General features: G+C 41.8%; 8 protein-coding genes and 1 long non-coding RNA gene across 11 annotated transcripts; 8 read left to right on the forward strand and 1 right to left on the reverse strand.

Annotated features, from left to right (window-relative positions):
• Positions 1 to 4,654: 4,654 nt before the first annotated feature.
• Positions 4,655 to 13,713, forward strand: LOC135502099 (deleted in malignant brain tumors 1 protein-like). 2 transcript variants are annotated; one of them, XM_064794660.1, is made up of 11 exons: positions 4,655 to 4,785; positions 5,617 to 5,786; positions 6,680 to 6,842; positions 7,089 to 7,249; positions 7,783 to 7,942; positions 8,535 to 8,725; positions 9,196 to 9,258; positions 9,781 to 10,140; positions 10,950 to 11,105; positions 11,753 to 11,822; positions 12,333 to 13,713. In XM_064794660.1, exons 1-11 carry the CDS (start codon positions 4,676 to 4,678, stop codon positions 12,796 to 12,798), a joined length of 2,070 nt encoding a protein of 689 aa, XP_064650730.1. In that variant the 5' UTR covers positions 4,655 to 4,675; the 3' UTR covers positions 12,799 to 13,713. The 2 variants fall into 2 exon arrangements, with proteins under 2 accessions (XP_064650730.1, XP_064650731.1); XM_064794661.1 differs by lacking the exon at positions 9,196 to 9,258.
• A 1,493-nt stretch (positions 13,714 to 15,206) lies between these two features.
• On the forward strand, positions 15,207 to 23,137 carry LOC135502102 (deleted in malignant brain tumors 1 protein-like). 2 transcript variants are annotated; one of them, XM_064794667.1, is made up of 10 exons: positions 15,207 to 15,298; positions 16,584 to 16,753; positions 17,215 to 17,377; positions 17,624 to 17,784; positions 18,317 to 18,482; positions 18,944 to 19,134; positions 19,637 to 19,990; positions 20,828 to 20,983; positions 21,180 to 21,249; positions 21,753 to 23,137. In XM_064794667.1, the coding sequence occupies exons 2-10, from the start codon at positions 16,717 to 16,719 to the stop codon at positions 22,216 to 22,218; spliced, it is 1,764 nt and encodes a 587-aa protein (XP_064650737.1). In that variant the 5' UTR covers positions 15,207 to 15,298; positions 16,584 to 16,716; the 3' UTR covers positions 22,219 to 23,137. The 2 variants fall into 2 exon arrangements, with proteins under 2 accessions (XP_064650737.1, XP_064650736.1); XM_064794666.1 differs by lacking the exon at positions 15,207 to 15,298 and adding an exon at positions 15,631 to 15,761.
• A 1,907-nt stretch (positions 23,138 to 25,044) lies between these two features.
• Positions 25,045 to 32,517, forward strand: LOC135502104 (deleted in malignant brain tumors 1 protein-like). The gene is made up of 11 exons (XM_064794668.1): positions 25,045 to 25,177; positions 25,604 to 25,766; positions 26,054 to 26,220; positions 27,042 to 27,201; positions 27,451 to 27,617; positions 27,893 to 28,049; positions 28,576 to 28,757; positions 29,045 to 29,377; positions 30,235 to 30,348; positions 30,698 to 30,779; positions 31,233 to 32,517. Exons 1-11 carry the CDS (start codon positions 25,126 to 25,128, stop codon positions 31,645 to 31,647), a joined length of 1,992 nt encoding a protein of 663 aa, XP_064650738.1. The 5' UTR covers positions 25,045 to 25,125; the 3' UTR covers positions 31,648 to 32,517.
• A 5,937-nt stretch (positions 32,518 to 38,454) lies between these two features.
• On the forward strand, positions 38,455 to 47,387 carry LOC135502233 (mucin-2-like). The gene is made up of 4 exons (XM_064794892.1): positions 38,455 to 46,159; positions 46,462 to 46,565; positions 46,854 to 46,903; positions 47,252 to 47,387. Exons 1-4 carry the CDS (start codon positions 38,455 to 38,457, stop codon positions 47,385 to 47,387), a joined length of 7,995 nt encoding a protein of 2,664 aa, XP_064650962.1.
• A 368-nt stretch (positions 47,388 to 47,755) lies between these two features.
• Positions 47,756 to 51,586, forward strand: LOC135502234 (mucin-2-like). Its single transcript, XM_064794893.1, has 2 exons — positions 47,756 to 48,906; positions 49,045 to 51,586. The coding sequence occupies exons 1-2, from the start codon at positions 47,756 to 47,758 to the stop codon at positions 51,584 to 51,586; spliced, it is 3,693 nt and encodes a 1,230-aa protein (XP_064650963.1).
• A 242-nt stretch (positions 51,587 to 51,828) lies between these two features.
• On the forward strand, positions 51,829 to 78,181 carry LOC135502235 (mucin-17-like). The gene is made up of 19 exons (XM_064794894.1): positions 51,829 to 51,874; positions 52,640 to 52,743; positions 53,204 to 53,253; positions 53,441 to 53,568; positions 54,006 to 55,382; positions 55,518 to 58,406; positions 58,954 to 59,057; positions 59,226 to 59,275; positions 59,524 to 59,651; positions 59,845 to 70,629; positions 70,827 to 70,936; positions 71,491 to 71,549; positions 72,396 to 72,568; positions 73,288 to 73,477; positions 73,903 to 74,097; positions 74,232 to 74,355; positions 74,695 to 74,826; positions 75,237 to 75,326; positions 75,765 to 78,181. The coding sequence occupies exons 1-19, from the start codon at positions 51,829 to 51,831 to the stop codon at positions 75,882 to 75,884; spliced, it is 16,854 nt and encodes a 5,617-aa protein (XP_064650964.1). The 3' UTR covers positions 75,885 to 78,181.
• Positions 78,182 to 79,414: 1,233 nt separating this feature from the next.
• LOC135502091 (deleted in malignant brain tumors 1 protein-like) lies at positions 79,415 to 90,506 on the forward strand. Its single transcript, XM_064794645.1, has 16 exons — positions 79,415 to 80,013; positions 80,744 to 80,918; positions 81,086 to 81,261; positions 81,723 to 81,867; positions 82,640 to 82,821; positions 83,706 to 83,856; positions 84,341 to 84,525; positions 84,907 to 85,275; positions 85,488 to 85,676; positions 86,081 to 86,191; positions 86,569 to 86,619; positions 87,770 to 87,823; positions 88,630 to 88,722; positions 89,139 to 89,189; positions 89,576 to 89,629; positions 89,832 to 90,506. Exons 1-16 carry the CDS (start codon positions 79,836 to 79,838, stop codon positions 89,876 to 89,878), a joined length of 2,211 nt encoding a protein of 736 aa, XP_064650715.1. The 5' UTR covers positions 79,415 to 79,835; the 3' UTR covers positions 89,879 to 90,506.
• A 1,638-nt stretch (positions 90,507 to 92,144) lies between these two features.
• LOC135502181 (uncharacterized) lies at positions 92,145 to 155,897 on the forward strand. Its single transcript, XR_010449737.1, has 2 exons — positions 92,145 to 92,362; positions 154,716 to 155,897. It is a non-coding gene; the product is annotated as an uncharacterized LOC135502181 (long non-coding RNA).
• An 8,499-nt stretch (positions 155,898 to 164,396) lies between these two features.
• LOC135502116 (solute carrier family 22 member 15-like) lies at positions 164,397 to 170,736 on the reverse strand. The gene is made up of 8 exons (XM_064794695.1): positions 170,365 to 170,736; positions 169,697 to 170,127; positions 169,081 to 169,296; positions 168,696 to 168,830; positions 168,118 to 168,197; positions 167,238 to 167,346; positions 166,868 to 166,940; positions 164,397 to 166,298 (listed from the first exon to the last, which is right to left on the reverse strand). The coding sequence occupies exons 1-8, from the start codon at positions 170,602 to 170,604 to the stop codon at positions 166,050 to 166,052; spliced, it is 1,533 nt and encodes a 510-aa protein (XP_064650765.1). The 5' UTR covers positions 170,605 to 170,736; the 3' UTR covers positions 164,397 to 166,049.
• Between the last annotated feature and the right edge of the window lie 46,190 nt (positions 170,737 to 216,926).

Here is a 216,926-nt window from a genome sequence, read left to right on the forward strand (position 1 = left end):
ACTTACGATAGCTAGGGCGGGCTTACTTAACTCAACAAGAAACGGTGTAATCACCTTTGATACGTAATGGTAGAATGGACGCAAAAGTCTTGTAAATTCACGTTTTTTTAGAATATGTTGAATTATACACACTAAAAACATCCATTGATACGCGGATGTAGAGCTCTACATGCGTGATTGATACAACCCAAAGCCCAGGAGTTTGGTCAGCGACAAGATAAAATGCAGCTACTTCATCAGTGTTTAAGTAGAAAATTATATTCTTTGATCTGTTCTCAACACTGGCCCACGGCTTTATTTCACAATTTATTAAAAATCCAGTGTGTCATCGGTTCGTCCTTTTGTATTTCAGTGCCATCATTTTATGAAATCTGCTCAGATACGACGTTCACGATCCCTGCGAATTTTTCTTTCCTCCAATCTCCGGGGTACCCAAGTCAGTTCAATTACGAGAGTGGCACAATTTGTTCCTGCACGTCTACAAACCTCACTGCAGCCACAGTGCTATCCTTGTACATTTATCAGAAAATGTTCACGCAGAACCAATCCTTGACATTTTATGACGACGGCTCTCAGATTCAGTTGTATGGCGATAATTCTTCAGCTGGCCCATGGCCATTTAACTTCACAAATACGGATAACTTCACGATTCAATTCCAATCAAATAAGAGCGATGGTGAAGGGAAATTTAACATTCAGATAAAAGGTAAACATCATGACAAGAGTTGTCTTCTATCTCAGGACAATATATATCCTAAGCAGGGATTTTATACGATTTCTTTTTAAGCTGGTAGTTACTATATCAGCCTGGTAGCACATAATGGTTAGGATTCATGTTCATGCATTTCGAAATTGATCTCCGTTGTGAACAGGGATAGAATACCTAATTTTATTAGTCAGGATCATGTTCTATTATGCAATCACAATCTAATGTATATATTGGTCTCTCTAGCCTTAAATCCCTGCAAAATCAGTGAACTGTTTTTTATATGGTAGGAATATTTGAACGAAGGGACTGAATCAGCATACATAACCAGTGTGATGGGGAAATATGTCCTTGGATAGAGTGTCGCGGGGACAAATATTTTTTTTATTTTTTTATTTATTCTAAAATATATACATGTAATTTCCATCATTACATTCCCCTCTGAAAGAATTCTATCAAGCGCTTATTACTGAAGTACCGAGGGTCATTTGCCTCCATAAAACCGTGGCTTGAACAGTCAGTTTAGAGTAGGGAAAGACACCTTGGAAGGACATTAAAATCTGTTGCATAACTGATATAAAAAATACGAAACTACATCATTATTCAGTTGATATCATGCCCATTCCTCAACATGACCGAATTTAGAAGCCATGTGTCACTTGTTTTACCTAGAGTCTTTCAATATTAAGAAATATTGAAAGACTCTGTTTTACCCGAATCTCTTTTTTGATCACTTTGATTTGCTATCGAGGACGAACTATTCCTCTGTCTAAGGAGTGATGCTTATAACAAACGAATTAGTAATGTCGTATTTCTGACGGTCTGCTCATTGTTTCAGCTACAACCGCAGTAGAGTTTACCTGCACGAAGACAGTCGGAGTTACCACAACGACAGCGACAACCACGACAGCAACAACAACAACAACAACCACAAGCTTTACTGTTACGCCTATGTCGGCCCCAAAAATTGACGATGAACCGCCTGATAACGCTGGTAAGCCACAACAGGAGAACCTCTGAACCACAACTTTCATGAATAATCATGTCATGCCGAGTCCATAATTATGGTAGCCTATCAATGATTATGGTCGGAAAGAGCATACGAAGTATTCAAGTGCATACCATCACTTTCATGAGGTTGGCCAATGTTGATGATCAGAAACTTTCTCCAATTTGTCTATGATTTCTAGGTCTAATTGGTGCCGTGACCGCTCTTGTTGTTTTGGTTGTATTGGCTATCATTCTTGGGATCATTTTGTGGTGAGCATGATATCTTATTCGCCCACGCATCGAAGTCGAAAAAACCAATAAAACTAAATTTGAGTCTATTTCTGGTAATATAATAGCTGATTTCGAATAATGTTCTTACATGCAGTTTAAAAGACGTAGTAAAGCAGGACCTGAGACGGTGACTTGTACACGTACCTTCTTTGGGGTCGGGATCTTAAACAATCTTATCAATGCCAATAGAATTCTGAGGGTTTGCAGTCTTTAAGCGTCTCCAAGCTCCTTAAGGCTTGATTGATTTCTGGGGCAATCAAATCTCATACTGCAGAGAAGTATTATTGGTAGGAACTGCTCACTAGGGAAAACGAACTCGTATAATGAATCCCTTATCATGGCAAATTGGGGTGAAATCTTTTTTAAATGTTTAAAAAGAGCACCATATGTAGAGCACAGGTGATGTAGCTCTCTCTCTGCTAGAATGTCGCCGGAAGTTTCTAATTTTACAGTATATGTGTGTTACAACTGATTGCTTTCAGGAAACTTGGTTTCGTCCGTTTTGGCCGGAAAGCTGCGAATCCTGATGGGAATGGGCTCTACGATGAGACTCACGTACCGACCATGGGAGAAGGTAACGGGAACGGGGGTCCAGGGAACTACGTAAATGTTGGAGGGGCGTACGGAAACGTGGGTGAGCCAGTTTATGTGAACAGCGCCTTCGTGGCTGACATGCCGACAAACACCGGTCAAGATCCATCCAGTTGTCCTTCCGAATATGAAAATATGGGAGAAATTGCCGTCAATCAAGAGCGTGTTTCGGGCCATGCCACGCCACTTGCGGAACCAGTGCAAGGTAGTAGAGATGTTCGAAACCATGGAAACGGCGCCAACGACTCGACACGTGTAGATGAAACAGAATCCCAGTATGCTAAGCTTGAACCGGTGAAGCGATCAGAATATGCCGACTTTCGGGGGCTTACTGCTGAACAGTTGAAGCCAATTTGAGTTTTTATCGGCTGAGTTGGGTTAAGAAACCGCCTGCATGTGATATTTTGTACAGTGTGTTTCACCTTAGGGTGACGTGATTGGCTCAGTAGTACTTTGCATATGCAAAATGCCTCATAATCTGCTGTCTTCTAAGTAAGCATTTTGCCTAAACGTCCTTAGGGCAACTTAGTGTCGAAAATTTAAAACTCTGCGAGAGGTGAAAATCTGATTAACTATTCAAGAACTGTGTGACTTATCTTGACATCGCAGAACATACGGGTTGCAAAGCAGATGAATCCAATACGGAAACCCTTCATGTCTTGAATCACGAGCTACGAACGGGAATTGTTTCCGAGAAAATCAAATCGAGACGACGAAAACGCTTCCCAATTAGCCCGTACAGATTATTTGAACCTGAATTCGTTCAACTGCGAAGTAAGGGCAAAATAACGAGATACAGTTTTTTTGTCATTCCAGTCGCACCACTATTTTACAAAGTGTATATATTCATTTTTAATTGACAAGATATTATAAAATCCCAATTGGATACTATTTAGTAAAACTCTTTTGTTTTCATACATAGGTGAGTGATTTCACGAGCGTGTGTTGTTAGCCAAGAATAGTTATACCCGTTCCAACTACACTTACCAACAACAGTAACATAATAATCATATCACATGTACATTTTTATCATAAATGTCACTGAAGCAGTTTTGTCATTAGTACGTACCAGATTTAAGATGTTTGGCATTGTGGTTGATTTTTACAAAGGATTATTCAATGTTGGGTAACTGGAGGATTAACTCCATATAATAGCCCTTCCTGGTTGGTTACATGTAACGTGATTGGCTGCATTAAGATACTATACTATCACAGACTTGTGTGATATTATGCTAATGGTCCGCCAAAAACCATTCAAAACGTTCGATTTCGAGAGACAATAGTTTGGCGACATTACCCTGGCCTTTGTTTCGATTTCTTACAGAACGGTAAAGAATTGAGCGGTCTTAGGTCGATGAATCTAGAGTACATATGTACATATATGCACACATACCGGGAAGTATGTATCAATAACATACATACATGTACTCGATACCGGTGTATGCATTCAAAGGAAGGTAAGACGAATCCTGACCCCATTCGTCACGATTCGCTGACTGTTCTAACATTCGTTCCATAGGCCTACAATATGATAATGTTGCGTATGAGTGATAAATACAAATTATCGTCGAACTATCACCCAAACAGGTCAGTTTTCAAATCGAAACAGAACCTTGGTGCTCATTTAAATACCCGGTGTCTTGGACTTAGATGGCTCGACCTGGAAAATCGTGGTGAAAAAGAGCGGAATGTGTCGCACTCGTAATTTATTCCTTCTATTGCATTTGATATCACATGTAGCTGCAGGTAAGTGACGATAAACCAAACGGATCCCAATATATCGCATATTTGGTATGATGTTAGGTTTGATTCGCTGGCGTGTTAGGCCAAGAAATCACAGGGCCGTTCAACGTAGTGTTAGATCAAAAATACGCCGAATCGGTGCCGCGTGAGGTGTTTCTATTTCATATCTTGATTACGTCGTATAAGAGTCTTTCAAATATTTGAAAGACTCTGGTCGTATTAGAGAAATGTGTCTTGTTTTAGTTTGAGATCCCAATTACGCCAAATCAGTCAGAAAATCATTATTTATAAGATTATGTGATTTGTTTTGCTTTTTCAAATCCAAACGATGCGGTAATATTGCGCTTGAGGGAAATGAAGAAGTTAGAAGTTCGGTACAACGGCAACTGGGGGAGCATATGCTTCCACGTACCTGGATTCGATGACAAAGCAGCAAAAGTCGCATGTCGACAAATGGGATTTGGGTGAGTGCAGTTATAGTGTTCTTGACATCATCGGCGTATGAAGTTGCCAAACTATGATGATTGCCCAACGCTCGCTTTTGGTTTGAAATCGTGCTGCGCTAGAAAAAGTTGTGAACCCTCCCTCCCAAAATTGTGAACCCTCCATTTTATGCTAATTTTCTTTGTGAATCGTGATACTTCACAAATTATACGTATTTATATGCAATCACATGCAACCCATCCTGAGGAAATCACGGGCTATTGTTCGCTTCTCCGGTGCTGGCTCGGAGAAGGGAACAATAACCGCGATTTCCTCAGGATGCATGCAGTCACGATTTTGATACGCCGACTTGGGTCCTGGTGATAATCCTGGCTGTCCAGTGCCCTGCAGCTTTGTACAAAGCTGTTTGGGAATGCCACACGTACAGTGCGTCGCAAAAGTTTAATTTACAGTCTAGTGTACATGTAGCAATTGTCTGAGTGCAAGCCCATTTCGAAAACACATATTACGTATTCATGGAGACGGATATTAAAAAGTTTCTTCATACTGGTGTGAAACATCCCTTAAATTCTAGTCATACGAATTCCGAACGAAAAAATGATAGCGAAGCATTATCGGATATCTTACTTTGCAACACCACTGAATACATGTATGCTCTGATGCATAAATTCAAGCACGCATCACAACAGTCTGCATTGGTCGGATGCATTTTTTCAGTATCCTCAATTCAGATATGATCATTTCCACAGGATCTACTCGAGAGTTTATTGATATACCAAGATGTATTTCAGCAACATGACATATAGGGTGAAGTGCTGATTATATAAATCACTGATTCGTGTTTATTAAAGGAATGGAAATCTCAGTACAAGTGTGACGTCTGTGATAGTGGCCAAGCTGACAATAGTCCTCGGTGAAGTCACCTGCAACGGTGAAGAAGACGACTTCAGTAAATGCACACTTCAAGTCCCGACCGGTAATTGTATGTTTGCTGTGGAGGTGAATTGCGAAAGTGACCCAGGTAAGTACCACTTGATCACGTGACACTAATATTATTCTTTTGTCTGCACATGATACATTTACCCTTTCGTTGAAACAATTCCATTAGTCCAGTTCGTTTGTGAACATATGAAATTCAAAGGAAGTAAACTTTTTTTTAAATGATAATCTGAAATCTGAAATACAAAAACAACACGGCGACAGCAGAATTGGGGAATTGCGGGTTTTTTAAAACAGCTTTTCACTCTCGCATACATTGGGGATGAAATGCCAGTCCATGGTATATCAGTTGGCCCAGTAAAGGCTGAGTGCACCCAAATGTTTGGGTGTTATAAAAGGCGACACATTCGACCCTTGCAGGCATCCAGCCATTGATGTTTTCCATTGGTGATACAATAACGAAGTGACGAGAAAAACGGAAGGGCATGTGAAATGAAATGCTAGGGAACAAAAATTAGCTTGTTTTTGTCAATGCTACTCAGTTTAGTTGTATACTGTACGTTATCGGTACCACATAACAACTACCAGACGTTCTTAGTGAACTGTTCAAGATGAAAACACTGACAATGGAATGGCTGTCATCAAGAATTCATAAAGGACTAGTCTTTATCTATTCTTGCTGTCATTAATCTGATGTCGTAGAATAATTTCCAGATTGCTGCTTTTCTGAGGAATTATAGAGGCAACGCATTCACTCACATAACCATGTTATTTTCTAATGGAATGGTCGACGAATCCATCCCGGCGATTATGCAGACTGATGATAGTATAACCTGATGCATAACTTGATTTCTACATTCAATTGAAACCTACAAAGCAATATCAGGTTGTACAGTGTAGGAACCGTTGGCTCTTAAACTTTTCTCTGCCAGATCATTCCAATACAAGCCATTGAAACACCCATGACATTTGCAGCACTGGATGGTCTGTTCGATGTAAGCTTCTTAGGGAGTCCCAACCACGCCCACAGGGGAATATTGCACGCCACGAAAGCTGGAGCAACTGGAGCTGTGTGTTACGACAGCGGATCAGCTGCCACTACAGTTGCCGGAATCGTCTGCAAACAAATGGGATACAGGTCAGATATAAACAGAAACCTATATCTTTATCTATTCCCGATAGAATGAATAAGTTGCATGGATTCAACGAAATCTTGTTATTCAGACGTTCCCAAAAGATGCAGCTAAACATATAGTCTAAATATAGGCATTTCTATGATATGATGAACGACAAGGGACAAAGAAAGATAATTTTCATTATTGAATGTCTTCATTTCGAACCTTGTGCCTTATTTACACCCTAACAATCCCTTTCCCTGTTACAGCGGTGTGGAGAAGCAGACTGCGACCAACGCCTCATCTTACAATAGTTCCTTTACTGCAACATGTATTGGAACTGAACTAACTCTTGCCGCCTGTAACTTAACGCACGGGACTTCCTGCTCCTCAAACAACGCCATTGATGTTGAATGTAAACTGGACTCCGGTGAGTATCACAATGTATTCCTTCAACCGGTTCACTTTCCGCCCTCTTCAAGCTGATATCGCAATCACCTCCTTCTCCTCGGAATTCGATGAGTTTCACATGTAACATGCCGGAGTCTAATTTAGAAGGGTGGGAAGCACCTGATGGAGTATACCCCGTAAAGGGTCGGGTTGCCTAATGTTTTAAACGGGAAATATTATAACATTAGGGTGATGTACTCACCTACAAACATTTTAAAAGAAATCATGGTATACTTCGATCAGGTTGTTCAAAAGTACAAATCACGTTATCCCTATAAGGAACGCCCCCAGCGTTATCTTGTTTCTAAGCCTCTTTGAATATTTTGCGTTCAGTCTAATCGGTTCCATTAGGGTCAATGAAGCTTTGAACAAAACGGCCTCGAGATGATACATGTCGTGAACATCATGACAAAATTTCTAAAGCCAGTTGGCCATTTCCAGAAAGCATTTTACTAGACGTTCGAGAACATCGGAGAAAGTTAGGGAGTAAAATGGTCGGTTATTCAATTCCAGCATCCCCATTCGCCGTCCAGCTCTCCCAATCTTCGAAAGCAGTGGTCGGGGCAAGCAGTGGGACAGTTGAGTTGAAAACGTATGGTAAATGGGGCGTGATCTGTGACACTGGCTGGGATATCAGTGCTGCAAACGTCGTCTGTAGACAACTTGGATTCAAGTAAGTTATTTCTGTCATTGTATGAATTATTGTTTGCGACAAACTGGTTTTGAAAAAAACATCGCCAAAGTACCAAATCTAGTTATATAATTATAGGTTCATTTATATTTCACCTTTCATTTTTACCAATCATTGTCGACCAGTTGTCGCCACTGAGACACATTTCATTTTGATGCGATTGCAATCTGGAAGTTTAACATTGTTAAAGACGCAGTGTTGTGTGTGGACACTTGTCTATCAAAGTGTAATACAGAGTTTTCAACAGTGGTTTCCAGATCACTTACTACTCTGGGCAAGGGTATGTTTTAAACTAAGTTGCCAAGTCCACAAACAGGATATTTGGGGCGAAGAAGCACGGTTAACGTGCAGAGTCGACATAATAAATTGGCTGTATGTTCTAGATCACTGTGTCTATAAATATACAAGTAAATGTACATACTATACATGTCCATGTACAATCTCGGTCAGAAGTTATTAACCACCTGATATTTGGGGAATAACGGAGTAATTTACAAATATCAGGTGGTTAATAACTTCTGACCGAGATTGTACATTATTGTGTACATGATTAGTTCTATTCTTCCTGTTACAGGGGAGCGGTACCGATCACTGGTTTCCCAACTGACGCCAAATTCGGTCAAGGAACGGGTACAGTTGTCTGGAACAATCTGCAGTGCAATGGCGACGAACAAAGTATAGCCGAGTGCAAATATGTTGAAGTCTTTGGGACGAGTGAGTGCAACTCGGTGAATGCTTCGGGTGTGATCTGTTCCAGTGAGGATTGTAAGCAAAATATAATTAAACCATTAAATGAATTTTGTTATCTTTGTAGACTAGTAAAGGAAATCACAATATGAAGAATTTGTTTTGGAATTTATCTTGAGAGCGTTGGGTTTATATCTCGAGCGCTCGAAATTTTATCTCGGACTAGAAATGACTTACGATAGCTAGGGCGGGCTTACTTAACCCAACCAGAAACGGAGTAATCACCTTTTATACGTAATGGTAGAATGGACGCAAAAGTCCTGTAAATTCACGTTTTTTTAGAATATGTTGAATTATACACATTAAAAACATCCATTGATACACGGATGTAGAGCTCTACATCCGAGATTGATACAACCCAAAGCCCAGGAGTTTGGTCAGCGACAAGATAACATGCAGCTACTTTATCAGCGTTTAAGTCGAAAAATTATAGGAAGTGACTATTTGGCAAGCCCGGCTCACCAAACAGCGCCTTTTTTCTGCCCTAGATGGAGAGCCGAACTCATGCATATTCAACCATTCAGGAGCTCATTATCATTCGTGGCAACACGGTCAGTAACACTGTAGTTACAGTGAAACGCCTTTAGAAATGCACACTAATGCATTTAACATGCTTATCAGTTAAATCACGTTTATGACTTTTTTTGTAAATCCATACAGTCATGTACATGTACATGCTTCTTCATGGATTATTGACCAAAACCCGAGTTTAGTAACAGAAATTGAATCGAGAGCGGGAAGTCGGCCATTGTTAAATATGCGCATATAAATTCGAATAATGACGTCACTGCTCTCTGATTGGCCAACATGTTGTAACCTCTCCGGCTCGCCAAATAGGGTAGTATTTTTGCCCTGTTTGGCAAGCCCGGCTGGCCGAACAGGGTGGCTTTTTAGTGCTGTTTGGCAAGCGGCTCTCCAAACAGGACAAAAAAAGATGCCTGTTCGGCGAGCGGCTTGCCAAATAGACCCGGCCAAAATTATATTCTTGGATATTTATCAACACTGGCCAACGGCTTCATTTCACAATTTATCAAAAATCCAGTGTGTCATCGGTTTGTCCTTTTGTATTTCAGTGCCATCATTTGATGACATCTGCTCTGATACGACGTTCACGATCCCTGCGAATTTTTCTTTCCTCCAATCTCCGGGGTACCCAAATAAGTTCAGTTACGAAAGCGGCACAACATGTTCCTGCACGTCTACAAACCTCACTGCAGCCACAGCGCTATCCTTGTACATTTATCAGAAAATGTTCACGCAGAACCACGTGGAATCCTTGACATTTTATGACAACGGCTCTCAGATTCAGTTGTATGGCGACAATTCTTCAGCTGGCCCATGGCCATTTAACTTCACAAATACGGATAACTTCACGATTCAATTCCAATCGAATAAGAGCGATGGTGAAGGGAAATTAAATATTCAGATAAAAGGTAAACATCATGACAAGAGTTGTCTTCTAGTTTTTTAGCTGGCAATAACTAGATCAGCCTGGTAGCACGATAATGGTTAGGATTCATGTTCATGCATTTCGAATTTGATCTCCGTTGTGAACAGGGATAGCATACCTAATTTTAGTAGTCGGGATCATCGAAGGTTCTATTGTGCAATCACAATCTAATGTATATATTGGTCTATCTAGCCTTAAATCCCTACAAAATCAGTGAACTGTTTTTTATAGGATAGGAATATTTGAACGAGGGGACTGAATCAGCATACATAACCAGTGTGATGGGGATATCTGCACTTGGATAGAGTGTCGCGGGGACAAAATATTTTTTAATTGAAAACTATTATTATTCTAACATGTATAATGTCCATCTTTACATTCTCCTCTCAAATAAATCTGTTCAGCGCTTATCACTGAAGTATTGAGGGTCATTTGCCTCCATAAATCCATGGCTTGAACCGTCAGTTTAGAGTAGGGAAGGACACCTTTTTTTTATGGAAGGACATTAAAATCTGTTGCATAACTGATATAAACAATACGGAACTACATGATTATTCAGTTGATACCATGCCCATTCCTCAACATGACTGAATTAAGAAGCCATGTCTCACTTGTTTTACACAGAGTCTTTCTTTATGAAGATTTATTGAAAGACCCTGTTTAACCCGAATCTCTTTTTTGATCACTTTGATTTGCTATCGAGGACGAACTATTCCTCGGTCTAAGGAGTGCTTCATGCATAACAAACGAATTAGTAATGTCGTATTTCTGACGGTCTGCTCATTGTTTCAGCTACAACAGCATTAGAGTTTACCTGCACGAAGACAACCAAAGTTACCACGATAGCAACAACAACAACAACAGCAACAACAATAACAACAATAACAAGCTCTACTGGTACGTCTAAGACGGACAAATCAATTTGCGATGAACCGCCTGATAACGCTGGTAAGCAACAACAGGAGATCTTCTAAACCACAACTCTCATGAATTATCATGTCATGACCAGTCCACATGGTAGCCCATCCATAATTACTGTCAAAAAGAGCATACTATGTATTCAAGTGTATGACCATCACTTTCATGAGGTTGGCCAAAGTTGATGATCAGAAACTTTCTCCTAAGCCTATTTAGTATTAGTTTTGAAATTCAAAAAGTATAAGTACCGTTTCAACTGAGTGATATCGTTCCTGGACGTGGTCTGGCCAGGTTCTACTTCGCCGTTATGCGTTGCGAGATTGTATAGGTAACGTTTTCACCAAATTAGTAATTTCTTTTCTATTAATAGGTTAATTGGCCCCACACAACACAACCCATTACTTTGTCATTGTGGCAATCATGTGCATGAGGAGGGGATGGATTAATGGGAATTGAAAGTGCACTTGAAAGAGATGATGGATTCTGAAAGTTGGAGAAAGTGCGCTTCATTCTGGCCATTATTGTGTATCTGAGTTCGTATGCCTAGGAACGAAACGCTCCCTCTCGAAGATCCCGTCATCGATTCTCGGTGAAAATCCGATATCTACACATATTAATTTTCCTGCGGGGTATATTTTTTACTGTATATCCATGATAAATTTGTCTTTGATTTCTAGGTCTAATTGGTGCCGTGACCGCTCCGGTTGTTTTGGTTGTTTTGGCTATCATTCTTGGGATAATTTTGTGGTGAGCATAATATCTTATTCGCCCACGCATCGAAGTCGAAAAAACCGATCAAACTAAATTTGAGTCTATTTCTGGTAACATAATAGCTGATTTCGAATAATGCTCTTACATGTAGATTAAAAGACATAGCAAAGCAGAACCTGAGACGGTGACTTATACACGTACCTTCTTTGGGGTCGAAATCTTAAACAATCTTATCCATGCCAATAGAGTTCTGAGGGTTTGCAGTCTTTAAGCGTCTCCAAGCACCTTAAGGCTTGATGGATTTCTGGGGCAATCCGACCTCATACTGCAGAGAATATTATTGGTAGGAACTGCTCACTAGGGAAAGCGAACTCGTATAATGAATCCCTTTTCATGGCAATTCACATTGGGGTGAAAAAGTTGTTTTGATTTTTAAAAAGAGCACCATATGTAGAGCGCAGGTGATGTAGCTCTCTCTCTGCTCGAATGTCGCCTTAAGGTTCTAATTTTACAGTATATATGTGTGTTACAATTGATTGCTTTCAGGAAACATGGTTTCGTCCGTTTTGGCCGGAAAGCTAGGAGTCCTGATGGGAATGGGCTCTACGATGAGACTCACGTACCGACCATTGGAGAAGGTACCGGGAACGGGGGTCCAGGGAACTACCGTAATGATGGAGGGGCGTACGGAAACGTGGGTGAGCCAGTTTATGTGAACAGCACCTTCGTGGCTGACATGCCGACAAACACCGGTCAAGATCCATCCAGTTGTCCTTCCGAATATGAAAATATGGTAGAAATTGCCTTCAATCAAGAGCGTTATTCGGGCCACGCCACGCCACTTGCGGAACCAGTGCAAGGTGGTAGAGATGTTCGAAACCATGGAAACGGCGCCAACGACTCGACAGGTGCAGATGAAGCAGAACCCCAGTATGCTAAGCTTGAACCAGTGAAGCAATCAGAATATGCCGACCTTCGAGGGCTTACTGCTGAACAGTTGAAGCCAATTTGACTTTTTATCGGCTGAGTTAGGTTAAGAAACTGCCTGCGTGTGATATATTGTACAGTGTGTTTCACCTTAGGGTGACGTGATTGGCTCAGTAGTATTTTGCATATGCAAAATGCCTAATAATCTGCTGTCTACTAAGTGAGCATTTTGCCTTAACATCCTTAGGGTAACTGAGTGTCGAAAATTTAAAACTCGGCGAGAGGTGAAAATCTTATTAATTATTGAAGAACTGTGGGACTTATCTTGACATCATTTGCAGAACCTACGGGTTGCAAAGCGGTTGAATCCACTACGGAAACGCTTCCCAATTGGCCCGTACAGATTCTTTGAACCAATTGTTCATTTTCCCAACATAGGACTGATTCCACGAAAACGGGAAACCGCCACTGACTTACAAATCCGGGAGGCACGATTTTTAAATTTCAACGAATCGGCTCTCGTGGAATCATTCGCTTTTCTTTAGATGTACTTTTGCTGTCTAGAAACAAAACAAAAAGGGACTTCAGTGCGCCATCGCTTTACAGACCACGCGCGTATGGGCGGAGGTAACGGAGGCGGGAGGCTTTCAATATGTCAGTGCCCCTGTTGCAGATCTAGAGTTAATGATAGTATGGCTGTTATGGTCTGACACCATCAATTGTGTTTATTTGCCTCTGCCGTTTTGGATCTATCGATCCCCTAAATCTGTTTCGAGGGGGTCGAGGTTGTCACGATTTGCACTGATAACCCTGTGATAGAGAGTAGAACAAGAGAAATTTAGACCTAGGTGCGAGTGGGCTTTGTTTTAAGGCAATAGACCGTGTATTGGGCAAGGCTTGAATTCGTTCAACTGCGAAGTAAGGGGCAAATTAACGTGATACAGTTTTTTTGTCATTCCAGTCGCACCAATATTTCACCAAGTGTATATATTTATTTGTAATTGACAAGATGCAATAAATTCAGATTTGATACTATTTAGTAAAACTCTTTTGTCTTCATATATAGGTGAGTGATTTCACGAGCTTGTTGTTAGCAAAGAATAGTTATACCCGTTCCAACTACACTTACCAACAACAGTAACATAATAATCATATCACATGTACATCATGAATGTCACTGAAGCAGTTGATATGAAAACTATTTCCCGCCCATAATTTTGTCATTAGTACGTACCAGATTTAAGATGTTTGGCATTGTGGTTGATTTTTCACAAAGGGTTATTCGATGTCGGGTAACTGGAGGATTAACTGCGTAATCCATATTAATAGCCCTTCCTAGTTAACGGTACAATTAGATTTAGTGAATGATGGTGATGCAATCTATATGATGCAAAACTTAGCGTCCAGCGTCCAAAATCTGCGTCAAGGTTTTACCAACTACCGCATGCATTCTACCATCGTGACCTTCAATGTATTGACATTGCTCAGCTTCCAGACAACACGCGTCAATATGGGCGGAGGCTACGGAGGCAATACCGCTGGAAGTTATGGCACTCTGCAGGATGTTAAATGAGTACTTAAATGTCGGTGTGGACTCGAACTTATTGGGTCATCCGTCACCATGGGCACTCATTAGACTGCCAGCCCCCATGCCAATGACAGTGATGCATTGTCAATGCATTTTGGGCAAATGCATTATGGACAATTTGCCAATAGCAGAGTCGTCCTTTGGGGTTGATGTTTATGGAATAAGAAAATGATTTCTGAAGTATTTTCCTTGTCTGTATCTGACATGGCTTCTATGGAACCATATAGTTGTACCATAAAAATCCTACGTCTATTCAGCATATACAATTGAAGCTACATTAAGATACCATACTATCACAGACGTCTGTGATATTATGCCAATGGTCCGTCAACGCCAGTCTAAACGTTCAATTTGGACAGACAATAGGTTGGCGACCCGAGGCCTGGGCTTTGTTTCGATTTCTTACAGGATGGTAACTAATTGACCTGTCTTAGGTATGTGAATCCAGAGTACGTATGCACGTATATGGACACATACCGGTGTGACAGCGGATATAGTCCCCCTGGAGTTATAGTCCGGTAGCTTTGTATTTGACCAATTAAGCAGCATGATCTATTGTACCGCTAACCCTAACCAAAACATTTAGCAATGCGGGCTATTGTTACACGGACTATCAGCCCTAGGACTACTATCCCTTGCACACCGGCAAGTACTAAGTATCAATAACATACATACATGTACGCGATACCAGTGCATGCGGTCAAAGGAAGACAAGATGAATCCTGACCCCATTCGTCACGATTCGCTGACTGTTCTAACATTCGTCCCATAGGCCTAATATGATAATGTTGCGTATGAGTGACAAATACAAATTATCGTCGAATTATCACCCAAACAGGTCAGTTTTTAAATCTAAACAGAACCTTGGTGCTCATTTAAATACCCGGTGTCTTGGACTTAGATGGCTCGACCTGGAAAATCGTGGTGAAAAAGAGCGGAATGTGTCGCACTCGTAATTTATTCCTTCTATTGCAGTTGATATCATATGCAGCTGCAGGTAAGTGATGATAAACCAAACTGATCCCAATATATCGCATATTAGGTATGATGTTAGGTATGATTCGCTGGTGTGTTAGGCCAAGAAATCACAGGGCCGTTCAACGTAGTGTTTGATCAAAAATACGCCGAATCGGTGCCGCGTGAGGTGTTTCTATTTCATATCTTGATTACGTCGTATAAGAGTCTTTCAAATATTTGAAAGACTCTGGTCGTATTAGAGAAATATGTCTTGTTTTAGTTTGAGTGCCCAATTACGTTAAATCAGTAAAAAAGAGTCATAGTTTATAAGATTATGTGATTTGTTTTGCTTTTTTCGATCCAAACGATGCGGTAATACTGCGCTTGAGGGAAATGAAGAAGTTAGAAGTTCGGTACAACGGCAACTGGGGAAGCATATGCTTAAATGTACCTGGATTCGATGACAAAGCAGCAAAAGTTGCATGTCGACAAATGGGATTTGGGTGAGTGCAGTTATAGTGTTCTTGACATCATCGGCATATGAAGTTGCCAAACTATGATGATTGCCCAACGCTCGCTTTTGGCTTGAAATCGTGTTGCGCTAGAAAAAGTTGTGAAACCTCCCTCCCAAAATTGTGAACCCTCCATTTTACGCTAATTTACTTTGTGAATCGTGATGCTTCACAAATTATACGTATTTATATGCAATCACATGCAACCCATCCTGAGAAAATCACGGGCTATTGTTCGCTTCTCCGGTGCTGGCTCGGAGAAGGGAACAATAACCGCGATTTCCTCAGGATGCATGCAGTCACGATTTTGATACGCCGACTTGGGTCCTGGCGACAATCCTGGCTGTCCAGTGCCCTGCAGCTTTGTACAAAGCTGTTTGGGAATGCCACACGTACAGTGCGTCGCAAAAGTTTAATTTACAGTCTAGTGTACATGTAGCAATTGTCTGAGTGGAAGCCAATTGCGAAAACACATATTACGTGTTCATGGAGACGTATATTAAAAGGTTTCTTCATGCTGGTGTGAAACTTCCCATAAATTCTCGTCATACGATTTCCGAACGAAAAAATGATAGCGAAGCATTATCGGATATCTTACTTTGCAACACCACTGTATACATGTATGCTCTGATGCATAAATCCAAGCACGCATCACAACAGTCTGCATTGGTCGGATGCATTTTTCCAGATGTGATCATTTCCACAGGACCAGATCTACTCGAAAGTTTCATGATATACCAAGATGTATTTCAGCAACATGACATATAGGGTGAAGTGCTGATTATCTAAATCACTGATTCGTTTTTATTAAAGGAATGGAAAACGCAGTAATAGTGGGACGTTAGTGTCAAGTGACAAGCTAATAATAGTCCTCGATGACGTCACCTGCATCGGTGAAGAAGACGACTTCAGTAAATGCACACTTCAAGTCCCGACCGGTAATTGTATGTTAGCTGTGGAGGTGGGTTGCGAAAGTGACCCAGGTAAGTACTACTTGCCATGATCACTTGACACTAATATGATTTCTGTGTCCACACATGCAACATATTGCCTTTTATTGATCGGGTATACAATACTAGTAGTGCAGTTCGTTTGTGAAACCTAATGATTCAAAGAAAATAGATAATTGAATAATAATCTGGAAGTAAAACAATAACAACGATGTGGTGAAAGCACAATTGGACGATTGCAAGCTTTAATTCTTTACAACTACTCTCGCATACCTTTAGATGGTATGAAATGCCAATCCATGATATACATGTATATCGGGTGACCCAATAAAAGCTAAGTGCACCCATATAAAGTTAGGCATTTTCAAGAGCAACACATTCAACCCATGATATCCTAATTTCGCTGGCATCTAGACATTGATCTTTCCCAGTACTGGTGCAATAATAAAGTTTCGTGCCACTGAAACACCTATGTTTTCAACTGACATTTGCAGCACTGAATGGTTTGTTCGATGTAAGCTTGTCAGGGAGCCCTAGCCACGTCCAGAAGGGAATATTGGAAGCCACGAAAGCTGGAGCGACTGGAGCAGTGTATTACGACAGCGGATCAGCTGCCACCACAGTTGCCGGGATCGTCTGCAAACAAATGGGATACAGGTCAGATATAAACAGAAACCTATATCTTTATCTATTCCCGACAGAATGAATAAGTTGAATGGATTCAACGAAATCGTGTTATTCAGACGTTCTCAAAAGATGCAGCTAAAAATATAGTCTAAGTATAGGCAATTCTATGATATGATGAACAACAAGGGACAAAGAAAGATAATTTTCATTATTGAATGTGTTCAGTTCGAACCTTGTGCCTTATTTGCACCCTAACAATCTCTCTCCCTGTTACAGCGGTGTTGAGAAGCAGACTGCAGCCAACGCCTCATCTTACAATGTTTCCTTTACTGCAACATGTAAGGGAACTGAACTAACTCTTGCTGACTGTACCTTGACGCAATGGACTTCCTGCTCCCCAAACAACGTTATTGATGTTGATTGTAAACTGGACAACGGTGAGTATCACAATGTATTCCTTCAACAGGTTCCTACCGCCATCTTTATGCTGATATCGCAATCACCTCCTTCTCCTCGGAATTCGATGAGTTTCACATGTAACATGCCGGAGTCTAATTTTAGAAGGGTGGGAAGTGCCTGGTGGAGTATACCCCTTAAAGGATCGGGTTGCCTAATGTTTTGAACGAGAAACATTATTACATTACAGTGATGTACTCGCCTACAAACATTTTAAAAAGAAATCATGGAATACTTCGGTCAGGTTGTTCAAAAGTACAAATTACGTTATCCCTATAAGGAACACCCGCAGCGTTATCTTGTTTCTAAGCCAGTTTGAAATTTTGCGATCGGTCTAATCGGTTCCATTAGGGCCAATGGTGCTTTGAACAAAACGGCCCCGAGATGATACATGTCGTGAACATCATGACAAAATTTCCAAAGCCAGTTGGCCATTTCCAGAAAGCACTTTACTAGACGTCCGAGAACATCGGAGAAAGTTAGTGAGTAAAATGGTCGCTCATTCAATTCCAGCATCACAGACACCATTCGCCGTCCGGCTCTCCCAATCTTCGAAAGCAGTGGTCGGGGCAAGCAGTGGGACAGTTGAGGTGAAAAAGTATGGTAAATGGGGCGTGATCTGTGACACTGGCTGGGGTATCGGTGATGCAAACGTCGCCTGTAGACAACTTGGATTCAAGTAAGTTATTTCATTGTATGAATTATTGTTTGCGACAAAATGGTTTTGAAAAAAACATCGCCAAAGTACCAAATCTAGTTAATATACAGTAATCGATTCATTTATATTTCACCTTTCATTTTTATCAATCGCTGTCGACGAGTTATCGCCACTGAGAAACATTTCGTTTTGATGCCATTGCAATCTGGAAGTTTAACATTGTTAAAGACTCAGTGTTGTGTGTGGACACCTGTTTATCAAAGTGTAATACAGAGTTTTCAACAGTGGTTTCCAGATCACTTACTGCTCTGGGCAAGGGTATGGTATGTTTTAAACTAAGTTGCCAAGTCCACAAACAGGATATTTGGGGCTAAGGAGTACGGTTAACGTGCAGAGTCGATATAATAAATTGGCTGTATGTTCAAGGTGACTATTCAATAAATCATTGTTCCTGTATACATGATATGTTGTGCCTGTTACAGAGGAGCTGTGCCGACCACTGGTTTCCCAACGAAAGCCAAATTCGGTCAAGGAACTGGTACAGTTTTCTGGAACAACGTGCAGTGCAATGGCGACGAACAAAGTCTAGAAGAATGCAAACATGACGAGGTCCTTGGGACCAGTGCGTGCAACTCGGTGGATGCTTCGGGTGTGATCTGTTCCAGCGATAAATGTAAGCAAAATACAATTAAACCATTAAATGATTTTGTTATCTTTGACTCACTGGTAAAGGAAATCACAATATGAAGAATATGTTTTGGAATTATCTTGAGAGCGTTGGGTTTATCTCGAGCGCTCGAATTTTTATCTCGGACTAGAAATGACTTACGATAGCTAGGGCGGGCTTACTTAACTCAACAAGAAACGGTGTAATCACCTTTGATACGTAATGGTAGAATGGACGCAAAAGTCTTGTAAATTCACGTTTTTTTAGAATATGTTGAATTATACACACTAAAAACATCCATTGATACGCGGATGTAGAGCTCTACATGCGTGATTGATACAACCCAAAGCCCAGGAGTTTGGTCAGCGACAAGATAAAATGCAGCTACTTCATCAGTGTTTAAGTAGAAAATTATATTCTTTGATCAGTTCTCAACACTGGCCCACGGCTTCATTTCACAATTTATTAAAAATCCAGTGTTTCATCGGTTCGTCCTTTTGTATTTCAGTGCCATCATTTTATGAAATCTGCTCAGATACGACGTTCACGATCCCTGCGAATTTTTCTTTCCTCCAATCTCCGGGGTACCCAAGTCAGTTCAATTACGAGAGTGGCACAATTTGTTCCTGCACGTCTACAAACCTCACTGCAGCCACAGTGCTATCCTTGTACATTTATCAGAAAATGTTCACGCAGAACCAATCCTTGACATTTTATGACGACGGCTCTCAGATTCAGTTGTATGGCGATAATTCTTCAGCTGGCCCATGGCCATTTAACTTCACAAATACGGATAACTTCACGATTCAATTCCAATCAAATAAGAGCGATGGTGAAGGGAAATTTAACATTCAGATAAAAGGTAAACATCATGACAAGAGCTGTCTTCTATCTCAGGACAATATATATCCTAAGCAGGGATTTTATACGATTTCTTTTTAAGCTGGTAGTAACTATATCAGCCTGGTAGCACATAATGGTTAGGATTCATGTTCATGCATTTCGAAATTGATCTCCGTTGTGAACAGGGATAGAATACCTAATTTTATTAGTCAGGATCATCAAATGTTCTATTGTGCAATCACAATCTAATGTATATATTGGTCTCTCTAGCCTTAAATCCCTGCAAAATCAGTGAACTGTTTTTTATATGGTAGGAATATTTGAACGAAGGGACTGAATCACCATACATAACCAGTGTGATGGGGAAATATGTCCTTGGATAGAGTGTCGCGGGGACAAATATTTTTTTTATTTTTTTATTTATTCTAAAATATATAATTTCCATCATTACATTCCCCTCTGAAAGAATTCTATCAAGCGCTTATTACTGAAGTACCGAGGGTCATTTGCCTCCATAAAACCGTGGCTTGAACAGTCAGTTTAGAGTAGGGAAAGACACCTTGGAAGGACATTAAAATCTGTTGCATAACTGATATAAAAAATACGAAACTACATCATTATTCAGTTGATATCATGCCCATTCCTCAACATGACCGAATTTAGAAGCCATGTGTCACTTGTTTTACCTAGAGTCTTTCAATATGAAGAAATATTGAAAGACTCTGTTTTACCCGAATCTCTTTTTTGATCACTTTGATTTGCTATCGAGGACGAACTATTCCTCTGTCTAAGGAGTGATGCTTATAACAAACGAATTAGTAATGTCGTATTTCTGACGGTCTGCTCATTGTTTCAGCTACAACCGCAGTAGAGTTTACCTGCACGAAGACAGTCGGAGTTACCACAACGACAGCGACAACCACGACAGCAACAACAACAACAACAACCACAAGCTTTACTGTTACGCCTATGTCGGCCCCAAAAATTGAAGATGAACCGCCTGATAACGCTGGTAAGCCACAACAGGAGAACCTCTGAACCACAACTTTCATGAATAATCATGTCATGCCGAGTCCATAATTATGGTAGCCTATCAATGATTATGGTCGGAAAGAGCATACGAAGTATTCAAGTGCATACCATCACTTTCATGAGGTTGGCCAATGTTGATGATCAGAAACTTTCTCCAATTTGTCTATGATTTCTAGGTCTAATTGGTGCCGTGACCGCTCTTGTTGTTTTGGTTGTATTGGCTATCATTCTTGGGATCATTTTGTGGTGAGCATGATATCTTATTCGCCCACGCATCGAAGTCGAAAAAACCAATAAAACTAAATTTGAGTCTATTTCTGGTAATATAATAGCTGATTTCGAATAATGTTCTTACATGCAGTTTAAAAGACGTAGTAAAGCAGGACCTGAGACGGTGACTTGTACACGTACCTTCTTTGGGGTCGAGATCTTAAACAATCTTATCAATGCCAATAGAATTCTGAGGGTTTGCAGTCTTTAAGCGTCTCCAAGCTCCTTAAGGCTTGATTGATTTCTGGGGCAATCAGACCTCATACTGCAGAGAAGTATTATTGGTAGGAACTGCTCACTAGGGAAAACGAACTCGTATAATGAATCCCTTATCATGGCAAATTGGGGTGAAATGTTTTTTAAATGTTTAAAAAGAGCACCATATGTAGAGCACAGGTGATGTAGCTCTCTCTCTGCTAGAATGTCGCCGGAAGTTTCTAATTTTACAGTATATGTGTGTTACAATTGATTGCTTTCAGGAAACGTGGTTTCGTCTGTTTTTGCCGGAAAGCTAGGAATCCTGATGGGAATGGGCACTACGATGAGACTCACGTACCGACCATGGGAGGAGGTAACGGGAACGGGGGTCCAGAGAACTACGTAAATGTTGGAGGGGCGTACGGAAACGTGGGTGAGCCAGTTTATGTGAACAGCGCCTTCGTGGCTGACATGCCGACAAACACCGGTCAAGATCCATCCAGTTGTCCTTCCGAATATGAAAATATGGGAGAAATTGCCGTCAATCAAGAGCGTTATTCGGGCCATGCCACGCCACTTGCGGAACCAGTGCAAGGTGGTAGAGATGTTCGAAACCATGGAAACGGTGCCAACGACTCGACAGGTGTAGATGAAGCAGAACCCCAGTATGCTAAGCTTGAACCGGTGAATCGATCAGAATATGCCGACTTTCGGGGGCTTACTGCTGAACAGTTGAAGCCAATTTGATTTTTTATCGGCTGAGTTGGGTTAAGAAACTGCCCGGATGTGATATTTTGTACAGTGTGTTTCACCTTAGGGTGACGTGATTGGCTCAGTAGTATTTTGCATATGCAAACTGACTAATAATCTGCTGTCTTCTAAGTAAGCATTTTGCCTAAACGTCCTTAGGGTAACTAAGTATCGAAAATTTAAAACTCTGCGAGAGGTGAAAATCTGATTAACTATTCAAGAACTGTGGGACTTATCTTGACATCATTTGCAGAACCTACGGGTTGCAAAGTGGATGAATCCACCACGGAAACTCTTCATGTCTTGATTAATTTTGTTCTACAGCATTATTACAAATAGGACTGGTTCCACGAAAACGGGAAACCGCCACTGACTTACTAATCCGGGAGGCACGATTTTTAAATTTCAACGAATCGGCTCTCGTGGAATCATTCGCTTTTCTTTAGATTTACTTTTGCTGTCTAGAAACAAAACAAAAAGGGACTTCAGCGCCCGATCGCGTTACTGACGGCGCGCGTATGGCCGGAGGTAACGGAGGGGGGAGGCGTTCAGGATGTCAGTGCCCCTTTTGCAGATCTAGAGTTAATGATAGTATGACTGTTATGATCAGACATCAATTATGTTTAGTTGCCTCTGTCGTTTTCGATCTATCGATCCCCCAAAAGCTGTTTCGAGGGGGTCGAGGTTGTCACGATTTGCACTGATAACCTTGTGATAGAGAGTCGAACAAGAGAAATTTAGGTGCGAGTGGGCTTTGTTTTAAGGCAATAGACCGTGTATTGGGCTAGGCCTAAATTCGTTCAATGCGAAGTCAGGGGCCAAATAACGTGATACAGTTTTTTGTCATTCCAGTCGCACCAATATTTTACAAAATGTAAATATTTATTTGTAATTGACAAGATATAATAAAATCCCAATTGGATACTATTTAGTAAAACTCTTTTGTCTTCATATATAGGTGAGTGATTTCACGAGCTTGTTGTTAGCCAAGAATAGTTATACCCGTTCCAACTACACTTACCAACAACAGTAACATAATAATCATATCACAAGTACATTTTTATCATAAATGTCACTGAAGCAGTTGATATGAAAACTATTTCCCGCCCATAATTTTGTCATTAGTACGGACTAGATTTAAGATGTTTGGCAATGTGGTTGATTTTTCACAACATTCGATGTTAGGTAACTGGAGGATTAACTGCGTAATCCATATAATAGCCCTTCCTGGTTGTTTACATGTAACGTGATTGGCTGCTCAACGGCGCAATCAGAAAGTGATCTCGGTGTATAAATAGATATCTTACACAATAATAACAATATTATCATCGTGTCAAAGGTGAGCTCCTCTCGACAAAGGAAACTCGGCAAGTTGTTAAGTTTTATGAAAATAAAAGAAATGTCATTTATGGATTAAGTTGAAAGAAAAGTAGTTCCATCTACTAGCGAGTCTGTCCACTAACACAGTGAGCGAAATTTCTCGTGGTCATGGGATCATGACTACACACACACAATGCATTATGAAATGTAGTCCATTCACACCTTTTGGTTGGCTCCTGAGGATAATGATGGGTGGAGTATGAATGTGTCAACCACACAGAACCTGTTGTATTTCCGCTAAATCCATCAACATCTAATAGGTTTCCTGGTTTTACTCGGGTTTGGCCAAACCTTGCCGTGCGATTGGGGGTACCTCTTTCTCCAGAGTGGACGTCTATTTTCAAACTAAGAGTTCATGTTGAACTTCAGAATGTGTCAGTTGCAAAAAAAGTTAAAGTAAAAGTTTAGGGTTTATATTCTGATATCAACAAAGATATAGAGTATCATCCGACTTTACACTTTAACCCTGGTCTGTCCTGAAACAGTTCAGTAGACCTCAGACGAGCTACAATCTGAGCATTTCTGACCGGTACCCATTTATACACCTTGGTGCAGAGAGGCAAGTAAGAAAAAGAGACATGCCTACAGTCTCACGTTGACAGTGGGGATCGAACCCGGGACCTCTTGACCGCCAGTCGAGAGTCCAAGCCTCTACACCACAGCGGCTCCTTAGTTGCAAGATTGTGCATTGTGCATAGCAGGGGAAACAACATTTCCAAGGGGGTTTCAACCCCAGCAGACTTTTGGATCTCATGGCCAAAGTAAAACTCCCCCCCCCCCCCTTGGCTGGCCTTGTGAGAATGATGAAACCACAAACACGCGAATACGAAAAGACAAGATATGCTCAAGGCGATGTGGCAGTTCTATTTTCTAACAGAGTGGTTTGAATTAGTTTTTTTTCCAATTAGAGACAACGAGTCCGTTCAATAACTTCATTTAAACATGCATGTCTTCAGTGTATAATTGTAAAAGAAACTACGCGATTGACCGTTGCATTTTTAGATTACATGTCTATGTGGTTTTTGAAATTTGTCTTTTATGAACTCCAAATCTAGAGTAAATGCAGCATTTCAAACGGACGCACTCTGCCTTTAAAACTTTCCAATGCATTTTCTATTTATATACTTGCATGTTTACATGTTCATAACTTCCTGATCGATCGGGCTGCTTGATTGGCTATTGGCGATGGTCACGTGCCTTGCCGTCTTGACCTGTATATATCAAACCTACATAGATTTTTTTAATCTGTTCAGATAATGATATTGGTGCATAAAATGCAAATGTAAACTAGAATGCGACACGCTCCACCAACTGCTTATATAGACTTTAGCCTGTTTTGATATACAATTTATTGGTCTACAGATGAATTACTGTCAACGCTCTTAAAAAATATCGACTAATAGTTTATATTCAAGCATACCACCTCACAATACCGCGCCGGGGTATGGCTAGTGGAGCAAAACAAGGCCAATCACTTTCCGGAAACGATGTTATAATTGTTCATGGACCAGTTCTGAAATCATAATGTTGTTCATTCTCATTATAGCCGTCACTTTATCATGTTTACCAGGCATTTGTAAGTAGCCGATTTTTACTTGGTACTCGAGCAGTGTAAATTATCTAGTAGAGTGGTTCCTGTTTGACCTGTCAAAATGAAAGAAGTTTGCAATTGGATACAGTTTAGAGGTTTATCAGGGCATTGTGTGAAAAACTTTGCAGTAAAGGTTTTTAGAAAACCCTCACTTTTGTTCCTTTTGAACATGTTCTGTTGTGACCTCTGGTCTAGCTAATGATCGATGATCGATGATCGATGCTGATGGTGACGGTGACGGCGACGGCGACGACGACGATGATGATGATGATGATGATGATGATGATGATCGGATGATGATGATGTTGACGATGACGATGATGGTGATGATGATGATGATTATTATGATGATACATGTACGTGTTTCAGTTTATACACGGAACGCTCAATTTTCAATTGCTTTTATTACAGCTTCCACGCAGGCGCTTGTAGTGCGATTAAGCGGAATAACCAAAAGAGATGGTGAAATCAGTGGACTGTTAGATGTCCGGTACCGTGGAAAGTGGGGACATATATGTTATTACACCTTTCATTCATCCGATGCAAGAGTAGCATGTCGGCAGTTAGGATATCTGTAAGTAGACAGACAGTATAAGCAAGGTTCCAGAAGAAACAAGAAACATATTATTCTCTTATCATGTCCGATAAATAAGCTCCAATATCTCATCAGCTTTTAAGAGCTTCTATCTAACACACAATCTTAATAATACCTCCATGATGATAAGTACCCCTAATTTAGTGATCTGCACGAGCCGCAGAAAATCTCTAAAATTCTATATTTTTTCATCAACTCGATATCAAATACTTATGTTATAATGCATGTAATTAATTGTAGGTAGCAATCAATTTGTTTCCATTTAGGGATGGTTCCTATCAGAGGTATCCCACAGTTGGGCAGAAGGAAGGACTATTTCGATATATATCTTGCAGTTACACAATGTCAAGACTCGATGAATGCTACATAAGTGAAGGCACGCACCAGTGCCTACTTGCTTCATTAATAGCGTTGAGGTGCAGGGTTAACACAGGTACGGTACTAGACTGCTCCATCTGCCTTCTTGATTCTCATATTCTGAACGGATTGCGTCACGATGAAATCGAAACGCTGCCACGGTGTCTACAACCTCAGGGCCCAGTTAGTCAAAACAATTTTGCTACCAACGCTGGCGTTAAAAAGGGTAACTCGTGTCAAATTTCACCATATAATGTTTTAGCTGTTTTTGACAAATGACTACGTCACTTTCTCATAAATCGGTAAGGTTTTCGAATCGAAATGCACATTTTCTAGAAATTGATGGTTTAATCCCGCCCGGACGGCTCGCTTCGATGCCGTTTTCGTTGATGACGTCACAACATGAACATTTTCGCGGTCGCGGTGGTTTACATTCAGCGATTTTATAATAAATCTAATCAAAAATGGAAAATTTGAGCTTTACCTTTGTGATCAACAATTAAAAACGGACGTATTTCCGCAAAGTTGTAAATCACATCATAGTATCACGTTTAACTTGATTTGGCATCATCTCCTTCAGTTAAGCCCTTAGCCGTAACGCCAAGTCAAGTAAACGCCAGCATTAGTGACAAACTTGCTTTGAACATCTGGCGCCTGGGTGTAAATTGTGAACAAATCAATCTCAATGCTACCTTTCCCCTAAGCTCTTCCCTTAATAAAATGCCTTTACGGGCGTCAGTCGGTATGAAAGCAATTGATGTCTCAAGTCAGCGCGAGTTTCTGATTAAAACCCTATATCACATGCCCTATTACAGCAGGACGAATCTAGCACTGAACTGCTGGTCGCGCGAAAGCCCCTTTAATGAGCATCGTTATTTTTTTTAAACTCCATTTTAGCACTGGAAGGTATGTTCAATGCAACACTTCTCGGAAGCACCGGCCACACTGGAATACTTGAGGTCACATCTGAAGATGGTAAAAAGGCTGCAGTGTGCTTTGGCTCGCCGCTGAACGACACGTCGATTGGCAAGACCACCTGTGGGCAAATGGGTTATAGGTACGCCCGCCTGGCCCTTCAAATTGTAGTTATCAGATTAGATTGATAGGTTGCTAAACTCACATTAAGATCAGTAAAAGTGCATTTGGCGTTGTACTTCTTCCAGAAATGACCAGATAGATACAACCATTAGACCGTGCTTTCACGTTCAGAGAAAGAAAGTCTTCTCTGAACGTGAAAGCACAGTCAATGCGTTCATCCATTCCAATTGATGATTTTAAATACACCATTTGACTTTCAATTTTTCAGTGACATATTTACTGCATTAGTTACAAATCAAGATTCCTATAAAGGCAATAGGTTTGTGTCCGTTTTCTGTAATGGAACTCAGCCAACATTAGCCTCATGTTCTATGACTGTCATGACAAATTGCCCATCAACGAAAATCTTGGGACTCGCCTGCAAGCTCAATATGAGTGAGTATGTGAATCAACGCAAGTGAAATAACGTGATACAAAGCCTTTGTTTGAATGTATATTAGTCATACATTGATAGAATGCTTCCGAATATAACCTTACTTTTAGTTCGTTCGTTAATAAAACGGGTAAAATGTGCGTTTCTAGATCCATTTTCCGGCACAGGTTTACTGATGGTGCACATCAGCTCTGCCAAGGCCATTTTGTGTCGGGCAGATAAGATGCTTTGCCTCAAATTCGTAGCATTGAATGTTCATTTTAAAAGTTTCTTCCAGCGAGACAGCAAGGATTCGATCTCCGTCTCTCCCCTATTGACAGCTCACCAAGTAACGGGACAGTGGAAGTGTACACGTATGGTAACTGGGGAGTCATCTGCGACACTGGATGGGACATGAAAGCAGCTCAGGTTGTATGTCGACAGCTTGGATTCAGGTAGGTATTTGGCACCTCAGTTTGTAGAATTCAGTGCTGTGCCAAGTCGAGTTAACTGACTGTTATGTTGGCCATATGAAACACAGTTACCCTGCACATGGATACATTCGCAAGGGTAAATATTGAGATTTATGTGTCGAAATGGGTAACTTGTCAAAAAAGGAGTAAAAGTAAAACTTTGCGGCAGCTGGTTCCACAGTTTTGGAGCAGCTACCGCATTGGAACGACCACAAAGAGTCAGGGACTTGAACCGAGGAACCTCAAGGAACATCGCAGATCCTGATCTAAGGCTTTGGCGATCGATCCTTCTTAACTGAATCATGGATCTGAGATATACTGGAGCCTCCCCAGTCAAGCACTTGAACACCAAGAGCAGAATCTTGTGCCGGATTCTGAGCTTGACTGGTTGCCATTGCAGGTACAAACCAGGAATAGGAGGGATAGACACAGTTCTCGCCATTTGTTGAACATATCTTGGCCAACCTGTGTGTACAAGTGTTTAAATAATGATTTCCCATTTGTATAGGTATGCTGCTAATGCTACAAAGGATGCCTTGTTCGGTCAAGGTACTGCGCTAGTTTTCTGGATCAATGTCCAGTGTAGCGGGGATGAGCAGAGTCTTGCAGAGTGTAAGCATGATGTGGCATTCGAGAAAGGCGTCTGTCACTCCGTCAATGCCTCAGGAGTGGTGTGCAGCAAGGAGAGGCGTAAGTATAGGGTTTTAATTGTGTTGCTAACAGGCAAATGGATTTAACATTTTTAAGTTCAAACAAGTATTGGAAAAGCTGTCATTCTAAAAGAAATTTACCCGTAGGACAGCAGAGTAGTTACGGCATATAAATATATATCACAGAAATACCCGATACTAAACAAGTTAAGGGTGATGATGTAGGTCTAGCTCCCTGTGCTGCCAATGGACTTTGAAGTAATGTTCATCACCGCCGCAATGGGTGTGCGTGTCGCAACTGCCATCTCTTCCCCTCTTGCTTTTCAGTGCCGTCCATCAATATTTGTTCGAATAGACATTATACTCTAGCCACCGGCGTCACATTCATTCGATCTCCAAATTACCCCGGAAGTTTCAAGTATACTATTGGTGCTGCCTGCTACGTCGATCTCACATCACCTTCCAATTTTACAATCTACACCCACAACAAGATGTTTCGGAACACTGAATTTCTATCGTTTATCACAAATACCGTCACCGACACATTCTACGGCGACGACACTGCGCAAAAGGTGATGACGTACAACACGAACAGAATGACCATCAAGTTTCAAGCAAATATCTGGACAGGAGATATGAAACTGAACATTCGAGTGACAGGTAAGTGTCAGTCCCTCATCAATAATGTTCTGCTGCCATATGTATCATCAAACTCGCCCCGTGCCGAAATTAAAAATGAATTGATCAATTGTCGCCAGCTTGGATATCAGCATCCTGAGATTCAGGGTTTTGACAATCCTACGTCATAAACTGTGTCGCCAGTTCAGATTGTAAATCTTATTCAGGCCGAATAAGTGCTACTTTCTCTCATAAAACGTTTTATTTTATTAATAGATAACAAAATATGAGATAGATAAATAGATTTATAGATCAAATTTGACACTTACTAGTGGATTTTAAGATGATTGTACGGAGAACTACAAACGCAGCGTAGGGCATCGCGGGTTTTGTGGTGGTGCGATAGCCTCACAGCAATAAGAAAGATTCTTTCCTGAGCTACATCCGCGGTACTGCTTTTCAAGATGGTGGCAACGTACTTGTTCTGTAGGCGTTGTAAAGAACGAAATCAGCGCCTCTAGTGTCAAGATTGATGTATCATGTGTATAAACATACATCTTGGGGAATGATTGCAGCTCGCCACATATAGTGCCTTTCAATGTGTGCTACATATACATCATTTTGCGAGGCTGGCCTCTTTGGATGATGGTCGTAAGAATATTGTGGAATTGCTTTTTTTGTAAGACCAAACAATACTGTACCAGGCTGTCCTCATGCATTTTTTATCAGCCCCATTTCGACCTATTCGGCCAATTATTCTCTCTAAAGGGAATATGATGGCACTGCACATGGTCACAGTGGTTGCATTTACTATAATTGTTATAAATGTACATCTGAGCTGATTAATTGCTGAGTGAATACTGATACATTTGCGATGCTTCTTGTTTCGTCTTCTACAGTACCGCAGCCAGACCCCGTCACGACACCAGTGTCAGTGTCAGTTCCAGCAACAACACCGACAACGCCAGCAACGGTAGCAACGGTAACACCACGGGCACTAGGTGAATCTCGAGGCAAGTTTCAGAATGATGTAGAAGGGATTTTAGTGCCTCTGATAGAAAGAGTCAGGCAAAGCTGTTTACTTTAAGACAAGTTGATCACCAGGGAAACCAATCATGAAGCGCTTATAAACATGGAGAGTTCTGTCGGGAACTTATTTTCATTCATGAATCTGAGCAGTTTCGAGGACACCAGACGATGGCGTAGTACTAGACTTCATTTTTATCACACGAATAACATTACCATTTAGCGATATTGAAAAACGCTCGGAAACGGAACACTTAAAACCGTTACCCAGGCTGTGCATTCGGTAACTGCTTCTCTTCCGTCTGTTTACTATTGTCTTGTTCGTCTCTAAAACAGGTACCGCTAGTGGTGCAATTGGTGGAGTCGTCGGGTCGCTGATTATCATCGCTATCGTGGTTATCCTGGGGATTAGCCTGTGGTAAGCAAGAACGACTCGTTTTAGTAAAATAGTAGCTCGGAGAAAGTACTCTTTCTTCATCGAGAAATCGGGGCCGAAGCTCGAAGGATTTCGATTATCAGTAGGAGCATGTATATGTGAGGCTAATCGAGCAACATTGCGATTTTTATAAGTTTTATCAAACTAATTCATATTTTTCTCTTGATTGTACTTTCCTGAAGACTGTTTTGTAAGTTAATTAATAGGAAATAGGGAATCACTATGTGCTTGCTCAATATCAGACTGATAGTGTGCTTGCTTTCCACATAATTTGTGGTATTTAAGCAGAATGCCATTTGACATATTCCATGCGACCGGTTTCCCGTTAAATAGTGGTTGATATACGTACGTACCAATACTACCACGAAGTAATCATTCCCATTTCCATATACTGGATGCTGAAATAACTTCTCACGACCGCCCTTGACTTTACAGGAAAAAGGGATTCATTCACTTTGGCAAGTGGAACGAAGAGTACAAGATAGAGTCCGATGCAGCCCCCACTCAAGACGAAGCGACCACTGAAGAACCTACAGACATCTACGAGGACCTTCCGAACAGTCAAGCCACTGTCAATAAGGAACCAATTTACGTGAATAGCGCTTTTCTGCGGGACAGCCTAAGCGAAACTGCCGCAGATAATTCCAGTAATCCTGGTCCTGTTGTGTTCACATACGAAGACTTGAGGAGGAATGAGATCTCGGATGACAGCACGGCTCGGGCGGAAGCCGTCCAAGAGGATACTGATGTGAACAGCGACATTGTGGGAGAATCTCCGTACGCGAAGCTTGATGACGTTAACAGTTCAGTTTATCTTGATTTGCGTCAGCTAAGCGCAGAGAAATTTTAGCCCATATGATAAACGCGATCCGTCAGTCTATATATATATACGTGTGTGGTGAAATTGTAATCTATATTATTTAGAGTAATACATAGTGAAATTGGATGTCTGATTGGATGCATGAGATTATTCATCCGAGAAGTAACGATGGCAGTCTTGGACTCGGTGTTCACCTGGGCATATTTACAAGGAGCTTAAAAGGAGGACAACAGAAATAAAGGTTTTTGAACTTTTGAAAACTTGAAGGGTTTTTCGCCATCAGCAATATGCGCCCGGTGAAAGTACTTAAAATAATTTATAAAGTACAATTGTAATTGTATTCCGATGCAGTTTAATTCATAGTAAGGATACTGGCTCTTAGGAAAAATGTGTGACTACCAACATTTAAGGTACGAGGGCCCAATAGAGACACAAACAAAAACTTTGTGATAGCCAAACTTGACGAGGATAAGACGTTAGATTTGATATGCGGGAACAATGCGAAGCACGCCTTCAGTGGACGTTACATAGCCGTAACCGTTATTGATCAAAACCTTGCAATTGTATATATTATTATTTACTACTACTGCTTGGAGAAATAAGAAGACAATATTGCTCCGAGGCCGAAAATGTATAAATTCATGCGAATGATGAGTGAATAATACATTGTACATTATACATAGTACATTATACATTATACATAGTACATTATACATAGTACATTATTCTTAAGATGCCGCACCCTTTCATGAAGAAGGACGAGTTGTTCCTATACGGGCTAAGGAGGGGTTTATTTGCCCGGTGCCTACATCGACGAATCGCATGCTCATTTTGCAAATCCAAATAATCCACTAGCCGATCATGACTGGCTATATCTTCTTCTCATGATGTACATTTAGTAACACAATAATAAAATTTGATATCTATTGATGACAATTTCAACTCCGTTGCTTGATACGTTCGATCAATTGTTCACTTACTTAAGTGGCGGGAGCATGACGGTTAAAGCTATCAAAAGTGCGAGGGACCTTTACCATGATTGTCTTCTGTCACTTGGAGCTTTAATCAAGTCTTCACCAAGTCCTGCTGCTGCACCATCTCGCTTTGCGTCAAGCCAATCGGTTGTTTGAAACTGTGAATTTTAATTCAATGCCAAACGGGAAATACAGAAGGTAAGTTCAATTGTTAAATTACATAAATCACGAGGATTGGTGACAAGCCAATCCGAACAATGTTTGATTTTTGTGATCCCATGGTGATCCCATGGTCTCAAATCAAAGGCAAATGCAGTTTATTCGCACGCTTATGCATAATTGATCGTTGTTACTACTTTTGCAGTTGTTCAAGCAGGCAGCAGGGGTAACAGCGTATTATGTAATCACCTGTCACCCCCTTCAATTGCGAATACGACTATGGCTGGCGGGAGTGGACAAATATCTGAATTAAGGGTCGGGATAAATCAGATATACCACGACTATACTCATAATAGCAGACAGCCAATCAGAGAGCTGAATTTCATGAATTATGGTGACCATTAAATCTGAATTATACCACGACATAAATGAATCAACCCACGACTATAATCGTTTTAGACCCACGACTATATTCATAATAGCAGACAGCCAATCAGAGAGCCGAATTTATGGACGGAAGTGCGATTTATGGACGCCGGAAGTGCGATATATGGACGCCGGAAGTGCTATTTATGGCGTCCATATATCGCACTTCCGGCGTCCATAAATCGCACTTCTGTCCATAAATTCGGCTCTCTGATTGGCTGTCTGCTATTACGAATATAGTCGTGGGTCTAAAACGATTATAGTCGTGGGTTGATTCATTTATGTCGTGGTATAATTCAGATTTAATGGTCACCATAATTCATGAAATGCGGGGGTCTGATTGGCTGTCTACTATTATGAATATAGTCGTGGTATAAATCTGATTTATCCCGACCCTTAATTCAGATATTTGTCCACTCCCGCCAGCCATATACGACAACCAAAAATAGTTACGTATGAACGAGGGCATACTCTAGACTTACCGTAAGACCGGTTGATTTCTTTGACAGATGTCGCCCACCCATTGTCCATCCCGACTGAAAAATGTTGAATGGCATCCTGTCCAGCGAAAATGCGGATAATGGGTGATATGAATAAAGACTAGCAAATGCTTTTATCTAAATCTGCATGTACATTTACACTAGGCATTCCTGTACAAAACCGGAGTAAAAGCATTTGCTAGTCTTTATTCATATCACCCATTATCTAAGGTGGCTTGGCCTGCATATCCAGAAACGGTGTTAGATCGGTGAGTGTAGAGTATATTTTTTAACCGGTTGCGAACATATCAAATATTTGCACACAAAATAAATATCGGGCGACAACGAATTTCGTAGACCAAGGGGGCAAAATATCAGGAACGTGGGGAAGAGATCAAAACATTTGGAAGTAATGTTTGACAGGTTACTGAAATGTTATTTTCAAATACATTGATCTCGCGACTTAATCTTCGGCTACTTCCAGTTGGGTGACCAAACTGCCTGAAGGTATTGGTTGTCTCGCTGAACACCGCGGGGCTGGAGCTAAAATTTACGCCAAAGCTGAGGCGTCTTACGGAGGTTTTTGGCGAAAGGACAACTCCACCTGAGGTGGTTTGGTGAAATAACCCATTCCTGCAGATGGGTATTAATTTCGAAAACGCCTTAATATAAACCTTAAAATGTGATGCAAAATGTGCACTTAACTTCCCAAAAAGGCCTACCAACCCGCGGTGGTCAAAACGCTATATAATACATGTACATTGAAAACAGTGCCACATTGCAACAAGGCATTTCATTTTTCATAAAGTACATGTAGGACTACATTCGCGCAACCCATAAGTGAAAAAGGCTGCTTCAGCGTCACAAGGTGTACTCTCACTCGCAGTATACCTGTCACTTGAACTATAAAATAAACCATTTATCTTACGTAAACAAAATTGCCTCTCACAGAAATCTTTAAGTTCAGGTCAAGTGTTAAATCGCCTACTCATCGCCATGAGCTCTCTTCAGTCTGGGTGTGGTCAAACAGTCAATTGACTTGAATTTCACTTAAGTGTGTCAACTTTCCAGTACAGTAGGAAAAAGGAATCCGAATTCCTGGACTTTCCCGTCGCGCCCGCCTCCCTCCAACTCTCTCTGTGAAACGTGATGAAATAGAGATGTTCAGATTCTGATCTGTTTATGAGAACGAGAATGGAAGTTCAAAGGTTCGTGGCTTGCTGGTAAGCTCTTTGCGATGCGGCCGGTTCGTTCTCCGCCAGTAAGTAAAATCTGAGGTAGAAACTGCCTTCTCGCAAGGCGCCTTGAATTAGAGATAGGAGTTTGGAAGTAAAGAGTGTCTCATAGGCAAAAAGGCTCGTCGGTCCTTTCAGCAGGGGTGACACTATAGTTAAAAAATTAAAAAAATTAATACAAAAGGCTAGATATCGCCGACCAGGTCGCCGAAAGCAGCTAAAATGATGTCAATGGATGGGCCGTAGACTTACAGCGTACTTCCATGAATAAATATTTATTCATGGTACAATGTACTACGTAACTAAGCAGCTTAAAAACCTTTTGGCCTATTTTCGCTGTCCTGCCATTGTTGCCAAACAAGGGATTGGTAATGCACAGAAACCGGCTGAGGGTGCTTTGGCTGCCGCCATATGCTTTTTGAAATTGATATTGTACAAGGCTAAGTAATAATTAAACAATGTTTCTCATCAGAAAATTTTGTCGAAATCAATGCTGGGGGGATTTTATTTAAATACGTTATTGATGGTACCGTTAGAGCCGACATATGCACGTCGTTGAAGGAGCAGGGGGAAATATGAATAATGATCGCTTTACTTCAGTTTTGTACATAAACGTCAACATTTACAAGCTTTTATCATAGCACTCATGCGGCATGTTATGATGTAAAGGTTATATAGAACGATGGCAACATTCTAAATAATAAAAAACTTCAACAAAAATATTTTAGAGCGGCTTATTAAATCGAGGCGGGCGTTGACGAGAGCCAGTTTATACTAGTGTTTATTTTACCTGGCCTAATGAACAGTACCACCTCCAACTCGCCAAGCACTGGAATAGGCCCCGTATTTAGGCGATATTTCCCCGCATCGTCATCACATCAGAATTAGCAGGCTTGGATGCATTGTTCTGTGCGGAATAACGAAATTCTCGTTTTATGAATGTATTACGTATCACAACGTACATTGCACGTCGAATTGGTGCATAACGCGTTGAATCCTTTTCTAACGAATGAATCTATTTTGGAATAGTTTGTCAATAAAAGAAATTATATTTTAAAAAAAGATATAATTTGTTGCTTTTCCAAAAATACCGGAAGAGGCATCGTAAATATATTTCTATTGGATTACGATTTTAGGGGGTAATCAACTGTGAGTAAAAAAAGGTTAAAAAGTGCTATTTTCGAATATTTCGTTTGAATGCGGAGTGTATTTAATCACGGAACATCTCTGAATCGGAGAATTTTGAAACACTGATAAGGAAGGATACGGCCAGAAAAAGGTAGGATATGCTATGGTTTTTATCAGGGTTAACGTATAGTTTTATGATAATATACATGTACAACGTATTACAGTTTAACTGTAAGTGCTAGCTGTTGCTCCGAGTTGTCAACGTAAAAATTAAAGGAGGCAACTATTTTCACACGTGGGTTAGTTGCCGTCCATCAATTTATCCTTATCGACAGCCTATACAAACAATGCGGGGGGGGGGGGGGTGTGGCAAGGGCGGAATTAATTTGATATAAAATATGGAGAATTGGTGGGATAGCGTCAATGTGCGAATATGGCAATTTCTTTTTAACCGCAATATCCTCCCTAGAGGTCAATGATGAGTAATTTGCCAGTGATTTGCGCGATCTGAGACCACGCCGAAAGAATTATTGTGCGGGTCTCTCTTCTACCATTCATTTTTATACTGTTAAAGAAAAATACTCAATGTGAGTTTCTCCAAGAATAATATTTGGTTGATATAAAAAATTACATACCATCGAATATATCCATGTTACAGAGTTGTGATAAGAGCTTGATGTGATTCCATCACAAAGAGTCCATCCGACAAAAGAAATCATGCAATGAATTATTCACTCATGGCCTGGTGGAGTCTAACTCATTTAAAGTGATACTATGATGTGATTTACCACTTTGCGGAAATACGTCCGTTTTTAATTGTTGATCACAAATGTAAAGCTCAAATTTTCCATTTTTGATTAGATTTATTATAAAATCGCTGTTTTAATCGAATGTAAACCACCGCGACCGCGAAAATGTTCCTGTTGTGACGTCATCAACGAAAACGTCGTCGGCGTAGTGCAATTTCAACGGCATCGAAGCGAGCCGTCCGGGCGGGATTAAACCATCAATTTCTAGAAAATGTGCATTTCGACTCGAAACCTTACCGATTTATGAGAAAGTGACGTAGTCATTTGTCAAAAACAGCTAAAACATTATATGGTGAAATTTGTCACGAGTTACCCTTTAATTGTTTTTACCAGATCCTCATTTGAATGATAATACATGTTCATGTAATGATGACAATGATTATAATAATGATTATAATAGGGCCCCGAAATGATGTTCGAAATGATTAGACAATAATGCAACAACAACATCTTGAACTGTTCTTCTGTACAAATAAATCATTCCATTGACATATAAAAACGCTTCAGAACTAACAAACCCATAGACATCAAAATGGCATTTGCCAACCAGCAAACATCACACTCAGCAACCATTTCTTGAAGGACCGATTCAGAATAAAATTGGCCTTCTTTTTACCCAAACACTCCAAATGCACACATTAAAAAGGTGGCGATTATGTTTAAAAGTTTACACAATTACGTCAACTCGGGAAAGGACACTCGATAACTGCATTTCTCTGACACTTTCCGAGAAAAAATGCTGACTTGGCACTTTGAATACGTTTAGTAGCTTTGCTTAGTCAGTTGAGGAAATAGAAAAATCCGGAAAAATTCACATCACTGCTCTCAAAAATTGTAAAAAATATTGAAGAATGTTTCGAGTGTTTGTGCTTGGCGTTGGCCGCGTTAATAATAACGATGTGAATAAAGAGAGTGTCCCAGCTATAAAAAGCAATCCCTAGTCAGAAAAAGTGCATCACATATTGCCCTTCGTGACCGAGAAACGAAGTAACAGAATAATAGTGTATGGATTAAACTAACATTTAGCAAAGCGAAGAATTCGAAAGTTAACAACTCTGAGGCACAGGTATTTAAAAATAACGAAAGAGTAAATTAAAATAACTGATTTACTTCGTCTTAAATTAAAAAAATTATCAAAAAACATTTTTTTCGAGGATTTTTTAGTCATCGTAGCGAACTTAGGTTACCAATTTGGAGGACTCTAAACTTTCACCTACATTTAAAACACAATTTAATGACGCATTATTCTTTCGGCAAAACTTAATTTTCGTTACGTTCTGGAAGAGTTTCTTCGTAATGCAGACCGATGTATTTAAGGAGTTTATACCATTATCGATGTCGTCTTAAATTATTTGTTTGTGATGTTTTTCTCTTCAGCGTAAGGTAGTGACCACGAAAAGTGTTCGAACTGAAGTGATGAATGGAGAACCATACACACCAAAAACCAAACGATTACACGCCTCCCTTGAGCTATCGATCCGGGTTAGAAGATGACTACGTTTGCAGGACGATATGTCTGAGGGACAGGAAAGGAATACATTTCAAATATATCCAATTCGCCGTGTTATTGACTGTGATAGTTTTATGCATACCAGTTGGGACCACAAGAAGATCTTTGGAAGATGACATGACACAGCTTGGTGCGGGACAGGCGCAGGATATCTTGGTTCGGAGTGACACAGGGCGGGAAGAAAACAAACCTGCGCATCATGTTGGCTCATACATGCAAAAGGAGGGTGGCTCAGAACATTTTAGTCACAATGAACATATGGTGCATAAAAAGACACAATTTGTTTTAGAGACTAAAATCCATCCGCGAAATAATGATGATTTGGCTGGTACATCGTCACTTAATGATGAAATTGAAAGAAGCCAACTTTTATTTCGTCAATATGCTAGAAGTAAATATTTACCGAAATCGAGACATAAGAGGGATGTCAATGTTCAAAATTCTTCGGGGGAAACCACGGATTACTTTGAAAGTACGACACTGGGGCAAGCATCGACCACCGACGTCTCCTATCGGAGGGGTAACACAAATGAAACGACGCCCACAACAACAACTGAGCCAAACTCTACGATGGAGGGGACCATTGAAACTACCGAGACAGCTTCTACGACAGAGGTGAATACTCAAACAACTGAGCCAACCTTGACGAGAGAGAAGATCACTGAAACAAATCAGCCAACTTCTACCACAGAGGCGATTACTGAAACAACGGAACCAAAGTCTATGACAGAGGAGATTTCTGAAACAACCGAGTTAACTTCTACAATAGAGAAGACTTTTGAAACAGCCGAGCCAACTTCTACCACAGAAGGGATTACTGAAACAACCGAACCAACCTCTACGACAGAGGAGATTGCTGAAACAACAGAGCCTGCCTCTACGACTGAGGAGATTGCTAAAACACTCGGGCCAACCTCTACGACACAGGAGACTACTGAAACAATCGAGCCAACGACAGCAACAGAGGAGACTACTGACATAACAGAGCTAACCTCTACGGAAGAGGGTACTGCTGAGACAGTCGAGCCAACCTCTACAATGAAAGAGATGATTGAAACACTTGAGGCAACCTCTACGACAGAGGGTACTACTGAAACAGCGGAGCCAACCTCTACGACGGAAGAGATGATTGAAACACCTGAGGCTACCTCTACGACAGAGGGTACTACTGAAATAGCTGAGCCAACCTCTACGACGGAAGAGATTACGACAGAGGAGACTACTGAAACAACCGGACCAGCCTCTACAACAGAGGACACAACAGTAACAACTGAGCCTACCTCCACAACGGAGGATACCACTGAAACAGCCGAGCCAACCTCTAGGACGGAAGATGTTACGACAGGGGAGACAACCGGACCAGATTCTACAACAGAGGACACTACAGTAACAATTGAGCCGACGTCTGCGACAGAGGAGACTACTGTAACAGCCGAGTCAACCTCAAAGACAGAGGATACCACTGAAACAGACGAGCCGACCTCTGCGGCAGAGGAGACTACAATAACTGAGCCTACCTCTACAACGGAGAGTACTATTGAGAAAGCTGAGCCAACCTCTACGACGGAAGAGATTACGACAGAGGAGACTAGTGGAACAACCGAGCTAACCTCTACAACAGAGGACACTACAATAACTGAGCCTACCTCTACAACGGAGGATATCACTGAAACAACCGAGACAACCTCTACAACGGAGAGTACTATTGAGAAAGCTGAGCCAACCTCTACGACGGAAGAGATTACGACAGAGGAGACTACTGAAACAACTGGATCAGCCTCTACAACGGAAGACACTACAGTAACAACTGAGCCGACGTCTACTACAGAGGATATCACTGAAACAGCCGAAACAACCTCTACAACGGAGAGTACTGCTGAGAAAGCCGAGCCAACCTCTACGACGGAAGAGATTACGACAGAGGAGACTACTGAAACAACTGGATCAGCCTCTACAACGGAAGACACTACAGTAACAACTGAGCCGACGTCTACTACAGAGGATACCACTGAAACAGCCGACCCAACCTCTGCGGCAGAGGAGACTAGCGAAACAACCGAGCTAACCTCTACAACAGAGGACACTACAGTAACAACTGAGCCTAGCTCTACAACGGAGGATATCACTGAAACAACCCAGACAACCTCTACAACGGAGAGTACTACTGAGAAAGCTGAGCCAACCTCTACGACGGAAGAGATTACGACAGAGGAGACTACTGAAACAACCGGACCAGCCTCTGTAACGGAGGACACTACAGAAACAACTGAGCCTACCTCTACAACAGAGGAGCCTACTGTAACAACCCAGCCAACCTCTACAACGAAGGACACTACAGTAACAACTGAGCCGACGTCTACTACAGAGGATACCACTGAAACAGCCGAGCCAACCTCTGCGGCAGAGGAGACTAGTGAAACAACCGAGCTAACTTCTACAACAGAGGACACTACAGTAACAACTGAGCCTACCTCTACAACGGAGGATATCACTGAAACAGCCGAGCCATCCACTACGACGGAGAGTACTACTGACAAAGCTGAGCCAACGTCAACGACGGAAGAGATTACGATAGTGGAGACTACTGAAACAACCGGACCAACCTCTACAACGGAGGACACTACAGAAACAACTGAGTCGACCTCTACGACGGAGGATATCACTGAAACAGCTGAGCCAACCTCTACGATATTTGGTGCTACTGAGAAAGCCGAACCAACCTCTACGACGGAAGACATTACGAGAGAGGAGACTACTGAAACAACTGGATCAGCCTCTACAACGGAAGACACTACAGTAACAACTGAGCCGACGTCTACTACAGAGGATATCACTGAAACAGCCGAAACAACCTCTACAACGGAGAGTACTGCTGAGAAAGCCGAGCCAACCTCTACGACGGAAGAGATTACGACAAAGGAGACTACTGAAACAACCGGACCAGCCTCTACAACAGAGGACACTACAGTAACAACTGAGCCGACGTCTACTACAGAGGATACCACTGAAACAGCCGAGCCAACCTCTGCGGCAGAGGAGACTGGTGAAACAACCGAGCTAACCTCTAAAACAGAGGACACTACAATAACTGAGCCTACCTCTACAACGGAGGATATCACTGAAACAACCGAGACAACCTCTACAACGGAGAGTACTATTGAGAAAGCTGAGCCAACCTCTACGACGGAAGAGATTACGACAGAGGAGACTACTGAAACAACAGGACCAGCCTCTACAACGGAAGACACTACAGTAACAACTGAGCCAACCTCTACAACAGAAGAGATTACGACAGAGGAGACTACTGAAACAACCGGACCAGCCTCTACAACGGAGGACACTACAGTAACAACTGAGCCGACGTCTACTACAGAGGATATCACTGAAACACCCGAAACAACCTCTACAACGGAGAGTACTGCTGAGAAAGCCGAGCCAACCTCTACGACGGAAGAGATTACGACAGAGGAGACTACTGAAACAACCGGACCAACCTCTACAACGGAGGACACTACAATAACTGAGCCGACGTCTACTACAGAGGATACCACTGAAACAGCCGAGCCAACTTCTGCGGCAGAGGAGACTAGTGAAACGACCGAGCTAACCTCTACAACAGAGGACACTACAGTAACAACCGAGACAACCTCTACAACGGAAAGTACCACTGAGAAAGCCGAGCCAACCTCTACAACAGAAGAGATTACGACAGAGGAGACTACTGAAACAACCGGACCAGCCTCTACAACGGAGGACACTACAGTAACAACTGAGCCGACGTCTAATACAGAGGATATCACTGAAACACCCGAAACAACCTCTACAACGGAGAGTACTACTGAGAAAGCCGAGCCAAACTCTACGTCGGAAGAGATTACGACAGAGGAGACTACTGAAACAACCGGACCAGCCTCTACAACAGCGGACACTACAGCAACAACTGAGCCTACCTCTACAACAGAGGATATCACTGAAAAAGCTGAGCCAACCTCTACAACGGAAGAGATTACGACAGAGGAGACTACTGAAACAACCGGACCAGCCTCTACAACGGAGGACACTACACTAACAACTGAGCTGACGTCTACTACAGAGGATATCACTGAAACACCCGAAACAACCTCTACAACGGAGAGTACTACTGAGAAAGCCGAGCCAACCTCTACGTCGGAAGAGATTAGGACAGAGGAGACTACTAAAACAACCGGACCAGCCTCTACAACGGAGGACACTACATTAACAACTGAGCCTATCTCTACGACGGAAGATATTACGACAGAGGACACTTCTGAAACAACCGGACCAGCCTTTACAACGGAGGACACCACATTAACAGCTGAGCCTGCTTCCACAGCAGAGGAGACTAATGTAACAACCGAGCAAACCTCTACGACTGAGGATACAACTGAAACAGCCGAGACAACCTCAACGACAGAAGAGATTACTGAAAGTGCCGAGCCAACCTCTGCGGCAGAGGAGACTAGTGAGACAACCGAGCTAACCTATACGACAGAGAGTACTACTGAGAAAGCTGAGTCAACCTCTACAACGGAAGAGATCACGACTGAGGAGACTACTGAAACAACCGGGCCAGCCTCTACAACAGAGGACACTACAGTTACAACTGAGCCTACCTCTACAACGAAGGATACCACTGGAACAGCCGAGCCATCCACTACGACAGAGAATACTACTGACAAAGCTGAGCCAACGTCAACGACGGAAGAGATTACGACAGAGGAGACTACTGAAACAACCGGACCAGCCTCTACAACGGAGGACACTACAGTAACAACTGAGCCGACGTCTACTACAGAGGATACCACTGAAACAGCCGAGCCAACCTCTGCGGCAGAGGAGACTAGTGAAACAACCGGACCAACCTCTACAACAGAGGACACTACAGTAACAACTGAGCCTACCTCTACAACGGAGGATATCACTGAAACAACCCAGACAACCTCTACAACGGAGAGTACTACTGAGAAAGCTGAGCCAACCTCTACGACGGAAGAGATTACGACAGAGGAGACTACTGAAACAACCAGACCAGCCTCTGTAACGGAGGACACTACAGAAACAACTGAGCCTACCTCTACAACAGAGGAGCCTACTGTAACAACCCAGCCAACCTCTACAACGAAGGACACTACAGTAACAACTGAGCCGACGTCTACTACAGAGGATACCACTGAAACAGCCGAGCCAACCTCTGCGGCAGAGGGGACTAGTGAAACAACCGAGCTAACTTCTACAACAGAGGACACTACAGTAACAACTGAGCCTACCTCTACAACGGAGGATATCACTGAAACAGCCGAGCCATCCACTACGACAGAGAGTACTACTGACAAAGCTGAGCCAACGTCAACGACGGAAGAGATTACGATAGTGGAGACTACTGAAACAACCGGACCAACCTCTACAACGGAGGACACTACAGAAACAACTGAGTCGACCTCTACGACGGAGGATATCACTGAAACAGCTGAGCCAACCTCTACGCTATTGGGTGCTACTGAGAAAGCCGAACCAACCTCTACGACGGAAGACATTACAAGAGAGGAGACTACTGAAACAACTGGATCAGCCTCTACAACGGAAGACACTACAGTAACAACTGAGCCGACGTCTACTACAGAGGATATCACTGAAACAGCCGAAACAACCTCTACAACGGAGAGTACTGCTGAGAAAGCCGAGCCAACCTCTACGACGGAAGAGATTACGACAGAGGAGACTACTGAAACAACCGGACCAGCCTCTACAACGGAGGACACTACAGTAACAACTGAGCCGACGTCTACTACAGAGGATACCACTGAAACAGCCGAGCCAACCTCTGCGGCAGAGGAGACTGGTGAAACAACCGAGCTAACCTCTACAACAGAGGACACTACAATAACTGAGCCTAGCTCTACAACGGAGGATATCACTGAAACAACCCAGACAACCTCTACAACGGAGAGTACTACTGAGAAAGCTGAGCCAACCTCTACGACGGAAGAGATTACGACAGAGGAGACTACTGAAACAACCGGACCAGCCTCTGTAACGGAGGACACTACAGAAACAACTGAGCCTACCTCTACAACAGAGGAGCCTACTGTAACAACCCAGCCAACCTCTACAACGAAGGACACTACAGTAACAACTGAGCCGACGTCTACTACAGAGGATACCACTGAAACAGCCGAGCCAACCTCTGCGGCAGAGGAGACTAGTGAAACAACCGAGCTAACTTCTACAACAGAGGACACTACAGTAACAACTGAGCCTACCTCTACAACGGAGGATATCACTGAAACAGCCGAGCCATCCACTACGACAGAGAGTACTACTGACAAAGCTGAGCCAACGTCAACGACGGAAGAGATTACGATAGTGGAGACTACTGAAACAACCGGACCAACCTCTACAACGGAGGACACTACAGAAACAACTGAGCCTACCTCTACGACGGAGGATATCACTGAAACAGCTGAGCCAACCTCTACGATATTGGGTGCTACTGAGAAAGCCGAACCAACCTCTACGACGGTAGACATTACGAGAGAGGAGACTACTGAAACAACCGGACCAGCCTCTACAACAGAGGACGCTGCAGCAACAACTGAGCCTACCTCTACAACGGAGGATACCACTGAAACAGCCGAGCCAACCTCTACAACAGAGGATATCACTGAAACAGCCGAGCCATCCTCAACGACAGAAGCTATTATTGAAACACCTGAGCCAACCTCTGCGACCGAGGAAACTATTGTATCAACCGAGCCAAACTCTACGAAAGAGGGTACCACTGCAACAACCGAGGAATCCTCTATGACGGATGAGATTATGACAGAGGAGACTATCGAAATAACCGGACCAGCCTCTACAACAGAGGACACAACAGTAACAACTGAGCCTACCTCTACAACAGAGGATACCACTGAAACAGCCGACCCTACCTTTACAACGGAGGATATCACTGAAACAGCCGAGCCAACCTCTACGACAGAAAGTACTACTGAAAAAGCCGAGCCAACCTCTACGATATTGGGAACTACTGAGAAAGCTGAGCCAACCTCAACGACGGAAGAGATTACGACAGAGGAGACTACTGAAACAACCGGACCAGCCTCTACAACAGAGGATACCACTGAAACAACTGAGCCGACCTCTACAACGGAGGATATCACTGAAACAGCCGAGCCAACCTCAATGACAGAGAGTACTACTGAGAAAGGTGAGCCAATCTCAACGACGGAAGAGATTACGACCGCGAGTTCTACTGATACAGCCAAGCCAACCTCTACGACAGAAGCTATTATTGAAACACCTGAGCCAACCTCTGCGACAGAGGAAATTACTGAAACGAAGGACATAACCCAAACCCCTGAGCCCTCCTCTACGACAGAGGAGATTTTTGAAACCACTGAGGACCCAACCTCTACGACTGATGAGATAACTGAAACAACCGAGCCAACCACAATGACCGAGGAGACTGCTGAAACAACTGAGCCAACCTTTATGAGAGAGGAGACTACTGAAACAACTGAGTCAGCATCTACACCAGCAGCGGTTGCTGAAACGATTGTTCCTGCCGTCGAAATAAGTTCAACAAGTGAACCAGGTACTGAGGAGGTCACGGAAATATCGGAGACAACCTCTTCTACAGTGGTGGTTGTGGCAATATCCGAGACCACTTCCACCGCAGAAACAGACACAACCCCTGAAACAAAAATTGTGACTACCACGACTAGTACGACTAAGGAACTGACAGACGAGCCATCTGAGGAAGTCGATCAGAACTCAAAGGAAGTCGGTGAAGCTCAGTTAGGTAAGGGTTTATATGTTTATCAGGTACATACATATTGACTTGAAACTAAATCACTCCAATTAGCTTTTTCTTACTGACATCATAAAAATGTGATCAGACCCGACAATACGCTATCTCAGTCTTTCGTTTCGTGGGACTCGAGTGGCTTATTGGGCCATGTAACCAGATGTTTCAGTCAAGTCAAGTCAAGTCAAGCCATATTGGTTAAGCTAGGATATATCAAGGTTGAGGTAAGATAAGTTATTGCTCCTTAACATAACTCGTGCGCTCTCTCTTTTTTATTTTCCTTATCTTTCCTTCAGTTGAGGTTAGTATTAGCATACGGAGTGAAAAACCGTACAACACAGAATGGAACAACGTGGACTCGCCCGCATGGAAGAGAGAGGCAGCGCTTTTTGAAGACGCGGTAGGTGATTGGAAGACAAATTTGGGATTTAAAAACCAATATTTTGCTTCTACTTCCACAACACATTACTATCTTTGAACAGACGTCGTTACGGTACTGAACCAATTCATGTAATTTAATTCATATCAACCAGTTTGATAAAGGTGAAATGCTGGGAATCCGTGCTCATTGCTCAAGGTTGTTGAGGATCTACAAAGACACGAACTAGCCTATTCCAGACCACGATCAATGCTCATACCGTTGTTTTAAAAATACTGTTTGAAGAATGTCAATATTGCACTTTTCCAGACGTGTCCAAACTTCAAACGATCTAAGGGATGCACTGTTAAAAAAATCAGGTAGGTTGTGTTGTTTATTTTCCGGTGTTCGTTTATTAACGTGGTAATATATACAATGTTAAGCACAGTATAAAGGGTGCTTAACATAAAAGGGTGCTTAACATATGAAATCCCACGTGAAAAACAATTTTCCTTTATATTTGCGATTGGCAAGATGTTTTCAAGTATTTGAATAACATGTTTGAATCTACATTTCAAAATCCCTAAGAGTTTATTTGATGCCACGTTTATGCCATCACGGGGAGGGAGTGGGGGAGGGCGTTGAAGGAGAAGACTAAAAAAACTTTGTCTGTTTATGCTTCGACCTATTTTGAGGCAACCTCTAACTGCATTTTTCATTTCTTACAGTAAGGGCAGTACCGTTTATGACCTCGGCCTTACTTTCAACACCACTAATCTGAATGCTACCATGGAGGAGGTCAGAGGCAGTGGCGGGAACATAACGAGCTACGATGGCTATGCGGTCACCAGCAGCGGTGAGTGAGGCAGACTAATTTTGCATTGGCACATGATAAACACGCTCCTTTAACGTCCAAATGTTTAAATGTTGAGCTCTACAAAACTACATACAAGATCCAAATAGATTCTTTTCCTTACCTTCCTCATTATTTTGATTTTCTTTACACAGAGCTGCTACTTGAAAGATACTCCTGTGTTTATTATGATATATTCTTCAGATAAACTACTATGTTAAATGGGAATAGATGACGTGACCATTCAAAATCATTTGCAGCTGTAAGTTCGAGTGTTACTGTAATCTCTCTTACAACAACGGAGACAACTACAGAGACAGCGCCTACAACTGGAGAGTCAACAACGGATCTGATATCAACGAATGAAGGAACGACGGAAATGCTCCCAGCAGTAGGAACTACAGCCATTGCAGAAGAGACAGAACCAACAATTGTCGAGTCAACCACGGGACTAGCTGCGGAACCAACAAATGACGAGTCAACCATAGAATCAACTATAGAATTAACAACAGATGAGTCAACCATGGTACCAGCTACCGAACCAATAACTGACAAGTCAACTACGGAACCAACAACAGAATTGACAACTTACGAGTCAGCCACGGAACAAACTACAGGACCAACAACCGACGAGTCAACCACTGAACCAACTACAGAATTAACAACTGACGAGTCAACCACTGAACCAACTACAGGACCAACAACTGACGAGTCAACCACTGAACCAACTACAGAATTAACAACTGACGAGTCAACCACTGAACCAACTACAGGACCAACAACCGACGAGTCAACCACTGAACCAACTACAGAATTAACAACTGACGAGTCAACCACTGAACCAACTACAGGACCAACAACCGACGAGTCAACCACGGAACCAACTACAGGACCAACAACTGACGAGTCAACCACTGAACCAACTACAGAATTAACAACTGTCGAGTCAACCACTAAACCAACTACAGGACCAACAACCGACGAGTCAACCACGGTACCAACTACAGAATTAACAACTGACGAGTCAACCACTGAACCAACTACAGGACCAACAACCGACGAGTCAACCACTGAACCAACTACAGAATTAACAACTGACGAGTCAACCACTGAACCAACTACAGGACCAACAACCGACGAGTCAACCACGGAACCAACTACAGGACCAACAACTGACGAGTCAACCACTGAACCAACTACAGAATTAACAACTGTCGAGTCAACCACTGAACCAACTACAGGGCCCACAACCGACGAGTCAACCATAGAATCAACTACAGGACCAACAACTGACGAGTTAACCACGGAACCAACTACAGAACCAACAACTGACGAGTCAACCATAGAATCAACTACAGAATTAGCAACTGACGTGTCGACCACTGAACCAACTACAGGACCAACAACTGACGAGTCAACCATAGAATCAACTACAGAATTAGCAACTGACGTGTCGACCACTGAACCAACTACAGGACCAACAACCGATGAGTCGACCACTGAACCAACTACAGGACCAACAACTGACGAGTCAACCACTGAACCAACTACAGGACCAACAACTGACGAGTCGACCACTGAACCAACTACAGGACCAACAACTGACGAGTCGACCACTGAACCAACTACAGGACCAACAACTGACGAGTCAACCACTGAACCAACTAGAGAACCAACAACTGACGAGTCGACCACTGAACCAACTACAGGACCAACAACTGACGAGTCGACCAATGAACCAACTAAAGAACCAACAACCGACGAGTCAACCGCGGAACCAACTACAGAACCAACAACCGACGAGTCAACCGCAGAACCAACTACAGGACCAACAACTGACGAGTCGACCACTGAACCAACTACAGAACCAACAACCGACGAGTCAACCGCAGAACCAACTACAGGACCAACAACTGACGAGTCAACCACTGAACCAACTACAGGGCCAACAACCGAAGAGTCAACCGCAGAACCAACTACAGGACCAACAACTGACGAGTCAACCACTGAACCAACTACAGAACCAACAACTGACGAGTCAACCGCAGAACCAACTACAGGACCAACAACTGATGAGTCAACCACTGAACCAACTACACGATCAACAGCCAGTGAGTCAACCATGGAACCAACTACAGAACCAACAACTGATGAGTCAACAACTGAACCAACTACACGATCAACACCCGTTGAGTCAACCACGGAATCAACTACACGATCAACACCCGATGAGTCAACCATAGAATCAACTACAGAATTAACAACTGACGAGTCGACCACTGAACCAACTACAGGACCAACAACTGACGAGTCGACCAATGAACCAACTACAGAACCAACAACTGACGAGTCAACCACTGAACAAACTACAGGGCCAACAACTGACGAGTCAACTATAAAATCAACTACAGAACCAACAACTGATGAGTCAACCACGAAACCAACTTTAGGACCAACAACCGACGAGTCAACCACTGAACCAACTACAGGACCAACAACCGACGAGTCAACCGCGGAACCAACTACAGGACCAACAACTGACGAGTCATCCACTGAACCAACTACAGGGCCAACAACCGAAGAGTCAACCGCAGAACCAACTACAGGACCAGCAACTGACGAGTCGACCACTGAACCAACTACAGAACCAGCAACTGACGAGTCAACCACTGAACCAACTACAGAACCAACAACTGACGAGTCAACCGCAGAACCAACTACAGGACCAACAACTGATGAGTCAACCACTGAACCAACTACACGATCAACAGCCAGTGAGTCAACCACGGAACCAACTACAGAACCAACAACTGATGAGTCAACAACTGAACCAACTACACGATCAACACCCGTTGAGTCAACCACGGAATCAACTACACGATCAACACCCGATGAGTCAACCATGGAACCAACTACACGATCAACACCCGATGAGTCAACCATGGAACCAACTACAGAACCAACAACCGACGAGTCAACCATGGAACCAACTACAGGACCAGCAACTGACGAGTCGACCACGGAACCAACTACAGGACCAACAACCGACGAGTCAACCACTGAACCAACTACAGGACCAACAACTGATGAGTCAACCACGAAACCAACTTCAGGACCAACAACCGACGAGTCAACCACTGAACCAACTACAGGACCAACAACCGACGAGTCAACCGCGGAACCAACTACAGGACCAACAACTGACGAGTCATCCACTGAACCAACTACAGGGCCAACAACCGAAGAGTCAACCGCAGAACCAACTACAGGACCAACAACTGACGAGTCAACCACAGAACCAACTACAGGACCAACAACTGACGAGTCATCCACTGAACCAACTACAGAACCAACAACTGACGAGTCAACCGCAGAACCAACTTCAGGACCAACAACTGATGAGTCAACCACTGAACCAACTACAGGACCAACAACTGACGAGTCAACCACTGAACCAACTACAGAACCAACAACTGACGAGTCAACCGCAGAACCAACTACAGGACCAACAACTGATGAGTCAACCACTGAACCAACTACACGATCAACAGCCAGTGAGTCAACCACGGAACCAACTACAGAACCAACAACTGATGAGTCAACAACTGAACCAACTACACGATCAACACCCGTTGAGTCAACCACGGAATCAACTACACGATCAACACCCGATGAGTCAACCATGGAACCAACTACACGATCAACACCCGATGAGTCAACCATGGAACCAACTACAGAACCAACAACCGACGAGTCAACCATGGAACCAACTACAGAACCAACAACCGACGAGTCAACCATGGAACCAACTACAGAACCAACAACCGACGAGTCAACCATGGAACCAACTACAGGACCAACAACTGACGAGTCAACAACGGAACCAACCACAAAACCAACAACTGACAAGTCAAGGACGGAGCCAAGTTCAGGACAATCAACGGACGAGTCAAACGCGGAACCAACTACAGGACTAAGTAGAGAAGCAACAGCTGAAGATACAACCAATGAACCATCTATAGAATCAACGGCAGAAGAGTCTTTTACGGAACCAACTTTTAAAGAAACAACTGACGAACCATCTACAAAATCAGTTCCTGGTACTTCGACGATTACTGAGCTTACCACCCCTGGAAGTACTAAAAAGGCATCAGAGGAGGTAGAGTCAAGCTCTTGGGAAGTTGGCGAGGCTATGTTAGGTACGTTTTAGGTTGTTGAATAATTTGTGTGATGTCCTTTCGACCGTCATAACAATTCCGCCCGTCACGAATGATGTATTTTTTTTCTGAATAGATGTATGGGGTTTAAAGCAAATATTGCTGGTTACATAGTGTCATATACAGATACTGTATAGAAATAAATCATTGCTAGTTCTCCAGGTATTTTCGAGAGCAGAAACTCTTTGGTTATCGAATAATAAATCTCGGGGAGCTTGGGTATGTCAAGCCAACAATGCAGCTTTCTGCTACGCTAGTCTGGATGACCCCTGAAGGTACTTGTGAGTGCTAACCAAGCATCAATACATGTAGTGTTATGTTAGAACATTTTGTTTTTACACAGCAATACGAGGCATTGTAGTGAAATATTAAATTCGGTTAAAACTGCCATGTGAATGTTATGATATGATAGAACTGGTTCATGTTTAAAACGAACTGTATTTGAGTTCAGTATCATCATGTCAGTATTGTCAGTTCAAGTCCCACAGATATGCTTGACCTTTCAAAAGTTGCTATACGCAATTGAAAACTTGGATGATATCATGGGCATAACTTGAATGAAACGGAGAAAATGTCTCCTGATATTATATACACGCCATATCAGTGATTATGATTATGGCATACTTTCTTTAGACTCAGATATAATAGTCGATTATCTTTTGACCTTTCGCGGCAGTTTTAGCAGCGGCAACATCTATGTCCTGCACAAGTCCGATCCGTAATCTTAAATACCATTTCGTAGGTTAGAACTCTTACAAAACGAAGTGAATGCTAATTCCAAGAATAGGAGTCAGTTCTTAGTTCTGCAGCGAACAGACTACAATGCTTGAAATTGGATTTGTTTCATTTTAAATGAGTTCTAATTGCTTTAGGATTTCAAAGTTTTGTTAAAATGGTGTTGCATGTGGTCAAGCCGTAATTGAATCGAAGATTGCATTAGCCAACTATTATTCACTATCAATTTTAACTGTTACTGTAAACTTTTAAAACATGCCTTTGAATGAAGTGCTGAACACTTTGATCAACAGTGGCCTTATCTATTTCAGTTGAGTGCCTTGTCCGGATACACACTGCAAAACAGTACATGAAGGACTGGGAGAGTGCTTACTCTCCTGCATGGAACACAGAGGCGGCTCTTTTTGAAAGCGAAGTAGGTGCTTGTATGTTCATTTCAGTTGTGGGGTATCTCATCGGCAGCAGGTACAAGAAGTTTGGAAAACGATGCAATGCACGGGTAGTAGGCTTGCTCACGAACAACGTGTGTCCTTAAGTGTTGAACACATGACCTCCCCTGTACACGAGTAAGCGTTCTGACCACTACCCCAAGACTGATTTCTCAACAACGAATTTAAAGCAAGTATTCTGTGGCATTCATTAACACTTTGCATTCATGCTTCGATATTTATGGTGATGAGGAATTGAGATATATATATGTTTCAAATGACAACAGCTTAATTGATTTCTTTTGAACTGATATTTTTTTACCGCTGCGATGATTGATTGACATACAGGTACCATAACCTCCTTGCTGTTACGTCACTAACAACTGTTTTTAAACTGAAGTTATGGCTCTCATCATTATCGTCAAAACTGATCTGCTTTTCTTTCAGATATGTCCTAAATTTGGAAGATCTGAGAGATGTGCAGTAACCGAAATAAGGTAGGTTCTAATCTGAAATTGTTTTTATGGGAAAATGTGTTTCTACAGGGAAGTGTTCAACACAAGTGCTGTGAAGTTTTAGTGTGTTTTTTATTCTAGAATAGTGTGCAGTGGGATACCTCAAAATAGTTCAGGCACGTTTAAACTATTTGGGGTATGTGTTGTATCAACTCAATTTATTTTACAGTGAAGGCAGTACAATTTATCAGCTAAGTCTGAATTTCAACACGACTAATCTGAACGCAACACTGAGCGAGGTTAGAACAAGTGCAGAGAACATAACGAGCTACGATGGCTATGCTGTCAACAGTAGCGGTGAGTATTCCAGCATGGTATTCAATATTTAGAGACTCTTGCCTATAATTAGTCTTGCCTAATACTAAGTACACCAGGAAGAGTTAGCTGTAATAGCGGATGGTAATGGTGCTCGTTTATGGTGAAGCGTTTATTGACGAAACGGGCTGTCGATATCGTCTTGGTTGTCACACAGTTTGCATGTTAAGCAGAGCGTTTTGACGTAGCTAGGATTGTCATAAAAGCAGTTCAAAACTCATTCAATCAAGTGCTATCGGACTGATAGTGAGAAAGAATAATTGGCTACCATTTTACTTGCTACTTATCGCCTATTTCGTAGATGTAGCAGTTCCAGGACTGTCTATTTCATGCATGTATAGAGGCATTGGAATATCTGGAATTATAGTTGTTAGTATGGAATTATGCTGAAATATGACACATTGATATATATCTTTCAGCTCTGACTATGAGTTACGCTGTAATTTCTGCACTATCATCAACTACTACCGGCAGTACCCTAACAGCAGACGAGTCCACACAACAATCCAGAGAAATTACTGATGAATCTACGACAGAACCAGACAGTTCGACTCAAAAGCCCACAACGGAACGATCACCGTCATCCACAGAACAATCTGCAGAAAGTACTGATGAGGCTACCACAGGACGAAGCAGCACGCCTCAAGAGCCCGCAACAGAACCGGCATCCACATATCAATCTTCAGAAAGTACCGATGAGACTACGACAAAACCAGGCAGTACAACTCAATGGCCAACAACGTTACCGTCATCTGCAAAACAATCGACAGGAAGTACCGATGAGACTACGACAGAACCAGCCAGTTCGACTCAAGAGCCTACAACCGAAACAGAACCAGGCAGTACGACTCACGAGGCTTCAACCAAAACCGAGGCAGAAACAATCACTGAAGCGTCTTCGACTACCACCGAGGCAGATACTACAACCCAAGAGGAAGTTTCAACCAACACAGAGGCAGAAATAACAACCACTGAGGGGGTTTCAAACACTACCAAGGAAGAAATTACAGCCACAAAAGAGGCTTCACCCACCACCGAGGTAGAAATAACAACCACAGAGGAGGCCATAACAACCAACAAGGCACAAACCACAAACGCTGAAGCGGCTTCAACCACCATCGAGGCAGAGACAACAGTCACTGAAGCGGCTTCAACCAACACCGAGGCAGAAACAACGTTCACAACGGAGGCTACAACCACAAGCGGGGCAGATACAACGTTCACACCGGAGGCTGCAACCACCAGCGAGGCAGATACAACATTAACAACACTGGTTGCAACCACCGGCGAGGCAGATACAACGTTTACAATGGAGACTGCAACCACCAGCGAGGCAGATACAACGTTCACAACGGAGGCTGCAACCACCAGCGAGACAGATAAAACGTTAACAACGGAGGCTGTAACCACCAGCGAGGCAGAGACAACGTTTACAACGGAGGCTGCAACCACCAGCGAGACAGATACAACGTTCACAACGGAGGCTGCAACCATCAGCGAGACAGATACAACGTTCACAACGGAGGCTGCAACCACCAGCGAACAAGAAACTTCAACCACCAGCAGGGCAGATACAACTTTTACAACGGAGGCTGCAACCACCAACGAAGCAGATACAACGTTTACAACGGAGGCTTCAACCACCAGCAAGGCAGATACAACGTTTACAACGGAGGTTGCAACCACCAGCGAGGATGATACAACGTTCACAACGGAGGCTGCAACCATCAGCGAGACAGATACAACGTTCACAACTGAGGCTGCAACCACCAGCGAGGCAGAAACTTCAACCACCGGCAAGGCAAATACAATGCTTACAACAAAGGCTGCAAACACCAGCGAGGTAGATACAATGTTCACAACGGAGGCTGCAACCATCAGCGAGACAAAGACAACGTTTACAACGGAGGCTGCAACCACCAGCGAAGCAGATACAACGTTCACAACGGAGGCTGCAACCACCAGCAAGACAGATACAACGTTCACAACGGAGGCTGCAACCACCAGCGAGGCAGATACAACGTTCACAACGGAGGCTGCAATCACCAGTGAGGCAGATACAACGTTCACAACGATGGCTGCAACCACCAGCGAGACAGATACAACGTTAACAACGGAGGCTGCAACCATCAGCGAGACAAAGACAACGTTTACAACGGAGGCTGCAACCACCAGCGAAGCAGATACAACGTTCACAACGATGGCTGCAACCACCAGCGAGACAGATACAACGTTAACAACGGAGGCTGCAACCATCAGCGAGACAAAGACAACGTTTACAACGGAGGCTGCAACCACCAGCGAAGCAGATACAACGTTCACAACGGAGGCTGCAACCACCAGCAAGACAGACACAACGTTCACAACGGAGGCTGCAACCACCAGCGAGGCAGATACAACGTTCACAACGGAGGTTGCAATCACCAGTGAGGCAGAGACAACGTTTTCAACGGAGGCTGCAACCACCAGTGAGACAGATACAACGTTCACAACGGAGGCTGCAACCATCATCGAGACAGATACAACGTTCACAACGGAGGCTGCAATCACCAGCGAACCAGAAACTTCAACCACCAGCAGGGCAGATACAACTTTTACAACGGAGGCTGCAACCACCAGCGAAGCAGATTCAACGTTTACAACGGAGGCTGCAACCACCAGCGAGGCAGATACAACGTTAAGAACAGAGGCTTCAACCACCAGCGAGGCAGAGACAACGTTTACAACGGAGGCTGCAATCACCAGTGAGGCAGAAACTTCAACCACCAGCGGGGCAGATACAACGTTCACAACGGAGGCTGCAACCACCAGCGAGGCAGATACAACATTAACAACAGAGGTTGCAACCACCGGCGAGGCAGATACAACGTTTACAATGGAGACTGCAACCACCAGCGAGGCAGAAACAACGTTCACAACGGAAGCAGTAACCACCAGCGAGGCAGAAACTTCAACCACCGTCGAGGCAGATACAACGTTCACAACGGAGGCTAAAACCACAAGCGGGGCAGATACAACGTTCACAACGGAGGCTGCAACCACCAGCGAGGCAGATACAACGTTCACAACGGAGGCAGCAACCGCCGGCGAGGCAGATACAACGTTTACAATGGAGACTGCAACCACCAGCGAGGCAGATACAATGTTCACAACGGAGGCTGCAACCACCAGCGGGGCAGATACAACGTTCACAACGGAAGCATCAACCACCAGCGCGGCAGATACAAAATTCACAACAGAGGCTGCAACCACCGGCGAGGCAGATACAACGTTTACAATGGAGACTGCAACCACCAGCGAGGCAGATACAACGTTCACAACGGAGGCTGCAACCACCGGCGAGGCAGAGACAACGTTAACAACGGAATCATCAACCACCAGCGTGGCAGATACAACGTTTACAACGCAGTCTGCAACCATCAGCGAAGCAGATACAACGTTCACAACGGAGGCTGCAACCACCAGCGAGGCAGATACAACGTTTACAATGGAGACTGCAACCATCAGCGAAGCAGATACAACGTTCACAACGGAGGCTGCAACCACCAGCGAGGCAGAAACTTCAACCACCAGCGGGGCAGATAGAACGTTCACAACGGAAGCATCAACCACCAGCGTGGCAGATACAACGTTTACAACGGAGGCTGCAACCACCAGCGAGGCAGAAACTTCAACCACCAGCGGGGCAGATACAACGTTCACAACGGAAGCATCAACCACCAGCGTGGCAGATACAACGTTCACAACGGAAGCTGCAACCACCAGCGAGGCAGAAACAATGTTCACAACGGAAGCTGCAACCACCAGCGAGGCAGAAACTTCAACCACCGACGAGGCAGATACAACGTTTACAACGGAGGCTACAACCACCAGCGAGGCAGATACAACGTTCACAATGGAGACTGCAACCACCAGCGAGGCAGATACAACGTTTACAACGGAAGCAGTTACCACCAGCGAGGCAGAAACTTCAACCACCGGCGAGGCAGATACAACGTTTACAACGGAAGCAGTTACCACCAGCGAGGCAGAAACTTCAACCACCGGCGAGGCAGATACAACGTTTACAACGGAGGCTACAACCACCAGCGAGGCAGATACAACGTTCACAACGGAGGCTGCAACTACCAGAGAAGCAGAAGCAACCTCCACAACGGATGCTGTAACCACCAGCGAGACAAAAAGAATCTCTACGACGGAGGCTGTAACCACCAGCGAGACAGAAACAGCCTCCACAATAGAGGCAGCAACCACCAGCGAAGCAGAATTAACGACCACAACAGAGATTGCATCCACCGTCGAGGCAGAAGCGGCAATCACGACGGAGGCTGTAACCACCCCTGATGTAGATATAGAAGCTGCAACCACAACTAAGGCAGAAATAAGCACCACATCAGAGGATGCAACCACAACTGAGACAGAAATGACAACCGCAGCAACGAATGCAGAATTAGCAACCACAGCAGCGGCAGCAACCACAGCCGAGGCAGAAATAACGACATCAGTGGAGGCCGCAACCACGGAGGCAGAATTAACAACCGAAGCAAAGGTGGAAGCTACATCGGAGGCCGAAATAAGTACCACAGCAGAGGTGATAGCTATGACGGAGGCAGAAATATCTACTACAGTAGAGGCTGCAGAAGTAACAGCCATAACAGAGGCGGTAACCACAACAGATGCGGCAACCACAGCAGCGAGTGCTACAAAAGAGGCTGCATCCCCCACAGAAGAAGCGTCGACAACTACGAAATCAGAGGAGGTTGATACCAGCTCCAAAGAAGACAAGTCAAGCTCTAAAGAAATAGGAGAGGCTATAATAGGTGAGATAATTAAACAATTGATTAAAAAATTGGTCGTGAAATTCTGATAGAAACTGAAGTAAGGCATGGGTAAATGCAAAATTCCCCAAGGACATCCTGTAGAAATAGCACATGTGACGTGCTGTTTCGACAAGATGTCCTGGGGACATCTTAATGGCTTTTCTGGGTCTGTTCAGGGAAGGGGAGATTTCCCGTGAAAAATAGTCCAATGCTATATCCTATATCCTGCGTTTCCTTCAGAAATCAGTCGAAATCAAGAATGGGACGGCTGTGTTTCGCTTTTTCAATATCGCTCAATTCTAAGATACTGCTTTAAATTTTTCCAGAAGCCAAAGAAACTCAGACTGCATTATTTGACTATCACTTTTAGATAAAGTATAACTATAGGATAGTCCATATTACAACATTGATACTTTTGAAAGCGTCCGATAGTTTTTTTTATATTGTACCATGATAGCTATTGCACCTGCCCAGTTTATTGTACTCTTTTGTACTATTAAAGAAGATATGATACTTAATCACTTGCTCAAATACGTTTTTTTTTCAGTCGACGTCAATGTCGCCGTCTATACATACAAATATTTCAAGGAAGATTGGGAAAGTAAAAACACAGCAGCGTGGAAAGAAGAGGCAACACTATGCGAAAATTCGGTATGTAATTTGCCACAGTAACAGTTTTAAAAAAATCAGTGCAGAAAATCTGCACTGCTGGGCTGTCTAATCGAGTACTCAGGCTGCTTTTCGACATCCTCTTTATGAGAGAGTATTTGCACTGCCTGAATATCTACTCACTTCAGATATCATCATTTGCATTTTCAGATGTGTCCAAGCTTTAGTGGTTCTGAACGCTGTGCAGTTTATGACATTAGGTAGGTATCAGGCTCGTTTTCTTCTTAGCCTCTGATTTACTTCATATTGTTGTACATAATATAGAATTAGAAGCAGGCCAATGTATCTATCAACCTGGATGTCGCCTCTTCTTCCTCTCTTGATCCTCAGAGGAAGAAGTTTAAAGATGAAATCGGATTCTAAAACTAATTCAGTATTCAGGATTGGAAAGTGAATTGTTAGGTAATTGCATTCTAAGAGAGACAATCATCAAGTTATTTGTTTTCAGTAAAGGCAGTACTATCTTCAGCTTGACATTAACTTACACCACGACCAATCTCAATGCAACACTGACAGGTATAGAAAAAAGTGGTTCTAACATAACAAGCTACGATGGCAATGGAGTCAACAGCAGTGGTAAGTCAATTCTTAGTTTATTCATTTATCTGGTATTATCATCAATGTATTCATTATTTGCAAATTGCATGAACAAAGTAGTGAATACATATCTATTGGCATTTTCCAAGTGATCCAGTAAAATATAATTGGGATGTATAGCAAGTAGATAATTGTGAGAGGTTCATTATATGATATTAACTTTTCTCTCCAGCTTTCAGAATATTAAGTTATACTCTAAATCCATCAACACCTGCACAAACAACCTCAACAGCAGAGATGCCCTCAGAGATTAAAACATCGTCCATCATAGAACAGGTTTCAACTGTAAACGAAGAAACAATGTCGACAAGTGACACAAAAACATTTCCAGCCGAGAATTTATCGTCAACAACTGCTGTACTAACTTTGACCAGTGAAGAGCCATCATCAACAACTCTTGACCTGATTTCTACCAGTGAGGATCAATCGTCTTCACCTCTTGATCTGACTTCCAGCAGTGAGGAGCACATATCTACAACTCTTGAACTGATTTCATCAAGTGAGGAGCCATCGTCTACAACACTTCACCTGACCTCACCCAGTGAGATGCCATCGTCTACGACTCTTGAGCTTACCTCTGCCAGTGAGGAACCATTGCTGACCTCCACCAGTGAGGAGCCGTCATCTACAACTCTTGAGCTGACTTCTGCCAGTGAAGAGCAATCGTCTTCAACTCTTGAGCTGACTTCCATCAGTGAGGAAGCATCGTCTACAACTCTTGATCTGACTTCCATCAGTGAGGAGCCATCGTCTACAACTATAGATCTGACTTCCACCAGTAAAGAGCCATCGTCTACAACTCTTGAACTGACCTCTACCAGTGAGCAACCGTCACTAATAACTCTTGAGCTGACTTCTGCAAGTGAGGAGCCATCGTCTACAACTCTGGATCTCACTTCCACCAGTAGAGAGCCATGGTCTACAACTCTTGAGCCGACTTCAACCATCGAGAGGCAATCGTCTACAACTCCTGAGCTGAGTTCCACCAGTGAGGAGCCATCGTTTACAACTCTTGAGCTAACCTCTACCAGCGAGGAGCTCTCGTCTACAATGCTTGAGCCGACTTCACCCAGTGAGGAGCCATTGTCTACAATGCTTGAGCCGACTACATTTAGTGAAAGACAATCATCTACAACTTATGATCTGAGTTCCACCAGTGAGGAGCTACAGTTGACAACTGTTGAGCTGACCTCAAGCAGTGAAGAGCCATCATCTACAACTCTTGAGCTGATTTCCACCAGTGAGGAGCCATCGTCTTCAACTGGTGAGCTGAAAACAACCAGTGAGGAGCCGTCATCTACTTCTCTTCAGCTGATTTCCACCAGTGAGGAGCCATTGTATTCAACTGCTGAGCTGACAACAACCAGTGAGGAGCCATCCTCTGCAACTCTTGATAAGACATCAACCAGCGAGGAGCCACTGTCTTCATCTTTTGAGCCAACTGAAACCAGTGAGGCGCCAACGCCTACAACTCTTCATCTGACTTCCACCACTGCAGAACAATTGTCTGCAACACTTGATAAGACTTCAACTAGTGAGGAACCATCGTCTACAACTCTGGATCTGACTTTCACCAGTGAGGAACCGTTATCTACAATTCTTGAGCTGACTTCCACCAATGAGCCAATGTCTTCGACTGTTGAGGTGACAACATCCAGTGAGGAGCAGTCCTCTACAACTCTTAAGCTGACTTCCACCACTGCAGAACGGTTGTCTACAACGCTTGAGCAGACTTCACCCAGTGAGGAGCCATCGTCTACAACACTTGATAAGACTTCAACCAGTGAGGAGCTGTTGTCTACAACTACTTCACCCAGTGAGCAACCGTCGTCTTCAACTCTTGAGCCGACTGAAACTAATGAGGAGTCAACGCCTACAACTCTTGAACTGACTTCCACTACTGCAGAACAATTGTCAACAATTCTTGATAAGACTTCATCAAGTGAGGAGCCTTCGTCTTCAACTCTTGAGCCAACTGAAACAAGTGAGGAGCCATCGTCTACAACGCTTGATAAGACTGCAACCAGTGAGGAGCTGTCGTCTACAGCCCTTGAGCCTACTTCGGCCAGTGAGGAGCTATCGTCTACAATGCTTGAGCCGACTTCACCCAGTGAGGAGCCATCGTCTACAACACCTGATAAGATTTCAACCAGTGAGGAGCTGTCGTCTACCACCCTTGAGCCTACTTTGCCCAGTGAAGAGCCGTCGTCTTCAACTCTTCAGCCAACTTCAACCAGTGAGGAGTCATCGACTATCACTCAAGAGTCGATTTCACCCAGTGAGCAGCCATCGTCTACAACACCTGATAAGACTTCAACCAGTGAGGAGCTGTCGTCAACAATTCTTGAGCCTACTTCACCCATTGAGCAGCCGTTGTCTACAACTCTTGAGCCAACTGAAACCAGTGAGGAACCATCATCTACAACGCTTGAGCCGACTTCACCCAGTGAGGAGCCATCATCTACAACTTTTGATAAGACTTCAACCAGTGAGGAGCTGTTGTCTACAACTCTTCAGCCTTCTTCGCCCAGTGAGGAGCCGTCGTCTACAACTCTTGAGCCAACTTCCACCAGTGATGAGCCATCGTCTACAACACTTGAGACATCTTCAACGAGTGATGAGCCATCGTCTACAACACTTCTGCTGACTTCACCCAGTGAGGAGCCATCGTCTACAACACTTGATAAGACTTCAACCAGTGAGGAGCTGTCGTCTACAACTCTTGAGCCTACTTTGCCCAGTGAGGAGCCGTCGTCTTCAACTCCTGATGAGACTTCAACCAATGAGGAGCCAACGCCTACAACTCTTGAACTGACTTCCACTACTCCAGAACAATTGTCAACAACTCCTGATAAGTCTTCAACAAGTGAGGAACCGTCGTCTTCAACTCTTGAGCCAACTGAAACCAGTGAGGAGCCATCGTCTACAACGCTTGATAAGACTTCAACCAGTGAGAAGCTGTCGTCTACAACTCTTGAGCCTACTTTGCCCAGTGAGGAGCCGTCGTCTTCAACTCCTGATGAGACTTCAACCAATGAGGAGCCAACGCCTACAACTCTTGAACTGACTTTCACTACTCCAGAACAATTGTCAACAACTCCTGATAAGTCTTCAACAAGTGAGGAACCGTCGTCTTCAACTCTTGAGCCAACTGAAACCAGTCAGGAGCCATCGTCTACAATGCTTGAGTCGACTTCACCCAGTGAGGATCCATCGTCTACAACACCTGATAAGATTTCAACCAGTGAGGAGCTGTCGTCTACAACCCTTCAGACTACTTTGCCCAGTGAAGAGCCGTCGTCTTCAACTCTTCAGCCAACTTCAACCAGTGAGGAGTCATCGACTATCACTCAAGAGTCGATTTCACCCAGTGAGCAGCCATCGTCTACAACACCAGATAAGACTTCAACCAGTGAGGAGCTGTCGTCAACAATTCCTGAGCCTACTTCACCCATTGAGCAGCCGTTGTCTACAACTCTTGAACCAACTGAAACCAGTGAGGAGCCATCATCTACAACGCTTGAGCCGACTTCACCCAGTGAGGAGCCATCGTCTACAACTTTTGATAAGACTTCAACCAGTGAGGAGCTGTTGTCGACAACTCTTCAGCCTTCTTCGCCCAGTGAGGAGCCGTCGTCTACAACTCTTGAGCCAACTTCCACCAGTGATGAGCCATCGTCTACAACACTTCTGCTGACTTCACCCAGTGAGGAGCCATCGTCTACAACACTTGATAAGACTTCAACCAGTGAGGAGCTGTCGTCTACAACTCTTGAGCCTACTTTGCCCAGTGAGGAGCCGTCGTCTTCAACTCCTGATGAGACTTCAACCAATGAGGAGCCAACGCCTACAACTCTTCAACTGACTTCCACTACTCCAGAACAATTGTCAACAACTCCTGATAAGTCTTCAACAAGTGAGGAACCGTCGTCTTCAACTCTTGAGCCAACTGAAACCAGTGAGGAGCCATCGTCTACAACGCTTGATAAGACTTCAACCAGTCAGGAGATGTCGTCTACAGCCCTAGAGCCTACTTCGGCCAGTGAGGAGCCATCGTCTACAATGCTTGAGTCGACTTCACCCAGTGAGGATCCATCGTCTACAACACCTGATAAGATTTCAACCAGTGAGGAGCTGTCGTCTACAACCCTTCAGACTACTTTACCCAGTGAAGAGCCGTCGTCTTCAACTCTTCAGCCAACTTCAACCAATGAGGAGTCATCGACTATCACTCAAGAGTCGACTTCACCCCGTGAGCAGCCATTGTCTACAACACCTGATAAGACTTCAACCAGTGAGGAGCTGTCATCCACAATTCTTGAGCGTACTTCACCCAGTGAGCAGCCGTCGTCTTCAACTCTTGAGCCAACAGAAACCAGTGAGGAGCCAACGCCTACAATTCTTGATCTGACTTCCACAACTGCAGAACAATTGTCAACAACTTTTGATAAGACTTCAACCAGTGAGGAACTGTCGTCTTCAACTCTTGAGCCATCTTCCACCAGTGAGGAGCCATCGTCTACAATGCTTGAGCCGACTTCACCCAGTGAGGAGCCATCGTCTGCAACACCTGATAAGACTTCAACCAGTGAGGAGCCATCGTCTACAACTTTTGAGCCGACTACATTTAGTGAAAGACAATCATCTACAACTTATGATCTGAGTTCCACCAGTAAGGAGCTACAGTTTAGAACTGTTGAGCTGACCTCAAGCAGTGAAGAGCCATCATCTACAACTCTTGAGCTGATTTCCACCAGTGTGGAGCCATCGTCTTCAACTGGTGAGCAGACAACAACCAGTGAGGAGCCGTCATCTACTTCTCTTCAGCTGATTTCCACCAGTGAGGAGCCATCGTATTCAACTGCTGAGCTGACAACAACCAGTGAGGAGCCATCCTCTGCAACTCTTGATAAGACATCAACCAGCGAGGAGCCACCATCTTCATCTTTTGAGCCAACTGAGCCAACTAGTGAGGCGCCAACGCCTACAACTCTTGATCTGACTTCCACCACTGCAGAACAATTGTCTACAACACTTGATAAGACTTCAACTAGTGAGGAACCGTCGTCTACAACTCTGGGTCTGACCTCCACCAGTGAGGAACCGTTATCTACAATTCTTGAGCTGACTTCCACCAATGTGGAGCCAACGTCTTCGACTGCTGAGCTGACAACATCCAGTGAGGAGCAGTCCTCTACAACTCTTGAGCTGACTTCCACCACTGCAGAACGGTTGTCTACAACGCTTGAGCAGACTTCACCCAGTGAGGAGCCATCGTCTACAACACTTGATAAGACTTCAACCAGTGAGGAGCTGTTGTCTACAACTCTTCAGCCTTCTTCGCCCAGTGAGGAGCCGTTGTCTACAACTCTTGAGCCAACTTCCACCAGTGATGAGCCATCGTCCACAATACTTGAGACAACTTCAACCACTGATGAGCCATCGTCTACAACACTTCAGCTGACTTCACCAAGTAAGGAGCCATCGTCTACAACACTTGATCAGACTTCAACCAGTGAGGAGCTGTCGTCTACAACTCTTGAGCCTACTTTGCCGAGTGAGGAGCCGCCGTCTTCAACTCTTGAGCTAACTTCAATCAGCGAGGAGTCATCGTCTGTAACTCATGAGTCGACTTCACCCAGTGAGGAACCATCGTCTACAACAATTGATAAGACTTCAACCAGTGAGGAGATGTCGTCCACAATTCTTGAGCCTACTTCACCCAGTGAGCAACCGTCGTCTTCAACTCTTGAGCCGACTGAAACTAGTGAGGAGCCAACGCCTACAACTCTTGAACTGACTTCCACTACTGCAGAACAATTGTCAACAATTCTTGATAAGACTTCAACAAGTGAGGAGCCTTTGTCTTCAACTCTTGAGCCAACTGAAAGCAGTGAGGAGCCATCGTCTACATTGCTTGATAAGACTGCAACCAGTGAGGAGCCATCGTCTACAACGCTTGAGCCGACTTCACCCAGTGAGGAGTCATCGTCTACAACTCTTGATAAGACTTCAGCCAGTGAGGCCAGTAGGACTTCAGCCACTGATGAGCTGACAACAACCAGTGAGGAGCCATCCTCTACAGCTCTTGACCTCACTTCCACCAGTGCAGAACTGTTTTCTACAACGCTTGAGCCGACTTCACCCAGTGAGGACCCATTGTCTACAACACTTGATAAGACTTCAACCAGTGAGGAGCCATCGTCTACAACTTTTGAGCTGACTTCACCGACTGAGGAGCCGTCGTCTTCAACTCTTAAGCCGACTGAAACCAGTGAGGAGTCAACGCTTACAACTCTAGATCTGACTTCCACCACTGCAGAACAATTGCCTACAACTCTTGAGCCTACATCGCCCAGTGAGGAGCCGTCGTCTTCAACTCTGGAGCCAACTTTAACCAGTGAGGAGCCGTTGTCTACAACTTTGGATCTGACCTCCAAGAGTGAGGAACCGTCATCTACAACTCTCGAGCTGACTTCCACCAGTGAGGAACCATCGTCTACCACTCTTGTGCCGACTGAAACCAGTGAGGAGCCAACGCTTACAACTCTAGATCTAACTTCCACCACTGCAGAACAATTGCCTACATCTCTTGAGCCTACATCGCCCAGTGAGGAGCCGTCGTCTTCAACTGTGGAGCCAACTTTAACCAGTGACGAGCTGTTGTCTACAACTTTGGATCTGACCTCCAAGAGTGAGGAACCGTCATCTACAACTCTCGAGCTGACTTCCACCAGTGAAGAACCATCGTCTACAACTCAAGAGCCAACTTCAACCAGTGAGGAGCCATCGTCTACAACTCTTGATAAGACTTCAACCAGTGAGGAGCTGTCGTCTTCAACTCTTGAGCCTACTTCGTCCAGTGAGGAGCCATCGTCTACAATGCTTGAGGCAACTTCAACCAGTGATGAGCCATCGTCTAAAACGCTTGAGCCGTCTTCACCCAGTGAGGAGCCATCGTCTACAACACTTGATAAGACTTCGCCCAGTGAGGGGCCATCGTCCATAACTCTTGAGCCAACTTCAACCAGTGATGAGCCATCTTCTATAACTCTTGAGTCGACTTCGCCCAGTGAGGGGCCATTGTCTTCAACTTTTGAGCCAACTTTAACCAGTGAGGAGCCATCGTCTATAACTCTTGAAGCAACTTCAACCAGTGAGGGGCCATCTTCTATCATTCTTGATCCAACTTCAACCAGCGAGGAACCATCGTCTACAACTCTTGATAAGACTTCAACCAGTGAGGAGCTGTCGTCTACGACTCTTGAGCCTACTTCGCTCAGTGAGGATCCATCGTCGATAACCCTGGGTCTGACCTCCACCAGCGAGGAACCGTCATCTACAATTCTTGAGCTGACTTCCACCAGTGAGGAGCCGTTGTCTTCAACTGCTGAGCAGACAGCTACCAGTGAGGAGCCATCCTCTACAGCTATTGAGCTGACTTCCACCACTGAAGAACCGTTGTCTTCTACGCTTGAGCAGATCTCACCCAGTGATGAGCCGTCATCTACATCTCTTCAGCCAAATTCCAACAGTGAGGAGCTGTCGTCTACAACTCTTGAGCCTACCTCGCCCAGTGTGGAGCTGTCGTCTACAACTCTTGAGCCTACTTGGCTCAGTGAGGAGCCATCGTCGATAACCCTGGGTCTGACCTCCACCAGCGAGGAACCGTCATCTACAATTCTTGAGCTGACTTCCACCAGTGAGGAGCCGTTGTCTTCAACTGCTGAGCAGACAGCAACCAGTGAGGAGCCATCCTCTACAGCTATTGAGCTGACTTCCACCACTGAAGAACCGTTGTCTTCTACGCTTGAGCAGATCTCACCCAGTGATGAGCCGTTGTCTACATCTCTTCAGCCAAATTCCACCAGTGATGAGCCATCGTCTTCAGCGCTTGAGCCTACTTCACCCATTGAGGAGCCGTCGTCTTCAACTCTAGAGCCAACTTCAACCAGTGAGGAGCTATCGTCTATAACACTTGAGTTGACTTCACGCAGTGAGGAGCCATCGTCTACAACTCTTGATATTACTTCAACCAGTGAGGAGCTGTCGTCTACAATTCTTGAGCCTACATCGCCCAGTGAGGAGCTGTCGTCTTCAACTCTTGAGCTTACTTCAACCAGTGAGGAGCTGTCGTCTACAACTCTTGAGCCTACATCGCCCAGTGAAAAGCTGTCGTCTACAACTCTTGAGCCTACTTCGCTCAGTGAGGATCTATCGTCGATAACCCTGGGTCTGACCTCCAGCAATGAGGAACCGTCATCTACAATTTTTGAGCTGACCTCCACCAGTGAGGAGCCCTTGTCTTCAACTGCTGAGCAGACAGCAACCAGTGAGGAGCCATTCTCTACAGCTATTCAGCTGACTTCCACCACTGAAGAACCGTTGTCTTCTACGCTTGAGCAGACTTCACCCAGTGATGAACCGTCGTCTATATCTCTTCACCCAAATTCCACCAGTGATGAGCCATCGTCTTCAGCGCTTGAGCCTACTTCGCCCAGTGAGGAGCCGTCGTCTTCAACTCTTGAGCCAACATCAACCAGTGAGGAGCTATCGTCTATAACACTTGAGTTGACTTCACGCAGTGAGGAGCCATCGTCTACAACTTTTGATATTACTTCAACAAGTGAGGAGCTGTCGTCTACAACTCTTGAGTCTACATCGCCCAGTGAGGAGCCGTCGTCTTCAACCTTTGATATTACTTCAACCAGTGAGGAGCTGTCATCTACAACTCTTGAGCCTACATCGCCCAGTGAGGAGCCATCGTCTACAACTCTTGATATTACTTCAACCAGTGAGGAGCTGTCATCTACAACTCTTGAGCCTACTTCGCTCAGTGAGGATCCATCGTCGATAACCCTGGGTCTGACCTCCACCAGCGAGGAACCGTCATCTCCAATTCTTGAGCTGATTTCCACCAGTGAGGAGCCGTTGTCTTTAACTGCTGAGCAGACTGCTACCAGTGAGGAGCCATCCTCTTCAGCTATTGAGATGACTTCCACCACTGAAGAACCGTTGTCTTCTACACTTGAGCAGATCTCACCCAGTGATGAGCCGTCGTCTACATCTCTTCAGCCAAATTCCACCAGTGATGAGCCATCGTCTTCAGCGCTTGAGCCTACTTCGCCCAGTGAGGAGCCGTCGTCTACAACTCTTGAGCCCACATCGCCCAGTGAGGAGCCGTGGTCTTCAACTCTTGAGCTTACTTCAACCAGTGAGGAGCCGTCGTCTACAACTCTTGAGCCTACTTCGCCCAGTGAGGAGCCGTCGTCTTCAACTCTTGAGCCAACATCAACCAGTGAGGAGCTATCGTCTATAACACTTGAGTCGACTTCACGCAGTGAGGAGCCATTGTCTACAACTCTTGATATTACTTCAACCAGTGAGGAGCTGTCGTCTACAACTCTTGAGCCTACATCGCCCAGTGAGGAGCCGTCGTCTTCAACTCTTGAGCCAACTTCAACCAGTGAGGAGCTGTTATCTACAACTCTTGAGCCTACATCGCCCAGTGAGGAGCCGTCGTCTTCAACTCTTGAGCCGACTTCACCCAGTGAGGAGCCATCGTCTACAATACCTGATAAGACTTCGACTAGTGAGGAGCCATCGTCTGTAGCCCCAGAGCCGACTTCAACCAGTGAGGAGCCATCGTCTACAACTCTTGGTCTGACTTCGACTAGTGAGGAGCCATCGCCTACAGCTCTTGATCTGACCTCACTTGGTAAGGAGCCATCCTCTGCAACCCTTGAGCCGACTTTCACCAGTGAGACGCAATCGTCTACAACCCTTGATCTGATTTCCACCAGTGAGCTAGAGCCTTCGTCTACAACTCACGAGCAAACTTCCACTAGTGAGGAGCCTTCGTTCACAACTCTTGTGCAAAGTGAGGAGTCATCGCATATAACTCTTGATCTGACTACAACCAGTGAAGAGCCATCGTCTACAACTCTTGATCTGACCACAACCAGTAAGGAGCGATCGTCTACAACTTCTGAGCCGATGGCATCTAGTAAGGAACTGTCGTCTGCAACTCCTGAGGCGACGGCAACCAGTGATGAGCCCTTGTCTACAGCTCTTGATGTGACTGCAACCAGCGAGGAGCCATCGTCTACAACTCCCGAGCCAACTTCCACCAGTGTTAAGCCATCGTCTGCTGAACCAGAAACCACGTCAACAGAAGAGCTTTTGACTACAACCGAACCAGAAACTACGACTACAGAAGAGTTTTCAATTACCAGTAAACCAGAAACCACAGCAATAGAAGAGAGTTCAACTACAACCGAACCAGAAACGTCAACAACAGAAGAAGTTTCAAGTACCACTGAACCAGAGACCACAACAACAGCCGAGTTTTCAACTACTCCCGTACCAGAAACCACACTTACCGCAGATGGCTCAACTAGCACTGAACCAGAAACAACATCTAGAGAAGAGCTTTCAACTACTACAGAACCAGAAACCACAACTACCGTGGTGCTTTCAACTACCACTGGACCAAAATTGTCAACTACTGAAGTGATTTCAACCACTGCACCAGGAACCTCAACCACTGAAGTAGTTTCGACTACCACTGGACCAAAATTGCTAACTACTGAAGTGATTTCAACCACTGCACCAGGATCATCAACCACTGAAGTAGTTTCGACTACCACTGGACCAAAATTGTCAACTACTGAAGTGATTTCAACCACTGCACCAGGAACCTCAACCACTGAAGTAGTTTCGACTACCACTGGACCAAAAATGTCAACGAAAGGGAAAATTTTAACAACTGTATTGGGGACAACTTCCACCCCAGCACCATCACCCACATATGCCCCTACAACTCTTTTGACAACAGTACTCACAGCTACCGCAGTGAAAGTAACCACCTCAACGACGATCAAAACTACCACACCTATAGCAACTACAAAGAAGGTGCCACCTGTTGACAAGGTACCATTGGACACAATTCGATTCTGTAAGTACCTGAAAAAATTCATGAAGTCCTCTATAAAGCCTCCTTAAACCCAGCTAAGCCTGAGCGGGTTGGAATAGTTTGGTGTCACCCTTTCAAATAAATACTATCATGCTACTGAATTGCATTTTTCGCTATTGAAATGTTGAGTTCTGGCGCTATTTTGTGATGATATTCGAATGTTATCTCTCTTTAAATAGCAGATAAAGACGGGGAAGCGTTGATGACAAGTTTCAAGGGTCAATTCAGATGGATGAAACCATTCAATAAGAAAGAATGCGACAAGGACATGAATGTATTTCAAGCCCAGGTGAGCATCGTTTTAGCAAAACATCTAGTAACCCCCCCCCCCCCTCCCTCTTCATACCGCTACCGGGTATCATAAGGGAGGGGTGGGGAGAGGACAAGTGTACGATATTTGGTTGTCGATGTTACTCGGGGCCATCACTGCCACCACCAAATATCGGACGAAATCGCCATTCAAATCCAATTCAAACATGGTGTGAAACGGCACAGGACCTTAAATAACAGGCGGGATACACAACAGTACTGTTAACTCTTTATTCAGTAACTATAATTTGATATATCAAAATTCGAATTTTGGAACAACGAATTCTGCAATTAATTTGAACCGGGCTCGATTACCTCCTGATGAAGATGCTCATCAATTTGTTTACCTGAAAGAAGAAAACAAATATAACCAACCTATCACCAACTAAGCAGTTCCATTTGCACGAATGTGTCTGGGGATATATGGTTTTCGTTGACCAAAACCCAGTATTTTAGAGATAATGAGAAATTCATAGTATCCGCGTTTCATGGACAATCTTCGAGGAGTTACCAATTATCTTTGCTACATTGCAGATGCGTCCATATTTTGCACGTATCAACGGATTTGTTAAACTGAAGCTTGGAAATTGCAGGTAAGTTATCAATAACACGTTTCTTTTCCAGTCTCGGAATGTCACGTTAACTTAATGCTGAAATAATGCTACATGTACACTATCAAAATTAAAGGTTTTTGAGCTTTTACAAAAATTGTTCAAGCATCTAGATGCGTAGCAATGACGATGTCCAATGATCATCTTGACCAATACTCTGTGAAAGTTTGCTGAATTTGTGCAAGTTGCAGTTAGTGAAGGTTTGCCGGCTATTTCTAAGCAGTGCATCGGAGCCGTGAGTATGCTTTTCCAAGTGTAAAACTTGATAACTCCGTTTAGTTTTGGAACACACAAAGCACTTCGAACTGGAAAGTCGATTTCATTGCATTTACTTCGTTTCTTCTCTTTACCGATCGGATAATTTTGGCAGATTTTTTTTCTCTTAACTCATCTGAAGTAAACTTTTAATACTATTTTTTCAGAATTATTTTTCTTTGTGTTCAATTGAATCAAGGTCATTTCGAAAGAGGGAGGAGGCTCCTCTTCTGATGCGAACGAAATAATTGCCTCAAAGATATTCATACTGCAAATGTTTGGTTATCATAATTGAGTATAAGGTCAGCTTTTCTGGCTCTGTGTTAGTTTTTTCTTTACGCTCAATTAACCTATTGATGCATTCAATTTGGCGTATTTATAGTAATATACTTACCTTGTTTCAATATAATGACCGTCCTACTTGTGGAGGAAGAAGCAATTTTGGTTGGAGGTCCTGTCCATTACTGAACCTAGCTTGACTTAATTATACTATTCCTTGCTTCTTATCAAATATCATTAATTAGAAATAACCAATAAGCCACGGCTAAACTTTAATGATCTCTTCATTTGCAGACAAGGCAGTACCATTATTGACTACGAAGCAAACTTCGCGCTCAAGGATGTCCAGAACAACACCCTCACGGATGAGATCTTCAACCTAGTTATCGCCCCTCTATTGGGCAACCCTAACGCTACAGTGGAAGGTTACCGGTTTGACCCACGTTACAACCTCTTGGCGTTCAACAGTAAGAACCGTTGCGATCCCTACCCCCCCCCCCCCTCCACCCACCCACCCACCAAAAACAATCATCATCCTGAGTAACAGTGTAAAATTCCGACCTTGGAATTCAATGTCTTAAGTGGAGGGCAGGGGGGGGCTTGATTAAAATTGAACCCTGCATTAACACCAGTGACTTTAAGAAGGTAGATATTTCAAAATATAGCTATGCAACATAATTGACCTATCATCCCCCCCCCCCTCCCAAAAGTATCTTGAACAATCTAATTGGTAATCGAATGCGTCTCGTGTTTTACTCGGCGAACCATACAGGGCTGAGCGCAAAACTGTTGTAAATGACAAATTTGAAAAAAATGAGTTAGCCCCAGAAATCGATGCAAAAACATCATATCTACAATATTATTGTGTTGATTAGTGCTGCCTTCTATCATACGCCCCTAAACTACCAATGTAATACTATTGTATCTGCAGATTACAGGAAAACATGAGTGCAAAAACATTGTATCTGCATTCAAAATGGCTTCCTCAAAACAAAAGAGGCTGATGACTGCTGATGAAGTTCAAATCTTTGAAGTCATTTTCCTCAAAACCAAAGGAAGTGTAGATACAACAGTTTTGCACTCAGCCCACGTAAACGGATCCTGAACAAAACCAATTCAAGTGAAAACGTAAGAAAATGCCTTATGAGCTTATACTAAAATGATATCATTTTCGTTTTCACGCTAGGCTCTGTCAACAAGTTCGACCCCTGTAATACAACGCCTTCACCAGCCTGTCACTCTGAGATGGGCTACAAGTGCATCGTTCTCGGTTCCAATCCGATTGAAATGAAATGTGTTTCAAAGTGTCTTGACTACGGTAATTGTAAAAACGGCGGCAAGTGTAAAATAGACAAGAAGGGAAATACCAGCTGCGAGTAAGTAAATGCTATTTTGATTTACCGGTAGTAAATGCTAGGTTCAAATCGAAAAAAGTGTTCACAAATGTTTGGATTATGGTAATAGGGTGGGAAATGCTAGTCTCGAGTAGGTGCTAGTTTCCAATAAGCATGAATTGATGTTTTTATAAGTGTCTGGATTAGTTAAGGTTGTACGAAGGGAATTGGTGAGAGTGAGTTGGACTGTGATGTTTGAACTATATCAGATTGGCAGGTACACACACAAGTCTTCTTCTCGTGGGTTCAGCCTACCAGTACTATACCTTTAGTCCTGTGGCGGAAAAAAAGTGACTTGTCGCTTCGAGGTCTTGCCGTGTTTCCCACAGTCTTTTCTCGACATCAGCGTCAGCGGGCTAGAACTTCTGTCCGAAATCGTATTAACACTTAACACTTCACTCTTTCAGTTGCGCGGGTACGGGACACAGTGGTCGCTACTGTACCGAACGTCTAAATACCAATCAACCAGAATCAGTTGCAAAGACAGCCGTCATAGCCTTAGCCATCATCTTGGGAAGTCTGCTACTTATCACGATAGTCGCTGGGATCCTAAAGATATTCTACAGGGCAAAAGTCACGCGGATGACCAATATGAATACTGGGTGAGAGATATTGCCAATGCTTCTCTAATAGTTGCCGATCATATTTCATAATTTGGCAAGCATTCACTCTCTCATCATTATCGTCTAGCAACGGCAACATGAATATAATAGTTATTTCATGATTTCTTTTTTAGCTCCGATAGTTCGATGTCGTGGCCAACTTCCTACTGGCATGAGTTGGAGAGACCGCAGAATCTATTCGGCCGAATCCTGCCGCCTGCGAGTACTTTTAAGGACCCCTGGCCTTGGGGAGATGGGGTAAAGTGCCAATATATGTCTTTCACTGAGAGCCTCCATTGCCTTTGCATCCATTTTACATCAAGACACTCTTGTAGTCTCGCGGTATTGCAACAAAACATAATGAATTATTAATATTTGATACCTTTTATTTACAATTCTAAATTCAATTATTTTGCGTTTTAGAAAACCCATGTCATCATGCCCGCTGCCGTATAGTAAAGCTGCCGTTGCCAAAACAATTGCTTCTTTCTGTCTTTGTTCCTTATGTGCTTGAATTTGTAATTTGATCTATCGTGTGCTCATCGTTTAGTTTTGTTTAGTTGCTTTATTGTTTTACCCCGTCCTGTGCATTTTCAGTTGTCACCCAGCTTTGGTAATAACGATGAGCCCCTTCGTGACGAGCCTACAATAGACCCTCTGGATGATTGGATGGTCGGTGATGGAGAAGAAGGGGGATATTTCAATATTTATTATCGCACGCCAGGAAAGGTACATGAAGCTCGTCAGAGAACGGAATCTGGTCTGTCCTGAAAATATGGCGTGTGCTATTTCGTCTACTTTTCTCTGGTCAAAGAAATATTCTCTTATTTTGCAATGCCTTTGGTGTTTGTCTTTGTTTTACCTCGTTCCATGCGATGTCTAGTTAAAGCCTCTAGCTTTGTTTGGTTTGTTGCTGGAGAATCTTATACTATAGATATCAAGTTTGTACTACCAATGTATCATTACTGTGACTTGTTCATTTTGTTCTAGTACATGTAGAAAAAGATTATTATACAGTTTATGTGTGTGATTCCTGCTATAGACGCCTAAGACATTGGGTGTACTTTTTTTTCAACAGTTGGGCCATATTAATGACGATTGAATCATGAATGTTTAAGTTACGTTTTTTGTAATTGCAGTTCACGATAGACCGTCCATCAATTGAGAAGTCGCCTTACGGAGTCCACAGCCTTGCAGGCAGCGCAGCCTCTCTCGTTTCGACAAATGGGGTAAGATATGTCGATAAAATAACTTTCTCTGAAATTAGGTCTACTTCGATACCAATACTGTAATTGATATATCCTGGCGTTACTGTAGTAAATTTGCCACGTCTTTGTAAATTATATCTAAATATTGCTACATGTAATACTTTCTTTCGTTTCAAACTTGTTCTTTTTAATTGATAAATGATTTCGTGTCTTCATTCACGCTAACTCAGGCAATCCCTGGAAAGACAAATATGTAAGTCGTAAAGTACATATACTGCATTGTGTGAATTTTGAATCTCGAATGCGTTATGTTTTGCTTCTAGTTTTCTCTTAGTGATACTCTTGGTTATTGCGTGACATCTTAAAAACCCTAGTGCAGCAAGCTATCATTTAGCTTTTTGACATAAAACATTAAATTGAACGAAGGCCAATTTCTTGATTATATTTTGTTCATTTCAGGAACGGCTATCCATAGATAGCTCAAAACATGACGATGGCAGCTCCGTTGAAAATGAACTATCCGAACTTGCTGAGAATGGAAGTATATCTGGCCACCTGCCTGTGATAGCGCACCTCTGATTGGTTGGGTTCGAAAACTTGTCGCCCATGATGGTAGCGCGCAGTGCATTGGCTGATTGACTGTTTGGCTTGATGTCTGTTTGGATGGTAGTTTCGGATGTAGGTCGATATACCAGCCCGCGATAGCGCAACCCTGATTGCATGGCTGTATATCCTTGAATAGTCTTCATGTGACAGTAGTTTTGGATCAGACTGCTGTATCACGTGACAAACGTGTTTGTTGCCGTAGCTTCGAGTTGGCACATCCGCTCACTGTGAGGAGACACCTCGTGATAGCCTTCGTGATTTTGTAGCAGTCGCAGAGCCTACCTTCGGATCCAAACTCCGTTATTCGAATCAAAGGCTAATACTGCAGGGTACAGGACTTTGAAGCCTGGTCAGCTAACCGCTGGTCTCCGATTCTGATACGTGCAATTTGGAAAGTACTCTTAATAGATGTATTATGTACAAGATTTGCAGAGAATCCAGATATAAATCATTATTCGCCTATAAGATTTCATGGCCTCTTTCGAATCATATGTCAGCAAGTGAATGTATAAGTCCTCCTTTTGACTGAAAAGAGTAGCTCAGACTTTCGATGAAGGAGGATGGTAGCTGGAAGTGGGACTAGTTTCTAAAGTGGTGTAAATGTACCTCTTATGCATGCAGGAATAGTAGGCCTACGTGTTGAAAAAAATCTGAGATACATGTAATTTTTACATAAGTAGAAATGATATCGTCCGCCTTTCTATACGACCTTTCTTCCTTTAGGACCCTCTTTCGAACCTCAGGTTAATTAGCGAGTGAACTTCTAAGCTCTCATTTTTGACGGTAAACTTGGGCTCTTTCGATTTTGAAGGAGGAATGTATTGATAAAAGCGTGGCGAGTTTCTAATAGTTGTGCACCTCTCGTGCATTGGAATATCATTTGATGAATTAGTGAATGAAGAAGAGCCATCTGCATCTCTCTACCACCTCCCTTCCTTTTAGCATGTTAAGAGTCGAACTCCAGCAAATGTATTGTACAATTTCAAACTTTTGGCTGCAGTGTGAACTGTGATTCAAACATTCCATACAGAAGGAGGACTGAGAGTTATGATGTGTGTACATTTTTGAACAATATTCGATGATTATGCAACAGAAACAAACATGTGTAGGATTCTCCACCAATCATTAGTGGTCATGTCCATTATTTGTTCAGTTGGGTAATGGTCGTTGAGTTTTTCAAAACGCAAATTTTGTATCGCTAAAAAATGTAATAATAATCTGTGACATAGGAATGCAATAGGTTAGGTAAACGTTGGTGCTATATTCGTAGTGCTGCTCTTATTCGTGTTTCGTGGACAAGACTCAATCGGCTCTTTGGCCCATAAAGATGCGTTTTGTACGAAATGAGCGACATCTGTAGCCTGGGTAAGTTCCGATTGTGCATTGTACATGGCCGTAGCGGGGTGCGACTCATCCTCTTTTGAGGACGGGGAACCATCTTTTTAATTGAGCGAGGTAATCTTTTACGACGCCCCTTGGATAATTGAAAAACCTCTCTCTGGAGATCGTGCATGGCTACGCCTATGTACACTGCATGCTGCTGGGGATCTAACATCAAGTTAAAGCGACAACTTTGGGGATGAGATATGTTGGTTTTTCATACAAAACTGGCTTCCAGCAGGACCGTGACTTCTCAAAACAGGATAATTGAAAATTCATTGAACTGTAATAAACAATAATGCACTTGAACGGGGTTTAACGAAAGGCCTGCCTGAAATTCACACGCCATGTCCAAAACTGCCTCGCAACACCGTTCAAAATCAGTATTAGAACTCAGCATCTGTGTGATACCACTGGTGGCGGCGCATGGTGGCAAGCAGAGTCATTATCCTCCTGGCAAGGTAACTACCACCCCCAAGTTGTCCCTTTATGAATACTGTAGTACATTCCTTGATATCGAAAATTATTCATCGGACATTCAAATTTTTTCAGTATGTACATGTACATTTTTTAAACAGGGTCGTATCTATATCGTGACTGCTTTTCACGAACAAATCGCTTCTACATATGTACATAAAGTACCAATAGGTAATATTGTTATTGTTTAAAGCTGTGATATTCGTATCTGTCATTCAGAATTTGAGCCAGCGAATTCGAAATAGTTGTTGGTGCAGTATAAAATGCTTGTTACATAATATCAAGAATTCAGTAAAGTCTTTTGTCTATTCTTGATATTCTTGTAATTTATAAGTAGTATAGCGCTAACACAAAAGCGAGTGTCAGAATTCGGCCCTCAATTTTGATAACAAAGACAATTTTCATATTTTGTAAAAAAATGTGTTAAAAAGCTTTTGTCAAATGTATTATATTTTCCATCGAAATAAATTTCACATCAATAATTTTCTAATTAATGCACTCCCCATTTCGAGTCGAGGGGACTTTTGGACGGTTGTCGGGACAGGCGACGCTTTTCCAACTCCCATTGCCAACACCTTGATTGTGGGAAAAGAATGGCCAAATACACTGGGAAAGTTTCGATATGAAAAGAATTATATGACTAGGCAATATCACGCGAAGTAGTCATTGACCTCAAAACCAAATAGGCGCCGGGAAAGGGGACAGATTCCTTTCTCACAATCACTCCGGTATCTGGCTAAATCGAGCACTTGGCGGACGGCAAGATGTCGGCTCGAGTGTAGGATGCATAGCCTTTTGAGGAGTGTTTTTTGTCGGAATATTTTACTTGTCCCTTGGGAACATTCTGATGTTTTTAACTAACTTGTCACATATAGGTGATTAAGTGAGGCCGTTGTGTTAACAGTTGAAGCAGGTGTATTCAAGAGTGCTTCTCAAGACATAATAGTAGCAACTACATTTCATTTCCCGTGATGATTATACCTGAACTAAATGATACCCAAAGAATAACTTTGATACACGACTTGTGCGCTACGTGTACAGGCAATCTGGCTTGGACAATCTTTTCTTGCATAACACACATTGCTAGGATATGGTCAGGATTCTTATATTTCTCTAAGAGAAAAGTGACGGTCGACGAACAGTTCTTTGTGGTCATTTAGTATGAAGTCATTAGTTTCGATAGTGAATGTACCATAATCCGTCATTTGGATCCCTTTCCAGGCAGGTACTAGTTTTTTTCACAAAAAGCCAAGCCATACCCTTACAACTGTGAAGTGTAAAATAGATAAGCCTCAAAAATACAACCAGAAAAATAGAAATTCTTAACTCGCCCAGATCTGTTGAGTCTAAATCTGGATATAACGGGTAGCAATACGCCAATCTCTCGGAAGATCACAAACCGCTTGGTTACACACCACATTACAATACAACCTGTCTAGCTTGACAATTCTAGCTATTCGATCACAAAGGCAAAACTGCCCACAACAAGTATTTCAACCTAGTTTCGCATTCACAAAAGAATATCATGTCGTTTCTCATGAATAGTTCGCGTGCGCGAAAGAATTCGCTCCGCTTGGGGGACCTTGTTGTGATATATTAGAAAAACAAATATTTGGGGCATTTCGGTACCCGTTATGGGTGAGATGTCGTCGAGACTTGGTTGAGTGACGGCGGACGACAGCTTGAGAATCAGCTTGCTCAGGGACCCCGCGCAGTGAGTACCTGGATACTCCGTAATGCCGTATTTCGGGTTCAAGGATTTATTCATAACATTTCGGGGTCATAGGAGTTGGATACGATAATTGCCATTTTTTACGACCAGTAGTTTGTACATGATACGGACATCCACATTCAAGGCCTTCTAGTTTGTCGATTTAACAAGCCGGTTAGCTTTTTGCGGCCAGTTCAGGATACGTTTTCATGAATGACAGGATTTTTTTCCGTTCATTTCAATCATCAATATACATTTTTGTCCTCATCAAAAGTGACAGGATACTTCCATCAAAGGTTTTAAATGGACGTCAAATTTAAAGGATAATAGCATACTGTTTTTGAAACGTCAGACGGATGAAACATCGCTGCCTGCAGTTTTCATCATCGACAAAAAGGCTATTTTTGACTTTCTGTTTTCTGGATATTTACACTTTCTGCTTCGACTTTGAGGACTACATGAAAAGCGACATTATGCTTGGAAACATTGTCAATTTACCAGTGGTTGTATCTTTGCTATGTTTGCTAATGACAGGTAAGTTTTTGATAATTTAGCTTTTTCATCATTATATATTTGCTATTGAAACACTTCAGCAAATAACAAACGGGATATAAAACAATATCATCAAAATACTTTAATGTCTTCATTTCCAATGAACCTTTTAAAAATCAAGCTGAAGTACGTTTGAACTGCTTAACTTCAACCCCACCGTAGGCCTACCCACAACGTGTTCATACAAGATATCGTATCAGTGCATGCGTAGTGGCTTCCTGTCGAATTTTTCAAAGGGCCCGTTTATGCTATTTTGCATATTAATTTTTGTCCGATACATCACCGGGTAAAACTTTACTCCTATGCTTATTAGTATTCAAAGTACGCCGAGCACATCTAGGGCGAATACTTCTCTGTCTATTTTCCCGGTAAGTGATTATCCTTACCAATCCATCAAGAATATGCCTACCAATATGTACATAATCTCAGTGACATGCGACAACTCAGTTATTCCCTCGGGGCCCTGTGCAAAACTTTTAGGAGGAATACTAGCTTGACGATGAAACGAGCAGCCAATATTTAGCCAGAAGTCTGCCATCGTGTCCCAACAAGTCCTATCCCCAGGCAGTCTCGGCTCGTTGAAGAGAATTTGCGATCACGAAGCCTTGTGTCTCAACGTAGCTAGTTCTCAGGCCCAGCTAATATTTTTGTATAAACGTCCTATTTCAAAGCAAACTGTTGATGGCTAATTAGAAATTCATCATCATTTCAGCGACGGCCACGCAACAAACTGTCGTGCTTCGCCTTCTTGATATGTACAGGAATGATCGCGTGAACAGCAGTAGCGGTACCGTCGCCGTGCGGTACCAAAACCACTGGGGCACGATATTCAATTCGACCTGGGACATAAACGATGCTACGGTGGCCTGTAAGCAAATGGGATACAAGTAGGTACTTTGGGTAAACCTCTGTAAATGTGTGTAAATATAAGTACCAATATGTAAATTATTAAGATAGAGGAAGGTCGGGGATAGATCAGTGGATGAGGTGGGAGTATCGTGTATATTAAATACCAAATCGTTCTCTTTTTCTCATTTCGCTTTTTACTTTTAAGGGGTGCAATAAAAGTCGGACACTTTGGCGCAGGGAACAGGAATATACTTCTAGATGGCATCAACTGCACGGGGACTGAAGCTAAGTTAGAGGATTGCAGACACACTCCTTGGGGCGACGCGTCGAGTAACGGTGCTACCGAAATGGCAGCAGGGGTTGAGTGCACGCCCGAGAAAAGTAAGAGACAGATTGCGGCTTGGTCTGTTGTCCGAGCGCCAGTCTCTAGAATCTAGAACCACAATGTCATTTAGACCTGTTATGATAAATGTGATTTGATCCCAAGCAAATATGCATCTACAACTTCAAAAGGCGTTCATCGGACAATTCAAATGAAGCCAATGCCTCCTTCTTTCTTTTGATCAAAAGACAGGCCTATTACTTGAACCTGTTCTTACGCTGCACTTCAAAGAATTGCTACATATTCGGTTTTCAATAAAATTTCACGCATAGGTACTTCATTTTGATTTTCCTCAAAAAAACTGACGAACTGGTGCGTTTTGCCTCGAAGGAGTCAAACATAATCTTCTCAAAATGTAATGCAAGTTCTAAAAGTATTTTCGAATACGTCATCTAACAATCCATTTATTTATTCTGTTAAACTCATGTTGAACGAAAAATCATACGTATCTCAATTACAGAAATACAAGGTGTATTCGACGTGAGGTTGTACCGAGGCCACGAAGGGTTGGTGGAGGTCCGCCGAGGGGGCTACTGGGGAACGATATGCGCAGACAAGTGGGGCATCAAGGCCGCGAATGTTGTCTGCAGGCACCTTGGATTCAGGTAACTCAAGTTTTTATTAGTCCAGTGGTGTTTTTTACGAAGGTAATGAGTGTGGAATTGGCTGACTTTGTTTGAAATCCTGTAATATATTTCAAATCAGAATGTTGGAACAAGTTGAATATGATCTTAAACAAGATTCTTATAAAAATCGTAACGAGACTCCCGTCCTGACATGAACTTTCCATATGGACCACCAATGGTAACCCAGCTCACGGATACGCCTCAAATCATCATGTCTCTAACTGTGTTTCCGTGTGAGAGTTATAATTCCTTTTCTAAAACTCTCGTATAAGTTTGTGATGAAAATGAAATGAATATCAAGGGTGTCATTGAGTTATTGAATTGGCCTACTTATGTTTGAGTACCGCGCGCGAAATTTGTGATGAGTGCTGTTCATCGGGCTTTCCGGTGAAGGTTTACCTTTGGGGTCTTGCAATAGACATTTTAATGCATTTGGTGTCAAGAATCAAACCCTCGTGTCGATGATCGAAATGTCGCAATTAGACAATGTGGTTGAGAAAACCGAGTCTACTCAAATATTTGAATATTGAAGTATGGCAAGTTACCGTCAAGTTAAGGAGAGTAATCGGTGCCAGAAAATGTTGTGTCCCACGTAAAGATGTTATCTAATCTACAGCATCTTATCAAGCTCCGGGCACCACATTTTGACAATCAAGGGCTTGCAAGATAATGCGGCTCCTGTTCAACGGCTGTCGCCACCTATGGGCACACACACCGTTCTGGCTCTTAACCCTTTTTGTATTGTTTCCAGCGGAGCCGAGGAGGCCTACAGAATTGTTGACTCTACGTCAAGACCGGTACTCCTTGATGATGTCCAGTGCAAAGGGGACGAACTTGTAGTACACGACTGTCTACAGAGTTCGTCCTGGGTGAAAAATGTTTCCAAATGCACCAACAGAAGCATGGCGGCTGTGAAATGTAAATTAGAAAGCAGTAAGTTGTATTTTAACGCATGAAGTTTTGCAAGGGAAAGGGTCTAACTGACCTCTGCAATGAACTCCAAGGGCTGGTTGTTAAAAAAGAGTGAATTTTCATTAAGAGTATAGGTTAGATCGCCTGCGCAACAGATGGAGGCCAGTATTGGAGGGTGGGGTTAGTCACAATCTTTTCAAACCAGTTTGTCTTACATGCCTTACTCAAACAGCTCAAGAATATGTTGGTGACAGAAAACAGGATGCTAAACGAGCAAATTACACTGATTTTAAGCTTCTGATTCCAAAGAAGGGGCGGGAATTCCCACTTGCTTATAGAAATGATTTTGTTACAGTACAAATATAACTTCTTTTGACAATTAAGTGCAATGTTGATAAAGAATTCAACAAAAACTCGTTTACCGTTTTTGTAGCTATGCCAACTGAGACCTTCAAACTACTTTCGCGCCTGGCTGCACTTCTACATCCCAGTAGCCAATGTGCTCATTGGCTGTCATGAAAATTCTTTATTCTTGCATCAAAATGTCATCCGCATAGATACCGATTTGATAATGGATGTTAAGCCATGCGTGACGGCGCGCGCCCCATTCTCACAGAAGTTTTGTTGACCTCGGCATTGCTATGAGACGCGTGGGGTGGCGCGTAGCAGCGTAAAATTTGTGGCAATTGGAAATTGCAAGGTTCGGCTGTACCAGTAGCGCGTGTTCTGTGATGTATTTAAAAACCGTTATGATAAGACATAGGAACCATCTCTACTTTGACAGAGGCCTAATCGGAAAACACGCAACAGGCTCATAGGCTCACGAGCCAACACGCCAGTGGTCTTGAACATGACCATAAGATCACTATGCACTAAATGTAAGGAACTGTTGACATCTTCTTCAGAGACCCAACAGCAGTTTGCTGTACGGCTGACAGGCGGCTCAGCGAGTTACGGGACCGTCGAAGTCTACCGTTACGGGCGGTGGGGCACTGTGTGCGATGACGGTTGGGACAGGGTAGACGCCGGCGTGGTTTGTAGGCAGCTAGGATACGCGTGAGTACATAGTTAAAGATCATCCAACCATATTTCAAATCATCATTATATGATTTCATGTGCTTATATGAAATCATAAAGGTGGAAGATTTCTACTCTCCAATTAACTTTCTGGTAGTCGTTCTATCATAATGGAGCTTTGCCTCATTTTCGATATTCCAACGTGCTCCCATTCGAATGAATATCCTAATCTAATTGTGTACTAGACCGATATTTCTTTGAAATCATTGCGATAAAATTAATTCATCAGTACGAAGTACAAAATAGAGTCGAGGAGCATTGGTCATGTTGGTAGCATAATACATACAGGGCCGGACTATTTTGCGACAACCTGATACCTGTATTTTAAGGTCTGGCATACCCTCTATGACATGTTATCATATCTCATTGGCAGGAGCTACACGATACGTCCTTGCTATGACGGCACGCTGCCCTTTTATAAAAGCTTTCTTCAAAGTAACTAATACAGTTCTAATTCATCTAGCTACGCTACTTCAGCCACCTTCGAGTCGAGATTCGGCCAAGGTTCGGGTGACATCTTCCTCAGTGACGTGAGGTGCACAGGGCAGGAGATGAGCCTGGCAGATTGTCACAGGACATACAACTGGGGTGATAGCACCCCGTGTCAGAGCTATGAGGCTGCTGGAGTTATATGTGCTCAAATGAAAGGTAATGATCATTGTCACATTGAAAAAAACAATAAATAGAGTTGTAAGTGTGTTATAGAAGGGTCGTAGGTCTCACGCAAACTGAAATCATATGCATTTTCCCAATTGTGCAGTTACGTATCTTAATGTTCTAACTGGTTAGAGGGATGAGCAGGTATGCTTCTGGCTTGAAATTATCTTATACCAGAAATCCCGACAAAGGTGTCTACGCGATTTCAATCAATATTTTCTGCCTTATTGCGGTCACCAGAATGTCTCGATAAAGAGCTACATCGTTACTTACCAACAAAGTATTTCTGCTTTTTAAACGATCAATTACTTGACCACCGGATTCATATCGGGAACTTCTTGGCACTGAACTTCTATCCTGTTCCTTTTCTAGTGCAAACGGTTGACCCATGCGCAGCAATGACGAAGACTCTTGGAGAACGCGCCTTCTTCGAGAGCCCAGGCTACCCGGAAACTTTCACCTACGACGGAGGGACATCGTGTTGGTGTGATGCAAGCTCATTTAACAAAACAAGAATCTCCGTCTACGTCCATGATAGGCAATTCCAATACAACTATCAAGAAAGGCTAGAGTTTTTCTGGGGGAGAACGTATAAGGAAAAGACAACGCGAAGGCGCCGAGTGCAAGGCGATACACCGCTTTTTAATCTGGGACCTCTGAGCTTTGATGCCGAGTCTTTCCTATTGGGATTTTACGATCTTGGCATGCCTGGGGATGGAAAATTCAGGATTGAGTACAGAGGTATGATAGCATCTTTAAATTGATCAGTAATCTTCAACCGGTCTTTAGTCATTAAACTAACCAAGCCGCGTGGTGTCATTGAAAGAATGTTTTGCGCAAATTCCCTGACATTCCTGCCTAAAATTTATAGATATCATATTTTAGATGGAACATTGAACATAGCCAGTTTTTATGTTTGGTCTCGCTGATGCATCGAACCTCCAATGTTTCAGCCGACCAGCCAATTACCATCGCCTGCCACAAGAAGTCAACCAACAACGTCAGCACAACAATACCACCCACCATACCACCGCCCTTCCACAATGATGAGGACAACATATTAAAGCAATGGGCTATGAGTGGCGGCAGTGGAGTACACAAAGAGGAGACGGACATCATAGCTGTCAGTCAGGATGAACTTAGTAAGTCTCGATATTGGTTTTATAAAATGCCCTTTTAAAATTTTCTAACCGCTTAGCGAATGCCTTGGATGAAAAAAGAATCCATGAGGCATGGTCGTAATCATCGGTCAAAACCTGCAATGCACGTAAAATGCTGTTGAGGTTTCATGATCACCTCTTCCAGGTTGTGCATTCTGGCCAGCTCTCCTTTGAAGCCATGGTGTGCGGGTGCATTGCTATTAACTTCTTCTTGGAAGCTATGATGTCAAGCAAAACCTACCGCACGTTACGTAGACCACACTTACAATGCATTTGGGAAAATGTTGGAAATGATGTGCAAATCCTTGCCCGAAACGAATGGCGCAGTTGCCTCTGGATGGCCAAACGGTACAAGCGTGTTACTATCAACATGTTTTTCTTTCTAGGTAAACTGATAGTCGCCTCCTTCTTCGGCGGGGGTCTTGGAATGGGCATGATCATACTGGCATTGGTACTGGCCTGTCACCTCGCCAAGAAAAAGTGTAGGAAGGGAAAAGGTAAGCCAAGTGATAAGCATTCAAAATGTACCCTATCAAGCGTTCGCACAGGTCACAAGGTTAGGTCTCCACAGAGACACTCGGCAAACTTTAAGCTACGTCAAATTAACAACATTGACTAGACTGGCGACTCCTTGTCATCGAAACACCCAGACTCAACATCTGTCAAGGACGAGTAAAGCGGAATAGGTGGATTTCAGCACATTGCGGAGTTCCAGGCAACCACATCAACCGATCTAAGAATTTAATGCTGTTATCAAACGAAGAAAAAGAATGAATGGACTAACCCATCCACTAATTTATTTGATATCTGCAATTGTACGAATATATGCATGTAACTTGTGGTAACGTAGAAAATATGTTCTTTTCTTTTTCAGGGCATTTAAAAAGCAATGCTTATGAAGTAGGCGTGGATAAAGGTTCTGATTGTAAGTACATGTAATTCTAGGCTGTCTACATGGAGTTCTGCAAAAAAGAAGGTTTATGAGTCAGAGAATCAGCGAGAGGTCATTTATCATTCCTTTTTCTGGAACGTGACTAGAGTTGTATAATTTAACGCTGAACTGCATGCAAAAAACCAGAGCACCCCATGCGGCAATAGCAAGAAATTCAAACGATCGAAAGGACTTTCTGAATACGGCCTGAAACATGATAGACCTCCAATACTTCGATGCGCTTGATTTCACAAACCAGCAAGCCACAGGACGATGTGGACAGTCTCGGAGAATTATGGAAGAGAAAAAAATAAAAATCTTCTCCAGGGACTCGAACCCGGGAACTCGGGCTCAGAATACGAGCACTCTAACCGTCTGAGCTAGGGGGGCTTTCTTGTGAACTGCTGCCAGCAAATATATCTTATATGAATGGTGATTATGCTCTATTTTTGAGAGATGAACCAGAAATTTTCTCAAGTACATGTAATAGAAGAAAACACCAAGACAAAGGTGAACATTGCTCATAGAAAACGTAAACTCCGCATACACGCACAGCAAAGAAAAAATGACTTTCTCCCTTCAGTTGCCCACTGGAAGCCGCTCAAAGATGTTGAGCAAAGATTACACACAAATGTTTGCACGTTCCATGAAGGCGTATAAAACGACAGGCATTTCAAGCAGCCCAGTGGCCTCGCGGATAAGAGTGTTGGCAAATAAAACCAGAGGTCTCGAGTTCGAGTCCCGATGAGAGGACTTTTTGATTTTTTTCCTTCCAGAATTCTCTGCGAAGGTCCGCATCGTCCCACGGCTTGCTGGTTTGTGAAATCAAGCGCATCGAAGCATTGGAGGTCTATTATGTTTCAGGCCGTATTCAGAAGGGCCTTTCGGTCGTTTGAATTTCTTATTATTGCCGTATGGGGTACTCTGGTTTTGTGCATGTAGTTCAGCTTCGATGTCCACCAGTAGCCTTTTCTAAACCAGACATGATGGTAATTGACTATCTGATTAAGATTGGGATACAGGACATGATAAATGTGATAAAAAGAAGGTTGAAATACTGTGTCATCGGCCAGTGTGTTCAAAACCCCATCTGTACAAGCGTTTCTAGACAGATTTCCTTTAACGTATTCACTTTCTCTTGCAGCTGATGAAAGGCGGAACTCTGTTGAGGGTGCAGTTGATGATCCGCTAAATGAAGGTAAGATGTCATGAGCAGTGTTGGCCCATCTGTTGAATAGCATCCCGCGAAGTTACTATTTATAGCTCACAAGGTCATTTGCATAAATATTGATGACGTTTTAGTCACGTGACAGTCGGATATCGACACTTATTTCTACGCATTTGAGCTTATTTCAAAGTCAATTATCTTTGACCCTGCATTGTTTTTAGCATGAATGATTCCATAGAGTCAGAGAGAAAAATATTCAGAGCAATTATGTAGTATTTCCAACACTCGGACATGTGCCAGATTGAATCTAATTGCCCTATAGTTAGAAAGCCTGAATCCATTACGAAACCGCATGTTTGTCCGACATTGCCTGTAATTCAGCGATGGGGAAATAGAGGGCAGCAGCTGCAGTGACGTCATCTTCGCGGAATGCTATACGGGGTTGAGGGGAGGGGTATTTGTGGATTGGGAATAACTTCCGTCTTTATAAAGTAAGATAAAATCCGAGTGAATCAGTGGCTTTCGCTACACAGTGACTCTATGACCGTGATAACAAATTCTTTTTGTTGGATGTATTTAAAGACAATGAAACTGGGTGATGTAGCTAGGACTTTGGATATTGTTACACTGAAATTTTAAATACACATGTATAAATCGTTCTCTCCGTCTTGCCATTGGTTACAAAAACCACGGTAAAGTAAAATGGAATTATCGCTTTCTAGCCGTCTCCTCTGTTTCAACATGGTGTCGACAATAGTTTGGTTTCCTTACACCAAGCACTTTCGAGCCAGAGTTATGTAGCTATGAAATTGATTTCCTCCTCACTCCGATTGCAGATATTTCAAAAATGGCGCGAGTCGTTTTTACAAATGGTCGAAAGCGAAGTCGACGGGTGACCTTCCTGCTGAAGTCCCCTTCATGTAATGCATGTAAGTCTTAAAAAACAACTGAATTAATCACGAAAAGCAAATCACCGTAAGACATGTTATAGAAGTATATTTTTTGGTTCATGTGCAGTGTTATTTGTATATAAAATCTAGGAAGTGACTACTTGGCAAGCCCGGCTTACCAAACAGCGACTTTTTCTTGTCCTGAACGGAAAGCCGAACTCATTAATATTAAAGTAAAGTCTCCAGCTCGCCAAACAGGGTAGATTTTTACCAGTTCGGCAAGCCCGGCTGGCCGAACAGGGTGGCTTTTTACTGTGCTGTTTGGCAAGCGGCTCTCCAAACAGAACAAAAAAATATGCCTGTTCGGCGAGCGGCTTGCCAAATAGACCCGGCCTAAAATCTGTATCGAAATTTTTCTATACAATTCATGTTTTATTAATTTCTTTGCATTCTAGGTGAAAGAAAAGATCAAGCATACGTTAATGAAGCCTATGAAAACTATCTTGGTGAGACCCTCGAATTTTTCATATACTGTTGCCATCTTTAGAGAGTTCGAGACTACGGATATACAGCACTGAGTTGTGCTACTGGTGCTTCTTGATAACATTTTCTCAAGCTAAATGGCGACCTTCTCCACGATTCTTGGCCAAGACCTTTACTGGGAATTTTACAAGAATCTGGAAACTAATTTACTTGAACATATTCACGAAACTGTTAGATCTTAATCAAGAATCGTCACAGGAATCCTATCTGGACGTTCAAGTCCCGGCCCAGGCACCATTTGTCGTGGTATTGGTAAAAGCCATGCCGGAATCTGACCATGAGCTGACGTGACTTGATAGAAATGCTAAACATTCTACTTGGACAGTGTCATATTCAATTTATGTTACAGACGGCGTGCCAGACCATCCATTCCCCTCGAAGTCAATATGCGAAGAATGTGAAAGTAAGTACACGATTCAAGGATTCAAGGATCAAATTCCTATTAAGACATCAGCGGAAGAAGCTGTTGTGCATGTTTGGTGGCAAATGACACGGTCTTCGTGCTTTGGGCAGGCTGTGGTATACAATATATAAATCACATTTTGACCACAACTGAGTCGTCGGTAGGCTCGCAAAGATAACGTCAGTTGCTTTGTTCCTTGCAGATAATAACAATATACCAATGGCAGTATTCCCTGAGAGTGACCTGTAGCTTCAATGTGACCAAGTCCCCGAAACACAACAGACGAGGTTTGCGACTGACGGCAGTTTTTTGTCATGCGAGTAGGAAGAAAACGATATCCGATTCGTGTAAGCGCCATTGGTAGAAGACATCGCGAAGAGACAAGACCACCATTAAATGTCTAAGCCTTTTAGGTGTTGATTTGACAATGTTAGACAGCGTCGCATCAATTCATGTATGTGTTCCTGAAGTTGAAAATTGGATACGATATTCTGGACAGTCTGGGGAGGAACTGGTAAACTTTTGAGGTGTAGTCGAGCACGGAAATTTTGATAATCGGACAAGTTTGATAGAAGTTGATATTTCGAGTCCAAAAGTTCCACGATGCACATGTGTTACCAAAAACACGTACCGCGATTTATCACGGTCACGTTAGAGAAGCCACAGCGATATCATAACGCAATAGGTTAAGGGTAATGAGAACATTTCGTCAGGTTTTGATGTCTGTTTATTTATACTGTTACAGTGTACAGTATAAAGCATATTCCACATGTAACTGTTAAACGAAGTAGCGTTATTTTCTCAACGGACTGCTTTTTCTGTGCCATACTAATTTACTTGCATGTATAACACATACCATGTACAGAAGAATTGATAATATATGACATTATTTAAAATTACAAATGTTCTATCGTTCTATTGTTTTCTTTATCCTATTGTACGTTCCTATTGTACTTTTCTAGCCCTTTTCTCGGGATCAGTCACCAGTGTAAACTTTCAAAGAGGCCAATCAAAACAAGGATAGCTCCCTACTACAGCCTCGGTCTCATGAATGTTCGCCTTTTCAGGTTCCATATTTGCAATACATCTTGTGGCGCATGGTACTCTCACCGAGGTTGGCATCTCGCGATTTCGCATTCCGCATCTGGCGATTTATAATAAGCCGTATAAGGCTACTGCTTTTGCCCCAAATTTACTAAAGCGTGCATTGTACCTTGAATCGGGGCACAAGAGGAGAGTATCATCGATTTGTTGTTGGTCAGCCAAAAAGGGTTACAACCTTCGTACGTAAACCACGGTCAATTAGTGTCACCATCGCACCAAAGGATAAAGTTATGAGTAAATGATGAAGTTGGCCTATCGTCCTTGCGCCGAAGGGAGTCCGAGGAACATTCCCGTCGCCCAGCTAATTTGATGATATGACATATTTTCTAGTGAGAAGACATCAATTAGTGACAGGAAAGGATGCACTCCAGTTGCACCCGAGAACTGGTGTCAAATGTGGAGCGCTAATTAGGGGATCTGATTAGTGCCAAATTGGGCATTACGGGCGGTTGAGGCGGTTAGCATGCTAGCGGGGTGGCAAATCGAAATCTTCTCACTTATTTCCAGACGGGTCATATTCAATGGTAAAACTACCTGCAGCCAAGTGAAGGTAGTTTTGATTACATTACAGAGAGTGGCCCGGAACTGGCTAACAGTGGTTACACACCTGCCACCTGGTGGAGCTTATCCGTACAGAAGTTGGTCGTCGATTTTCAAACATGGAATATTTTATTAAATTAAATCTGCTTGTCCATACTAACAATCAAATTTGTGTAATTTATGACTGAAACGGACAACTCATATGAAAAACCAATTGTTTGCGTCGTTACACTTAAACTTCATATCGTCAAGGTATAAAACGTTAACTTGAATAAAATTTTGAAACTTTTAGCCTGACTTGACAAATACTTTATTCTGTATTCAGAACGTCGAGCAAAAGACTAACACTCAACACTGAGACGTTACTGCACTGTTTAGTGAAGATTTATCTGATTACGCCTACGAATCCCGGATCAACTCTTCATTGCATGATCGATCCAACATGAGTTCGGACAAGACCAGGGGACGAGACGAGAGTCCGACATCCGCAACCTCCTATTCTCGCCATTAGTAACGGTTGCTAAGTGATACTTGCCGAAAAAGCTGACTAATATTCAAATTATGCTTCAAATCATCACACAACGTCGTGAAGAAATAATGATCATAAATTCGTCAGATGTACGCGCACTGCATTTCAGTTTTCCGGTCATCGTGTGCCAAGTTCTGGGAGAGGTACCAGCGTAAAATTAGTCTCTTCCGGTTTAGAAGGCAAATAAAGCGCAGTCCTCTCATTTGGAGATTGGGACATCCGCCCCCGATGATCCAAACTAGAGCACGATTTCATCAGATTACACCTACCCATTCAAAGCGATTTTCTAATTGGTTTTCACGACACATAGAAGCAAAGACAAGAGCTGAATACGAGCAGGAACAAGGCCAGTGTTGACGATCATCTCTCACACCCACACTCAATCACAGCACGCCACCTGTCGTCGTATCTTCACACTTTGTCTAGAACCCGAGCTGCTCACCTTATCGATGCCATTTGAATATCAGTGACGGGATATATCAGTCAGAAGTGATAAAAGCGAGACAGAGCGGGTTTGTGGACTGTACTTAATAATAGCATTCAGGATGAAGTCGTTAGCGGTGAGTACAGCCTTTTTCATATCATTCTCAGTTTTACTCTAGTCATATTTACACTCTTGTTTAATGATTCATTTCAGACTTTTGTTGTCGCTATGAAGAGTACGAACTATTCATTTCAGACTGTGTGCAGTCTCTTCGAAGAGTGATAACTCTTCATTTCAGACTTTAAAAAACCTCTCTTTACACTTTTTCCTTGATGCGGTCATCTTTGAAATAATTTGAGATTTCAGATGTCGTCATGATTATCATCGGTTTGATTGCAATATTGTTTGTCTCACTGAACGACTGACTCAACACTTCCAACATTCGATGACTGTTCATCTTTCAAGAATTTCGGAATCCTATTGAATGTCTGTGTGACTTTTTGACATTTTTGTTGTTCCAAAATTTTCACAATTACGTCCGTTTTATTAACATAAACGGCACTAAAAACGACAAGTTGGACACCTGCAACGCCCCAACCCATAAACACGCTCAAACAGCACGAACTATATGTCGTTGCAAGTTGCCATTTGGTTTGGTTTAAAAGAAGTTATACTTGATATGGGAGTTGTTATAGTAAAAAGGGTTGTCCAAACATTTTGGCTAGAACTTGAAATCCTAAGGCAATTAGAACTTCAAAATGAAGTTAAAGCCAATTTCAAGGGTCGAAGTCCGTTCTCTTGAGCACAAAGAACTGACTCTCACCCTTGAAATTGGCATTCCCTTCGCTTGGAAAGAGTTCTAATTGCTAACGGATTTCAATTTCTAGTCAAACTGGTGGGGCCTATGGTCAGCCCTTAATTGGGCGACAAATTCCCAGAAGAAAATTTACAGAAAGGACATTTTGCAACAGTCCATCTCTACGTCACAAGGGATAGGTCAAGACCTAGTCCTGGCAGGATTGCCGGGGCCAGTATTTGCAGTGCTGGAGGTCATAACAAGCTGGAAACCAAGCACACCAAGGGTGTTGAGGGAAAATATAATTAGACCGCCAATCCCACCTCAGAGATTTCCTTTCACATGTTTTTATTGGAGTTGTTATTGAGAAAACGGTGTTTTTTTCATATCGTGGACAATGTATCTGAAAACCGTTCAAGAAACGAGATAAGTAAGCTTCGACTGTCGTAAACTGTATTTCGGATAGATGTAGTGTGTTTACAAAGCATTTGATCAATACTATGCACTCGCATCATATCAAAACTGAATCTTGCAAGTTACTTTAAGTTTTGAGTAAGCGGATCGACACGATGTTCTTGTTTATTCCAATGCGGAGAAGTTTACTAACCACGGATGTGATGTTTGTATTCTTGTATATATTGCTATGTAGCTAACATTACTTGAGTCTACAAGATGAAGGTTCACAGATACAATAATTATCATTACCGCCTATATACAAGTACTGGTACGTCCATTACACTTCGGAATTCTAAGTTTTGTGTTTGAGTTCGAATAGGATGTTATGCGTCCTGAATAGGCCCTATCTTCATGTTAAGTGAGATGCTTTTTAATGTATTGCAAGTTTCGCCATACCCGCATATAAAGTTGTTTGGGTGATATATTGCAAATTGTACTTAACGAACAGAAAAAGTCGGAACATACACCCTTCGAAATAAAGGCTTTTGGATTTTTTCTCTCTCAAAAACCTTTATTGCGAAGAGTTTAACGAAGACAAACTTATCTTGTCATGTAAGCTTACAAGTACAGGTGTACGAAAGTAAAGGTCTTAACCATGAATCTACCTTCGGATATAAGTAAAAAAGGACGAGCAGAGATCGACAATGTCGAAAAGGGCAGGAGATGCTCTCGATATTACAGTTCAAACTAATGAGAGAGTGTAACTCCAGTATCAGCGCAAACAGCCACTTCTACGCAATTCGTGTTAAGTTACTTAGATGATCGTGTTTTACTCCAATAAATTGATGGTAACCATCATTATTTTGTATTTCCGTACGTGGCTGAGCATACTAAATGCGCGAGGTGAAATGCGGATAATTTATGTCTATTGTTGAGAATTTTCTGCAAAAGTTATCTCGGGAATTTCTAATTTCACTTCTTATTGAATTCCGCCTACATTCTAATCAGAGTAATGCATTGCATTACATTACATTACGTCAGAGTGTTCTTCATTCAACTCGTTGCCGTAAATAATTGATAATGAGCCGAAAAGGTAACTCACGGGAAAGTTTTAAATTGATGTTTCTAATGAGACTGCGTTACGCGGGGCTTGTCGTTGCCATATGAATTTCAATTGCAGTTTCCGCCCGTCGCCAGTGTAGAAGATTCAATTGTCTTCTCCGCAAATGTGTCCTTCCTTATCGTATGGATGAAGATGTGGTTAAGTACACTCAAGTTGTTCAATGGCTAAGAGATTAAAGCCGGATAATAGACGCATTTTTCCCGGGACTCTCTATCCTACGACTAATTTTTCTACTACACCCCAGAGTGCCAGGTCTCCAAGAACTGGTCTGTGGTAATTACTGATCAATGAACAGTGGAAGTGTTATCAAATTTGATGATGTTACGTGTAATAAACACATTACTATATGTTCATCATTACTAACATACTAATATTGGAAAACACGATTTTGTCTAAATTCATCATGATTGTTTCCCGATCTGCCAAGCGTTTTTTTGCTCATGGCTACAACGCGTAACTTATATCTATCTTGAATGCGATATAACTCATCTTAATATCTGTTTCTGCAAGAAACCGATATTATCTCCGGTTTAAGCGTACAAAGCCCAAGGAAACATATATGACTAATATGCCACAATCATAACAATTCACAATTCACTTTTTACCTTCAACTTTTTTACGATGTCTGTGCGGCAACTGATCAACTAATGAAAACTCCTATTTCGTCTTAAGTGAAAACTATTAATGCCATATGATAATAGCCGATGCTACGTTAACTGTAGGATAACATGAACGCATATTTCAGCTAACAAGTGCGCTCTTTATTATCACGTAATAACACTGTCTCAATTGCAACAATTCGTGCTGATTTCTGATAACGGCGACGCTCAAAAATCCAATTTCGCTGCGATCATTTTTCACCTCAAGGCGAAAGGCGAAACGTAGATCATTCGATAAAAATGTTCTGTGAGTAGTTATCCGATGGAATTCTTTAATCCGGCGAATTTCTGATAATTTGGAAGCAGAATGTTGACTGGGAGATTACGGAATGCTGGTAAAGATGGAAGGATTTAGTATTTTTTAGGCGACAAGTCCGCGAAGTCATCGCCAGTACATATCCACTTTTAAAAATGGGCTTATTTACATGACTGTGGGCAGGTGACATAAAGTTGTCCACTTAGCCTTGCTGTTAAGGAGCACGACCGCCGTTCGTAATTACGTGTACTTAATTGCTTAAACCAGCATCTAAACGCGAGCGCGGTGCTTGCCAACCGAACAAATCCACCCATTATCTCCCTCAACTACAGCGTCGTATAGATAATTCGCTGCTGATTCTCAGTAATCGGTTTCTCAAAACCGTCATTACTCCCTCAAGATCTGTTTCAACTTGCCGCTAAATGCGTAAGTCACATCTCTTTTGGTACCATTGTTTTGCCTTGGGAGTGCTTTTTACAGGTCCTAACAGAAATGACGATTTATTTGCTTAGTTCTTTGGCGAAGGCTTTCCTTTCTTTTATGGTTTTTGCAGCTTTGGCGAGAATAATGTCAATTGGCTAGAATGATGTTGGCGATAACATGTTATGGCTTCTCAGAATTGGCGGCGCATTGTCAATTCTACAGAAAGAATAAAGTCAATTCCTGCCCAGAAAGATCGTCTAAATTAACTTTCCGTAGATTTTATGAATCACCACACCGAAGGAAAGCTTTCCAACTGATCGAGACCTTATCTCAATCTTGTGTATTCGAGGTAGGCGTTCCAACTTACCGAGCAACCTGTCTTGCAGAGTGCCCGGTTGAGGCCTTGGATTCAATCACAGGAAAATCAGCCAAAAGTGCTCCCGAATTTGCCAATCTACTGATTTTAATCAATTTATTTTAAAATGATCTGTGCAACTCTGGTTACTTGATCGACATCATATGCAGTCACTTTGAGGTTAATTAATCACTGATTTTCTCTGTGTTGGACACAAAAAAAATCAACTTTAAACCAATGCCTTTTCACTGCCGAAGGCAATGCAATTAAAACATCCCCTTCATTAATGTCCCTACTTCATTTCAGTTATTTTTATCGAGAAAATCATCTTGAAGATGTAATTAATCTCCATCGAGTCGGAAGTCCTTCTATCAGTAATTGAAATGAGAAGTGCTCTCAGTGCTGTAACAACAATTGCGGGATGCTCTGTCAACAGTTGTGCATAACGAACAAGCCTCATCATCTGATTGAAAATTATTACAGCAAGTTTCTAAATCTGTAAGGAGCTTTTCTTCTTGTGTTCATGACTTAACTGTACGTTGTTCGTCTGTGACTGGGGTTTCAACAACAATCATACTGTCTATAGCCTTTTTTCGCTATGAGGTCAGACCTATGCTCAGATAAGCAATCTGGCCATTTCGCCAAATCTTATCGAAGCGTGAGGTGATCTAATCCTGCCGTTACTTATGATTTGTCTGCGAACTGGACTTGAGCGAGCAACTAAAGGCTATAATGTCAACATGTTGACTTACAAGATTCGAAATTGGCGTTTCATGATCCAACATCCGTGTAAAAATTGGGAGACTGGCCTCCTTAGCATTGGTAGGCAACAAGTCTAGACGAACGAAAACACTGATGAAAATCCTTGAAGGAGATTGTAACCCAGAAGGTGTAGTGTGCAGGTCCACCTGTGTGTGGAAACGCCCTGACTCTCACGGATCCATTCCCCGAACTACCGAAATATCTATCCTATTTGGGGCATAACTGGAAAAGAAAAGCCCCTTGTACATGTAGTCCATCGACGAAGATGCGGTTTTCAAGAGCAATGGACATATCACACATAGATATCAGATCGAGCAGGGTCAAATACAGTAATCAGTCGGCACAACTCTTGGATAGGTGTGCCATTGCAATATGTTTGGTCATTACTCATTCTAATGGGCGGATGCATGATGTTCTCGTGATGTGGCTGTCTTCCGTTGGCAGCCCAATGTGCTCGTCTTAAAGGCTAATTGAGTCAACGAACCATTATTATATGTAAGAGCTGCGGAATCACCATTCCCTTGGACAGTGAGCGCAGGTAGAGTCATGAAGACGGAAAATAAAATGGAAATGCGCTGAGCACTCGATCAGTTTTTCAGGCTCGAGGTGGAGACTGCCTAGGGAAAGTATGAATACCTTTAAAAGTCTCATCAATTTCTTTCGGAGATGCCAAATATCGACGATGTTTCGAACATGGAATGGCTTCCACTCATGTCTCCTATGTCATGTTCTAATCGACTGGTGCATTAGGTTTTAATGTTGGCAGATGCATTTACTTTCCAGTGTGCTAATTTTGAATAAATCTAGTCTATGAACCCATTATAGCTGCAGAATAACCATCCCCTGGGACAATGAGCACAACTGGAGTAATAAAAGCAAATAATGGAAAATGCGCAGCGTAATTGGTTTGTAAGGGGAGCGTATGAATGTGTTTTTTAAGTTTGCTTACCGCTGGCAACATATCATGGAAGGAACCATTGCAAAGAATGATTGATATCAAATAAAGATCTTGGTGGTTTTTTATGGCGCAGTCAGTCCGTGTTGTTCTACATTCTAAACATATTTCTTCTTCTTCTCCTTAGCGTTCGAGATACTTTTATGGCTATATCACTAAAGAATCATATCGACCTGGCTGCCGTCTTTTGTCTTAAGCTTTGTCGCCATTATGCTCTGTTCGGCCATGTAGCCAGTCTCTCGGCGTCTCAGAGTGGGCATTTCCTGAGAAAATGCTCTGGACGGTGACGTGTTTGATCGTGTGCGTTGCACTGGCACCTCCGGATCAACCCATGTTTATCCTCTTGAGATTGGCCTTTAGGATAGTGGCCTCTATTCTGTCCATGTTTCCCTAGGAGATAACACTAATCTTGAACTATACGACATCGCCGAAACCATCCCCGAAAAAAAGCAATTCTGTATCGGGGTATCAGGAAAATCCATTGAAACACTAACGGGTATAAATCCCAAGAGAAACTATTGGATAAGAAACATTGGAACTTTTAGCCGGTTACCAAGAAACCAACCAACCACTTATAAGTACGGATGGCACGGTGAGATTAGCCGTCGTATCGGCTGTGCTCCGCGTCAGAAATGCCAAGGGAGTACGTTACATTGACAAAAACGAAAGAAAATAAATGTAAGTAATTAATTGTTTTCGCTCATTCAGAATACAAGTGAATCGCAAGTCTTTTTAATCAAATCGAGTTGATTAAATCCAGTTCGGTTGACCATGATATTCCAGCTGTAAGAAAATTAATTATGCACTTAAATCTCAACAGGCCTTCTGAATTAACTGAACTAAACCTGCTTTGTATCTAAACAGAAGTTACTTTCGGCAATAGCAGTAGCTAGGAGGCGGTAGGGAGCATCATGCATTCCGTATCTGATTCTGCCAGTTTCGAACAAAATTTATTTTACATTTTGCCGGGTTGACATTTCAAGCTTCAAATAAATTGGTGACAGGAACACTATTTGTCATTAGCCACTGGTGTTCGATGGCCACTTATCTACATTTGGACAATCGCCCAATGAGAGGAACAGCTACCATTTGCTCCGGAGAACAAAACTACGCTAGTAAATCGTGCTTGCTATCACTAAGCGACCGTTACGAGTCACGAGGCTTGGAGATTGTAAAAAGTAAAAAGGATGTATTTTTCCTTTCATTCTCATAATCAATGATTAGGCCCCATGCCTCCTTGCCAAGCTGTTATACCTAACTACCAGCCAAAATGACACCCGCATGTCTGTCAGATATATCAAACGTACTTCAACTGACAATCACGATTACAATATCCGTTTCTTGAAAGCTTGACTTCCATGTCGTTGCCCGGGTTTTGCCACGAAGTTTTGTTTATCATAGGCTGTCAAAGCTGAGCCTGTCGTGAAATTGTCAGATTTCAAAACCGCAGAATGCATTATTTACTTAGTGACATTTTCACTCGCGTTTTTCCATATGTCGGACATTTTGAAAACTATGATATCTCACTTGCTTCCATCGAGTTAAAAATGTCCACAATCACGATCATAACATCCGTTTTTCTTGCAAGCTTAGATTTCCTGTTGTTGTCCGGGTTTCGCCACGAACTTTTTTCGCATTAATTGTTTGGACTGCTCTTAAAGTAGCATTTCAAAGATTCAGTGACGCTAACTGCCATTGGCGGTGCGTCACTTCCTTAAAACGTGTCATCATACACCATAACAGAAATAGCGACGACTCATTTTCAAGTAGAGTTGTTACATGTATTTGCTTACGTTTAGTCACTTTCCCGCCCGCTGAAACATCAAGTTGGCAATATTGGGTTTTAGTGTAAGTATTCTTTATTCAGTCAAGCAAAGTGAACAAAATTGTCACAACTTGGGCATAAGCATAAGTGCCATAGTGGTAGACCCCCAGGCTCTATCAGTGGTAAAAACCAAACCAATCGTCAAAGTGGGTATGTTGAAATCCGTTGGTTGAAAACGTGCATACTCTCATACCGGCGCAGGTAAGTTTCCCCAGGGTTACTGGCGACAGCTTACCATTTCAAAAGTTGGTGAACTGCCAGGCAGTTAGCGTATCGTCCCTCATCTTCCCGCCGCAATGATTGGAAAAGTTCGTCCAACCTAAAATAGGTGTAACAACATCTTAACGCAAAGTGTGCCTGCAGTTGTAAGGCGCAGACTCCTCGGTGAAAAGCGTTATACAAAAGCCGTCACTTTTTCATGTTTAACCGTACCATTAGATAATTAACCATTACCTCCAAAGCAGCGCAAGCTCTGTCTCTAATAACCTAAATACCTTAACTCGTTATCTCAAGGAGCAGCGTACAGCTATATGCAACCCATTATTACTCAAACATACTTCTAATGTTTCATACGACTCGGCGAGATTTTTAATTACCAGTTGCTTTAGAATTTGATATAGTGTTGCTCATTGAGCTTTGAGCGTTCTTTCACTTGTTTGAACATTTCTGTAGCCAACCAAAGCGAAAAAGGCCATTTTTAGCTCTAAAACGCCATGATGACGATGAAATCTGATCTAGATTGGGCGCGATACCCTCCGCCATTGCAGTTGAGTCGTCTTTTTGTTTGAAGAAATGCCAGTGGTTGTATGGCGAAAATGAAGAAACAGCCTTGAAAAGTAAATTGGCCACGGGAACCTCGAGCTATGGGAGTGAGACATATTGATTTAATTCCTGAGACAAATGGACAAAAGTTCGATTTTCTTAGAGTGTTACATTTGTCATCGTCACACGCAAGCCACTGTCGTTATTGACGGAACTTGGACGAGTGAGGGGCTCATTAGTGTCAAGACAGGTGATTCCTGGCCCTCCACGGTGCTGGCATTGATTGGCTAGAATCATAGTATCTCTTACGCGTATTAACAGGGTTCATAGTCTGAAATATCGTCTTCGGAAAAATGTCCCTCTCTGTTTAATGGTGGCGGATTCAGGTATATTTCTAGAAATACTCAATGCCTTTATCACCTCGTCGATTTGCAATCGTGGAGCCTTGTGTGTCTAGATGTTCCTTCCTGTTTTTATAGTGGTGGATTCAGGTATATTTCGAGAAATACTCGAGGCCTTTATCACCTCGTCGATTTGCAATCGCTGAGCCTGGTGTGTCTAGATGTTCCTTCCTGTTTGGTAAATGAAATGTGAAACTAAAGCTGTCAACAAAGATATTGACTCTAGTACAACAGTTATGGCATACTTGACATTCTCTGCGAAACATTTACAATAGAGAAACCATCAACAAACAAGCGCCTACAAAATGACGTCTCATCACCTGCCCGGAGATATTTCCTATCACAATCTGTCGCTTTCATAAAGAGTCGATCAAAATCGTTTCCTTTTGTAAAACAGGCATTTCGTGGCAAACTTATTAAAACTGATATTAACATCGCTCTGCTCTGCTAAGCTGTTTGGTGAGATTTAAGAGCTTGCGGCGTGATCGATAAGTAAGCTGTTAAACTGTAAGTTGCCAAGGGATTGTATTGTGGTAATCCTTGCTTCAGTGGAAACATGTAGTTTTCTTGGTGGTAGAGAAGACATTTTTCATTTTGTTGAAAGAGTTGACTTCTCTGAAGCTTTGATAAACAAGTTTTTAATATGATTTTAATATTCTCGGATAAAGGATCAAACGGAATTAAACGCACGCTTTAGAGTCAAAGGCATGTAAACGTTTTTGATTGGTGCAGCGCATGGGGAAAGAATCGAATAAAGAGAAGTGAATTTTAAATTTAAAGTTCTGCAGAACAATTCTTGTCAAATCAGAAGTGCCGAATTCCGCATCCCGGTGTAACATCTGTGGTTGTTCCCCATGTTTCAGTGTTTCCAAACAATAGGCAGCTAGAGAGACCATGACTTTTCAATAGGGGGGATACACAGAAATACTCGTCAATCTATTTTTGAGCGTTCCCAAACAATGAGGGGAAACACTCAAAAACAGAAACACTCAAAAACATTACACCGGCGTGCCTATTCAGGCCAATGAGATGAGTTTATTATTTGGCTTGGGCTAGTGATGACAGCTTTCGGAAATGGCTGAATCATCCGTAAGGCAGGAGCTAGGGGCCGAGTAAATCGTCTTCGTGTGACTAATATGCACAGTTAGGGAACTGGGTTGTGTTCGAAACAACATTAGATCTATTCCTCATGTGAATAGTTTCGATGTACTGTGGGTTGGAAGAAGCCCTCTATCGGCAGTCACGTGTAACTTCGTCTGACATACACTCCCCATGTCTAAGGAGTCCATTTAAGTTCCCATCCTTCTCACCTCCCCGAGCTGTGGTCGGTTGACTATAGAGTGGGTGGCCCATATCATTCGTAACAGCTTCACGAATGCTACTTTGACCACAAGTCTGTCTCCTTTACGATAAGATCAAAAAGTCATTATCTTCAAAGAAGGACCCGTTTATTTTAGGTTGGTCACGTTCCGCAATCGAATCAAAGCTATCGGTCATCTCGGCTCGATCACTCGCTTGTTTCGGTTGAGCAGTCACATTTGATTCGAGACAGTCCTTGAGTTGACTTCATAACGCATTGCTTGAAGTACCCTACTGCATCGACCATCCCAGTAGAAAATCACTTGTACCGCGAGATTGTACGGATGTACCAGTGCATGCTGATGTATCATTATGTTGGTTACGAACTTTTTACGTGTAAAATTTGACTTCAATGTTTCTTTTACGCAGCTGTTTGAATGGTAAACACCTACACGTGATGGATACTGTATTACTAATGATGCGATATCTGTAATGAACCTGGACATGTTATATTTTTTAACTACAGATAGTATCTCTTTAAGCCGGCTGGAGGCAGTAAATGTTTTTGTCGCCGGGTTTTTAAAACTAAAATCAGAGATGTGAGAATCAATGAACATAACCATTCGCTCTTTAAAGTCTTGGTTAGCAAATTTCTGACCTATTGCATCTGCTATACTTAGCCTCCCCGAAGGCCATTTCTATTCCTGTGTGTTCCTGGGCGATGATGATGTTTGTCCCGCACCTAAGCACATCTATGTGTGCAATAGCCGTGTCTTTATTAGCCCCGCGAGGATTTTGGCGTGAGGTGGACAGGTCTTGGACACAGAGCATCGGAAACCTTAAGAGTTGCATGTCAAAACCAATAAACCTGTCCATTCGTTGGAAAGCTCATCTTGAGTATTTTCACCTAGTCTAACGTCTGACATCGATGTTGGGTTGGGAAGGTGAGAATTAAGTGCATTTCTGTAATTTTCTCAACCAACCATGTTATGGCCACGGCATAGTGCATAAAGGTACTATAAATAGCTTCCCGGAGGCTATTGCTCTTCCTCTGTGATATGGTGATTTGATTGCCCCAGCTGCTGATCACACCATTCTGTGTAATAGACATGTTATTGTCCCCTCAAGATCTGGCCAAACACCTGGACCTGTTAATTGCATTCCAACGCATACGGTCACTTTGAATCCATTCTCGGACAGCGCAGCATGATCACGGCTGAAGGTGGCATTGGCCCTGAAAGTAATCTAACGTGGGCGGAGATATTGTTAAGTAATCTATACCAGATCATACTGCTCCTGCAAGATCTGATCGAACTCCTAATACCGTGCTAATTGCATCAATTTGTCAATATCATTCCTTTCTCGGACAGCACAGTTTGGTCGCAGGTGCAGGTGACATGGACCAAGAACTTAATCTAACCTATCATGCATGGATGAACATATATTTTTATAACCTATATCACACCTTATTGTTCCTTTGAGGTCTGATATAACTCCTGATACATGCTAATGGCATCCATTATGCAATATGATTCCATTGTCGGACATCACAGCATGGTTACGGCTGAAGGTGGCATGGACGATGGAAGAAATCTAACTTGTTTGCGTGTACGGACATATCTTTTTATAGCGTTTACCTGATCTTCCAGCGGGCTATGAATACATGCTTATTGCATCCCTTGGTCAGTTTGATTCCATTCTCGGACAATACAGCCCGATCACAGTTGAAGGTGAAAGAAGATCGCAAGTTGTAGGCCTATTGCTCACCAGCCCGAGATGTCATACGGTGTCTCTTTTGTTTACGTTTTGGTAGCAGTTGGAGACATTACTCATTGTTTCCTATAGGCCTCTAGCTAAAGGTCTAGCTTTTTATGTTATCATTTTTATCGGACCAATCAGACCAGTCACACATTACACACAAGGCTAATTCAATTTGTCTCCGCCAGGTGGGATATTGGCGTCATGGGAGACTAATTCCATACTATCTTATTTTCGCCATCCATGACAGGAATCTGTCATGGCACGAGGGAGACTCATCACACGCATCAAACTAGCAGATTGCTCCTTCTGAATGATTCAATAGCACTTTGGCTTATTTGGTAATATTACCTAAATTAGCCTTTGATTTGTCATTATCCGAGGACAACATGAGACACGTCCTCATCCCACTTAAGAACATTAGTAACAGGTGAGTAGAATATCCCAAGCAGCTGGCACTTGATAAGGGTAACAACTAAACGAGAGCCGATATGTCCAGGGCGATTGTGTACTGTTAAGAAGAGCGGATAAACTGACTTTAATCAAGAGAACATCTTTTGACTCGGATACTGTTTATCACAGCGTCCGAAAGATAGAGTGTATCGGTAACTCTGTTATAATGACTGGAGTTGAATACCTGGGTCCCGAGTGTTTTTTATCTGCTCTTCGATTTTGTAGTCAGATGCTCACTGCGTTAATCGCATTATCGAATGCGTCTGCTGGAAAGCAGGACATCAAATGTTCACTGGGCGGAAAATGCCAGGGGCTAACATCTGATAGCGTGACCGTATAGTTTTTCAATCTGATCGCCAACCCTTTGCCTTTATAACCTTTTTCACAAATGCTATTTTTATTAAGCCTAATTTTAGCCAGATAGAGCGACATTTTTGTACTTTTTATTATGAAAAGCTATGCCAGGTGATATTTTTAAATGGTTTCTAACGGAATTTGCATAGTAGAAGTAAAACTGGATACCGTCACTGTAGTTTACAAAAATGTCCATCGGTCCCTATTGTTGGGCTGTTGTGTTGCTCCACCGACGCGCGTTTCTGCCCCTCTAGGCTTCATCAGGGTGGCTGGGGTTGACTTGCATCTGTCTTGTTCGAAGTTCACAGTTGTAACGGAATTTGCCTCAATATATGGAGTTTTAATTCGATTTACCTCAATCACTGTATAGCTTAATCAAATCCTCCTCCATAGTATGTGTATATTAAAGATGGTCCTTTGAATTCAGATCACAAGCCTAAGGATATGAATCCCCGTGTTTTGGCGATAAGTGAATGCACTTTCAGCTGAACATTTCTAAAGAATGCTGCACTTGTCTTGCTAGCGCGCTCCCTGATAGCGGAAAAAGTACCCTTGAAAAGCTTTATTGACCGAATAGAACCGAATCCTCTCGAGTGTCTCAGATCTGGCCAATGTCGTCAATGGACATCTCACATCGGAAAATCGGAAATCTATCAGTGGAGTTGTAAACGACGTTTAGTTATTATTAATTAAGACAAGAACATCCACGCCAATTCTTCATGCAGGGGAGTTTAATCTTCAGAGACATGTCAGAGAGACATCGCTACAGGCGTCGGTGTCAAGACAGACAGCGATGGTCGCGGATGAATACGCGGTCTAGCCAAAATGGCGGTGCCTATGGTCAACCCTCAACTTATACCATCGAGGCACTTACATCAGCATTTACAGTGTATGTTCATGCCTTGCCATCAAAAACCACCAAGGTGAGCTGTAGTCTTGCTTTTAATAAGAGTTCTTACAATTTCACTCAAAGAAGTTGATGTCTTTCCAACTTTTCGATTGTGATGTATTTCTTTCTTGCAATGAATAGGAAATAACTATCTCATATCACTCGTCGGTGAGGATAATGCCACCTTGATACCATAATTACTTTTTGTTGGTCGCTTTATTTTCCTAATTCCCTAAAGCCGAAGTTTAAAACACACGATTCATTCCGACGAAAGCAATACTACTGCGCAACCTTTCCGCAAATCTCCTCACATTTCTTCCGGATTTCTTGTGGAAATCACATCAATGTTTCTTCTAGTCGCTCTTTTGTGTCGAAATTTAAAATTGTGTAAGGTAATTGATGCATCTATAATCTGATAACGCAGGAAGTAACGCTTCGCACGTCAGCTATTTCAATTGCTGTATGTTTTGAGAGTGGATATGAAGTTTAAGATAATATCGTGTGTTCTGCATTCAGAAGGAATCTTCCGGTGGAGTCCAATACTACACGGTCTATTGTCTATAAACAAAGCACACTCGCACTCAGACTTCTCACTTCACCTCTGACTGATTAAAGGATTTTCAAGGCAAATCGTCGATGACATCGACCACCATGAAATAGCTTTCATCCACCATGTAACACTGAGCTTTCATCATGGTCGACAAGCAAGGGCAAATCCACGCAATGAGCGCTATTTCCGCAGTTTCATCATAATTTGATTTAATTACAGACATCTTTGATTTAATCATAGGTCACGGGCTTCTCATAGCTCACTCTTGGCAGGAGCTGGAGTGGACGATCTCGCACCTGAGACAAAATACGTTTGAAGAAAGTTGGTGGCGGCCTATGCTCTTAGAGGAGCAGTAGCCTTTAAAGAAGAAGACCAGCTTTGCCAGTAAAAGAACGGCTTATGCTTACAAAAACTACTCAATAACTCGAGCGACGAAGATGAGAAATAAAAAAACTGTCCAATATAATTTGTTCATTGACACTTCCACTGACGGTAACGGAAGCAGATGCGATTAAAAACAATTTTTATAACAGGTTAGCATTTCGCCCACAATCAGTCTCAGAGTTTAAAAACGCATTGCAGATATCGACAAAGCGATCACGAAATTCCAATTTAGGTGCCATGTTCATTACTAAATGGATAGAATTGACCCCGCGTGAGTGAGCCAACTGTCAAAGAACAAACACTTGTGATCTTTTAACGGCAAAACTCTGTCTATCAAATTAAATTTGAGTGCATTTCCTGGTTTGCTTGATAGGAACATTGTTATAATTTTGTTACGCTGTTCTGCCGCCACTCTAGCAGGTTATTCCAACGACGATATCAAATTTACGCATTTTTAAACATTGACAATATCTGAGTGGGTCTGCCAATCAAAATCCAAACTTCCAGTGATTTACAAGGACAGCCTCTTCAAATTTGGACCTGAAAGTAACATTGATAAAACTAGGTTGCGTCTCTCTCCCGTCACAGCTGGTTATTTTCATATTGGTATCGAATCTACATATTTTTGAACGATAACCAATATTCAGAGGAATCTGCATTGTAAATCGAAATTCAACCTCATGACATCGCTATTCGATAATTTGGTCGTTCTTAACACACACAACGAGATTGGCCATCGTGTAGGATTTTATTTCCTATTCACTGGCTTTGATTAGACATCATTTCGTTACAACAGATCTTATTTCAATGCAGTTTTCTTCAATTTTATGGCTGTAGCAAGGAAAACCGAACAGAGGCGTCTCGCATTCCAATCATGCATTGACCGAGGAGGTGGTTTGCGTCCGCTACGGCACTGACCTAGGCGTTTTGCCGTCCCCAGACACGCTACCAGAGCACTGTTTTTGCGCTAATCATATATTGTATGTGTCATTAGTTATCTGTGACAATTTCTCATGCCTTTGTCTCCAGAAGATCGGGTGCAAATCCACCGAAAAAGTAATTATGTACATTATGTGAAAATGTACAGTCGAGGAATTGTTCGCCCTGATTCTGAAATACAGACAAGGCTCCGAAAAAAGGACTAAATCAGTATCAATAAGTAATTGACAGATGACGACATGATTTCCTGTTTCTTGGTTTTATATCCGATTTGTTTTTCTATGCTGATCAACATTACTTGCGGTTCCAGGTGATCTCACTTCAAGTTAAAGTGAATATCGCCGGATAGACCGGTCACATACAATGCCACTTTATTGCCTGCGCATCGGTCAGCATCAAAGTGAAGATAAATGAAACTCCGAAATGGATGCACGAGTTTATGAATGTAACACCATTTCCCACATGATCAGCTGACCGAATCGAGCTCACCGAGCATAATTCAGCGCCGGAGATTTGAACAGAAAATGAGACGCGATATACGAGAAAGTACATTTTCGTGGGCGGTGAAAAGGCAGGCTTAAAAGCTGAGCGTGCAAAATTCACTTTCAGGTGTGACACGCATGCCATTCATGCGATGAAGGACGATAAATTTCGTTGCTGCTTTTTCCCTTGTACACGCAAAGTTTTAATAAGCGCACTAAAATCAATTAGCAACGATATTGAAATTTGTGATTGACTTTGACAGAAGTGTTCAACCACGTGATCATATGCACTAGTTTCGTCAATCTAAAACCGCTTCATTTTATTTATTACTAAGAAATTGACACAAAGGCTACGTCGGAACATGACGCCCATGCCCATCAGACAGTTTGGCGTCGCCAATTAATTGTCAATCCAAACTGAATGGCATCGACTGTATCCATTGAAAAAGACCTCAATTTTTTTCGGTCAACTTTCTTCATTTGAAACACAGGCTTTTGAATAAAGTGTCGGTAAGGGGTCAAATCATGGTAATGGGGTTCAGGTAGGGCCTCTAACTCTATCAGGGACTTCTCATTCCTTCACTTGAACAGAAAATCAATAAAATCAATAAAATCAAGACAGATCACTTTGGCATTTCAGCAGTTTTGTCTTCATAAACTTTCACTCTCTGCAGGAAGCATCTTCGGGAAAAGAAAGATTTGTTGACTCTCTTATCGCCAATAATGGGATTGGAAAAAAGCCTTTTGCAATGTAAATGACATTGCGTGTTTTTCTACTGTGTAAATTTACAATGCCAATGCCCAGATCTTTTTCGAGATGTCCTTTAAGATTTCTTCTTGTCAGTGGTGAAATATTGCCCCTTAGAGGATATAGTGTTCCTTCACATAGACCAAGTCCACATGCATGTCGTTCGAACAAGCACTTTCTACCTCATCGCCGTCTCATCAGAACTTTGGGCAACATTGATCAATTTCGTGATTTTCCTCTCGAGGAATTTACTTGCCATGATTGGTATACTTGATAATCACTTGTGACTATGCTTTTCCTTATATGAGAAATAGTTCATGCCCGGTTGCTAATTAAACACGATCATTCACTAATGTAAAAAGGTTCCTTGACAATATCGGAAAATTTGCCATTATTCCAGATCTAAACCTTCACCGCCAATTACTAAATCTTCCACGATGAATTTATTTCGTTGTGCAATACTCTGTGTGCCTCAATTATCAACCACGCATTCCAGGTGCTAACTAATGTATGAGTTTAATTAATGGAATGATGACTTATCCACTTAATTATGGATACCCTTTTTGTTATTAAAGATGCTTCTGCAAGAATATGGGCAATTTTTCATTTCGAAAGAATGGAGGAAACACAATAATTGGAAACTATCTAAGAAAAGCCGTGCATGCTTCACACTATCTTTCATTCGCCACATAAATCTTAATTGTATTTGGCCAGGCATTCAGATGGTTAGTTACAAAGTATGTTAAACGTTGAAATACTCTGGTGAAACTCAACTCAACTCACAAATATGGTATTTAACCATATTCTGTAACTGTTCTTGTACCATCTGTCAGTTACTTTGCCCCTTTCCTCGCCGTTAAAAGATCTCAGGCCTAGCCCAATACACGGTCTATTGTCTTCAAACAACGCCCGCTCGCACCTAGACTTAAATTCCCATTGTTCTACTGTCTTATCAAAGGGTTATCAGGGCAAATCTTCATCACATCGACCCCCAGGAAACACCGTTTTAGGCCCGGCAAGGGTAGTTGAACGTAATGGTCATAAGCCCAGTAGATCTGGCCCAAAATTTAGGTGAACTGTGTACATCTTGAATTCGATACCGAACATTACGTACGCGCGATATTGATCAAATCCCACAACATAGGCGAATTAAATTCGGAAAACGTAACGCAGTATCGCAATCCTGGTGACCTAGATTTCACAATGTACACCTAGGGCATTTCTCTTTACCGATATGCCATATTCTCCTATCAGTAGGAGCAAAGATCCCTCCGCAAAACGAATGCGTCCACTGGGACTAAATATCTTGCTTGCTGGTGAGTGTTTTCGTTGTCGCGAGTGTTGCTATAAGTGAATCAAAGCATCTTATAACAGGATTGCTGTGTCTGAGAGGCGACGCCTGATGTACTTCAGGGCACTAGACCTTGGTGGCCAGTACAGGAGGCCAGACAATCCACCTGCAGCCCCAGGTCTTAAGCCTTCTTGCCAAGTGCTTTGTCACGACACTTGACCATGTTTACCAAAGGTGATGACTCTGCCCAGTACCGGCTGAGTGCAGAGCAACGATTCCTGACCAAGGCCATGTTTGTCGTAGTGAAAACCCAATTGCAATGAGGATGAAGAGTTGACACTAAGAATGTTCGAAAATTTCGTCTCGGCAACTTTTGGCCAGTCTATAAAATGTCTGATGACGATGCTGTTACCTCCTCTGAAACTTGCTGGGTTGGTCTTCGCCTCACCCGAGAGCACTTTCGGAAAAATGCTCTGAACTTGGATCAAATCCAAGCTCTGAAGGTACGATTATTTACTTCTCATGACTGGAGACATTGATAGTCCACCAAATGCTTCTTTCACCACATAAAGTAACATGTTTACTAGTATCATTTGCGCTTATCCTTCAACGACAGAAGTGTCTGGTTGCGGCAAAACCAATTACACGAATGAATGGTTATCGTCTATAGTGTCTGAAGTACTGGCAATGGTGCTGAATGAACATATATGACCTTAGCACATTTCCTTAGAAAATGTCACTGACAGTAGCCAAGTCAGTAATGACATCATCTTCTTCAAGTAATGATATTATCGAATCTGATTTTCCTGGCTGGTGTTCAAAGAGTCATGATGTGGTAATAGCATTCCGCAACGTTACTATTAATAGCTCACAAGGTCATTTGAATAAGATATTGATGACGTTTTATTTAGTCACGTGACAGTCGGACATCGACACTTATTTCTACGCATTTGAGCTTATTTCAAAGTCAATTATCTTTGACCCTGCATTGTTTTTAGCATGAATGATACCATAGAGTCAGAGAGAGAAATATTCAGAACAATTATGTGGTATTTCCAACACTCGGACATGTGCCAGATTGAATCTAACTGCCCTAGTTAGAAAGCCTGAATCCATTACGAAACCGCATGTTTGTCCGACGAATTCAACGATGGGGAAATAGAGGGCAGCAGCTGCAGTGACGTCATCTTCGCGGAATGCTATTGGTAAGAAAAGGTACTGCTCTGACACTGACGAGTAGTGTACTTGAGAGCACGTAAAAATGTACATGCCGAGTAGGGCTGCTATCCTCAGTTTTTGGCACAAGTTGTATCTTCCATGTGTTGGCCCGAGTTAATGGTATTGACACTATAGTCAGACCAATTTGTCAATTACATGGACGAATGCGTTTCATCCTTATGTGTTTGAAGGCGAGCGGTTGGGGTGAACGAGCATAAAAGCGTGCAAATTTCCTTTCAAAATGTCACTTACAATTACAAAGTCGATAAAGAAGCCATCTTCTATACAAATGATGACATATTGGATATAGATGTAGTTTATTTGTCGATAAACCAAAGAAGTGGCTCTACTGAGCATTATCTGTTGGAAATAAGCAACATGCTTTGAGCATCGGGCAAGTCCATGGAGTGTAAGAGGAACAATTTATGTTCTTATACCGTGCCCAAAATACGTAGATTGATAAATGTGAGACAAGATAAAAGTAGAAAAACTTAATGATAAATGTTATTTAAACATCAGCTAATTTTGTACATGTAGTTGAAATTTGTCCACTTTGTACTTTGTTAAAGATTCAACTGAACTTGAGACTTAACTGAGGATTGAATTCGCGTATTTTGTGAATATGATATTTCAACCTGGCCCTTTTGAAATTCCCATATGCATACACAGACTTTGAAACCGAACCGTTCGATTCGATGGGTATTTGACATTTACCATACGACTGATGAAAAGTTTTCAAGACCAAACATAGCTTTAATCGCATAATAGAAATCGGAAATGGCTGGCGAAGCACAATAACTCAAATATCAAAGCCATCAGTCTAATAATAGAGTCAGAATCACAGTATAGATTAATCCATGCGGGAGGGAATTTTAGGCTAGACTGGTCGCATTTAACGGATTGTGGTTTCAAAGATTTGAAGTTTAAGTCAAAAGCTGGACGATATTGGGTAGATATAAAAGTGAATTTTGGAATAATACTGAGAGATTTTAGTAAATGTCTGATACATCTTTGAGGCGGCCACTGAGGCTTTTAAGTAAGTAAGTCATTTGAATCCAATACTTTCGTGTGATTTAACAGACAGTTAAGTGTTTCACAAGACACATTTTCTGATTTCTTATCGTTCTCCGCACGGGTTGTTGTCCTGGTTATACCAGTATCCGTGGTCGTAGTCGCGATCCTGCGAGTTGGAATCTTCATAGGAATCGTAGCCTCTGCCGTAGGAATAGTTCCGTGAGTCGCGATAACGGCGCCACCCGTTATGTCTTGGCTCACGTGAGCAGTCGTCCCGCCTAAACTGAGACCGGGAGTCCGCGTTCCGAGAGCCCGACGAGCACACCGATGACTGACACGGATACCTCTTTTGCTTACCCCGGGCGTGGCTGCTCCCCGCTGGTGGGGCTACCTGGAGTTTTGAGGGGGCACGAACGGGCCGAATAATAATACTAGCAGGCCAAGAGGATTCGTTCACAACCTTATCATAAGATTCACTAGGAATATCCAGTCTGAACGACTTGTAGATCTCTTTATCTCTTTATAGGATTAGTAACGATACTACAAAATCTAGTAGCGCCTACTTTTCCCTCATCAGAATTATTTGAAATAATTTCAGATGGCTAACGCCTCCTTTCAAAAACATCATCATCTGCAAAAACAGAGCACTACCAGCTAAAAGGTGCCGTCGAACCAACGGAACACGCATGTCGAAAACATCGTAATAGGTACATTCACTGTTTCTTATCAATCAGTTCTTTCTTTCCTATGCGGCGCCTCACCTGATGTAATTGCTACCATTTCTTCCCACTCTATCCAGGCGGGTGCTTGATGCCCCGCCATGCCAGTTAATCACTCCCTCACGTAGAAAATCCGGAGAAAGAAACAACTCATCTCTCGTTTGTTTTACTCACCATGTAATTACCAGATGCGTCATATTCTTGACACGCTGCCACAAGTGTCAACTTAACACAAAAAAGGCTGCGTAAAGTATAGCCACGGTAATAACTACAGAATAGTTTGCCAAAGTCACATTTCCGATTCCTGTTGCATTTGAATCGATGAATACACTATGCATGAAATACTGGGCCATTTTTCCTGCATTTGATATTTTAGTGGTGGCTTCGTTACTCCATTATGGATAATGCTGAGTTGCGTAAGAAAAATTAAACACACCTTGCAATCTTGTTGACAAAAGGAATAAAATCCCAGTGCTTTTAGGACGCTTTTTACCTTTTTGTTTCTTCACCTTTGATGTAAACAATCATTAATCACTACTGTAGCAAAAGAATTGAAGACAGGTGCGAATTAGAATGCTGTCGTGGCTTAAAACAGCCGACGACAACTTAAGGAGGATGTGTAAAGGAAAGCTTCTTTTATTCCCAGATCGGCAGTGCGTGGGAAGGGGAGACTTTAATAGGATTAAGAAAACCAATGATAACGCTTAGATCAAACGACAAAATAGTTGTGTTTGCTTGAATTGAAAGAAAAGATGTGGCTTTTGTTATCTGTGATTTGTATTCCGCAGAATGACTGATGAGAATTTCCCCAACATTTTACAACAATGGCAAACCGGTTCACCTTCTGTGGCTTCTTCCCTGGCTTTCTACGTTTCCGGGAAGAGCGAAATCCCGCTGAGATCCGTATAAGGTTCTTTTTAGAGATCGTATTCACTTTCATTGCAAGCTTTTACAAAAACCTCGGAAAGCTTCTGGTAGGATTCTATAGTCACCATTTTAGTTTATAATCTTACAAGAATCTTGTAGAAACTGTATAAGAAATTGAATAAGGTATTCAAATGTGAATCTTAAGAATCAAAGTGGGATTTTCGTCCTTTACACTTTTTCAACACACAGCAAACTTGACTTTTTCTACACAGGTGACCACAAAGAATCAAAGAAAACTTGTCCATTGCTCGGAAATATTCATCAGTTTAGTAATGCTCACAACATCCTTATGGGCACGATCCATATGAGAGATTTTCTGTCCGCGCATATCTGAATGGGAGCGGACAGAAAATCTCTAGCGACAAGAAGTGTCATTCCCGCTGGCGAGGCCCTGGTTTCTTTTACAATAGTTGAAGCTGGTTCCCCTCTGGGTCGAGAGATGCGATGGCAGGTCACGTGCCTTGCTCACGGGCACCAAGATCAGAATGTGGTCATCCTTCCGGAACAAGAGGTCGAGAATAATACTGATGCTGTAGTCATAATGAACTTGTAGAAAAAAATCGCCCTTTGAAGCAATATATCATGATCAGCAATCATATTTTCAATATCATTACGTCGAATAAACCCATGTTTATCTTTCGTTAAAAAATGCCTTTATTCTCCTCAACACGTTCATATAGGTGTAATCATTTTACAAAACTTTGCAACATCATTTAACGCCTAATTACTACGGCTGAACCTTCAGTATTACATTGTACGCCATTCATTTCACCCAAGGCTCGAATCATCGTCATTGTCATAATCCCGTTCATCTTGGATGGTTTCCTGGGCATTGCACCCGAGGTCACTGAACCAATACTACCTGACCGTTACAGCTTCGGGGTATATCGAAAACATGTCCATATTACGATGAAAACATGCCCTTATTATGATATGAGTACGGTGTATTCATTGCGACGTCTTCTTTTGCCCAGGAAAAACAAACATGACAACACAGATACCGATTTTTCTGCGGGGACAGGTCCATTCATGAGAAAGCAAATCAATAGGCTGTCAGTCTGGCGCAGTATCAAACCGTTGATCGAAATTCTCATCAGTATCTGTATCTTGTACTGCGCAAACCAAATAAGCACCGATAGGGAAGGAATATTTCCTATCTGGAATGTGCCCGTTTGAATGATGTATCAGTCTCAACTGGACACAAAGTTATTTCAGAAGCTTTCTTTGTAAACAAAATCCAAACCAAAAAACCAACAGCACAGACATTAAAGTTTGATATGTATTTTATTTGGCTAAATTTATACAGATAATTAACTACATGTACAAGAAAAAGAGAACAAGTAACGGCCAGGGACGCAGCCAAGATCAACAGTTAGATCCCATACGACTGTGCCCTGCCGCCAGACAGTTCTCAACATACTGCCAGCTCTACCACAAAACCCTATCTGCATTCATACTTGTCATACACTAACGCTACCCAATTACATCGCAAGTACACGTAGGGCAGTCCCAGCCTATTCAGCGGGGTCACACATGAATGACCTATTTTATATAGCTACTCGTATACCAATGTCTACAAAACCAAGACCCAAGACCCAAGACCCAAGACCTACAAAACCAAGACCCCCACCTACAAAACCAAGATCTACAAAACCAAGACCCAAGACCTACAAAACCAAGACCCAAGACCCAAGACCCAAGACCTACAAAACCAAGATCTACAAAACCAAGACCCAAGACCTACAAAACCAAGACCCAAGACCTACAAAACCAAGACCCAAGACCTACAAAACCAAGATCTACAAAACCAAGACCCAAGACCTACAAAACCAAGACCCAAGACCCAAGACCTACAAAACCAAGACCCCCACCTACGAAACCAAGATCTACAAAACCAAGACCCAAGACCTACGAAACAAAGACCCGTCAACAAGCATAATCCAAACTGATTTGCAGATTTGCAGATCAGGGCCAGGTAACCAGGCCCTGCTCCTTGTCCTGGTTTCCATATTTTTCATATGTGTGATTATTTCTCTCATTTCTTTGTCACAGGTACATTATCCACTGGTGCCAACCAACAGGACATGCAAGAAGGCATTGTCCTGCCCAGCCCAACTTGCAAATTATACATGGTGTCCCAGAAAGTTTGCAGGGCCCGGTTGCTGAGTCAGAGTTAACGCCAACGTTAGCGCTAACGCTGGCTTTAAAATTTCACTACTTGGAGAGTTGGTAATTAGCTACAATGGTATGAAATTCAAGACTACTGTGAACTTGACACAAATTTTCCAATTTGATGATATTCAATGGTTACATAAGTGAGATTTTAAAACCAGCGTCAGCTCTAACGTTTGCGGTAACTTTCAAGGGTCTTGGTTTTGTAGGTCTTGGGTCTTGGTTTTGTAGGTCTTGGGTCTTGGTTTTGTAGGTCTTGGGTCTTGGTTTTGTAGGTCTTGGGTCTTGGTTTTGTAGATCTTGGTTTTGTAGGTCTTGGGTCTTGGGTCTTGGGTCTTGGGTCTTGGGTCTTGGGTCTTGGGTCTTGGGTCTTGGGTCTTGGGTCTTGGGTCTTGGGTCTTGGGTCTTGGGTCTTGGGTCTTGGTTTTGTAGGTCTTGGGTCTTGGTTTTGTAGATCTTGGTTTTGTAGGTCTTGGGTCTTGGTTTTGTAGGTCTTGGGTCTTGGTTTTGTAGATCTTGGTTTTGTAGGTCTTGGGTCTTGGGTCTTGGGTCTTGGTTTTGTAGACACCCAATGCGGCGTGCTCATTTGGCAATCGTCGCACGTGACTAATTACCGTAGCCGCCTCTATGAGATTATGCAAATCGGGTTTTGCAGGTGTTGTTCCGGGCCATCAACAAAAGCAACACGTTTTGTTTGCTTGTTTGTACCCCAAGCAAACTATTAGAAAACTCATGAAAGGAACTGAGGGACTTGGACGTGAAAGATCGGACACAATACCCACATTGCCTCATGATATTTAACACAAGCTTCTGACTCGTGTTACGGGACTGGAAACTACATGTACATATTTAGCCAACGAGTCGGAAGAAAAACAAGTTGTAAATAGAAAATATTCTACCAAGCTGTGTCGTGGTAAAAAAGCGAATAATGCATATATCCACTTTTCACAGAAGGCTCTGAAACAGATAAAAGTAATCAATCACAGAAGTTCGCTTTCTATTATATACACTGTATCTTCTTGGGCGGAGCATGTCTCCTGGTGATAGGCTATACGAGCTCTGAAGTGAGGGTTTTCCTCCAACAATACGTTACACTATTCAGTTGTATAATCATGATTTCTCGGGTGTCCAAAGAAGTTACAAGGCGTGGTGGTTCTTCCGCCTCAGTTGTCAACGACGCCTTTTATAATCTCCAACTGACCACCGACCTGGCTTTTCCAATACTATTAGTCATGCAACATTGCAGGTCATCACATTGATATGTGATTTATATAGTATGTTGTCATTTATACAATATCATGTTATCGCGTTTTAGCACAATATCTCATTCTCTCGCATGACTAGATATGACCGCGAAATGTATGCCTCGCCTAGACCATTACCACGTTGACTGAAGTGGTAAATTGAATAGGAGCAAGTGGGTAGTGCCAGGAGAGACATGGTGGTGTTAGCTAAAATGAGTTCCGTGACTAAGGTCAGAATCTTCAGTGCTTGCTATAAACAACGCCAAGTGGGATAGAAAAACTGCATTCATCAACAAGTATTAGTTATTTTAAGAACAAAATGATTCTGATAACTGACATTACGTTTTACTGGCGTTTACTGATATTACGCTCCCTTAAGAACGACATATGACCTGAAGGAACTTGCCTACTAAGCCAGCTTCACGGAGACAAAGAATAGCAACCAGAGAACCGCTGAGTTTGTCATCAGATCAAAGATGACTGTCTAGCGAACGAGAAGAAGAAGATTGTCAGTTACACGGTGGAGTATTATAATTTGGCGGTGATAACCTTTCTTATCATGACCATCAATGAATCGGTGACGAAATACCACATGATACCATATTATGATTGTCACGTCCCCAAGGCAATGGTCAGCTATTCCGACTCGGTTTTCTTCTTCGGTTCATTCGTCAATGGTCATGGGTTGGGGTACATTTACTTCGATATTCTTCTCACAATCTGCCATTAGATCCATGGACACAAAAAAATATTCTAATAACCGGAGTGCCCGTTAATTTTTCATATTACGCGAATCAAGGTAATCCTGTTGAAAGCCAAACTTTTTGCGGATGCTATAATCGCGGTGGGTTAAGGTATCGGTTTGCCATAGAAAAATACGTGCTTACCGGGAGAGGAAATGACTACACAAATGAAACAGACAAAAGATGAGTTCATTTTGAGGGACTTTAAGGCCCGTAATGGGAGACTCTTGTTCCTGTAATGGGAGCGCCTTGTTTCTATTTTGTCACACAGGTAAACCAATACCTTTACCCATCGCGATAATGATACCTCGGTCACGTCTCTCCTCACTTAGGGTAATTCCGAAGTTCAAATGTAGCGATAGTTGGTGTTTGTTGAAGCCTCCTACATCCATGACATTATTGTGAGAAGAAGTGGTCAATTCACCTGTCATGTCATTTCTCGAGAAGATTTTATGCATCCACACGGCAGAATTATATATTTTGTTATTCTGTCGAGGAAAGTTGTGACTGTTCAGCGCCAGTCCGGACGTACGTTATTTATGGAAAGAATCCTCCCAGACGGATGGTAGCAAAATTCAGATATTTCGGTTTTTGCTGTTGAAACGATAGTAGTTTAAACTTCATCGAGAGCGATCAATTTATGCCTTCATATCATGTTGAATTGATCTAGTCATTTTCCCCTTGATCTATATTGGAAGATATAGCAATAAGCAGCAGTTGAAGCACCCAAATATCGGTCAACGTGGGTAAAGTGTTTATGCCTCAGTAGTTGCTTTTATTAGGCTTCTTATGGTTTGCTGACGATCACAAAGAAACAAAAAATATATCTTTGTTGTGTTGCTTCTGTAACTCAGACGCATAAAACATTAAATCGTCGTCTGGGCACACTACTTTCAAGATGACAGAGAAAATATATCTTTATTGTGTTGCTTCTGAAACTCAGACGCATAAAACATTAAATTGTCGTCTGGGCACACTACTTTCAAGATGACAGAGAAAAATGCATGCATCAGAACTATTCCGTGATCTGATTTTTTTTCCTATTCCTTTGTATCGGTGATCAGCTTACGCGTACATTTCGGTTGCTTACAAAGAACGGTGGGAACCAATATTAAAGGTTGGCCTCAGCGGACAAAGGTCCACAAAAAATGTTATTTCTGAGCATACAGTTTGATTACTGTACCGTAATATAGAGAATTAACCGGGGGCTAATTTAGACCCGTGTTCAACACGGGTTTTTTGATAGGTGGAATCTGAACAGACACGGCAATTGCAAGTTCTAAGATCCGGCGACAGATGGTGCGGTGTAGTTGCCTCGGTATTGCGCATGCGAAATTCCCCTCCAACGGGAAAGAAACACAGGAGAGCTCCCTACCTACAGCGCACCTGTCGCCTGGGCTATTAACCATTATCTAACACCACTGATAGGTGTAAGTGCGCCCCGGGTTTTTTGACACACGGCGAAGACACGGGTCTTGAAAAAAACACGGGGTTTTATGTAGGTGGAACTACGACTATAGAGAATTAAGTTGCCTTTAAGAAAGGATTAGAAAGAGATTTTTTGTCCTTAAGAGATTAAGGAACTTTGCGGTCTCACCTGTAAAAAATCGTGGACTGGAGATGGTCAGTCGCGGTTGGTAAAAAACAGGGTAATGCTTAATTGCAAAGAGCCGCTCAAAGGTACCTTTTAAAGAGTTTCTATCTTCAAATGCCAGACACTGAAAAGTCATTAATGTGTTTACAGGTCATTACGACAGAAAAACGGAGGTCAAGTCTCCGTCAACTCTGAATGTACATAGTTTTTCCAAATCTCCACAGGTAATGAGAGATCAGCATCTTAGTCATACTCTATAATGCATCTCATCATCTATCAGATTTCAATAAGTAAGCTTATACGTAGTTGCCAAACTGAATTTGATGTCGAGATTATTCATACCAAAGTCATCACATGCTGACAGAACTACCTTCAGATACTAAAAGTAAAACATTCCTTAACTAAAATAGTTTTGGTTTCCAGAGACGACAGAGATATGGAAGCAAGATTTTAAAAATTGGCAAGATCTCGTAATACCAGAAAAAAATTAATTTTATGAGCATCAATGGCAACTTCTAACGCAGTTATAGAACCACGAGAATTGCCTAGACCAATCTGATTTAGTTCTCTATCGTAAAAATTGCACTCAACGAAAATCCATTGCGGATGTATCAATGGATAGTACTTCGTTACCTCAACATTAGTTCGGAGGTTTATAGCACAAAAACGACGTTTCATTGCTACTTCAGTACGCCACAATACGCTGAGTCGACCAAGTTATGGCATCATTTAGATTACTGGCCAAATAGAAACATAAAAAATACTGTAAACTATGCATAGCAACTGGCTATTGACAAGCCCCAATGGAGAAATTTGGTAGGGGATCTAAAAAGTTCAGTTTCGTATAAGTCCATGCTGACATACACAATGTACCGCCGGTGTACGTCCATCCTAAATCTCCTGCTTTCACGTTGTTGTGCTTGAAGGATGGATATTAGCACAGCGCCGGTGGTCGGCATGTATAAGTCAGATAGATGACCTCTTTATTGCAGTATTTCGGCAAAATTGACAAACACTGAAAAATAATCACTGCTACTTTTTCGACTCCTTTCAATTATTTTGAACATAACCGACTGAATCTCGCGAAAAACTCTATGAAATTGAATTAAAGTATTGCTGAATGGATAGTGCGCCCTATTAGTATTTGTGCAGATTCGATTTGAAATTTTACATCGATTTCGTCACACTAGCATTCTCTGATAGAACTTAATATTATATGAAATTCCTCCTGGATGATCCTTTCATGGATATTGAGGGAATTCCGTACTGAGATGTTGATGATGTTGTTTACGCACAGCTGGTTCTTTGGTCGACTGAATCCCATTCAGGATGTTGAACGGAGTGGACCATGGATTATTAAGATGATTTGCCGTTTCCGTGAATATACCTTCCCAAGCGACAGATAATTGGGCAGCAAGGTTTGTTGAAAGCAGATTCAAGATGAATTACTTTCGTGTGAGTTATGTTGAACCTACATGTAGTCGATCATGTGTTATGATTCGCCGTTTCCGTCACATAACCTTCCCCAGCGACAGATAATTTGGCAGGAATGTTTGTTGAAAGCAGATTCAAGATGAATTACTTTCGTGTGAGTTATGTTGAACCTACATGTAGTCGATCATGTGTTATGATTTGCCGTTTCCGTCACATAACCTTCCCCAGCGACAGATAATTTGGCAGGAATGTTTGTTGAAAGCAGATTCAAGATGAATCACTTTCTTGTGAGTTGTGTTGAACCTACATGTAGTCGCTCATGTGTTATGATTTGCCGTTTCCGTCACATAACCTTCCCCAGCGACAGATAATTTGGCAGGAATGCTTGTTGATAGCAGATTCCAGATGAATCCTATTCTGTGAGTTATGTTGAACCCAGTCGATCATGTGTTATGATTTGCCGTTTCCGTCAAAATAACCTTCTCCGGGGACAGATAAATTGGCTGCAATAACAGTTTCCATACGATTGGTAGAGTTCTAATCTCACTGTGACATGTCTTATCGATTCGTGATTCGGCTATTTGTAAGACCGAAACATTCGCTCGAATGCTTGCGATTGGCCTGGCACCCGCGCTAAAGAAGGCATCGACGGAGACAGCGCAATACTTACACCCACAGGAAAACATATTTTTATACATGGAAAATGATGCCTTAATTCGATCATGCGCGATCATGGACGACCAAGGTCCCCTGAATTGCAGGCAATGGATTTAGTCCCTGCGCTACCAGTCAGCTCATTCATCTGTTAATAAATTTCTGCACGTTATACCACAAATCAAGCCCACATAGCATCGGGCTACTCATAACTATTACCCGAAAGGGCAATATCAATCGTCCTTCTCAAATATCTCGCCAGAAAATGTCATTGCCATCAGCACGTTTTACCAAATCCGCAATTTTGTAGAAAGCTCACTGAGCACTCTACTCAACTATTAATAATCGGGAACGCAACTATCAATAATTTCCAATAATTCCCACAGAAAATAAACTAAGATAAGTGTCTCATCTCATCATAACTTCGTTGGAAAGATCATGAGAATTAAGGCTGTGCAATACCAATTACGTGTGCAAGGCCCATCGACCCCTTGAAAAGCTATTTCACGGGGGTCGATGTGATCAAGATTTGCCCTGATAACCCTTTGAGCAGAACAATGCGAATTCAGGCCTCGGTGCGAGCGAGCGGGCTTTGTTTGAAGACAATAGAACGTGTACTGGGCTAGGCCTGAACTCTTGTAACTGTGTCAAATAACAGATATTTCTCTGCAGTTATTCGATTGCAGTTTTACCTCATTGACTCTTATTTGACAATTCGCGCACTGATGAGTCGTTGAATGACGTCATACGACTGTTAAGAAAATTTGATGAGAGTTTCTCAGTGCCCACAGGAAAACAGCGTGGATCAAAAAACCTAAATGTCATGCTAACATAAACTACTGACCACTAATAACAAAACAAACCACTTAGTATTTTCATAATATTTTTTGAAGGAAATCGAAAATGAAGGGATGATAGATTGCCTTGGCCATCTGTCAGAGATACAAAAATCAAAACTGAAATAATTGACATGACCAAATCAACCAATGACAAGAGGATATGGATAATTGACAAGGGCATGACACTGATGGAGCCCGAGCTATTATTATCCACAACCAGTCTCCTTAACGACCGCTTATTTCTTTCCAGTACATGACGGTAGAAAATTATTGGTCAACAAATCATACAGCTGATATTCATTTACCTTCCGAGACGAGAGCAAATTTGACTGTGCCCTACAAATGACCTGTGATTGGCTCTTTTCTAATGACCGCGCCGGTGATACAGGAATCAAACACTTTTGATTGGATGAGACAATCGGAACAAAGTGTTACCAATTTAAGTATCCTGTTTGGAAAGTTTATAAGCACTAAATCAATCCGCAGGAGACAAATGCCATTTAAAATTTCCTTATACATGTTTGATAAAAAAGCGTTGTGGTGTCTTGTCTGCGAAGCCCAATAGCATTCCGCGATAATGACGTCACTGCAGCTGCTGCCCTCTATTTCCCCATCGCTGAATTACAGGCAATGTCGGACAAACATGCGGTTTCGTAATGGATTCAGGCTTTCTAACTAGGGCAGTTAGATTCAATCTGGCACATGTCCGAGTGTTGGAAATACTACATAATTGTTCTGAATATTTCTCTCTCTGACTCTATGGTATCATTCATGCTAAAAACAATGCAGGGTCAAAGATAATTGACTTTGAAATAAGCTCAAATGCGTAGAAATAAGTGTCGATGTCCGACTGTCACGTGACTAAAACGTCATCAATATCTTATTCAAATGACCTTGTGAGCTATAAATAGTAACGCCGCGGAATACTATTGTCAAGTGTATGCAAGATGAGATACTGATGTATGTCACGTGTTCATAGCTTTACGTTACGGATCAGTTTGAAGTTTGAAGCAGTTGTCAACGCTAAGTTCAATAGAATATTGTGCGTAACACCATCGACCTTGTGATTCACTCACTTGATTGACGAGGGGAGAAATTCAACCAAGCGGTTATTTAGCCTGATGATTTGATAATTGGTTCTTGTGAAGGTTTTCCTTTCAAAATGTGTTGGTGGCATTTGGTAGTATCGAATTGACAAACGATAATTAATGGTCATGAGTGAGTTTTGACGTGTGCCAATTTCAGCTTTGCGTGGCAGTGTATATTGACAGGAAAGAGTGTTTTGTGTACACACTGTTTGCACAGCAGCTGCCAGCATCATACCTTCACCAACATGCTATCCGTCTAGCCCACCAACCCCCACTCCCACCCTTTCGGATGACGTGTCTAAATAATAGTGAATACTGAATATCACTCTGTCGCCGAATTCTCTGAGGACACAAATCAAACAAACGTGCTTCCATTCCATCGGATAATTCTCCGCTCATCAGCCACCAATGTTTATTTGGCTAAACTGTTCCCTGATAATGCCATACTGCGATACATCAATATCAATTGATGACCGGTGTCAGAATATTTTGTCAATAGCAGAAAAATAATCTACTCGATCCCATCAGCACACGGTTTCGCCAGCTTTGGTTTAAATGGCACTTATTCCTTTCGTAAATGGGCATCTCGACGGATATCAAAAACGTTTTGGTTGCCGAGAGATCGTTGTTCATAGTCTTTGTGAGGCTTGTGGAACCTGCTTGTTATGTCAGAGGCTGACCAAACTAGCCCGGTGACACTGACCTACATGTCCTAAGGTATGATTTCCCTCGGTGCCGTCCGTATATTACACCAGACAAGCAAATCCCATGGGTTCGTCTAGTTTGCTAAGTGTAATGTTTACCTTCGGATGTCGTCACCTATGGGAATAGATTAAGGACGTATAATCGAAAAATATGTACACTGGTACAGCTCTCATGAAAACACGCCATAATGACGTTTGAGACGAGCGTGAGAATGAATTTACTTGCACTATCGGGATTTTGCTGTCATGACCCAGCATTTCCTGTTGTTTTCGATACAATGTTACATGTAACAAGTATGGATTTAGTTTTTGGAAAACAATATCCTTTAGAGCAAATGTACCTTTGCTACTGTTTTCATAAGTCAATGGTCTTAATTTTGTATTTACGGACACGTCTTGATGATGATAGTGTTAATGATAATGATATTATCAATAATAATAATAATGATAATAATACTAAGTGTACATGAATAAATAAATGACAACAAAATGAAGAGAATAAAAGAGAAACTTTAGTGGATCCACGCGGAGTCGAAACCGTGACCACAAGATCGAAAGACCAGCATTCTAACCGTTGAACCACCAAGACGTTGATGTCAGGGCGGAGATTTTCGTCACGTCTCATAGCCAGGCTATGGCGATTTGAACCTTGTGTGAAATATGGCAAACATTTACTTCACACAAGGTTCACATCACTTTGCCACTTTGATGGAGGGACTGTGCCAGCAATAGATTATATATTCCACGACGCCCGATTTCTCAGAGGTTCCGGGTTATACAAACGATTGTGAATAACTGGCAGTCTTTATCAAAGTGATATGTAATATTGGTATTTCGGATCCACTGCCCTTGCGTGGATCAAGACGGCTCTGAATTTACATCTCACCCTTTAGCTGGTCCCCATTCTGATTCCGTCAATACCTTATTCCTTTCCTTGCAAATCCTCGGTACCTTTGACCGATTGTTAGCCAAACATCAATAGGGGTAGCAAATAAGAATAAGAAAGTAATATTATTGTTGTGGCAATATCGGGACGATCGTATTGGTATTTGCAATGGAAGATATCAAATGGGCCGCCTGCATTGGTCAAAGGCTATCGTGTTATGATTGGGTCTTGCGAATATCGAATGCCGCTAAGCTGTGCTAGTCGTTGAAAATATTTCTTGTTAGCTACTGCCTTTTAAGGATTTGCAGACAAAATATATGCCAGTGCTTCCAAACTATATTGTGTGGCATGTTTAAGCAGTCCATTCACGATGTGAATGTCTGCTTTCTTCTCATCATTCCATCTATAGTAAATGAGAAAATATGAAACTGTGGCACTACTCATTAGACACTCAGTCGAAAATATTTGCATATATATTTCATAATGTCAGCAATTTGTAGCCAAAGGTATCACGTACAAATAGCATCATACAATGTACATGTAGCAATTACAGTTACAATCTAGCATTCTTTCACGACTCTACGTCACCACACAATCCTTCATTATCATGTTCGGACCTCGTGACAAATGGCCCTTCTGATACGTGAGTCCGGCTCTCCTTCACAATAGTATATCAGGCAACAAACAGGTTGGTTTTATCTCGGTTTTCCAGGATCAGTTTGTACATAAATTCCAAGAAAATGATTGATCTTGTGTCTAATTTGGATAGAAGGACACACAATTCTCGTATTATATGACTCCTGCGGCGACGGGCTTTCATCGAGCCAAGTCGCTTTGTACTCGGGACGGGCCCAATTGACTCAAAAAATCAAAAAATCTAAAGCTGAAACAAATTTAATAAAAATCACAAATTTCTTTGTGAATGTAAATTAGTTACACTGTTGGTGCTAATCAACAAGCCTTGAAATGATACCTCATTACTCGGGAGCACGATATTGATTACGCCACATTACCCAAAGGCAAACACGGTCTCTCTTAGCTGCCAGAAATCAATGCGCGAAAGCCGGCTCGGGAAAATATTACAATTTTTTCGTAACCTTAAAAAAACATTTTTACGGCTCACGGCTTTTATGACGGAGAACACCAAAGGAATGAAAGCGTTCGTTTTGGCGCGAATCAAAAACGATCTGAGGTTACGTGAAAAAAGGGCTAAAACAATTGGAGATTCTCATGTAATTGCCCTTTGAGTGAGCTCGGAGGGAAATTACATTGCAAGCAGTTTGATCCGCGTCGCTGGCTTTATCGAATATGATTTTTAATGCTAAAAGCTAATGGGAAAGCAAGGCGACCGAACAAGGAGAGTACCGGAGTAAATCAAGTCTGCGTGCCTTATTCACACTTTTACTTGTTATCAGCTTGATCATCACTAAAAAAGTAAGATTTATCATTATGCACGTTTTATTTTCCAATTTGTCAACGCATGCGTTAAGCCAAGTCTTGTGTGCCGCAGCGTACATAAAATGGACTGCGACAATATGCACATTGGTCGAGCCTTTTTATCAATGCTCGGGATATAAGCACCATTATTCTGCAAGCAAGGACTGTTCTGACTTCCAAATAAATCTGAGCCCAACAATCAACTACGTAAACACAACATTTATTTGTTCATCACACTTTGTCTATCGCGCTGAAAAAAGGACGTCTGCCTCTTTTTCTAATATGTCATACGACTGCATGTGTCATTTTTCCATTCTAAATTAGATTGCGGCGCCACTTAACGCCAGCGGGCACATTCTGCTTCCGCAATCCGATCAAGAAAGCATGTAATTGAGAAACAAGCATCGCGAAAGCTGAGGGTGATTGGCGATTTTATATGAGGAGAAGAAAAATGTGCGCGGCTTTGTATTGAAGCTGTGACATAACGTAATCTGGCGGTAACATCAAATATTTTTAAAACCCGATCTCTTAAATGGTGGCGAGATGATTGCTTTTAAGCTTGGCAACTTTTTGCTGTTATTGCAAATCGCTGCGCTTACACCACGAAATATTGGTGGACCAATTGCACGTACACCACCACATTGCCACGACAAATTGGTTCGGCAATCCATTGCCGATACAAATTGCCGGGCGAATTTGTCCCACCAAGCTTGATGGTCCAAATTCGCCCGGCTTGTTAAAAGCTCGGCTTTGTCGTGGTGTACGCGCAAATGGATCGGCAATTAGCTAGTTAGATGGTTCGGCTCCAGGCGGCGTTTTCGAAATGGCGCTTTCTGCTTATTGTTTGCGCGCCATCTTTAGCCGGATTTTATAACTAGCTGCAGCGCTGGTGTAAGCGCTTGGTGGATTTTCGATGGTGCGGCATTGGTTCGCGAACCAAGATTGGTGGTCCATTTTCAGGTGGTGTACGTGTTTTATGTTTTTTGTTTATGTTTTCATCGTCTTGGCACAGAGATAGAGTTGACTTTAAATTATAGATGAACTGTTATCACTTCTTGATCGATGCACAACGGAAGAAGCTGAAGGTTAGCTTATCACGTCGTGCCATGCTGGAGCCATGATGTACTCGGAATGTGTCCCGTGAAATATGGAATGTGCAATCTTCTTCTATTAGTCTAAGTACGTATTGAAGTGTATTAAAGAAATGATCGAATCGGACCAGATATGGCCTCGATTGGCGTCGTAGAGGTCGGGAAATTTGCACTGAAACGGATAGGTATTAATACCAGATAGGTCTCAGCTAATAGAGAAATTCGTAAACGTGATATAAAAACGTAATGAAATACCCAACTACATTACGTTTTCTCTGACCTCGCAATTAGAAGAAGTCAGGCCTTACCCAATACACAGTCTATTGTCTTTAAACAACGCCCGCTTGCACCTAGGCCTAAATTCCCATTGTTCTACTGTCTTATCAAAGGGTTATCAGGGCGAATCTTGATACCATCGACCCCTACGAAACAGTTTTAATTGAGGTCGACTAAACGCTAAACGCTACTTTTTGGGAAAAATGAGATGATCGTGGGAAAATGAAGGTGACAGTAGCCTTGCTTTGAATACCTATCCGTTTCAATGCAAATTTCCCGACCTCTACGACGCCAATCGAGGCCATATCTGGTCCGATTCGATCATATCCTTAATACACTTCAATACGTACTTAGACTGATGGAAGTAGATTGCACATTCCATATTTCACGGGACACATTCCGAGTACATCATGGCTCCAGGCAACGTGTATTCCTTGGATTCTATCGGATCATACTGTCAGCCTCTTAGGTCAAGAATCTGATACATTTGACTTAGAGATATGAGCATAACGCGTCTTTTAATATATAACTCAGAGCTTTCAAAACAGTTATACATGATAGGAATATTTAGATTTAAAACATATCACAAAGAGCTGTCAGGAATCGAAGTGCTATGTGACTATCTGGGCCAGACAAGAACTTAATAGTGATCGGTTTCTCAATCTTGAGTAAGGCCATCGAATTCCTTTGGTTATCCATGATATGCTATACGTTACCCCGGCCCACGCAAGAACTTAACAGTATTCGGTTCTCAGTCAGGGGTAGTAGTAGAAAAGAATAAGGTTTAGAATAGAAATAGTCCTTTGGTGATCCTCGAAATGCTATACGTTAAGGCCAGTCAAGACCTTAGCAACATTCTCTTTCTCTTTCAGGAGTAAGGTCATCGGATTATTTTGGTTATCCTACCGACAACACTATAGATTTAAAGATCAAAAATCAAAAACGCACTCACAACTAACTCCAGATATCCATACCTCTGTTTGCACCAAAAGATTGAGCTGCTATAAATATTGAATACCCGTGAACTCATTTCTGTCATGAGGCGAAAAATCTGGAATTTATGAAGAAGATAATCAGCAGAGGCACAAAACGAATTTCACGAAAAATATTAAATACCTGATTTGAAACCCGTAGGCGACCACATACTGATATTTTAATGAGCACTTACAATATCTAATTTAATACTCAAATTATATCGAGATTTTTTGTTCGCAAAATTTACATCGTGAATGCAAGCCGCAAGCAAGCTGTAGTCTACGCGTCGACTTTCATTGTTTTATTAGGTATTTTAGCCTTCTCCCAATCGTATTTTGGAGGATATAGTTTTTACACTTGCGCGACTAGTTCAGCATGATGCCCTCAGCCGAATCTAATTTGAGGCGATGCAAATATAAGACTCCCTGCAAATAATCTAGAAAGATAAAAAAAACTCGAGGAACAATACCACTGGCCCAATGAATGCTATTGCATTTGGATGCTCAGTGATTGAGGCTGTTGGTTGGATATCTCGATATCGACAAATGTGACCAAGGTGTTGTTACTTCCGAAGTCAGATGATTGAAAGCCAACATCCGCGTGGAAAATCGTTAGAACTGTTGGTTCAACTGTCACTGTATCCACTGGCGTTGATTCATGTCGTCCATTGTGTGTACTATAGTATGGCGTTTGTCTATTTCTGCCAAAGTAAGCTAACATTGAAGGGTTTTTGGCAATTGACAAATTGACCTGAGGTAATGGATATTCGCCCATATAATTAACACTTTGATATGCCAGTGGCAGAACAAGGGTAAATGTATCATTACAATTTTCGATCAGCGAGAAAAAAGTCGTATGGCAAAAATGATGAATGTCTCGGACCAAGAACGGGGCTGTATGAGTGGTGCAGTGGAAGCATTAGCGACCATCACCTAAACAGATGACTGCGTCATCTTTCAAAAGCTTTCAGAAAATACTTTTATATCTCATTAAATTTGTAAAAAGTTCGTGTCACAAAATGTCTTTTAAACTGCTTTCGATGCAATATGTAGGAATTTAAATTGGAATTTAAAATTCAAGTGAAAATGAAATTTCAAAACCGATTAAAGAAAAATTTTCAGTAGGGCTAATGTGTGTATATCTTCTTTCGTGTTGAATCGAAATACTTTGCCTGAAAAGGATTTTTCTTTATTTTTTCCTCAGCATTGCGCATGTTCAGAGTAAGTCAATCACCGAAAATCTCTCTTGAAAAGCCAAACGAATAAAAAACCCAAATCGACCGCAGGTGACATTTCTCTTTGAAGTTTTAGTACCTACTTGAAATACAGGGTAATGAACCACATATCTTAATCTTTTAGTTACAAATTTGACATTCATGCCGGTAAGAGTTGCTTTCTTCGACAAAAAATACCCTATTTGATAAGAGTCGAAACCAAGTGAAAGTATCGTGTAAATGCCAAAGATAACAACAAACGTTGGCGCTGATAATTGCGTTAAAGTATAGGGCCAATGTCAACTTCTAATGCAACTTCTCTCCTTTTAGAAAGCGCCCAAGGACTGATTAAGTAGTCTGTGGGTTGTTCCATTGTTTTTGTGTCCAACTTTGCCTCTCCTCTTCATCGTTTGAAAGAGATTTTGAAAACCCACTTCACGCTTTAGAAAAGAACGTGTTCGTCGCTCAATTGGGTTGGTTCAATAATCGAAGAGGCAGCTGCACGTCAAGGTGAGTACTCGGCAAATATGTTTTGTAAAGAGAGAAAACATTCTGAAATGTTATCTCAAAGGCCAGCTCCGTTCGTTCAAAAATTGAAATTTCAAGTGAATTTAACAATTTTTCATTTAATGTCAATACACATCAAATGTCAATTTCAACATCAATGTTCTGTTCACCGATGCAGAGTATACGCAAAACGGTTCACTCGCTATATGTTCCGAAAAAATCTTATGTAAATTTCCATCACTTTGACCACCTGTTTGGCTATCGTTCAGCGGCAATGTCATTTTCTACTGAAGTATTTACTTGTTGCAAAGACAAAATTCTGTACACGAACGGCCTCGGCCTTTCATATGTTTTGCTTTACCATGTTTAGCGCACCAACGGGTTTCGCATGTTTTCATGCTAGAAATCGAAACCAAACACAATTGTGAAAAAAACGCAACAGGATCGATTTGGTAATTCCTTAATCTTCAAAAACACTTTAATCTAGTTAAAAAAATCAGAAGCCGTAACAGAAAGATGAGAATCGCCTTTGAAATAACGTTATCTTCAAAAACGTTTCAAATCTGGTAGTTTTAAGCCTTCTTATGTTACATGAACACTGTTATTCGATTAAACATTATGTCAGCAGCCTTGATAGTCATCAGATTTAGACGCACTCTGCAATCTTTTTAGAGTGTTTATTTGTTTATTTGAAGAAACATAAACCCGAAATGAATTAAAATGAAAAAAGCATAGCATTTGGACGACCTTCTTCTTCTTCTGCGTTAACTTCTGTGGCGGAGATAAAGCAGCTTGTCGTTTCGAGGTCCAGCGAATGCTGTGCTCCCAACAGCTTTTCCTCGACAACGGTGTCTGCGGGTCAGAATTAAGTTTTTGTCGTCCATCCTGGTGCATGGGAGAGTCTTGCAGGATGTGTACTGGTGTCTGCACTGATGTCTGGCACTGGCGTTCTATACACTTGGTCCTAGGCTGGGTTTACATGGAGGTATCGTTTTTACATGCAACACATCGCTTTTAGCTTGTCGTTCGTGACATGAAGATCGAAGTCATTTCCAAAGGGCAGGCTACATACGATCCGCTTTGTCACTTTTCACCCTCAGGTCATGTCATGGCATGTTTTCAAACCTTCGTCAGGTGAAACGTGAAAAGTGTTAACCCGACCTATGCTCTTCACCCAAAGCCTGACAGGATCGGAACACGGAAGCACGGAACGTGATTATCAACTAAGAAACGACAGAAAAAAACATCAATAAAAAAGATGTCGTATCGACGAACACGCGAACTGCCACCTTGTAGAACCATCAATGTCAGTTCGAATTTTGTTTTTTACTTTAAAAATCCGCCAATGTAGTCAGTTTTTTAAGGGAGTACTGAACGCGATTTTGCTTCGCAAGATCAATACAAGTTTTATCCCACAAATTGCTTTTTATTAATCATCATCAATGTCAATAATACTAAATAATAAGACTTCGAAATCTTTTGATTGATCAAATCGTAGACTTCCTGCTGAATTCACTTGGGCCCGATACCGAATCTCGGAGTTATATCTCCATTCTGAAAGATTCCAAACCGTGAAATTACAAAATTTCTTACAACAAATGAGATAATGGCTGATATGGGGATATTTCTCAAGGGAGCTCATGTTGACAGATCTGGTTCCAAGTCGTCTGCAAGTTCAGTCTTAATCCATCTTGAGGTGAACTGCGCATAGATTTGTTGTTACGGTTTGTCAGGTGATAACACTCACAACACAGACAGGATCGCCTCATCACACTACTGCCTGGAGTGTGATGTGATATCTGTAGCAACTGTTTCAATCCGCAAAGGCATCAGCATCAGCATCACTAATAGTACATGTACATGATTATGTACAGTTAATTTCAGCTTTGGCGTTTATGAAAGCCAAGCACATAAGATATGGCCAGATTCATGTTGAAAATTGCAAATCTTACACCAATCTAGCCTCAATCACACAATGCACGTATTATTTTCCGTTTTTTTTCTCGCTCTGTAGGGTGCAGTAGTCTTCTTCGGAAGTGTTGTGGATTTTGCTCCGCGCAGCTCTCAGCAAACCATTCTCCAAGCAAATCGAAGAATATTCTCTCTCTGCCAACACATATATCCACAACACGGCGTTAGTAACAGGCGCGTGAAGATATCAGAATCGACCAATCAATTAGCGAGAAACTAATTCATTTTTGCTTGGAGTTGATTCAAATGCTTAAGTTCATTGCAGTGCAATTAGTTCAACAAAACCGATATTTTCTCTTAAGTTTCCATTATCGTCCATAGAAGTATTAATAATGACAAGGCTGGTAATTAAATTTTGATGGGTGTAACTTTTCAATCAATTTTTCTGTACCATTACTTGATAAACTGTTCATGGTAATGACGAACCCATTTGTTTATATTGATAATGTAATTGATATGTAGTTATATCTAAGCAAATCGATGCATTAAGGGAAGGATGTGATCCATATTTGTAATAGAATTAATGAAGCAGAGTGAGTAGCTAATCCGACAATTGAATGCATTAACGGAAGACTTGATGCATTAAATGAAGCAATATTTTACACAGCAACATGAATAAATGATAAACCCGTCCCATGATAAGATATCTATCACTTATATCAATAAAAAGGAAGGGCAGAAGAGCCTAATGTCATTGCTGTGTTGCGCGGAAAGAGATTTAACTGTGGCGTTTGATTATAAATTCAAATTGTCAAAATTGCCCCTTCGAGGATAAAGTCACGACCAGAATGGAGGAATAAGTTCTGTACACGGCGTCAGTAGCATGACTAAGCTACATCCAGAATAGTTAAAGACAAAATGCGATTGGTGATTGTCTTTAATACTAATTAGTGTGCCGTCAGTCGCATGAATACAACCAGAATTGATAAAGGTCCAATGCCATTGGTGATAGTCAAAACTGTCATATCTTATTTTCCCTTCTCATCTTCTTATCTTATTCCCCTCCAATGACTGAGCCATCATGCTGTCTGCGCTCCCTCCTATCTCGAAGCGAAGGACATTCTTTGATATTTGACAAGCATCTCTAATTGTCTCAGAATCAAGGCGATTTGTTACAAAGGTGTCCGTTCAGCAAGCCCAATGGTATTTGAGAAATACCCTAGGACTTTGTAGTCCATTTAATGAGCGCGTCGAAATAGGTAATATTATATACCCACTGAACCTATCCCGGTGGAATAAAACAGCCCGGTGTCTAACATAACGGTACGGACCATTTTTTTGACTAGTTGTTTTTGATCACACTTGCTCGATGAGTAAGGAGTTGCTTTGAGATGAGGGCCAGGATACCTTGTGATACTGCTAATGCTCGTTGGGTATCTTTGAATCTGTGATTTAGGCGCGTAGAAGGAAAAGCTATCGCTTTAAAGATTGCTGTTCACTATTTCCTGTGAGCTGTTAACTTGTCCAATCGGCTTTAATTGTATAGTTTGTGTTGCATGTTTGTCTTTTTCAAGACTATTATTACAACTCTCAATATTTTACGGATTAGCAACACCGTCCGGTCGGCTGTCTTTCAATCGCCAAGACGTCAGTAAATGTTGACATTTCTCAACCTGTTACGGAGTCAGTCTAAACAATTACCGGAGAAAAAACAGACAAATTTGCTGAGGGTTTGCCAGAAGTTGATGTTGATAGATTGCCTACGTAAGACAATAGCGGAGCAACTGAGCAAACAAAACGATTGGCCTCACTAGTCATTTTGATGATAGTGGATAAAAAAATTGTTGACCGATGTCATCCGTGTTTTGCAAGCGAACGGACAGACCGTTGACAAGTTTTTTCAAGTCGTCGTAATTCCGTTCTGTCGTCAGTTAATCGCTAAAACAAAGCGTAGTGATTTGCTTTGAGCAAACCCAATATCAAATTCGAGGAGCCATCGTCGGACAAGGCCAAAAGTAATTCGACCAGTCCATGATTATCAAATTGGTCAAAAGCAAAGGAAAGCTGCAGTGATTGTGTGAAAGCTATTGTCCCGGTGTGACAGCGGATATAGTCCCCTGGATTCATAGTCCGGTAGCATTGTATTTGACCAGTTAAGCAGCATGATCTATTGTACCGCTAACCCTAACCAAAACATTTAGCAATGCGGGCTATTGTTACACGGACTATCAGCCCTAGGACTACTATCCCCGCCACACCGGGCTAGGCAATATGGCGAGCAACACTAGCCACACCACTCAGATTCAAGTGAAAGTGGTCAGTTTTTCTGTACCTTGCGTGTACACAACTGGTGAGACAACTTAGCGAAATCTTACAGGCGGATTATACTTTTTTATAGGTCGCCAGTTGGCTATTCTATCTGATCTTACGGTTACCTCATGGTCTCAGGTGTCATTTCCTTATCCTCTTGTTGCTCGTCTTGTCTGACCCAATCACTTGAGGCGATATTACCCATGCCTAGTACACCTGCTCCCCGAGTCTCAACACAAATCTTTATTGAATTCGACGGAAAGAGCCATGTTTTTATTTCGGACAACTCTGTAGCCTTTTGCGATGAGGATATGTTCAGAAAGACGTCGGTAAATGATTGAAAAAGTATACCAATTTCTACTATAATTAGGAACTTTCGGCAAGTTTGAAATTCACGCCCGTAGTACATGTATGTATTCCTATCGATTTTACATATAACATTATTTGCATCTTCCACAAAGTTGATAGGTGAAAGGAAAATGATTTTGCCATGTAAGAATGAAGAGGTCATACTAATAGCTTTCTACTGGTGATACATTTATCTCTCGTACATCCCTAACCTATAAATTGTCTAGACAAGGATAAGAAGGTACGCATACATCAAAGACATAACCTCATAACCGTTTGGTGTTGAACTCGGCAGCGACAGATACGCCGTGTTCCATCATAACGAACCACATCCGATCGGAAATTGAAACCAAGTCTATACTCATCGTCTTTCCTCACGGCAGGTTATTATCAACATGACTTGTGATCGTACTAGCTTTGACGAGGCCATGCCTCACAGGAAGAATCGCCTGACAAAAACAACACGAAGGGATATGGCGCTGGCTTTGATTTGCTTTTCATATACTGACGTGACTTTGACTGTAGTGATTTCCGTGCGTCACCCTGAGACGAAGATTGTGAGTTATTCCTGACTTATCATATACCCTGGGGGACATACATGACAAGCCTCCTGTAAGGTTTTTTGAGCGTATCCCCTCATCGGGCACCGTAGCTTAAGTTCGAGAAACTGTTCGTCACTTGAACAAAAGGAAGTCATTTTTCACCTTATCTTGTCGAGAATATGGAATTATGTATGAATGTCGTACCGTCCTTGATACTAACTACAATGAGACAATATCGAGTGGGAACAAGTGGCCCGGAGTCGTCAATCCCTTTTTAAAAGAACAATGTCCGTAACTCGGGGGGATGTGATTCGTGAATAATAGAAGACACTGTAACTGTAACTCATTTAGAGATAACTGAGTGACAAGGAGTCAGTACACATTGCACGAGAAAGCCGAAGGGAAATGAGGAGGTGATGTACCATTGTTGTCCCCGTAAAGGTGCAAGGGACAATAAGAGTTAGTACGCTATGTGAACGAAATACCCAAAAGAGGCAAGTTTGTTTTGTGTTGCCTTGTTTTCCAGTTCCTCTACACTCACGCGCTTCTTCTTTTTTTTCTCCATTCCGGAGAAATAAGAGCTATGTTAATAGCCTATCTTGTCTTTAGTATAAGAGTATTATTGTGACAGTCCTCAAACTGTGTTTCGTGTTTTTGAGTCACAAACTATTCAAATATTGTGGGAAACTGTCTTGCACACTGTTGAAACATTGAGCTGAGCTTCAACAAGGACATTGCTAGCTCTATAAATGATAATGTATGTAGAAGGAGACCGGAGACCCCGGAGGAAACGTATGCTGTCGTGCGGAAAAATCAAGAAAGTTGAATAGTTTGACTTTTGTCCGTGACTAGTAGCTGCACCAGCATTGAATTTACTGGCATGCATCATTAAGAATCGCGTTTCACAGGTAATCAAATTATGCATTTTTTGCTTAGTCATGCGACGCTAAAATATGCATCATAACGGATAACATTTGCTTGATTTAGCTTCATTCTCAATAACTTTTTATGAGGTTATTTATAATCAAATTAGCAGCAATGTATTTCGTGCAGGGATTAAATTTAAGCCGTTATAGCAGAATGATTAACGGTAAATGCGTTAACATGATTTGTGTTATACCATTGTGCATGCAAACGGAAATATAACTTCTTTCACAGTCATGAGTTTTTTATATAACTGCTGTCATGCTTTCGTTCGAGCTGTACTAGCTATGGAACCCTTCTCCACTTCGGCCTTCAAAGTTCTCGTTTGAATATTTGCTACTACCACCAAGATCTGCACCCGCGGCGGCTCGACCCGGGCGCGCGCCCTGGGCTTCTGCGCTCACCTCGGCGACCTTCCTACTCGACGGAGCCTGGCGTCCTGGTATACCTTTCGATAATGGAGTGACTTTATCAAAGAAATTGAGTTCTATATGTGTGGACTCTTTCCATAACATCAACGGAATATGTTCTTCTGGTGAAAAGAATGGTATCTCCTTTTGGTTGCTGAACAACATATCATACTATGTCCAGTGAAAAACTGAGTAACTTGGTGTGGTTATCAGAAAGAATGATCACTCGTTGAAATAAACAGAAAGCAAAATGAAAATACCTCAGTGTAGTTGTGGAAAAGTCGATATCATTATCTTTCAACAGTGATCTTCATCAAGAGAGGACCTTGCGCGCATTCGGTCGGAAAATGAAATATATTTTGTCCAGTGAGAAAATTGAGTGAGGAAGGTTACAGAATGTCATCAGCTGCCTTTGTCACTGTTAATGTCACTTCTAATATGGTAGTTTATAAAGTTGCTACCTCAAGGCAAAGAGGATGTCGCTACTCGCTTTGAAGTGAGGTTTTTACCCAACATTCTTATGCTGTAGTACGACCACAACAAACGCAGAGCATTCTTTATGCAATCTAAGCGGAAATATGATATTTCTATCTCATAATCGAGTTTCTATTTCAGACCGTAAGGTTTATGATGATAAAATCTAACTAAGAAATACAGGTATCTTAAGGCGCTGGTAGGAACGCAGGTCATAATATTTCGTCATTCTTGGTAATTCTTGGTAATTCCTTTCAGTTTCTTTACCTCTGACACTTTGTCAAGCTCTCTGGACACAGACCGGGTTCTGTAAGCATAAATCTTACTTCTCAAGGCAATGAATGCTATCATCTCTTCTCCTCCTAGCTCATCCTTAAAATAACCTGGTACCTTCTTCTTGTTAATGTCGTAGAGTGGATGATCTTTTTGGTAATCACTGGAGTCGAAATGGTCCTTTAACCCTTTAAGGTCCTCAGTTAAATCATCAGTATAATGTTCAGTACAAAGGAATCTGTGTCAAAATAAAGTAGGTCCAAGTTCTTCTCACCAAAATATAGTTGAAGCACCTCATAGTAGAATTCATACATCAGTAATTTGGCCAGTTCCAAGACTGTAACACCTATGTAAATTGGTTTGTTAAATTTCATGGTTGTTTTCCTCATGCTAATAGCAGCAGTATGTTCGTCAAATACGCAAATTCATGAATCCTGGGATTGGCCATGATACCCTTGGCTCTCTCACCGTCTGATACCAATTCAATTTCCATCCTGTTCCTTATGTTCTCACAAGTCTTTCCGTAGAAAGCGTTATTCATTAATTTAAAGTAATCTTTCTCAAAATCAGTCTTAGCGTCCATCCACCGTTCAGTCATTGTAGGGCGCCATTAGGGCTTATCATTTAGCCATTCTTAGTGGTTTTGCTCCAAATATGGCCGAAATATTATTTCCTAGATTCCTACCAACGCCTTTCCCTATTACTATCATGGTAGATATGCTAAAAGCTTTTTATGGTCAACAAATTAAAACTGGATATGTCCGCTAAGAATAGAGGATGAGTGAGCTATAAGGTTAGCAGAATGTCATCTGCTTTTGTCATTGTTCGTGTAACATCGGATAGTTTATAAAGTTGTTTCCTCAGGCGATGATAGATGCTGAACACTCCCTTTGAAGTGCCAGTGAGTGTTTTTCTGACCATTCTCATGGCAGAATACAAAACAAAAAAGATTCTTTCTGTAAAGTTAGGGAGATATGATACAAGTTTACTTCAATCAAGTTTCCTACTTGAGACCTACCTTAAAAGGTACCGGATGAAAAAAATACCACAAGGGACTATCGCATTGGCTCGTCTAGCCAGACATGATACTGAACAATGTAGTCTCTTCGGGGAATATACAGTAATATGATTATTTGCACTTTGCTGTAACAAGTGAGTGAGCAGCTACATCGTTCTTGCAGACATTCTGGTTTAGGTAAAAACGAAGCCCTTGACCAGTAAACCCAATATGGCTGTCAAAGTGGCGTAATGGAAACATGGAAACATGGCGCCTGTTACCTCTCAGGTCCATTTGTAGAAGTAGAAAATGTCCCACCGGACACTGTTGTCAATTCCTTAAGTCAATGTTGCATCGTCCAACCAGGTTAATGCCAACTATGCCTTAAGCCCGTAGCACACTAGCCGCCAACTTCGGCGTTCACAGGCGTTTTTTGCCGCAAGAGTCCTGAACGCCTGAATAATCCCTAGTCTGCTACGAACGGCGTCGGCGAAAGCGACTTGCCGCCACTTGCCGCATCTAAACGCCAAATATCTAACATGTTTGATTTTTGACGCTTGTCGCCGCGTTTGAACGCAAGAAGAGGCCAGGTGTGCTACGGATTGCCACCTGAATTGGCGTCGGCGGCGAGACTATGGCCAATCAGTATGCGTCTTGATGTCACATGATTTCAAAATGGCAGCCTAAAGTGGCGGAAAAGACGCTACTGGACGCCGATTCTGGGCAGGTGTGCTCTGACCGGGATCCACTGGCCGCCAACTTCGGCGTCGAGAGGCGTCAGCTGAAGGCTTCTTGTCGCAAGTTGGCGGCTAGTGTGCTGCGGAATTTAGTATTCGGCTAGTTTAACTTCAACGTCTTGAATCGAGTGCTTTAGTTGTTCGAAACCCACTTTACCATCTTCAAACTCTTCTTAATATTTCCTAATTCATTTATATTGCTGAGAAGGACGACAAAAATAATGTTATATCGAGTGCATGTCACAACCGAAAACTGTAAATCAAATTCATTTCGTTATTTAGTGTCACCAGCAAGTTTTGGTTTGAACTGAATAATAACTAGCCAGGAGCTCTGACTAATTTATATTTGTCGTCCAATTGCTAATCTCATTATATTGTTGTTCGAGGTGTTAGTTCTCGGTAAATTACGTACGCGATTTGTCACCAAAGACCATTTCTCAAACTATCATTTCGCCAAGCAACTACGAAAGCTTTTAGTCTGATTCTATACTTTTATCACCTACGCAGTTGTCAACTTCCTTCTGTATCGAAGTCGGGTTGGTTTACAAAAAAAGCCGATAAAAGGTGTTTGCACCTTCAACGAGCAATCATGGTTTTCGACACTTTTAACCAATATCTACTTTCTACCAATACTTTGTGAAAAACGTGTGCTCAGAACATGGCCAAGTTGATACCCCTGACAGTTGAGATCTAGCTTTCATTTAATCCTTGTGGTCAAAGGTTCGTTTATCCGCTCTCCAATATTGATCAAAGAGCGCTTAGCTTAGAGATGATACTCGAAGCATGAAGGGCGAAAGTGTCCGATACTAAATTCTGTGGTCACCGATACATGTTGCTCTGTTGGGAAGACCCAAAGACAAGCAGACTCAAACGTTGATAAGCCTTGCGTTACCAAAACGAGAAGTTCAATTACCAATGTATTTGGATGACAATTGCACATGAAAGATCAGATTTTAAAAACAGACTGGTACATTTGTTGCGTTACATGAAGGAAGAAACAATTGACTATGGTATCAGTTATGGAGCTGTGATACATTTTTGAGTCACTTAAAGCCACGTGCACATCTGAATGGGGCCAAAATATAACATTGCTAGCAGACTGAAACACGAGCACTGTTAGCGAGACTCCTAATTGGTTTTTTTGTTCGAAGGAGTGATATTCTTCCAAGGTGTATTGTTTACAGTTAGGAATGAGAGTTAGTAGTTTTAGCAAGCGCAAACTCGAAGCTTTCTTCCTTAAATATTGACTGCTGGCCAGAATATGTACCGCGCAGCATTGACAATAAGGAATGTTCCTCGGCCAAACACCGTATCTCCATTAAATGAAATCATGTTCGTAGATAGAATGCGAGTGTTTATAAGAGAGAATGTCATCAAATGGCCGACCTCAAGCCGTCCGTCTCAACGATCATGGCAGGTCCAGTGTCCCCGCAGTTACAGCTAGTAGTTATTGAGTATGGAGGTTCTGCCTGTCAGGATTATTGGCCACCACCCAAAAAAATACCGCGACCTCGTTTAGATAATTGCTGATGTTACTCATTTTGGTCAATTCGGTCAAATTTGTCTCGATTATTTGCGTAGCTCTAGGCGAAACGATGCATTAGTACACCCTTCACACGGTAATAGAAAATGTGTAATTGTGCAACCGGGCCCTGGTCATGTATAGTTGCCTTTGTGTCGGAACCGTTCCGCCCAAAGTGACGCACAGTATCATGAACTGCGCCACAAGATACACTAACTGTGATACATTTTTGAGTCACTTCAAGCCAACCTTTAACATGAATCGAATAGAATGCTGGAATGGAGAATATATTCAAGAAATAACTTAACATCATTCCAGCATCCGCCATCACGCAGTAACCTTGAGATAAATATATACACTAGATTCATTTATTTCTAATTTGATTTTAAAGCTGAGGGCAGTACATCGCGAACGATACCTTCTGGCGATGCTTTTAGTAAATTGCTTGCACGCACTACTCAAATATTGTCGCTCTTTAACTGAACACGCGAATATAAATCATGATGTTGAACAATACGATAGGCGTTTACGTCGGCGTTTCGGGGATTTGCGAAAACTCCCTAAGTACGTATGAGTTCAGGAGCTGGTTACGGTGCTTTCATCGACCAGTGTCCCATTTGTACAGAAAATCCCTTTACATCTATCAACACTGATCAGCAATAAAAAACTAAGTCATGTAAATAGGTTCTCCATCAAATCACGTTGAAGCGGTAGAGCCCTCGCAATCAAGCTTTTTTAGGGAGACAATTCCCGTCATGAATAACACATTATCACCATTAATTGCGATGAAGGTAAAAAAATCAGAAAATTACGCGATTTCGTGCAAAGAATGCATTGACTCTTCCCACGCTAGGAGAAATCCTGCGAACGCAGCTGAGGAATTTGATAGCTGGTGAGAGTACAGACTGAAACCCTAATCATGGTTGTAATTGTTTAATTCCTTTTACACTTTTTGCCCATTAAAGATTGAAATCGGTTCATGTAAGTGATCTGTAGTTCGATTGATCGTTCGTCGGCGGAAGATAGTTGCCCAGTTTCTTGACGCGATCTCTGACAGCACGTATGCTAAGGCTTTGGCAACTCTGAACAATGGAAGGGCGCAAAAAGATGGAGATGATTTCGATGCGATATCGGAAATGACATTGCTGTTGACAAATAGCATTCCGCGAAGTTACTATTTATAGCTCACAAGGTCATTTGCATAAGATATTGATGACGTTTTAGTCACGTGACAGTCGGACATCGACACTTATTTCTACGCATTTGAGCTTATTTCAAAGTCAATTATCTTTGACCCTGCATTGTTTTTAGCATGAATGATACCATAGAGTCAGAGAGAGAAATATTCAGAACAAATATGTAGTATTTCCAACACTCGGACATGTGCCAGATTGAATCTAACTGCCCTAGTTAGAAAGCCTGAATCCATTACGAAACCGCATGTTTGTCCGACATTGCCTGTAATTCAGCGATGGGGAAATAGAGGGCAGCAGCTGCAGTGACGTCATCTTCGCGGAATGCTATTGATGCATAAATGATGAATATGACGTGCATTCATGCTTCAATCCGTATCCTCTTGAGATGCAACATCAGTTTGATGAGACTGCTTGTCCTGTACTCCAGTTAAGCCACTGGCAATTTTGAAAAGCGGCATAATAGGCTCCGAATTTTCATCATCGTTTTAAATAACACCCTGCGCATTATATCATATGTGGAGATATTGGTATGAAATTCTCTACACATTGATCGAGGGTATTGGCAATTACAAATTGTAATCACATCCAATTCCCGTTATATCGACAAGTTAATTACAGACTGACCCCAATCAAACGGAGAACCGAGATCCGTTGAGTCGTACGACCGTCGTGTTGAATGCGAGATTTCAAACCAGCCAGTCAAAGCACGTTATATTTCGAAATATGGACATGTTACAAGGGCAATTTGAACGAGTTAAAAACATATTCCCATTTTGAATTTGCACCAGACGTTAGAAATATTTAGATATTTTACGTATTAATACCCAAAATGTCTTTATTCCAGATGCCTAGCTTATTTTTAGTATTTCTGGCACAAAAGACGCCAATTTTGACAACAACATAACAAAAATCATAACGCGTGATAGAACTAGAAATGCAGATCAATGTTCACCGCAAATTCTATAAACGTTTTCGCCGATAAAAGCATAGCCGTTTTATCTGTGGGTTATTAAGAAAACAAAATACATTCCCTTTCTGAGAAATTGGTGAGGCATATAACACACTAAAATATCGTATACGTGGCGGTTTAAAAATCGTGCTATTCCAAACAGGTTTTCGACCACTTTGTAAAGTGTACTTCACAATGAATATAGAACTAGCATTCAGATTGGCAATTTGTTTTTAATGAATTTCTATGGCAACAACCCAAAGGTTATAAATTAAAAAAACCTTCTGGCGGAAAACATCTCTTTAATATTTCATGGTTATAACATCTCTTCAATATTTCATTTGAGGGCAGTTAGCGTAAATGATTCGAATTTGATTACAATTCTACAAACAATAATGTTCTCTGCGCTACTGCAATGCAGTGATAAAAAGGAAAATCATAAATTTGTTGGAAATTGAAATTGGGAACATAATAGTATAAAAGCATGAAGGTTGGTAAATGTTATTCGTGAAATATAAGGAACAGCTAAGATGTTGGCTGTTCAGCGTTGCAAAATTCTTAGTTGTAATCTGTTGAGAAAACGGATAATTAATGGTTCATATGCCAGAGCTCTACGAGGCTGGAATATTTGTTTTCGTTTTGATCAAAGCGCGCAACACCACACGTATGTTGTTTTACGCTGCACTGCACCAAAAGTAAGCTTCAAATGCAGAAGTTAACAAAACTGAGAGTAAAACTATCAAAGACTATCAGACGATAAAATAAGAAAACTGCATGAATGTCTGATCGGAGTCACCAGATCGCGCGAGATGTTTTTCACCGCCGGCCTGAAAGCTCGAGACCGCAGGTAAAATCATTCTTTTCCATGTGAATTGAAGATATGCTACCAGCCTCCGGAACTTTGCCTCCAAGTGTAACCTTGGCAAACAGCGCACGTTATCATTCGTCATAAGTGTTATGCTAGCTATACGTTTTATTCATTTTGTCGATCGTTCTTAATGGACATGATGGACTTGGCGGATATATCTGGCAGTGCTGGCAAATACCACTTTAAAGGTAGCGTTTTACAGTCAATTAAAAATATAGGCATCTATTCGATGTGGATTTCACTAATGGAGAACTGCTACGTTTTGGCTGTCCTGAATTTTTGGTGCCGTATATTTTGCCGCGAGGCTCCAATCTCACGAATTGATATCGCACACCAAAAAGCAATTGACATAAGACTAAATTAATCCAGCGAGCTCCGAGGCCAATACTCCAACCGCAAGATCACTCGAAAGAAAAACCGAAGCGAAATAAGTTCGAAATTTTTACGGCGGGTGAACTTTATGTCCAAAAAAATGTTTTGCAGCCATTGTCATTAAGATCTCGGTGATGCATAATTGGGAGCGTCTGATTGGACAATAAGGCTGATATCATCTCCAAATGCTACTTTAGGAAATCATTACCACTAAATTGTCCTCGAAGTAGTGGCAATTTTGTAGCCCTTGTATCCAAGCCAAATCCGTCGATAAAACAAATTAGACGAAGCAATTCTTATTGGACACCAACACCGGAAATCTCTAATGATGCTTAGGAACACAGAAATGCCCAATGCGTTTTGAGGATGATTTAGCTCGATGTCTACTATTCTACGGCCGAGAATTTGACTCCCAATCGGGGATATGATTTCCCTAAGGTTTCCGTTGGAAATAAAATCATCGACCGGCAAGGACATGGGCTAATTAAATGACATACCTCATCTACCCGATGACGCGAGATGTTTTTTAAAGTGTATTACGTCTATAGTTTGTGGGTAAACATCTACCAGTTGACAGGAAATGTTCTATAAAGTGTATTACGTCTCATCCTGAACTTGCAGGCCAACCCTCGGCACTAACGAGCTCAGTAACGTGTGCGAGGGACAAGGACCTTGTGCGAGGGAGGAGGATATGAATTATCTGGCCTTTCGAGGATACGTCTAGTTTGAGGGTGAACACCATGCCGTTTTCATAAGGGTTGAATAGCATTCCGCGATAATGAGGTCACTGCAGCTGCTGCCCTCTATTTCCCCATCGCTGAATTACGGCTATGTCGGACAAACACGCGGTTTCGTAATGGATTCAGGCTTTCTAACTAGGGCAGTTAGATTCAATCTGGCACATGTCCGAGTGTTGGAAATACTACATAATTGTTCTACATATTTCTCTCTCTGACTCTATGGTATCATTCATGCTAAAAACAATGCAGGGTCAAAGATAATTGACTTTGAAATAAGCTCAAATGCTCGATGTCCGACTGTCACGTGACTAAAACGTCATGAATATCTTATTCAAATGACCATGTGAGCTGTAAATAGTAACGTCGCGGAATGCTATTAGATGTCTTTCTGGTGTCTTCTGTCCCATAAGATATCAGCCAAAGGAAAGAAGCAGTTATCAACCTTAGAAGCTGTGACAAAATTTCTCACATTATAATCGACACAGTTTTTTGATAATAATACATTTACTCGTTATTTGTTGTAAGAAAGGCATTGGGGTGGAAATTTAGCACGTTTGGGCAAAGTTAGCATGTTTTACGGCCGTTTTTACGGAATGTTTTACAAACTGCACCACAAATCACAAAGATTGTCTCATTCATGTTATAGCCTACATGATATTGTTGCTATATTTTATCTACAATTTAATCAGCATCATAATCAATCACGGTCCACGCAGCAATAAACTATACTCAACACTGTTTCCTCTGTCATTATTGAAGAGTTAGGACATTGTTCTTTCTACGCGTAACAAATTATAAATTCACAATCATTACAAATTACAAAAACCGAGGCGCCCATCAAGATTACAAATCGACACGAAATCATCTCGAGATCAATGGAAGCGATGCCTCGATTTTAAATTGCGTAATTAAGGCTTTAATATTCGATGAGACTGGCAGTGGGTTTGTGACTTTTTAGGGCAGAATTTTGGTTGCAGGAGATGTTGGAGCGCCAGAATATTTATTGAACAGGAGAGGTGTTCACGGTGATTTACGTAACGCGTCGGACTTGTCCAACGGAACGACCTCAAGCTATGACTTAGAAAATTACCCAGTATAAGGCCGCCGCGATTAGGAATATCACTGCTGGACTTATTAAGATCTCATTTGATGAAATAAATACGCCTTACCAAGTATACATACTGGGCCTTATCTAATATCGAACAGTGGTGGATCAAGAAGTATGGCGACAGATCGAGCTATCGGCGGACCGCCGATATGTCTTCGGGTGCATGGTCTCAAAGGGCGAGCACGCCTCAGCGATTTAACTAGGGTCGTTTTCTTCCAATGATTCTTTCGTGAACATCGCTAATGGATGTCAACATCCCCATGCACAAGTTACGAAGCAGTATCATTGCCTTTGCAAGGGAGTGGGGTAAAATATCTCAACCCTCGCCGTAACTCGAACTACTGACACTGAAGAATAATACATCATCGCCAGGATCAGCCGGCCGATGTTGTCTGCCACAAGATATTGAACCCACTCACTATATGACTTATAATAATTTGTTGTAAAAAAACCTCCAAATAAGGAGCAGACGACACAATAAAAATCATACACAGAGAACGAATAAAAAAAAAAAAAAAAAGTTCTATTCAAGTTTCGCTCAGGCAATTATCGCAGTGTTAATGTGCAGAAACTTAACAATATCAAGTGAATTATCAATTGATTTGTTAGTGCTTTCAGTCATAAAAATCTCGTCAAAGCCAATTACCCAAAGTGTAATTTGGAATTTACTTTACGACTCCATAGTTTCCTTTTATCACCATCAGAATAGCGATGAAGCGGGTACTGCGTCATCCTCAACCACATTCTGCGCGAACTTTGTTAATTGAAAAATTTCGTATTACTTAGCAATCATGCTTTGGATAAAGAAATGGCAAACCGACCACCTGCGATGGAAAGTGAAATTGTAATTTGAAATTTGGATTAGGTTTGGGAAGAATTTGCCAAAAGACGAGGTTGTAATGTTTGAATAGTACGTAGGAAGGTTAATCTAAAATTAATATTTAAGATGTGATGAAGCCTCTACATAGCTTTCCATCAAAGCTAAAACTTCAACTTAATAGATGTTGTCACTACTTTTCCACATCGTGCCTGCTTCCATTCCACTGTTTCATCTTTTGTAATATACATATTTTATAACGCATTTATTTTGCTGTTATATGATTTCTGGCCAGAGTCCTCTATTAAAACTTGTGTACATTACGTGTACATTGTTGTGCATATGTTTTGGTAAAAAAGTACACCTTGGACCAATCAATCTGCACAAAATTTTATACATGTCAAGAAGAACCCTTCGCCAATAGCATAATAAAGTTTTAAAAAATTCCAATACCGATTGCCTGAGAAAAAAAGATTTCCGTACACCATATCCATCAAAACGTCACTGGTGCATTGATATGGCCCTGTCAAAGTACAAGTTCTAAACTGACCAGTGAGACCACATTTTCTTAAATATATTATCAAAAGCATATTTCTGTGATGGCCTGACTCTGTAGATTAAGAATCAACCACAGATTGAGAATTAATTCCACTTTGGTCCATCCCAGCCATGTATTTACCACAATTTCACATTTTGATAAGCTCTTGTGCCACGCTTCCGGTCGCGGATGAATACAGGTCTCTGCCCTTCTCTGTAGACTCTAACCTTTTTTTTAAATTATTATTTGTAGTCACATCACCTCCGCACGCTGATGGTCAGGGTACATTTCCTAAGACAGATCCCTGCCTGTTTTACTTTCCTCTGCTTCTTCTCTCTATCCCGCACTAGTTTATTGTATTTTCTAAACCTATATGAATGTAGTATTCATCTGGCTCAATAAACTGCTTTGAATTTGAAAATTTGAATTTGTGATATTTTTGGCAGAGTTCTGCATCCGCGCCCTGAGAAACTCAGCAAGATGAAAGATCACAGAAAAGAGTGATTCATAAATGAACCAGGCCGTCATAATAATGGACGATTTCACAAAAATCTTTCCAAGTTTCAACGAATTTAACTGCATAATCACTGCATTACGGGTTTTTTTACCACCAGTGATTATGAAAACGAACGCCGTACCCCTTCAAGCTCTCGGGACTTTCTTGGTCGCATTTCAACGAAGGTCGTTAGCGTCCACCTTATTTGATAATCGGAGGAAATATTTAAATTCATTCCATGGATATCAGCAATTTAAATCCGCTGATTTAACGCGGACTTTGAATATCATTAATTGGTCATAATCCTCGATCTGGATTAAAACCTGATCGCCTTTCACCAAGTCCTTCAATTCCGGTATTATTTCAGATCTGGAGGTACGTGAAAACATTTTCAATTTGAGATTAGCTTTGGTATGAGCCAGGAGGATTTCCTGATACAAGGACGACATTGATATCTTGACACACGTTCTAACTAAGTCTCAGATATACTTGTTTCCCGAATAACTCGTCTCAATCCGTTCTTAATCATAAACTTTTCTCGAAGTTGTAATGATTGGTAAGCGCTTCTCTTCTTCAAAGTTACACTTTAGTCTAACAATTATTTCATTAAACCAAGCCTAAGATGGTTAAATATGAGTGGAATGCGAAATTCGGGATCGGAGAGGTACTCAGATCCGACCAGCTGTGCGCTCTTGAGCTGAAAATGTTGCGTACAAAGAATGATCACCTGCAGTTGAAATTCATCTCGCCTGCCCTTTTCAAATTACAAAATAATCAATAAATATGAAATTGCCAACGTTCACTCTGAGGCTGAAAGGGTGGATGTCGTCCTGGGTGCCGACAAATGGTACCCAGGTTCGAGATCGACTGGACAATAAGCACCCTGGGTGCCATCACACTAGACAAATAAGATAAAACGAGATTGCAAGAAACGTCGTCCTTAAGATCCGTAAGCCAGGCAAAAAGAAGCTGGGTGCTATTTGTCTAGTGTAATGGCACCCAGGGTGCTTATTGTCCAGTCGATCTCGAACCTGGGTACCATTTGTCGGCACCCAGGACGACATCCACCCTTTCAGCCACTCTGAGAAGTAAATACACTCTTGGCCATGTTCTTGAATCCGGTAGTTGAGAAGCTGGGTGTTCCTGTAAGCTTCGAAGACTATCACACCTGCTTCCTAATATAACAACAAAGCCATGCGAATAGGTGAAAATGGGCCATTCTCAGCCGCCTATTGTCTTATCTGTAGGTCGTCTTACCATAGGGTGAGATAATGGAGGCAACATGGCACCCATACAATGCCATTGTAAGGATGATGTCAGCATCCATACAAAATAGTCTGTTTGATCTAGGAAAGCTACGCTGAAGTGTCATTTCGCAAAGGTTTGATGAACGTGTTGTCCATTCTCCGAGCGTGATCGAAGGATATTTTCTCTCTGCCAAGACGGACTTCCATCAGGATATATCTCAGACGCATGATCATTAAGCGATCGATCAGTTATCACAAAATCACAGAAAAAACGCACAACACCAGGACATAAACAGTAATACTTGAGTGCCGAGTTTTTAAGCGGTGTGTATAACTCGAGTATTTTCACGTGCCTGTGTCTAAGCCACGAAATGGCGTAGCGGATTCAAAATGGCGGCCGGTGTTGGCATATGTAGTTATGCGACTGCGCAAGAGTCTATTGTTGTCCTTATAGTATACATCATTCTGTTGCGCATGGTGAAGACCAACTCATTCGCCCGTGAGAGTGACTTGCGGTTAAGGTAAAGTTCCACCAACATATGCATCAAACAGTTGAGACCTTAGTTGGAACAACGAATTATGACGTAGATCCGAAATAAAAACATGCGTGATGAAAAATCTCATAACTGTTACGAAGGTGGGTCTGTTGCTTTGAGACGCATTTACTTTACTCAATGCATACACTGCACCACTTTACTCAAAACGAAGTAAACACCTCATCTCACAAGCTTTACATAATACGTTGAACTTTGCATTTTCAACTAGTTTCCTAAACTTCAAGCTAATCAAGACCGACTGCTGTCAACTTTAATCCAACAAGAAAGGTTAATTTCGCTTTATATAAAGGGATGGGTGAAACGCTTTGGCCATGTATGTCACTTTTAATTGAATTAGATGTTGCTAACGTCAATACAATTAAATTGCCATACGTATAAGACAAGCTTTTCACAGAAAGTCGCAAAATATTTAAAGTAAAATTTTCACAAAAACTTCATTTCGCCATTATAAAGAGGATGTTCGATTATAATAGAAAGTCCCAAGTCCTATTCATGAACCATCAACGATCTCTAATCCCTGAAGTCAACAAAGCGTTCTGCTGACTATACATTCATCATTTAACATTCACATGGCTTCTCTTTCAAGCCACAAAAAAAGATACGTCCCAAAAGCCATCCAAAACCGCCAGAATAAAACTAATGAAAGTCAAACAAATGTCAATAAATAGGTAACATTTCAATACGAAACGAATAAAAACAGGTTTCAGAGCGGTATAGTACTTTTTAAACTGACAGAATATATCTATTGCCAATGAAACAATATGCCCAGCTTATCCCTAGAGAGGAATGAGCTTATCATATCAAAACTTGTACAAATTCCTATCGACACTGCACTTTTTCACAATTTGCCACAACGTAAATGGCTGTTCCGACTTTTCCCTAACCAATATTTCGACTAACTTAATTATCGCACGTATTGGTTTCTCTTCTTCGTTATGGATATAACATGATGATGACGATTTCAGCATAACTTGGATGGATTTACACGTGCATTGACGCGTAGGCATCATCGAGGGTGACGTTGTAGTGAAGTTAACTTGAACCGATATGTGGCTTCCTACCGAAAGTCAATTATGAAAGGACAGCTTGTTCAATATCGCACGGCTTTCTGTAACTACAAATCGACAAGATAAAACCTTTCAACAATGTTTTTTTTAAAATCATATAACAATGAATGATCTAGGGTTTTTCCTACATAAACCTTGTTTTTCAGTCGACAAAATGCAGTTTATGACCTTTTAGAACTTATTGCGATGATTTGGCCATGGAACGAGCACTTAAATCCGACAGGAAGCAGACGATCTAGCATTTCTCTCTCATCATTGTGGGTACTGAATACACATGTTCCTTGATATAGAACCACAATCCGTCAGAAATGAAAAGGGCCAGACACTTTTTCCAGTCGACCAGTTTCTACCTCTACACCGACCAAATATCCGAGCTATATCATTCAATCTATCAGCACAGCTGTGCTGTTGGGCTCGTGTGCTGATTGTGCGATCGCTTATTAATTGCAATAACTCATTAGTGACCAGGTGGGATAATTTGCTAGCGTCGGATATTGGATTCACCTTCTTATGCGTTTCACCTCGTTGATTTGGTATTGTTGTCCTAAATAACGTACTGTCACAAGTAGGAAGCTTTTTCCGACTCATGGATACGTACAGATATTTGAAGTCGTATTTCAAGTTGTGTGGGCTCAGTGAGCGACTTAGATCGTCTTGGCACCAGTTGCTTTCAACATACTCCGCCTCTCGATATTTCAAACGTATACGACATAGGAGTAAAAAAGCATGATCTCAGACTCAGGATGGACTAAGATATTTACGATGTATGTGCACATCCGATTAATGACATTTTTCCACTACATGTATATATAAAGTGGCTTGATACATGACTTGAAAACATTGATCAAATCGTTTACTAGGATGTCCACTGCCGGCTGCAAAACCACTTTCTTGTCCAGCGCTTACTTGAAAATTCAAATTTTGGTGGTCGTTGGTGAGAAGCGGAAGTGAGGTTTCGCAACCACCAGGTTAGGCCCTACGACGACGTTTATCTATTATGTGAGTTCACCCGAACAATAGATAAACGTCGTCGTAGGGCCTAACCGGATGGTTGCGAAACGTCACTATGCCGACATTCCGGCGGTAAACATCGATCCTCAAGTCTCCTCCTTGGAAGATGGATAATACGCCCAACGACGGTAGATCGGCATGTCTGTCTGATACCATCCGCCAGTGCGTTGGGGTAATTGCGGCGGCAGTCGGCTCACAAAGCGCTCTGGCTGCCTGGCTTCTTTCTCCGCCGCTGCGCTCGTGAGATGACAAGCTTGTCATACGAACAACACCCAACATCAATAGCCTTATTGTACCTTATTGTTTTCCCGTCCATCATTATATTATTAGTGTCTTCTAATGAGCTATATCTTCTTCTTCTGCTATTGATCCCGGTGCTTTTTGAAGACATGTTTAGCAATTAGGAGATTGTTGCGAAGATGGATGGCCGTGCCAACCTTTGGTTTACAGAAATGACTGGTTATGGTGTTCAGCTCAACCTTCAGAAGGGTCTTATGACTGCAGTGATTTCAGTGGAAATAATGGAAACCTGTGCCTCCACTGAATAGTTAGTGAGACATTTACCACTTAATAGCGAAGATGACGTCACTGCAGCTGCTGCCCTCTATTTCCCCATCGCTGAATTACAGGCAATGTCGGACAAACATGCGGTTACGTAATGGATTCAGGCTTTCTAACTAGGGCAGTGATTCAATCTGGCACATGTCCGAGTGTTGGAAATACTACATAATTGTTCTGAGTATTTCTCTCTCTGACTCTATGGTATCATTCATGCTAAAAACAATGCAGGGTCAAAGATAATTGACTTTGAAATAAGCTCAAATGCGTAGAAATAAGTGTCGATGTCCGACTGTCACGTGCCTTAAACGTCATGAATATCTTATTCAAATGACCTTGTGAGCTATAAATAGTAACGTCGCGGAATGCTATCGAGCACCGCAAGTAAAAGTTATCAGAGTGCATCATGTATTATGAATCCACAATGCACTTGAAGGCTACCTATAGTCATCTTCGGTAGACCCAGCTGAGCAAACTATGCCGGTTACATTTCTTCCACAGCCATTGGTCTCCTCGATTCTAACCAAAGAAGCCACAGAAACCAGGGAATGTCCGCACTAGTTTTATGCTCTGTTGGATGTCTTCACTGTGGGTTATATCCGTTAGCATGCATCACAAGTAGTTGACCATTTGGTCGCCAACAATGGTACAACAAGCAAAAAACATGCTATTCCTCTCACGACTAACTGTTGACCACTCAATTACGATTGGGAGGAAAGCTATGACAAGTTTGTCCCACGTACGCTGAACATTTGTCAAATGACCGTTATCCCCTCTGTCCGTTTCGTTGTCGACCGACCGCTTGGGTTATCAATACACCGTTAGCTCAAAATATCGGCAAAAACATTCGCACAAGGCACGTAGAAAAGAACAGTCGGTCGTTAACCTAATGAGGATACATTCCGTGTCATGCTCGCTAGTGTTTTTTCGTAGAGTGACACCGGTTCTAGCTGATCAAAGGGGTAATCAACTTAACCAAGTCCAAATATAGCCAGGGCTTCTAATGTCAAAGACGTGTTTACTCGGCACCGGTATCAGAAGGTGTATAACAATCAACAAAAGGGGCCGAACTTTGATTTAACAGGCAGTTGATAAGGGAAAATGGTAGTTTGATGCAAAATCCGCCAAGGTTCAAGCAAGTGTTATATCAGCGCGAATACCCATAAGTTAAACTACAGTTCAAGTGATTGAAATTGGATATCACAGATCTTGGCTTCACCCATACTGAGATTAAACTTTCAAATGTGATCTCCGGACGTGATCAAACCATGGTGTTATATTCCCTATTTTGTGATCGTTTATCAAAATAAGAGAAGTAGGCTATACTTTCGTCTGCACCGCGCGAACCTCGTCTGTCTGGTGAAACACGATGATGTAGATGATCGTTGTGATGCTGTAGCCTGTGGTAAGTCCATGATTGGGCAAGGCCACTAAGTTTAATATCCGTTTATGATATTTGGAGTTAGTACATCGGATGCTTTAACCGTATTTACACGGTGCTTTTTAACTAACTGGTCTCGAACCGGTCTCAATCCGGATCAAACACGCACAAGGCCTGTTGATCTTCCTTTTGTTTCAGGACTGGAGAAACTATCAACTTACTGGAACAAACCAGGTGTCAATTAAAGACATCATTTTCCTCTTTCAGATTCCTCACAGATGGGTCTCCCGATCTTCGCCAGTCGGTAGCTAGTGGATTCCATACCTATTGGCGCTGCGTTTCCGCCAATATATATACATATCCATTGCACCAACCTCTACGATCACGATGTCAAACAATGGGATAGGCAATGCGTTGGCATTTCGAGGTTTTAGCGAAAACTTCCTGCCCTCAAAACTCGCCGACAGATTAACAAGGTTTAGCTTCTGACCTATGAAATTATTGTCCAATATTGAGCAGTCCTTGTCTTCTATCTTTGCAGGTACTCTCACTTTTAGTCTTCTGCACACTATCCCTTGTGGATCAAGCCCGTCCCACCATCCTGGGTACAAAAGAAGGCAGAGTCAAAGCCGAGTGCCAGAGAGGCTGCGAAACGGAATATATGAGCTGCTTCTTCCCCTGTTACGAAAAAATGGAGGACTTTATAGGCTGCATGGAGGAGTGTGTGAAAATTCCATGCATACAAGATTGCTGCGCGCGCAAGGGATTCAAGGATTGCTGAGTCAATGCAGCAACGGAAGACCCCTTCCTGTAGCAGCGTGTCACGGAGTGAATAGATGGATGTATCCGATTGGTTGATCGGCATCAACGGATATGACGTAGTTGGAATCGTGTTGTGGTTGTTGTTTTCTGTATAAGAATTTTGTAAATCTGAGGATATTTTGGAGTAACATACTGAAGGCCATGATTTCCATTTTGGGGGATAGCTTCTTCTGAACATTCAACCTCGAGGCGAAAGCCTTTTAGATACTTTAGAAATTTCATTTCTACCGAAAACTTGAAGTTCCGAAAATAACAATTCTTCGCGCTGACCGAAATTGGAATATGTCTTTCGTGAAGTATTTGTGCACTTGGACAAATTAGCGCTTTCTTTGATTTAAATGTGTCGAAAAATGGATTGTGAAAGAACGGAATATTTCGTGGACGAGATATTGTAAAATAATGAAATATGCGTCCGTGCACCTACGTGACGCGACCGGAGATACCATTCACGTTTCGCTGTATAGTCAAGCATTTATGCACAATTAACTTTAAAACTTCTTGTCATATGATATTTTCGTGCTAAATTTACGCCCAAACTGAGAAATATCTTAATAAATAATGTATTTGGTCACCCTTCCACATGCATCTGAGTATTTCTGTGAGAGACAAAAAACAGGTAGGTTGAAGTTTTAAAGAATTTCGGATGGTGCAACTCAGGTCAATGAGCTTAAGATAGCAGTCCACCCCGGTCTGGGCCTACTCAGGGTCCAGACTCAGTTGGGACTGCAACTTCGGAAGGGTTCATTGGTCAGTAATAAAACATATTTTGAACAAATACGTTTATCAACTATTCAGGATAGTCCAAAAATGTACAATCTATGATTTTATGTTTGTCAATAATTAGTTACTTTCATGGCATTCGAGTGTGTCCTCGTCAAAATAATAAATATTTTTAAAAATACGATGTTGTGCTTTTTTCAAACATGATTTTGGATAGCCAACCAATGACGACCATTGATAAAGCGACAAACCAATCACCAAGCAGTAAGAGGGATATTCCTATCCACCAGAACAGATTTCCATTATACGACCACCCGATAAAATGTAAAAAATAGGCTGAAGCGCTGGTCATGCGAAATCCCCCTCAACAAACGACCAGACATAGCAATCTGACCATAATCCACCGTAACCCATAAAAACAACGTTAAGCAGCAGATAAAGCCCTCTGCAATGAAAAAACAGGCACTTATTCCTACAGCGTTATTGATCTGATCAGATATTTTTCAAGGGCTGCAACAGAAGCTGTGACACGTGGCTGGATAATTACTGCTATTGGAGCACGCTTGACCACTAGATCCAAGAAAGAGAGGAAATGGACAGGATTATCGCAGAGAGATTGACACGTCGTGCATGTAATTTTCTCCTTTGATCGACGTGGTATCGTGATGCACAATAATCTTGCGCACATTCCTTCGGATTGGTGATGATTATTCGGCGAAAAATTACACCGCAGAAAAAAAAGATGGATTGGATGCAGACCGGTGATACACCAATGGTGTTCCGATCGCGAATTGAACATGAAATGGAGACTTCATCATCATCATCATCATCATCATCATCATCATCATCATACAGGTTTATCACCGTTTTCCGGTCTTTCATCGCTCAACCTAGCTAGAAAGTACAAAAGTGCGCGCGAGGTGGAATTGATTTATTCCTCGCACTAACACAGTTTCGATGTACCCGGTACTGTGAAATAGGAGATGCCCCTATCGGTACTTTGTGTAACTTAATTTGACCTACCTGGACCTACCAATAGTCTCCCTTTAAGGAAAGGTTAGCCTCACATCGCTTTTGAACGCATGGAGTAAATATCTTCTTTCAGATGACAACACGCATTTTCAAAACGCAGCACAGGCAGCCACCTTACGGCAAAAGTTTGACCTACATGAAAACTTGTCTCGACTTGTCTCCAGACGGAACAACGGGTGTCTTCGGTACATGTATTGGCCTTCATTTAAGGACGCCACGACCATTTAGCGACCTCCTCATCATCGAAGTCGAACAACATTATTGTCGCCAAGTGGTGTCCGCACGTGTTGTAAAAGGTCATCCTCGCATAGTGCCAGCGCTGCTGCAGTCACGGTTCTACAGCACTGTAGATGCCATAGAACCGTGCTACAGTCCAGCGATAAATCGCATTTCACATCAGATTCTCTTGCTTGGACTGCTGAACTGTGGTCATTCTATCAGCGTGGCAATGTTAGTATGACCGAAAGACGTCATTTGGGCGTTTGTTGAAGAAAACTGACTGTGTACCCTAGGTGGTATTGCCGTCCGCGCAAGGTGTCTTTCAAGCTGTCCTTGTCCGATTCCTGGTGACAGAATCATGAACTAACTGTCTTCAGATTGTGATTCTTGGATTGAGACTAGGTGTAAGGACCATCGCGTGTTTTCCCGTCTTCTGCCAAGCCGTAATATGCTGCTAGGATGAGACAAACGGAATGGGGACACTGTAGGAGCGAGTTCATTTCATAGTAGTAGACCTGTGGCTTCTAGCGTTCCAGAGGTGTGCACTCAGCAGCTTACTGCGATTATACCTGACGAAGTCCGAGACGGCGTGGCGGAGTCACACCTGAAAGCCAGCCAAGATGACCAGGTTAGGAACCCACGCCATGCGAATACAATGTTGGCCTATTGGTAATCAAAAATTCGCCTCCATATCTCACATTGGAAATGGGGGCAATGTCAGGATGGTGAAGCCCCGCCAATGCACCGCACTAGAACAAGAGGTCCATTGCCAATCGGCTGCGAGGCACAACTTAGGGAAAGAATGCTGTCATTCCGTCGCCCGTAGCCCGAAATAAAGCTCGGGCTGAAGTTGAGACCCATCACCAGTATACGATAACGTATACAACGGAACATCATTTTCGTTTGGTGCTCCTGTTGAAGATTAAAAACGGACTGGAACCCTCCGATGTTGTGTCCCATGGTTGTACTTTCTCGTCTTCGGCAGCAAATGTCTTTCGCCTTGGTGTATGTCCGATTCCGCTGGTGGCAGAATCTTGAACCAACTGTCTTCAGATTGAGACAAAGTATAAGGACACTGTGAGAATTAACTCAGACGTTTTGTCCCGTATTCAAAGTGTCGAGATGGCTCTACGCGATAGCGGTCGCTCCCGCAGGTCCCGGCCCCAGAAGTTGACCAGGCCAACAGATTTCCCGGTATCGCGCCGGGCTCTCGCGGGCAGCCTCCTCTGCCCGACTTGCCGAGCGATCGCGATCGCGGGCGGCACCAGACTTGCCTGGCACTGGCGGCCCGATCCTTGCCGGCCAAGCCGGCAGTCCGGGGCATCCGGGAAACTTGTCCCGTCATAAGTGGGACTAGATTTTGATCTTTTGCTGGGATATGACAGATAAGACGGGCAATGTGTCGGAATTAATTTCTTTTTCTTCTGCTAGTACTGCTGCATTCGGTATTCTTGGGCTGCGCACGCTAGACAGTCAGTCCGTTTTTGGTAACGAAATCAGCCGTCATACGGAGTTCCGGTGTGCAAGGGATAGTAGTCCTAGGGCTGATAGTCCGTGTAACAATAGCCCGCATTGCTAAATGTTTTGGTTAGGGTTAGCGGTACAATAGATCATGCTGCTTAATTGGTCAAATACAATGCTACCGGACTATGACTCCAGGGGGACTATATCCGCTGTCACACCGCCACAGAGCCTTGTGTTCAGGGTGGTGTCCTTTAGCTAGTAATCATCTCCAAGGGGGAATCGAAACATTTTGTCCAGGTTATTATCAGTTGCTTGGATGTGACAAGTGCGTTGAAGACAGTGTCCACTGGTAGACCCCTTGTCCAGTCTTCAATGTGACGAGATTGTGATCTAATGCTGAGGTGTGAAAAATGGGATAGAGGAAGTGTTGGAATCCATTTCATATTGGTAGATCTTGTCCCGTTTCAAATAAGACCAGTTGCTTGGATGTGACAAGTGTGATGGAGACAGTGTCCACTGGTAGACCCCTTGTGCAGTCTTAAATGTGACGAGATTGTGATCTAATGCTGAGGTATGAAAAATGGGATAGAGGAAGTGTTGGAATCCGTTTCATATTGGTAGATCTTGTCTCGTCGCGAATAAGATCAGATTGTGATTTATACTGGGATGAGACATGTGATTGGGACAGTGCGAGTATCCATTTTATACTGGCGGACGTCTTGCACCGTCTTCGATGTGGACACATTGCCTGGTGACATCGTAGGAATCCATGTCGTATTGGTAGCACAGACGTTTTCTCCCGTCTTCAATGTGGAAAGATTGTGGTCGAATTGCTGGATGTGACAAGTCAAACGGGGACAGTATATTTCGTATTGGTAGACTGACATCTTGTGGTGTCTTTGATGTGACGGTATCGTGATCCATGCTGAGATGTAGCAAATGGGTCAAGGAAAGTGAGAGAATGCATTTCATACTAGTGGACCTACTTCTTGTCCTATTTTCAATGTGACCAGATTGTGATCTATTGCTCGGGATGTGACAAATAAGTTGGGGACAATGTGGGCCGTCATACTAGTGGACCTACTTCTTGTTCTATTTTCAATGTGACCAGATTGTGATCTATTGCTCGGTATGTGACAAATAAGTTGGGGACAATGTGGGCCGTCATACTAGTGGACCTACTTCTTGTCCTATTTTCAATGTGACCAGATTGTGATCTATTGCTCGGTATGTGACAAATAAGTTGGGGACAATGTGGGCCGTCATACTAGTGGACCTACTTCTTGTCCTATTTTCAATGTGACCAGATTGTGATCTATTGCTCGGGATGTGACAAATAAGTTGGGGACAATGTGGGCCGTCATTTCATATTGGTAGACGGACATCTTGTCCCGTCTTCAATTTAGGTTCTAATCTGTCACTGGTTTCATAGGTGGGATGTGATAAATGGGATGGGGACAGTATGGGTATCCATTTCATATTGGTTGAGGCCTTGTTCTGTCCTCGATGTGACAAGATTGTACTCAGTTGCTGCGAGAAGACTAATGGTATGGGGACAGTGTGGGAATCCATTTCATATTGGTGGAGGCCTAGTCCTGTCCTCAATGTGACAGGATTGTACTCAGTTGCTGCGAGAAGACTAATGGTATGGGGACAGTTTCGGAATCCATTTCATATTGGTAGACGCCTAGTCCTGTCCTCGATGTGACAGGATTGTACTCAGTTGCTGCGAGAAGACTAATGGTATGGGGACAGTGTCGGAATCCATTTCATATTGGTAGACGCCTAGTCCTGTCCTCGATGTGACAGGACAGTACTCAGTTGCTGCGAGAAGACTGATGATATGGGGACAGCGTCAGAATCCATTTCATATTGGTGGAGGCCTAGTCCTGTCCTCGATGTGACAGGATTTTACTCAGTTGCTGCTGGGGACTAATGGTATGGGGACAGTGTGGGAATCCATTTCATATTGGTGGAGGCCTTGTCCTGTCCTCAATGTGACAGGATTGTACTCAGTTGCTGCTAGGGACTAATGGTATGGGGACAGTGTGGGAATCCATTTCATATTGGTAGACGCCTAGTCCTGTCCTCGATGTGACAGGATTGCACTCAGTTGTTCAGAGAAGACTAATGGGACGGGGACAGTGTCGGAATCCATTTTTGACAGACTACAGACAAAACCAGAGTCAAAATATTCGTTGTAAATATATCTTCATATTAAATACCGAATGTACATGCTACCGAGGAAATTGGTCAAGTAATACACAATAATAAAGACACATGAGCACAGAGAGAAATGGACTGTCCACATTTTCTGTCAAAACTGCACAAACTCGTGGGAAGTATCATCAATGTATAGTGTCCTTTAGCTGCTATCTAAACACTACATATATATTGTAAGTAGTACAGAATTGGGAGTTGAAAACTTGAAGTGGAACTTATAATTTGAGCTTATTATGCAATATTTTAGACCAAATAAAAAAATGAAACGGCCAGGGGCCATTGTGCTCACCGTATACATCTTTTAGTAGGCAGGATCATGCTTAGTTTAGAGGTGAATATGGTGAACACAATCAGGCATGAAGACTTTTTTTAGATGTGTATTGATGTCAAGTAATAAGACAGGGCAGTATATATAAGTTTATGATCCAACCAATAATTGTCTATGACATCAACAAGATCAATATCGTGTGATTGCTAAGAGTCCCTGCAATAAAAATTTCATCGAAAAAAAGTCATTAATAAGCGAGATATTGCACGTCCTACATTTTCAGTTTTGACCCCCTGGTGGCCAAATCAAGAATCAGATCAGGCCAAAATTCGGTGTCAGAGATTATCTGATGTAGGGGGTTACATGTACCAACTTTCAAGTTCATAGCTTCAGCAGTTAAAGCGAACTGGAACCGCCGAGCCAGTTCGTATGACCTCGTTTTCATTTCCCGCGTATCGGGTGATCAGAACGAGGCATGAATGAAACATGGCGCCTAGCTGTCAATCATTGAATGACGTCACTACTATGGAATTTACTACGAAAACTCATGAATGAAAGATCGCATGACTCACGTGATTCTCACATGATTCTCAATGATAATAAATTGAACTGCGCATGCTCGGGCACTGGGGGCGGAGCTACAAATTCGAATATGAAGTTGGAAGTTCGACTTTCTCGGGCGGTGAAAGTCGAAAAGTTGAATAAATCGCTCGGCGGTTCCAGTTCGCTTTAAGAAACGTGCCATAGTTACACTCTAATGGCCAATTTACGCCATTTGACCTCTGTGACCTAGAAAAGGAGGTCAAATCCAAAAATCGTAGGACATGTGGTGTATCCTTGCTAGAAGTCCCTGCCATAAAAAATTTCTCGAAAACAATTCACTCAAATAAGCAAGATATTGCACTTCTTACTTTTTCCATTATGGCCCCCTGGTGGCCGAATAAAGAATCAGATCGGACCAAAATTCGGCATCAGAGGTTATCTGATGTAGGGGGTTATATGCACCAAGTTTCAAGTTTATAGCTTTAATGGTTAAGAAACGTGCCATAGTTTACACTCTAAAGGCCAATTTACGCCATATGACCTCTGTGACCTTGAAAAGTAGGTCAAATTGAAAACCCGTAAGATATGTGATGTATTCTTCCTAAGAGTACCTACCATAAAAATTTTATCGAAAACAAGCCACTTATAAGCGAGATATCACACTTTTTAGATTTCCACTTTTGGCCCCCTGGTGGCAAAGTTGAGAATCAGATCAAACTGAAATTCAGCACCAGAGGCTATGTGATATAGGGGGTTATATGTACCAAGTTTCAAGTTCATAGCTTAAGTGGTTAAGAAACGTGCCATAGTTTACACTCTAATGGCCAATTTACGCCATATGACCTCTGTGACCTTGAAAACAAGGTCAAACTAAAAACCCGTATAAAATAAAATGTATATTTGCTATGAGTACCTACAACAAAAGTTTTATCGAAAACAAGTCACTAATAAGCGAGATATCACACTTTTTAGATATCGACATTTGGCCCCCTGGTGGCCAAACAGAGAATCAGATCGGACCGAAAATCAGTGTCAGAGGTCAGCTGACCTAGGGCATTCTGTGTACAAAGTTTCAAGTTCATAGCCTTAGCAGTTAAGAAACGTGCCACTGTTAGGATACGACGACGACGACGACGACGACGACGACGACGACGACGACGACGACGACGACGACGACGACGACGACGACGACGACGACGACGGACACAGCGCTATCATATAGACTCCCCTTACGGTGAGCCAAAAAACCAAGATGGCCGCCCACCAAATTATTCAAAAAAGTAAAGAAAATGTATTTACAAGTGAAAAAAGTAAAAATTAAAAAAAAAAAAATTGACCCGAAGTGGGATTGGAACCCACAACCTTCAGAGTCATACAAGAGCGGGAAATTCAAATCAAGCTTAAACTAGGTCAACACAGATTTTGGCTCAGTAATGCCAACTGGTAGTATCAATCAAAACTACTCTTAGTAGTTTCAAGACCTACATGCATGCGGTCCTTTTCAACTTTATTTCAAGCTTCTATCTGCTTGAATAAAGCGCCAAAAAATTGTTTTGTGATTTAGGCTTTTTGCCCCCTGGTGGCCAAACTGTTAATCCTGCCGGACCCACACTTGGTCTATTCAGGAGTCCTGAAGGGTCTAAATGGCTTATAGGGAAAATCTATCGCCTATCCGCCATAGTTTTGAAACGTGCCTGTTTAACGGACAGACAGACAGACAGACAGACAGACAGACGGACATTCATTCTACCATTTACTCATATGAATAGCTCAGCTTGTCAGCTGAGCTAATAAAAAATTCATCGAAAAAAAGTCATTAATAAGCGAGATATTGCACGTCCTACTTTTTCAGTTTTGACCCCCTGGTGGCCAAATCAAGAATCAGATCAGGCCAAAATTCGGTGTCAGAGATTATCTGATGTAGGGGGTTACATGTACCAACTTTCAAGTTCATAGCTTTAGCAGTTAAGAAACGTGCCATAGTTACACTCGAACGGTCAATTTACGCCATTTGACCTCTGTGACCTAGAAAAGGAGGTCAAATCCAAAAATCATAGGAAATGTGATGTATCCTTGCTAGGAGTCCCTGCCATAAAATTTTATCGAAAACAATTCACTCAAATAGGCAAGATATTGCACTTCTTCCTTTTTCCGTTATGGCCCCCTGGTGGCCGAATAAAGAATCAAATCAGGCCAAAATTCGACATCAGACGTTATCTGATGTAGGGGGTTATATGCACCAAGTTTCAAGTTCATAGCTTTACTGGTTAAGAAACGTGCCATAGTTTACACTCTAACAGCCAATTTACGCCATATGACTTCTGTGACCTTGAAAAGTAGGTCAAATTGAAAACCCGTAAAATATGTGATGTATTCTTCCAAACAGTACCTACCATAAGAATTTTATCGAAAACAAGTCACTTATAAGCGAGATATCACACTTTTTAGATTTCCACTTTTGGCCCCCTGGTGGCAAAGTTAGGAATCAGATCGAACCAAAATTCAGCGCCAGAGGCTATGTGATATAGGGGGTTATATGTACCAAGTTTCAAGTTCATAGCTTTAGTGGTTAAGAAACGTGCCATAGTTTACACTCTAATGGCCAATTTACGCCATATGACCTCTGTGACCTTGAAAAGTAGGTCAAATTGAAAACCCGTATAATATAAAATGTATATTTGCTATGAGTACCTACAACAAAAGTTTTATCGAAAACAAGTCACTTATAAGCGAGATATCACACTTTTTAGATTTCCACTTTTGGCCCCCTGGTGGCAAAGTTAGGAATCAGATCGAACCAAAATTCAGCACCAGAGGCTATGTGATATAGGGGGTTATATGTACCAAGTTTCAAGTTCATAGCTTTAGTGGTTAAGAAACGTGCCATAGTTTACACTCTAATGGCCAATTTACGCCATATGACCTCTGCGACCTTGAAAACAAGGTCAAATTAAAAACCCGTATAATATAAAATGTATATTTGCTATGAGTACCTACAACAAAAGTTTTATCGAAAACAAGTCACTAATAAGCGAGATATCACACTTTTTAGATATCGACATTTGGCCCCCTGGTGGCCAAACAGAGAATCAGATCGGACCGAAAATCAGTGTCAGAGGTCAGCTGACCTAGGGCATTCTGTGTACAAAGTTTCAAGTTCATAGCCCTAGCAGTTAAGAAACGTGCCACTGTTAGGATACGACGACGACGACGACGACGACGACGACGACGACGACGACGACGACGACGACGGACACAGCGCTATCGTATAGACTCCCCTTACGGTGAGCCAACAAGTCATCAAAGTATAGACAAGAGACCAATATTTTATGTTTGTGAAGATTATAGCAGTGACTGAAAAGATGTTGCGACCATTATTTATTTCGTGAACTCACCAGTGAACCTGCCTGTTAACTTACCTCCAACCAAGATTGTCCTGAAGCTATATTAGTCAAATGCTTCCCCAGAAGTCACCACCGAAAATCTTCAAAAAGGATCATTTTGCACCTCTCCCAAAGGAGCCTCATGGCCTAGTGGTTTACACTGCTGGCCACCACGCAAAAAGGCCCGGGTTCGATCCCGGGGAGAACCCAGGATCGTATGTCTGGATGAACCGGCGTGGCTTTCAAAGAACTAAAATTCCTGGCTCTTCACAGTCCTTCGAATGAGACTCAAAACCGAGGTTCCTTGTACCTGGTGTCTATGCCAGGGCAAGCTAAGACCCCACCAAGTGAGAAACATGAGTAGCTTGCGTGGACTCTATCTCTCTCGCCAAAGTCGGACCTCTAGGCCAATAAACCCAATTGACGCCTAACCGTAGTGGCACGCAGGATACGCTCATCCCGCCTTGGAGGAGGATTACTCCTAGGAGAATGACCCCTCCAAGTGCAGAGCGAACGCTGAAGAAGAAGAAGAAGAAGAGGCACCTCTCCCAGAAAGTTGTATGCCCCAACCAAGACCGAAAAGCATGCTGTACCCCTGCATTCAATAAATACTGAATGTACATGCTAGCCACAAGGAAACTGGCCAAGTAGCATACAATAATAAAGCCATATGAGCACAGAGAGAAATGGATTGTCCATATTTTTTGTCAATTCTGTAAAATTTTGTGAGAAGTATCATCGATGTATAGAGTGTTCTTTAACTGTTATCTAAATACTACATGTATATTTTACGCAGTTGAACCAAAAACTGTAAGTAGAACTTATCAGTGCAAATTTTAGACAAAATCAAAAAAACAGGTCATAAAAGCAAAGACAAGAGGCCAATATTTTATGTTCGTGAAGATTATGGCAGTGAATGAAAAATACTGTAACCATTATTCATTTCGTTACCGCACAAGTGAACCTGCCTCTTAACTCACCTCCAACCAAGATTATTCTGAAGCCATAGTAGTCAAATTCTTCCCCATAAGTCACTAACCATGATTTTGGCAAAAGAAATTCAAAAAGGGTCATTTTGTTCATCTCCCCAGTCTTTCGCCCCCACCACGACCAAAAAGCTTGCTATCCCCCTGCATTCAATACCCTCAGAAATCCTCACTCCAAGGAACCCTAGGCCTTATTCCAATGGAAACCTCAGCCATCACACATGATAAACCTGATCAAATTCATTGTGCTCATCGACTTTATCTTGCAAAAGTTTCACGCGATCCTCTGAGATCAACTTCTTTCCCTTTTTATCTGTCTTCTTCATGGTATCCTCGTCGAGAATGTCATCGAAGGTCTCGGGCATCGGCTGCCCGAACGTCTCGGGCAGCATTATGCAGAGAAGCCCGGCAGTGAAGGCGAGACTACCATAGACTAGATATGGCAGAGTGCGATGGATGTCAATCTGTAGGAAAAAACGGTTGACGACGATTACTTGAAGGTCAAAGAGAGTATGAAAATTCAAAATGGAACAACCAGAAAAGACACTAGAGGTTGTGAAGCGATGTCAATTTTTTACATCAATCCCTGGCCTTGACCCCTCTGATGTCGCCTTAAAGGTGTGTAATATGTGACTCGCTCTACCAAAACTAGGCGCTTGTCGCATCTGAACTTGACAGGTTGATACGGACTTGTTGTTCATTTCCCTATTGTAGACCTTTTGTGAAATGTGACCAAATCAGTTTGTAATAGATTTCACAAAAGGTCTACAATAGGGAAATGAACAACAAGTCCGTATCGACCTGTCGAGTTCAGATGCGACAAGCGCCTAGTTTTGGTAGAGCGAGTCACATATATAGCAACATCTTGGCTCTTCACTCCATTGTTACACTGATGACAATCTCCACCACATGGTTTAATTTGACGTCCAAAATGGTGTCTTTAGCTGTGGCGTTGTCACCTGTTTGTCCTCTATGACTGGTGGTCACCCAAGTCGAAACCTTTATTTCCCCTTCAGATCAGAATGATACTTACAAGTGCAATAATGAGAGGTGACATTATTCCTCCCGTCCTCGCGGCCACTGAAGTCAAACCCATTGCAACATTTCTGAAACGGAGAAAATTAATCACGACGTAGCAGAAATTGTGGTGTCGACAAAAACTTCCAAGAGGACAGTATTGATTATGGTGACGATTATGAAAAGTTTGACGAAAACGTGGGATCATTTCTCCTCTGAAATGTCATTTTGACATTTTGACAAATTGATCTTATCTGATACATGAATTAATACTGTTCTTTATTTTTTATATTCTCCTATAAGCAAGATTCTGCCTTTAGCTTACAGACATCAAAACGTCATCATTCCTGATGAAGTCTGATCCCCACAGCCTATGAGAAACTCACCGTATTACAGTCGGGAATAATTCAGCAGAATATACATAAATGACAGCAAAAGACGCAGCGATGGTAAGTTTTCCCATCATGGCTAAGGTAGTGATGGTTTTGGAATAAACTGAAATGAAAGACGAAGACTTTTAAGACTTTTTGGTACATGTACATCATTTAGTGGCAGTATTACAAGAATACATCAATACATATAGAATTTCTTTGCAAAATCGATTTCCACAATGCCAAAAATAGACCATTTTGAATGTTAACCCTCTAATGCTGGTCAGCATGATCCGAGACATATAATCACTTATGTGACCTCAGGCAGACCACTTTACTTTAATAATTCCCTTGGATGAGCCTTGAAAGTGAGACTCTAAAGTGAGGCTTGATTCAACACACCACAAGAAAATTGTAATGAGGAACCGGGACGATTTATCCGCCGCGTGGCGCTGCAATCGATCATACCAAAACTCTCCATTTCCAATGCATTATCATGTTATTTCTGAGCCTGAAAACGAAACGATCGCTTATTTTCGACCGATTTCGGCGACGTTTGCATCTTCCTGTTTTAAATCTATTGAGCTATCAGTTTCTTAAGATAATTTTGCGGAAAATATGCGCGATGCCAGTTATTGGGCACGTTTTCTGTTGTTGAAAACCTGTGCAAAAATGTACGCAATGGTTTCCCGTGATTGACCTCATGCGACGTCAACAGACCAGAAAATGACGTCATGGCGTCAGAAGGTACGATCGATTGTGGCGCCGCCACTGGCATTTATCTTAACGCCGGTTCCTCATTGGTTCTTCTCCCTGGCCAAAGATGACACCACTTGGCCAATTGCCGAAATCGGCGCCCAACTGTAGTGGCATGCAACCACTCGTTTCGACTTACCTGCTGGAAACATCATAACTCCTATACAACACAGTCCTCCTAAAACCATGTAGGAACACAGAATCGACCTTCGTCCAATTCTGCAAAAGAACATACATGTACTGTGGAACCTCCCTTAGCGGACACCTCTCTATTAAGGACAACCTCTCTATTAAGGACACTAGTTTTGGTCCTAAATTGGTTGTTTCCATTCAGTTTGACCTCTTTAATCAGGACACCTCTCTATTAAGGACAACCTCTCTATTAAGGACACTAGTTTTGGTCCTAAATTGGTTGTTTCCATTCAGTTTGACCTCTTTAATCAGGACACCTCTCTATTAAGGACAGCACTTGCCAGTCCCGAGGGTGTCCTTAATAGAGAGGTTCTACTGTAGTTGTAAATCTTTTTTGAAGGTCACCACTCATAGGACAGGTATAAGGTCTTCGACACCCCCACAACAACCCACTGTGCTGTGCAGTGCTGCACACTGACTTGCTCACGATTGTGATCCCAGCGATGAAATACAAGCGAAATGGGTCAAGTGACACACTGGTCTACCCAAAATATTCGAATCACATCAAACCACACCGATATTTACCTGCTCAATAAAACAATGGTCAGGAGGTAAGCAGGCCATTCTACAGCACCAGACAAGGCTACACTTATATACATACTGCTCCCAAGGGATCCAGCACTCATGGTCAGCCCGTAATAGACAGCGCTATTTACAAACCTGGAGGGAAAAAAGGCACAGATTAGTAAATCTTATGAAAGAATCAGAATAGTTCTACATGTAGATTGTAAGAGGAAGTACACAAACATATTTAAATGTGTTCTACTTTTCATCTTCTTCACTGGTTTTAATAATTTCTTTGGTAAACCACATTATATCTTGATATCTTCTTGAGAACCATGGAATATTTTTCTAATTAAGTTTTTTTAAAGTTCCGAAACTTTCAATAAAACTTGATCAATTAACTCACCAAGCATAAATCTGAATTATCGTTCTTTTCCTCAAGAGTTTATGCTTCCACAGATCAACCATGGAATATTTTTGGCCCTCGTGACTTTTAGCTGGTGGTGACAATTTGATTTCTGTTAACTTAGCACCATTTTTCTTGGCTATACTTTCGAGGATTTTTTCAGCCTGCTGGACCTTTCCCTGAATGAGGCACCATCTTGGACTCTCTGGAACAAACCTAGAATGTAAAAAAAAGAACCATGTACATGTCCTATAATAAAGAAAATCCTGAGATAAAGAATGACAACTATTATAAGAATCCATCGTGTACTTCCTTTACTTACTTCAAGCTCAACATGGAACAAATTGTACGTTAAGACTCAACTAAGATAAGTTCATCTGGTTGTGGTAGAAGAAAACATTTGTACGTGCAGAATCTTTATTGTGCTTCAGTTGGATATTAAGAGTTTTTGCTTGACTTATGGCCCACCAAATTATTTAGGGAGTTTTTTAGAGACAGAACAGAGATTTTAGAAAAGAGGGCATAATTTTTTTATATATTTGCACGCGACACTGAATTAACACTTCTAAATCATCCAAAACATGAACAGTCTTACACAGCAGTCTTCACAACTCACCAATAAATTAAAAGTGAATTAAAAGTCCCTATAGCTGCCGTCACTGCCGATAACGTCTTCCATTCTCGAATAAAATACGCAAACAACGCAAATACCATTATGCCTACAGCAAAGAACAACTGCATGAGCATTCCACACAGAGCGCGTTTGGACGACCCCACTAACTCTGTCAAAAGTACAAAGGAGACAAGAATCGCACCACCGCAATGGAATCCCGTCATGAATCTTAGGGCGAAGTACATCTCCAAGTTGTATGGGAAGGATGACAGGAAGGATGCGATTGTTAGGCCGACAGTGGTGTACATGACAGTCCAGAATCGCCCGTATTTATCCGAGATGATCCCAAAGAGGAGAGCGCCGATGAGGACTCCAAACATGTATACAGATTGCACCAGGCTGATTTTGTAGGCATCGCCGCATATCAAATGCCACTGAAAAAAATATATATTAATATATCGATATGAATTATGTCATTCTCGGGTAAATTATTAAATAAACCAATGTGGTGACATAGACATGTATAAAAAATTGTTTGCTGCTGATAAGTAACATCATCTACTTTCATCTTTGTGCCATCTTTAGGTCAAGTCGCTGTCTCTCCAAGGGCAAGGGTCAGTGAAAGAAACACTTTTTGGATATTTTGGCCTGGGAACATATCTCGGTCTCACCTCGGTTGCAATGGAAGTAAACTCGTGCGAATATTCAAACGTTTTGCACTCCAAGTCGCAAGTGTTGACAACAACTGATCCATCAGCTGTCAAGCAGGAAAACGCCGGCTTGGCACCAATAAACACCGTGTTCAGGTTGTGAAAGGCAATGTACCCATTGAGAAGTGCCACAGCCAAAAATATTTTCTTCTGATGCCGGCCCAACTCCCCGATCTCGCGAAATACATCGTCAATGTCCATTTTAATGATTGGAATCTATCATTGGGTTATTTATATTGCATAAGGGGTGTTTTCACTTTTACATATGGTGATTAAAGGCAGTTTTTGATGAGTTTCTAACTCAAAGTCAAAAATACGTGTCACTTGTCAACCATTTTGGCCCAATGCACTCTGGGTAGATTTAAAGGGATTTTTAGTTCGTCACTCTTCGGACAGATGGCAGCCGTGCATTTGTTAATTGATAAGCAGCCGGAAGAGTTCAAATAACCAACTAGAAGAGTAAGTTGGGGCTCCTGCTCAGTCGTTTTCCCCTGAAGATGAGGCATGGTCTCTCTAGCTGTCTATTGGATGGCAACACTGAAATATGGGAACAATCATAGATGTTTCATGTACGCCGTACTCAACGGAGCACTCCAGTTCCAGTTTTTACGCATAGATGCCGCTCCGATCGGATCTCGTAATTGCGAGATCAGTATATCCTTAAACTTTTGGCCCATCCTTAAAATGATACAACACCCCCTGAAAAACCTAAAAGGTTCTCAGCCCACTGGCTTGTCCCGGACAGAATTCGCGCGGGTGCTGGCCAAAAAGAGAATGGCCATACTTTTGTACCGCGTAGGTTTTTAATGGGCCTTGGCCAATTTTTGATGACTAAGTTTTATTTCGGAATTAAAATTTCGGGGAAAAAAGTTAAGGTAGGTGAATACATTTATGAATAGATAGAATTTATGTCAATCCGGTGTTTTTTAAAGGGTACATCTCTATACTTCTTATAATTAAGCTCTATTTCGCCCCGCCAATTTAGGACCTTTTTCTTGAGAAAATCATGGGTGAGGACCAAAACTAATTCTTCAAACATGTTATCTGGCTTTTGGTCCGGCAGCTAGAATGATAATTGCATGTGAAAAACGGAGAAAAACAGCAGAATGTAATTTTATCGGCTTCTTGAGAAATTTGTTTCACAACAGATATTTTTTGGTCAAAAGTGACCGCATCACACAACAAGTTCACCACAAGTACTCTTCGACAACAGTATGTACGTACATTCAATGGCGGCCATTTCATTACTCATTCGATCGGCGGGAAGGCAGGTTTCGCAGCGCTTACGAAGAGCTACGAACGACGGAGAGTTCCCAGGTTCCTCCGAGTCGTGCTACCGATATGAAAGCCGGTTACCTAATGTTGCGTAAATTAATTTGCGTCTGATATTAAATCTGACTGTTCAAAGACGCGCTTTCAAGTGCTATAATCGAATGAAATAGTCATTAACTGTTTAATCAACAGGTTTAATGAGTACAAATTGACCCAGATGAAGAAAGGTGACAAAATGATCACTCAATTGTTTTATTGCCTAACCTTCAGTACATCAGTTGACCGTAATTAGCTGTATCCCGCGGGGTCGTGTGATCGACCAGGATGCATTTATGCAAACCACGAACATTTCGCGCGCGTTTATATTCGCGATATGATATCAAAACGTTGTATATATTTTCGTGGCGACAGATTGGCCGAGTCGTAACGAATTCGTTTAGATCATCACAGCGTCAGTTTTCCAACAAGCGCAGGATGAACGTAAGCATCGCCTACTTGTCCGTAATATTTACACTCCGGACGCAGTGGACCAACCTCGTCCTGTCGCCCGCGGTACGACGAAGGCAGGACAATCGGGATGACGAAATGGACTGCGTAGGAGTCTAGTAATTTTCAGCTGCTGCACAGTCGAACGAATTCGGTTACTTTAGAACTAAATGTTCTTAATTTGTAATTCGTAATTACCGTAGCGAAACCTCATTTATATTTGTCATATGAGGTAGAAAGTTCGCGACCCGGATGCAGGTGACTGTCCTGAAGGCCGCTCCCCCGACCTCACGAGTAAGAGACCCAGCTCACCTTGCGGTCGACCCCAGCATGACTCGCGAGTAGGCCTACTCGATGAGTGTCTTAATTTAATTAGTTTGTGATTCACACTCTATGTAACTCGCATCACTTTAACACGCATGGCCGGAAGGATGAGGGGGGGGGCGGGGTTCGAACATGACGAACGCGTAGGAATTAGACAGAAGTGTCTGGCAGCTTTCTCGAGCTTTGCGTTTCGAGTTTTACTGGTATGACTATACTCCATGGTATAAGGGATGATTCTATGTATACAGCGGGAGCGAACTGTAACGCAGACAAACATTTTTAACTGAGGACAGTACGCGCATACACGGCGTAAGGGTTAACAATGTCCATTGTGTATTTCGTGATCCGGATGTCCAGGAAAGACATTAACGTTTTGAACTTTGCGGTGGGATGGCTCCAATTTATTGCCACCGTTTTCGTGAACATTTTAAATGCTGTTTGGAAAAGAGGGGGCGAAGGCAGGCCGGCGTAGAAGAAGCAAATGTCCCCTGGAAATGGTGTCGAGCCCTATTGATTGTATTCTCCCCCATTTCTAAACGATATTTTACTTTTGAGCTACAAATGTGTGTACAACTGTACTACTTTCACTACGAGTAGGCTTCTCGTGCTGTTCCTGGGTCCAATAGTCGAAAGGAACCGTAGAATAAAAAAACACTTCCTGGAAACCGCTGTTGCCGCAAAATGATCACACAATACTGTTGTTGTTAAAAATGATGGAAAGCATTGTAAGTTCAATAGAAACAGAATAAACTTGGTCACTCCCAAAGAACATCTGTCAGAACTTGAAATGTTCTTTCAATTTCTTAAATTTTATTTGGGCGGCACTCCCCTCGGGCACCCCCAAGCAGGAGCAGTCATAGCAAGGTGTCCCTGGGTGCACGTTTGAGGAAATTTGCTGCGACGAAAATTAAGTTCAGCAGCATGATATATACTGATTCATTCAGACATGTTAGATGTTTAGACTTTGAAGTCGACAGTCTCGGTGATGAAGTCGGGGTGGGAGTCGGAAACGCACGAAGAATGATCGGTACGATTCGGGAGTGTTCGTGTGGGCTGATCGGCTGCTTGACTGGTCTCTTCTCTCCGGATGCTACTGCAGCCTGATGATGTGGAAAGCTGTCCGCGGTCATTCATTCAGTGGTTCGTCATAGACGTTCACAATAATTTGCATGTCGTACTTAGTACATATATACATGTATATGATATTTGCCGATTATCAAAATTCGCTATTGAATGGCAGAGTCAACTGGCCGGGTAATGCTAATTGAGTGCATGTAGTTAGACGTTTTACTCCGAGGGGTCGCCGATGGTACTGTAAGAAACCTAGTCTCCGCGTTCAGGGAGAAGAGATACAGACGCACAGTGCCCATGGTGTGCTTCGGCAGAGCTTTTTAAATGCCCTTCGCGTTCGACACCTGTCTTCGGACCCGCGGCGCGGCGAAGGCGAAGATCCTCGTTTGAACTTTGACTGTTATCATGGGGCGTCCGGCTGAGCGAAAGTCTATCTCAATGACAGTTTTGGCGGGGAGGGATAGACGTCCGTAAAATGCCATCTACAAGTAATTACATCGTTGATAATGACAGAATCATGTCGAAATTAATTTTCCGGCCAGGCGCTGGTCATGGGAGCTCCCAATCATGGCCAGTGCCCCTTGACCTGTGCAAAATAGTTTCAGCGCACGAGCTACATTTCGAATTATTCTGTCAAAATTAATTGCAACTTTGCATCAGAATTTGACTCTAATGAATGAACTTTAGGCCTAATGGCTGACCGCTGCGTATCCTGGTCTAGTGGCCGGCTAGTGTCTGCAGTCGTCTGCTAGACCAATGATGACGACCTCTCTGGACAGTTTATAAAGTCGGTCAAAACTTGCAAGATTCTGAAAGAGTTTTGATGTTTTTTCATGGTATCCATACCTCACATGATATCTCTTTTGAACCTTGAGTCCGTCCTTTTGTTTTTTGCGTGCGTGGACAAGGCGTATGTATATAGCGCCTCTGGTAGTGGCGCCAAAAAATCCTTTTGCCACGACTATCATTCGAAACGTATAAGAAAAGACCGTCTTGTATGCGTCATCATAGAAATATCAACAATTAATTAGCACAAATGAGACATTGTTACTTTCTATCAGACTTTGTTTTCAAGTGTTTCAAAATTCGCGTTGGCGGCGACCGAGGCGCCGAACGAGACGGCATCAGTCTTTGGGGGCGGGTCAAGAAATTGTCGAACATCTTTAGCGACGAATTTTCTTTCACACGATCACGTTCGAAACTTCACACTTTATGTGTGATCGCGTTCTGTTTATAAATCAAGGCATTTGTCCTTCCTATCTCTTGAAAATTATCAATTGCGATTGTTCTTCGTGAAAGCGCGGGTAAGTCCGGTGCCAATTTGGCGCGGTTTTGAGCGGCGCCATAATATTGGCGGGTCTGCTGCATGGCGCGTGTTTACTTTTTCCGCCTGCAATGTTTGGAGCTCCATATCATTAGTGTTTGATTTTCGGCCGTTAAATCCCGGATTGCTACACTGAGTAATTACTTCAATTAATATTTTGTCTAGAAATGAGTGATGAGTATAACCCATCTTGGCCAAACCAGTGCTCGGGTAAATCAAAACAACAAACTCTTTGTCTTGTTGACGCGGCGAGGCGACGATATTTGAAAGCAATTAAATTGTAACAATTGACCTCGAGATGTTAATAAACTATTTTATTACTTGTATAAAAGATCGCCCTGGGAGGGATCATGAGCATTTTGCATGACACTTGTTGAAAGTTTTCACCCGAAGAAGGCCATGCATCTTGCATTGAAATCCGTACGAAGGCCTTAGAGAATATGGTGACCACGCGTTCATCTTGAGTGAAGTCAACTTTGGTCCAATTCACCTTTACTTTCAATGTTTTACCCATGTTTGGTGTACACGTTGAGACGCATAAAATGCACTATACGACGTGTACTTTGATCAACCTTGTATGAATCATCACGATATATGGCGGGGGTGTGATTCGATATCTAGACGAGGTCAAGGACAGGTGTATTTAGTGTTAAAACGTGACTCAATGGAGAATAATATTCTTATCAAGTTTTAAGTATTGAGCTAGAGATTGATTAATTATAATGTAATATTTCGAAGGGGTACTCGACTGTATTCTAACGTATTTTCATGAACGTTCGCAACCTAAATTCAATTTCTATCGGTGGGAAAAACTAATATCTGTCTAAATCTGTAAAAGAGCAGGTCTTTCAGTGACCCAAAGTCTTGAAATAACCTGGCTTCGACGCCAGCTTCTGCAGTGGCGCGCGTGTTGCGATAAATCGGTGTTCCGTGCCTGACATTTCAAAGAAAAACTGGCTTCTTGGAAAGTGTCAACAGGCATGTTGTATCAAATCGTCATATTCATTACTTCACAAAGGCCCTGGGTCATTCACGGAGGGTTTCTGCCCCGGGGACTTGGTATATATATAGACGACGGCGGCGACAGTCGGCCAGGGTTAAACAAGAGAACAATTGTGTGACATCCACAACAATATCCAAATTCCGTCCTTAAACCTGCCAATCAAGGGCCTAATGAAGAAGTGAATAGCCACTACTGATATTCATTTATATTCATTTAACCTAAGGCGACCCCCAATGAGAAAATATTTACGCTTGAAGAAATAGTCAAGATTTTCAATGTTTTTGAAAACAATTTTGGTATCGTACTACCAGACTATTCGTCTGGTGGCGGTGCTCAAAACGATGTTTCAACGCGTGTCACTCTAACATGGTTATCCTCGGAACAAAACTAAGTAAATACGCTAAATTGTGTTTTTTCGAGAGGTATTATCAGACCTGTATGTTGGCCTTTCTTTTGGTTTTTACTTAATACCGTGACAGGTCTTTACAAACTAATTGACGCCTGTTTGGTCACACATTGTTACAACCAGCGCGAAAGAAAACACTGTGATGGCGGCTCGGTTACCAAATTCAAATAATTCCTGTCAAGAAATCATTATTTGATATAATTTACACTCACAACTACTTGAATTAGCTAGCTAATGTACCTTGGCATAATCCTCATTATAAAATTATTTCAGTTGGTTGAACAAATGTCATTTTAATTGCAACGACCGCACTCGAAGAAACCTCCGAAAATCTCGCCCAATTTTGGGATTATTTTTTCTCAGAAAATAGCATGGCCGTTTGCTGAGTGACACTTGGCAGTTCTAAACTTTGTACCAAGTGACGTGCTTCATTTTTTCCCTGGGATTTGCACTTTTGAACGTCCAAGGACACTTTTCTTATTGTCCTGCCAACAAAGTGAAAACCGTGCGCCAGGCGAAATCAAAAGCGTCGAAATCAGCGCGACTCGATTTGTCCGAACGCTAAACTCTGTCGTTACCAATAATTGGAAGATGAAGCCATTATCTTATTACCGTAAATGCCATATTCACATTTCTGTAACATACCTTGCATTCCTGAGACATTCCATAGTATGAAAAATTACACAAGGCCAGCCAGTCATTAGTAATTAGCGCTGATGCCATGATGATCAGCGATAGAAACGATAACGGTTGCAATTGGCGTGATATTCTTGTGCAAGGTAAAACAAAGTAAAAAGTTTTGAAATCGGGACAAAATTATATCTGTAGTTGTTTATTTCGTACCACAAAAAGTACATGAGATTCGTGGTGCATATACAGAGGTAGGGCACGGTGCAGGAGAAACAAATAGGCCTACACAAGAAATAACCCATGTTTATACTCGTACTCGGCATCGACACGCTGATATCAATGTAATTGACAAGTGGCTACCCCCGGCTTTCTTTGGGACACCCTGTACATGTGGCCAAACTAATAATATACTAATGACAGTGGTTTTTGGTTCCCTTGTTATGGCTATCATTCGAATTATACCTCTTACAAAAGTATGTTTTGGTGCTGCTGATAATTTAGTGGGGAATCAGTGTCAGTTATGCCAGGAATGTGTCTAGCTTTTGCAACAAAACAAAAAAACTTACCCTGATATATATTGGTAAATAAACAGGAATAATGGATTCAATTCAGGCGATGCTCTGGAATCTGTGGAGAAATAATTGACAAAAATTATTAACATAACTCGTATTGTTGTCTTTTAATGAGCCCATCAGTAAATATTGCGAGTTTTGTCAATTTGTTTAACCCTTTATGGGCTGTGTGCGCAGCAGTCACATCCCAGCATAACGACATGGTCAAGATGAAGACTATACAGTTGAGGTCAGAAGTTTACATACACCTGGGTCGAAAACATTCAACTCAAATTTTCAAAAGGTTTCATTGTACTTACAAAAACGATTTTGATGTGATAATATACCTCAGAGGTCTACTTTATTTTCTTACTGCATTCGTTTATTTCAGTTTCTTTATTTCAGAATTAGTTGACATAGTTTGATATCTCTATTGAAACCAGTGGGTCAAAAGTTTACATACACCAAGTGAAACTCTAAAAACACAACCTTGAATCAAGAAGAAATTGACATCTAGGGCCTCACAGATGATTTCACAGGCCATTGGCCACTATAGAAATTATGTAATAACCCAAGCGTTCTTTAGGGGCTATATAAAAAGGCGTTTCTATAGTGTATAGCCCATTCCAGTGTTCACAAGCATTGAGACAAGATGGGTAAATCCAAAGAGCACAGCCAAGACCTTAGAAGACGTGTGGTTGATCTTCACAAGGCAGGGTCCTCACTAGGCCACATTGCTAGGCAGTTGAATCTACCCAGGTCTTCCGTTCAGACCATCGTCAAGAAGTACAGGGCCCTCGGGACCACATTAACCAAGCCAAGGAGCGGAAGAAAACGGAAACTGACCCTCACAGATGAACAGACCGTGGTGCGCAAGGTGAAGATCAACCCCAGGTCAACAAAAAAGCAAATTTGCAAACATCTGCAGGATGCAGGAGTGAGTGTCTCAGGATCCACAGTGAAGCGCATTCTTCATCGAGCTGGACTGAAGGGATATCGCCCGTGGAAGAAGCCACTGCTTAAAGATCGGCACCGAAAAGCAAGACAGGAGTTTGCAAAGAAACATCAATACAAACCGACAGCATTTTGGAGGAATGTTATGTGGTCAGATGAGACGAAAATTGAGCTGTTTGGTCATAATTACCAGCGGTACATATGGCGTGAACAGGGTGAAGCCTTCAACCCTAAAAACACCGTCCCAACCGTAAAGCATGGTGGTGGCAGCATCATGCTTTGGGGTTGCTTTGCTGCATCAGGAATGGGAAGACTCCAGAAAATAGATGGTATCATGAAAAAAGAACACTACATCCAGATTCTTGATGACAATGTCAAGGCCTCTGCCCAAATGTTGAAGCTTGGTCGGGGTTAGAGTTTTCAGCAAGACAATGATCACAAGCATACGACGAAAGTAGTCACCAAATGGTTTAATGACAACAAGGTGAAGACTTTAGAGTGGCCTTCACAAAGCCCAGATTTAAATCCAATCGAAAATCTTTGGACTGAACTTAAGAAGTGGGTCAGAGCAAGGAAGCCAACAGATTTGACTGAATTACATAACTTCTGCCAGGAGGAATGGCCCAAAATTCCCCAAGAGTATTGTAAGAAACTTGTAGATGACTATCCCAAACGTCTGAGTCAGGTGATTGCTGTAAAAGGCAATGCTACCAAGTATTGAAGTATTACTGTATGTAAACTTTTGACCCACTGGTTTTAATAGAGATATCAAACTCTGTCAAATAATTCTGAAATAAAGAAACAGAAATAAACGAATGCAGTAAGAAAATAAAGTAGACCTCTGAGGTATATTATCACATCAAAATCGTTTTTGTAAGTACAATGAAACATTTTGAAAATTTGAGTTGAATGTTTTCGACCCAGGTGTATGTAAACTTCTGACCTCAACTGTATATAAGGCCGATGATTAAAGGGAGACTATATAGGCATTGACTAACGATGCCGCTTGGGCGAGATATGTTAGCTCTTGAGAACGTCAGATGTCACCACTTGTAGCAAACCTCGTGCAAATCTCAGCAAACCTGGTACGCAGGACCTGTCATGAAACAATGCTCCCATGAACAGAATAAAACATCGTCGGCGTCCGAGACGTTACGTCACCAGCGCGTGTAGCCTATCAAGGACAATGCACAGCGATGCATGCAGCAACAGTTTGTAGACCTGTAGACCGCCATACTCAAATATCCAGAGTCAGTCGTTTGCGCCTTCCCTTGGTCTTTAGTGCCGAGTGTTGCACTGAAGTTCAGGATGGTAGACCGTGTAGACTCGACGCTATTCTGGTCACAGTTGTGTCGATTTTGGGGTAACGTGCACCCGCCATGTTGAATCGCTGAATTAGTTGATTGATTTAATGTAGTTGCAGTCGGATGCCGCCCGAACTTCGACACCATAGGCCCCGTGACAACCACGCGCGACCTGAGGTCGAGACTCCACCGGATCGTCTGTCCCCCGCACAGCCCAGTCTAATTCCTCCAGCATGATTGCTACTTTATAATGACAGCAATATTCATATTTGCTGCGTTAAACCAATACAACAAACAAAAGCGAATCGATGCCATAACTTCCTGGCGCAATTTGAAAATTTGCCACTATTTAGACTCTATTTACTCAGTGAGTGAATTGGCTACATTTACCTCGTGGCTTCTAGGAAAATTAAGAAGATTTAAGAGTTAATTTGAAAATTGTTGGACAATTTGCATGGCTGGGATTCTTGTTGTAAAATATACGCTTGATGGGTAAATAACATATCGAATTATACGTAGTTAGAACTTCATAATCTCGCCTGGGTTTTGACATAATCTATTAGTTTGAGACGTGACTGGTCGGACGTTGGACCTTAATTATACTTTTCAACCACATGGGGCGCCAGGAATCGCGGGATGAGCAGGATGACCACACCAGTCATGTGTACGGGAGGAGGAAGTTCCGGATGAAACTTCTCAGTCATTTGCTACCACTCCGGGCTGCGTTTTTCCCTTATACCTCGCAGAAGAATCCAGGCCTGGCCCAATACGGTCTATTGTCTTTTAACAAAGCCCGCTCATATGTATGCCTAAAATCCCATTGTTCTACTGTCATATCAAAGGGTAATCAAGGCACACCTTGATAACATCGACACCCACGAGACAGCATTAAAGGGGGTAGATTGGCCTCAAACGGTTGCAAGGGCAAGTAGACGTCTCGCCACTTTATCAGCTCATCCGCGGTGTAACTTATAAAACATCTCCCTTTTACTGTCCTACGTTCAAGTTTAAGTACCTGCTCAAATCTTACAGCATCCTCGGGCCAAAAGGTCTTCTAAAGAAAATATTCCAGTCCGGTTTTTCATCTCCCATTGAAATCAAAACTGCCGAAGGCATTCCCTGCTATCAAATTTCACTTTTAACATATGAATAAAGTCAGTTTGCCTATAATAAAGGGACTATTAACCGATCCCCCTGTTTCATGGATAAAAAATCCAACTTCCCTGAGGTGTTCAGAGCAAGTCAACAAAAGTCACTGGTCCAGACACCTTACCCTCCCATTCGACAAAAAAAACCCAGGGAGCGATAACCTGACCGGTTCCTTTTCAGCTCCTGATACGTTACCCGAAACTATGATTTAATCGAACCTCATTGTTATTGTTGAGATATTCACCAATCTTTAGTCTGTTTGCCAAGACAGGTCCATCCTCTGACCCCAGTCATTGTCATTGGTGTAAGAGTCCACGGGGCTTTCCGTTCCCGCCAATTTAGTGATTTTGGTTGATTAAACTCGTGCTGCTGAAGCCTTTTTGCCCGTCATAAGTTTTGAGGGGAAGGGCAACTGCATGATGAGACGATCTGAATCGATAGAGGTCAATGATAAACTTATGTGAAACACTGATATCAAACGCTCTGAATATGCACAGGATACATTTTCTCGCCACCAGGTGGTACGTTTGGTCTTTGACGGGAAATACGAAATACGAAATACGAAATACCGGAATAATCCATGGTGGCGCCTCTGGCGTGCATACTTCAAACTCGCTGTTGATCAAATTAGTTTCTAACTGTCCCACCAGGGTTAGAAGAGAGAAAACTACACTTGTTGCCTATCTCTAAAAGAAAATACCGGCCCTTTGATTTGATGAGTCATTCTTTGATGTGCCGCTTCTTCCTTTGATCGTAACTATTGTTTTTTAAAGAGCAATCGGGACATATTATTAAATACGTATCAACAGTACTGGCCCATATTTGTGATTACAATAACTGTGTCAACGTACATTATACTTGCTCAGGAGACATGTACTTTGGTCGCAGTTAAAAAGCAGAATACGGAATGGACTGTTTGCCTTGTTTTTAAATATATAGGTTTGGATGAATGCACAGCTGCGTAAGTGGCTCTTCACCATATATTTTGCCACCTGGCGACGTATCTTTGAATAAGAGAGGATGATGCTCAATCAGAAGAAAGTAATAGGGGCCTATTGTTCAGAAAGTGACTACATATCGATATTATAACCGCGGAAAGACGTGGTTGGTGAATGTTTGAATGCAATAACCAAACGAGAAAGACCATCGTGTATGGTCATGGAAGGCTACGCTAAAGGTGGTTTTTCTGTCAAAGACGTTCGCACCCTTCAACAGCGCGGCTTTAATCATACTAGTCTTTGATGCAACTGAACAACATTATAAGTACTTGTACGTTTATTTGATCAAAGGTTCCCCATGTGTCGGGCTGTGATGACCACAAAGCCTCTTCATTTATAATCCAAGTCGGAAAACTTACCAACAAGGCCTACAAACACTGTGATGATCTCGAGAGAGGATAAGTATGCCTCCAGGCCCTTGAGGGGTTAGCTGTTCCTGGAAATGACGGGTCGGGCCTTGGACTGCGGTATCTTAGCGGAACCTTTGAAGCTACCGCTGAAAAGTTGACCACCAAACAGTCAGGAAGGTGTCCAAAGCCATTGATGGCGTATGTCGGAACAACCGCAGGCGAACTGGGCATGCATATGCCAGGCCCATCCAGACCACAGGCCAAAAAACTGAACCAGTGTTTGATGAGCAACGAGAGTGGGCTACCCTTTAAAGGAAACCCGTAACAAGTACGAAATCAGGGCACAAGTCAACCAGTAGGTCACCATTCTAGTCCATTGGGATGCAACTTTAAGATGTGGGCCAAGTATTGCGATTGTCATTAAAGAACTTAAACCGAATCACACAAAAAAATCATCTCGGTGCCTAATTCTAAGAAACATTCCTCAACCCTTGGAGTATCAACAAAGCTTCCATTCAGATATACTCTTCAAGACCTTGATACTTTTCCGAGAATCTTCATTCTCCAGTTAGCACTTCGAGCTCGGTTTCGCGTCCGACCGGCTCCAAGTTCTGAGTTACAAAATGTTCACAAAGTCTCATCATGGATACGCACAACAACGGACGATCGGCAAGACTTGCGTCTGAGCGCGGTTGTATTTGAAATGACCAACTGCCTCTACGACGATATTTGGCGAAAGTATTGATAATCTATATCGAAAGTTTAAAAATCCGCCAATTTTCATTGCTTTTGGGTCGATGACGTCATAAGGGTCCTATATTACCACCAAGATGGCCGCCACAGCGTATCAGGGAGCTCGGTGTGCTTGATCTTTGATCCCAATTCTCTGTCGGCCAATTCAAAGCCATATGTTTTGTCTAATTAACTCAACAATCGAAATAATGTCACTGTTTTGGTGAAATTACATGCAGGTGCATAGTGTTATATTGTAACAGAGTGCAATCAAGTGAGGTATTGCGACTTTTAGCATAATATATAAGCCTTTTCAAGAGTTTAACAAGTTCGCGACAAAGGTCCCATCCAGGGGAGTGATACTCCTATTCATTTATTGCCAAACTAACTGTAGATTATATTGCTTTATATGTTCACCACACGGACTGTTATCTCAATACCCAACTGCTTCTAAAAACCTTCTTTAAAGTTCAATTAGGGCCACATTATTATATCACTGAACTGTCTAACACTCCAAATCATTCGACCAACAGGTCCATTTTACCCCCAACAGGGGTGACTTCTTGATAATTCGATCTTTTATTTTGGCGCAGAGTTGTGGGCGGTTCGTCACAACATTTGACAAATCGCCTCAACCCCCTGGAGATGGTCAAAAAGGACATAATTAGAGGGAAAAAGCGGCCCAAGCCGCACGCACTGAGACACCTTAAGGTGGCGGTCAAGGGAAAGTGCCAATATCACGGTTCTCAGGGAGATCGCGAGCTTCTTCATGGAAATTCTCCGAGTCGATTTCGCGCCATGATTTTTAACATAACCAATGTGTCCCAAGTGCCATCTTGGTACAATTATTTGATTATTTTGTTACCCCTGAGGGCATAAAGCACACGAAATAGATGTCCTAAGGGACGTTTTCTGACACCTAAGCCAGACAGATAAGCTGATGCCTTAATGACACCTTAATGAAAGACAGTCACCAATATTACAAACAGTCACAGTAAGTTTTCTAAAGACAGGTCCATCCCAGATATTCAAGAAGTATTCTTATGTTTCACATTTGAGTGAAGAGGATCAAAGATGTCAGAAAGATGTCTAGCAAAGGTTCAGGAGTCGATATTAGGCCCCTCTAATGACATGATTTTGTCAGTGATAGATAATTATTGAAAGTGAAGTCCGGCTGTCCAAAGTGTCATGTTCCATCATTTCATCATTGTTATTGAAAGGTTTTAGTATGTTAATCCATATAATCGTGGAATTTACTGCAATTTGTAAGATTAATGAATCCTTTTTCGGGTAGGTGAGAAATTATACTGCCTTTTTATCTTATTAAAGGATCACTTTCCCGTATTTTCAGGGTTTGATCAGTGCTATTGGCTTTGTATGAAGCGACTTGCCCTTTAATTGCTAATGATGACCATACATAGGCCAAACAAGATAAGAAGGCCCTATTATGCCCTAAACGATGGGTTCAACTAGTGCAGACAACGGTCAAACACCTCAAGTTTTCAACAACTTGAACTCACTGTGATAAAACAGTACTCCAATGACAATAATCTTGTGAAGTCCCAAGCAATTTTCACAGCGGTGTTGCCAAAAACAAATGAGGCAATGATAATCAACCACTTCGCAAAAGGGTCCTTGCTTTTTGGCGGCCGATATCTAAACCAATTACAGCTCATTGAAGCCCTATGAAGCCTATTTAACCAACAAACCTAAGCAATGTTTTTGAAAGTTAATTCATTTTGCTCTCAGTGACCTGGTAAAGACATTTGCTGGGACAAATCCAAAACTAATATTCAGGCGGGATCATCCAGACCAGTCTTGTTTAATTTTCTTGTAGACCTTCTTGGAAAGCCTGTTTTTTTCTCAGTTTAGGCCCAAAACTGTTCCTTTGTAAAGCTGAACACCAAAATCAGCATGACTTATGGCCTTAAATTTCGACTGGAAAAATGGGTTCAAATTCGGGATGGTTAACTCAGTTCCACCTATCTTGATAGAATCATTCTACATCCATGCTCCAGTATGATTTTGAGATACTCATGATGCTAAGAAACCGATGAGATCTTGCACCTGGAACAATATCAATGATATCTTGTACGGTGTTCGCCTTTTCTCAAAGAGACCCCTTTCTGGGCCAAGTTTGGCCAAAATGACTCATCCGCCAGTTCGTGTGACCTGTCTCCCGTCGCGTCAATACATCAAATCGTGAGTTTCTTTAAAAAGTCTGGACACCTGTGCCTTTTAAACCTTTCAGCTGATTTGCTTTGCACTAACCTAGAATAAACCCCGATTCCACCTGGTTAGACCCCTTAAAATCCGCGTTGAGGCATAAGGGATAAAAATGTTGCCTTTCATGCCAAGAAGAACACCAACTCAATACATGTACAGTGTACAGTGTTTGTACAGTAAATGTTCAATAAGCTTGGTCCATGGTAGAGTGGTATCGCATAAAGAACCATGGTCAACTAGATTTGATCTCAAGCAGGTGCTCAATCAAAAGTCATTAAAAAAAATTGGGGTAAAATTTCCAATGTTGGGTTTTTATTTAAACCATTATGGCTCAGTTCCATTTCTAGGAAATTTTGGGTTGTGTTTTGTTAACTAGGCCCTTTCCTTGCCACGATTAGCAGTAGGGGAGGGAAAGAAGCCCCTTTCGTTTGTTTAAAATCTCAAGCACCTGTTGTCATTAAAGGTTAGCTCAGTGTTGATAAACCGAATTAGATGGCAACAAGTTGGAAAGAACAACTATCAATAAGAAGTTTTTAGGTGTCATTTCTAGATTTTAATACTCAATTTCAAACACTTGAAATTGTTCTGGAGTTTTTTCGTTCCTGGTGACACACTCGAATATCCTTAATTGCTGCGTTAGTCGCGTTCATCCAATTTCAAATTGAATAGAAAGAGGGGAGGGCGCATGTATGGAGAAGGGGAAATAGTTATATGGGTACAAGACGATGGATGCAAAGTCAACATGAATGGAAAGAGCCTAATTGCATAGTAGCATTGGGATTTCAAGCCAACGTTACTGGCAGCTAGTGCTTACGCTGATTGGGCAACAAGGCCCTGGTTGAGAGCAGTGCCCATTGGCATACCTAGCGGGGGAGGGGGCGGGGGGGGCAGATGGGGCCAATGCCCCAAGCCCCAGAAGTCACCCCCAAAAAGCAAAAAGTGTGCCCAAAAAGTGTGTTTTTGACCATGACGTTGCTCCAAAAGTTTCAAAAAGTGTCATTTTTGCCCCTTTCCCCCCCCCCCGACCAAAAAGTTCGCTACATGTAAGTCCCAAGTGCTATCACTGTCTCTTATTCATGGTATTTTGTGCTGCATGGTGCCATGGTCCACAGGTTCGTCTCATGGCCTTGATTTAACAATTACCCAAATTATCACCTAGCCGCAGGGGCTACTCTCTACCAACCATTTGTCACCCATGAGAGGGATTATCCCTGTGAAGTGGCCGGTGCCTTGGGTGATGTTATCTGGGTCAGGTGCGGGGGAGTGGCTGCGAATCGTTTGAAGAGATTATCTTTTCTCGGCCGTTTTGTCAACACAACACTGCTACTGTATTCATCGAAGATTTGTCCAAGTCTCTTTGATACCATCATCTCTAGTTCAAATTGACCCAGATTATTTTATTCTCAGCATCATAGGTTCACACAAAACATTGATATTGGCGCAAATTGGCGCAATATGAGTGCTAATAAGTGCTGAAGTGCGATGCAAAAACGGGCTTTCATTCGCCACGTCTGTTGCTAAATGGACTCGAATTTACCCTAAGTGGACTCGGTTAAAATATCGATTATCACCAATTTCTACGAAGCATGATCGGCTTGTACAAAGCCAGGGTCTTCCTCGGAGTTTCTGCCGAGTCCATCTCAAAGCTTATTGAAAATAACTAGAGCACTAGCTCTACTTATCGTTATAACAGTATGAAGTGTCATTTTTGTCACCGAATGGTCGGAATTCGGCACTCGAGGCGAGAGGCGCTGATTTCAAAACAATTTGTGCACTAAATCAACAACATACTAACAATATCGCACCAAAAACCTGAACTCTTCATCCAAGTGATGGCTGCAGTACAGTACATGTAGTTGAAGTGTCATGGCGGCGCCTTTTTGGTCAAAGGTAAACTGCGGCCGAGCCTGGTGACGCTCGGTGCACAAGTACCTCAAGTGTCAATTTGTCAACAAACGAGTCGCTTCTTCGGTCAGTAAAGTTTCTTGCACCCTAAGAAGAATAATGATAACAATGCAGTGTCTTTAGGTGGTGCATGCTGCGTTAGGTTCAGCAGGGAATCGCATTTACACCCACCCAGGGGCGGAAACTTTTTCTCAACAACCATTCCAACGTCGGCCCCTTTGAGCATAAGTTCAAAACGAATGCTCTACAAAGTTATCAAAACTTTGGCGAAGTTGAATAGACCACCCCAAATGCTTTGTTTAGAAACTTGGCGGCGCCTTTCTGGTTCTTGTTGCAAATTCTAAATACCCTTCGCGGTACGTCTGATCTTTCAGTTACAACAAAGGACAAATAATTAGATTTCAGCTGGCATATGAACACCAGCACGAATCTCAAACTGCCGATTTTATATACCTCGTACGTTCTTTTCGCAATTATTTTCAGACAGTGGTGCACAAAGGTATCCCGTTGTCCTGGGCAGGTGCCATCCAAGAATACAAAGATATCACCAAAACACAACTTTTCGGTATTTGCTGAATTTCAAAATTGGTTGTCTTTAAAAATTGTTGATGGTACGTTTATATTTTGCGAGGCAATTGTTGCTTTTTTGCTTCAGCCTGAGTTTATATTTGCACCATCTCACCTCAGCCTTTGCCCGTATTACCAAAGTGGTCATACTATTACGATTTTTTTCGTTGTGCCGCCAAGGAAGAAAGTTTAAAATTGGCATAACAGTGTTCTTGAAAGTTGTGTGGGCAGTGAGAGGTACTTAATAACATCCTACAAAACAAAGTCATCCGCAGGTAAAATCATAACGAAAAGAAAGTGAAACTGGACTAACAAAATATAGTCATTCAGTCCATCAGCACTGCCTTTCGAGCACTTAAAGGTATCAATGCCTCGAATCAGTAATTCCAGCATCTGCGTAGTGCCAAATCTCGCCACTAGAGGTCAGACAGGCGAGAGAAAGAGCGACGGTGCTGCCATCGGTTTAGCTGGACTGTTACATAGGGTCTACGATCACAGATACATTCCTTGGTTCTTCGATACAGGAAAGAAATTATCATGACCTATGACAACATTGTTGATTGGTACTCTGCCTTTAAGTTACAAGGGGATTGTTTACCAGTTCCATGTTGCCGTTGCGGCTCTTTATATATCTCAATATCTCCATCGAAACTACTCTGCTCAAGGTTAGATCCACTTGTGTGCGCCTTAAGCAAATTTTCGATATTTTGAAATGGATTAATTTAGTGTAGAAAATCTTTGATAGTCCTTGTGGAAGGTATTTATAGAACCACTTGGGATCCTGGCCTTATTTTGAGATGTTTTCGCTTTTTTGGAGTATCATTGATTCATGGTATTAGTGTGTGGGCGGCACGTGATCGCCCAATCAGGATGCATTTTTAGCAACTCTGTTTTTTTTCTTCTTTGGGTAGTCCAAGGGAACTATTCTTGTGAATTTTCACACGGTCAAGATAAGTTACGTCACGTTTACTTCTAATGTACTGTATCATGTATTGGCACGTATCCATTGATCAAGCTCGCTGTGCATAAAATTATCATTCAGCTCTTGATTTCAAAGGTTTGCAAGTTTCTCAACTTAGAATCTTCGCAAAAGTTATCTACAGTTTCGACCGTGGTTGCTGTTTGCCAGTATGATAAACACATTCGAACCAGTGGTCAGTGAGAGTCCATAATGATATGCCTCCAGCTTGCATTGTCCCAAATGTTAATAGGATTAGTGTCTTTGGGAAGAAGTTGTCGTGTGCCGGGTAATACGAAATCTCGGTAGGATGACATTCTTTGAGGATGAGCGGACATTTTGCATGTACGTCCGACACGTGGGTAATCATAATACTACGCGAGTACAATACAGTATTGTATGTTGTTTTGGTTGCACTCGTGCTAATTAATGTGTTAATTAATTGTCTCGCCGTGTTCTAACTGGAATGTTGTGACGGAAGCATCTTCTTTTAATGAGGTCATTGGGACACGCAATTCATGGAACAGTTATAAATGTATCATAGTACTTCCCGAAGTGAGTATTCTTATTCGCAACGTTCGATCCGATCCGATTCTCGTCTCCGCCACCAGGGGGCCAAAATCCAAAACAGAAAACACGATATGACTCCTGACACTTTTAAGGAAACGTAAAACAATCGTCATGACTTTTTTACAAATTTTTTAAATTCTTCACATTCTTGATAACGACGAATACGTTAGTTTGATTTGACAAGTATTTTAGGTAATTATCCATCCAGGGGTGTCTATCCGTCCGTCGTGATTGGAACATCATATTTACGGTTCATCAAGTAATCTTACAACTTCGATGACATGCCCAACGGGTTCGATTTTGACAACATAAAATAATGCTGAAGGTGGTTTCACCCCAAAAATCATTTCAGTGTTGCATAATGCACAGAAAAATATCCAACTAAAGGTGACATCAATTTGATCCCTCGCGACACGCATGTCAAAAGTATGTTAAGTATTTCTAAGGAATGCGTCAGCAATTTGAACGCATGTTTCACTCAATGTTATCATGGGTTGACAACACTTGCTCTCATGGCCTCAGACAATGAAATCACACTTTAAGTACACACAAACAGTACTTATACTCGCTTATATTCACCGAGACTTGTCAATTACTAAAGCCTTGACAAGATAAATTCAAGGTATTTTAGTCATTTTAAGATAGGTTCAAGGTATGTTAACTATGTCATCGGTATTTGCCTTTTAAGACTATCTATATGATACTACATGTACTTAATATTACACCTATTTATTTACGGTTGTTTGGTCCCAGGGCCCCCAAATAAATATTGATTAATACAAGGAATGCACCCGGGAAATACATAAGTTAGTCATCAAGTTATTTTGGGTGAATGACAGTATTTGTTATGACGAGGTACCCAGTATCGTGTAAGAGGAGCTCCAATCGAATGATTTCTGTGCCAGAGAGAATAGGCTTTGCGATGACCGTGTGTGCTCGTGCTATTTGGTGTAACAGAAATACGAGTCCTCATATAGAAAGTTGAATTTCTGACCCGAGATTTCTGACAAGATCTCACGACCCAGAAACTTTGAAATAAATCTGTCGGCCCTTTTTCACCCACGCATATCCAAAGTCGCATTATGTTCCGCGCTTAAGTTGTGATTATGACACGAAATAGCTAACACAAATAAAGACAGTTGTCAGGCATTTAGCCTTTAAGGCTGGTATGCTTGAAAGGTATTTCAAAAATGATTTCAGCGAATCCAGGGCCCTGGTATGAGGCGAAATATGTTCCCGTGAGGGTACAAAAATATTTCCCATCGAAGGGCCTATAATATTTCAAGGTTAAGTGTCAAGAATGTCACATCGTTTGGGCTCAAACGGTGGGAGGTTTAAAATCCCGCGGATCCCTTTTTCGGTAAAATTCAGTGAGAGAAATATGTTTATAATCGCAGTTAATTTGAGTGCAGTGCTGGCTTTTTGAATTCCAGACAGGTTTTAGACCCTTAAGAGAGCTTATAAAGTCTGCGGTTCCTTTTTATCTAAATTGACTTTAAATTCCCAATCATTAAATACATGTTAATGCGGTGTAAACATGATGCATTTGACACGAAGAAATTATGCCTGCAATCATGTTATACAGGGTGAATCAGAAATCTACCTAGGTATACTCGGCCATGAAGCAGGGTTAGATCCCACTGTGTATTTTAGGACTTGCAACTAAAAGGAAATGTTGAAAGCTGAACTTTACAGACGGAAGATCATCAAAGCGTGTGAGTCTGCCATATAGAAACGATCTAAAGGCCTGATGGGACGATGCTGCAAATAGACGACGACGACGACGACGACGACGACGACGACGACGACGACGACGACGACGACGACGACGACGACAACAACAACAACAACAACAACAACAGTAGTCATAAGACTATCAGTAGGCATTTCGCTTCCTAAGTGAAGACTTCCCGCAAAAATAATGAAATCTACAATAGTTATTTTTGATTCAACCTGTAGTTTAATTTTATATCTTGCTTCATCATAAGTAGAGCAGGCAGCTTACACTTAAAGTGTCGAATAATGATGTTTACTTCAGATTAAACGATTTAAGTTTTAGTTAAAACATTTTGAAGGACTTGAAGATAATTCGCGAGAAAAGGAACCGCTCACTCCCTGGTGAGTCGAAAATGTCCCAAGAATTCAAATCCTTCGGATAGGCTGGCTTTTAGACGATTAATGAAAGTATCCCAGTATGTGATCATAGGTTGCCAAAACGGAACCCCAAGGACCAGAAAATCAGGTCAGGCATAGGGCTACATTTAATGAAATCACCCAACAAACCATCGAAAAAGACGTACACTGTACCGACATCAAAAGATGAGGTATCATTGATGAACACCATATATCAGTGTTCCAGAGATGAGGATGCTCATAGAGCTAGAGAGAAGGGGAAGGTGTGTTTTTACGGAACACTAGTGTTTGCACAACCAGCGTTTACTTCGAAGCATACCACGGCAGGGGGATATTCAAGAATGGAGTAGGCCTAACATTTGCAACATTTTCAAAACTTTTCAAAAAAGCTCTATCTCCGCCAGAGACTAACAACGTACATGTACTTCATTCTTGGCGAACCCAGTGCCCTGAAAAACCACTCGTGATTTGCCGAGAAATACAAAACACAATTTGATTCCAGGAAAAATACTGTTTGGTCTGGCGGTTCATGTTTCCAAATGACAGCTCGTTTTGTGTTTTGAAACACTTGATGGCCATTGATGGACCTGTTAACTAGGCTGTTGGTAACATATCAAGTGAGCAAAACAATCCAACGTCTTGGAGTGCAGAAATAACAGTGTACTCTCGACCTGTAGGAGGCAGCGTCCCGGATGTGGTCAGCTTCCAGCCGCAGGCAGCCCATATATGGATGTCACCCTGGCGAACCCCTGTCTCATGGTCAATGGGATTCTCAAAACATCCTGGAGCTTCGCAATACTTGCAGTCAGTGCTACTCCCGATCCCGTGGGTGAAATAAAAAAAAAAGAAAGGAGGGAGGTTACTCATTTACATAATACATGGCCATAAATTTCGGAACCTGGCAGCGCCACTATCGAGTTGAGTAAGCTTATCAGACAACTGATCTCCTTGATTTGCTTCGATCAAAAGCAAATGAACTAATATTTGATATGACCTCTATCGAATCAAAGCGGACGTCTATATGATGAAGCTTAAAAGTGTCGACGTACGGTTATAGTTCGGTTGGACAAATAATTCAAATGAAAAGCAGGCATAAAACAGAGGTTAAAACTCAGCCAAGTTTTAATGACTGGGAATACAAACGATCAAAGTATAATGTAACACGTCGGTTTGGTTCTGAAATTTTCTCTGCGGTTGGGTAATTAACAATATCGGTACATTAGATATCATCAATTACGATTACTGATGGATCTTATCGGAACTTAACGTCAGCTGATAGGAGCCTATCCTTGTTGGTCAAGTCATGCAAGATGATGGAAGTTGGTAGAAGTAAGTACATGTACTATTATATACATCAGGCACTACTGGGATTTCGACGTACGGAGTACTAAAGTGGAGAGCTATATCCGCGGCACTGATATCTGCGTTGGGGCCTTACGAGTAGATGTCCCAGTCATTTTACCAACTAATCGGGCAGAATGATGAATTGCTTAGGCTTAGAAAGGTATACTTGGAGTATCTGATCAATCACGTTACCGTTTACCGTCAATTTATCACACTAAATACGTTTTGTACTCCTGACAACTACTCAAATCGTCCGCCGCTTTCTATGTTCCATTGACCTGTCATCATCTAATAGCGCCAAGGGGCGGAGGGTCGAGCCCCCGCACTACCCCCCGGGCAGAATGACATTTACAGAAAACACTGCTAACGAGCTCCGTCCTCACGCTAACGTATTTATGATATTGAAAATGATGAATAGGCACTTGTCAAAAACTACTAAATGATTGCAATGTTACGCCCGGCTTTGATCCTATTATAGACATGCGAAGTCCGTTTGTGAAATTCCTCTAATTGTGATAATCTTATCTTCATGATCTCCATCATATTTTATAGCTTTTATATCGTTGGTGTCATTATTCCATTGTACCTTTAAATAAAGACTACACACATAGTACATAGATCATTAAAGGCAAAATACTAACATTTGTTTTAAACATCGTTTTTTCATGTTATGTTTTATGAAGAGAATGCTCTATTGAATGGTGAAATGTGAGAGGAATCCCTCAATCAGTGCCAAAATGACAATCACCAAATCAGGGATGATGGTAATAACGTCGATTACATTTGAGTTGTGACTCTTTGAAAATTACAAATTCAAACTCAATTACAAATTCAAACTCAATTTTTCAAAACGTATACTAGTGCCCTTTAAGACATATCTTTCCTTCCATGACGACATTATGAATAATACCAACACTTAAGACTTCCCTCACAATATATCATCGCTTTATTTCCTTTATATTCATAAATACCGTACTTACCCAACACAATGCCATCCTTAGAATTACTCCGCGGTGGCCTCCTCACCCACGTGCCGCAATTGCCGCTTTTGTCTCTCAATATGGCAACTCACGCCTTTCATGTGAATTCAATTCTTCGTTTTCAACCAATTGTAAAATTACCAAGATTTCACACTGTCTGATCAAATATGTTTATTATTCTCGACCTATCATTCACGATAACAGGATTTTGCATTACGAGTCATTAGGCGTGAAATATCATGTCTGGAGCTAATTTTAGAATATTTTTTAAAATATAATATATATATAGATATATTTCAATGCGTTCCATTGAATCATCTCTCATCAATATCGAGGTGTTGACTAGCAACATCACAATGCTAAATCTATCAAGTAAAAGCACGAACATTTCCCATGTCTGCAAAGTCTCGCAAATACATCTCGGCACTGAAAGCTCCGAGACCTTCAAGTCCAACCCATCTGTTGAAACACGACCACCTGTAACTGGTTTCTCGCTGGCCTAACCTCTATTGGACAAGGGACCAACTTTTGTTGTCGGTGAAGAAGGGTCATTTCCCTTTCACTATCAGTGGGACGTTCATATTTTTGATAGTTCACGAGATATCACCTTTAAGAGATTTCGTCAGTGAAGGACCGGTGATCGGCACGGATGATTTGGCTTCTCGGAATAGATAAGAATCTATATTTTATTGAAGAAAACTGTGAACATTGTCCGTGCAGGTGTTGGGTTCCTTGTTCGTGCACCTGGGAGAAATCTTGGAACATCACTCGGCAGATAATTACAGGTTGCGTAGTAAAAATTACGGGGTTGCAACACGTCACCCGAGACGAACTGTGCAGCTGAGAATGTAGACGACACACTCCACGCAGCCGTGAAGGATCTGCGATCATGCGCGATGTGCAATTCTCTGATTGAGTCTCCGGTGCTGGATGACGTCATCGTGAAGGGACGACAGATCTTCGTTGTTCGTACATTGACCAGGACATCTCTCGGCCCCTTGGACTGGTTCTTCCTCAATTTCAAAGCTAGTCTATCATAATTCCACGGTCCAAAGAATCATTTTATTAGAGAGTAATCTTTGGACTGATTCTCCATCGCACGTGAGAGGCTCCCAGTAGGCCTATTTTCTAGGACAATTGATTTGTTCTCAAAATGTTGTCCGACAATCTCGAAAAGCTCTCTCGTGTGTATCTATAGTTCAAATTAGTTTATTCCATGAAATCATATCGCTACGGTCACTTAGAGTACAATAATTATAGACGGTGACCTGATTCAGCGACTCTACTTGACGGCCATTTGACAGCGCGTAATCATGTCAAACAGCAATGAAATAATGTTGTTATCAACTGTGCTCGTCCTTTCAACTTAAGATCTCAGTTGGCCAAACTCGCAAACGCAAAAAAATAACGTGATACGTTACGTTTTGTTGTCCATTACCTGGCAATTGAAAGGATTCAGGCTTGGCCCAAAACACGGTCTATTGTCTTTAAACAAAGCCCGCTCGCGCCTAGGCCTAAATTCTCTTGTTCTACTATTCTCTCAGGATGTACCAGGTCAAATCTTAACGTTGACCCCTACCTAAATCTTTCATGGGGGTCTGGCTTAGACCGGCAAGGGCTGATAAATGTAGCCTAATGTGATCATTAATCCTTTGAACAGATTCGTATTTGCTGCTTTTCTGTAAAACCTGCTATCATATCAGTACCCATTAGTTTCTTTAGAGCATTACAGTGACTCCTCTAATGAGTCACTGTTCTTAGATACTCAAGCGTATACCTTTCACAGTAGGTGGTCACAAAATTAACCAACTCGCAACTGTATAGTACAACACGACTCAATGATATACTGTCAACGGCTCAGTCACTTTTCTCCAAAAATAACAATAGCCTCGGCTAATTTTCTCGGATATGCTCGTAAAATAGCAATATTTTATTTACATAATGATACCCCACGCGCCATCTTGGATGACGGGTGCATAAAAATTCATAACAGATTCAGCTGAGCGAAACGGCACAGGATGTTCTTCGAGGAAGAACTTCATTTCTCTTGGCTTTCGTTTATAATGATTTAATTGTCCAAGATAATGTTTAACATTTTGTTCGACCTGCCCCGGAACCTAAAGCATCGTCAGTCATGATTGATGGGCCTTGTTATTTTTGGGTTGCAGGTGATTTATTCCCAAATGACCCAAGCAGCCAAGCGAAACGCTGCTGAGTTGTCTCTCTCTCAAGAAGAGAATGATTTACTGACATGTTGTTAAACTTGTGGTGGTAAAAAGTCTTTTAAAGGCTTGAAAACCTTAGTTTTCATGAGTGTAGAACTGTGATAATCGATTTTTTCAGCTTAAGCCGATGTGAAAGTAAATTTAGTCCCCCGATGTATTGCTTGCTGATTGTCCTGGGTTTACAGCCAGTTTTATGCTAGCGTAGAGAGGAAAGCTGCTGATTCGACAGACAACGTCATGTGACCGCTCCATTACAACTTATGTTGCCCGGTGACGACACGTCCGCGGACAACATCATTATTTACGAACCTTGCGGTACTTATTCCTGTGATGATTTCGATATTTTTCTCGATTTGGCGCTGGGTTCGTTTGATCAAAGCGTGAAAATATGAATGAAAATTCTGAACTGTGGACATTATTCCCAAACTTATGAATGGCCATTGTCAAGAACGTATGAATGATATCTCTGATCTTAGAACATGATCAAGAATAACCTTACCGTTTCAAACAAAGCTGTTTATCGTCTGCATTGTGTTAAAATAGGCCCTAGACGGAAGTCTTTATTATCATCTCTGTCTTCTTGCTCGGTTTAACAATGGTGGCGCCGGAAGTGCGACAATGGCGGCCATCTTGGACAATGGACCGATTTTCAAAATACATACATATTGTTGATTGACAATGAATGTATGACAATGATAGAAAAAGGTATTGTTGTAATTTATAAGAATGGAGAACAGGTTTCATTATTTCTTCGATATATCATTGGATTCAATGTAATACACTAAGTGTCAGAAGTGATACCTCTGACAAATGTTTGAGAAAAGACTGCGAGTTTTCATTTCTATATCATAAGTAACATTGGAGGGTCGTATTCTATAATCTCAAGCGTTCGGCTGAAACTTCAAATCTCAGTGTTTGCTGGATTTCACTGAGGTAAGTACTTTAGCTGCTTCTAAACAACCAAATGATCATTGCACGTTGAGTGGTCCCTCGTCCCGATCCGGCATGGTTGGATTTCTTGATGATATAAAAAAAATGAAAGCAGTTATATAACGCTTACGATGATAGAGATTATGTGTATTACAAAACAACCGTTTCCATTGTACCAGCTTTTTCTTTCAGGGATAGAGGGGAAGGGGTCTTACTGTGGTAAAGATCTTCACAAAGTTTATCCACGTTATGAGACACTGCTCTAGTGGATAACTTGCTCTAGATGGTCTAAACTGGGACGTCAAACTATCACGACCATCGTTACCAAGGGTCACCAAAAACTAGTTTTCAGTATGCAAATTTTGGCAGATTTTTGATGGATGGAGGACCCCTCCCCTTCCCTGATCAAAAAGCTGGGGCCTGATTATTTTTCAGCGAAATAGTTTTTTTGCTTTTCGGCACGGACTGCATGAACTGCGCTTCATTTCACTACTAGGCCATGAGTCATGTCTGCGGTCTCGCTCTCTAAGCTGATGACATCGTCAAAGGGCCATTTTACCATTTCACGAGTAACGTTCACCAGTTTTGATATAATGACCGGAAGACACCATTGTTGTTGTAGCCAAACAGTACCTTAATCGAGATAACTTATCAATTGGTTACAAAACCTTTATGTCAAGGTAAGAGCGGCCATTATATTTCTATTATTCGTTCTCGTGATTGAGAACTCATTGAAAACAACTGTTTTTAATAGCTTTGAAGTAATTTCTTAGCAGAAATAAAACACATTATGTGCCATTTTAGTTCAATTAGACAAGTATAAAACGTTACTGCGTGCTTTGAGTTAGAGATTACCACTTATCCCTCGACGACCAATTGGTATTGAAACCCGTTTCAACGTAACTTGACTCAGGATAACACACAAAACCATAGGCATGTTGTAAAGAAAACTACGTCTTGATGCAGTAATAGAGACATTCTGATTGGTGTCGAGTCAACCCGAACTAAGATCTAAAGCTTGACAATGTACAAAATGTTAGGTAATTTTAGGTCAAGTAAGGATGGACATTTTCCACAATTCCCTCTTCAAATCAACCATTCATTTCTCTTTGTGTTTCCAACAATTGATTACATTGGCTAAATCGCTTATTCCCTTGCCATTATTCCTTGTCTCTGACCATAAACCTATGATATTACAAGGGATTTTCTCTCCTGTCCCGACTGGGCAACACCCCCGCAAATCAGTCACGGGCATCAACTTCAAATGAAGGCATAACACTGTCTACACTGGGCAAACATGACCTGTATTCAGCATTTCAAACTTTTTCAATTTCTAGCGTCAAAAGTCTGGCGATATAGCATGAAACGTGTTAGAGTATTGTAACTTCATCGCCATAAATCTGCTCTCTGTGGTTGCGAATGGTAGAGCATTGTTCTCAAACTGCAGGTGATCGGTTTGATATTTGCGGTTGCTGGTGAATTCCCGAATGAAATCGCCGAAATAAAACTAAATGGTCGGACAACACGAAACAACATTTTGAGACGCGAGATCCACCCAAGTCATCTTAACGTAGTATCAACTGCACATTTCCCATATCGAAAGTGATAAAATGTCACACCATTGGTATCACTCGACTCGACACTCATGCTACCTGTGCAATAATTGGCATTGATTAATCGAGACTGTATTTGGACGAGTCTATTGTCATTTCGATGATTTCATTTTATTCCGACATTTTTCATTTCGTTTCGTTTATTCCGTCTTCCATCAGTAACCGACATTCGTTACGCTTTGATAGTCTTCCCGATAGTTGATACTTTGTAGGGTTTGTTTTGACTGAGTAATGAGTAATGATTCTTTAAATAGAAGTACTGATCATTGCATTGGGGTCGCTTATCTTAGCATTCAAATATTAGTTTTGATAATCTCGGCCAAAGTAGGTTTTCATGGTCAGTGGACATGCCATGAGTTGTATGCTCAGAAGAACCCTTTGCAAATGTCATAAGAAAATGTTAAAACATTTCAATACCAATTGCTTGAGAAAAAATGACTTCTGTACAGCATATCCGCCAAATCGTCACTCGCGCATCGATATGGTCCTATTCAAATAAAAGTTCTGAACTGACTAGTGAGACCACACTCATATTCTTAAATATCTTATCAAAAAGCATATTTCTGTGATGGCCTGACTCTGTAGATTTAGAATCAACCACATATTGAGAATTAATTCCACTTCGATCCATCCCAGCCTTATATATTTACCACAACTTGACATTTTAATAAGCTCTATTTGTCTAAGCCACACTTCCGGTCGTGGATGAATACAAGTCTCTGCCCAAAAGTTGGGACGAGAATTTTTTATTTTTTTCCATTTTACCTTGCCATTCGACAATGTCATCCGCTCAGCAACCCGGAACTCCCTCGCATCTTGCTGAGTATAGGTGACTTGGTACAGCGCAACAAGATGGCCCAATTCCTCATCTGCAAATAGTTGTGTAACCTGGCGCAAATTTGCCATAATTTGCAAAACTCCGTGATATGATTAAGTCATTTTATAAAGGCCTACTTCCTACAAATTGGAACCTGTCGTGTCATAGAAACGTCAGGTTGGCAACGCAAAGTGCAAGTTATCTCCTCAATAATGCAATATTTCCTTTGTGTTTTTCTGAAAGAACTGAAGCACTGATGTAACATACATTTTTACTAAATTACTATTACGACCACTGACATGCTACATCCCGTATATATTGCGCTACGATATCACACCCTGTGAAGGAACACTCTAAAATTATACTACGCGATCACGGGTTTTGCCTTATGTATGGCAGATTATGATATGATGATCATTGAAGTAACGTACTAAAGTTACGATATTGCAGATTGTGATATGATGATCACTGAAGAAAGTCACTATATGGCAGGTTATGATATAACGATCGCTGAACACGTGCTTAAGTTACTTCGTGCATGTCAGGTTATGATATAACGATCATCATTGAAATAACGTTCAGAAATTCCCTATTGCATATTTTTATATATACGGCCAAATCACATAAAAGAAGGAAGTTTTCAAGCAACCTCACCAGTTTGCTTCCCGTAGTTACGCACTTAACTTATCAAATTTCAACCTGTAGCAAATTGAATTAATCACGGCCACGCCTATTTCAGGAAATAATTCCAAAGCTTTTTCTCCAGGAAGCGGCCAGCAAATCGCAAACTGGCATCCACAACCACGACAGCTCTTTTCCTCTCAAATTCCCCTTTCTTTACTCAAGCCAGTTTGAGATACGGATCGGAAAATTGTTTAAGATTACAGAAGTGATTGTAATCAAACTCTGACACCATAAAATGAACTTGCACCGAGCATTGGCAACACATTATGAACAAAAGATGAACAAAAAATTGAATTGAATAGCTGATTGGCTTTTGACCGTAGCGTGAAGTTTGAAACTTTCAATGATCGGATGAAAGAATGGCTGTCAGCTTGATACCAGCTTTTCAAAAGATACGGATCAGTTAGAAAATTGTAACACCGTAAGAATGGATATGTCCCCAGTGAACTTAGTGACAATACCGAAAGAAAGAAATAATCTGAGGAAGCTAGTGTTGGTTTTGATCTAGGTGTGAAATAGTACACTTCCTTTGTAAAATTTCTTTGATGATTTTGATATTGACCAACCGTAACTATTTCCTTAATTTCTAGGCGGACAATTACCATATCACCTTTCCTCACTCATATGGTACCCAGACGCTGTCGATACGGATATCAAGATTCTGATCAGAAGATTGTCTTAGATCGTTATCTTAATTGCAGCTTTTTTTTATGGAGTTCACCAAGGCAATTTAAAAGTGTCAGAATTCACACCATGTTTGAATCATTTTTTGATTGAAACGTTTCAGGTTATTTGGGATCTTTTTTGCTGATGTCATAGGTCAAAAGTGAAAGGATGTTTTTTGTCAATCCGATAATGTGCTCTTGAAGACGAATTTTCACAATAGATTTAATTGTTTCCTTCTTAATGTAAGGATTATGATTTCGACGATGATAAGCACAATTCCTGGTTTGATGTTACATCCATCTTGTGAATCAGCTTCCCTCCTAATAAAGTGTTAACCTGGTATTGTATCCCTTTCATCGGAGCAGGTCACTGACGACAAATTGTTACTTCACAGATCCTAACGGTGACAGATAAATACCTTGATTGTAATCAGATTTCGACATACAAAGATTGCTTTAATTGACCGTGGTCTGAAATATGATGCATCCAAAGATCCTTTCTACAGCTAGGTTTTTAAAAGATTCAATAGGCATTTTTTTGTCAGTTTGATACCGTGTTATTAAACCCAATTGTCAAAAATACTCTCAGCATATCACTTGGTGACAAGAGGAAATTCTGGGATTACATCCTGAAAGGGATCCCTTCTTCTGGTACGGTGGTGTTCGCGGAAGTGTTTCCCTTTTACTGAAGCTGGTCACTGAGGGCATGCACTTGTTACAGCGGGAAGGAAATGATAATTTGCCAGCCACAGGATACCCTAAAAGTCTCACAATGAAATGAAAATGAATACCTTAATTCCTCTTCTTTGGATGGTCATTCACAGTGTCCTTCATTAAACTAAGGGGAAGGCAGGTTCACTTGTTCAATAGACTCGGGAGAAATTCTTTTGGGGGTAATTACAGAATTTGATTACGATGATAAAAACGATGGGCTAGGATATCCCCGGTCGTCGAGGACAACTTCTTGAAACCTCTTGGCTCTCGGGGCAGCTCGTACCCTCATCGTAACCTTACTCGCAAGCTTGTCGACGGCTAAAGCGTGGCGTGGCACCAGAAACATTGATTACATAAGCAAGATTCGTTCAATGGTAGTAAGGAAGATGAGAAAACATCCCAGGAAGTATCTTACTAAAGTTTTGATCGTGTTCTTAGATTGTGAATCCTTGAAAGAAAAAAGGCTTTTGTTTTTTTCCACAATCGCTGTTGCAGTGCATACACCTGTCCAGAAATGGGGCGCTGAGTGTCCGAAATAGTGATGTCATAAAGGGAAACTAGGCCTTATGGTGGAGGGACAAAGGAGATAGTCATGGTTGACCAACACACTTGAATGCCTTTAATGACGGACAAGGGGGAAAACGTTAGTTCCAATGCAAGCCACCAATTTCGGGAAGCATGCCCCCTTCCACCTGGAAATAGGAACCTACCTTATTTGTCCAGTGATGACTGAAGTTATGTGGTTATATAGGACCATGAATATCAATATCACAGAGGTTAACCTCATGATAGAATCGCGTGTTCCCTGGACACTCTATCATTGGACATTTGAAACCTTTACACCGCCATATACCAGCATGCGTCGATGGGGACGTGTGCGATGAGGTGCAGTCGAAATAAAATATCGCCCCAACAACGGACTCAAAATAGGACTGTTTTATTTTTGTGTTTGCTCTAAATAAAGTCTCAGATAAACCCAACCCGAACACGAATATACAATTGACAGAAAAACCCATATTGATATTTGGGTGATAAAATATCGTATCAAAACAGACCACCCGAGATTGGGGTCAGAGTTGCTAGTGTCCAAGACGCCCAGGACAGTCAATTTGTCTATGAGGGACAAAACTCGGTGTCAGATCTGACAAAAAGGACAACACATGATGTATTGTTCTTTGTATTGTAACAAAGACATACAGATTCGTCTTGGTAAGCATCTTGAAGGTGGGCTTGGACGAGTGGTGATTCCTGGAAATTGGTGAGGTCGGCGAAACAGTCTAGGTCTTAGTATCTAGGTTTGGTCAGGTTCTGCAAAAATGTCTGTATTTCTAATGCACACAGTTATCCTTGCAAGTCCCGTGGTTGAATGCATCATATCTATTTCTGAATGAACGTATGACTGTTAAAGAGCATGGAGGAAGTTGATAGCTGTTGATATCTTGCTTGTTCGAATTGTCACGTTTCTGATTAAGCTGAGTGAGACCTCTAAATAGTCACTAAAAGTTAAATTGTCGATTCGTGTACATGTATGAGAGTGTTGATAAAATTGCTGTGGACCCGTATTGGACAGACTTCCGAGATCCGGGAATCGGCAAGGGCTAAAGCTTCATGGAATTGAGGCTCAAAGCCCCGCACCAATACTGTCCCAATGTTGTAACAACTGGTATATCTCACTGGGACTGCCAAAAATATTTTGGCTCATACGTCCCTAATTTCCTTACGACACAGCCGACGTCTTATCTTACGTTTGAAGGACCCCTGAAGGTCCTGTATTGAGAATGAAATCAAGTGCACGCACTCGCCCACGCGTGCGAAACTGCATAAAGAAATATGATTAGGTCCTTGACGAGCAAGTCCTAATAACTATCGGAATGTCAGCGATGTCAATTGGAGGTGTTGCGAAGCCCGCATCACTCAGACTCGAAGCCAAATCGTAAGTTTTCTAAGAAAAAGTGACCATCACGAACTTAACAGTCTGACATGTCTGACAAGTTTATGCAACAGTAAATGGCCATGGAAACAGATGCTGGAGAAATTCCGCAAATAATTCGCATGTTTCTCTCGATGACTGTCGCAAAGTGATGTCGTGAAAAACGTCTGCTTCATCTAATCTCTCGTCCCCAGTTTCCATCACTGCATCTCTGAAGCATGTGCATGCACATGGTTCCGGTGTCTTTTTCTCCTGCGGTCAGGTTGTCACTTCCTGATATTCAGGTATTTTGTTGATTTCTTACCCAGGTCGTAACCAGAGTTTACCTAACCTGTTCGTAATTAACTAATTTAGCTAAAGTGGTGCTAATTATCTTGTTAAACTTTTAGTAAAAGTAGAGCAAGTTTTCTTGGTTTCTATGTAGAGTCGAAAATCTCATAGCCAGATGGAATTGCAAAAAACAGTCGGCTCTTCAAAAGTATTGTGTGCCTTGCTATTTCTTGAATATGTAAGTCAGAGAATCTTCCTTTGAACCATCTTGACATACCAGGCCATTTCACTCGATACATACATCGAACCGTTCTGTAGACCCTGCTTGCAGGAGGTGGCTTTTGAACCAGAGCCCTTTTTAGGGTAGTTTTGTAACTCATTGTCGAACATTTGTAAATGAAAGATAAGGGGTTATTGCGTGGGTCTTTTTTCAGGCAATAGGTCGGAATCGGTTGGCCACAATACCACATGTACGAGTAACTAAAGCAACGTGCCGAGCCAAGTAAATTTGTATATATGACACGATTGTTATATTCTGAATTTTTTTCCCTTCTTCAGAAATGTGGCAATAGTAATGATGAAAATGATATAAAAAGGGGTGTAGAAAAGTAGAAAATAAGATTTGGAATAGTGATTCTAAGTCACGATCATGCTTTTTTCGCCTTGTTGGCGAGTGTCAGTGTGATTTGGCAAACAGTGGGCCAATGCTGACCCAAATCCGGGCCGCCCCAATGACTATATCTCACCGAACCCAGTGTCCTCAGCCCACGAAGCCAAATTCATAAAGGGCGTTTGAGGGTCAGACGCGTGTAACTTATCCCTGTTCAGTTTCAGGGCCTATTCATATTCTGTGAAGATTTACATGAGGGACCTGAATCTGTCTATTCAGTAGTTAACGTCTCTCCAATCAGTTTCAGGGCCTATTCATATTCTGTGAAGATTTACATGAAGGACCTGAATATGTCTATTAAGTAGTTAAACGCTGTTTTAAGCTAAACGCCCTTTATGAATTTGGCCCATACATTTGGACATATTGCTTTGGACATGTCTCAGATCAGTAGATCAAACAGTAAACGTATTAAAGGCTTTCGATTACAAACGTTCTAAATTTATCTCAAATGTTACTTAAAATAGGCCCATTGACGTCAAGCGTGGATTAGTCGATCTGAACTTCACGGATGTGACCCAAGTTTAGGTACAAACCCTTTAAATCTGCAACTTTTATAAAGGGTATAATGTGGACCCTGTAATTATAAGTAAAGTGAAGCCCTCAAAAGAAAACAGACTTGGACGTTTCCTAAAAATAAGGAACTTTTGTTATTTAAGTTTTGTAACCTTTCCTGGGAGTTACTATTAGTCAAATAATGAAACCATTTAATCAAACTATCAACTTTATAAATGTTTTCTTTTCAATGGAGAGACGTTGACAAGAAATGAAATGTGTTTATATTTAGCTGGGCTGAGGGGGCTAAAGACACCTATACACGTAGCAGTTGTATGACCCCGGACACTGTCCCGAGTCCAGTAGCATATACAGGCGACTAGCGTTGTTACAGCCCGGTTCATTGGCATTCACCAACGTATCGCGACGTAAAAAGCATGCTGAGCTTCAGGGCCTTTCACTCAGTACACATACCGACCTTGTGTGCAAGGGACGGGTAGGAGCATACAACTGGCCCTCGTATTGAGGATGCACGAAAAGCTGCCAGGTGGAAGTCGACCTCACGACCTCACGAATAAAACACTCCTGCCAGACATGACAGCTCAAGTGTTTATAATTATTTTCGACACCCCCGTTTTATGTTTTACTAGGAAATATTCAACTTACTCATGTCACTGGACATGGTCCAAATTACTTATTTCTCAGGTCGCACAGGTTCGTTATCATTATTGCATTGGTCTAGGTGTTGCATTTTTTATCATTTAAGACGGCAGATACATGAAGGCCTATATTCAATATCTATCTGATGTCCCTAATTTTGGGAAAATTACAGATTTACAGATCGCTATCCGCTGTAACCTTAGGCACGTGAAATAAGAGCTTAATATCTCCCCACAGCCCCCCCCCCCGCCCGCCAAATCGACTGACGAACACCCCCAGCCCCATCCCCATCCCACCCCCACCTCCTCCCCAGATATGCAGAATGTTATTTTACGTGTGTTGTCAGTGAGTCAAGGGGGGGCTGGGGATACTGAGCTATCCTTATACCTGTGCTGTGATGTTACCCCGTAAAGTGAAAGAGGCCAACAAATCGATGGGGCAGTTCATTTCTTTATTTTTTTGTGTAGAACCGTGAACATACAAGATGGGTTTTTTTCGAATTTATGCTCTGGTATCGGTATGTTACGGTATTAGAACATAATACATTAGCTAAATTGATATAAATTGCCTCGGTGCAAAGACTGTGTGACCGGCAGGAATTTACGACATTGTCTAACCTTGGGTAAGACAGTAAGAGTCATGTCTCAGGAATGCAGCCAAACACTGACTCCATATTTAGGCCAAGAAAGCCAAAACAATAACAGAAAGCAACGAACGTGTATTGACATTTTCACCGGTATCAAAGGCCTGCTTCCACTTCAGCAGCGAGCGCCGGGAAACTGCTCAGATATCACAGGCGATGGTTGATATTATGAAAGAGACTTGAACGCGACTGAACATGTAAACCACGGCTGTATTGGAATCTGGCTTTGATGGACGAAGAAGCCGGTGTAGAAGTAGAAAATGTCCCCTGGAAAAAGTGTCTGACCCTATTGTGTTCTGATGGATTACTGGGGTTAAGGACTCGGGCTGGTCCCGTTGGATTTTGAAGCTGTTTTTCGCAAACAATTTGACATTAAAGTTTATGGAATAAAAGCTGATAAAAGTACATCTTTATTTGGGTCGGATGGTCATGATCCTGGGAAACTGAAGTAGCCCCAGTCATACCGTAGGAATGCAGTCATGGCTGTTGAGATTGTATCTCATTAGAGGCCCTATGTAGGCCAAGCAAGTCAAAATAATAACAAAAGATGCCAAAGCGTCTCATGAGTCACTCGAATGCCGAGTTGTCATTTGAAAGTAATCGATCTTTGATCTTATCGTTGGATATAATTACATTATAATTTCTCTAATTAGAATGTCCTCATGCTATGAGTCATTGTTTGTTTGTGTTTGATAGTGAAATCGTGACATGAAAATGATCATTAAAATGAAATAACATTTTATTTTAGGGTTTTGACCTTCATTTTGGATAGTTTGGATTTCACGCTCATGCTCTGATCGCGTGTGATTTGGATCTATATCAGAGTTTTTTCAATAGATTTATTGAAATATAGATTCCCCCTTGTCGAAAGACAGGCTCTGCTAAAAAGTTGTTCTCCATTAGCAGTGTTACGAATCTGAAGAAACTTAGAAAATACAATTAGGATCAAAACAACGACTGGTGACGAGTCCACGTTGCACTGAAAGTTTGTTGCGATGTCCCCTGGACAGTCTGATATTTGATTGAGTGTAGGCGTGATTGACTATCTGGCTGGGGCAAGGCTGACTCATACACGAGTCCGTCTGACTCCGTACCAAGTTTTGGCAATAATATGATGATTTACGCCATGAATGACATTCCCTGTGTTTTCCTCTGCTCGAAGCTTACCAGTTCACAACCCCTTTACCCTTCTACGGACATTGTCGGGTCGCTCGCTCTGCGACGACTCGGTACACGGAACACCTATAATATGAAGAGGAGGACCAGGTTTGCTTGCCTTGTGTTTACGGGGCCCGGTCCCAGACAGTAGGGGTCCGCTTGTTTCAGTATGCTAACCGGGAGGCTGGCCAACAATAATACAGACCACTTTACCAAAACAATGCATCATTCGTTTAGGGTCGAATGTCAACCCCCGGGGCCAATTAAATACGCGGGTGTGATTGCATGGGGTTGATCGGGGCTTCCGGAAGTGCTCCGTGGTTGATTTCATTGCCACTCTTTACGACCACAGCAAGATTGTGAATGGTGACATTTCAGTTCTTCACACACGCAGGTTTCTCACTTGGATCAGGCTACATCAAGCCGAGTACCATTGTTTTAACATGCATTTTCTGCCCGCCGCCTGTCAGAGGGTCACTCACAAACGAGTTGTGAGAAGGGACGAAGCAACCGATCACCAGCGCCTGGTGATTCGGTATGTCAGAGCCTGAAAGAGTTCATCCCGCTCTTTACGAAGTTCCCATCCCCCGCGAGGTTCCACTTGTTCTCAAACTGCACTGTCTCTGACCCGATGAGGTTCCGCGGGTTCAGCGTTATCAGCCGTTATCTACCCGACCCAGTGGCCCCACCCCCGCATGTCAGCAATATTTACTATAGAGTAGGATTTCCAGGCAGAATGAGGTCTCACCCGGATGGTTTGTTGGCGTATGAGAAAGGTTAGAATCGTAAATCACTCGATAAAACACAGAAAAATCGCCTTGAGATTGTTTTGGTTTATCGGAATCATGCCCATTCCTTTACTAAACTGAGAGATCGTACCTGTTCGAACATATCAATAATGATATCATTTAGGGTATTTCCCAAAGAAACTATTTTGAATGTGTGAAATAGTTATTTTCTTCATCTTCTTTTGCCATTATTTTACTATTCTCGAGTCCATGAAGAAGAGAACAAAAATATTTTTGGTTTGGGCCTACTAAAATCAACCAACAAGGGTGTCTCGCCATTTCGCCTAATCCTAATGTCATTCGCCTGCTGCCATCTCGCCTAATGCCGTTTCGCCTAACGTACCATTTCGCGTGATGTCAATCGCTAGCTATACTGTTTCTCGTTTTTCGTAACTTGGGCATCTGAGCGATAGGGTATATGGAGGTATGGCTTTTTCAACTGTTCTGTTTTTTGGCCTGAAGCTGTCGAAGAAAATCAAGTAACAATGCATTGACACAAAATATGGAAAATCTTGGTGAAGTAGCGTAGGACCCCGCTGCGGCGTTGGACATGGCCGCAGACAAGACTTGACTCCCACTGCATTCCATACGATGCTAGTAGGCTACAGACCAAGGTAGGCCTATCGTAATATCCGATGTAGATTCTTCTGTTGGTATCGTAATATGCTTTTCTCTGAATCTACAAATGTGTAACTTCAGCGAAAACTTGACCACAAATTTGAAGCAGAAATCGTGACAGGGAAAGGAAATCATTATAGTGTTTATGGATGGAACAAAACATCAATCATCGTGCAAAGCGTAGGAGTTAATCAAACTTAACCTGTCTCCAGATGGTGCATATTAATGAGCAATCGTAAATTATTCTCCGCTACTGAACATTATTAGTTAGATTTGGCTTTTCATTGTTGTCTACACCACAGATCGATAGTGGCTGCAGTTTGAGACAGTATTCCACAAGCCTATCACCCCATACATCTTATGACCACGAGTTTTATTTAAAAGATTCACCTGGTTTTCTCCTAGGTTGAGCCTGATCCTATGGCAGGCGGAATGTCCAGTTATTCAATAAACTAAGTTTATTCGCAATAAACTAGGTACGTTTATTCGTGAAGAAACTTAGTTTTTTGCAAAAAACTTAGTTTATTCACCAATAAACCAAGTTGTTTGCAAAAAACCTAGTTCATTCGAAAGAAACTTGTTTCTTCACGAATAAACCTAGTTTATTGCGAATAAACTTAGTTTATTGAATAACTGGACATTCCGCCTGCCATATGATTGGCGTTTATTAACAGAATGTCTGATCAGCTACATGTAATGTAGACAGTGCCACCCAAAACAGATCCGCAGGTACACAGGGAGGTGAATACTACCGCCCAACTAACTGCTGATAATGGCCAAATTTGCTAAAGTCAAAGAAATTTGATTTCAAGGTAAACTCACGACTTCCACCTCTACTTTTATTCTTGCTCTGGCCCTATCCTCGGGTCTTGTAATTGATTATCAGTGAAAAATATCATTGAATGTTGTGTTTAAAAAATGATGTAAAGAGATTAACTGTTTTTGTGGAGGTGAAAGATTCTGTGTGGGATATGACGAGGACCATGAAATCAACTTTCATAGGTCTTCATAGGTCGCTTCGATATCAAGACCTAGATTTATACAGAATGCATTGAGTATGATGAAAAACGATAATAACGGATACATGATTTTATGAACTTTTGTATGAAATTTTTCTGTATTTTCCTTTGGAATTAACTGATTTTCGGCCCAACTCTTCAGAACTGACCACTCGAGGAGGCGCATAAACGGGGTCATCAGGTTTTTAAACACTCTCCTTATTCGGGATGATATATGATTATGTCTCTCGGCCAGGCTGAATTCATGCTAAAATAGATAGCAGAAGACAACACGCTGTTTACATATAACAAGTGTGACGTCGAAATCCAGGAGTCGGGCCATTTCTATAGAATCTGGGTCACTGCATAATCAAATATGGGACACGACCAAATTCGTATTCAGATCATTTAGAATTGGCTGAATTCGTATTTACATCAATGTACACGTTTGTGTTGAAATGCACGAAAAATCTGGTCAGCTAATGGTGAAGTGAAGATATTTTATCTCCAGGAATACTATCAAAATCATTAGATGAATGAATGCGCATGCGCGAGCGTAAAATTGAACCCACGATCAAGGCGGCCTATTATATCGATATATCTTGTTTTCGATCATAATTTTCATTGACAAAATTACAGGATATGCATATTTCACGGCGAAATAATGATATATGAAAAGTTATTTTGAACGAATGTTGACTCTGAGTAAACTTGTTTCATTTTCTGGAAACATTCCTTCAACAAAAGCGCCATGTTTACACAACATCCCTGAATCCGTTTTAAACAGTATTTCATCAAATGATCCAACAATTAAACGCTGAATTCATGTGAATAAATACTCAAAATATGCGAGGTTTCCTGTTCTGTGAATACAACAGTAGACTACTATAGGCCTACGGTACAGATTTTTTTAGGAAATCATCATTATATCATAAAAAGTCCTCGTGAAGGTAGCCGGACCCCTTTCCCTAATTTCTGGATCGGCCATTGGGCCTTTTCGTCGGATGAAATTGTCCCAAATGATAATTTACCAAGTTATTCTGGAAGCATTTTTCTTCATTAGTCGTTGCAATTGACTTATAACTTGTCTTTTAGAGGCCTACTTTACCCTATAACGTACCAAAAAGTCAGGGTGTAATTTGAAAAATATTTGTGCTCGAGTTTCAAAATCGAAAATATTTACCGAGAGATCGATTGATTCAAGTCAAAACAATCCCACGCGCGAAAGACTCATTTTACAACTTCTGGAGTAAAATGTAAAAATAAGTTTCTTAGTCATTAGCGGACGGATCATAGATAGGGCTTGAAGGATGTTCCTATATATATAAGAGATCAAGAGGTTTGTTTTTGGCGAGTAGGCCTAAGTGTAGGCCCTGGGAGTGGGTGAGGACCTGAATCACCATGTTTTCTTGACAAAATGTTCGATAAAATCATGATTCTAGGACCCTCAGAAGTGTTAGAGAGCTGTCAAAGAGAGTCGAATTGTAGGTATTGAAAACCGTAATATGATGATAGTTATAGTCATTTTGAGAACTCGGGTTACTTGTGGGCAATGGGTGGCCCGTTTTAATGAATTTTATAAACTCTGCGCCACAGGTCCACCCCACCTCCTGCATCGGATTTTGAGTGAGATTCCAGACAAAACCTGGGAATTTTTCTCCCAATAAAAATATTACCCCTTCTTGAGGACCCTTGGGGGGTTTATGTCCTTGTACGTGTGTACATTTTCCACGGGTCTTTGCGGCAGATTTTATACAGAATGCCGACTGTTTTTATTTATTCGCCCATTATGTACTAAATCGGGTCTTCAGTGGCGGTCTTGATGTTTTAGTTAGTGAACGTGCACGACAGTGGGTTAAATTTGTTCTTCTTGTAATTAGCTTCTGAGTGGCTTTTACTTTTGATAGCCTGGGAGAAAGAACTGGAAAGGAAAACACACAAATAGGCTAGCGGTGTACATAAACTCAATTACCCTTGCACCCGCCATACCAAAGGTGAGTGATTGTGTGACGCGCGTCATGGTACCACGGAAATAATGTGAGAGGTAATAAACACGTTGCAATCAACCCTTTCATGTGGAGACTGGCAATAAACTGATTTACTCAATGTGGAAATGTATAGTTGACCAAAGGCACCAAAATTTTGGCTAGAACTTGAAATCTTGAAAACAACAAGAACTCGTTCAAAACGAGTTGAATGCCCATTTCAGAAGGATGGGAGTCTGTTCTTTGTTTTCCCGAGAACAGCCCAACGGCAAGATTTCAAGTTCTAGCCAAAATAGTGGTGCCCTTGGTCAACCCTTTGACTTACGTCCCATCCTTCGAGGAGAGGCTACTGTAGCATGCCGACCTGGTAAATTGTTAACTAGGATCGTCCAGTTCTTACAAATAATAACATGCATGGAAACTTTTGATAAAATCCCTCCAAGTATTCGCTATCCGAAACCGTATACTCTTATGGACTGAGATAGGCCTACTTCTTGTACCTAGGCCTATACCAAGCATAGTTAAAAGTATTTACGATCTCATGCAGTGCATTTAGTATGACTATCTAAACCAATGGGATAATATGGCACATCACGACCACTTGACAGCAAATAAAGTGGGACATGGCTGGCGTGTGCACGCCGTCGCGCTTACGACGAATTACCATAAATTACCATTTGTAATGATTAGCAGGAACTCGCAGCGGCCATGTGGTAGCCTTTTCATGAGAGTTCGATTCAATGAGTTTCCGGCTGGCTGTCAATCAAGACCAGGACAGGCCTATTCTGTGTATCATTACTCATAATTTCGACCAATCGGGTAGGCACATCTCCCAAATATGGGAGCCGGCGAAAGTTGACGAGAACTTTTCCTGGCAGTGGGTAATTCAATAACAGTGGACTACACATGGTATAAAGTCGACAGGATAGATTTTAAAGTTTATATTTGCTAAAGTAAGCAACAAGGACAGATGTTAAAGTCAACAGAAGTCAAAAATCAGTTTTGGATTGAAACTTTCCTGGAGTTCATGGAGATGTAAAACCTTTTCAAAGGGATGCTGGCACATTCTCAGGATAATATCTAACATCATTCCAATCTCCAAGGACGGTGGACTGTTTGCCTTTTATACTTTTGGATAACTTTACAATTTTAATTGTTCTACAAGCATTCCTACAACCTCATACGGCGCTGGTAGCCGATTTTGGATAAAAAGCTGAATTTTGGTAAGTACAACATCATTTTGCGACATGGTGACCAAAGTGGCCACTTTCTGGTATCGTCGTCTGCAGCAAATGGTATGTCACGTGACAGGGTCTAAATCAGGGCTTTTCCCTTGGGCAATGGAACCTTGTGCTGTTTACACTTAGAGTAAGGAAGAGTCTAATGTTTACCTTTCGGATTCTGGATGTCAATTATGGCACTAAAAATAAATTGCGCCCTCTAGCAAAACAATATGGCCTCCACCAGTTCGCAGACTTTAAATTATTCATCGCCATTCTGATTAAAGTCGAAGAGGGGACGTGACTATAACTTCTTTATATTCGTGAGAAGATCATTCTTTGCCTTGAAATGCACGAGATCATCTAGGCCATGAAATGTACTCTGAAAATGTCTTGTTACTTTCCGCGTCAACACTAGTGCAAAACGATCCCCATCTTTTTTTGTCGCCAGATCGTGCCCACTTTTCTTGTGTTATGTTAAATTCTGTTCTGGGCCTGTTGGTATTACCTGTTGATGATATCCGCTACTGGTCCTCAAAAAGAAAACAACAGCTACAATTGTTCAAGTTAATGATAAGAACTAATATAAAGACCATCCGCTCAACTGACTCTGACCAAGCAGCAAGGCACTGACTATAATTAGCGACGACATTTCAATTCCCCTTCACCAGCCGATCCAGCTAATTAACTAAACGGCATAATGAACTTTCCTAATTATTATTTAGTATCTCAACTATGTTAATTGGCGCATGGCGGCATTGTCACTGTTGCTGCCAGCATAGTTTTGCTATCATTCCGAATACGATATTTATCAACTAAACGTTCATCGGTATTATGTTTGTAAAGGACAGATTTAAATACCTTTCGAAGTCATTTTAACATTTATGCCCACGCTGTAACTGCAAATTGAAATCATGGGATCTTCTGAAATCGGCGTGATGAGTGTGCCGATAAGTTCCTATGCCAAGTTCCGAGAGTTACTTCACAAATCGCAACAAAACCGACATTTCTGAGAGAAAGACTCCCTGAGATGACGTGTTTGGGAAGCTCCCTAGAATAATGCCATCCCTTGACTGTGAAATCATAAAGCATACAACACCGTGTTTGAACCTGCTTCTCATAGGCCTATGTATCTGTTTCCCAAATTTGCAATATTTCTCTGATAGACTATATACTACATGAACATGTATGGCATGAAGTATTATTTTGAAACAATGAGTAACTTGTGAAATTTCGACCCCATGTTGAAACAAAATAGGGAAGTTTTCATCGTCATTCATTGACAAATATGTATTATTAAGAACAATTTATTTCGATAAGAGCTGTCTAACTGCATCACATGGAAATGACGCAATTATAGTGTCATAAAATGACTTCACTGTCTGAGTCGACGGACGATTATCGAAATGTACTTTTTTGGCATCCACATCAGAATAGGAATGAGACAGATAGGAACGATTTTAATTAAGAGTTTCAACTTCTGATCAGGCCAAAAAGGGTTAACAGTCAAGAAGAGCCTGGTGAACCCGATGACTCCACTCTCTCCAGAGATACTATATATGTCACCAGTAAACATGACTTTATGTCCAGTTAATTGCTCACTATCAATTGGCATATGATGCCTGGCTTGCACGGGCACTATATATATAAAGTCTACCACGACTATATCCAAATGATATGCATGTACATATGTGAAGTCGGTTAGAAGAGGCTAATCACGAAATCATGAAAATTAAAACTGTGTTATGAAATTGATTTACAGAGCAAAACTACAGCGAATTCCAAAAATAGACCCTTTTTATTCTCGCGATTCCATCAAAAAATCTGAAGAAAAAAAATTCCCGTCTTTGACGGACGACGAAATTTCTTTCCTGATTTCGAATTAACAGGACGTTTCTCTGATTTTTATTTCGCGAATCGAGACTACTCGCGAAATTCGCGAAAATAAAAGCTCGCGAAGATGTGGCAGTTCGCAGTATTAAGTTATCACCTGATGATGTTATCATATCTCAACTGGCAAAAGTCCGGTCCTACTTAAAATAATTTTATTTAACACTCGCTAGACTGTCAATTTGATGAGCATATTGTCCAATTGGCAAAGGCAACTAACGTTTCCCCGAGGCTGAGATTGCCGCCTGTCCAATAAAAAGACGCCGTTATTTTCTGCTGATTTCGCTTCCTGGCCTATCAAATGATCCTGAATGTAGTAAGTTTCATGCATTAGCGAATAGGGAAGTAAAACACTATCAAATTTGCTTTTCATGCAGATAGCTAAACAAAGCGGAATCTAGGTCAACATTAAACTACATTGCAGGAGTCAAATATTTACACGACAGACAATTATTATCATAAAATAGTACAAATATAATATAATGTTTGTATCAAATGTCCTAATTTCTCGCGATAGAATCCATTTACGTCCGATTTAATGTACTAAACATACTAAATGGCAATGTACATGAAATCTGCTATGGCTCAGAAGAGGAAATAAACTGATGCGTCAGTCTACAACTTTCTTCAGATCAATTTATCATTATGGCCTGTCCGACTGTATACATTACGTTTTGTATTCGAAACAGTCTCGCAGTCTCAATCCATATACATTACGTATTGTGTATACCACAATTATGATTTTTGCCCTTTACCTCGCAGATAAAGAATTCAGGCCTCGTCCAATACACTATCTATATGTAAAGCCTGCTCGTACATCGGCCTAAATTTCCATCGTTCTACTGCCTTGTCAAAGGCTTTCGTGGGGGTCGATTGTCAAAAACGGCAAAGGCAAATACACGTAATGACGGAAAATACTGCAAATATTTCCCATAGCCGGCCGTTAGGCATCGAATTTATACTCTTCAGCCATTTTAAGTTCGTGGATTTTAAGAGGATGACATATAGCTCTTTTTCTGTCTTTGATATACTGACGGTCTGATATCAGGATAGAACAAAACTACATTAGATAAAACTGAAAGGGTTAGCATTACTCATCAGTCCTGATGGTAACCTTGCCCTGGGTCAAAGCCAAGGAGCATGCGAATGCCTCAGTGTTGTTCGCGCTATCTGTAGGACATGAAATCGGCCCACTTTTTATCCGGGATTGAAGAATGGCTTCAACAAGCAGATGGTCTTACTGTTTCCTTTAATAGATTAGTCATTAGTAATGAGTTTGAGTGCACTATTGATGGTGCCCACTCGAATTGATATTTGGTAAGGGCCTACGTTGACATCAGTTTTGATGACAAATATTCAAAACACATTTTCACAATCTAAAGGGAAGTATCCATTCCATAAAATCCCAGCACTAATTTCTTCTTCCTCTTCTTCATTGGGCCCCACTTGTCCTGCACTGACGGGGGGCCGTGCACTGACGATCCTGGAACTATTTGAATGTTGTATTCTGTCCATAAGTTGTTGCAGTTCAATATCATTACCAAAAATCAATCGTCATTATTGTATCAAATTAATGACCGTTACCGAAACCGATCGTAGCGCCGCGTAGTATTATTTTATGAAACTACCGTCCACTCTGAGTCACTTTTCGGCGAAATTTATGAACATGCTCAGACAGTCTGTTTGATAACCACAAAACATGACTCATTCCTAAGTTCGAACACGTTCAACCAGACCTGGGGGCGGATAATCAAAAACGTTTGACAGCTTGGTCACTGCCACTGGTCTTCGAGTGCCAGTGCCCACAGAAATAATGCTTTCTCAAATATGTTGTCAGGGTGGCGCCCCTTTGACCCCCAGAAACTCAATACCATTCATACATGAACAGTATTTATAAAAGATTCAAACCAGTTACCAGAGCTGAAATTTTAAATGTTCTAAACCGTCAACATTGAAATTCACTGCAGGTTGAAAATCGTACAGAAATGTCGTTAATTCATCCCATTTTCAACCTGTGAATTAGTCTCGATGGCCGCATCCGTAACCCAGGGCGACCAAACAACACGTTTTATCTGTTGCATTCAAACATGATTCGCAAACAGACTCGTCTGGCTGCTTTTGCCTCCGGTTTAAATCTAAATCTTAAACAGCTTCCGATGACCTTTTTACATTATTTGATAATGCAAGGCCACCGGACATCGCGCGGCTTTCGACTTTATGAGGCATTGCGTCCCGGGGCGTACCTGTCTGTTTGGTTCTAAATCTATCCCAACCCCTCTGGACTTTACATAAATTATTCCTTTTTTTATTTTGCTG

The sequence above is a fragment of the Lineus longissimus genome, chromosome 18 (assembly GCF_910592395.1).
Source record: "Lineus longissimus chromosome 18, tnLinLong1.2, whole genome shotgun sequence".
Lineage (NCBI taxonomy): Eukaryota > Metazoa > Nemertea > Pilidiophora > Heteronemertea > Lineidae > Lineus > Lineus longissimus.

Coding starts and splice junctions, on each gene's coding strand:
- LOC135502099 (XM_064794660.1), top strand. CDS start 4,676: ATGAAGAAGTTAGAAGTTCGGTACAACGGCAACTGGGGGAGCATATGC. Junction 7,250..7,782: donor TGAATGTAAACTGGACTCCG/GTGAGTATCACA, acceptor ATTCAATTCCAG/CATCCCCATTCGCCGTCCAG. Junction 11,823..12,332: donor ATTCTTGGGATAATTTTGTG/GTGAGCATAATA, acceptor GATTGCTTTCAG/GAAACATGGTTTCGTCCGTT.
- LOC135502102 (XM_064794666.1), top strand. CDS start 15,652: ATGAAGAAGTTAGAAGTTCGGTACAACGGCAACTGGGGAAGCATATGC. Junction 17,785..18,316: donor TGATTGTAAACTGGACAACG/GTGAGTATCACA, acceptor ATTCAATTCCAG/CATCACAGACACCATTCGCC. Junction 21,250..21,752: donor ATTCTTGGGATCATTTTGTG/GTGAGCATGATA, acceptor GATTGCTTTCAG/GAAACGTGGTTTCGTCTGTT.
- LOC135502104 (XM_064794668.1), top strand. CDS start 25,126: ATGTTGTTCATTCTCATTATAGCCGTCACTTTATCATGTTTACCAGGC. Junction 27,202..27,450: donor TGTGGGCAAATGGGTTATAG/GTACGCCCGCCT, acceptor TCAATTTTTCAG/TGACATATTTACTGCATTAG. Junction 30,780..31,232: donor ATCCTGGGGATTAGCCTGTG/GTAAGCAAGAAC, acceptor TTGACTTTACAG/GAAAAAGGGATTCATTCACT.
- LOC135502233 (XM_064794892.1), top strand. CDS start 38,455: ATGACACAGCTTGGTGCGGGACAGGCGCAGGATATCTTGGTTCGGAGT. Junction 46,160..46,461: donor AGTCGGTGAAGCTCAGTTAG/GTAAGGGTTTAT, acceptor TCTTTCCTTCAG/TTGAGGTTAGTATTAGCATA. Junction 46,566..46,853: donor CAGCGCTTTTTGAAGACGCG/GTAGGTGATTGG, acceptor GCACTTTTCCAG/ACGTGTCCAAACTTCAAACG.
- LOC135502234 (XM_064794893.1), top strand. CDS start 47,756: ATGCTCCCAGCAGTAGGAACTACAGCCATTGCAGAAGAGACAGAACCA. Junction 48,907..49,044: donor ACAGGACCAACAACTGACGA/GTCAACCACTGA, acceptor TGAACCAACTAG/AGAACCAACAACTGACGAGT.
- LOC135502235 (XM_064794894.1), top strand. CDS start 51,829: ATGCAGCTTTCTGCTACGCTAGTCTGGATGACCCCTGAAGGTACTT. Junction 74,098..74,231: donor ATGACCAATATGAATACTGG/GTGAGAGATATT, acceptor TTTCTTTTTTAG/CTCCGATAGTTCGATGTCGT. Junction 74,356..74,694: donor CCTGGCCTTGGGGAGATGGG/GTAAAGTGCCAA, acceptor GTGCATTTTCAG/TTGTCACCCAGCTTTGGTAA.
- LOC135502091 (XM_064794645.1), top strand. CDS start 79,836: ATGAAACATCGCTGCCTGCAGTTTTCATCATCGACAAAAAGGCTATTT. Junction 83,857..84,340: donor TGTAGGCAGCTAGGATACGC/GTGAGTACATAG, acceptor TAATTCATCTAG/CTACGCTACTTCAGCCACCT. Junction 84,526..84,906: donor TATATGTGCTCAAATGAAAG/GTAATGATCATT, acceptor TTCCTTTTCTAG/TGCAAACGGTTGACCCATGC.
- LOC135502116 (XM_064794695.1), bottom strand. CDS start 170,604: ATGGACATTGACGATGTATTTCGCGAGATCGGGGAGTTGGGCCGGCAT. Junction 168,831..169,080: donor ATAATTCAGATTTATGCTTG/GTGAGTTAATTG, acceptor TTTTCCCTCCAG/GTTTGTAAATAGCGCTGTCT. Junction 166,299..166,867: donor CACCTCTCATTATTGCACTT/GTAAGTATCATT, acceptor TTTTTCCTACAG/ATTGACATCCATCGCACTCT.